The sequence below is a fragment of the Lissotriton vulgaris genome, chromosome 11, assembly GCF_964263255.1.
Source record: "Lissotriton vulgaris chromosome 11, aLisVul1.2, whole genome shotgun sequence".
NCBI classification, from domain to species: domain Eukaryota; kingdom Metazoa; phylum Chordata; class Amphibia; order Caudata; family Salamandridae; genus Lissotriton; species Lissotriton vulgaris.
The window spans coordinates 159,683,556-159,930,008 of record NC_141699.1 but is presented as its reverse complement, the minus strand read 5'-3'; the positions used below and the strand labels follow the sequence as shown (position 1 = coordinate 159,930,008).

General features: G+C 44.6%; 1 protein-coding gene across 1 annotated transcript; it reads left to right on the top strand.

Moving 5' to 3' along the window:
- The first annotated feature begins 41,213 nt into the window (after positions 1-41,213).
- Positions 41,214-196,077, top strand: ANAPC7 (anaphase promoting complex subunit 7). Its single transcript, XM_086943014.1, has 11 exons — positions 41,214-41,444; positions 81,069-81,255; positions 105,275-105,394; positions 112,468-112,579; positions 126,943-127,096; positions 156,006-156,148; positions 157,624-157,741; positions 158,226-158,422; positions 175,713-175,937; positions 181,568-181,718; positions 193,322-196,077. Exons 1-11 carry the CDS (start codon positions 41,344-41,346, stop codon positions 193,509-193,511), a joined length of 1,698 nt encoding a protein of 565 aa, XP_086799140.1. The 5' UTR covers positions 41,214-41,343; the 3' UTR covers positions 193,512-196,077.
- The last annotated feature ends 50,376 nt before the right edge of the window (positions 196,078-246,453 follow it).

The window sequence follows — 246,453 nt, the reverse complement described above, 5'->3', positions numbered from 1 at the left end:
TTTGCGGTAGTTTCGCTGCCAATCCTACGCCTCCGGGGCCGGTATGTGATTCTTGGCTTCCTGCTCTAGAGCGGTAGAGCCGGACCTTGTTAGGAGACCGAGAGGCCATCTTTGAAGAGCATACATTACTAATTAAACTTGTCCAAGAACCTATAATTACTCAATACCTCAGATACTCTGTCACTCAGCAGCTGCACTGATGCTTTAATTTACCCACTAATTTTTAGGTTCAGCCACTACCCTTCCAAAATAAAACACTCACGAACGCAAGAAGCACATGCAAGATACACTAAAAGTATAAATGGAAGAAAACGAATATTGCTTCTGTATAAACCAGGGGCACATATCTTTGACACTGTTATTCACAACACTCTTCTGTACACTTTAAATCAAAGAATGGGGTTTGAAGGCACAGTGCTCAAATGGTTTCAATCATTCCTCTGGGGCAAATCTCAGATGATCGAAATAGCAAACTGTCTCTCTACATCAATGGCTGTAGGACAAGGCATCCCTCAAGGCTCGATCCTCATTGCAACCCTGTTCATTCTTTAAATAGAACCGCTGGGAAATCTCCTAAAAAAACCTGGGATCAATTATCACCTCTATGCTGGTGACACCCAAATCTTCCTAAAGGTGTCTCTGCACACAACATTTCAATCTTCAACACCACTCTCAACTCCATTCAGGATTGGATGCCAACTCATCAACGAATTCTGAATCCTTCTAAAACAGAATTCTATTTCAGGACAGGAGGCTCCGGTTATGCTTATACTCATTTCTTTACTGACAAATAGCAGCCAATCACAGAACAGTAAAGAAAAAACAAAACTACGTTACCCATGAACCCAGGGTAACCATAGAGTACACCAGTAGTATATAAACAGTCTCAGAGGTAACCACTCCCTCTTTCTTTGCTGCTCCGCAGCCAGTTAAGTGCATATTTGTTATTACCTTGTTATTTGACTTGTCTTTTGAATATTATTCATTCCGCTTTGCATGCGCTGTGTGCTGCTTGCTTCGGCGCTTATCTCGCGCTCTTGCTGCCGTTTTGGTCGTTCGTTTATTCCTCGACCGGCGCGCGCGGTGGGAGCGTGTGTCACCTCCCTGGGTCGGGCACTTGCTGCCGTTTGTCCCGTTTTTCTTGTGGAGGGAGTTTGGGACGGTCCTGCCTCGCGCGCGTTAGGCGCGAGCAGGTTCCTTGGCTGTCGGGCGAGCCGGGTGACTGCGCATGCACGACCTTTGTCACGCAGGGCTTTCCTCGCGCAGCTGCGTTTATTGACATCGCAGCGCCGGCTCCTGACCGCGTCTGGAAGACGAAAACGCCCACTGCCTGTCAGCTGGTCCCGCTTGACACCGGAGCTTGCTAAAAGGTCCCGGTTGATATTTCGCATAGGCTTTGCCTAGAGTGGTTGTGTTTTTTGGTCAGCAAGCCTCCCTCCACGCTCTATATATTGTTTATTACGCAGTTTGTTCTGCTTAAACTTGCTGACTGAGAGGTTTTTCACTCCCTCGGACTGTGTCACTGACATAACTGATTCCTTGTCACCTGGTAGGCTGTATTCACACGCTTCCTGTGTATCATGAGTGGCTCCTATTATTATGAGGAGGAAGGTGACTATGAGGAGGAGGGGTCCGAATTTTTTGAGCAGGACCTTGTTGAGGCACTGGACAAAGGGGTTCAGCATTCTATGAACAAGGCGATGGCTCGCGCCATTACACCCCTGAAGCGCCATTTGACGGAATATGCGCAACAGCAAGGTTGGCTTCCTTCCAAGAAGTCCTCATCTCCTGGTAATCCCCATTCTGCTGATTTTCGAAGGCTAGCTCGGTCATTGTCCTCCAAGTCAAAGGCTGTCCCTGTAATTGTTGAGAGTGACGACCATGATGCTTCCTCCTCCTCCTCGGAGGTTTTGCCTCCTCCTCCCAAGAAACGTAAATGTAAAGAACATTTTGTTGACGCCTCCTCTCAGCCTCCTGTTTTAACTTTTGAGCCTGAGGATATTGTGCACCCTAACTCTTCTGCCTGGCTCCCCTCCCTGCCTGTGGCGGAGTATGTTCAACAGTATATCCGACATCCTTTTGATAAAGACGTGCGTGCACGTCTTCGCTCGGAGTGTCCGCGGCCAGATTTAGCGGATAACCTGGCGGACACGCCTGAGGTCGACCCTACAATGCTGACATACATGAAGACATTTTCTAAGGACCCCAAGAAGGGTCTGGACCGTTCCTGGCGGGCTTGCCAGGATAAGGTCTTGGACCTCCTAGGTCCTATCACTAAAATGTTAGACCTGGGCTTCCGTGCCAAGGAAGCATCTTCCACCGTTGATCCTGACGAGCTCATTCAGTGGGCACAGCGGGCCGTTTGCTTTTTAGGGAACGCCAACTGTGCCCTCTCAAGTGAACGTCGGCGTTCAATTCTGCTGAAACTGGACCCTAAATTGTCCGAACTTTCTTCTTCTGAGGCAGGGGCTGCTGCTCAAGGTCTTCTTTTTGGACAGCCCTTCTTAAAGGAGCTCACACAATTTGTCAATACTTTTAGTAGTATTGACAAGGCACAGGCCACCTTGAAGCGGGCCATGCGTCCGGTTTTCAGCAAGGCCGGACGAAACAGGGGACGCTCGTCCGGCCGTGGTCAATACCAACCCAATCAACGTGGGTACCAGTCCCATAAGGGAGGCCAGCAGGATTCCGGTTATGCCCAGCGGTCTTACTTCTACCCTTCCAGGAAAGGACGTGGGCAGTACAAGAAAGGAGGTTCAGGCGGCAACTCCGGCGGATATCAAGATTCCGCCACTTCAGGTGAGGCTTCTTCCTGCATGCAGTGTTGTTCTGGGGGGCAGGATTCGCCATTTTCTAGCCAATTGGCGCGCAATCTCAGGCGATGCTTGGGTGCTGGAAACGGTTCAGGGATTCAAAATCGAATTCTATCATCCCATCCACCAGTCTCGTCCTCCCTTCCCTCTTCACTTCTCAAGGCAAAGTCAGGAGTTCATCACAGAGGAACTCAAGTCTCTGGTATTGAAGGGGGCCATTGTGCCGACAGTGCGCCATCCTCAGGGATTTGCCAGTTCGATTTTTCTGGTGGAGAAGAAGGGAGGGGGATCACGGTTGGTCCTCAATCTGAAGGATTTCAATGCGGGGGTAGTGTACAGGCACTTCAAGATGGAGGGCATCCATCTGTTGCGAGATCTCTTGAGGGAGCAGGATTGGATGGTTCGTCTGGACCTCAAAGATGCTTATCTCTCGATCCCGGTCTTCCGTCCCCATCGCCGTTTTCTGCAGTTTCAATGGCTGGGGACTTGGTATCAGTATCAGGTCCTACCCTTCGGCCTTTCGTCAGCACCGTGGTGCTTCACGAAACTGTTACGTCCTGTAGTGGAATCTCTCCGCAGTCGCGGGGTTCGTTTGATCATTTATTTGGACGACATCCTCCTTCTGGGGGATTGTCCGGCCAAACTAATGACTCATCTAGACTGGACCATAGATCTTCTTCAGTCACTCGGGTTTCTGGTGAATGTTCCCAAATCTGTTCTTCATCCTTCTCAGGTGATCGATTTCTTGGGGTTCAGAGTCAACTCCATCACTTGTCAACTTCTGCTTCCCCAACAGAAGATTCGATATATCAAGAGGGAATTGAATTCCATTATCTCGAGTCCGACTGTGTCTTTGAGGTTGTTAGCACGAGTAGTCGGTCTTTTGGCATCTTCCCTGCAAGCGATATTTCCAGCCCCGCTACATTATCGGGCCCTTCAACGTCTGAAAATTCAACATCTTCAGCGAGGCCTACGGTATTCCGATTTGATTCCTCTCTTGGAGGAGGCCAGAGTGGAGATGCAATGGTGGTTAGATCACATGGAGGCCTGGAACGGCAGGGCTCTTTTCGGCTCCTCTCCGGAGATTGTGATCGAATCGGATGCCAGTCGTTGGGGCTGGGGAGCTCGTTGCGGTCCGATCTCGACGGGGGGACGGTGGTCTCCGCAGGAACTTTCACTCCACATCAACTGTTTGGAGTTGCTGGCGGGGTCGTTTGCGATCAAATGCCTGTCACCTCTTCAGTCCCACTGCTGCATCCTTCTCCGGATGGACAATGTCTCCGCAGTGCGTTACATCAACAAACTGGGGGGGACTCGGTCGAGGTTGTTGGCAGAGATTGCCAAGGAATTCTGGCATTATTGCCTTCAGCACAAGATCACAGTTATTGCAGAGTACCTCCCCGGGTCTCGCAATCTTGTGGCGGACTGGAACTCCAGATATCTGAAGGACTTCAGCAACTGGAGACTCCATCCTCGGGTGTTTCGCCAACTACTTCGCTGTTGGGGTCCGTGTCGGATCGACCTCTTTGCGTCCCGTCTCAACACCCAACTTCCCCAGTTTTTCAGTTGGAGACCGGACCCGGAAGCTCTGGCCACCGATGCTTTCCTCCAGACGTGGCCGTCGACCCTCTGTTATGCGTTTCCCCCTTTCATGATGCTCCAGAGAGTTCTGGCCTATGTGACGCGCTTTCGGGCGGAATTGATTCTGATTGCCCCTCTCTGGAGGGCTCAGCTGTGGTTCCCTGTTCTTTTGGAGATGGCATGCGACCTGCCCTTTCTTCTTCCTCAGAAGGCGAATCTCCTTCTAGATCCACTGCAGAATCCGCATCCCCTGGTTCAATCCGGATCCCTCCTTCTCCTGGCGTGGCAAATTTCGGGGAACGTTGGACGGTGCCAGGCCTTTCTGCGGACGCTACCAGATTCCTCAGCAACGCCTGGGCCCCTAACACTCACAAGCGTTACCGAAGCTCCTGGAAACGTTGGAGTGATTGGTGTACTCAACGGCAAGTTGATCCCACATCGGCTGATATCTCTTTGATATGCAATTTTTTGTCTTCTCTGTCCTCTTCTTCGGGTTTGGCTTACTGCACAGTCAACAATTTCCGCTCCGCCATTTCGGCGGGTCATCTTCCTGTGGATGGGAAACCTGTTGGTGAACATCCTCTCGTGGCCAAGATTCTGAAAGGTATTCGTATGGCTACTCCTCCTCGGCCTAAATATGTTTCCTTATGGGACGTTTCAGTGGTCTTACGTTTTCTGGAAGCTTGGCCGGTTAATTCCTTATTGACTCGTAAACAACTTTCGGCCAAGCTTACTATGTTATTTTGTTTGCTTTCTTGCAAACGAATCTCAGACGTCCGCGCTTTAGATCTCGCGGGTCGTAGCTTCACGCCTGAGGGTGTTTCCTTTCGCCTTTCCCGGCGCACGAAAACTAACACAGAGGTCATCTCTTACCCTTCTTTTCCGGCTCGACCTAACCTTTGTGTGGTTCAATGCCTTAAAGATTATGAGGTGAGTACTTCTCTTTATCGATCTGATATGCAGGGCCAATTGTTGATTGCCTTGCAAAAGCCCTTTCGCCCCGTTGCTCCGGCCACTTTGGCTCGTTGGGTACGATGGCTCATGGGGGAAGCGGGCATTGATGTTTCTGTGTTTGGTGCTCACTCGGCTCGGGGAGCCATGGCCTCTAAGGCCTTTTCGTTGGGTGTCACTTTATGTGACATTATGAAAGCTGCTGATTGGTCCTCAGATTCTGTGTTTAAGACATTTTACTTCAAGCCTGTTCCTACTGTTGCTTCTGTTGTGGTGGAAGAGCTTTGAACAAGCATAATCGGAGCCTCCTGTCCTGAAATAGAATTCAAAATTTGCTAACATTCGTGACAAGAATTTTCAATTCTATTAAGGACAAGGAGGCGAGGATTATCCCACCCATTGTATATGCATGTATTATATTTTATATTGTTACTATGCAATGATTCATGGATCTTTTTCCTAATGTAATGTGATGATTACCTTGTTTTTTCTCTACCCACCCTTTATTTGCTCATGATTACACGGAATGTGTATTACGGCTTTGTGTCTCTTTTCAGGCTCTGATCCCAAGTGAGGTTCCTCTGGCTCCGCCCTTGTGGAAGATATGCTGCGAGTTTCTTCTCCTCGTTGGCCTGCTTCTGTTCCTGTGGCTTTTGGAAGTTCCTCCGCCTCCTCGTTCGGATTTTGGTCCTGTTGGATGATGTTCTTCTGGGATTTCTGATGTTTAAACTTGTTCTTCCTAATGGATTTTGGACAAAGAAAGAGGAAGTGGTTACCTCTGAGACTGTTTATATACTACTGGTGTACTCTATGGTTACCCTGGGTTCATGGGTAACGTAGTTTTGTTTTTTCTTTACTGTTCTGTGATTGGCTGCTATTTGTCAGTAAAGAAATGAGTATAAGCATAATCCTCGCCTCCTTGTCCTTAATAGAATTGAAAATTCTTGTCACGAATGTTAGCAAATTTTGAATTCTATGTCAGGACAGGAGGCTCCGATTATGCTTTCTCATTTCTTTAATGAAATGCTCAGCAGCCAATAAAAAACAAAACTACATTTCCCATGAACACCAGGGAATGACCATAGAGATGATGCTATAAAAGGTCCAAACATTAGTCTTTCTTCCTCTTTCTTTGTGGAAACAGGTCAACATCGAAAAACAATCCCAAGTAAAGCAGCAACAACAGTTTCAAGCACGCTGCCGAAATCCAAAGGAACTTGTAACAGAGGAAGGAGGAATCTCGGGTCTGAGAAGCAGGAAACTCAGGAGGCTCCCGAAGAAGATCAACAAATTCATTTCTGGTCTGAACCTGAAAAAGATACAGAGCCGTAACATCCAAATAATGGAGAGAAACCAAATCAAGGGGTGGGAAAAACAAGGAGACATAAATCTGCAAAGGTATGCAAATATTACACAGTACAGCAATGTAACAGAGTCATAACAATGGGTGGGATAATCCTCGCCTCCTAGTCCTTAATAGAATTGAAAATTCTTGTCACGAATGTTTGCAAATTTTGAATTCTATGTCAGGACAGGAGGCTCCAATTATGCTTGTTCAAAGCTGGTCCACCACAACAGAAGCAACACTAACAATAGGTTTATAATAAAACTTTTTGAAAACAGAGTCTGAAGACCAATCTGCAGCTTTCATAATATCAAATAGAGTAACACCCATGGAAAAAGCCTTAGAGGCCATTGCCCCTCTCGCAGAATGTGCCCCGAACACAGAAACATCAATGCCTGCCTCAGACATGAGCCAGCGCACCCAGCGAGCCAGAGTGGCTGGAGTAACAGGGCGAAAAGGCTTCTGCAAGGCAATCAACAATTGACCCTGCATGTCCGTACGCAAAGAAGCGGTATTCACCTCATAATCCTTCAAACACTGGACAACACAAAGATTGGGATGATCAGGAAAAGAAGGATACGTAATGGAGGAAGTATTAGACTTAGTCCTCCTAGAGAGAGTGAACGTAACACCCTCGGGGGTGAAACTGCGACCCGCAAGGTATAAGGCGCGGATATCAGAAACGCGCTTGCAAGACACTAGACACAGTAACATGGCCAATTTCGCAGACAATTGTTTACGAGATAGTAAAAGATTCAAAGCCAGTTAAGTCTCTTTAACTTTATTCTGCTTCAATTGCTGTTATTGCTATTGCTTAATATTGTTATTCATACACTTGCCTTGTCTTGCGCTGCTTTGCTTTTAGTGCGCGGTGCTTGTGTATGGTTCTGGTCCCGGTTCCTCCTGCGGTGTGTACCGGTGTTTGTTTCGTCCGTTGGCGACGTGTTTCTTGGGAGCGTGGGTTCACCTCCCTGCACCTGGCCGTTTGTGCCCGGTTGCTGTTTGTGGAGCGGGAGCAGGGGTCGCCAGCTCACACGAGGAGCGTGAGCGCTCTCGAGCCGGTGTTCAGTAGCGGCAGTGTCGCGCATGCGCACTGCATTATTTCCGGTTTGAGGCTCTTTTTCCTCACGCTGGTTGAGTGAAGGACCGCTTTGACAGCGCTCACGCCCACAGCTCTGAACTTTCGACCCGTTCGACGCCAGAGCACAGGAAAGTGTTTTGGTTGTTACCTTGTGCATAGGCTCTGCCTAGAGTGATATTTTGTGGCAGGCTTGTCTCCCTCCACGTGTACTTGTTTTTTCTTGAGTTTTACCTCAAGTTAGCCTGCCTGGGGTGTTCACTCCCCCTTATTTGTATCTTCGATACTCCATATTGTTCCAGTCATCTTGTGGGCTCTGAATCTCTGCACACCTGTGCAATGGCGGATTATTATGAGGATGACGATGACTGCTTCTATCATGAGGAAGAGGAGGACACTCTTGAATATGATCTGGTGGAGGAGTTGGATAAGGGTGTGCAGTTGTCTGTCAACAAGGCTCTTGTTAGGGCTATCAATCCCCTGAAGCGCCACCTGAACCAGTATGCGGTGCAACAGGGTTGGTTGCCTCCTTCACAGAAGACCGCGAAATCTCCACATAATCCTCACAAGTCGGACTTTCAAAGACTGGCGAAGACTTTGAGTGCGGAGGCGTCCAAGTCTTCCGTTTCTCGTTGTGCTGAGGACTCCGACCATGCTCAAGCCTCTTCTGGTGCGGACTCTCCTCCCAAGAAGCGACTCCGCAAGGAGCATTTTGTCGACGAGCCTGAGCGTCCCACCGTTTTGAAGTTTGAGCCAGAGGACATTGTTCATCCGAACTCCTCGTCGTGGTTGCCTGCTCCGGCAGTAGCCGCTTATTTAGAGGCTCATATTCGTCAGCCTTTTGAGGCGTCGGTTCGGGCCAGGCTCCGTTCCGAATGCCCTAGGCCTGACCTTGCGGACCACCTGGCCGAGACCCCTGAGGTGGATCCGATGATGGTCACTTACCTCAAGAAGTATGCGAAGGACCTAAAGAAAGGTCTTGACCGTTCCTGGCGGTCCGTCCAGGATAAGCTGCTTGACTTACTTGGTCCCCTGTCCAAGATTCTGGATTTAGGTTTCAAGGCGAAGGAAGCTTCGGCTCTCGTGGACCCGGATGAGCTCATAGAGTGGGCGCAGAGGGCAGTCTGCCAGCTGGGGAATGTTAACTGCGCAGTTTCTGCGGAACGGCGTAGGTCAATTCTTCTCAAATTGGATCCAAAGTTGGCGGAGTTGGCGACTTCGGAGGCGGGTCCTGAGGCACAGGGCCTTTTGTTTGGTCAGCCGTTCCTGAAGGAACTAACGAAATTTGTGTCCGCCTTCAGCGGCATTGATAAAGCCCAAGCCTCCTTACGCCGGGCCATGCGTCCGGTTTTTACCAAGGCCGGACGACAACGGGGACGATCGTTCGGCCGTGGGTCGCAGCAGCAGTCCCAGAGAGGAGCCTCGCAGCAGCGTGGGGGCCACTATGAGTCAGGATACTCCACTCGTGCCAATTTCTACCCGTCACGAAAAGGAAAGGGCCAATACGGATAGGGCCGATCTGGCGGACAACAAGGCCATTACCAAGATGAGTCCCGAATGCCCCAATGGTTGACCACTTCGCGGCCCTTGAACACAAGGAGTCCGACTTCACTTGGACAGTGCTATCAATCATTGACCCTAAACATAGGTCACCTGATGTTGAACAAGCGCTGTTACGTAAGGAAGCATACCTTATCATGAAGTTTGACAGCATCAACAAAGGATTAAACTCAATAAGTGAATTGAATAGACTATGAAAACTTTCTCATTCACTACAACTCCCAGAATGCACTTCTCTGGTGCTCTCGTAATACTCCCCTCCTATTGGTCCAAAAAGTTTTAAGAACCAGACAGGTCACAGCCGGTCTAAACAACACTGATGATTCAGACTGACGATTGTAGCGAGAGGAGATGCAAGCGAAGAAATAGGTAAGCGGGCACCTTTAGGAAGTTAAACTGGTTCAGGATCTTAACTCTAAGCACAGCGCCCCTGAACTGTTCCTTTTAATGTTGCAGATTAGTGAAAACTGCACGAGTATTGAACCACAAGAAGGATTAAAGATACCATCTAACGCGTGAGAAGAATCGCGGTGAGTGGCTCAGCGGCTCACTACCCAGAGCGATTGAAAGATTCCCCTTTTTTTAAATACAGGCAGAGACTATAATGGCATGCCGGTGACTTATTTTCACAGAAACACATGACGAGAGTGGTCCCGTGTAATCGTAATTAAGAAAGAAGGAAAATAGTAAACAATATTGACCCTTCAGGATACATCCGGAAAGGTAAAATCGCTCCGTCTTGGCTTCACATAACGGCTGACTATCAGCAGTGGATGATGTTGGATAGTTTTATCTAACATAAATTAATAACTTTTATATTTCTAGAAGCATGCACACAGCTTCAATGTAAAGATTCAAGTGTGACCTTCACCTCTACAACTCAGAGGTAAGGCGCCTTGTTTTTCTACCTCTTCTAAAAAATTGGAAAACCCAAGGAAGGGGTACTAATAAGCGCACATATGTTGTTTTTTATCAATAGGATAAGGATTGGAAAAAGATTCACTCAGCCCTGATGAGAGTGTGGGCACAGGATACCCACACTTGAAACGCGTCGGCATAAAGGACTAAACCCCACAAGTTTGACATAAAGGATTAAATCCCACAAATGTTGTAAAAGTCTGTTGTTGACAAAGGGGACTGAACCTTATCGATTCTAAATAATTCTTGGCATTTTAGCATCTTGAAATGATCGCATTTATGCGTTGATGTCTATTGAATAATAAGTTTGACATCTCATTTAACTTTACTATTTTTTCCACCTGTTTGCTTTATCACACGTCATATCATGAAATGAAATGTATGGCATAAAGGACTAAACCCCACAAGTTTGACATAAAGGATTAAATCCCACAAATGTTGTAAAAGTCTGTTGTTGACAAAGGGGACTGAACCTTATCGATTCTAAATAATTGTTGGCATTTTAGCATCTTGAAATGATCGCATTTATGCGTTGATGTCTATTGAATAATAAGTTTGACATCTCATTTAACTTTACTATTTTTTCCACCTGTTTGCTTTATCACACGTCATATCATGAAATGAAATGTATTGACTGTTTGTTTTTCTATTTTTGCACATATGTTGTTGTATAAGTTAGATCACTAAAACGTGTGGCTATGTTTGTGGAGAACTCCTTTTTCTCTTTCTAAAAAACATCGCTTTTTTCTAAAAAAACGAATAAAAGGCATAAGTAATTGCCGAGATGAACATGATAAAGTTGGTTCATTTCTTGTTCTAAGTGAGTTGTGATTAAACAATTGGAAGTGTGGGTACTTTCTTCTTTTTCTAAAAATTACCAAGATGCCGGCACTACAGGTGAGCCTAATTCAAGCATGCGATGTAATGCTGGGGGGCAGAGTGCAGTTTTTCCTAAACAATTGGCGCTTGATCTCCACAGATGCCTGGGTGCTAGAAACCGTACAGGGTTTCAAAATAGAGTTCTATCACCCAGTGCATCAGACCTGTCTACCCCCTCCTATTCTTTTTTCCCGTCCCGCTCAAGTTTGTCTCTCAGAGGAAATCGAGGCTCTCCTCAAAAAAGGAGCGATTGTTCCAACCGAACGCCATCCGAAGGGCTTTGTCAGTTCAGTCTTTCTGGTTGAGGAGAAGGGAGGCGGGTCTCGCCTGGTTCTCAACCTGAAAGACTTCAACAGCGGGGTAGTGTACAGGCACTTCAAGATGGAAGGCATCCATCTCTTACGGGATCTCCTTCGGGAAGGAGACTGGATGGTCCGTCTGGACCTGAAGGATGCGTACCTATCAATACCGATTTACAAGCCTCATCGTCGATTCCTCCAGTTTCAATGGCTGGGGCGTTGGTACGAGTATCAGGTTCTCCCATTCGGCCTTTCGTCAGCACCATGGTGTTTCACGAAATTGCTAAGGCCAGTTGTGTAACATCTACGTTCACGGGGAGTCAGACTGATCATATATCTGGACGACATTCTCCTTATGGCGGATTGCCCTCTCAGGCTTCTGCAGCATCTGGAGTGGTCCATCGAGCTCTTACAGTCGCTAGGTTTTCTGGTCAATGTTCCGTAGTCAGTTTTGACCCCCTCTCAATCTATAGATTTTCTGGGCTTTCGGATAGACTCTGTGACTTGCCAACTTCTCTTACCAAATCAGAAGCTTCGCTACATCAAGAGGGAATTGACGTCTGTTATTTCCAAACAGACTGTGTCGTTGAGGTCATTAGCTCGTGTGGTAGGCCTTCTAGCGTCCTCCATTCAGGCGATTTTTCCGGGTCCTCTACACTACAGAGCGATGCAACGCCTGAAGATTCATCATCTCCGCAAAGGTCTCCGCTATTCGGATCAGATTCCTCTTTCGGAGGAGGTGCGGGGGGAGATGCAATGGTGGCTAGACCACATGGAGGCCTGGAACGGTCGAGCCCTGTTCGGTTCATCTCCGGAACTGGTGATCGAATCCGACGCCAGTCAATGGGGTTGGGGAGCCGGTTGCGGATCTGTCTCGACGGGGGGACGTTGGTCACCCCAGGAATTGTCTCTCCACATAAATTGTCTGGAACTCCTTGCGGGTTCCTTTGCGATCAGGTGTTTCTCCCCCCTTCAGACGAATTGTTGCATTCTTCTTCGGGTGGACAATGTGTCTGCGGTCCGCTATGTCAACAAGCTGGGCGGGACTCGGTCCAAGGTGTTGGCGGAGATAGCCAAGGATTTTTGGCATTTTTGCCTCCAACGGAGGATCACGGTTATTGCAGAGTATCTTCCGGGTCGCAACAATCAGATTGCGGATTGGCACTCCAGACATCTTCGGGATTTCAGCGACTGGAGGCTTCATCCTCGAGTCTTCCGTGCCATTCTTCGGCAGTGGGGCCAGTGTCACTTGGATCTGTTTGCCTCTCGCCTCAACGCGCAACTTCCCCGGTTTTTCAGTTGGAGACCGGATCCCCTGGCTTTGGCCACGGATGCTTTCCTGCAACAGTGGCCATCGACTCTCTGTTATGCGTTTCCCCCATTCCTGATGCTTCCCAGGGTGTTGGCCTACACCAAATGGTTTCGGTCAGAGTTGATTCTGATTGCTCCTCTGTGGAGGGCTCAGGCGTGGTTCCCAGTTCTTCTGGAGATGTGTTGCGCACCTCCACTCCTTCTTCCCCTGAAGTGGAATCTGTTGCGGGATCCTCTCGGGGAGCCGCATCCCCTCATTCTGGCCGGCTCTCTCCAGTTGCTGGCATGGCGAATCTCGGGGATCGTTGGTCGATCCCGGGCATTTCTGGCGACGCTGCCAAATTCATTAGTAACGCCTGGTCTCCCAATACTCACAAGCGATATCGAGGGGCCTGGAAGCGCTGGTGTGATTGGTGTGTTCAACGGGAGGTTGATCCCGTTTCAGCGGATGTCAGTATGATTATTAATTTTTTGACCTCTTTGGCCACTTCAGGTCTAGCCTATCAAACTGTGAATAGTTTTCGTTCTGCTATTTCTGCTGGACACGTCCACATCGATGGTAAGCCTGTTGGTGAACATCATTTACTTTCTAAACTACTTAAAGGGATTCGTCTTGCGAAACCTCCTGCTCCTAAATATGTTTCTTTATGGGATGTTTCTGTTGTCCTGAGGTTTTTGGAAGCCTGGCCTTCGAATCTTTTACTATCTCGTAAACAATTGTCTGCGAAATTGGCCATGTTACTGTGTCTAGTGTCTTGCAAGCGCGTTTCTGATATCCGCGCCTTATACCTTGCGGGTCGCAGTTTCACCCCCGAGGGTGTTACGTTCACTCTCTCTAGGAGGACTAAGTCTAATACTTCCTCCATTACGTATCCTTCTTTTCCTGATCATCCCAATCTTTGTGTTGTCCAGTGTTTGAAGGATTATGAGGTGAGTACCGCTTCTTTGCGTACGGACATGCAGGGTCAATTGTTGATTGCCTTGCAGAAGCCTTTACGCCTTGTTACTCCAGCCACTCTGGCTCGCTGGGTGCGCTGGCTCATGTCTGAGGCAGGCATTGATGTTTCTGTGTTCGGGGCACATTCTGCGAGAGGGGCAATGGCCTCTAAGGCTTTTTCCATGGGTGTTACTCTATTTGATATTATGAAAGCTGCAGATTGGTCTTCAGACTCTGTTTTCAAAAAGTTTTATTATAAACCTATTGTTAGTGTTGCTTCTGTTGTGGTGGACCAGCTTTGAACAAGCATAATTGGAGCCTCCTGTCCTGACATAGAATTCAAAATTTGCAAACATTCGTGACAAGAATTTTCAATTCTATTAAGGACTAGGAGGCGAGGATTATCCCACCCATTGTTATGACTCTGTTACATTGCTGTACTGTGTAATATTTGCATACCTTTGCAGATTTATGTCTCCTTGTTTTTCCCACCCCTTGATTTGGTTTCTCTCCATTATTTGGATGTTACGGCTCTGTATCTTTTTCAGGTTCAGACCAGAAATGAATTTGTTGATCTTCTTCGGGAGCCTCCTGAGTTTCCTGCTTCTCGGACCCGAGATTCCTCCTTCCTCTGTTACAAGTTCCTTTGGATTTCGGCAGCGTGCTTGAAACTGTTGTTGCTGCTTTACTTGGGATTGTTTTTCGATGTTGACCTGTTTCCACAAAGAAAGAGGAAGAAAGACTAATGTTTGGACCTTTTATAGCATCATCTCTATGGTCATTCCCTGGTGTTCATGGGAAATGTAGTTTTGTTTTTTATTGGCTGCTGAGCATTTCATTAAAGAAATGAGAAAGCATAATCCTCGCCTCCTAGTCCTTAATAGAATTGAAAATTCTTGTCACGAATGTTTGCAAATTTTGAATTCATTCTTCTCCTTACCTCACTCTTTCCTCCTGTTTAATCATGGATGGTCAATCTGAACATACTTTTTTTTTCAGGAAAATTTTTATTGATACATTTTCCTTGAAAATATTACACATAAGTGCATTCTTATACTTTGGACGAAGAGCAACGTAAGGTTTAAGCATTTACATCTGGCAGGCAGCGACATTAACACAAATCTTTTCCAACATGGTCTTCATTCAAGACATTGTGTGAGAATACATACTGATTTATCGCATGCGTGGTGGGGTATGAGGGGTCTTGTATCTTATCCTTCCAGCGTCCCCACTTCTGGTCTAGAGTCCTCTATATTACTTTCCATTTCCAACCCATAGTATCTCAACCAGGGACCCCAGATCTTTGTAAACTTCTTTGGGCACCCTCTTGCCTGGTATATCACCTTTTCAGCCCCATGTACAGATCCATACCTTTTCTCCTTTCTGCCATTTTGAGGAGGTTTGTGGTCCCCCAGCGTTTGGCAATATCTCTCTTGGCTACCATAAGTCGCAAGTTGCACAGTAAGAGTTTCTGGCGAGGGAGATCCAGTACTGTGGGAATGCCTAGCAGACCTTACTTGGGATCTACTGGTAGCTGTGATTCCTCTGCCCTGCCCATCTTCCCTATTATTTGGGTCCAGTATGAATTTATGAGGTGACATTCCCATAGTGCATGGATAAAGGTCCCATTTTATGTCCTGCAAGGGATACGTTCCGCTGACTTGGCCTTTTCACGTGCCCTACCATAATAGGCCCTATGTAAGACCTTAAATTGGATTAAACATAGCCTTAGTTTTATGGCATCTCCCATGGGTGCATTAGTGCCGCTTCCCAGTCTATGTCCTCCATCTTGCCTGTATTTTTTTCCCATTGTGTTCAGGTTATCTGGCATGTTCTTGATGAGGGGTTTGTATATCCATGAGATGGATTTCTCCGGTATTTTGCCCTGTAGTAGTCTGGCCTACAGTGGTGCAAATTCTGGGACATCTGATATATCTAACTTCCCTGCAGTCCAGGTGTGTTGCCATTGTAAGTATTTGTATCTTTGGGTTTCGCTCAGCTGAAATTCATGTTGTAGTGAGCTGAATGTGATCAGGGGGCCTTTCTCTAATATGCTGCAGAGTCTGGAGATCCCTATTTTGTCCCATGGTTTGAAACCCTGCAGTTTGGCTCCTTCTGGGAGGCTTGTCCCTTCCCACAATAGCGTCTCTCTTGTATACTTCCTGTCACATTTCATTTGGCGCTCCGCCACCTTCCATGCTTCTATTGTTATTTGAGTAGCTGGGAACAATTTTCGTGTTCCTTCTCCCCCATATCTATATAGTGAAGGTGCGAGCGGGGTTGGAATTTAAGCCTCTCTGGGGTGTACGTTGGATGGTTGCCTGGCAGGATGCCATAAGAGTGAATGGTCAGATAGCCCTCTTGCTAGATATTCTCTCCTTCTGACCTACCCTATATCTCCTGCTGGTACAAGGAGCTAGCCTAGAGAACACCTTGTGTGCCCCAGAGAAAAATGAGTATGTGCAGTCTGTTGGACGGTGTCTGTGCCAGATATTAACCAGGCCCATTGTTTGTGTTACTTCTGCTAGTCGTGTCGGGTCTTGCGTGAGCGGTCCAAGCTTGCCTCAACCACCTCATTAAAGTCTCCTCCTATTATGTGTGTTAGGAGTCGGAATCTAATAGAATCCCCGCCACCTTTTCTAGAGTGCCTTTTTGCAATCCTGGCGGGGTATATAGGCTGACCAGGGTGAGATCCCTTTGTCCCCGGAGCCCCTGGACTGCCACAAAGGTACCACTGGGGTCTTTCCAGGTTTTGTTGATTCGAAATGGGGAGTTTCTTTTTAGAAGTATGGCTACTCCTCTCAAACAGATGTGAATCCTACGTGTGCCAGAGTAGTATATGATCCTCTTCAGAGGAACGCACAATGTGTAACCCCGTGGTGTGTTTCTTGAAGCAGGATTATATCCGGATTTAATCTCTTAAAGTAGTTGGCCACCGACCATCTCAATTTTATTTCCTAGCCCATTGACATACCATGTCAACACCAAGTAGTCCCCTCACCCTGCATTTCGACAAGTGATCTTGTGGTTTAACCATGTTTTCTGTGTCCAAATCTGTGTGTGCTCTTCGCCGCCCCTTTTTCTATATTCTTCGTCTGATATTTGAAGCGAAACAACCTTTTCTTTGTTGCCACTCAAAGTTCAACTCCCAAGCTTTGTCCCCCACCCCACTCTCCCCTTACCCACGCCCCTAACCCCAAAGGTCAACATGACAACTTCGGCATAGGTGAAGCCTGAGAGGTCTATGCCCCCCTGTTTATTCACCCCTTAAGTATACCCCCTACCCAATTATTCCCAAATGAAAGTGGGGTGTGTGCCCTATCTTACACACTACCCCCCCTTTGCCCCAAGGTGTTGTGCCTGCAAGTGTTTCGGGGCTCTTATTGCCAGCTTACTGTCCTCCGGTCTCAGTTCAGCCCAGATAGTTCAACCTTCCTTGCCTCTCTTCTGTATCTGCTCTCGTTAGTTTCATTGGTTGGCCTCAACTGGGTTCAGCTCTTCCATGTGTGTGATCTTTTGAAGTAATGGGTGGTCTCTGACTGTTTCAATCATGCAATATTGTTCTGATAAATCTGGGGTGTTGTGCACACTGGCCCTTAAATTATTTCCATTTGCCCAGTTTTTCTTGCTGTTCTTCTTCTGATTCTGTGGAGGGTACTTCCTCTGTGGACCATTTGCTTTGTCTGAGGGGCATCTCCACCAGTTTCTTGCTCATCCACTTGGGTCTATGGCACCTCAGGTCTCTCATTTGTTTAGGTACTGTGTCTTGTCTCGCTGCTGTATTCGGGGCCTCGTGAGATTCATATTGGCCTCTCAGTGGTGGATGCTCTTCCACCCAAGACCAGACCTCTTCCGGCATCTGGAAGAAGAGGGATTTTCCCTGGTATATGACTTTAAGTTTTGACGGAAAGAGCAGCATGTACTGCAGTTGGAACTGTCTCAATTTTGCTTTCACTGGATCAAAGTACGTCTCTGTTTCTGAACTTTCCCTGAGTAGTCTGGGAAGACCATAATCTTGATGTTCTCGTGCCGAACTTCCTCCTGTTTTCTCATATCCTTCAGTATCAGGTCATGATCTTGAAAGTTAAGGAAGTGGGCTATTAGAGGACTTGGTGAAGCTCCCATTGGTGATCTGGTGGTGGGCATTCTATGCACTCTTTCGACAATAAAGCATTATGAGAACGGTGCTGTTGGGAGAGAGTCCTTAAGCCATCGGACTAGAAAGGTACCTGCATCTGTTCCATCTATTTCCTCTGGAAATTCCACAAAGCCCTGTTTTGAGCATCATCCACCTTCCAGGCAACTTGTTTCAGGGTGGCGGTGAGACCTGTGACTTCTTTACGAAGCGGGTGTGATATGTCCTCCACTTCCGATATGCAATGTTCTGCCTGTGTCACTCTTTCAGACACGTTTCATAGGTCTTGTCTCAGGAGGGTTATCTCAGAGCTCACCTCCACTATCCTACCTTCCAGTGCTTCCCTGGAGGACTGTATTGCTTGCAGGAGGATTATGTTATCTGGCTGTGTCAGCATTTCTCCTTCGGCTCCTGCTGGTGGACCAATTGCCTTTGTGTAACGGTGAGGTTTGCCTTGCCTTGACTGTTTTGGTTCTTTATCTCTGGCCATTGTATGCCTTTGGTTCACCGTCTCAACGGCTCAGGATAGGGAGCCTTAGCCCTTTCAGGTAGCGACCTGTCCGTCTCTATTCCATTATCTTTTAGCTTGGTGGTATTTTGTTCCCAGTCACTGGTGGGACCACCGTCCTCACTCTTGGTGCTTCGCCCAGTTTACGGTATGCCCACTTGACGCACTGGCCCTCTCACAGATGCGGTCGGCCCCTTCCTTCAGTATGGTGTCTGGTTTATCTTCGAGGCGCGCCTTCGCCTCTGACCTCACTGCTGATGAGTGGCGGGGTGTCCCCCCTAGCCCTCCGCTCCACTGTTTTTCATTATAAATAAGTCAGTCCTACTATTGTTGTCATAGATTTTTGTAATAAACAGAACACACATAAGAGCAACTGACATATCATTTACCAATCAGGTCTGTAACTGTTATCATTGGCTTGTCACCATACGCAACACTGGCATAATTCATTGAGCATAAGCTTTCCCACAAGAGAACAATTTGCATACTGACATACATCTACAAATGTGCACAAAATGACAGTTGGCAACACAATATACACCTCTCCTAGGTGGGCATAATGGGGATTCTCACAATAGAAATCCTACACCCAAGGGTCTGCAAAGAGAGTAACAGACACCAAAACCCTCGCCTACTGTCTTTATCTGTAAGTATCCATGTAACTACCAAAAAGGGGACACTGTTCCTAATACAAGGTGCTAAAAGTCACCAATTGCATGGGGGTGCAAAAGTCACCCATATGTGAGGAAAGGAAAGTAAAAGAAAGAGAATCCTTAGGTAAGGGAACCCACAAAAAATATGTAAAGGGGAAACCATTTTGTGTCCTCTGTTGCCCTCACACACCTGGAAAGATGTCATGCTTCATCATCGGGCAATTGCTCCTCGTAGGGCCGGCGCTGCAATTCCCTACGGGCCCCCCGAAGGGACTCTTTATCGGAGATCTTTTATAGGACTGCCGGATGGTGCATGCGGGTGTGTGGGGTAGTGGGTTAAAAGAGGGAAATAAAAGGTGCGTGCAAGTGTAAAGTGAACATCATACAGGGTAACCATGCAGCAATTGTTTCAATCATGTACCCAGAGCAGACTCAACTGCTAAATGAAAACTAACCCCAGTGGCATACTATGCCTGGGTATAGAAGGACATAGGTCAACATGTTTCGCGCCAACATGTCTGAGTACAGGCTCTACCACAGTGTAATATCAATTCTCTCTTGCTGTGTTATGTTATGTTTTGTTATAACATGTCTAAAGTGTAACAAAACCCCAAGGGAGGTCCTGGCGCTAACAGAGCACTGCACACTATCAAAAGGTGAGTAGTCCTAAATCTTGAAAAACAAAGTCCTCAATGCTTTCCTAAATTGTAAGACAATGGGATCTTGCAAAGAGTCGAAAGGAGTTCATTACAAAGGTTTGCGGCTCTAACCAAGAATGCTTTATTTCCCGAGTGTTCTGCTTAGTTCTTGGTGCAACCAGCAGCCAGGCTTCAGATGTTTATAAACAACTTATGCGTACACAGTAGATACATTTTTAGATAGTCAGGCCGATATAATGGACTACTTTAAAAACTCAGCACAAAGACTTAAAGACAACCCTCTTTTTCACAGGAAGCCATTGCAGAGCATTTCGGGGTTCAGAAGCAGAGGAAAACTGTGAAAGTCCTAGGGCCAATCTGCCTACTTAATTTTGGACCCTCTGTAGCTTTTTGATGAGGCATATATCTATAGCCAAGAAAAGTAATCCAGGAGACTTAGTATATTAGCTGGGATCACAACAGAATGGGTGCTCTATGGGAGAAGAGGCAGGATTTTCTTCAATTTTCTTCTATGTTTTGAGAATCAATCATGGTTGATACATGAATACTTTGTACCATACAGGCAGTAGACCTTGATTACACTGCCATCACATTTTTTCCCCAATAATTACAATTACCTCCCCCCCCCCATCCCTTCCACACACCAACATAGCGATCAAGCTCAGTGTGACGGCTGTCTCTATGCCTCACCAATAGTTCTAACATTCTAATATTTTGTTAATGTTCAATAGTTCCAAGTCTAATGCTCGAAGTCTATGGGGTCTGGTTAAACTTGGTTCCAGTTCTAGCAGGTGGTTGATTAGATGTTGCCATATTCGTGGAAACGTATCCCATTGATTATCCAAATCATACATTATTTTTTTCCCTGGCCAGTACACTCCAAAGTTTCAAGTACCATTGATTGACCGTAGGGACTTGTTTTTCCCCCAGTCTGCTAGCTATGGAGAAAATTGGCCAACGGAGACCCCCACCTTTCTCTTATAAGAATGCTGTATCCTGGAACAACTTTCTGAGAAAGGGTGAACCAAAATGGAAAACAATATCTGGCATGGTGCTGGGCAGCAAGAGACAAAGAGCAGAGCTGGAGACTGGGAGAATGATTAGGAGGAGACACAGAAAGAAAGAAATGATCTCTGAGCGCCTCAAAATGTGATATCTTCAACATTTCTACTGTATTAGATGCTGCCCCACAAACATTCGAGCCTTTTATTGTTTTTTTTTTTTTTTAGTTTTGCATGCAAGGATGTATTTTTGGAGACTGATTCTTTGTGCAAAAGTCCCTTGTATCGGAAACACCATACAAAAAATAGTGTGTAAGGGAGGACCAGAATAAGCCACATTCGCCTGCCTCGGCTTGCATGGATTGAACCTGCTTAAGGCAATTTGGCAATGCTGCAACTGATGGTATGACGGGTCTTTCTTGGCGAGATCTTGCAATGGTGGGCTGATGGATGCAAATTCACGAATTCAACTTCTGCAATAACTTGTCATGTCCAGAAACAACCTGAGTAATTCAATATTTTAAGAAGCAGGCAATGAGAATTTCATAAATGTAGTTCCGGCAATGTGGAAGGTATTCATAGATGATCTTTAGTATCTCTTCTTTTACAATGTCTTCTGCACAGAACTTGCCAACGCTGAGCTTCTTGTATTTAAAGTGACCCAGGTGCATGGCAAATGTGGTGAGGTAGCGTGAAGACCTCTGAAGCTCCAGATGTAGTGTGATGACTACTCAAGCTGATGGTATCTTTTGTTGAGATCTGGTTGGAGAAAAAACGAGCATCATTTAATTGATTAAACGTGCGCGATGCAGGTAATCCGATGCCTATTGTGCTGTATGGGCTGATTGCATTGACACCCCGAACCACCTATGTGGAGCTGTCCATCAGATTGTGTTTTGGACACTGGCAAGATAGGCGTAACCCACAGAATAGGTGCTTCCACAGGTTATATGATGTCTTTCTCCAGAAAGTTATTTATTGCAGCAGCGACCTTTTTTGTCAAAATATTGTGAAAAAATATTGTGCTACCACAGAATCATAGTCAAAATAACAGGGACCAAAATATTGAGAAGCTAAGTGCATATAGGTAAGGGTAGATTTACTATTCCTAACTCCACAGGTGAAGAAAATACTTATATCATCGAGGGACATATATGTAAACTTAACTAACGTAAACCTATACTTACCTATATATTCTTTCCTTGTTGATATTTTGCTCTTCAATGTTTCCCCCAAATATTATGGTAGCACAATATTATTGAAACTATATTTAAGTGGAAAACCTTTTTGAATGTTGACTGGGAAGCCCCTAAAATGTTGTATCACTTGCTTTAGAGGTTCATCTATATGTAAGTGTATATGCTATTTATTTTTTAGCTTACCTCGTCTTTGAATTGATCCAGGAACTGCTTCCCTACAACTCTTTCTTCCGAAGGCTTGACTCAGACAGGTAGTTGGCAGAGAACAGTAGCAGACCCAGTTTCACAGTTGACATGAACACAACAGTTAACTTGACTCAGGAGCCACTTCAGTGACCTAGATGTCAAATGATGCACAACAACCTTGTGTCAGGACAGGTCACAAGTAACCTTTAGAGACAGTGGCGGCTCGCACATGTAATGCTGTGGGGCGGGGCCGGGCAGAGCTTGGTGGGGGGGGGGGGAAGTGGAGTTCGACATATGACGGGAAAGTGTAGAGTAAAAAAAGAAAGAAATAAATACACTTACTTTGCACTCGAAGCACCGCCCTGCCCCACCTTATCGCCCCACAGCGTTATCTGTGCGAGCCGCCACTGTTTAGAGATATGGGGTGTTTTGGATCCACATGGAGACACTTGTGGATTGCAGTGAGTGTTTACATGCAGGTGGGAAAAATCAAGGTAAGTTGCGATATTAAAGGAAATGTCACTACCCATCAGAAAGGAGATTTTCTTGTTGTTGACATCAATGTGTAATACCAGCCCAGTGAGGTCCTCATCATGATCTTCATTATAGGACAGCAGACTCCCTGGCACCGAGAATATTTTCCTTGTAGTGGGTGAAGAATGAATATTTTTCAGAACAGCTGCTTTTTGTCTAGTGTTTTGACCATTCACGCACGTTTGGGTTTGTGAGAAAAACGAGAATTTCCTGATGAACATTTACTGGCAAGTTTGCACATGCAGCTGAAGTGACTAACATTTCAAAGCTCGTGGCACTTGTCTTTTGGGCACAGGGCATGCGCTAGCATGTTGGAGGCAGGAGCAGCAGCGCTGACAGTTTGCCAGCAGAACCAGGGGCGGCCTTAGGCATGTGCAAGCTGTGCACCTGCACAGGGCCACCAAACCCCAGGGGCCACCACGCCAATATATATCCTTAATATAATAATCCTCTGAGGATGGATACATATTTGCGTGGCTGCCCCTGGCAGGGATTTGGCGGCCTCCGGCTCTGTTCCACTTCCAAACACCCTGACCCACCCCTCTTCACTTTTCACTGGCCCCCGGCTCTGCCCCGCCCGGACCCCCTCTTTTGGGGACCCCTACCTACGCTCCCTGCCCAGGGTCGCCATGAGCCTACAGCCGCCCCTGGTAGAACGTTCTGTGGCCCATGAGTCTTCTATGTCAATGTCTATGTAGGGATATTTAGAAAGCGCAGCTGCTACTCCTAGGAGTGTCCTGGCGCTGTTGCCGAAGGGCGAAGTCTTAAATGGGGCAAAGTGTGATGCCTCTACTCTCCACCGTCCTCTGAAATCCAATTAACTTCGCTTGGAAATCAGAAGTTTTGCAGCACTCACCAATTCAAGGATCTTTTTCTTCTTTCGTGGTTTCTAAGGACATTTCGTCCTTACTGATTCCAACTCTTCTACAGCAAAGAACTGGAATTTCAAGGACTCTCTTCAGAGTTGTGTTTTTCAAATGTTCAGTCTTTTACGTGTGCTTTCAGCCATGTGACAAAGGAGTCAGTGGTCTCGCCTATGTGCGTCAAATAAAAAATATCCGTCATATTCAACATTGTAATAGGGCATAAAAAGTAATGTAACAGGTATTTAAGTCAGCACAAGTGTTAGTTTAATTTTCCATTAAATTAAAAAAAACATGTCTCGTGCAAGGTCTCAAAGAATGCACCAACAGACCATGCACGTTTCATTTTCTATGTCTAAGCGCTGTTGAAGACTTCAAAGTCCTTAATGCAATGGCATCAACATGTACCGATTGTTGGTCTCATCCAGGTTTAAATGCATCTGTACGCCGGCCCCAGAGCCAGGGACTCAGGAGTAGCAGGAGTAGCAGCAAACTTCCTGTAAAAGTTGGATGCCTCCACCACAGACTTGGGCGCTGTTCCAAGGACAATTTGTTCTGTACTGCGTTGGGCTGCAGTAGAAACCACCCAGTTGCGAATGGAAGGACAGGGGTCTAGCGCACCCATGGATAGGAACTGATTCATCATCAGTGTATAGTCAAAACACCATAGAAACTGGTAGATGGAAAGTTGACTTTATTTTCGGAAATTTCACAAGAAGCAGCAGCAGACTGAAATATGACTGGATGAAGGGAGCAGGAGTTTGGTCATGAAAAATCATACAGCAGCCTCATGCAGTGAGTGGCACAGTTCTGTGGATCTTTATGCCTGTGAACCCGAGGCTTCTCTTCCCTTCCATTCCCTGTCCCTCTATTTCCCGTTTGATCTATTTGGATAAATGCCTTTTTTCATTTAGAGACGGAATGTACAAGATCTGGCAACATATGCTTTCTTACAAGACTGGACTGTGAGGGATATTTCACTCTTTTCGTAATGAATGAGTAATTGGCTTAGACAAGGCACCATGAAGCAACTTTAGTCATTATGACCTACTTTTTGCAGCAACAAGTATGGATTCCAGCAATACTTGAAATCTAAATAGTTTGCCCAGTGATGGTTCCCTTGTTTTTCCAGATTCCACAACGTTAAAGCCGTAACTTGATTAGGAATGCCATTCTGGGAGCAGCCGCCTGGAAACATTTAACCCGACTTTGTCAACTCCTTGCACTTTTGTCAGACGGTGCAAATCCTTCTACAGATATTGGGCTCCTAAATCATCCAAAGTTTACAAAACAGCATGGCCAGCAAAGATAGCAGGTGCAAAATGGACTAATGCATCAGTACTATTTCTTGTGGTGAATCTTTTTTTGGTATCTGTGGCCAGTCAGAAAAAATCGTACAGAACACTTAACATTTATTGTTTGTCAGTGTCACAAAACATGCAGGGACTATGGCAGATTGCTTAGTGTGTAGACTATTATGCGGAGCACATTTGTGAACAGAAACAGCAACAAGCATTGGTAAATGCATTAGGTTGCACCTATGTGATTAATAATGTCTTTTTTGTTGTAAGTTGTAGCTTGCTGAGAACTTGCAATTTTTATTTTAAAAAAGGCAATACATTGTGCTGTTACTAGTGGTATAGTGCTGGTAAGTAATAGCAACATTTCGAAAAATTAAATTAAAGAGGAAAATAATAGAAATAATTGATGTAATAGCGATATTATTTGTTTAGAGGAGTCCTGACAACTTTTGGGCTCAGTGCCAGTGAACCTGCTGCACCATTCAAATCATACCCCCAGTGACTGCATTTGTGAGTGCCTTGTTTAGTAGCAAAATATTGCAATATTTGGTGTTTGGAGGGGTTCCTAGAGCTTTGGGTCCCAGTGTCACTGTGCTTGCTGCACCATTAAAACCAGGACCCTGGTACCTGTAAGGTAACTGCACCTGTGAGAGCATATATTCTGTAGTTAAATATAGCAACATTTGGTGTTTCAGAGGAGTTCTGACAACCTTTGGACCCAGTGCCACTGCACCTGCAGCACTATTGAAATCATGGTCCCAGTGCCTGCTAGATAACTGCCCTTATGATTGCCTGTTTGGTAGTAATACTTTGCAATATTATGCGTTTGGTGAGGTCCCTAGAGCTTTTGGCCCCGGTACCACTGCCCCTGTTGCACTATTCAAATCAAGCCACTCTTAAATGAAGAAACTGCAAGTGTGTCTGCCTGCATAGTAGTCAAATATAGCAATATTAGGTGTTTATAGCAGTTCTGACAACTTTTGGACTAGTGCCACTGCACCTGCTGCTCTATTCAAATTATGACCCTGTTGTCTGCAATTTGACTGCACTTGTGACTGCCTGTTTAGTAATAAAATATAACAATATTAGGTGTTTAGGGGGATGCCTATAGCTTTTAGCACTGGTGCAACTGCACCTGCGGCACCATTGATATCATGGCCCTATTGCCTGCTAAATATATGCTCTTGTGACTGTCTTGTTTAGTAGTAACATTTTGCAATAATCTGGGTTTAGTGGGGTCCCTAGAGCATTTGCCCTTTGCGCCACTGCACCTGCTGCACCATTCAAATTAAGTCCCTTTTAACTGCAAGGTAACTGCAATTTTGACTGCATGTTTTTTTTTGATAATCAAATTTATTTGCATTTGAAAACCCAAACATACAAAAGGACAGCATATAATTGCATAGTAGATCAAAGTAAATCTCCAGGAGACAACAAAAACCCCAGCCATGATTTAAAACATTCGAGCCAGCCACCCCATTTGGAAAGAAGTATAACGATATAGGAGAGAGATCAAGCACATAAGTCAAAACAGTAGGTTCAGCCATTTGCCCCATACCTTATGAAATTTCTCAGGACATCCCCGGGCCTCAAAGAGGTGTTCCTTCTTGGACGCACACCAATCCACCCCCCGTCGCCACTTTCGTAGGGTAGGGGGTTTGGCCTGAGCCCAGGCCGCTGCAATGTCTTGCTTTGCCACCTCATCGCTGTGCCCAGAAAGTGTTTGTCGGCTCTAGAGCCGTACAGGCCATCACATTTTCCCAGAAGAAGGCGTATGGGATCATAAGGGACCGGCCACCTTGTGTGTGAAATCTGAACTTGTGTAAGTTCAGATTCCACTCCCTACCAGAATGGGGCAAGACCAGGGCACAACCAGACCATGTGGTAGAAATCGTCCGGAGCTTGGCCACATCGTATACGCCCTGGGGAGGGGCGCACTCCTGCCCTGTGTAGGCACGCAGGGGTAAGATATGCCATGTTAAGTTGGATGAGATGTAGTTTAGAGGAGATTGTTAGAGTTTTGAGGGCCATAAGGGTGTCGCTCCAGTCTACCTCTTTTAGGGAACCCAGCCATCCCTCCCAGCGGGTTCGCAGCGAGTCTAGGGTGGTAGGGGCATTGTTCACTAGGGAGCGGTATATCCGTGACACCCCTCCTTTGCCCAAGTTTCCCATCATGACCTGGGCTTCCAACGGACTAAATTCAGAAAGGGACATGCCTGGTGGAATATGCGTGTTAAGGGCGTGGCGGAGTTGTAGATACTTATAAAACTGTGTGGCGTGAAGGGAGTGAGACTGCTGCAGATCGGGGAAGGCCCTGACGTGGTCTCCCACCCAGATGTCTCCAAGGAGCGAGATCCCGACACAATCCCACTGCCGAAAGCCCTCAAGGGTCGATGCTTCTCGCAGCCATGTGCCGAGCCACAGAGGTGTATGTTGGGTAAGTCTTTTGTCCCATCTTGTGTAGTGCAGGGCAGAGCGCCAGGTCACTAGGACCGCTCTGGTGATAGGTGGAATCTTTTGTGGAATGGGAGCCCCATACAAGTATGCTTGGATTTGCGGGAAGCCCATAGTTCTAAGCTCAGTCCAGTAGGCCGGGTCGGACCAGCCTCCAGTTAACCAATCATGGACGACAAGGAGTCTGGTGGCCAAATAGTAGAGATGAAGATTTTTCATACCCTTGCCTCCGTCAAAGGGCGGAATCCGGCAGCGAGCCAAGGCTATACGCGGCCTCCCACCCCCCAACAGGAACCTGGTAATTACCCCATAAAAGTCTTGGAACTAACTACCCGGAAAGTGAAATGTGGTATTCTGAATAATATATAGGAAACAGGGGAGGATCATCATTTTAAAGAGGGCCCCTCTTCCAAGGGGATTGAGGGGAAGGGGTTGCCAGCGCTTAAGGTTGCTTTGGCTTTCGTGGCCATGGGTGTAATGGTAAGGGCCTATTCCAGCTCCGGGAGCAGAGTCACCCAGATCCCAAGGTACTTAAACAACTGTTTCCTTAAAGGGATACTAGATTGCCAAATAAAGCAAGCCCTTGAGAGATGGAGGGGGATCAGAGTGGACTTTTCCGGGTTGAGTCACAGGCCCGAGACGTTCTCAAAGCCTGGAGCGCCTTCAGACAACGCGGGCCTGAGCACTCCGGGTCAGCCAAGAAAAGCAGGACGTCATCCGCGTATAAGGAGCTTTTGTCCACCTGGTGGGGGTCCCAGGACCACCCACGGATTTGGGGGTCATTACGTGTGAGGCAGGCCAGGGTTTCCATCACCAGTGCGAATAAGAGTGGTGAGAGAGGGCACCCCTGGCGCGTGCCTCTTCGGATTGAAAATGCCTCCAAGAAGGCACCGTTGGTCAGAACTCTTGCTTTGGGGTTGGAATACTGGACACGGATGAGGTGTTGGAAAAGGGGGGCCGAGTTCCATCGTCACGAGGATGTCCTCCAGGTAGTTCCAATCAACCGTGTCAAAGGCCTTCTCAAGATCAATGAGTAGCAGGGCCAGGTATGGTGAGAGGAGGTGGCGGTGGACCAGGGCAAGGTGGAGATGTCGTATGCAGTGCTGAGTGCCGCGTGCCGGCATGAAGCCACATTGGTCTGGGTGGATCAATTTGTGTAACAGGGGACAGAGACGTTGGGCCAGGGCTGATGCATAGGTTTTAATTTCTGTATTAATTAAAGAAATCGGACGGTATTCCGTACAGGAAGGAGAGAGAAGGTGGTTGGGTCTTTGGTATGACCACTATAGTAGCCATGTCAGTCTCAGAGGGAAAGGAGCCCTCCTCGGCCACTTGCCTCAAGAGGTCAACCAAGTGGGGCACCAATAAATCTCTATAGGTCACATAATACTCTTGCGGGAAGCCATCTGGTCCTGGTGTCTTCCCAGAATGCAATAGGGAAATAGCCCCATGTATCTCCTCTGGGGTAAAGGGAAGGTGGAGGTCTGTAGATTCAGCCTGGGTAAGGCAGGGGAGCCGGACCTCTGCTTGTTCTAGCAAGAAAACCAAGAGAGGCCCCAGGGGGTTGGGCTGAATAGAGCTGGGCATAGTAACCCGCGAAAGCTTGGGCAATAGCCCACGAGGTGCAGTGATGGGTTCCAGGGTGTCTCGGATTTCAGGGATAATTCTATTAGCCTTGGGGTAGGAGACCAATTTGTGAAGCAACTTTCCATTCTTGGCTCCCCACCCGTACACACCGGCCACAGAGGAGCGCCACAGCATCTTGGCAGAGTCCAGTTTGAGCTGACGGATCTCATACCGGATCGCCGCAAGCTGTCTGGCGGTTTAAGCGTCTTCTGTGTCTTGGAAGGTCAATTCCAACCGCGTGGCTTGCGCCTCAAGCTGGGTCAGGCGAACAGTCTGCGAAACAGTCTGCACCGCCCGCTTTGTGTGCACTAGACCTCTGGCCACGCCACGTAAGGTGGCCTTACCGGCCTCCCATACTGCATGTTTAGTAGTCAAATATAGCAATATTATGTCTTTAGAGGAGTTCTGATATTTTGAGACCCGGTGCTACTGCACCCGCTGCACCATTCAAATCATGACCCTGTGGTCTGAAAGTTAACTGCACTTGTGGTTGCCTGTTTAGGAATACAATGTAGCAATTTTAGGTGTTTAGTGAGGTGCCTGGAGGGTCTGGTCCCGGTGACACTGCACCTGCTGCACTATTGAAATCATGACCCAAGTACTTGCTAGATAACTGCACTTATGACTGCCTGATTCGCTGTAAAAATAGCAAATTAGGTGTCTAGAGGAGTACTGACAATTGTTGGGCCCAGTGCCACTGTATCTGCTGCACCATTCAAATAATTATCCTGTTGCCTGCAAGATAACCACACTTATGGCTGCCTGTTTAGCAGTAAAATATAGCAATATTTGGTGTTTAGTGGAGTTATAACACCTTTGACCCCGGTGCCACTGCACCTGCGGCACCATTCAAATCAAGTCCCTTTCAACTGCAAGGTAACTGCAATTGTGACTGCCTCTTTAGGAATGTATGACGTTACATCGCGGTCTTTACACCGCAAGACGTTCACAACGGATGTATTTCGTTACAACGCATGCTTTTACCACGCATGCCTTTACAACGCGGTTTTTACAACGCATGCCTTTACAACGCATAGTGCTTTGGGGCGCTGGATAGTGAATAGTTTAATTTACTATTCCAACTCCAGTCCCCGTGGATAGTAGGGAAGGTGTTGGATAGTAAATTAAACCTATTCCCTATCCTAGAGTGCCCCCCAGCGCTATGCGTTGTAATGGTTTGCGTTGTAAAAGTTGCGTCGTAATGGTAGTGCGTTGTAAAAGTTTTGTTGTAAAGGTTGTTTACCGTTCACACCGCAAGTGCTTACAACGACTTGCGCTGGAGGGCTCTGGACTTAGGAATAGTATGTATCACTATTCCAACTCCAGCCTCCGTAACAGTGGGGAAGGTGTTGGAATAGTAAGTCCTACTATTCCTTAGTGTATAGCGCCATCCAGTGGAAGTCGTTGTAATGACTTGCGTTGTAATGGCCACATTGTAAACGTATCGCGGTGTAAAGATCGTTTTGTAACGGATGTCTTCCCCTCTTTAGTAGTCAAATATAGCAATAATATGTGTTTAGAGGAGTTCTGACAACATTTTGGCCCGGTGCTACTGCATCTGCTGCTCCATTCAAATCATGGCCCTGTTGTCTGCAAGGTAACTGCACGTGTGGCTGCCTGCTTATTAGTAAAATATAACATAGCTCTTGTATATTAACTTTATTTTTAATGTGCAATGTTTATTACAACATTCAGAATGTGATCATAATGACCAAATAGATTAAGTTGATAAAATCAATACGATAATGCCTACAAAGTGCAAAGAAAGGTACTGAGACATGAATAGAAAATGCCACAAACATTCTAAGGCTAAAGAATCCGCTTTACACAACTAAGTAATAAAAAACAAGCATTCCAGCACACTGTCAGAAGCTGTCTGCCTTTCCAGTGGGAAGAAATCTTATCTTGACACTGAACAGGGCTTAAACAGTTTGAAAAGCTTTAGTAGAAGTATTGTAAATGTGTACAGCCAGTAGTAGCCACTGGCTTTAGGGCAGAGTGGCGAGGAGAGGGTAGGAGCAGTGTTGGGGGCAGATGGGGGGTCTGAGAAAGAAAGAAGAAAATAAAGAACTTAACTGCCACCTGCAGCTCGCTGTATCGCCGTTCTTCTGCTCCACTGCAAGCAGAGGCTCCCAGCTTCCCCTGCGGCCAATCCTGAAGCTGCTCTCATGCATGGGAGCAGCTTCAGGATTGGCCTAAGCGTGAATGATTTGCGCTCCCAGAGAGACTGGGAGACTCTGCCTGCTGTCTCCAACCTAGCAACACAACTGGATTAGAGACAGCTCAGTGTGCATGATGGTTTGGCCGGCCTGAGACAGCTGGCCAGACCCACATGCACACTGATAGCAATGCTGCCCACCACTCCCTCTCCTGACTGCATCTGTGATGGCCCCGCCCCCAGGGCGGAGCACTTAGAAGTTGAAAAATAAAACGATAATAAACTTGTTTTATTATCATTTTATTTTTTCAACTTTTGAAGCTGCTGGTGAGGGGGGAAATGGGAGACTCTCCTCTACCATATCGAAGGAGCCGCCGCTGGCAGCTAGGGGAAGTTAACAAAAAAAAGTCCCACACAAAAGTGAATGAACACAGTAATTCGGCTATGGGAACTGATTAGAGCCCCCTTTTAAGATATATTAAATACAAGAGATTTCACATACACAGCACAAGCAAAACCTAAAAAAGTGTCCAAAGGATCAGATGGCATTATGAGACTAAAGATCAGGACAAGCAGACATGGGTTGTGATGGAAAGCTGCAAGACCTGGGTCACCCACAGTAGCTACCTATATGGGTAGCCAAATAAGGTATTAGCAGGCAGATGATATAGATTCCGCTCATGCCTAAAGATTGTCCTGCTCTGTAATGTGAGAGTTAATGCAGCCCGCCTATGTTCCAAACTCCATTGTCTCCAGATTGTAAGATGTAGATGCAGTTCCCTCTGTCTTTTCATATATGCCATAGTCACAAGAATGTTTAGACTAACATGCTGATGTAGAACTGGTAGAAAACAAGTCAAAGCTCTTGGGACCGCAGACTGTTCCCTCTAGTTGAAGATAACTGCCTCTAATTAGGAGTCTTTTGGTCTTCAAATGATAGATCATGTCCTCACCAGGGAAGGTGCACATTAAAACTGCCTAGATATTGTTTTTGAGGACGTACTGGGTAGCTTATTGATGGGAAACTCCATATTCTGGTGTATTTTTTAATGAGAAACTAAGGTAAAATATCTCTGGTGATTTACTTCCCCCTTTGATATGAGGGAGGAGACTCCTATTCCTCTGCAGGGTCTGAGGAATACAATTGAGCAGGAAGTCCCCGACCTCGGCTCGTCCCCTAAAGAGAGTATCCAGATGAGGACTTTGAGGATAGAATCAGAGGAAAAATCTGGAATACTAGCTCAATGCAACTTCCTGTTCCTACAATACTCTCACTATGATGGTCCTTAGTGCCGATATCGGCAACCCGCCCGCTTAGCAGTAATTAGTTGTGGCGCGCTAATAATCAGTCCACACAGATGTTGTTGGAAACAGTTTGCTGCAGGTTTATTTCATACAAGGAGGATTACAACGTGGTGGGTTGATTTATGGCACGATCCAAGGACTGACCTAAGCTTCCCTGCCTGCCTGATAGGCTAAACTGCACTGTGGCCAACCCAATCAGTGCTACCATTTATGTGGGGATTATCCCCCTTAAATACCGTGGACCACCAGTCCATAACTTTACTCACACCTTTCTAGGGGCGGCGCGTTGCAATGTAAGCCCCTGGTTGCTCAGTCTTACAACCGCCCGAAGGACTAGTGGGGGCCAACGTTTCATCCAGGGTCCTTCCGTAAAGACTCCTGGGGTTTGGCATAATGCACCCCTACTGTGCTCATGAATAGGGTATCCCAATGTACCAATCAGCCTACGGATCGCCTTGTAACTCGGCCAGTATCTCGGTATGGGAACTGATATGAGCCCCCTTTTAAAATATATAAAATACAAGAGATTTCACAAGCACAGTGCAAGTAAAACCCAAAAAAGTGTCCAAAGGATCTGATAGCATTATGAGACTAAAGATCAGGACAAGCAGAAGGAAGGCTGCAAGACCAGGATCTCCCACAGTTGCCACTGATGGAGCAGGGGAAATACAAAATGTTATTGACCCCTTCGAAGTTAATGACCTCAACACGCCGGATTTCATCTCTCCCCACCAGCTCCTCGCCGGACCCGCTCCGCGGGTCCCGCTTCGTGAGGCGGGAGAGGCGCACCGTGACTGTGCTGCTGGGCGCTTGTCAGAGGGAAGTACAGGGCTGCGAGCGGACCCGCAGGGACTCAAACTTCCAGGAGTCCCTGCGTGAGGTCAACCCACAACACCTGGGTCGCTCTCCTTGCCTGCCCCGCCCCCCGCCCCAGCACTAAAACCAGCCCTGTTTCTACACGTCGTGGGACTTCTTACCTGATTGACTCTTGCTGTGGGCTGTCTCACAACACGCCGGATTTCATCTCTCCCCACCAGCTCCTCGCCGGACCCGCTCCGCGGGTCCCGCTTCGTGAGGCGGGAGAGGCGCACCGTGACTGGAGGGGCTGTGCTGCTGGGCGCTTGTCAGAGGGAAGTACAGGGCTGCGAGCGGACCCGCAGGGACTCAAACTTCCAGGAGTCCCTGCGTGAGGTCAACCCACAACACCTGGGTCGCTCTCCCTGCCTGCCCCGCCCCTCGCCCTACCTCTCCCTTATTACTCTGCTTTAGCACCGCTGCGCGGGAGCGCGCGGGAGCGTCCCGGGAGAAGCCCGGGACAAGGGCGGGACAGTCTGTGGCCGTCCGGGGCTGAAGGAGGCTGGGCTGGGCCCACTCTCTTTCGCCCGCACCTTCCTGATACCAGCCGACCCAAGGACCAGATTACGAACATGCCCTCACCTGCACTATGTGAAACTCCAACAAGGGCGGGGGGAAGCAACACCGGAACTTTGGACAACTATTTTAAATCCGCTACGGGAGAAGGGGGAAAAGAAAGCTCTTTACAGAAGCGCAGGGCAGAGCGCCGCCGCTCGATTGAAATCATGAAAAGCAGACCCCTTAGCGAGATAATTCCCTATCCCATCTCCCAAGAGGAAGGCACCCCCAATGAAAGCCAGGATTTACTAACTCAAGATGGCGTCCCCCTACTGCTACGGGATAGCATCATCATGCCGGGTACACTGTCCGAAGAGATCATGGAGGCCACTCCACCTTTAACCTCCACTAACACGCCTGTTGACTTGGTCACCCAAACCCCCCCTCAAAACAAAACCAAGACAAAGAAGCCTAAGCACACTGTTGTGGTGGAACTGCATGGCCCTCCACCCAACAAGCGCAGAAGAAAGACGAGGGAGGGACAGGGGAAAACCAAAATATCCCATTTAGATTTTGGTAAAAAACACAAGCCGGCACTCACCCCCGTTAGGGCTGGAGATAGCGTGAACACCACTATTTTTACTAAGGACATAAATGCTATCTCTGTTGCTACTAGCAGTGATCCAGGGGCTAACCCATCTAACATAGCCCCCCTCTATCCCTAGGGAGCATAGAACTTCTACTCTCCTCACTCTTGCCGCCCATTAGTGAAAGCCTAAAAAAAGTAGAGACCAGGCTTACCATTCTAGAGGTTACTCTAACTACCTTGACCACATCGGTCACTAAGCAGACTAGAACTGCGGGGCTTAATCCACCTACAGGAACCTTCCCTAACAGACAAAATCCCCCTTCTAATATAGGAGATTCACAGGGTGCCAATGCGGGAGCTCCACAGGGTGCCACTACTGCCCCCCCTTTGCAGCCACTTATGGCTATTTCTGTCCCGACCCCACAAAGTATCTTAAATACCATGCCTCCTCAGTTAATAGACCCGCCCCCCCCCCAGTTTAGAGCCTGGTATAAATCAGGGGTTCCCCCCCCCCCCCCCCCCCCCCTGGCCAGCCCGCTCAAAGAACGCGGAGACCAGATCTCCCACCGGAAGCCAATAGTCTCATGGTGGTTTTAGCGGGTGCCCCCTCTCTACAAAGGGGTGAAAACGAAGATTTCCAATCCCTTAAGAAGAAAGTCATTAAATGGCTGAATTGGAACAGACCACTACCACCACACTTTAATAATGAGATCATTATGGTTAGAAGGGTGCCATGGCTGGGGAAGACGAGGAAAACAATAATAGGGGACTGTATAATGGTGACTTTCAGGGACCCTGGTACTGTCTTACATATCTGCGCAGGCTCAAACAGATCATTGGATTCCACCATACAGACCTTGCCAGTCTCCTTCTTTTTCCAACCTATCCACATGCATTATGACCGGCCACAAGGAAATTGGACAAGGGTGGAACGGAGATCAAGATACAAAGAACATGTCCGACGCCCAAATTACCAGCCACCTGAAACACCTTATTTCCATTTCAACCGCTTCAACTGTTTGAGCGGGCTTGACGGGGTTGATTGACTGTCCACTAATAACCTTGCGACCTCGGACAATGGTCCCTGTAATCTCCCTGAGCCATCTGAATCTGTTGTGGATAATGTTCCCGTTGTAATAACTGAGGTACCACCCGGAACTGTCCCGCTCCACTCTCCCAACCCGGCAATTCCAAACATTGAACATTTGAGGCTAATTTGGTGGAATGTGGCCGGATTAGCTAATAAGCTGACTGCTCAAGACTGGGAAACATACATTGAGACTGGGGATGTTTGCATGTTCCAAGAGACCTGGGCAAGGGAAGACTATGGGCACCAAGGCTATCAGTCATTTTTTATCCCGGCCAGGTGGGAGGGCAAAGGACGCCCCTCAGGCGGGCTCACAACCTGGGTGGCGTCCCACCTAGGCTGCGAGGCTACACGGTTACCGGCCCCCTCCGACGATATCCTTGTGGTTCTATTGTCCTGGCCAAATCAAGCGAAACTTGCCCTAATAAACATCTATTCTAGGCCAGTTGGGATTACCAGGGAATCGTCCACTATAGATGAACTTTCGGATTATCTATCCGAAATACCAAAAGATTTACCCTATGTAGTGGGAGGGGATTTAAATTCCCATTTTGAGCCATTGCCAGGCCTTTTAGAGGGTTTTTCAATGGATGAAGAGGTCAGGTGGTCAGTGCCTTCGGTAGAAGCTCCCCCTCCGAAGGCATGGACTCCTTTAGCATTGCAGATCACAGCTCTTACCCTAAGGTTTGGAATTAGAGCCTGTAATGGGCGTATTAGATCCGACATACCTAGCAGAACCACTTATAATAGAGTGGGAAGAGAATCTCGCTTGGATTATGTCCTGGTACAGATAGTGAACTGGCCAGCTATTCTGGACTTTAGGGTTATGGAAAGACTAGACAGTGATCACAATGCCATGGAACTTGACCTCATTCACCCCGGCCGCCTAACTTGCACAACGTCTGGGGAGGGGAGCAAACCTGAACTTCTACTGGAAAACAACAGGAGAAGAATCAGGTGGGAACAACTGGCATCAAGCGAGGAGAAACTCCCGAGGCTTTATGCAGGGATAATCCCCATTCTGGAAACTGTGGGAGACTTGGCTACCGGGGTGGGTAATAAAGACTTACAGGCCAAATTACACCAGGCTCATGAGGACCTTAGCAACGTACAGAATTCAAGGAGGGGGCAGCCATATAAATCCTCATGGTATAATACAGCCTGCAGAAGGGCAAAGGGGGAACTCCTTAGATCCATCAAGGAGGGTCTAGGTGGGGAACAGTTTAGAGAACGCATACGGGCATACAAAAAACTCATTGCCCACGCCAAATCTGAATGGGAAGAGAATCAATGGGAAGAGCTCACTAAGTCCCTAGCGACAAAAGACCAGCGAATGTTCTGGAGATTAGTAAGTGGGGGGTCGGGGAATCTCCATTCGGCAATTGAGCCAAACATTGCACCGGGGGTGTGGCAGGCACACTTTCAATCCCTTTATAGCTCTGAACCGGGAGAACTCACCATTGACACCGGCGTTGGTTGGCCTGATTACGAGGGAGATCCAATAACATTGGGCGAGGTTGAGGTTGCAATAGCAGGACTCACCACGGGAAAGGCGCTGTTTAAGCAGGAGCCCAAGGTTTAATGGAGTTCTCAGTGGCATGGAAATCCCCAATACTTGGCTGGGAGCGGAGGTGGTCCCCATATTTAAAAAGGGCTCGCCTCTTCTCCCAGCCAACTACAGACCAATCAGTCTAATCGATGTGGCACAGAAGCTGTTTGGTAGGGTACTGTTGAACCGGCTTCAAGATTGGGCTGAGGAGCTGGGTGTTCTTAGCCCGTACCAGGCGGGATTTAGAAAGGGAGTTTCCACAGTGGACCAGGTTTTCCGATTGAATATTATTTACTGGAGGGCAGCGATATTCGAGGGCGGCAGCCTATACACAATTTTTGTGGATCTGCGGGCCGCTTTCGACCTGGTGCCCAGAGGGAAACTTTGGAGCGTCTTGGCTGAGATGGGCGTTCCCCCGGATATCCTGATAATCTTGCAGAGATTACACCACAATAACTACGCTCGAGTGAGGTGCGGGAGATCCGGGGCTCTGACGGATAGATTCCCCGTTGACCGAGGGGTTAGACAGGGTTGTGTGCTGGCACCAACCCTGTTCTGCCTCTTTGTCAACGGGGTGATCGCCCACCTAAATGCCACTGAATACACTGATGCCCCCAAATTGAAGGGCAGCAGGGTGCCTGCAATCATGTTTGCAGACGACACCCTGCTGCTGTCCAAAACCCCAATGGGGATACAGAGGATCCTCGATTCATTCGTGGCCTTTTGCACTGATAGGGGCTTAGAAATTAATGCGGCTAAAACTAAGTTTATGGTTCTGAACCCAAGTCATAAATTGCGGCCGAATCCGCTATTGGGAGCCTCGCGGCTCGAGAGAGTCTCCACCTTTGATTACCTTGGTGTAACTCTCAATGAAACTATGTCTTGGGGAACACACCAGAGCAGGGCCAATCTTAAATTGGTACAGACCACAGGGGGTATTGCGCGGATGATGAATGGCTCCACATACCGACCACTGGGGCCGCTCATCCAGATCTACAGGGCACAGGCCAGGTGTGCTACTATGTACGGGGCGGAATTGTGGGGACATACATCCTGTCGCAGTCTGTCCTTAACTGAGAATAAATTCATCAGACAGATAGTCGCACTCCCGCCCAGCACCCCGCTCCTCCCCTTGAGGTTGGATCTGGGTCTGCGACCCATAGCTGACGAACTAGGCTTGAGACCCATAGCCTTCTGGCGAAGGCTGTGGAGCAGTGATGAACTTCTTGCCTACAGGGAGGAACTAATGGAGCTATTGACCCATCCGAAAGCGCTATTGATCCCCTGGATAAAATACATCCAAAACTCCTGTATGACACTGGGGCTTCCCGACCTTTGGTCTAACCCTGCAAATGCCTCATTAAACATCTCAAAGAGAGCTCTGGCTATTACTTATCATGATCAAAAACTAGCCACGGCCCTTGACAGCAAGCGTGAAGGGTCACTAACTTCGGTTTTTGTGCAAAGTAAGGACTTGTACAGGTTCGAGAGGGTTTTAGATGCCATCTCCCCCGTGCTGGCCAGAAAGCTGTTTCTCCAATGGAGATATGGCACACTGCCCCTACGATCTTTTACCAGCTCCTGGTCATCACCCCCCTCCACTAAGCAATGCCCAGCTTGAGCTTCCGCGGAGGAAAGTGATTTACACGTGGTTCTGTTTTGCCCAGTGTACAAGGCAGCGAGGAAACATTGGCTCCTACCATTGATCAGAAACCTGGGTGGTAGGGAGTACCTCCCAATGTATAGAATTTTAAAAACTGATGCCTCTAGCCTAACTGTGTTTGCATTAGCAAAATTCCTCATCAATGTCTGGCACACTCGCACCCGTATTCTGAAGATGCAGGCTCCCTCTTAACTCTAAGGTTTATAGTTTTTTAATGCAATTTTATCAGTATGTAATCTTAAGGTTTTACATCGTATAAAAAATGTATTGATTAATTATGTATGTTGATTTTATAGTGATTACATATGTTTTATTGTATATCTTTGATGGCCAACGACCGAAATAAAGATTGAATGAATGATAATGACCTCATAACTTTAATAATATTAACTGTGTGAAGCAAGTGAACTAATCAACAAATGCACCTTTAATTTATACACTACACGAGGGAAAACTAATTGCTATTTGCAAAAATGTAATTTATTAATAAAATGTGAATTAAATTGACATAGATTTGTGATTACGTAGAAAAGAAGAGTAAATTGCATGTATTTTTGTCTGTAGTAGAATTATTTTGTGGCAAAGAATGCAGATGGTAAGTAAAATGGCTTTAAATATTGCTTTTGCTAGGTAATACCTAACACGGGTCATTAGAATGGTGGGCGGTAGAAGGACTTGTTTTCAATATTTAATTTCTGTTATGTTGCTTCCACATTAGTTCCGATTCGGGCCAGCTAGGCCTTGCCTGAAAATGGCTGCTTTGAAATGTGACGGCGCACAGAAAGTTAAGATGGCCCCCGCCCATGTGCAGAATGGAAGTTCAGTCACAAGTGTATGTCCTGTGCTTGGAGTGAGGGATGTCAAGGCCAGCCTGGCCTGCAACAGGAGTTGTGCCAAAAATACTATCCTAAAAGCCTGGGAATGGATTGGAGAACTGAGCTCCAGAGGATGAGCAAATTCATGACTGTGGAAGAATGTTACAAATGATATAACCAAGTATAAATGTAAACATTTTATAAAGTCATGTGAACGCTGGAATGAATCAGGACTTTGCTAACTAGTTTGAGCTAGGAGGACAATGAGGTGACCATCACCACCCCTCCAAAGACCAATCAGAAGTGGATGTAGCCACTAAAAGTTTCAATTTTGGGTATAGAAAGTTACTGAAAGGGTATAAAAGAGCAAGTGCTTATGACGAAGTGTCGCTCGCTTATTTTTCGTACCTTTGCTCAGCACGACATGCTTGCAGTTGAGACGATTTCTTCTTTTTATGGTGCAAGAGACTTTGAAAATTTTGGACTCTGAACTTTGATGGGGAAAAGGAACAAGACGGTTGCTGGAATTCTATCTCGGGAGGGATACGTCCGAGGAGGTTAGAGGGAAAGACAGTCAGCTTGGGAACCTATCCTGTGATCTGCGGTTCATTTCCTGATGAACCATTCTCATCACCGCCCTATGGCCAAGGGGTAATGAGTATTTTCCGTTCTCTATTTTCTTTACTTAAATGTTTTGAAATAATGCTTAATGTATTTGCCTAATAATACTTACTTAATTTCAATTTCTCGTTAAATGAATTTAGATAAAATTTTATGAAAATATAAACTTGAGTCTGTGGTTATTAGAATAAAAGTCATGACAAATAAATGTTGTAGGTTTTAAATTGTGATTGAGCTGGACTTAATCGCCATAAACTGATTCCTACTACTTTGTCCATCGACCAAATAGCGGAGTACCTTGATGTTTTGGAACTGACAGCTATTAAAATTAAATGTATATAGGTTAATAAGGTGCCCCGCATGCCTTGCAGCTCGCCTACTTATTACTGATCCAGAAAACTGTGTGAATGTGTGTGTTCAGTGTTATGGGCCCCACCAATGATTAAATGGTAAGAGTTTTCCTGGGTTAGTGACGCAGGAAAGGGTTTTATGTTAGACCTGCTGCATCACTACCTATATGGGTAGTCAAATAAGGTATTAGCAGAGAGATGATATTGATTCCGTTCATGACTAAAGATTGTCCTGCTCTGTAATGTGAGATTTAATGAAGCCCGCCCATGTTACAAACTCCATTGTCACCAGATTGTAAGATGTAGAAGTGGTTCTCTCTGTCTGTTTATATATGCCATAGTCACAATAATGTTTAGACTAACATGTCGATGTAGAACTGGTATAAAACAAGTCAAAGCTCTTGGGACCACAGACGGTTCCCTCAAATTGAAGATAACTGCCAATAATTGGGAGTATGTTGGTCTTCAAATGATAAATCATGGCCTGACCAGGTAAGGTGCACATTAAAACTGCCTAGATCCTGGTTTCGAGGATGTGCTGGGTAGCTAATTGACGGAACCCCCATATTCTGGTGTCTTTTTTTGTTTGTATGAGAACCTGAGGTAAAATATCGCTGGTGATTTAATTTCCACTTTGATATGAGGGAGAAGACTCCTATTCCTTCAGGGTCTGAGGAATCCAATTTAGCAGGTAGTCCCCGACCACAGCTCATCCCCTAAAGAGAGGATACAGATGAGGAGTTTGTGGATAGGATCAGAGGAAACATCTGGAATACTAGCTCAATGCAACTTCCTGTTCCTGCAATACTCCCACTATGATAGCCCTATAGCCTTTGTTCACAACCGACTCCGGCTCCATTACAAGATGGCCGACTCGTTTACGCACACACAGGACTGTCAGATCTCCTCGCCCGTTTTCTCTTTCAATGACTGTGTAGTTTCTCTGTGGCCTGTTTGAAGGCTCGAAGCTTCCGCTGTACCAGTGTGCCCGCGCTCTTGGTGTTTGTGTTGTGATCGGACTCCACCTTTATTATTACTTGTCTGGCTGCTCTGGCTCGTGCCATGAATGTGATAGAACATGTACGGGAGATGGCGGCGGCTGGACTGCACTCCAACGTACGCCTCCTCAGCAGTCTTTTGCTGACCATGAGTGGGAATAATCCGTAAGTGATTCCGCATGGGAGGAATACGAGCTTTGGTTGTGGAAAAGGGTTGTCAACCTGAGGGAAAGGGGCAGTAGCAGGTCTGCATGTCATGGGTGTCTCCCTGTTTGGAGTGCCCGGAGTGGGATACCTGTGGAACAGAGAGGATTACTATATTTGCATTTATTTCCCTTTGGAGCCCCATTGTTTTCTGTTCTCGCTGTTCGTGAGTGTTGTTAGTTAAGTCAATATGTTCCCCGGGATCACTGGAAAATTATAATCCTATATCTATGTTTGCAGATTTTCCATCTCGCACGGTGGCACTGTGTGTCAAACAATTTCTACTCCCTTTAAACTGTCTCCGGGTGAACTTCAGCTGTTGGTTGATGAAACACAAAGTGAGCTGGAAACCTCCTGCAGAGGTTGGATCTCCAGGTCTTGTTTGTGGGTTCTGCACAGCCAATGCCCATTCCAGATTGTGAAATGTTGCAGGACATTAGCGGGCAGTTCAGAAGTTGCATTTGTTTTTAGGTTGTGAAGGGTGGTGGTGGAGAGTAGATGTGCACCAGACTATGCTCAGCAGAAAGCCCCTCCCCTCCTCACACAATGAAAAGTTTTCAAAAGTTAGCCGCATGACAATATCTTTATGGTGGGGGTTAAATAAGTACATACTTGTCTTATTAGTTGGGTCTGGGGTCCTGAGTCTTGTCTGCTATCTCTTTGCCAGTTTTCCTCGTTGTGAACCTAGAATGATATACACAATAGTAACCCTAGATGTAAAGTGGAGAGAGGGAGTTCAGAGACCACCTGGTGGTTGGTTTTCAAAATGTGATGCCATATAACTTGGATTAATTCCGACTTACATGCTTGTCCAAATTGTGTGATCCTCAGCAAATATTTGCTTTCACAGAGCTTCATTTTGTCATTATCACATATGAGCACACTTTCAAATACGTGAGTTCATGATGTACCTCTTATGTTTGATTTAAGGCATGGGTACTCACAAACTTTCTCTCAGGGGCCAAATATACAGTGTGGTTTGTGTCCGAGGGCCGCACCAGTAGGGGCGGGGTCAGTGGGGAAGGGGGCGGGGCTAGAGCAACAAAAAAAAACTGTGACCATGAGGTTGATCACAGGTCCCTGCAGCGGACGCCTTGGTCCACTGAGCCACCAGACCTGGCACACACACACACACATCTCTCTCTCTCTCTCTTTCTTTTTCTCTCTCTCTCTCTCTCCCCCTCTGTCTCACTCCCTCCCACCCTCTGTTTCCCACCCTCTCTCTGTCTCCCACCCTCCGTTTCCCACCCTCTCTCTGTCTCCCTCCCTCCCTCTCTCTCTCTCCCCTTCTCTGTCTGCCTCTCCCTTTCTCTGTCTGCCTCTCCCTTTCTCTGTCTGCCTCTCCCTCCCTCTGTCTCCCTCCCTCTGGGACACGCCGCCTCAAAACGCCTTCCCTGTCGTCCTCCGGTGCTCTATGTTGGTCCCAATGGTTGTGATGTCACTGAGCACCAGGCGGGGGGTTGCGTGGCTCTGGGTCTCAGTTGAATGGGCTTGTGTCCACTGCACACCCTGGTCTCGCCTGTTGGTCTAGTGGGGTTAGGTAGCAACCCCCTCCTCCTCACTCCTCAGGTTGCTGGTGTGGCCCTCTCCCATGCTTCACAGGTACGAGCAATGATGAATCACTGCTGTACAGGAGGGCACGCCACTCAGATGCAGGGACATCCCCTGTATTTTATGCCTTCTTCTGTTGTACGACGAGGAGGTATCCCGCTGCGCTCACGCAGATCACACTGTGCCGTCCAGATCCCCGGAGTGCAGCCGCGAGCTGAGCTCTCTGGCCAGGGACTGCTCCGGCACCACCCTCCTCCCCAGCGGGCCCGGACTATCCTCTGTGCTCACTGGTCTTGGCGGGGGGCACCTGTAGAGCTCCGTATTCTCCCCCGACCCTTGCTTCGTAGACAGCATCACGGAGCAGCATAGAGGACTGGGCCACCTCACCAGCCAGCATGCGTTTTGGCACTTACCAGGCTATTGGATGCTGAAACTATGACATTTCACAATTCAAAACCCTACCTCTGACATTCCCGTTTTGAAAAATGAGCATGCTTTTCTCAAAGTGACTTTAACCGGGACTGGCAACTTTAATAATAATTTAAATAATTGAATTTTCATTATCTGTTTTTAAAATAAGCATAACTATGTACTTTTCTTACTCTTAACACTTTTTGAATATATTTCAGGAGCTAAGCATACCAGTGAGTCAGATGATCTTTAGTTGAGAACTTGTGAATAAACACATATACGTTTTAATTTCTTATGATAATATGTGATTGTTTTGTAGCATGTATTTTCATTTGTATTTTCACATGAGGTAGAGTTGTTTTCGGCCACTCGGAATACAATAATTATGACTGTGTCTTGTAGGTGCTGATTACGTGACCTGGGTTCATAGACACTGGTCATTTCAATGGAAAAAGTTTACGGCTTTAAGGGAGCAAGGGGTCTGCACGGATCTGCATCGTACAGCCCCCAGACTTCTCAGGGCGATCTTTTCCCAAAGGACCCTTTCTACCAGCCGCACTGGCTGAGGCAGCTTCCGGGACACAGACAGCCGCACTCGAGCAATTAACAGGTCTTTAAAAGACCATTTGCATGTTAATGGGGCTTTGTTGCATTTCACCTCTTCTTAGGCCCTTGTAGCTCGACTCAATCACTGGAATCGCCCTGGCCCCGCAGCAGAGTCTCTCAGTCTCTCAGAGTTGCGCTTCTGAAACACTCAGTGTTTGCAGACACTCTAAACATTTTTTCAAAAAACACGGGTACAATGTCAGCAAGGTCCGCGGGCCGCAAAGGAAGGCTTGCCGGGCCGCCAGCGGCCCGCGGGCCGTACTATGAGTACCCGTGATTTAAGGGATTATAATGTTGCTCCATCTATAAGAAGAGTCTAAGTCCCGTTTAGATTTTATGTGACTACTGGCTTGCCTCTTAGTATCTAATAGCATTATAGTTGGCGGTGAGTTATAAATGTTTCTAAAAACCATCACGATTAATAAATGTATGTCTATACAGTGACATTCACTAAGATGAAACTGTTCCACAAGTTAAATACATTTTTTTTTAATTTTGAAGAGATTGTGTAATGTTTTACGGTTATGTTTGTTGCACAATATACATGCCAAACCTTTTCATAGCTTGGTTTGTGTATGGACTTTTAGAGCCAAGCCAGATTCATGGCTCTGACTCAGCCCACCCTATTAATTTTCCTGCGTACCCTCTCCTATTTGCAACTCAGACTTACTACATCAGTCACTTGATAAATGATTTGTAAAAGGCAAGGACTCGAAACATGGAGCCCTACCCTCATGCACCGATTTGGCAACTCTACCATCAAGGTTCTACTTGTAGCAGAGGCAAAGAAGAGGATGCAATGATAACAGATTTAAAATGTCATCCCAGATGAGGTACTCTAGGGCGTTGTGTTGTATGTGACCGTAGTCCTAAGTTCCCAGAGAGAACTACCAGACCCAGGTGGGACAGGTAGGGTGTAGCTTCAGCGGAGTAGTTACGGTGTGACACCCCTCAACTCCATTTTTGGTTGGATAGTTAGGTTTTGGGGTCCTGAGTCAGTTCTACTATGTCTATGTAGGTTTTTCTAATTGTTTTTTACTTGCTAATTTTTTGGATTGGGATCCTAAATATAAATAGTCACTGGTTTACCAAAACAGTAGTAAATCTGCACCCATAGAAGTACTTGTTGAATGGGTGCAAATTTACAATGTTTCGGAATTCACAATCATTGGCAGTAGTAAGCTTGAAAAGCTTTGCTTGTCTTAAGTTTCAAGGCATACTAACTGGCAATCAAACACCCAAAAGGTGATGTGATGAATGTTTGCAAAAAGTCTAACCTTTGATAATTGCTTGGTGTTCCATTCCAATCCATCATTTGTTGCCCATTGTGTCACTCTAGAAAGAGGCCCACCTAAGGAAAATCAGTACTGACCCTGTTCCTCATGGAAATAATCCATCCTGGTAATCTCACCCCTCCACTCTGCAGCTCACTGCTTTTTTTTTAGTTGGGAAATTTGAGATTCCCCCACACCCCTACCAGCGCACCTCCTAATGCTACTGACTAAGCTGGTTGGCTGGTCTGTGTTTGTGAGATATGGTTTTTGGAGTTCAACGTTTACCCACTTTTCTCCAGGATAGGGCACCAGCTGGCAAAGAGAAGGTTAAAGCAATCAGCTAAGTCTCACAGTTAGTGGCCAGTCAGTTTTGCTGAAGATTCGCTCAAAATTGTGCAGTAGAAACAAAGCATACATGTCGACTTGATGCTCCAATGATGATGAATTCATATGTTTAAGAGGGTGATCCAATTAAAGTGAATGGCGAATGAACAGTTTTTAGAGAGTGTTACTAATTAGAAGCGAGAGCGACCCCAATGATGTCTATGTAGGCACCTTTATTTGTCAAGAGGGGTAATCAGTTTCCTAGACCACCGCAACTGTCAGGCTGTATCACCCTTTGCTTACCATGTCTGTTCCTCTCTGATTCTTGACTGGCTCTCATTATGATTTCTCGCTTTTTCAATTATATTTGCAACCATTCTCAGTCTTTTATTCTAATTGCATATGGTTGCTCTTAAATAGCCGCATGAGTAAAGTCTATTGGGTATAAGATTACATATTAAGAGGATTTCTGGGTTGCCTAAGTAACATTCGAATTTCTTTTTTTAAGAGTAGTTGAACAATGGGGATCTTTCCTGAGAGTTCTCTTATCACATAGTTTGCTTTGGAGTCATTTAGATGTAGTCACTTCAGGTATACCTGTTGTTGACTTTGTTAGGCGAGTTTGCAAGCCTTTCAATTATGACTAAGGAAAAGATTAGTAGCATTTATGTTCTTTTGTAGTGTGACGTCCCAGAAGTGTTCTGGTTTTCAAATGGTGACATGTACTAGTAGGAGCAAAGGGAAGAGGACAGGTGGTGGGTTATTTGTGCTAGTTTGTTTAAAATGGCGCCTACATGGTTATCTGAACACTTACAGTGTCTCATCTTGGACAGGGATGATCTTAATTTGCTCCCAGCTCTCTCACAGTTGAAATAGTGTGTATCTTTGTTGGAACTGGGGTCACCAGTCCCCTAGGGTAGCATGGCACGAGCGGGTAGGCATCCGAAAGCATATGTGTTAAGCAACCATGCAGCACACGCAACCACTGAGTCAGAAACATGAGCACGCAATTAGGGACGCCACTCCAGTGAGTTTGTATAAAAACTCAAGTTAACTTTATTAAGATAGAGCTGGGTCAGGGTATTAGGAATTCATCATAAAATTAGCTTATTAACTTTCCACTAAAATACATGTGTGAGAACACTTGGCAATAAATACTGGATGAATAAATAATAAATATTAGATGTTCCATAAATATTAAATATTGAATAAATACATTTTTAGTATAACACAGGCCTGACCTATGCCTTGCTCCTGGTCAGCACCTGCATCAAATGCATTAAGAAGTGATAACAGAAAGCATTTCAATAGATAACAGTAGATTTCCACTTTCCTTAAATATGAAACATCACATCAGGGGGAACCTTAGCTGTGCATAACTCTTTTCCCCTATTAGGAGTAAAACATCTCATAAATAGATAAATAATGTATCATAACTGACTAGAGGTCAAAGTTATCACTCTCCTCACACAGGGAAAAGACTTCAATGTAAAACATTTCATTTAGCCAGCATTACCCATGTCATCAGGTAAGAATAAACCTTTCTTTTAACTAGGGTAAATTATCACAACACCTGAGGCTGGTATAGCAGTGCGCTATCCCTATTAATCAGGAATAAACCTCTCCTCAAATGGGAGTAACCATCTCCTTATATACCTAGAGGTCTTTGGGAACCATTGCATTAGGCAGGAGTATGCATGACATATGACCCAGGAACTATGTAATTATGTAGTATAAACATTTCCTGAGGTAGCAACAGCATTCATATAACAGTGCCTTAGGCAGTAATATACATGTCATGAGAGTAAAGGCAGAACATTTCATTAGTCATAAACTAACCAGACAGTTAATTACCAGTTGCACTTGGGAGGAATAACCATTCCATTACCTAGAGCTTTACGCAAAGCGTATTTGACTGAACCTTACATTGGGCATTCACTAAGGCATTTAGCTAGAAATAAACAGTTCTCTAGGCAGAAGTTAGGACATTTCTAAAGGCATTGCCCTAGGCAGGAGTGAACATTTAATTAGCCAGTACCCAGTATTTCAATAGGCCCCAAGTATTTCCTTAGCACCCTATAAGCCCTGCATCAGGCTCCAACTAGGCATTACCTCACTTCCAACCTGGCATTAGGCAAACTACACATCGGCTGGTGCATAAATGAGCAGTAAATTGCTCCTATGAATCAGGGAACATTCCCATAAGGCAAGGGAAAAACATTCATCAACAATGCAGCCCAATTTAATAATTAACTCACTGCAGGAGTACAAGGTTCCTACTGCAGGGGACCCACAGTGACCTTCGTGGGCCCAGTCCCCATGCCTGAAGGGCTTCTGTAATTAATTAGGGCCAACGGGGCCCAGTCACCAGTTTTCCAGCAATTAATGAGGGCCAACGGGGCCCAGTGACATCTTCACCCGGGGAGGGGCGAACACGGGGCCTTACCCGGCCTTCCACCCTCCTCCCCTGGGGGATTACCTTTTTCTTCGGCCCTCCGGGGCCCTTGAGCAGGTTCTGGAGCCTCACATGACCGGGCGCGGTGCAGGGAGCAGCCACAGAGCACCAGCGCCGGTCGCGAGGCAGTTCCAAGCGTTGTGGGGCAAACCGGAGGGGGCTCTCAGGCTTCACGACCCCCTCCGCGACGAGTGCTGGCAGTGGGGGGGGGGCTCTGACACTCTCTCGGAGCCCTCCCTGTCGTTGAATTGAGGCCCGGCAGATTAGGGATAGCCCGGGGCCTCTGATGCAGCAATGGAGGCCCCGATCCGCCAGGGCACAGTCTTTCCAGCAAGTAAGTGCCGGCCGCCGACCACAGCGCGGCCGGCAAAGGCGCTTGACGCTTGCAGCCAATGGCTGCGCGGTAATGGGCGGGGGTGCGGCCGATGACACGGCGCACCTCCGTCACGTGAGGTGAGATCGGGGCTTCACGGCCTGTCAGGCCCGGCGCGACCTGACAGGAATTCCGGCGCCCCCTCCTGACACCGGGGGTTGCCGTGGAGACTCCTTCTGCTTGGCCTGGGCTGCGGCGGTGATCGCGTCACACAGCAATGCTGCGGCGGCCCTCTCCACACACCGGGGGCCGCCGGGGAAACTCCTCACTCCACGGCCGGGCTGCGGCGGTGACGACGGCTCTCTGATGTGGCGGCGGCCCTCTCCTGGCACCGAGGGCCGCCCGGGCAACTTCCACACGTCGCGAGGCGCTACAGGTAGGCGCTTTACCGGCACAACAGCGCTCGGCAGAGCTAGCGCTAAGCAGCAATTTCACGGCGCTTGGCTGGTCAGACAGCAGAGCGCCCTCAGCTGGGGCAGATACTGTGCTGCTCCCAGGGGTGCCAGTTTACAGGTACACAGCGCCTCAGACATCAGATGTCCGCGCCCTTCAACCACTTCACAGCGCTCCGATGGGGGCCCAGCAGGGGAGCACACACAGTTCTTCTTGCTAGTAGCTCTTCCTGGCTTAACAGATCTTTAATTTGTCAGCGCTGGGCAGGGTTAGCATCAGGGTCATATGCAGAGCGCTTCACCAGGCAGAGGTCATACAGCGCTTTCTCCACACAGTTCTCAGCGCTGATGAGGGGCAGGTTATAGCGCTTTTTCAGGCAACAGTCTCTCAACTTCCCAGCGCTTCACCTAGGCAGCAACCTCCTCCATTACCTCAGCGCTCCTCCCAGGGGCCAGTCCCAGGAATAAGGCAGTTCAGGCAGCGCTTGCAGGACAGGTAGCTCAGGATGCTAGCGCTTAGAAAATGGGAGCGCTTAACCAGCAGACAGTTACTTTAAATTAGGAGCAGGACATCAGATCAGTCCGGACAGGCCACCAAACAGTGGTCAATCAGGTAGGGGAATCCCAGATGGCGTCAGGGAGCACAGGGAGCGACACAGCGCCAATACCTGGTGGGTTCCTCAAAAGTCCTGTGGTGATTTAGTTTTCTTCTTGGCGTGATGTTTCTTGCGCCCTTAGTTCAGTTACTTGGTTTCTGGTTCCTTGGTTTCTTCTTGGCGCAGCTGTTTCTGGCGCCCTTGTAAATAGCAGTTGGGTTCTTGTTTCCTTGAAGGGGGTTAAATTGGTGGCTGGTGTTGGATCTCCTCAGCCAATCCCCTCAAGTGGTCCCTGGGGGTTCCCTTCCGCCGGGCTAGGTCAGGGGGGATTTACAGGTGTGCTCAATACTTGAAAGGCAGCACTCAAAGTACTGTCACTTCCAGCATCATAGTCCCTGACTAGGCCCCTCTGCCTAAACTCCTGCGTAGGTTCCTCCCCCAGGTCCTCCCCTCAGCTTCTCTCCTTCTTCTCCCCAGGAAAGTTCCCTCCCTTTCCTTTTATAGTGCCAGTTGACAGTTGGTAGTGTCAGTTGGTGTCACCTCACCTCTCCCAGAAGGTTCCAGAGGCTTCCAGGAGGTTCCACCATTCTACCTGTGGACAGGCTGGCAGGCTAAGATGGATACATTGCCTGAGGGTTCCAGCCAGCCCCTGGCTACTAGAATGCGCCCTCTACCCCACGCTGCTGCAGCAGTGGTCTGTGGCGGCCATGTTAGGGGTAGGAAGTACCTGTACTTTAACACTAGTTTTACACTACACAGGCCCTTCTCCACCACACAAGGCCTACACACTGTTGTTTCAATAGGGGCATTCTAAATTAACAGGGGATAAAAAGCGAAAAATTTCTGGGGAAAGGGCCAAGTCTCACAATCTTCAACCGGTTATTTTTGTTTGGTACCAGAAGCAACCCAGTGTGCTTCCTTTTCCTTAAGCACAACTCCGATCCCTGAGCATCCTAGATTCAAATGATAAATCAAAACAATATCAACAGAATATGGGTAAAGGTAAACAATTTAGTGTACCGGTTAAAGTTTTGTGTATGTGGCAGTTACCGTTTTGTTATGATTCAGCAAACACAATACCAAAAATTCTCTGAAATCTGCCATTTATGGTGTGTAATATACTTGCTCACAAGAAAGTACACCCACACAATGTTTTGCTCTATATTGATAGCCTTTTTAGTTCTCACCTAGGCAGCGCTTGCGCTGTCTCTTTGAGACATGCTGTATTCAGGATATGGCCTTTAAGCTCCGCCTATGTTCTGTCCATGTATTTTATTGGCACCTTCCAGTGACTCACACACTTAAAGCTAAAATGCCAGGTGCACACCTCTCCAATTTTATTTATTTGCCACGCTTTAGCTCAACATCATTTGTTAGGCTTTTGTAACCTTTTCAGTATGCCGCACTTTAACTTCAAATGTTTAAATTTAAAGCTCTTTTATAGGTAGTGTCAACCTGCACACCTTATTTTCTTTTGTGTATTACTCCCTATTGATCTGAACTTAAAAAATGGATCAATGCGCGCTGCTTCCTGTATTGGATCTGCCACTGTCCCTGATACCCACGTCATTGAAATGGGTATGGAGAAAATTCCGTACTCTTGAGAAGCTCACCGCCAACACCCACTAGGGTTTCATCATAGTAAAAAACTTAAATTCATCACTGTGCAAATTTAACAATGGGGTGGTGGGAGAAAGAGGTAGCATGGGGGCCAGAACACCAGGAAGAATTGGAAAAAAGAATGCTCTGGTCACGATATATAGACAACCTCTTTCTCATATGGAAGGGGACCAAAGCAGAATTTATGGAATACTTCTCAAAATTGAACAACAACCAAATGGGATTATCATTTACATGTAACACCAGCAAAAATAAAATAAATTGACTATCTGGACATCACGGTGTACATTGAAAATGACCAAATAAACACGACTCTTTTCAGGAAAAGCACGGCAAACAACAGCATTTTACATGCCGAAAGCTTTCATCCAAAGTCTGTAATAAATAATATTCCCTTTGGAGAATTTGTGAGAATGAAAAGAAACTGCTCATCAGAAAAGGAAGCTAACACCCAAATCTCAAAATGTGCATCGAGATTGGAAGCAAGAGGCTATAAGAAAAGAACTTTAAAGAGAAACATGGAGAAAATCAAGCAAAAATCAAGATCAGAAATTCTGATACAAAAAAGACAAACCATCTCAACCAAAAACGAACCTCCCAGATTAATTTTGAGTTACAGCAAAGAGGCACACAAAATACGAGGATGTATACAAAAATACTGGCCATTATTACACCAAGACCCTGATTTGAAGAAAATATTGGGAAATGAGCCAAAGTTATCTTTCAGAAAAGTACCATCATTAAAAGACATGCTCGTACGTAGCCACTTTGAAAGCAAAAATACAAAATCATCGAACTGGTTGAAAACACAACAAAATGGTTTTATCAAATGTGGACACTGCAAAGCGTGCAAAATAGGCAAAAATACAAAATCTGTCAGAGATCCAGAAGGCCGACAAATTGTAATAAAGGCGAAGATCACATGTACTACTCAGTATGTAGTATATGTAATACAATGTGACTGCGCACAGATGTACATTGGGAGTACAGTTTGCACATTGAAAAAGAGAATGCTCGAGCATATAAGAGCTGTAAATAACAAAGACATGTCTTACGCTACAACCAAACATATGCTTGAATGTCAAGAAGGAGATTGGAGGAAAATGCAATTCTACGGAATAGATCATGTAGAAGAAAATGAAAGACTGGGAGATAGGAAATCCAAACTTCGCCAACTGGAATCAAAATATATCATCCGAATGAAAAGTAAGATCCCGAGGGGGATGAATTTGGATGAGGAACTCTTTGTACATCTGTAAATGAGGACAAACATACAAAAATTCCTGGAACTGTACAATGAGCAGAACAAACATCATTGTAAGAACTGTGGGTTAACATAAGTTCGAGACTCAGTTATACACAAGACAATCTTAGGTACTATACCTATAAATTTTTGATCGTGGTATATACAAGCTGAGCAATCAGAAACACATACTGTAAGCATAACTACCAAACAACTTAGGATTCAGAAAAGGTACTATACCTAGAATGTAACCAAAGGTCCTCACCCGCCTTGATTTTCCTAATTTGCAATTGGTTTGCTTAAGTATTGTGATAATGTGTCATGTAAATATGTAAAATAACCAAAATACTGTCACTTAAGGTGTTTTCCGTTGCTACCTTAAACAACTACCAATCCCAGAATTCTATGGGGGAAGGTCAAAGTGCATAGCCTTAAAAACTGTGGAAAGAGTAATGTCACCTACCGTGAGAAAGGGTGCATGCCCGAAACGCGTCAGTGTGACAGACTTATGGTGGAGTTTGCTGAATAAAAATAAGCTACCTACATTTCCCGAGTGCAGCGTTCTAATTTTGCGAAAAAAAGATTCCCGGACCTGTGGTTGGTCTCTCGCTTGCACCCGCTGCAGAGCGCTCCAGCTGTAATCACCCTTGCTTTGCCATATATATATATATATATATATAATATATATATATATAACCAGAAACAAATCAGTAATTAAGTTCTTCACTTGTATTCTCAATGATTCTTCATCGTAACAAAACGATACATAATGATACAATATAGGATTGGCAAATCAAAATTCACAGTTTATCATTTGTCAGTAACGCATTCTATAGCAACCCCAAAGTTAAAGATCGCTACGCCACCAATACTAAAATAGTGAATAAATACACCTCAAAGGTGGGCCGTTGTCTTTACAACATTGTCAGCATTACCTTTTAACATGGTGAACGCCGGCCTTTAATTTTTTCTTGTTTACTTTTCTAGTTTGTAGAGCGCACTTTAACTTTAAACATATAAAGTTAAAGCGCAGCCTACCACAAAGGCTACAAAAGCCTAAAAACAAAATGCTCGCAAATGCTCACTATCGTTCCTTAAGCCACTAGGTATTGGAATTCAAATATTGGGTCTGAAGGAAAGGGTGCAGTACCGCAGGCTGTGGTACTGCTGCACCCTTTACTTCAGAGGATTTTCTCTTATTATTATGCTACTGCTGGCACAGTTTTAAATGGAAAATAAAACCCAGCATTTGCAATGCCAGCACCTCACATTTTCACTAATGTGAGACCTATTGCATTGTAAATACTTGTTTTAACATGCCATTAACTAAGCAGTGCACGGAGCATGGTAAGGGGTGTGAGTTACTGTGTGTATTGTGACTTGCATACCACAAGTGGATGCATTTTATTGCCATTTTTGATTTTTGAGTTCACTGAAACAAAACAAACCCATAGATTTTGTTTTTCATGCAATTTCATGTTTTTTTTTTTTTACGATGTACCACATTCACGGGCAATGTAAGCTTTTTGTACTGAGCAGCAACTTCCATCAAGCCCTGCTTCAAACCCCCTTCACACTTGCGCAGCAGGGGTTGGATGCGGGGCCTGCCTGGCCCTGTACTAGGCTTAAATTGTGAACTGTCTGCTAAATTTCAGGTAGAATAATCAACAGCATCCAAATATATATTTTTAAATAACTATTTATTGATTTAGGTGCAAACAAGTTAAACCAGCTGGTAGTGCTCATACATGTTAATGTGTGTCCATTCCCCTCCCTTCTTAGTTTACAGAAGTATTTCACCAGTACATAACAGTATATATAGCATACTCTGATGATTGACCACAGTTTGGTGCTAGATTCCCAAAGAGTACTCTTCAGCTTCCATAGGTAACCAGACAGCACCAAAGATATTAGTGAATGGAACATATATTGCTCACTCTCCTTTTATCGTCACTCCCTCACCCTTAATGGGTATACTCAGAACTTGACATAACTAACATAAAGGTAAATTTGCTAAATGCCTGCCAAATGTTATGCAGATTCATCAGAGCCACATTTATTAGTAAATAAGCACATTTGACTCCCTCTTGAAACTGCCTTCTCTAGATGGTCCTGCATGAAATTGGTAAAACCTAGATCAGACTAAATATGCTACATCTCTGCCTCATTTTGTCTAGATCCATCAAACGGTTCTGAAAGTTATTATTAAATCAAAAATGTTTTAAAGCCTCTTTACAGTTGCCACCCTCCCTCGTTGAATATGCATGAAACCTCCAGTAACTGCATTGGTTGTAACTTGCTAACTGCTTTCCACATTTTATGCAGCTTCATCAATCCGTGCTAAAGCAATAAGTAAATGAAAATTGTATTGCCCATCCCCCTCTTTTCGTCCCCTTTTTTTTGGAATGGCACAAACGTTTGCATACCAATGGAAAACCAATCCTTCCAAGCTTCTGCCAAATTGTGTGCAGATTGCTCACTGTCTGCCAGTGTTGTTATCAAATGACCACTTTTTATTGATCCCCATTCCCCCATTTGTAGGTCTCACTTGAGACATTACATGCTTTGTCACTTTCTAGTCTATGGTTCTTTAAAACAAACATCCTTTAAAAAAGGCTTAATGCTCGCATGTTACTTGCCTTTTGTTGGATTCAGCGCCACTCATTTCCTTGCTTCTCATTGGTCAGCACCACTCAGTTGTCTCTTGGTTTCACTCTCTCTTCTGTGATGGCCCATTCCATGGAGCACAGCTTCCTGTCTTCAGCCAGTGTCTTTCCACTGGCCACATACTTCTGGAGAAAGTTTTTTTATTTGATGTCTTGCACTTAATAAGAGTGCATGTGTTTGCAGTCTACCACCCTCCGCTCGGTTGTAATGTTGTTTGCTGCACCTCTTTCACCACCCCTTGGTGTTCATTTTTTTTTTTTGTAAACAATTTTTATTGCAGATCCAATTACAGAATATATCAATCACATAAGTATCATCAGTGTGAAACCCCCCTTTCGTTTGTAAGCCCCCATCCAGTATACACAGCCGTTCAGCCCACATCCCGGAGGTCGGGCGGCAAAATCACAAATCGGTGCAATCCTCACAATCGGAGGTCCTTATACGGTGCATGGGGGGGTTCCACTGTCTGCTTTTTAATTTTCGCCCTAGGCCCCACCCTCCCTGCAGTGTCTAACTGAACATTCCAATTACACCGCTAGTAAGGGATTCCTCCCCCCCCCTCCCCACCCCTCCCTCAGAACTCGCCCTCCCCCCCAAGTGTCACCAATCGTTCTCGGTTAGGAATTAGGTCTGTATGACTGCAATCAGGGGGTCGTAATTATCTACTGTGTGTGTGTGACTGGTGTAGGTGCTGACATCCCGTGGTCATCTCCCCTTGCTGTTCATGGTCTTGCTTGTCCCTCTACCTCCACCCCCATGATAGTTGCCTGATTCCCCCTCTCCCTGCTGTCGATTGTTTTGGTACTAATTATGTTGGAAAGGCAAAATAAGTATTACTGTACCCCCAGCCCTAAGCTCCTCTGTTTCCGTTAGTAGTGTAAGCTGTAGTGGCGGAAAGCTGAATCAGTTGTGCTGCTTTTTAAAACCCCAAGGCATTGGTTGAGCATCTACTATGCCTACTAGCTTTGGGTCTTTTTGCAATCACTGACACTCCCATGCCAAGATGGCATCCTTGCAGGAGCTTAAACTATTAAGCCTCCTATTTCTATGGCCATTGCCGCTCTCTAAGTGTGTCTAATAAAAATTGGCTCCGCCAGTAACTAAATGTGATTGGAGTGAAAAGCGACACTTTTGTGTTTGTGGTGTGCCTCCCTAGGTACTGTCTGTTCATAAACCTTTGCATATCTGAGCAGGCAACCTAATACGCACACCAAGCAAACAATGTAGAAGCAGGCCTATAGGTCCTTCCATAGCCATGGCTACAACTATGGTGAGTATATTCTATGATGTATACAACATTTATATTGCTAGTAGTGAATACCTCCAAACTCAGATTGTCCAAACCGGCTATTTGGGTGCTGGCGCAAAACCTTACAGACATGTGGAATGTTCCCCTGCAAAACAGTTGCGGGAAAGCAGGAACTGCTATGCGTCTTTTTAAAAGCCACCAGGCTTTGATTGAGCTGTTCACCCCTAGGGGCTATATCCCAGGATTGAACTGTTCATCCCCTGTGGACCGCCATGAATGTTTCTCCCATTCAGCAACATGTCTTTCTTTTCAATGTGTGTTATTTGAAAGACATTTGTTGCACAACATAAAAATGCATTCCATAGCATTTTTTCTTGTGGGAATTGCTTCAGCGAATCGCTAGTTGTACATGGACCACCCACGGTTCGCCAAGTTGCCTCTATGGGCATAGATTTCCTTACTATGATGTTTATTCGGGCACTCGCACCTTTTTCTGCAGTTTTGGTATATACAGTCACACCCATCAGTCAAACATATTTTTCCTCTTCAGTAACAGTGATTTTCAGTGCTCCATGCAACATATCATTTGCTTGCTGAAGCGCTCCCTATGCTTCAATATTACTGGCCTATGTAATAATATTGTTAAAAACAAAACAAAATGCTTTGACTTGGTCAACGCTGGCCATATCATAGCACTATTTAAATTTTTTTAAATTTCAGCCACTCTGCACAGCAGCTGTGCTGCTGTACAGCATGGCTAAAAAAACATTGACTAAGCCAATATATCTTCCTTAGGCAAAATATATTGGCTTTGCTAATGCTAGATTTAACTGTGTCCCCTTGTTGGTGGCTCAACATGAGATGGAAAATATAAAGAGTAGGCTAAATCACTGCCAAGTTGCGCCCAGATCCATTAAATGGTTCCAAAGTAAGTAAATCAAAAATGCTTTTGAGACCTCCCCACAACTTTATTTATTTATTTATTTATTATTTATTCAAAGTTTTATATAGCGCGAACAAGATCCTTACAGATATCAGAGCGCTTCACAATGGCAGGGTAGGGGCAGTAGGAAAGAACAGAGGTAATGGGAGCAATGTAGTAGTCACTAACATGAAAGGATAATAATAAAATAAAATACATAAAACATATCAATATACAGTCAGGTGAACAGGTAATAAAACGGCACAAGTCATGGATCCCATTACATAGGTGTTCAGGTACACCTTGGGTGTGTGGCAGGCTTATACCAGTGTTTTAGTATAGAGAGCGCACTGGGTGAATCAGTGACCCAATGTGTCTCATATATTGGTCGGTAGGACGAAAGAGGCGTAGTAGTGTCACCATCAAGTAGAGGTATAATGCCAAAGGACAAGGTGAGCATTGATACAAGGCAATGTAGAGTCTCTGATCCACTACCTATAAGGTTCAGGAGATCTTGGCCAGAAGGATGGTTTTCACCTCTTTCTTGAAGAGAGCAGCGGAGGAGATACGCCTAGTTTCAGGCGGGAGCGCATTCCAGATCCTGGGTGCCATTCCTGAGAAGGAGCGCTTGTAGGTTTTCTCTTTCCTGAATCTACGGGGTTTCAGGAGTAGATTTTTTGAGCTTCTATTGGACCTCGAACCTCCTGATATGGACAATTTTTGAGCAAGGTAGTTGGGTGCATTGTGGTGCACGGCCGCGTGTGTCATAACTGCAATTTTTAGTTGTATTCTGGCTTCAAACGGCAGCCATTTTAGGGACTTTAAATCTGGGGAAATATGGGAATGTTTTCTTGAGCCAGTAATGAGTCTTGCGGCAGCGTTCAGAGAGGCTCTTAAGGGTGCTGTTGTGGATAGCGGGAGTCCGCTGAGGGTCACAATTCCGTAGTCGATTCGAGGGATGACTAACGCTTGTACAGCAGTTCGGAAGTCTTCAGTCGGAAGGAAGGGTTTGATTTTCCTCAGTGTGTTTATTTGGAAATTAGCTGCTTTTGTGGCTTTGCTGATGTGTTGCTGCATGTTGAGCTTGGCGTCCAGTGTGATGCCTAGGGATTTCGCTGAGTCCACGATGGTGGGTTGGACATTGAGTGCTGTTAGGTTGTTGAGCCATGTTTGGGTGGTGGAAATTTTCGCCGGGGGTGAGATGAGAAGGAACTCAGTTTTCAGAGCATTTAGTTTGAGGTGATTATCGGCTAGCCAAGATTGAGTGTTAATAAGCGTGGAGTTCAGATGTTTGATATCTTCCGGAGATTGAAGCTTTAGGTACAGTTGTGTGTCGTCGGCGTACATATGGAATTGGACATTAGAAGCTTGGAGCAAGGTGGCGAGCGGTTCCATGACGAGGTTGAACAAAGTGGGGGAGAGGGAGGATCCTTGTGGAACACCTAGATCCGCAGGCACAGGTGAAGATAGCACATTATCGATCTTGAACTTCTGAGATCGGTTGTGTAGGAAGGACGAAAACCATTTGAGAACCGTTCCCGATAGACCCATTCTAGTGCTTAGCAGTTCCAGCAGGTTCTCATGTTTGACCGTGTCAAATGCTGACGAGAGGTCAAGAAGGATGAGGAGACAGGACTCATTGCGATCAAGAATTTGGAGGGCGTCATCAATTATGTGTGTCATAGCTGTTTCCGTGCTATGTTTCGCTCGGAATCCTGATTGATGAGAATTGAGGAGGTCAAATTGGTCAATGTGTCTTGTTAGTTGGAGTTGGACACATTTCTCCAGCAGTTTGGCCAGGGTGGGGATATTGGTGATGGGTCGGTAATTGTTTAGGTCAGTCGGATCAGCTGTAGGTTTCTTGAGTATAGGTGTGACTTGCCCCACCTTGAGGGAGTCCGGAATGAGGCCTTGTTGCAGGGAGCAGTTGATGATTTTGGTCCAGAGAGGGAGGAGCGAGGGGATGAAGTCTTTTACAGCATTAGCAGGTAGAGGGTCTGTGTGGTGGTTAGAGGGCTTCAAGGTGCAGAGCAGTTTGTGTATTGCTTCTTCCGAGTAGGTATCGAAGTACTGCCAGGAAGCCATGTTTTTAGGTTGAGTGTTAGCCATTCTTGTGTGGTTGGGGAATCGGCTTACATCCATGATGAGGTCATTTCTTATGTTGTCAGTCTTTAGCTTAAAGAAAGCAGAGAAGTCTTCACAGTGTGGGGTGTCGCTTGTTGTGCTACTTGATTGTAGGGGTTGTGCCTTTGTTTGGGTTTTGATTAGTTCGAAGAGTTTTCTTGGCCTGTTTTTTGCTTGGTCCAATTGGCGGCTGAAGAAGTCCAATTTTGTGCGCTTTATTTTCCTGAAGTAGGCATTTCTCTTGTTTTTGAGCCTTTTGAGGTGCAGTGCTGAGGGGTCCGCTCTCCAATTGCGCTCTGCCATTCGCATCGAACGCCTGTCGTCATTGAGTCTGTCGTCATACCAGGGGTTAGAAGTTTTGGTGGAGACTCTCTTCAGTTGCAGTGGGGCGACTTCATTGACTAATGTATTCATAGATTCAAGGTAGTGGTCAGTCAGTGATTGAACATCCGTGGCACCTGAAGGGGGAAGGAGCAGATTGCCGATGTGGGGAGGCAGAGTAGAGGCGTTGAGATTCTTCATGTCCCTTTTCCATGTTTTGGATTTGATTGGTTGAGTCGGGTTAGGTTTAACTTTTTCATTGATAAAGAAGGTGATAATGTGGTGATCTGACCAGTCGCAGGGTAGAATCGTCTCCAGTTGTGTAGAATTCTCTTTGGCAATGATGAGATCAAGTATCGCGCCTTTGTCGTGTGTTGGTCTATCGCATATTTGGGTGAGGTCAAGTGCATTAAGGAAAGTTTTGAGACTGTTTACCACTGTGTCTTTCTGGTTGTTCCAGTGGAGATTGAAGTCACCCAGGTAGACTTGGGTGGTCTGCCGACCGGCATTGGAAGTGATCATGTCCATGAGTTGTTGGGTGAATATGAGATTGTCACCAGGCGGGTGATAGATGAGATGTAGAGCACAAACTTGTTTGCCCTCGCTGGTAATGTCGAGGCAGAGGAGTTCACAGGAGGAGAGGGATGGGGAGGTGACTTTAGTAACGGAGAGGTTGCTTTAAAAAATGCATGCAAGTCCCCCGCCTGTCTTGTCTGAAGACCTGTCTAACCTAATGATGTGATAGTTGGGGGGGACTAGTATGTCCATAATCGGAGTAGAGGCTTCAGTGAGCCAAGTTTCTGTTAGAATGGCTAGGTCCAGATCCCTATCTGAGACGAGATCTGCGATGTCGGAGGAGTGTCTCTGGGCCGATCTGCAGTTGAGTAGGATGCATTTGAGTTTGGGAGAGAGAGGGGTGGTCGAGCTTTCTAGAGTGAGGGGAACTTTTCTGAGGTTGTTAGGGACGGAACCTCTGTTGTTAAGTGTTGGGAGCCTCAGAGGGTTTGTAAGAATAGTGGGTATGGGGATGTGTGTGCTGGGTATGTGTTTTACCGGACCCGAGCCATAAGAGCGTAGTAGTGAGCATAGGTCGCGGTCCGACAGTGGGTTGGGGACACGGCGGGGGCGGTGGGAGTTGTTGCGAACGGGGATAGTCGGCCAGCGCGGGTGTCGTTGGAGGCGAGGGTATGTAGGGCGGGTGCGTCCTTTGTAGGGTAGAGGGATGATGGGAGGAGGACTGGGCTGTGATGAGAGCAGGTCTTTGATTGCGCGGACATCTTTTTTGATTTGTAGAATATCCTCTTTGACTTGTTGGAGGGAGGGTAGAGTCTGGTCAGGGGGAGCATTGGGGATGGCGAAGGTGGTGTGTAGTGAACTAGAAAGCGGGCAGGGAATCGAAGGGGGGGATATAATGGCGTTGTTGGCGGGGGGTGTGAGTGAAGCAGGCGGTGATGGCGGTGGGTGGGAGGCATAGGTAGTGCTGCCAGTGGGAGAGGGAGTCGGTGAGTGGAAGAGTGAGTGAAGGCCGAAGACAGTGGGGGAGACTGGAGGGTAGTGAGGGCTGAGAGTAGGCGGTGGGAGAGAGGGGGAAGCTAAGGTAGGAGAGGTGGTATGTTCTGTGTGTGTTGTTGGGAGGGTGTGAGTGTCGTGGGTGGGAGTAGGGAGGGGGCTGGGGGGCGAAAGGTGTTCGCCGTAGGGGGTATGGGAGGGGGGGGTGGATAGGCTTCGAGTGGTGATGTTATCAGATGGTGGCGTGTTGTGGGTGAGAGTTATTTTGTCAGGTGTGGGAGTGTCGCGGGTGAGAGTGGGGAGGGAGCTGGGGAGGGGGGGGGAGTCTGTCGTGGGGGGGATGGGAGGGGAGGGTGGATAAACTCCGAGCGGTGGTGTGTACAGGTGGCGTGTTGCGGGTGTGGGTTGTTATGTCAGGGAGGAGAGGGATAAAGGGGATGTGAGTGGGGGGGCCATTTACTGGGGTGCTGGGGGAGTCTGTCCTTGGGGAATGTGGGTGTTAACAGCGGGTGGGCTATTTACTGGGGTGCTGGGGGAAGAGGTGTTGTAGATGGGGGCTGCGATGTCAGGGGTGATGGTGCTGGTGGAGATCAGGGTGGGGGTCCGCGGATTGGAGAGGTGCTCTTTGAACTTGGGGAATAGGTTGTCTAGTAGTTCCAGGTTCTTGTCCGTGGATTGAATAAGGACAATCCCGTTGTTATAGATAGTAATGGTAGTCCTGCCAGGGAAGAGGTGGGAAGGTGTGATAGAGAGAGTTAGGCCATGGGTTGTTTTCCTGGTGGAGGAGACGGTAAGTAGGGTTAGGAACGCTTTTTTCCATTGGACTCTGCGTGAGGTGTGGAAGATGATATCTGTTTTCATGGCTCCATTGCCCGGTGAAAAGTAGGTGTCGGCAAAGGGTGTTTCGGGGTGCGACCTCATGAAGTTATGTTTAAAACGTTTAATGGCTTTTTTGGTGAGGGTGGAGGGGTAGTTAATTCTAAAAGTGTGCTTGCCGCTGCGCTCCATTTTAGAGGCTGTAGAGTTGGGTGTAGGAGCTAGGGCGTTATAAGTGACACTAGAGAGCATCAAAAAGGGAAATGAGGTAGCGTCTAAGAAAAGATATGAGGTAGCATGTATCTAAGTCTAAATCACTGTATCTAAATACAATAATCACTATCAGATTCAGCAGTCGTTGTAAACATGGTCAAAATCTAAATACAATAAACACAATCAGACTCAAAGTACAACGAAAACAGGAAGTAGGAGGTGTTAATTGGTGCAGTCCAAGGAGCGGAGTGGAATGGGTTCACCTTACCGCACAGGATGGAGACAGAAATATGCGAAGGGAGACGATGTAGCATAGATATAAGCACACTAATAGTAATAATAATATGTGAAGGGAGACGACGTAGCATAGATATAAACACACTAATAGTAAAAATACAAGTATGAGGTAGCATAGTAATAGTAATGATAAGAGTATGAGGTAGCAGTCGGTGCAGTACTGGGATAGAGGAAGAAGGGTACAGCTTATAACAGTGGATAGTCTAGAGGTGTAATATTAGTGCTATACTGGAACAAGATACACGTATACAGAGTGAGGAGATATGTAGTTTTTTTTTTTTTAGAGATATGAGGTAGTTAACAGTGCAATACTATATTGAAAGTGCGAGGGGTGTAATATATATAAAGGAGTATAATATTAATGATATACTAGGTCAGAGCATATATACATAATAGATGTGCAAAGGAAAAGCAGCAGGAGTCAGAGAAGCCCCTAGTGAGCAGCCAGAAGTATATGAGGTATCCGTTAGTGCATTAAGTACATGTGGAGGTATAATACTGCAATAAACGGTAGCTACTCGGTAATTGAGATTAGGAGAGATGGTAGATAGGTTAATCCCTTTATTGTTGACGAACCCCCACCTACACTTGGATCTGAGTAAAGCATGTAGTATCTGCACTAGGTATGACTTGCTAATTGTCTGCAATATTTGATGCAGACATCAAACAGCGCAAAAGTCATTAGCAAATAAAAATATTACAGTTTGTAGTTAACTTAACCCTCACCCCCTCCATGCATTGACACAAAACTTGACATACCAATAGAAGACCAATTCTTCCATACTTCTGCCTCATTCCCTGCAGATTTGTCAAACAGTACCAAAGTTATTAGAAAATTAACACATTTCTGCCCCTAACCCTTTTTTAACAGCCCCCCATTTTGATGAATATGCATGCATTTAAAAATATCAAATGTAATCTCATATTCTAAGTGTCTACCCAATTTCATGAATCTGTCAAGCAGACAAAACATGTTAAGAAATCAACAAATGTTTCTGCAATTTATGACATACACAACGTGTTACCCCTTTCAAGCCCATCCAACATCCTTTTAATATCTAAATATCTTTAAAACTATTGAATGGATTTACACCAAATCAAGAAAACTGGAAAGTGCAGCAGAACCATAACCACACAGTGGCAACTACCATTATGTAAAATATTATACAAATGCTGTTGCTATCATGTAATTATGGTTCAACCACACTTACCACTGGAAAGGCAGAGCATGACAGCGTGTCAAAAGCTGCTGAATGGTCTATTAGGATGAAGAGGTGGCATTGCTGCTTTGATCTGTACCTTTATGAGCTGGTCCAGAATGAGCAGTAAGGCAAACTTGATATCATGCAAGATTGAAAGCCACCGTAGCAAATGTTTTGAATGTTATTAGAATTAATGTAATGAGCAAGTTGGTGTTTGATAGCCTTTTCATTAATTTTAGTAACTCCTTGTTCATCAATGGCATTGAAGAAATGATCATGTAACCTGTAAAATTCCATACACCCAACTCTCACCCAATGTAAAGAACTCTTAAAAATAGTATGTCCTTACCTACAAGTTAACTTTACTGTACCCAAGCAGCTCCTTAACATGAAGTCAAGTCATTAATGAAATGATCTAGACTTTAATTGTAGCTATCTTATAAGACTGAAAAGACCTATGTAAATTATGCATTTGGTAATTCTACAGACTTCAGGTATATATTCTCAACTTTGTATTGCGTGATGGACTATAGAGATGGTTCTTATGATTTTTCCAGCAGTGGCTATCAATCAAGGTGCAGGCATTTAGTTTTTGAATGAGATGTAGTCATTAATTTGATAGTGTGAAACCACAGGTTATTTTTTTACAACAACCCTGTTTATGCGAATATTAGAACCATTGCATAGAAAATAGTAAAATAAGCTATACAATTATGAAGTTGTGTGGTGTACAATGATTTTGATTATGTATGGCACATATGAATCTAAGGATACTATTTTAATAGTATTTCGAGGACAAAGATGTGTGCTCACACCATCACTATATGGCACTCACATAGTGTGTAAAGTTATATTAGTTTCAATGGTGAAATTGGGGTTCATAATTTATAATCAGAGGTTGGTCTATACTCGTTTGAACACTTGACTAAGTTTTGAGGTGTTCATGTTAATTATGGCTGCTTATAAGATTGGTCATGCATTCCAAGATGCAAGCTCCTAAATTGTGAGCTGTTGCATCTGTGATAATGATGTGATAAGTCTTTATGATCATTACATGGAATCTTTTGTATTTAACACAATGGTTCATTCACTACGGTCTCATTTATGGGAAGCATATATACAACATTATGTGCAAACAAGTCTTTTTACTTAGGGCTTTTAATGTGATTCAAAAGAAGAGAAGAAACCAACTTACCTACATACATGAGTAATTGATAAAAATGAAAAACATAAAATACGGTATAAAGGAAGTGTGGTGCACATCAGGCGAAGGTGCAACTGCCACTGTCCTGGTTCAGAAAGAAGCTGGATGATGCATGCTGTTGATATTCATATTCATGATCTTAGTTTGTTACTGTATATTCTCACGTACACCCAAATCTACCATTTAAAAAAAGGGGGTGTTTGTTATCATTTTGTAAAATGGGTACACAATAAAACACTAAGCAGCACAAGCATAAACTACAGATTTTGATCAGATAAATACAAATACAGATCTTGATCAGGATAAATGTGCAATATCAGCTACTTGGAAGAAAATGTATCTATAATAGGGTACAAACTTGCATAAAATGGGCTATGAAATTCAAAGTTGTTCCAAACAGGGGCCCCTAAACATTCTTACCAAGAAACTCCAATGTGTCCTGATCTTGGGCTTCATGTTGAGTGTGTGTGTCTGTGTGTGTGTGTGTGTGTGTGTGTGTGTGCACACAAGCAAATGTGGGTGTGTTTTTGTGGCTATGAGTTTTAGTGTGTTTCTATGTGTATGGATCTATGCGGAGAGGGGGGACACGCTCGAAAGAGAGCCTCAAGAAAGGACTGACAGCAGAGAAGGATCCGGAAGCCCCAAACACCAACCATGCTGTGCTGTATGAGGAGAACAAAACAGGTAGGGGGGCGCCTTTACGCTGATATCTGTGGCTGTCTAATTCTTGCCTGAGGGGGTACGGGTGGCAGAGGGTGCTGGCTGTGGGGGTAAGGGGTGAGGTCTGTGGAGGGGATGAGATGTAGCATTGAAGATGGTGTAGTGTCGGCGGGGTGCGGTCCGTGGGCTACAGAGGCGATGAGCTGGAGTTAGGGTGGGGACCGTGGTATGTCGGGTGAGATAGGATGCGCAGACCTGGGCAGGGTGGGTCATGTTTCACCTGGAGGACGGCGTTTGAAGGCAGAGCCTTTGAGGTGATGGTCTGTGGGCAGAGTGGGGGTGCAGATGATGAATGTTGTGACAGCCTTTGAGATGCTTGGCTGTGAGTAGGGTTGGTGTGGCGGGGAGTGGCTCTGCTGGCTGTGTGGGATGCCGCCTTCGAGATGCTGGACTGTGAGAATGGATAAAGAGCTGGGGGGGGGGAGGGGTCTGTGCACCCCTGAGGTGCTGGTCTGTGGTCAAGATGGGCGTAGATGGTCTATGCAGTGGGCTGTGGCGCTGAGGGCGCAGCCCCTGAGATGGTGGTCTGTAGATGGGGTGGGTTCAGAAAACGTGCACGCTGGAGGCGTGGGACTGCACCTTTGGGAAGTTAGTCTGTGGGCAGGGTGACTTTGGGGGATGGTCTGTGGGGAGGGTGACCTATGAAGCTCTGAACGGCAGTGCGATCTGATAGGGTGTGCGAGGTCTCTGTGTGAGACATGCATGCGGTCGGCCTTTGGTGCAAAGGGTTTGGGGGGGGGGACTTCAGGATTCAGGGGTATGCAGCTGTGCTGTGAGGGTGGACTCTCGTATGGTGCCGGTGTGATGGCTTGAGTGCCATGCTGTGATGCGGGCGCACCTGTAGTACTGAGCACGCTGCTCCAGATGTGCTGGGGGTGGGAGGGGAAGGGCTTTTCGTGGCACTGATGTACAATGTGTGCTGGAGACGTGCCTCGTGGTGGGGGGGTGCTGACTTAGGGTTGGTTGGCTGACCCACTTCGGGGGCATTCGTGGATATTCACTCATTGGGAGTGGACGTGCAGAAGGAGGGACGTTCGGGGGGCGTCTATGACTCCGACAGGAAGGCATGAGGAGGGCCCTGGAGCCAGGGTCTGAGGGGCGTTTTGCCAGCGCAAGCGGGCGCCCACGGTTCACTGCTGCCCACCTTCCTTCTTCTCTGCCACTATATATTTGAGGCATTATCTGTCTGTCCTCACCCCACACCTGTGGGTTCTGTAATCAGAGCCTGGTGATACCACCTCAGAATGGAAGGGTGGGGTGTTAGAATCTGCGACCAACCCTTCCCCGACGTGGATGGTGCCTCGCCCTCCCCACACCCGAAAGGCACAGCAGGCACAAAGTGTTGCCGGGAGCCAACCAGTTGTGCAAACGAGGACAAAAGATTGGGCCGAAACAACTTTCGGCCCACAGGAAAAAATATCTAATGCCCCGGTACTCCCACGGAGAGGATCTTGGGGTGGGGAGATTCTATCCCTGATGCCCTGGGCGGTGAAGGAAGGCCGACCACGCCCTGTCAGAGATCACACAGTATCGTATAGGACCAGCAGGCACCCAGCCCTATTGACGGCACCTGGGTCCCTCGGCAGGTGCCATCCCTGCCCACGTCTGTTGGGGCGGGGCTGCTGAAGTAATTCCTCAGGTGTGTGGGTGGGCGACACAGACCCCTCTTTTTATTGCCACCGAAGGATGCTCCTTTTAGGGTTTTAATGCAGGAAGGGGGTGTTATGGAGGTTGGAGATCAGAACGTGCAAACTGCACACATAGTGCCGATGTATAGATCACCGTGGGGTTCTGAGTGAGGGGAGGGGGCGCCGGATCGAGCTTGCATGTGAGTCGATGAAAGAGCAGGCTTGCGTTTAGGCAGCATTACACAGCACGCCAGCCCCGGTACACAGCATTACACAGCACACCACCCCCGGTACACAGCATTACACAGCATGCCAGCCCCGGTGCACAGCATTACACAGCACGCCAGCCCCGGTGCACAGCATTACACAGCACGCCAGCCCTGGTGCACAGCATTACACAGCACGCCAGCCCTGGTGCACAGCATTACACAGCACGCCAGCCCTGGTGCACAGCATTACACAGCACGCTAGCCCCCATGGACAGCATTACACAGCACGCTAGCCCCCATGGACAGCATTACACAGCATGCTAGCCCCCATGCACAGCATTACACAGCATGCTAGCCCCGGTGCACAGCATTACACAGCACGCCAGCCCCCGTGCACAGCATTACACAGCACGCTGGTCCCGGTGCACAGCATTACACAGCACACTAGCCCCAGTGGACAGCATTACACAGCACGCTAGCCCTGGTGGACAGCATTACACAGCACGCTAGCCCTGGTGGACAGCATTATACAGCACGCTAGCCCCGGTGCACATCATTACACAGCACGCTAGCCCCGGTGCACATCATTACACAGCACGCTAGCCCCGGTGCACAGCATTACACAGCACGCTAGCCCCCATGGACAGCATAACACAGCATGCTAGCCCCCATGCACAGCATTACACAGCATGCTAGCCCCGGTGCACAGCATTACACAGCATGCCAGCCCCCGAGCACAGCATTACACAGCTCGCTGGTCCCGGTGCACAGCATTACACAGCATGCTAGCCCCAGTGGACAGCATTGCACAGCACGCTAGCCCTGGTGGACAGCATTACACAGCACGCTAGCCCTGGTGGACAGCATTACACAGCACGCTACCCTGGTGGACAGCATTACATAGCACTCTATCCCCGGTGCACATCATTACACAGCATGCTAGCCCCGGTGCACAGCATTACACAGCAGGCTAGATCTGGTGCACATCATTACACAGCACGCTGATCCCGGTGCACATCATTACACAGCACGCTAGCCCCGGTGGACAGCATTACACATCTCGCTACCCACGGTGTAAGCTCTCAGTGTGGGGAAGGGAAGATGGGACATGTGCTTGCGGATGTGGGGGAGGGCTGCTACCCCAGTCTCAAATACTGCACGCGCTTACAACTTCCGTGTGAGGACGCGAAGAAGGGACGTGCACAAGCATATGTGGGGTCTGGTGGCCACGCCCCCACAAACCGTCAACTGTGCATTAGGAGGGACCAGCGTTTGACTTGCTGGGGGGCTAGTGGGATGTACAAGAGGGCCCCGTGTCTGTGTGTATATCTGGGGGCTTCCTTATTGTACCCTAAGGCTCCTTTCCGATATTAATACCGGCTAGGGAACCCCACCCCGACCAGCCCTGCATGTTGGGGTACAGAGGGAAGCAAGATTAGTTGTGAATTTTACTCGAAGGCGCACTTTTGTTACCTAACCTGAGCATAATAAATTGAGCCATTGAATAGGGGTGGTTGTGACTTGCGCACACTCCGGCCTACTTGTGAGGAAGCAGGTGCAACAAAGGGCGCGTGGCAGCCACGCCCAGCAGTAGCAGCAGAAGGCAGCCTGCACGCCTCACTCATCATATCATTGAATCTCACCAGCTCGACTGCGCATGTGCGCAGTCTTTCGTAGCCGAGACCTAAAAAGGGGGTCCATACTTGATTAAATAAGTCAGTCTGGTCATGCAAAGTATAAATGACTCTTTCATAGGAGGCAGTTTGAATCTGTGCTGTAGAACCTGACCTACGTAGGACCAATAGGATTGAACCATTGAGCAGGTACATATAATGTGGATTATATCGCAACCGGGAGCATCACATCTCCAACAATTGGTATGAGGGAGGAGTCCAGCTTTATTTAATTTTACTGGAGACCAATGCCAATCATGTAAAATTTTGAACAAGCAAAACTTCAGTTGCGCTTCTCTAGCCCCTCTATTTAGATTTTCCAGAAGGTCAATCCATTCATCATCATCATAAGTATCTGATACGCGTTTGCCATTTGAGACGAAGAGCACATGATAAGGGTTTGGAGAATAGTTGTAGTGTAAATAGTTTGTATAAACCAGATATAACCCCTTTATGTGGCCCCCAAGTATATAGGTAGGCTACTATTGGTGAGCTTTGGAGTAACTATGGACGCGATCCTAGAATTTTATTAAGGCAGAGATGGAGTTGTGTATAATTCGTTGCTTGATGGAATGGAAGACCAAATTCTTCGGTCAATTGTGCGAAAGATTTGAGATCACCCTCATGCAACAGTTGATCTAAAGTAAAAATACCCATCTGCTTCCATTGAGGCCAGGAGATGGTCTTTCCTTTAGCTTGTATGCCGGTATTGTTCCATATTGGGGCTTTGGCATGAATGCGTGAATTAAAACCCTAAAGGCCGTGAGCTCTCGGCCACGTTTTGCGCATTGCAGCTAATAGTGGACTGTGAGAATCCAGACGGCTGGTACCTGTTCCATAAAAAGCTGAAAGAATAAGTTCAGCGGACAAGAGATGGCATTCTATAAGTACCCATTGTGGTGTGTGAGAATCATCTTGTAACATATATGTGATTTGAGATAACTGCAGTGCCAGATTGTAGTGTTCTATAGAGGGAAGACTCAAACCTCCATTAGAGTGATGTGCCTTCAATTTATGTACAGCTAAACGCGGTTTGGGAGATCCACAGATAAAGGATTTCATTTTAGAATCTACAAGGCGCTGCGAGGATAAAGGTATCTGAAGAGGGAGCATTCCAAGTATATAAAGGAAACGCGGAAGCATGACCATTTTTTTTGTGATAAGTTTATTGATTTTTAAACGAAGCCACACATTTACATTGTCAGCAAAATCAGGCACAGTGTCTGGATGGTGTACAACAGCAAGGAAGATGACAGAGACCTGTATATCATTCTTCAGAATAGAGTCTCGTGCAAGGTTATTGCGATACATATGAGCACACACACCTCTCAGGACAATAGATTGAACCATTTACCCCAAATCTTTTCGAATAGTTCAGGGCAGCCCTGGGCTTCAAAGAGTGGTTCCTCTTGAATTCCGCACCAGTCCACCCCCGTCTCCACCTCCGTACAGTAGAGGGCTTGGCCTGAGACCAGTGTGCCGCAATGTCACATTTTGCCACCGCCACTGCAGTACCAAGGAAGCGCTTGTCGCCATGAGAGCCATCCAGGCCATCAAACACACCTAGAATCAGACGTAATGGGTCGTGGGGAACCTTCCACCCCAGGGTCTGTGTAAGTTCCAGTTCCACACCCACCGAAATGATGCAAGGACAGGGCACTGCCAGATCATGTGATAAAAGTCAGCTGGAGCGTGATTGCATCGTGTACAGGTCGGAGAGGGCCGCAGTCGGGCTCTATATAAACCCACAGGGGTTAGGTATGCCATACGTAAATAGTAGAGTTGGATGAGACGCACTTTGGAGGAGGTCGTCAAGGTCTTGGGAGCCCTGAGAGCATCTCTCCAGTCCACATCCTCTAAGGCGCCCAGCCAACCCTCCCAGCGGGCACGCAGTGAGTCTAGGGTCGCAGTGCCATTGTTCACTAGGGAGCGGTAAATCCTCAACACCGCTCCTTTACCTAGGTTCCTCATCATCATTTGGGCCTCGAGGGGACTATATTCGGGGAGGGAGGTGGAAGACTGAATGTGCGCTTTGAGGGCATGCCTAAGCTGTAGGTATTTGTAAAATTGGGGGGAATGAAGGGAGTAGCGCTGCTGTGAATCTGCGAAGGTTCTGATGTGGTCCCCAACCCAGATGTCCCCAAGAAGCGAGATCCCAATGTGGTCCCACTGACGGAAGTCCCGGAGAGTTGAGGTCTCCTGCAGCAAATTACCATGCCTCAGGGGTGTATGTTGGGTAAGTTTCCCATCCCATTTCTTATGGCGCAAGCCCATTTGATTTACTCCCTGTTAGCTTTAGGTCTCAGGCATCACATTGGTTGTGGCTAGGGAGACAGAACGGGCAAACTAAGAAATAGCAGCACCCAGTGTAATACGGAAGACTGCAGCTTCTTGCATTATCTGGCTTTCAACTGCAGTTGACCAGTGTAACATTCTGTCATGTTACCACTGAATGGGAACCGTCTTGAGAAAGTACCCTGATTAACTTATCAATGTAAAATTTGTAACTGTTAGGTGTTGCATGCCAGTTTATCCTGCTTCGAAAAAGGTAGAATGCGAAAGAAGATGGTAAAAAGAAGAAAAACAACCTGCTATGATTTTCATGGTAAGCTTCACCTTCCTCAGTCTTTATAACTTTGTAATCTCATACCCTTCTCATAGATAACTTATTTTGATCTAGCTGGTCTGTGTTTGCACATCAGTGGGAGTAAGAAAACAGAATTAATTTTAGATCACTTGTAGTTCAGGTCTCAAAATGTACGGGGTGTGGGGCAGTTGGAGACAGGATACGCTGTTTTTCCATACTTGATCTTGTGGAAGGCTTGAAGTAAGACAAATATGTGCAATCCATAATGATTGCAATGGAATTCTCCACAACCTACTTTTTGGGCTTTACTTTCTTTCACATAAAGAAATGGCTGTATTTCTATAGCTATTTAGGTATGTTCACAGAAAAAGGTTAAAAAGTAAAGGTATGGTTGCTAAAGGTTACAGAGACGCTACAGTTTGGCTCAGGTTTCACTCGTACAAAACCAGACATGTAGCTGTTTTAGTTAGCCGAGCTAACTAAAACTTGTACCCCTGCAATGCACTGCTTATGACCTCACATATTACATCGCTCATGACCTGATTTGCATATAGCCAGTGTCTAACCCAGGGTGGTGTGGAGTGCAAAAAAACGATGGATTTAGTCCCAGATCCTTGTACTGGGGTGAATGTATGACATTGTTCTACATTCTGTCCATCAACTGTGTTTTTTGCAATTTTCACCCCGAGTGTGCTGGGTATACTCAGACATGAGTCCCAGGCTCTCCACACCACTGGAGTCAAGCTATCCAGGCTGATGAAGGCTGATAGCCAGAAACCGGTCCTTGGATGTTTGATTCCGGTCTGGGAAAGACATGGCTTGGTAGTTCGGACTGGACTGTTCCCATGAGGCACAGGGTCAGAGCTGATTTGCATATAGCCAGTGACTAACCCAGGGTGGTGTGGAGTGCAAAAATACGATGGATTGAGGCCCAGATCCTTGTACTGGGGTGAATGTATGACATTGTTCTACATTCTGTCCATCAACTGTGTTTTTTGCAATTTTCACCCCGAGTGTGCTGGGTATACTCAGACGTGAGTCCCAGGTTCTCCACACCACTGGAGTCAAGCTATCCAGGCTGATGAAGGCTGATAGCCAGAAACCGGTCCTTGGATGCTTGATTCCGGTCTGGGAAAGACATGGCTTGGTAGTTCGGACTGGACTGTTCCCATGAGGCACAAGGTCAGAGCTGATTTGCATATAGCCAGTGTCTAACCCAGGGTGGTGTGGAGTGCAAGAGAACAATGGATTTCGGCCCAGATCCTTGTACTGGGGTGAATGTATGACATTGTTCTACATTCTGTCCATCAACTGTGTTTTTTACCATTTTATAAAGGGCAGTTTGGCCCATATTGGTGAACTGGAGTTTTGATCAGTTGTCAAAGTCCCCCTGGGTCCTCGTTTGTAATAGACTGATGGTAGTAGTTCTAAGGCACCATGGAGTTTGCTTGCTCTGTAAAACGACTACTTACTTAAGCATCGTGTATAGACTGTGTGGAAGTGCCACCATTTTATAAAGGGCAGTTTGGCCCATATTGGTGAACTGGAGTTTTGATCAGTTGTCAAAGTCCCCCCTGGGTCCTCGTTTGTGAGAGACTGATGGTAAGATTCCAGCTTAGGTTTAGATCTGTCGTGATCATTCTGCCCAAATATTTTTAATGAGTGGATGTCACTTAGTTTTAATATATAGGCATTCTGTGGGGATTACCCACTACGGGCATATATAACAATTTCCCCCCAGTTTACTCTGAGTCCTGATGCATCTCTGAAATACCGGTAGCATACGGAAAACTCTTGGGATAGTGTTTACAGGGCGTGGAAGAAAAAGGAGGAGGTCATCTGTATAAAGTGAGCCTCTGCCCTCTGGACCTTCTGGCCATGGGCATCTGAAAAGTATGCTTCTTGTATAATCCATTCCGCCAGGGTCTCGATTACTAGGGCAAAGAGAAGGGGGAATGAGAGCACCTCTGGCGTGTGCCATGTTGAATTTGGAAAGGAGGTGATAGAGCCCGATTAACATGAACCAGGGCCCACAGGAAGGAATATAGGGACCTCATTAATCCAAGAAAACGCTGGTCAAACCTTGTCCTTGATAAGACTGCTAACATTAAGGGTCATTGTGCTGTATCAAAGTCCTTTCCTTAAAAAATCAACCGAAAGTAGGGAGGCATCCCCCTGCAGTATGTGGGTTTGTGTCAAGGCCAGTTGGAGAGTACGTAGGCAGTGCCTAGTGATCCTACCTGGCATAATGCCTCTTTGGTTAGTGTCACTCGATGGTGCTGACTTCCTAATCAGCTATGTTGCAACAATTTTACCCAGCATATTTGTTTTAATGTTGATAAGGAATATTGGTCTATTAGACTTGCAAAGGTGCAACGATACCCCATGCTTGAGGACAACCGCGAACTACTGGTGGCACCCAATCTGGCTTCCGCAGAAATCACAGCACCGAGGTGGCACTGATCACAGCCACCATCGACATCTGAATCATCCCTGACCGAGGAGGAACAGCAGCTCTGATCCTCCTCGACCTCTCGGCATCCTTCAACACCGTTTGCCACCACAAACTAATCGAAAGACTCCCATCACATCGCCTTCCCAGGGGACGCACTCTGATGGATCACCTCTTTCTCAACAGAAGAAGACAGAGTATTTATCTCTGAACCCAAGATCATCGTCTGTGGTGTCATCCAGGGCTCACCCCTCAGTCCTACGCCTCTCAACCTATACATGACCCCAGTGACCAACATAGTCCGATTGTGCGGTCTCCACATATTCACCCATGCAGATGACACCCAACTCATCCTCTCACTCACCGACGATTCGACCACTATCCGGACCAATTTCCTAAATGCATTACAAGCATCACTAACTGTCAGCTGCACAAGGACTAGATGGAAATACTGATGTTCGACAACAACAGTAAACCATGAAATGACTCCTGGTGGCCATTAGACGTATGACCCGCACCCAAACCCTCCAACCACGCCAGAAACCTTGCCATCCTCACTGACCACAAGCTCACCATGAAATCACAGATCAACGTCCATGCCATCTCCTCTTTCTTTTTCCTCACTCTCTGCATGCTACTTAAGATCAACAAGTGGCTACCACTGCACACGAGCCGCACCGCAACACAGGCCCTCATCACCAGCCGACTGAACTACGGCAGCACGCTGTACTTAGAAAATGCAGTGCACCTCCTACAAAGACTTCAAATCATAAAGAACACCGCAGCCAGACTCGACCTTGACACCCCACCCCACCTTCCGACAAACCCATATCACACCCAAGAGCCTGGATACCCTATTGGGTGATTAGCCATGCTGTACAAATCCTGATTGATTGATGAATGGCGGTCATATAGTAGATCACCCATGTCCTATACCTCTTGGTATGCAACGAGAAGGTGTGGGGCTAATAACAAAGATTTTTTTAAAGAACTCCAAGGGAATACCGTTAGACTTGAGTGTATTCTCCGAAGACATTTTTCAGGTTTTTGGAAAGGTTTGTGATATCTCGGCAGCGTGCAGGGCTGGTTGTCCCGCAACGCTCAAGACCATTTCTATATGTGCGCTGTTTTTCTAGCCAGTCAAAATAGAAGTTTTCTCACTTAGTCCTCGCAAATGTATATTCTATGTTTAAAAGGAGCCAGGAGTATTGTGTGGCGTCTAGCAAGTAGGCGCGGAGGGCTACCTTAGCTGTCCGTACTGATTGCTTTATAACATTATTTGGGTCTTTGACCCATTGGGTATATAGATTGCATAGCTGGTCCTCGAAGTCTACAGTGTCTCGTCCCCTGGCCCTCACTCTGCACTCTGCCCCCGCAGTAAGACATGGCTTCACCTCTGCTCTCGAAGGCTTTTAACAAGGTCACTTGTAAAGAGACTAATTCCAAGTTGACCACAAAGAACTCATTATTCCCCTCCCGAAGCTAGTCTGTCAAGCAGGGTTCCTTGAGCCACGAGGCGTTCATCCTCCACATTCCCCCATTAACCGCTGGATTCTGGAGTGTAATCTTTGGTGTGTGTTCAATGCTTGTTCCATAACGGAGTGGAAAATGCCATCCACCTCTATCGTACCCAGGGGCACATCTGGGAGCTCGGCAGATAGGGGTTTTAAAGTGGCCTCTTGCAGCTCCGGTTGAGCGTATCCATTAACAAGCCTCCAGTATCAGGGGCGGCTCTAGGCTCATGGCGGCCCTGGGCAGGGAGTGTAGGTAAGGAACCCGGAAGAGGGGGTCCGGGCGGGGCCGAGCACGGAGGCCAGTGAAGAGGGGGGACAGGGTGTTTGGAAGTGGAACAGAGCCAGAGGCGGCCAAATCCCTGCCAGGGGCCGCCACGCAAATATGTATCCATCCTCAGAGGATTATTATATTAAGGATATATATTGGCGTGGTGGCCCCTGGAGTTTGGTGGCCCCTGGGGTTTGGTGGCCCTGTGCAGGTGCACAGCTTGCACATGCCTAAGGCCGCCCCTGCCAGTATACCATGAAGGACAATGTATCAGCTGAGTGAGTCCGCACATAACATAAGGATTTTAGAGGGAATGTTTCCTTTAATAATATGCACACTGCTCTGGAGCCTCTAGTGAAAGCAGCATGAACACTAACGTGTACCCATGTTGTCTTAGGAAATTGCACTGTGTCCCTATGATGTGGGTCTCCTGCAATCTAAAATCACCCAGCACATTTGTTTTGCATACAGGAGGTTCGTCTCCCATTTGATCTTGTCTAGTAAACCAGTTGCGTTCCAGGATATTGTGGTGCGCCAATCCATGGGGACTTTGTAAGTTGGGGACCAGGAGTAAAGGGAGCCTCTCCCATGTTGTATGCCTGAACATTATGCTCGAGGAGTTTTTCCGTGCACCCGGTGGAAGACCAATGGGCTCGACTGCAGGTAAGCTTCCAAAACTCGCCCACCACCTAGGAGTAGGGGCAGCATCAGTGAATTGCGCGTATGGTATGTCACCAATGACCCAACTGGCCTCCAGAGTTCGAGTAAGTGCTTGATGTGTGTGGTCTACGTGGAAGCAGGCATAGAGCTTGATCGCTAGAATAATGCTTACAATCCATTGTTAAAGAATGTCGACTTGGGTGGGTCTTCCTGTTGCCTCCTGGCACAGTGTACCACAGGAAAGTATTAGTGAAATTCCACTCCTCAATTCAGCGTGGGCCTTTGTCCTCAGGATGGCACAGCAATAAAACAGGCGTGATGCATTGAGCGTCACAAGCTCCATCATAGTTGACGGAGAAGGAGTGGAGGAAAAGCACAGTACTGGCACTGCATTAGAAGGGTGCCTGATCCGCCCCTCTACTAATGTGGCAGACTGCTATTCAGGTCCTGATGGGAAGGGTTGAGGAGACATGAACAGTACGAGCCTGTGGCAGACTCCTGTAGAAAATAGTGGAAAGGGAGAAGGATATATGATTAAACAACTACTTTTCGAAACCACAAATTCCCTAACCACATAGGCTAAACAACGAACAATGCCAAACCACTACATTTTTTACAAGTTCCTAAACCACGAAAAAAAAGCTCGTGATTTGCCAATAGATGGCACTATTGTAATAACAATACTTCTGTGTGTTAAGTAAAATGTCCAATTGAGAAGAACGAATGAGAAGAAGGCAGCCCACACACTGACATAAATCCGACAAACAAACTGACTTGTCAGACTGACCCATCTGGCACTGCCATATTGCCCAATACGCCTGTCTGACCCTGGCCCCAAACTGAACGGATGGCAGCAGCTAAAGTATCAAAGAAGGGGGCACTCCTGCGCCATTACTTCCGGTGTCAGCAGGTCTTCTGCAACTGTTTTTTGGAAACATATTTTATTAACTTTTTGATCATGCTCGATACAGTTTGGCATTATGAAGTGCAATAGCAGTTTGGCAGTTCGTATTTACATATATGTAATTACCATATAACATCCAGGGTACCAGACAGACAATTTCCTCTGATATTTGTGATGCATTGATTCTTCGCACTGCACTATTATTTCGCCTGTAGAATTAGACATTGTTATGTAAGGTTCATGGAACATAGTGTAATACAACATAGAATCCACTGTTTTATCACTAATGGAAACTGTTCCTGTCACACCATTAGTAACGCAGCACGGGTCATGTGCCTTTTTTTTTGTCAAATGCTTTATTTCTGCCCTCCTCTAAATGACACCAGGTTGTTTATGGTAATAAAAACAAAGTCGCCACAGTTTAACTTTCATCAGTTGTGCAGGCTGAAAGCCCATCCAATGGGATGAATATACGGGAAAAGTACAAAGGTAGAAGGCTTCATCTTGGTATAATACACAACCAAAATGTAATATCAGGAAAGCCAACTGCGACCTCTGACCTCTATCTCATTGCACTTCAGAGGCTAATGATCAATTATGCTCTGGTGACAGGCACTCACGTGCCAGTTCAAAGCATAGGTCACGCCCAATAGTTGCTCTGCTTCCAATGCCATGACCTTAGAGGAGGGGAGAGACTCGTGGTTAAGGAAAGTCGTGGTTTAGAATTGTCGTTGTTAAGGCTTGGTCGTGGTTCAGGATTCGTTGATCAGGTAAGTCGTTATAAAAACTTCGTTGTTAAGGATGTTTCCCATATTCGGATGCCCTCCTTCCTAACTCTGTGTGTGGGTGTGGTGCATGTACACAGTCTTGCAGCTCACCTTGTGATGGATCAGATTTCATCTGCAGTCAGTCATTGTTTTATTTTTTGTGCTTCAGACAGACTGCATTTAAATTGCCACGCACCGTTTGGTGCAAGTTAAAAACATGGCACATGAAAAACATGAAAGTGAGGCCTATTCAGTCTGAAATGCTTTTGCTGAATTAACATGTGTTTTTGCAATGTAGAGAAAAGTGGCCTTTTTAGCTTTGAAGATTAATAGAATATGTTTCTCTCTTCCCAGCTCATCCCTTATAATCTAAATCCACTATTTCTCTCTTAAAAGACTTTGACTTGTTGCATATTTTGATAAACATTTTCAGTTAATAACACCTTTTTATAATGTGTGTGAATTAATAATGCACCAAACACTACACAGGGGGCAAAATGCTTTTCTGCATGAAGAGCTATCTAAAACACTAAAGCATGTTGCTGTGTGCGCTATATTAACTGTGTGTGCTTTTAAAATTTACACTAAAGCATGAAAATGCTATGTTGCACATTTCACATTTATTTTGCATGTTGTCATAAATAATAGAAATGCTTCTTTACACTAATAGCTTGGCTAGGTAAACATTTATAAGGGGTATTAGTATTGAGTTGGGAAACATAATGGGCTGATTTACATGAAATTAATATTCTATTTGTGTTTGTTTTATTTTTGGGCCTACCATTAAATGGCTGCCTGTGAAACCAGCAAGGCTATGGCTTGCTTTGAAAGAGAAGAGAGCATGCGCAGGCACCAGCTTGACTCAAACTGCGAAAGTAGTCAAGGACATCTTGAACTGTACATTCTTGTGATTGTGCCAATGTACCAGTTTGATAAAGTATCCGTCCTGCTGCGCTGTGGCAGGAAGGAAGGAAAACTATAGAAACATTTTCCCTAGCAATTGTTGCAAACTTACAAAATGTATTTATTATGTATGCTTCTTTTGTTAAGACTGGTATAGTCAGGTTTTTAGAATGAGTCAGGGTGGTGAGAACTCATGCTATTGTGGCTGACCAATCACATACAGGTTTTCCTAAAGATGCAACTTTTTTGTGTAGTCTGCCAAAAATTAGAGTATAAAAGCCTCTCTGGAGGGGCTTTGGCTTCGAGGCTCATTAGGGGGGTGTGTGAGCTCTTGAGAGAAGGAACAGATTAGACCAGACATTCTATGGGTTAGGTACGAGATCGTCACGGGATTCAGCCTTGGGCGTCCGAGGAGAGTCAGGTGGGGGGTTCCCTGGTGATTTTTTTCCCAAGTCTTGGCACGTCATATGTTGGCACTGCAGGCCACATTCCTTTGAGGTCTGGTGAAGGAGGGGCTGTTTTCCTCTTTAGACACAGACAGACAGAGAGTGCAGCTGATTAAAATAGAATTAGATGCTAAACTTTAAGTTTATGCTTTGACTAATTAATTAGGTCTGAAAAGATTTATTTGACTTATGCATTTATTTCTCTTAATGGGAGATTTTTGCAAACTATTTGATTTTTGATTAGCCTTGCAAGACTATTTTTCTTAGAAACTCTTTAAGAGTTTTGAATTAAATTTTGCGCCACATTTTCTTTCCTATATGTAATGCTTATATGCAGACTGTAATATGTTCTGTATTAATGCTATTTTTCCTGTTTTCCAAATTCTGTAACCTGATTGATATTTTACTAATGAATAAAGGGTCAGAGAAAAATTAACTTCTGACTAGAAAATAAAACCCTTTAAATACTCAACAACTCTTTATTGGCTTAAAATAATAATTGCATTTTTGACTGTTCATCTTTATTTGGAGTCTCCTGAAGGTAATACATGGTGTGAAGGGCCCAACACCTTTTACAGCGGTAAATTAGAGGTATCATGAGGGTTTTGCATTGAGAAATTACCAGAAGAAATTACCGATCCATCACTTGGACCTTGTTGGATTCTTCTGTGTCTCTTCAATCCATCAAGTCTCATGCAGGGATGATGGGCAGGGTTCCACCTGCACTCCGGGTATCTAATCGGGAGCCAGATCCTGTGGCCACTTACCATGTCATAGGGGTGGGGTGGGTGGGAGGCAGGGGCCCGCTCTAGACTTTGCTTCTCCCATGCGCAAATCTGGTAGTCTAGCCTAGTTCTCCAGGCTGATGTCTCCTTCTGTCCAGTTAGGCTCTGGCTGTTCAAGTTCTGCTCGGTTTCCTGTGGGTCAGGCCATGTGGGCCTGCCTCTCTCTTGCCTCTCTCCTGCATGGCTCGGGTCAGCAGATAGATAAAGCAACTGCCTCAGACACCACCAACACGCTCTAAAATCCTCACTGAGTCCTCAAATGTCTGACTTGATGCATCTCCACGTGTCATGAATGCATTACATTGAATTGAAGTTCCTGTCCCCAAAGTTTCTTACAAACAGTGTTCTTGCTAGTTGACCTTTAGCATATCTGGAAAGGCACACAAGATTGTACATGAGTTCATGGTACCGAATACATAGTCAAGTAGTAGTTTGAAACTTTTCCCTGTGTTCTAAATTTTACAAATCTAAAACGATTACATCTCAGAATATTTAACAAGTGTGATACATAGTTTGTCTGTGCATCTGCACAACACTGTCATTTAGTTGCTTTTGCCCTAAAACAATATAAATCTTGGATCAAAGGCGCCATAGCACCAAATTGCTGTTAAGAACTATTAAAATTGAAGATGCCTTTGTAAACTGATCAGCTTATATATTTTTTTAGTTTACTGAATACCCTTTTATAATTGTATTTTAGTGAATTATTTTCTTCATCTCAAAAGTACCAACTTCTGGTGTACCATGCAGATTCCCTCTTTCACGATAAGGAATATAGAAGTGCTGTAAGCAAGTATACAATGGCTCTCCAACAGAAGAAAGCACTGAGTAAGACGTCCAAGGTGCGTCCCTCGACTGGAAGTGCAACCGCCACCCCAATAAGCCAGGTACTTATCATTTATTAGATTATCTCCTTAATGTATCCTTTATTTTGAACTATGCTTGAAATACTGTTTTGAGGCGGGACAACATTAACATGGGTTTAACTAGACTTATGTAAACATTCACCTTGACATTTCTTGAATGCCATTTCATTTGGGATAGAAGAAATTAATTCTGCCTTTTTTTGGTTGTTCTTGATTTTTGCTTCTAATTGTGATAGTGTCATAATTCTGTAATTTCTTTTCTTTCATCTTTTTTTGGACACTTTTCTAGCTATTTAAGCCCTTTTAGTGATGTCTATAGCTCAAAGCTTTCAGAAGTCATGCATAACTGCTGGGCCTTCTCTGGAAAATTTGCATTTTCAAGATAGCTGCTTACTTTATTGTGTGTAGTTAATCTAATGGCAAATTAGATACATACAAAAAGATTTTGTTTTCCGAAGTTTCCGTTTTTTTGTCCTTTGAGAATTTCTAGAAACAAGGACAGGGTTGGTCCGTTATTTATTTTTCTTCTTTTTCTTTTAAACCATGCTCAGTTTATCTTGAGGTTCGCTTATGCTATTAAACACAATTGCAGAAGAAAATGACACGGTGCACAGCAGTAAACAGATACTTTTAAAGCAGCATGTATATTATTTGTATAAAATAAATATTTTTTGTTTCGGCTTTATATTTTTGAAGAGTTTCTTAATGACCTTATCTGTGTAAGACATATCTTGACCAGTGGATGGCGAGCATTTGGTAAATTATGCATGTAAAACACCTGCAATCAAAAAAGTATGGGTATGTAAATTATTCTTTTCTTTCAAGAATATAATTTTAAACATTGAGCTTCATAGAATATGAACTACAAACCCCAAATATACTGCAAAAGATGGAAGAAATGCACGTAAAAAGTGTTTTTGATTTCTTCATGCCAAAATATTGTTTGTTTGTATTTTGTCTCCACGTGTTTAGTTACAGTGGATCAACTGTAGAGGGCCTGTTTGATCATATCATGTCCAGCAAGCTTTCCCTTCTGTGGCAGATGGGATAGATTTGACATTCATCAGTACATTGCAGTGTAGGTACCACAGCATTTCTCTTGTGAGTACCCTTCTCATCTGAAGTCCATGAAGTATATTGCGCTTTTTTATCCATATACCCAATGGTCCAAATCTTGCTGCCTATTCACACTGAGAAGGTACGACTAGGTGTAATATTGTGCCTTTTACTTAAATGTATATAGCTGTTCCTTTAAATGCTTTAGTTGTTTAAGCAGCGCCATAGCAATGGAATGTATTTATGTGGCCAGTGATCACGCGCTCCTATAGAAAAACTGTCTCATAAACGCTACCTAACACCTCAATACTCACCATTATTTATAAAACACTTAAACAGGCCCATAACAGCAAATGAGACAATTATTGAGCAACTGAATCATGTGATTTGATTTATATTCTATTCACACAATATTGACACTATATGTACAACTGCAGTTTATTCTTCATTACCGTGATATATAAAACAACATTTAATTAAATCAAACCACTATGGTTGATGGATCAACTAATGGAAACTAGACCATGAATAAATAAGACCAGCTTGTCATTTAAAATCTAATGTTATTAGCTTTATTTAATCAAAGAATGAGCATTATAGGTTTAAAATCTTTATTTTATATGCAAATATGAAAGTAGCATTTTAATAAGGAAGTGAAAATTAGTACTGACATTTCAAAGTTAACTCAGAATAAAAAGAATTAGGTAAATAACGGTTTCCTTTCCCTGAACCTATTTCCCTGTCTCAATCTGTCTTCACCTAGAAAGGAATATAACATTATAAATCAGCTTGGATCCTTACATGCGCCAAAGGTCCATCAGCGTAACGCACACCATTCAGGAGTCGGGAAGTAAGAGTTTTTTCTCCACTCATGGTGTCATAATTTATACCTTTCTCTCTAGCTAAACTTTCTACATTTTACATTCTTTCACAAGAGTCTGCATTTCCCATTGGCTGTTCGGAGTCAGACCATGATTAAGTCATCCAACTTTTGTCCAAAATCCGGGCTTCATATAAGGCCCATTGTCCTTTCAATTCCGCATCCTCGATTTCCTCAAGAATGATACATATTTTTCAAGTTCAGGACATTTACTTCTACTTCCTGGCCTTGGCCACCATATAGTTTTACCGTCCTTGGCTGGCCTCCGTGAACACGCTCATCTCAGCAAAGAAAATCGCTCTTTATTTTATAACCGCTTCGCAGCCAAATTCTTCACAGCTGCGCATGTGCGAAAATCACTCTGGACAAACTTTCGTGTCTGTAGCTCTGTCAGCCATGTTTCTCAGAGCCAACTTTAGGCCTCACTTCAGAAACTATTATTAAACAAACACAAGACATCAATTAATTCAAGAATTAAGACCCATTCTGTTACCCTCCCCCTTTGCTAATTAACACGGTTAATTATGTTACCTAGCTTAGCACACAAAGCAGCATCATATTTACCAATCCTTTTCGAAAATCAGGAACTCTTAAAGCTTTTATCACAAAAGACATAACATAAGCACATAAAAGAAGCACATGCCATTAGTTAAACACCCCCATTTAATATTGACAAAGACAATAGACAAGGTTAGTTTATTAATTTTTCTTTGCATTTGCAACAATAAGCGTATTAGACCCACGTGTAATTCATGTGTGCATCTTTAAAAACTAAGTTGATTAATAATTTCCCCACAAACTTGTTAATCTTGTTACTTTTATTAGGAGAGGTTAACTTCACAAGTTTGAACAAAATTTTGTTCTTTACCTTGCTCCATCAACTCCCTCATCTGGCGATTTCAAAATCACCAAACTATACCCAAAAATGTTATAAATTTTCAACCTTAGAACATGTTTTGGACTTTCTTAATATTAGTAATTCTAAACTTTTGACTCATCATCCGATTTTCTGCTTCTTTCATAATTAGTTTTTCGGAACTCTTCTAATTCTATTTCCTTTACATCTCTTAGCTTATAAATTCTCTTTCTTTCTGTCACATATTTTCTTCTCTTGTGTAGCATGCAACTAATTTTTAACAAAAGTATCATTAAGACTACTATTACTAAAGGAAAAACTATTTTACCTCTAATTGAACTACCAACTTCTTGAAACCAGTGTTTGATTGCTGCAAATCTTTTGCTTAAACGTTCTGAAAAACTCTCATCTTCTAAGGGTTCTATCTCTGAATGTAATTCTGTAATGTTTTTAATATACGTCTCTATATTCTGGCTTTTGTCAGGTATGTATGTGCAACAGTGTTGGACATGTAAAATTCCGCAAACCCCTCCCTCTTTTGCCAGCAGGATATCTAGCGCAAGACGATCCTGCAATACCATTGTTCCCATGGCAACAAGCTCGGTATTCACTAATTGAAAACCACTTGCGGTGTCTGTTGACAATCTGTCAACAATTGTGGACAATTTTCTAATTTTACCTGCATTCAGGGTAATTCCTACCATAGGTATTAATGCACCAAATATGTCTCCAAAAATTTCTGAAAAACTTTCTCTCATGAATCTGTTCACATGGTTGCTAATTTCAAATGATCCATCTGCATTTCTATCTACATGAAAACATTTTGGAAAAACTAATCCCAGATAACAAGTCCCGTACCAGTGATCTAGAAGGCTGTAATAGGCTTTATTCCCACAAATAAAATAAATTCCAGGAAGAAATGGATCTTTGCCTCCTTTAAATCCCCACCCCCCTATAATCTGATAAGTATCTTCACATTGACTTGCCCCAACAAAGTAATTATCATACAGAATAAGGCATCTTTACCTTTTTAAAGATAACAACTAAAAATAAAAATAAAAAATTGAAAAATTACTAAATATACTCCCCTTCTTTTTTTTTTTTAACAGAAAGTCTTATTTTCTAAAATATTTCTTCCAACTGCTTTTCTTTGACCTTATGTCATACATCAAATGTGTTTTTCAGCTAACACAATTTCTTCGACCTTGTGTCTCCTAACACAGTTTCTTCAACCTTGTGTCAATTAATCAATAAGTTCAATCATTGTCACTTGCATCATCAAAATCTTCCTGACTGCTATTAACTTCCACTACTGGTGGGATAATAATGTATGCCCACTCTGGCGATTTATATTTCTGATTTTGTCTAATTATTCTCTTTGCTCTGCTACTAATGACTTCTATTTTCTTTTCTGCCTGATTTTTCTTACTCTGGTCTTCCTCTTTTTGACTTGAAATCTCATTACCTTGCTCTTTTGCCCTATTCACTAATTTAAATTTTATACTTCCAATTTCTTTTGGCCAATTATCTCCTTTTCTTGTTAGCTTCTTTTTTGGTTCTTTCAAATTATACTCGACTCTCCAAGCTCTTTTTCTTGTTTTCTTCAATTTGGATTCATCTTCACTGTCATCTGTTTGACTTTCTGTGTTTTCAGCCGATTCATTAATGATCAATTTTTCTGAGTCAGATTCTTCATCAGATTCAGGTACTTCCTTACTCGGCAGTTTCACTTTGTTAGGAAAATTATTCTTATAGCTGGTACTTGGAATTTCTTCTTCTTCTTCTTCTTCTTCTTCTTCTTCTTCTTCTTCTTCTTCTTCTTCTTCTTCTTCTTCTTCTTCTATTATTTCCAGTTCACTAGTTTCCGAATCTTTGTTCCTTCTTCCAAAGTTTCTATTCTGCCTGTCAATACTCTCCTGATCTTGATCTTGAATCACTTCTTGATCAGTTTCTTTTTCTGCTTCTTGATCTAACTGATTGTCATTTTCATCTTCAGAATCTTGTATTACAATCTCTTCATTCAAAGCCTCATTCGCATTTGAATCTTCCAGATGTCGACTATCTTGTCGATCTTCAGGATCTGGATTTTCATCAGGCTCTTCAGAATCTGAATCAGCTGTTGTATCACCCTCTTTGTCAGGATTCTCAGGTTCTGGGACTCGTATAGTATGACTTGCATGAATCCACCTTATTAATCCCCTACACTTTACTGCATTTGTTGTGACCAAAATCACCTGTCTTGCCTTTTGCCACCTTGGTACTAGGCAATTTCTTCTTGGATGCACTTTTGTCCTCACCCAGTCTCCTGGTAACCGATCAGGAGCTTGTTCTTTTTCCTTTGCAAGGACTTCAGTTCCTACACGATGTAACACAGAAGTCACCACGTCAGATAGTGCAATTTTGGATTATTGCAAAAATCTATCATTTATGCTTATTAACTTGTCAACAGGAACATATGCTTGCCTCATGACCCTGCCCATTAAAATTTCATGAGGGCTCAAACCTATTTTCTTATCTGGAATGCTTCTTAGTCATCAAAACAAGTGGTAGTGCATCTGTCCACTTCATTCCTGTTGCTAAACACAATTTTCCAATTCTATTTTTTTATTGTTCCGTTCACTTGTTCAACACCTGAAGCCTCTGGCCTGTATGCACAATGTCATTTCTGTTTTATACCCAAGGCTTCACAAATCAGTTTTAACATTCTGTTTTCAAAATGTGTACCGCGATCTGTTTCGACCGACACTGGGAATCCGTACCTAGGTATGAATTCTCTCAACAGCGGTTTTGCAACAGTGATTGAATCATTATGACGAGTAGGAAAAGCTTCCACCCATCTTGAGAAAAAACAAACAATGACCAAAACATATCTCAGTTTGTTGTGAGGTGGCATATCAATGAAGTCCAGCTGTATTCTGGTAAAAGGACCTCCCTCCCGTCCTATGGTTCCCATGCTTACAACTGTCTTTCTGTTTGGATTGATCTGCTGGCAAATCAAACATCTCTGACAAAAAGATTCTGCAATTATTCTGAATTTTTGATTGTACCATGTTTGCCTGAATAGCCTAATCATGGAATCTCTGCCAATAAGTCCTGGACCATGGTACATGCGTGCCATATCTGAAATCATGCTGTCTGGCATTACTGGTCTGTCATCTTTGTAAACCCAAATCTCATCCTCTTTTCTTTGCCTACATCCTGCTTTTAACCATGTGTCTTTTTCCTCATACATTCAAGTATTCTTTTCGCGTGAAATAGACGACGCTATTTTCACAGAATATTCAGATTCGTTGATAAAGTAGGACTACTTTACCCATTCATTTACACACATTCATACGGAAAAGATCCCTAACCATGCATACATGAATCTTTAGTAGGACTTTAACCCACCAATAGAAATCTACATTCACCAGTAAGAAAGACGACGCTTCCTTACCCTTCACTCAAGCTTGGATAAATTCTACTACTCTTTTCACAGTGAGTTTTAAAACAGGACAGAAGTATCCCTATTCTTCAAAGCTACAATTTCATAGACAATCCTCGCTATGCATTCTACCTTACACACCTAGAGTTTCCCTAAACTTGTGTTGTACAACCACAACACTAGTGATATACGACGTTACCACTATTTTGAAACAGAACAAATGCACTGTGTAACCTCACTTGTCACACTACTCATGCCAGCAAAACTAGGAGTTTTCACACTGCTGGAAAAAACCTTTCGACTACATATAACAACTTTCAACAAACGTAACAAGTTTTAGACATGTAATCCTATGTAATTACCATGTAACTTGTCAGTTACCATAGTAACCAAACTCTGCTATCAAGAAATTGATCCAGCGCTCCTATAGAAAAACTGTCTCATAAACGCTACTTAACACCTCAATACTCACCATTATTTATAAAACACTTAAACAGGCCCATAACACCAAATGAGACAATTATTGAGCAACTGAATCATGTGATTTTATTTATGTTCTATTCACATAATATTTACACTATATGTACAACTGCAGTTTATTCTTCATTACCATGATATATAAAACCACATTTAATTAAATCAAACCACTATGGTTGATGGGTCAACTAATGGAAACTAGACCATAAATAAACAAGACCAGCTGGTCATTTAAAATCTAATTTTATTAGCTTTATTTAATCAAATAATGAGCATTATAGGTTTAAAATCTTTATTTGATAAGCAAATATGAAAGTAGCATTTTAATATGGAAGTGAAAATTAGTACTGACATTTCAAAGTTAACTCAGAATAAAAAGAATTAGTAAAATAACGGTTTCCTTTCCCTGAAACTATTTCCCTGTCTCAATCTGTCTTCACCTAGAAAGGAATATAACATTATAAATCAGCTGGTATCCTTACATGCGCCAAAGGTCCATCAGCGTAACGCACACCATTCAGGAGTCGGGAAGTAAGAACTTTTTTCTCCACTCATGGTGTCATAATTCATAACTTTCTCTCTAGCTAAACTTTCTACATTTTACATTCTTTCACAAGAATCTGCATTTCCCATTGGCTGTTCGCAGTCAGACCATGATTAAGTCATCCAACTTTTGTCCAAAATCCGGGCTTCATATAAGGCCCATTGTCCTTTCAGTTCCGCATCCTCGATTTCCTCAAGAATGATACATATTTTTCAAGTTCAGGACATTTACTTCTATTTCCTGGCCTTGGCCACCATATCATTTTACCGTCCTTGGCTGGACGCAAAGAAAATCGCTCTTTATTTTATAACAGCTTCGCAGCCAAATTCTTCACAGCTGCGCATGTGCGAAAATCACTCTGGACAAACTTTCGTGTCTGTAGCTCTGTCAGCCATGCTTCTCAGAGCCAACTTTAGGCCTCACTTTGGAAACTATTATTAAACAAACACAAGACCTAAATTAATTAAAGAATTAAGACCCATTCTGTTACCCTCCCCTTTTGCTAATTAACACGGTTAATTATATTACCTAGCTTAGCACACAAAGCAGCATCATATTTAGCAATCCTTTTCGAAAGTCAGGAACTCTTAAAGCTTTTATCACAAAAGACATAACATAAGCACATAAAAGAAGCACATGCCATTAGTTAAACAGCTGCATTTAATACTGACAAAGACAATAGACAAGGTTAGTTTATTAATTTTTCTTTGCATTTGCAACAATAAGCATATTAGACCCGCGTGTAATTCATGTGTGCATCTTTAAAAACTAAGTTGATTAATAATTTCCCCACAAACTTGTTAATCTTGTTACTTTTATTAGGAGAGGTTAACTTCACAAGTTTGAACAAAATTTTGTTCTTTACCTTGCTCCATCACCAGCAAGTCAGTTGTACCTGACTAGATGAAGCTGATGGATGGGACATTTCCTTCTCCTGAATAAACTTCTCTTTATTCATATGCTTGGAGATTTATCTTAATTTTACACTGGCGACGAGGATGGGATTCTTAGGAAATTGCCCATTGATTATGTAGGCCACCCCATTTCTGGCAAGGGTGTAGAGCCTAAACGTGAATTAATTGAGACTATTCAGAATTTAGCGTCCCCCACTAATAAGGAAGAAGTAATGAAAATTCTGGGAATGACGGTCTGAGTTGTGTGAGAATGAATTTATTAATTTGAAAGACAGTTTAAAGAAGACACCCAAACTTAGGAGTTTTGATCCTGCATTGAAATCTGTACTAATCACAGACGCGAACATGAAGGGCCTTGGTGCTGTCCTACAGCAAGAGCAAGGTGAAGAAGTGAAAGTTATTTTGATCCTCTCTCGCAGTTTGGAAGTTGCAGAGCTGAGATATCCTGTGACCGAGAGGGAGGCTTTGGCAGTTCATTGGGCCATCAAGAAGCTCAAAAATGTACTATGGGTTACCAAATATTTGGTAAGAAGCGACCACAAACACTTGTGTGAGGTGTTTACCAAGAAAGGCTTTGATGCTATTTCTAGCAGAATTTCCAAGTGGATTGTGGGTCTGCAAGCTTATGATTTCAAGTTTGAATATCTGCCAGGGGTGCGTAACTCCATCGCTGATATGCTTTTCAGATTAGTTAATCAAGAGAAAGGTGAAATAGACGCAAATTTAGAAGACATGAACGAAGGGGATGAAGGAGGACAAATGGCGTGAAGCCTGTGAATCTGATGAAGAGTTTACTGAGTTACGCTCTTTAGTCAAAAAAGGGTGGTCATGCAAAACTGGTGGGAGTGTGGACAATTATTGGAATGTGAGGGATGAATTATCCTTAAGTGGAGGTTTGATATTTCGAGGTCCAAGGTTAATTCCACCTAAAGTGCTGCGTGAGGAGTTGGTAAACTTAGCCCATGAGGGTCATCAGGGAATATCCAAGACTAAAGAAAGACTTAGGCTTAACTACTGGTGGCCAGGGTTGGACATGCAGGTAGAAAGGATTGTTGGAGACTGCTTGCAGTGTATCTTAAGTGAGAAATCCTTAAAACCTAGAGTTCAACCTACTATAATAAAAGAACAGCCAAAAGGTCCATGGCAGGAGTTTGCTCTTGACATTTTAGGCCCTGTCATGTCCAATGGTTGTGAAATGTTTGTATTTGTCCTCATAGATATGTTTTCAAGATGGCCAGAGATCAGGTTTACAAAGAATATTGACTCTAAACAAGCCATAATTTTTCTCAAAGAAGTTTTTACACAGGAAGGTTTACCTGGATCCCTCTTGTATCTCGTGAAATGGAGGATTTCTTGCAACGCTGTTCAATTAATCACCAGTTGTGTGCTTTGTACCACCCAGAGTGCAATGGAATGGTACAACGTTTTGTACATGTGCTTAAAGAAACCATAAATATGTCAAAACAAAACAGTCTTGATTTGAAAAGTGAGGTGGTTAAAAAGGTTGAAGCTTATAGGTTCACTCCCCATGCCACCACTGTGTATAGCCCGGTCATGCTATTGAAAAACAGGCAACCAAACACTTTAGTTGCTCCATTTTGGGTAAATGTTGCTGAATCAAAAATGAATAAAGGTGTTCCCTTTTACACAAGCGGGAGGCAAATGAGGAGAGGAAGGCAATTGCTAGAAAGGAGAATTTTGATTCAAGGAGTCTGTGAAATCAACGGTTGTCAAAGTAGGAGATTTGGTCATGATTAGAGCACCTGTGGGTAAGAAAAGTTCGGGTTTATTTTCAAAACCCCTAAAAGTTGTCAAGACTTTAGGAAATGGGTAAAGGCTGAAGACACTCGCATGTGGAATTTAAATAGGGTGGTTGTTTTGAAAAATAAAGCACTATTTAGTGACAAAAACAAAGTTGACACATGTAAACCTGATACCACATCTAATGTTCCCACTCCGATTCAAAGGGAAAGCAGGAAAAGAAGTATACGTTCTAGATTCAAAGATTTTGATATGAATGTTTAAAATATGTTACATGCACTTTTATTTCTCATTATTATATCATTAATCTCTTGCTTATTTTCATTTTATTATTTATTTTTTTGTTCGCTTTTTGTTTTTTTACTGTATGGAAGGATGGTGTGTAATATTGTGCCTTTTACTTAAATGTATACAGCTGTTCCTTTAGGAGCTTTAGTTATTGTTTAAGCAGCGCCGTAGCAATGGAATGTATATGTGTGGCCAGCAAGTCAGTTGTACCTGACTAGATCAAGCTGATGGATGGGACTTTTGCTTATTTATTTATTTTATTTTGAAGGTTTTATATAGCGCGAACAAGACTCTTGCGAGTATCAGAGCACTTTACAAGTCATTAATAGAATGCAAGATATAATATACAGAGATCTGAGTAAGTATGTTATACATGGAACAAAATCAAAAGAAAACCAGTACTGAGCTAGCGCAAAAAAGGACCAATATGATGCGTAGGAACACATCAACTAATAAAATGCGGATAATAGTCATTGAGTTCACGTTTATTTAGCCATCAGGATCGATTTCGCTTCTCTTTTGAAGGCGGCAGTGGAAGGGATCATTCTTGTTTCACTTGGCAAAGCGTTCCATATCCTCAGTGCCATACCGGAAAAGGACCAGTTATACGTTTTTTTCTTGGCAAAACGTGGAGGTTGTAGGAGAAGAGGTTTGGCACTCCTGGAGGCTCTGCTGCCCGCAGGAAGCACCAGTTTCTGAGCTAGGTAGTGAGGGGCGTTGTGGTAGAGGACCTTGTGCGTCATACAGGCGATTTATATATGAATTCTGGCTTCAAACGGTAGCCAGTTGAGGGCTCTCAGGTCTGGGGATATGTGGGAGTTTCTCTTAGAACCAGTGAGGAGTCTCGCAGCTGAGTTGATGGTGGCTCTTAGAGGGGCTGCCGAAGACCTTGGGAGGCCGCATAAGGTTACTGCCCCATATTCCATGCGGGGGATTACAAGGGCTTGAACTACTCGCTTGAAATCGTGAGCTGGCAGGAAGGGTTTCAGTTTTGGCAGGGTCCTAAGGTGGAAGTTGGCTCCTTTTGTTGAGGCACTGATGTGTTACTGCATCTTTAGGTTACTGTCCAGCGTTACCCCTTGAGATTTCGCAGAGTTGACTAGGAGTGGTTGGCCATTAAGAACTGTTAAGTGCTTCATCCAATCCAGGATACTGTGAGTTTTGTTAGGGGGAGCGACTAAAAGGAATTCCGTTTTGAGGGAGTTAAGTTTCAGATGGTTTTCGGCCAGCCAAGTTTGGTTATTTTGTAGTGTGGTGTTGAGCGATTTGATGTCATCAAGTGAGAGGATCTTGATGTATATTTGGGTGTCGTCTGCATACGTGTGGAACTATATCTTGGTGAGGCTGAGAAGATCCGTAAGATGTTCCATAAAAAGGTTGAACAGGGTGGGTGAAAGGGAGGAGCCTTGAGGAACACCTAGTGTGACTGGCATGGGGTTGGACAGCGATTGGTTGACCTTGAATATTTGGGATCTGTTTTGGAGGAAAGAGGCGAACCAGTTAAATAAATTTCCAGACATTCCCATTCTGTGTTTCAGGAGATCAAGTAGGTTGTCGTGTTTGACGGTGTCAAAAGCTGATGACAGGTCGAGTAGGATTAGTAGGCAGGCTTCATTTTGGTCTAAGATTTTTAGAGCATTGTCTAATACATGTGTCCTGGCTGATTCGGTGCTGTGACCTGCTCTGAAGCCTGATTGAAATTGGTTAAGCAGGTTGAATCGATCAATGTGACTGTTCAGCTGCAAGTTAACGCATCTTTCCAGGAGTTTGGCTAACATAGAACTGTTAGAGATTGGGCGATAGTTATTAGGGTCTGAGGGGTCCGCTGTAGTTTTCTTTAGGATAGGCGAAACCTGACCAATTTTCAGGATGTTTGGAATGGATCCTTGAAGGAGGGATGAGTTAATGATCTTGAGCCAGAGGGTTAGTAAGAGAGGAATGAAGTCTTTTAGGTAGGTCGCCGGGAGTGGGTCTGTGAAGTGATTGGAGGGTTTCAGCGTGATTAGCGTCTTTAATATGGTGTCTTCATTGTAGGTGTAGAAGTGGGACCAAGCTGCATTGTTTTTTTGTTGAAATAATGGGAGGTCATAATCTTGTGCATTAGCCAAAGGCAATGAGGAGCTCTTTTTCGGGACTGAGATGGATAGAAAGTCCTTGAGAAGATCTTATTTAATTGATTCTGTCTTCGAGGTGAAGAAGGAAGCAAATTCCTCACAGTTGGTAGAGTGAGTGGGCTGGCATTGAGGACATTAGGTAGGCTCTTGGTTTGGGCTTTGATAAGTTCGAATAGCTTTTTGGAGCGGTTCTTGGCTAGGTCTAGTTGAGACCTGAAGAACTAGATTTTAGACTTTCTGATCTTTCTAAAATAAGCGCTTCTGGCGGTTCTTAAAAGTTTGAGGAGGTTTGCTGAGGGGGTAGTTCTCCAGCGTCGCTCAATTACTCTAAGAGAGCGTCTGTCATCATTCAGCCTCCCATCATACCTTGGCTTTGAGACTTTTGAGGAGGTTCTTTTTAGTTACAACGGGGCAATTTTGTCTAGCAGGTTGTTCATAGAGTGAAAGTAGTGGTTTGTCAGCCCCTGTACATCGACCAGGTCTTTCTGGGGATCAAGAGGGTTTAAGTTAGCTAATGTTGTAATGTCAAAGCCGACGTTTTTCAGGTTTCTCTTCCAGGTCTTAGTTCTTATGGGTTGTGTAGGGAGTCGTTTAAAGGTTTCCAAGATTTGGAATGTAATGACATGATGGTCAGACCAGTCGCGAGGGTGTATCGAGTTGAGCTGTGTGGAGTCCGCTTTGGAGATTATTAGTTCGAGAGTTGCACCCTTGTCGTGTGTAGGGCTGTTACAAATTTGGTTGAGATTCAGGTCCGTGAGGAAGGCTTTGAGGCTGTTTACCCCTGGGTCATTCTGGTCGTCCCAGTGGAGGTTGAAGTCCCCCAAGAAAATTTGCTTGTTCTGTTGGTTGTCATAAGATGCTAGAATGTCCATGAAGTGTTCTATGAAGGTAAGGTTATCTCCCGGAGGATGGTAGAAGGTGTGTAAAGAGCATATTTGTTTGTTGTTGTTGGCGATGTTTAAGCATAGGTATTCGCAGGATGATATCGCGGGTGCATTGGAGTTGGTCACTGTTAGGCTAATCTGGTGTATGCATGCTATCCCACCTCCTGGCCTGTCGGTTCTGTCTAGTCTGATGATGTCATTCTTAGGAGGTAGCAAGATGTCCATGATGGGGGTAGAAGTTTCATTTAGCCAGGTTTCTGTCAGGATCATGATGTCTGGTTCGTTCGTGATTAGTAGATCAGCTAGATCAGCTGCATGTCTTGAAGTGGACCTGCAGTTAAGGAGGATACAGTTTAGCCGCTGCTGGATCTTTATTCATCATCTTAGAGATTTATCTTAATTTTACACTAGGCCTATGGAATATATCTGCACTTTTATCAAATTTTAGAATATTTCTTTATGAAATGCCCAAAACGCAGTTATCTTGACTTCAAGGAAAACTTGTGTACCCCTTGTCAGTGCCTTTTGGGAACTTCCCTCCCAAAAGTTACATTGACATGATTGAAGCAATCTAAGCATCTTTCAGCCAGAGCATTACTGTAATGTTGGAGTGTGAGCTTCTTTTTTAAGATAGCAATCTTAAATGTAAAACCTTATGTGATGTAAATGCAATTACTGGGGTTTCTTGTGATGTTGGTTTCTCAGGCATGTGTGTAAGCAAGAGCATACCAGTATCCCCTTCCTCTCTGTAATGTGGTATGTTCTTGAAGCTTGATCTTAAAGCAGAGTTGCAATTTTAAGATTTCCTATGATGGGAGAAGGGGCTACATTGACTCAAACTTTTTTCAGTTTATTTAATTGTTTCATGTGTTATACATGTTATTTTCTGTCTACAGCAGAGGATGCTTGTTTCTGTTGATTATTCTATCCTTTTGGGTATCCACAATGATGTGCCTCAGATTCTTTTTCATAGAGTATGTCGGGCACTTATGGAAGACTGTTAAATGACTGTCGCATCTCCTCCTTTTTAGGTCTCGGCATCGAGACCTATTGCTTCCGAGTTCGCTCTCAAGGGACACAGAGCGGTGCACGAGCCGACCAGGCTTTGTGGACGCGCTTAGCAGGCCGGCCGAAGGCACGCACACACACACACGCGCACACACACACGCGCAGACACACACGCGCAGACACACACGCGCAGACACACACGCGCAGACACACGCACACACACACACGTGCCAAGCCCCCCAATCCCCACTTACCGCATCAGCGGCCTCAGCCGCCACTCTCGACTTCTGCTGCCACCTGCCACAACTTCTGCTGCCACCTGCCGCCACTCCTGCTGCCACCGTTCCCGCCTCACGAGAAGCCGTGAGCGTGCACATCCCGAAACCGGAAGTTCGGGGGCGTGCACGCTCACGGCTTGTTTCAAGGGTCATTGTGCTTGTTTTGTACATCACACCTGACAGCGCTGCGGCCTGGGTTCAGCTGGCTGTGAGCCCCTGGGCAGGAGGCGGCACCCCTTTATCCAGGCAGAAGAGCCAGACGCCTTCCGGGCTGGGTGCCCAACATAAGCGGTTCTGAGTCATTGAATCTTTCAACAAGCAGCCTCTGCTCCGGGTGAGTTAGCCAGTGGGCGCAGCCGCTGATTCGGTTGGGAGGAGCACTGCAGTTGTCTGGGCGGTGGTGGTTTCAGGGCTGAACCGAAGCTGTCGCCACCACGCCTCTTGGATACAGGGTTCAGGGGCTCGAGTACCCTGCTTACATGCTAGCGGTCACTGTCTGCAGTTTGGCACTGTAGAGGTTGCAGTAGTGGCACAGCCTTGTGAAGCAGAGTGCAGGATCGATACAGCCATCCCGCAGCAGGAGGCCCACCAGCCTCCCAGGTTTAATTGTGCGTCAGTGGATGTCCGAGCTTGCATAGTGTGGAGGGTGTACGGTATGGAGGGCAGGGGTAACACCCACGGTGCACCAGCGATGCCTCTATTCCGGATACAAAAAAGGCAGCCTTTACACATTCATTGAACAAAAAAAGAGAGTTTTCCCAAACAAACCCAGAAAGGACTGGGAAATATAGCAACAATCAAAAGGGAATTGGTTCCTTTCTGTGGTTCCTAAGTTAAAGCGCGAAATGCTTTAAGGAATAAGACACCAAAAACTTTTCTGATCTCAATGGTATATATCCTAACATGTTCCACAATTATCTCAAACAAGCATAATTTTCATTAAAATCAAATTTAATAAAAACTTAATCAAAAGCAGCATGATATATAATCAACAGTTTTGCATATAAAAACACAATCACAATACATTGACATTCAACACATTTGCATGTTAACAATAGTTAAAAGTAGCCAAGTTGTCGACGCGTTTCGGTGTTTAAGATTGATGGTACACCTTCCTCAGGACTACAGTAAAATTCTTCAATCTTGAAATATACGGAACAGTCAATTAGTGTACATTCATTGAGGGATTTCATTTACAGAAAGTGTTTTTAAATCTATTGGTGTCTAAAGTATAAATAGAAGATTCCTTACACAATTCGCAGTATTCAATTTGCGGTGTCAGTCTAAATCCTGGGGATAGATAAATCTTATCCACTGTTATAATTCTGGTTTGTTCCTTTGAGTAACCTGTGTACACACAATATTATTTGGTGTACAATTAGTATGTTAATTTAATACACAAAACTACCACTATGCCCCCAAAAAGATTAAACAACTAAGCATTGATCAGGGAAAACCCATTAGAGGCAACCAACCGTGCGGATCATGCACTCATTGTAAGTCCATCATCCAATCTGACAAAATTGAACTGAGAGGTACATCACATTGGGTGAACGAACATGTCAACTGTAGAACTCCTAATGTGATCTACCTAATAATCTGTCCATGCCAAAAGGGGTATATTGGCGAAACTGGGCGTGAAATCAGATTACGTTTATCCGAACATCGATCTGCCCTAAAAAACCATAAGAAAAATGCCCCATTGGTAGATCACTGGATCACCGAGAAACACAAAGAGGATGAAATAAAATGGTGCATAGTAGAAAAAATAAAAACCACCATGAGAGGAGGAAATTTGGACATTAAACGTAAACAAAGAGAACAATTTTTCATGTCTAAATTTCGCACCTATACACATGGTCTGAATAGCAGGGAAGAATGGGAAAGACTGGTGAGATAACTAGTCCAGTATCACTGTAAGCCTCCTTAGGTGTGCTATGTTGAGTGTAAAGATGTCTGATATACAATTATCATCATATTCATCGAATAAATTAAATGACAAACTACATAAAATGAATTTATGCCTGTAAATACACCTGTCTACAAAAAGATGAATTTATTGGATTCTGAAAAGTCCATATACACAAAATGTTAATTCTTTATTAGAATGGAATATTAGCTCTGAGTCTGTGATTTGCCTAGAAACTGAACATTGATTAATAGAATATGTGATCTCATTTTTAAGAGCAGAATGTTGAACTTGTGTCTTTGATTCGGTTATGACCTGAACAATGATTTACATAACAAAAATGAATATTTCTGTGGCCAAATAAGAATGTAAGAGGTGATCTTGTGGTGACAATCCGGAGCACTTCTCTCATTCATCAGCTTTTCTTATCCATTAACTATTTTCTTATATAGTGAATTGGGCATTATAAATTGCAGTTATTTACACTAAATTCTTAGTCTCGCTCTACATGCTCCGAGTTTCATGCATAAGTGAGCCTTAGGTATAATTATATGTAGTGAATGTGGACTATACACCTGGTATTGTAAAAAATAACTAATAACAATATGATTTATTTTTGGGTATATTTAGATGTACCATCACGTAATGAATAAGGAGCCTGGTGCCATAGCATAGGTAATATAAGCCTTATACAACATACATCCGCGTAGAGACGCCAATAAACTACCAAAATGGCGGTCCAACTCTGTGGTCTCAGAGCGGTAGCATGCCCCGATACATACCAACAAGAGCATGGGCCTGAATGTTCAATAATAAAAGTTTGTGGTGCAACCTCCTAAAAGCCAAATATAACATAAACTAATTAAAAGCGAGCGTCCCGTATAAGCAAAATACAACTACGCTTCGTAAATGATTTCGTCTTTACGATTAGTCCCTCCTCGTTTGTAGGCACAATTAGGCAAGGAGATGCAAAAAACTACTAAAATGGCCCCGATACATATCCACAAGAGCATGGGCCTGAATGTTCAATAACAAAAGTTTATGTGGTGCAACCTCCTAAAAGCCAAATATAACACAAATTAATTAAAAGCGAGCGTCCCGTATAAGCAAAATACAACTCCGCTTCGTAAATGATTCTGTCTTTACGATTAGTCCCTCCTCGTTTGTAGGCACTATTAGGCAAGGAGATGTAAAAAACTACTAAAATGGCGAACATACCGTGCTTATCTTAAAAATCGGCACAGATGTAAGAAGTTATTTAATTAGAGCATACCGCCGCATAGTATGAAAAGACCCGTCTCGTACCAGCTCACTAACTGACGCTGGAGACCGGGTTACCAGGCAGGCGGCGTGTAGCTTCGACTACGCAGGTAAGAGACAGGGGACGACCGGGCGCTGTGTTTTCCTGAACGTTAACAGATAATGGGATATTTAGACCAACTGGGTGGTATCTGTTTGGTGCTTTATATATCTCGAATTTTGACCAGTATGCACCCTTAACGTAACTACGCGAACCCGGCCAATTAGCTTAACTTTAAGATGGTTTGGAACTTTATAACATGCTTTGTTCCAATTGAAACACGCCCGAATCTTTCATGTACCTTAATGCTTCTGAAACATGCTCTGCTCTAAACAAAACACGCTTTATTTTTCTATGCAATTTAAAAGCATCACGAATACTGAATAGTTTTACCCACACAAAATGGAATACAATAATGTGTAATACTTGTACTCCATTATTATTCTCTATTCAGATAAAAGGAACTTTCTTCAATTATAAAAAAAGAAGCACTCCGTCTCCATCACGCTAAAGCAAAGGCGAGGAGTGAAAAGACGCCTTATCTGATGATTACCCTGAGTCTTCCGTATAAAGAATGAAATCCAACGCTCCCACTACTAAGTACATAGTAAGCATACCATCATCTAGTTTTGTAAAGCGCTTGGCAGCTTTGTGTCTTAAATGAACACACTAACTGTATACCCAATATTATTGTGTGTACACAGGTTACTCTAAGGAACCAACCTGATGTATAACAGTGGACAAGAGTTTTTCACATGGTTGAAATCAACATAAAGAACGAAACTCAACGCTCCTACTACAAAATATAGAGTAAGCATATGATTACCAAGCTCTAGAGGGGGCATAGTGGTAGTTTTGTGTATTAAATTAACATACTAATTGTACACCAAATAATATTGTGTGTACACAGGTTACTCAAAGGAACAAACCAGAATTATAACAGTGGATAAGATTTATCTATCCCCAGGATTTAGACTGACACCGCAAATTGAATACTGCGAATTGTGTAAGGAATCTTCTATTTATACTTTAGACACCAATAGATTTAAAAAAACTTTCTGTAAATGAAATCCCTCAATGAATGTACACTAATTGACTGTTCCGTATATTTCAAGATTGAAGAATTTTACTGTAGTCCTGAGGAAGGTGTACCATCAATCTTAAACACCGAAACGCGTCGACAACTTGGCTACTTTTAACTATTGTTAACATGCAAATGTGTTGAATGTCAATGTATTGTGATTGTGTTTTTATATGCAAAACTGTTGATTATATATCATGCTGCTTTTGATTAAGTTTTTATTAAATTTGATTTTAATGAAAATTATGCTTGTTTGAGATAATTGTGGAACATGTTAGGATATATACCATTGAGATCAGAAAAGTTTTTGGTGTCTTATTCCTTAAAGCATTTCGCGCTTTAACTTAGGAACCACAGAAAGGAACCAATTCCCTTTTGATTGTAGCCTTTACACATTCTCCATCCTTCTCAAATAGTTCTCTATTTTTCTGTCTCCCTAGGCCTGTGCACTTCTACTTGGGTGTTTCCCAATTGTTGACCTGCATGCTTCACTCTTATTGTTGTGCCGCAGGCGGCGTGGCTCCTGTGATTGTGGAAGGGTGTGGTGGTGATGTCAGACTTCCAGCATTTGATTGTGCTCCTGTTTTAGGGAGTGGCGTATGGAAGGTCTTGCTGCCTCCTCTATGCAGAGGCATTGTCATGTAATGCTATAGTGATGCTTCCGTGGTCTGACTTCTGCAGACTGTAAGGGCTAATGGCGCATTTGTTTTTGAGAACCAACTTTCATGCCAGTATACCCTTTATACAGTGTTTAGATGGACAGGTCCTCTAAGATACCGAGTACATGAGTGTCTTTCATTCGAAAGGCAGAGCATCTGGGCTTCTCAGCAGAGATTCTGTGCATTTAATGGGAGTGTGCCAGCACTTCTCTGTTGCAAACATATATTCTGATATAGCGAGTACCTGCTGTTCTGCCTTTCCTTTTCAAGCTGTTTTTTTTTTTGTTTTATTTTTTTACTGATCGATTTCCTGCAATCAGCTTGTGGGATGAAAGGGGATGTTTTAATGTTTCCCATTTTTAGCATATATTTGTGGATTTCAGGAGTATGTTTCCCCGCAGAGTAGGTGTAATGGGTTTTATAACATTTGACAGTCTAACTAGGGTAAAAGTGCCATATTTTTATTAGAAAATAGTGCTTAGCGTAGGTTTAATTAAGTTAGCATAACTAGGCCGTGTTTGCAATAGTCACATTGCAGAAAAGTGTATGTTTATTTGTTGTGCTCGACCTGCGCACCTTCTTGTGTTGTATTTGTTTTCTTAAAATGATCGAAATTCAGCTGCAAACCATGATGTCGTCCTTGTGTGCAGACGTAACTTATCTTTAGCTTCCTTGGGGGCGGGATATAGTTGTGTTGCAACATTTCAAGGCTATGAGCTAATCTCCGTTCTGAATGTGCAGAAGCAGATCTTTGTTTTCTCGTGTTCTTGCATTAAAAAAACGTACCTTTTCTTGTATGCAATAAGTCATGAATTTAACAGCCAATTAAACTAATGTGCAAGTATGTTTTATTTTGAAATTAATAATGTGATTGGTGCTGTGGAAGTAATTTAGTGGTTACCATGTACGTAAAAACAAGTTATGAATTAGTGTTTTCTTTGTGTAAAACATTGTGAAAGACATGCTTGTTGGGGTAGATCTCGACTTTCCTGTTCTTTTTCTCCTTTTTGCTTAGAGTGCTAAATGCTTGTGGTCCTTTCTATATATAGGTCTACAGGCATGTGATATTTTGCCTGTAATATGATTTTGGTTTTATGCTAATTTTCTTAACTTTGATGACTTGCTTTCTGTCATGATGCTAATATTTGATTAAATCTACAAAAACTGAGATTGGAAAAGCCCTGTTGTTGAAGTTTTCTTAATGACCTATCTGAGAGTCAGCATCCAGGGTTCTCCATTTCCTACCCATCTACCCTTCTTAATTAATTAGAGGTTGGGTATCGAAAATACCTTTACATGTTATAGCACGTGTTACAGAGGATCATAACCTAGTAGGAGCTACCTCAAATGTGCCATTGTTTGTGGCTGCAACTGCCCAGTACAGCATGTGCAAGCTGGATCCATAAGAGACTTGTGAAGTTAACAGTGGCATCAAGAAGTGGTGTTTAGCTTTTGTTTTTTTGGACGAGTGTGTATTGAGCTTGGCTATGATGAACAAAAAGTGCACAATGCGTAAGTGAAATTCTCATATTCCTCTTTTGTGCTCACTGCACACACTGTGCGTGTTGCCAAGAATTCCTGGGTCTTGGCCCAAACTGCATTATCCAAGGTTTTTATAGGTCGAGGCTGTTACCATTGTCTTACTTGCCATGTCTGTCAAATACAGATGACCGCAGTCAGGAGCAATGATGATTTGTGTCTTTCATTAGATTTTTGCCTCTTTTGTGAATGGGACTTGACACAATTAAAACCCATTAGGTAAGCCATTACTTAAATCATCATCCAAAACCTCAAATTTGTATCTTGGCAGAATGTACTGAGAAAAAACTTGCTTCCCTAATACAAATATTGTATGGTAGTAGTGGGATATATATTGCTTCATATTTGCTTCAAGTGCCTCTTCTTCCTTCTCTCCTGCCTTTTGTCTTTCTCTCTTCCCTTGTGCCTTAGTTATACCAGCTATGCCCACGGTCTGAGGGTGGGCATTGGCCAATCTGATTACCGGTCTGACCCAAATTTCTGGGCTTCGGATGTGCCGCTGGTGTGCAAACATTGATTGAGTGCAGAGCTTGTATGTTTGATCTAGTAGGGGTTGGCCACTTAAACCTTTTGCTTCCAGGCCCCTCTCGGCCACGCCCTTTTTTTAGGTCTCGGCAGCGAGACCTATTGTTGTTAAAATGCTTCCCAAGGGAGATAGACAGGTGCACGAGCCGTTTAGGGTATGTGGACGCGATTTGCGCGCGTGCGCACACACAGCGTTACTGAAGGCCGAAGGCACGCACAAATGCGCATACACACAGCATACACACACAGACGCGAACACACACACACGCACACACGCACACACACACGCCGCCGCCTCCCCCCCCCCCCACAATTAAGCCCCACTTACCGCATCAGCGGCCTCAGCCGCCACTCCCGACGTCTGCTGCCACCGCGGGGGCTTCTCGCATAAGAATGCAGAACTGGATGAGATCCCTCGACTCTGGGAGCACCCTGCAGATCCGAAGCGTCCACCATCGATGAGGTTGCTGCAACTGCGGCCTGCATCGGGCCTCTGGCCGGTCCACACCGCGGGGGCTCCTCGTCCTCTCAGGCAGGGGCTGCGCACTGCTGTGCACGTGTGCACGCCCCTGGCGACGTGCGCGCCCCTGGCGACCCTCACGCCCGACCCCAGGTCTGCCCAGTAGAACGGCGCTCACTTCATCCCTCTGTAAGGCAGAAGGTTGAGTTGGTTATGTTAGGGTTTGAAGCGTGTCCTGCAAGTTACATAGGGCCTGTGCTGTTGGCGCCTAACCCATTGAGCTGCTTTAACTCTGCCAACCACCGTGAACGCATTTGAAACAGGTGTGCACACATTTTATAATAAGGATTCCACTCTCCGCCGCTTCCCACGGGGCGTTGTAAATGTCAGAGCCTGGAGCAGAATTGGTTATTGTTGTATTCGAGTAGAAGCGGTGCCGTGTGGGCCTGCTTCGGCCGCTCCTCTGCAGCAGACCTGACACTGTGCTGTGACGTGTTAGCACTCCTCTGTCCGCAGCATGTCAGGGAGTGACCCCAGTGTGGTTATGAAGCCTGGAAATTCGGCAGAGTGCAGAGTAGTGAGTGCAGAGTAGTGAGTGCAGAGTAGTGAGTGCAGAGTAGTGAGTGCAGAGTAGTGAGTGCAGAGTAATGAGTGCAGAGTAGTGAGTGCAGAGTAGTGGGTGCAGAGTAGTGGGTGCAGAGTAGTGGGTGCAGAGTAGTGGGTGCAGAGTAGTGGGTGCAGAGTAGTGGGTGCAGAGTAGTGGGTGCAGAGTAGTGGGTGCAGAGTAGTGGGTGCAGAGTAGTGGGTGCAGAGTAGTGGGTGCAGAGTAGTGGGTGCAGAGTAGTGGGTGCAGAGTAGTGGGTGCAGAGTAGTGGGTGCAGAGTAGTGGGTGCCGAGTGCAGAGTAGTGGGTGCCGAGTGCAGAGTAGTGGGTGCCGAGTGCAGAGTAGTGGGTGCCGAGTGCAGAGTAGTGGGTGCAGAGTGCAGAGTAGTGGGTGCAGAGTGCAGAGTAGTGGGTGCAGAGTGCAGAGTAGTGGGTGCAGAGTGCAGAGTAGTGGGTGCAGAGTGCAGAGTAGTGGGTGCAGAGTAGTGAGTGCAGAGTGCAGAGTAGTGGGTGCAGAGTGCAGAGTAGTGGGTGCAGAGTAGTGGGTGCAGAGTAGTGGGTGCAGAGTAGTGGGTGCAGAGTAGTGGGTGCAGAGTAGTGGGTGCAGAGTAGTGGGTGCAGGTGCAGAGTGGTGAGTGCAGAGTGGTGTGTGCTGTTGAGTGCAGAGTGCTGTGTATTGGCAATGTAAATGACATTGCCATTTATTTATGATTTAAAGAAAAAAAAAGAAATGTCATGAGCAATGCCAATAGCTCTACCTTTAATGATGCCGAGACCATTGCATAGTAAATGCTTGTTGAAGGTACCGGTTGACTAGATTGTACTCTGATTAATGGAAGCAGATAAAAGGAGGGTCTCTGTTTGACAAATATAATTGTATTTTTAAAATATTGTTTTTCATTTATTATAATGACCCTGGGTATTGAAAATTAAGGACGACCTTGTTTTTTAAAATAAGACTAGAGTTCTTCCACAGGGTGAGCAATACTTTTTTCCCCTTCATCTCACATAACACAGCTTTTATGAGCAGGTAAACAATTGGGGCAAGGCAAGGAGATTGAGAAGCTCTCATCCAGGGGACATTGTTGTAGATAATGTTAATTGTTTATTTTTATATTACTTAATTTTATGCATCGAAAATAAGTTTTTGTTCATGCTTTGACACAAATCATTAAGAATGATAATCACACTGCATGTGAATAAATACATTATGCTACTGTTGGTTAATCTTAGTTGAAAGATTTCTGTGAGCACTTAATCTCATAGGTCTGATGTTGAACACCTGATGTTGAGACCCCTTAATTTTAGCACAATCTTCCGGTGTTTTTCTGATGCCTGCAACATATATATCCAATTTAATTTGCGACTCTTTTGTAAATACAACTTTATAAATAAATAAATACACATGGGGCATAGTGAAAGGAATAACATCTGCGTTTGGCTGCATTGAGAACTGATTCCACCTTTATTTGTCTTGCAGTGTTTGCCTTCCGAAATTGAAGTAAAATACAAAATGGCAGAATGTTACACCATGCTAAAGCAGGATAAAGATGCAATTGCGATACTTGATGGCATCCCCTCTAGGCAGAGAACTCCAAAGGTACGTAGTACTGAAACCTTGTACAGCTTTTTCTTTCCTTTAAAGTTGATGCCGCAGCTTATCTTCACAGTTTTGAGTTATTTTATTGATTGGCAGCTTTAAAATTGCAACTTCGATGGTGAGTTTTATTTTAAAACTAGGAGATGATTAGTTTCTTAAATGATAGCTAGAATGTGTTTGAATATTTATCCAGTGCCCAGAACAAATCTTTTTTTTAGGTCTGGCCTGACGGAGCAGCTATTTCCTTATCTTATGTGATCAGCCTAAAACAGCTTTCAGGAGTATTACAGAGATAGGCTTTGGCTCTGCCCACATTTTGATGGACAGGACTATATGTTTTGATTTGACATAAGTTGAGTGCTTCCACAGAAAAAGTGCTTACCCTCAAAGAGCTGTAATCATTTACTAAGTTGTTTGATTTTTTTTTTGGGCGGGGCCTTTAGGTCAAACACATGTGACTGACTATAGTCTCCTAGATCATTTTATAATTATGGTGGTGTTGTTTGTCTTTCTCTGGCAGCATCATCGATAGTAGGGAAGTAGACAGGAGGAATGTGGTTTGTTGCAGTCCCAGCCAACCCCTTCTTGAGAGAAAGGGTTTTTTCATGTTAATTTCTAGTTTTAAAATGTAGGGGCTGGAGAGATTCTTTTTTAAGCTCCTTGCTGTCAAAAGTTAATTTAATTATTAATCATAGTTTATTTAATTCTTTTCAAAGTACATTTCTAATATATTTATTTCAAATGTAATATTTTTATATATTAAATATATTCACCTATTTAAGTTACCGAAAGTTAAAAATTTGTTTCCTGTATCCTAAAAGCCTTTTTCTTTATCTTAACATGATCATTCCCTGGATCACAAAAAATGACTGCTACCCTTTAACGCTATCGTTCCATGAACCCTAAAAATCATCATAAAAACTCCTTACTACTTTAGCTCTACCCTTCCTCGATTCTAAAAATCCTTTAATGCCCCTTAATGCTACCCTTCCAAAATACTCCTGCTGTCACCCTAAACACATTATGACACTTTAATAATGCCCTTCCCTGAACCTTACAAGCCCCTTAATGCTACCCTACCCTGAGCCCTAAAAACTCTCAACTACCCCTTAACGCTACCCTTCCTTTAACCCCAAAAGCCCATTAGTACCCATCCCTGAGCCCTAAAACGTTTAATGCTACTCTTTACTGAACCCTTCAACTCCTTAAAGCTCACTTAGGAACTCTAAGGGTGAAGTAATGGGAACAATGGGAAATCAAATGACTGATTCCCCTCGTAAGTCCTAATTTCTAAGGCGACTCGCGGGGTAGGGGTTCCATTTGTGATCCCTTTTATTTATGTCTTCACCTCCCTCCCTGCAGTTATCAATGCCCCCGTATTGGTAACGATAGGGAGGAGTTTCCAGGTGATATCAGAGATGCAATTTATGACGTCAAGTAACACAACAATTACCCCTTTAAAGAATTAAAAGAACATATTTAGGTATCTGTGGAAGAACTTTCAGGATGACATTATGACGTTTATGTACAGTGGAGCTATGCTGCATTGCCATTTAGGAGAAATAAGCACTGTCCCACTAATATTAATTTTACAGAATGCCAGATGTTTTGTCCTCAATTCGATAATACCATTACCACAACCGGTTAGTGGGACATGTCTAAAAATTTAGAGATAAATGTGCAAGCATTATTTCTGTTTCTCTTTCCTCAATTAGTGGTGTAAAATTGGCACCAGGTTTTTGCTTTTGATTTAGTGCAAGTAGTCTTTGAATGCAGTACTTTTCTCTTAAGGCAGAATAGCTTTAATGCAAGGAAATCCACTTCCGTAAATGTCACAAGATTTTTTACAGCTTCCCACAAATTCTCAATGACTCCCAGAGTAGTATGTCTGTGAATGACAAACTACACCAAATTATAGTCCATGACTGGCATACATGTTTTCGTAATAATGGCTTATCTAGGTACCTTAAACGTTTGTTTTTACTTCTGGCTTCACGTATGTATGTCATTTTATTAGAAACTCTTTAAAATATTCATGGAGTGGTGTTTGGCATGGCTCCACACAGAGGAGCATTAATCCCTTGCCTTATGCTTCCAGCTGGCAATGTCATTTCACTTCGAGCAACTTTGTAAATCATCGACCCATTCCAAAGGAGCAATCCTAGATGCCATCATTACAAGCAAAGATCTAGCCCTCCTATCCAACAACGTTCCCAATCGACTGGTCCGCCATCATCTCATACTGTTCTCTATAGCGGTCTCTACCATCCCCCCTCCCACGAAAATCATTAAACCCATGAACCTGTCCAGAAATCTTAAAATATCCCCCCTGATTTACTGGAATCCAAACTCCATGCCCAACTTCTCGCCATCCCTCCCTCACTGAACGCGAATGAGCTTACAGTACACTACAACAAAGCAGGCGTGGATACCCTGGACCTCCTGGCCCCACTGAAGCTTAAAAACCAAAGAACAATTCCTTCCAAATCATGGTTTAATACTGAGCTAAATAATGAAAGACTCTCACTTAGACGGACGGAAAGAACGTGGAGACAGCACCCTACCCCTTTGCACCTAGCTCGCCTCAGACTTTCAAGATCATCTTACAAAAGACACATCTTTAAACAACAAGCATCTTTTTTCCGAGCACAACTGGACCGAGCCAAAAATAGACCCAGAGAACTGTTTAACATTGTTCGCAATCAAACCTCATCCACTCCTCCTATACTTCTGGCCCGACCACTAGATGCGAATAAATAGCACTCTTTTTCTCTGAAAAAATTGCTAGACTAGAACAATCCTTCCTCCAGACTCCGACCCCTATCTCCATTTTGGACATCTCCCCTAACTCACCCGCATCCCTCCCGCCCCCCCTGCTCCCTCCATGATCCTACATAACACTGATCTCCCGTTCCCCTCCATTCCTTCCACCCTCCACGATTCCAATACCCCTAACACTCTCCTTAAAAATAACGCCGCCTGGCATAATTTGCAGCCAGTTACTGAAAGAGATGTCTTTGACATAATTGCAAAACTTAAACCCTCCTCCCACACCAAAGACCCCCTCCCCTCTAAACTTGTCCAAAACCTCAAACACATCATACCCCTTCCTGGACCTCGATCATTAACACTTCTCTAGCCACCGGCTGTGTCCCCACCTCCCTACAACTGGGCCAAATCACCCCCATTCTCAAAAACCCTACTGCCGACCCTAATGACCTCAACAACCTCCGTCCTATTTCCAATCTGCCCCTCCTCTCGAAAGCTCTTGAAAAATATGTCCTTCTTCAGCTTGACAGATACATTGAATTTTTTAACTTACTTGACCCCCTCCAATCAGGCTTCAGGAAAGGTTGCATCACCGAAACCGCCATGCTTAACATTGTAGAGGACATTCACCACTCCCTCGACAATGGCAAATCTAGCCTATTGATCCTCCTCGATCTCTCCGCAGTGTTCGATACCGTTAACCATTCTGTTCTACTCAAAGTCCTTAGAGAACGATGCAGCCTTAATGGTATGACTCATAATTGGTTTGTCTCATACCTGCAACACCGTGCTCAGCAAATTAAAATCCACAACTGCTTATCGAACCCCTCCCCCACTTCTCTAGGAGTTCCGCAAGGATCCATACTCTCTCCCTCTCTCTTTAACCTCTTCATGGAACCCCTCTCCCTCTTTCTCAAACAAGCAGGGATCAACTACCATCTTTACGCTGACGATACACAACTCTACCATAAGATAAAAACCCATGCTGACATCCTCCACCTCAACAACACCCTCATCAAAATTGAAGCCTGGTTCCACTCGAACCACCTCAAACTTAACCCTAAAAAAACTGAAATTATTATTTTCTCCCCTAAAAACAACCAGCTCCCCATTCAAAATTGGATCACCGACCTTAATGCCCTCAACTGCCCCTTGTCCCTAGCCACCTCAGTCAAATTCTTGGGCATCTCCCTTGACAACCGCCTATCTCTCAACGTACACATCAAAAACTCTGCCAAAGGAGCCCTATTTACCCTCCATAACCTTAAGAGAATAAAGCCCTTCAACCCAATTGATGATTTTAAACTGGCAGTTCAATCTCTTGTTCTATCGCGCATTGATTACGGCAATGCCATCCTCACCGGAATTCCCAAAACCCACCTGGCACCTCTAAAATCAGTGCTCAACCTCGCGGCCAGGCTTGTCACAGACTGCATACGATTTGACCACATCTCTCCCGCCCTCAAAACCCTCACATGGCTCCCCATTGAAGGCAGATCCACTTATAAAACTGCCTGCATTACGCACAAAATCCTCCACAAAAACACACCGACATACCTTGCTAACAAATTGACCAAAGCAGGCTGCACACGATCCCTGAGAAGCTCTAACACCCTCCTACTTATCCCCCCCCTTCAGAAAAAGAATTCCACTCAGTCACGCTCCTTTTCAGGCAATGCCCTACTTATTTGGAATGCCCTCCCAACAGACCTCCGTTGTAATCCGTCCTACGCCAGCTTAAAAAAAGAACTCAAACTTCTTCTCCTTAATAAATACGGGGGCTTCTAATCCCTCCCGAGTGGCCTCGCCCTCTCAGCATCCCCCCACCCAGCTGCTCCGCCTACGGCTAGTGACCCCCCCTCCTGCCCCCCCTCTCCTTCCCTTCCCCTTCAATCTGATCACCTTACCTCCCCTCCTTGCCTCTCCCGTTCCTTACTACACTTTATGACCTTCAGTTTTCTTTCACGTTTTTATCCTTCCTGCTCCTAGGTATACTATATCGAACCTTCCCACCAAACTGTGACCTCTATATTGTATATCTCATTGTGTTTAGCAATTGTTTTTTACTTTTTCATCTAGTTTAACCTTTATCCTATGTGGACTGCCCATTTATGAATCAACTTTCTGTACTTATACACACTGTACCTGTATTTAAACACCTTTCTGTTACAATTGTAAAGCGCTCTGATACCTCTGGGTCCAGCCAGCGCTATATAAAACCTCTAAAATAAAAAAAAATAAAAAAAAAATAAAAAAAAATTCGAATGTGCAAATGAGGATTCTAAATCTGAAAAATAAACTCAACTATGTTGTTTGTCACATTCAGTTCTTTTTCTCCTGTATGCATTCTACTCAGAAAGCAATTTCTTTCACTACTTTTTCCAGTCGTTGACAAAGCCAATAGCACAGGGTTTAGTGTAATAACTAACATTTGTGTATACACTACAGTGCATGCAATACAGGCTTTTGGGTATGCCTGTATTTAAGTTTGTTGGTACATTAAAGTCATACCTATTGTCTTTATCTATGCTTGTTGTCTGGATGCAGTGACGAACAAACTTTAAGCTTGAAAGAATGTACCAACAGTTGTGCCTACAGTTAAATTTTGGCCCGAGACATGCCTATCCCAGATTTATAACATGGCCACTGAGTTTCAAAATAAAACTCCTATTAGAGATAGGGTAGGTAAGCATATATTTTGAAAGCCTGGCACATATCACACCTGCTTGGCTATATGTTGGGACACAACTGGCTAATTCAGTGGTATATGTAGTGAAATGAGTGCAATGTCCTTTCGGAATGTTATATTGGGACCGTAAACAAGGAGATGCAGCTCCTAATGCAGCATAATTTCTTTTTTAGAATGTATTTTTATTTTTGAACTGAACAGTCAGCACAAGACAGTTTTGCTTGATACATCCGCAAACAATTGATGTCAAACAGGTACAAACATTGTTGTCAACATCAAACCCACCTTACCCGGGATTTGCGTAAACTAGTATTTTCCACCAGTGCCTTGTCGCTATGGTTATGTGGCTTCGTTTAGAACCAACAAACAGTGTTGACTGGGCCTCACTGATGATCGCTAGGGCAGTGCGTCCGTGGGCCCCCGAGTCGGAGTCCCTTGTATGGGATGTGCTGTGGACTGCTGCGTGTCGGCGCCCATGTCAAGTCTGAAGTGCCGTCTCCACTGGTACCAGATTTTATGGAATTATTTTGGGCACCCTCTGCTACGGTATGTGGTCTACTTTTAAAACATCCACAAATTTGCTTAAAATTAATTGAGTGGATGTTGTAATGGTATTGCTTTTCTGAATTTGTTTTGTCTAGGGATGTGCCTGTTACTCTGTTATTCAATGATGCCTCTTCTGTGATTCGAATTGACGGATGCTACCTTTAAATGGGTTTAAAATGGCTGGTTACTGTTCTTAATTGTTTGAACTAATATTTCTTGTATGCCGATATATATATGCTGGAGTAATCTGGCTCATATGACGTTTTTGTTTAATGTTGGCTATACAAAAAAAGGTACATTTTCCTTTCCTTGTCTCTTATTAGCAGGCACATAATTCCTTAAAGTGGTCGACAAGTGAATTGTGTTACTTTTAATAATATGGAGAACAGAACAGAATGGGCTGCTGCCTCTGCAAATGTAGGGGATATGTGCGCATATTCCGTACAATGGCAGCACATTCTCATCTGTACATTTGTGTGCCTTTTATGCTAAAATGCCTTTTTCTTGCAGTGTTAATATTTCTGTTTCTACGTAAGGGAAAGCGCTATAAAGTGTCATTGGTTGATGAAGAACATAACCATGCCAATGCAACATTTTCAGTGTACTCTTTTTTTCTTGTTTATACTGTTTCAGATAATCTATGCGGCCAGAATTTCCAGATGCTATACATTTGAAAGGAATGTACCTTTCTAAGATGGTCCCTTATACTGGTCTACCTTTTTTGTATGTAGATTTAAAAAATGTTAAGCAACCATTAGACTATTACAACTATGGTATTAAAGTTAACGAATGACTGATTACATTGCAATTATGGGCCACATTTGTGCCTCTGTGAAATTGGTAGACCTATTTGCTGTAGCTTTGTTGCGCTAGGATTTTAGAGCCACCTTTTCATCGGTTTGGGTACAGCTCTGTTCTTCACCATTTATGGCCGGCTCTGAACACCATGTGGGATGTAAGTGTGATGGAGCATACTCCCGGCTACCTTGCTGTGCCAAGTTTGTAGTAAATCTTCAGTTCACGTTTTTTGAATATGATAATCTTATAAATGTCTTTTTTTGCATTGCAGATTAACATGATGTTGGCAAATTTGTACAAGAAAGCTGGCCAGGAGCGGTCTTCTGTTACTAGTTACAAGGAAGTACTGAGACAGTGCCCGTTAGCACTTGATGCCATACTAGGTATGTCTTCTTCTCCACTTGCCTAATGCATGCTCAGAGGAAAACAAAAGACCTGTTGACCATTGTCTGTCCTTAAGGTCACTTATGCGCAATTGCAGACTCCACAATTGTAGCATAAATGTATCTATACATACGATGACCACAAATTGTATTAAGTTTTCTTTCTAGTAACATTTGTTTCCAAATTCGTTGGTAGAACCAGCATGTTCAGTGAATGCAAATGCAATGGGATTCTTCTGTTGCATTTACATTGTTTGAGGCAAATGCTCGGTATTTCCTGTACATATAGTTGCCTAACTTGTTGTTTAAAATGGACGTGGAATTCTAATCAATGCAACAATGCTGTGAAGGGGCTTTTTGTGCAGCAGTTTCATAAAAGGCGTAATCCGTGTTTGTTAGTCCCTTCAGCTGTTTTGCTGGTTCCTTAGGTTAAATGAGTTTCTTTTTGTGTGTTTCCCTTTAAAACGAATTACAACAGAGCCACATGACCGATCCATTTAGGATGCCTCGGTTCTTTTTTTGCTATTGTCGATCGCAACATATATTGGCTTTTTTTGGCTGAAAGAAACGCGCTTTTTTGACATTGCACTTAGTATTGTGTGTTACATACATTTGAAACCTCTACCGGTTCAACAAAAAACTAAAGTATAACTAGAACTTGAGTAGATATGCATTGCACATTATAAAGCATGAACCTAGCTAAGATACAATAGAGCTCTGTAATTTAGCATGTGGGCCCCTACTAACCCTGCCCATTATACCTCACTTGGAGTAAAGAGGTTATCATGTCAGTGTTAAGTTTTCAATGTAGCAACAAAATAAACAGGGTCTTTGTGACACTGGTAGTACTTCATAGAGAAGCACATGGAAACAAGATGGGTGGTGTAATGCATAGCTGTTTGTATTCGTAGTCTATGTTCTTTTTTTAATTCTTCCAATCTCCTTTGTCCTCTTATAAATATTGGTAGACTTTTGCAAAAGTAAATTTGAGATCTGGTGTGATGTAGGACAGGGTTGGTTTTAAGGATATCTACTATGTTTTATGCCTTGGTTTCAACCTGTGGTGATAGATGACTAACAAATGGGGACTTTAAAAACACTGTAGACCTATTTTTGGGCTACCCATTTCACCCAGAATAGCGCTTACTTGTGAAAATGACCTGAAGTCCATGTCTAGGAATGTTCACTTTTTCTTTTTCCTCGCTCCCTCTTCTATGCGTTAGTAAGGCAAGAATCCCACTGAGGTCTGCAAGACATTTCAAAGTAAGGGACCTCAATAGAGGCTGGGATTATCTTTGCTGTTGCATATGTTGTAGAAAATATTGAATTTTTATTTCCAAACAAATGCTTTTCAATTACTCAAGGAATACAGTCTCATCTGCAGCTTATTAATCCTGTGTTCATTCAGAAGGCTGAAACAAGTGCTCATGTCCCTTTCTGATTTTATAACGGGGAAGTGAGTGGCCGTTCTTAGTAAACCTTATTTCTGATTATAAATCTGTCTCAAAACAGAGTGATTTTTATTTTGCATTTCTTTTAGATTCCAGACTTGTATCAGACTTCTTTTCCCTGTGTGGCTCAGTCACATAAAGCCGTACATGCTAAAGAAAGGAACTTTAGTATCTTCCCAGTTTGGATGGAGAGTGTTCAAAATAAAACGCTTCAGTGATCTAGTAGCACTCCAAATTGCCTGCATCATTTTTTAAAGAAGTTGGATTGTTTGTGCTGGGTGACTACCTACCTCAAAGAATAATCATAACCATTGTTAGGGTGAACCCTCAAAGGCACTAAATCACCTGAGCTCAATCCCCCGATAGCTGTAGCACGGAGCATTCAGGCTTAACTGCGAGGAAATGTGAAAAGCATTTATGCAGTAGTAAAATAGTAATAAAGTTGAAATGCAGGGCAATAAAATCCAGAAGTTAAGTAGAACAATGGAGTAAAAGTTAATAAAATGGCACCAAGTTGGCAACAATCGAATAAGGAGATTTGTAGATTTACATTTTTAAAGATTTAAGTAGCACTAAGCACCCATGAGAGTCTATGATCATAGTAGACTGTGACCTAGACTCAATATGAGGCTTACTGCGATGGAGAACGGGTCTGATGCACCAAATAGGTTCATTCTGGTCAAAGATTGCAGGTGGTGCAGAACACAGCGGTTCGGCTGGTCCTTAATGTTCCACCTCGGACCCCTTCCCTTCCTCTGTGAAACTGCATTGGCTCCCCACCCGTCAACGGATTACATTTAAAACATGCTGCATTATCCATAAGGCTCTGGTTAATCTGGGCCCTTCCTATCTTTCCGAGAAAGTTTTGCCCTATGTCCCTCCCAGACCCCTTCGTTTAGGTGCTAAACACCTTCTGGTGGTACCTCGAGTGAGAAGGGCCAGATTAGGAGGGAAAGCTCTTTCTTATCTCAGTCCCCGCCCCTGGAATGCCACTGGTCATCTGGGCGGTTGCAGAGAAGCACTTGTAGCTTGTTGTATGCCTGTAGCTTGTATATGAGATCAGCCTTATGACCTTTAATTTCTTAAAAATCGAATAAGGTTTTTCTGACTGACTGACCCTTGAAGTCCACTTTTTGGTCCTAGGCACAAGAGGGAATATGTCCAGTTCTTCAGGACTCCTCTTTGGTCACAGACTGCAGATTAAGGGTTCTGGCAGCTTGTAGGTGCAACACTTATGCCTGCCACTAGTTTGTGGGTGGAAATGACTCCTGGGCACATCCTAACCAACGGGGTAAGCTTTTCAGAGGCAGAGAGACAGAATTCTGGTAGAACAAAAGCAGGGGTTTCCAGCAAGCAGATAGTGGATATCCAAGAATTGTCCATTCATCCTGTTCCTGTCCTCTCTTGTGCTCCTCCAGTGCTATATGTAAACGTAGCAGACTTTCAAGCAGGATTTGACATTGCAGTAGGATTTAACTCTTTATTGTAAAAAATGATGCTCACAACCCTCCCCATTCTGCTTCGCTCAAAGGTGTCATCTCTGCTGGAGGAAATGGCCCCTTTTTGACATGCCCCCTCCCCCCTTTGCCTTTTATTTGTTGTGAATTTAAGTGGAAGTGAACTGGGTACCTGCTAACCAGGCCCCCAGTGCCAGATCTCTTTTCCAAAAACTGTGTGATTGGTCCCAAATGGGCAATACCTTTAGCACTCTCTTTAATTCCCTAGTAAGTTGCATCCTTGGTGCCTGGGGCAAGGAGGCTGAGGAGAGTCCTTAAGGGCTGCCGCACGAATTGTGCCGCCCTAAAGGACCCCTCACCAAACACATACAGACTGCCACTGCAGGCTGTGTGTCTTGGTGCAGACTGAAGTGAAAACACAACACGGCACACATCTGTGTGTCATACCTGCAGACACAGCATGCAATAAAGGTAAGTCACCCCTACAGAAGGCCATACAGCTTTAAGGCAGGGTGACCTATACTACATGTGAGGACATAACTGTATGAGCAGATACGCCTCGGTGCAGGTCAGTTTCATTGTTGGCAGTATAATTGAACAGGGAAGCCATTGTAAGTAGATATACTGGACACTGGTCGTAACGAGTTCCCTAGCTATCATTATGACTTCACTGGTATCAAACATCCAGTATTAATAAACCCACAGAGGTGCCCCTGAGAACCTACCAGCTACTGTTGTGTTGACTAGTTTTTGCCAGCCTGCCACAACACACTAGTTTCTGACCCCCAAGAATGAGGGCCTTTGCTCTCAGGAGGCCAGAAACCAAGTTTTCTGGTACAGAGGATGTTCACACCTCCTCCCACAGGATGAACTTCACATTAGCATTCCAAGGCAAGGGAGCCTCAAAGAGCCCACTGCCTTCGGTATGAAAATCTGGCTTCTCTCACAGGAAGGAAGCCAATCCCTTTTGTCCAGAGCCGTTTGGCACCTGGACCAGCTGGAAAATTAGCTAGTCAGATTGGCGGGTCCACCCTCAGGCTAGGACCACCTGTAAGGTGGGCTACCTGAAGAGGAGGCGACATTTCAGAGTTAGCCATTTTGGTGATGGCTAACGTCTGATCTCTGGGACAGGGTTATGCCCACTTTCCACAGGAAGCGGTCATATAGGGGCGTAGTGACTCCAGGCATAAGTAGTCTATTTGTTACTAACCTACACTCCCTTAATGCCCCTAAATTCAGTATTTAGTGGAGCCCCATGAACCAAGAAATCAGAACCTGATAACCTACGAAGAGGGGCACTGAATGTTGCGAAAGCAGAGACTGAAGAAGAGCAACTGACTTGGCACCTGCTCTGCTGGCCTTTTTGCTTTTCCCTGTCTAAACTGCACCAAAGACGTCTCGTCCTGCAGCTATCGTGCCTCCTAAGCCTGGGAGGACTGCCTAACTTTATTAAAGACTCAAGAACTCCAGTGGAGCAGTGGAACTGCCCTCCTGCAGTCACCCCAAGAAGAACTGCAAGGAATTTGGAAATGCCAAAACACGATGCCGTGGAACACCACTGCACCCAATCCCCCAGACTGACTCAAAGTGGGCCAGTGGTGTCCGCATGGTCCCCATGCCCTCACGAGACCAGAGTTAACTTTGGATTCCCCTCTTGGAACTCCCCCACGACATCTGCAGCCTATGTTTGCAGGCCCTCTCAACTGCGAGTGCTCCCAGATGAAGAAACTCAACACCTCAAAAATCCTCTGCACCCGGCCGTCCTGGCCCGAGGAGAAGAGGACCGCCTGTGTCCCCACGTCCCCTAGCATTGCAAGACGTGAACCCTCCTGATAGTTCAACTCAACTGGCCTCCCAGTCTAAACCTACAGCTTCTTTCCCCGCAGACCGATCCCGGTTGACTAACATTGGGCCCCCGACACTGTATTGCACCACTGCACTCTGCTGCCCTAGTGGTGCTGGAGGTGACCTACTGGTGCTGCCTTGAACCTTGCCCCATATTCACATTAAGTCCAGGAGATTGGTCTTGTAAATTGCTGTACTGTACCTCAATCCTGTATTTGTTTTTCCGTCAGACAACATTGCAGCATCTGAAAAATGCACCAAGTGTCTACTTTTTAAAACGTAAAGTATGTCTCTTGCCAAACGTACTTACTGGATCGTATTGATTCTGGTGCCTACATTTTGTTTTTTAATTTAATATTTTATTGAAACAAAAGCAAAGTCATCATCCAGGTGGCAATCCATACATTACAGAATATGCATAATGGCCATTACGTAAAGAACAGTACATCAAGAATCCTGACAGCGTAGAGGTCCGGCCCTTGCCATGGCTATATCAGCTGTGGGGGAAGTACAGAGTTCACCCCTGTACACATTCCAATGTCCCCATTTCCTGTCCCATTTCTTAGGACACCCCCTGACCTTATATACAGTTTTTTCAGCCAACATGCATTCGTCCATTGCAGCCACCCAACCCACCAAAAGAGGTCTCTGTGGGGCGCCCCATTGCATTGCTATTGCGCGTTTCACCAGCAGAAAGCCGAGGGCCTCACACTGAAGTTCCATCTCCGTGAGATCCGTGGCGTTCCAAATGTTAAGGAGCCCTCCCATAGGTGACAGATCGACAGATTTTCCCAGTGCATCCGTCATTTTTTCGGGCCGCCCTCTCCCACAGGTGCTGGATTACGGGGCAGTCCCACAGGATATGATAAAAGGAGCCCGTGAGGCCGCAACCTCAGAGATATACATCATCCGTGCGCCTACCTATCCTAGCCAGGAGGGGAGCGGACACATAGGTTCTATGTAAGACTCTTAGCTGGATCAGTCTGAAACGGTGGTTGATTGCCGTTTCCCTGGGGGACATCAGTGCCGACCACCACTCGCCGTCCTCTAGGTGTCCCACGTCACCCTGCCATTTATCTCTCATGGTCTGGAAGGAGTCGGGCATATTATTGCATAGTTTGTGATAGGTGCATGTTATCGCCTTTGTCTGCAGGGGCTCTGAGAGCAGTCTATCCTCAAGAGGTGAGGTCTCCGGGAGGAGAGATCGGGTACATTAGTAAGGATGGCATGCTTAATTTGAAGGTAGCGGAAGGCCTCGCCCTGGGTAAGAGCGTACTTCTGTTGGAGGTCAGTGAAGGTCAGTAATTTACCTTTATGGATCATGTCCCCCAGAGTGGAGATGCCGATCATGTCCCACTATCAAAACCCTGATTATGACAAAGGGAGACGAGTTTTTGTGAAGCCCAAAGCGGTGTGGCCTTTGTGAAGATGTCGGACCATCCTAAACTTTTATTGGCGCAGTGCCAAATCGCTATCGTTTGTGTCATGGGCCCCATATACCGACTGCAGGGAAGCTTACTATATGGGGCTCCTAGGTAACCCTCCCGTCCCGTTTGATACCGCTCTAGGTGAAAAGCTGGGTTAGTAGGTGGGCCATGGAGCCAAGAATTAGTGGCCACCAATTGGGAGGCCCAGAAGTAGAGGCGATATTCGGCAAGGCAATGCCTCCATCGTACCACCCTTGCGTAAGTTTATGAAGAGCAATGCAGGGAGCCTTACCGTCCCTCTAGCGTGCGAAAATAAGAATCGGCAATAGGAAACGGGCAATTCTGTAGGACATATACAAATCGTGGGAGTGCCAGCATTTTAAAGAGAGCCGCCCTGCCCGGGAGGGACAGAGGCAACAAACGCCAGTGAGATATATCATTATGGTGTCTTTGCAGTGGGCCCTTTAGGTTTCGATCATAGAATAACTTGGGATCCAGAGTTACAAAGATGCCGAGGTATTTAAACCCGTTGTGGGCCACTGCGATCGAGTACCCTCTCGGGAGGGCAGGTGGTGGCCCTCGCAGCCCATAAAGCACCGATTTGGACCAGTTTATAGAAAAAACTGAATATTTGCCAAAGTTGGTGATGACGTGTAGTAGACTGTTAATGGAGGATCTAGGGGAGGAAACGTAAATAAGGATATCGTCAGCATATAATGAAATGTTGTCAACCGTGTCATCATTCCACCGGAGACACCTAGTGGAGGCATCGGCTCTGACCCAATGGGCCAACGGTTCGAGGGTGAGGGCGAATAGTAGTGGGGAGAGGGGGCAACCTTGCCTGGTCCCCCTGTGCAGTGGAAACTGTCTAGAAGTATGGTCATTGATGCATTAATGGCCCCATCGGTATAGAGCAGTCAAATCCATTGATTAAAATTAGGACCAGGGCCAAAGCGCCCTAGGACCTCAAAGGCAAAACCATTCTATGGAGTCAAAAGCAAGTGTGGCGTCAAGAGACAATATCGCTGCGTCCTCCTGTATATAAGGCTGCCTGCCCAAGACATTATGCACCCTACGGAGATTGAGGGCTGTATTTCGGCCTGGAAGGAATCCCGACTGGTCGTCATGAATTAGGGAGGGGAGGACTGTCAGGAGCCTGGTAGTCAAAAGTTTGGCCAGAATCTTCACTTCAGCGTTTATGAGGGAAATCTTTACTAGCCGCATTCCGTGGCCGACTTATTGGGTTTTCGAATTACGACTATGGAAGCCTACCGCTGATCGGGCGGTAGACTGCCTCTATCACGGCTTTCTTCAAACATAGCTTTCAGATGAGGGATTACCTCCTGTGCCATTCCCTTCAGGAATTCAATGGGAACGCCGTTGGGTCCCATGGCCTTACCCGATTTTATAGCGTAAAGAGCGTTCCCAATCTCCTCTGCTGTGAGATCTGCTTCTAATTCGTCCTTATCAGTTTCAGACAGAGAGGGTAGACTCATTTCTGTTAAGAGTAGTCGAGACTCCTCTGCAGTATAGTGCACCCTGGCTGTGTAGACCTGTTCTAAGTGGTCTGCGAAGGCCTCCGCTACCTCCCGCAGATCAGTGATGTATGAGTCTGAGCGGGCCAGCAGCGGGATCCATCTGGAACCTTGCTTGCGTCTCTCCAGCCAGGCCAGCATTTTACCTGCTATATCGCCCAGTTCGTACACCCGGTGGTGAGTTTTCAGGAGTTTAGCTTGTCCCTTTTCCAGGGCCAGCGCTTTATATTCAAGTTGTTTACTTCGGAGACGGCAAGCCGTCTCCTCAGAAGGGTTAGTATTGTGGGCCGATTCCAAATGAAGCAAATCTGTTTCAGCCTGGGCAAGCTGTTCATTCTGTTTATGTAAATATCCAGTCTTGAGAGCCAGTGCCCTCCCCTTGATAACAGCTTTATAGGCCTCCCAGATCGTGACAGCCGATTGTACCGACCCAACGTTCTCAGCAAAATAATACTCTGTGTGCTCAAGCAGGCTGTCTTTAATATGATTGATTTTTAGAAGCCATGGACTTATGATTATGGGTCCCCGGGTTGCCTGTCGATGATATGTAAGTTCCACAGTAAGCGGGGAGTGGTCTGAAATTCCCTGAGGGAGTCCTTTTGGATGGCGGAAGAACCCAAAGTCTGCCGTAGGGCAGAAGAAATAATCAATGCGGAACTGCTATTACGTGCGTTGGAGTAATGTGTGAAATAGGAGGTGTCTGGGTGAAACGTACGCCACAAGTCCTCTAGCCCCATCGCCTGTGTAAAGTCCAGAAGGTCCGATCCCTGCTTATGGGAACTGCGCAGGGGGCGCCTATCTAGCGCATCATTCATTGTCATATTGAAGTCTCCACCAATAATTAGGGAACCCTGGGGGAGATCTAGTACGAGCTGTTCCAGGGCCTGCAACGCATCCTTACCTAGAGCCGGTGGGACGTAGGCTGAGATAACATTCAACTGTCTTCCCTCCCAGGTGGCCTCTACCGCGGCAAAGCTGCAGAGTGGGTCAGCCCACGTCTTTGTGCAGGTAATTGCAAGGCTTTTTCTAACAAGAATGCCGGTACCCGGGGATCCAGATGTAAATCCCGCATGAACAAGCAACTTGTAACCCCTCCCCCGTGGAGTGCCTAACAGTTGTTACCCATCAAGTGTGTCTCTCTGTTGCCTAAATTAAAAATATATATATATATATATATATATCACAGCAACTCCTCTCGAACTGCAGATTTCCACAGGAGAAAAGACAGGAGCCCGGACCACTATTTGGTGCAGAGCAGTGAGTTGTTTATTGCAGCTCAATCAAACCTCAGCCATTACGCGTTTCTGGTCCGTAGACCCTTGATCACATGACACGTTACACAGTTCTAGGTTTGCCTTTAAGCCATTTTTTACCTTTTTCTTAAAGTGACATGTGCAAGGTAAAACTGTCCAAACCAGGAAGTGTTGGCCACCATCTTGTTTTTCAGGAGAACTGAGGCACAAGAGAGCCCAAAACAAGAGTGGAAAACACGAAAAGGGTGCAGGGTAGAGACGCCCTGACCCCCTAGCCCTTCTCAGGGGGTCCCAGAAGGACCACCAAGTGCAAATTATTTAAATTTTTATTTTAAATCGCGGGGTGCGCGTACCCCGCGATTTTTTCGAATTTGTTTTGCCCTTGGGGGTCCTTTTGGGACCCCCTGAGAAGGGCTAGAGGGTTGGGGGGGGTCTCTACCCTGCCCCCTTTTCGTGTTTTCCACTTTTGTTTTGGGCTCTCTTGTGCCTCAGTTCTCCTGAAAAACAAGATGGTGGCCAACACTTCCTGGTTTGGACAGTTAGGAATGTTGACAGTCGACTGCCAGCCAATCAGAAACTCGCTCGCACACGTAAGGGTAAGCGTACGTTACGCGTACCGTACGGTGCGCGTACGGTGAGCGCATATAGATATATCATTTGCTCAAATTCAATTTTCTCAACAACTACTTTAGGTATTTTCACCAAATATAGAAAAGGCACTACTGCATACCTGTCCCTACCATTTTGCCAAGTTTGGTGTAATTCCGTTCAGCTGTTCGGGCTGTAGCCATGTCTGAAGGTCCTATAGAAAATGGCATTTGAAAAATTTCAAATTCAATTTTCTTAAGAACTACTGGAGGGATTTTTACCAAACGTAGCAAAGGCACATCTGTATACCAGGCCCTACCATTTTGCCAAGTTTGGTGTAATTCCATTCAGCCGTTCGGGCTGTAGCCGTGTCTAAAGGTCCCTATGGAAATTAACATGGGGAAAACACATTTTGGGACCCCCCTTTCGGCCCCCGCTTGACGAATCCCCCCGAAACTTTCAGGGAAGGAGCGGAGTGGAGCTGGCCAAAATTCTGGAAAATTACACACCGATTCCTCAATCGGTGCCAAAGTTATTCCCAATAGAATGTTGAGCGCATATAGATATATAATTTGCTCAAATTCAATTTCTCAACAACTACTGGAGGGATTTTCACCAAATATAGAAAAGGCACTACTGCATACCTGTCCCTACCATTTTGCCAAGTTTGGTGTAATTCCGTTCAGCCGTTCGGGCTGTAGCCGTGTCTAAAGGTCCCATAGAAAATGCCATTTGAAAAAATTTCAAATTCAATTTTCTCAAGAACTACTGGAGGGATTTTCACCAAACATACAAAAGGCACTGCTGCATACCAGGCCCTACCATTTTGCCAAATCTGGTGTAATTCCGTTCAGCCGTTCGAGCTGTAGCCTTGTCAGAATGTCCCTATGGAAATTAACATGGGGAAACACGTTTTGGGACCCCCCTTTTTTCTCGGCCCCCGCTTGACGAATCCCCCCGAAACTTTCAGGGAAGGAGCGGAGCGCAGCGAGGCAAATTTAATGAAAATTACAGGCTGATCCCTCAATCAGCGCCAAAGTTATTCCCAATAGAATTTTCAGAATTTCCTATGGTAACTAGGTCCTAACTATATATACCTACTGGCTATCGCCAGTAGGAGATATATATATATCTATATCTATATCTATATCTATATCTATCTATCTATCTATCTATCTATCTATCTATCTATCTATCTATCTATCTATCTATCTATCTATCTATCTATCTATCTATATATTTTTATATATATATATATATATATATATATATATATATATATATATATATATATATATATATATATATATATATATATATATTCCAATCCTGAATCGACTATTGATGCGTTTCGGCGGATGGAACCGCCTTGCTCACAACATCTGTCCACACATATGTTAAGTACATTATATACATGTCACTTAATTGGTAACCGTGAAAGTGGGTTATCATGGATACCGTTGCCACAACGAAGGACATAGAGTTGCAATACATGAAAGGTGATTAGTTATGGTAAGACATACAGTGTTTCTTTTACACAATATTATACTAAGAAATGAAAGCAAAAATGTTAATCGCATAGCCCCAATTGTTACACATCACAATTAAGTGCGGGTTGCATAAAATAACAAAAAAACAGTAAAACACGGTGCACATGTGTGCATTATATACATTTTGAAACAGGGAATATTACGTCCTGTTTGCTGGTTCAACTCCCGATAGTAACATGGAACCCTTTAGCAACAGTGTAAACAGTGACTGCCAGTGCGTGTGTTTACATTCAAGTTGTACGGGTTTTAGTTCGCCTCGGCCATGCAGCATATGTGTGTAACTGTACAGAGTAACGCATGTGTTACTGGTGTTGGTCACCCGCCAGTGCGGTATCTTGGCTGTGTACATAATTCTGTCTGTTTTGCGACTCTCACTAGACACACAAATATTCTTAATGCATGCAAAGATGCCCTAGTGGGCTTGAAAACACACTTGTCACCGATGCTGAAACATTGGGTCTGTCTGGAGTCGGGGAAGCAGTAGTGGAGGTTGAAATAAGGGGGGGCGGGAATTTGTGCTGCGTGAAAATTCTGTGGGTGCAAAGATAGTGTGGTAAGTCCTGATATAGAGACCAAGCAAGCAAGTGAATTAAAGAAGGATGGTGTAAAAAGGAAACGTGAGTCAGTTGTTAGGGGGAGGAGGTCTGGGAAAGAGGAGGTAGCTATTACAGTAAGGTTCAGTACTTCAAATTAAGGTTTTAGAGGTGCACACTCATTGCTTCATCCGCATTCAGATCATTGGGTGTCTTGGAGTCTAGTAGGATTATATACCAGGATTCCAGTCTCCTGAGGGCTAGCTGTCTGTTGCCCCCCTGATGTTTTTCCTGACACTGTCTATGACAAAATACTTCAGGTCTTCCGCCCTCCAGCCGTGGTGTGTGTTAATGTGACGCGCTACAGGGTATGTGGGATCGTCATTCCCGATTGCCCGCAAGTGTTGCAGTATCTTCACATGAACATGATGTATGGTGCTCCCAACATAGTTTTTATTGCAGGTGCATTGCAGTACATATACTGCAAAACCTGTTATTTGGTATGGATTTCCTTATTGATTCAGCGGCATCATTTATTGTGTGTGTGTGTTTGCAGATGTCTAAAAATCTAAGGCTGCTCAACATCACTACCCCCTAGAAGAGCAAGCCCCTGTCCACTCATGAGGGAACCCCTGGACTCTTTGCACGACATACCTCATTTTGGTGTATCCTATAAAGAGTCAGCTTGCTACACCTGCCCATTCAGGTAGACCTGTCAATCACAGTGAACTATTGTCTTTCCCACCTTAACACCTATTCAAATGCTAATTAATTGCTGGGAGAAGTTGGAGAGTAATTCCAAAGAGGTTTTCAGGAGCATCAGGAAGAGAAAAGGTAACTATCTAAAAGTTACTTTCCCTTAATATTTATTAAAATTCACTTAATCATTGAATTGGATTTTATAGTTATTATTAAAAATAGCTGTTCAATTATTTTTCAAGCTAGTTCCATTCCTGAGATGTAGTATTGATATTTTAATCTGTGTTCTGGTTTACTACTACAAAGGACAGCTAGGCCTGCCACAGTGGTGCCTTGTTTTGGGTGCTAGTCACTGTAAGAACATGTTGAATTTAAATTTCTATATGTCCTTATTTTAAATACCATACACCATTCCATTTGGCTATAAGGCCTACATAGCAGTGACTTGTAAATATTTAAAAGAAACATTTTGACCTGTCAAAAGGATTTGTTTTGACAGGTTGCATTGCGCTTTGTATGCTGCTACAGCTAGGCTACACTGTTAGGTCTGAAGCCATGTTTGCACTGCCATTGTAGTGGATGGCACAATAGGTGCTGCAGTCCAGCATTTAACTTCCAGGCCCTGGGTTCATATTGTACCATATATTATGGACTTATAGGTAAGTTAATGTACCAGATAGTAATTTGCCAATTCAACTATGTTTAATGGGGGTATGCAGGCACTTTTCCACTATTTAGCAGGGTTAAAATGCACAGAGTTCTAAGGCCAGGTGACCACGCAGAAAAGGTGGATTTCCTACAATTCTTAGGCCTTTTCTATGTTAACAAGCTTTGAAGTTATCAGTCTTCTGTGTTCAATTGTTTTCCATAGAATTGTTTCGTATGACTATTTATGTTCTGTTTCGATGTCTTATTTTCAGTTTTATATTTCTTGTGGATTCTCACGAATAATTTTTTCAGTGTTTTCCTAATGTTTGGAAATTCAATGTTTATGCAGCCAGTATCCATAACAATAATACAAAAACAGTTTTTTTGCAGTGTTAACAAAACATGCTACTTTTATTGCAGTGCATATAACACACATTTCCCTTAAATAAGTATTATTTCAGGACATTTCATGATTTTCCCTTTGGGCGCGTGCACAGTACACTTCTGATAGACTGCAGTGCATAATCTTTGTTTTGTGTGGATCACCAGATCTCACACTCCTTCATGCTGTCACACTCTGTCCCTCTCACATATTGTCTCACGAATGTGCACTGTTTCCTGCTATTTCAGAATTCTAATTTACAGGACTACAATTGGGTCAATCGTAGTGGAGATGATTAACGTGTTTCCTCCTAAATATTATCACATTTCTAGGGGAAGTCTCTGTTGCCTTCGAAGTGCTAATGTGTTGGACTTCTAAAGTTCTGAGTTGTCAAAGATTAATTTATACCTCTCATTGCTTAATGTATGAATGCTGATACTTTTAGCATGTCACGTGCAACTTTTATGCACTCTTCATTTGCATAAGAAGCAAAGCTCCTGCATTTGTGTGCATTTTTCACATCTACCATTTGGACCCATACCAAGTGTAACACATTCACCCAGTCTGCCTTTTTAACCTGCATTGCATTCTAAGACTTGTAATTTAACATTTATTTAATCAAATGTGAAAACGTGCTTCTAAATACTAGATCACTATGCCAAGCAAACAAGAGTGGGAGAACACAATGAAAAAGAAATCCACTTTTTAGCAACATTACTAAACATCAAAATACAAGCAGAACAATCATTCTTCTAAATTGGTATATTTACCTGCTATTTTAATATGCTGGACTGCAGTTAAATCCATTTTACAATGTTTATTTGTTTACACGGTTAAAGGCTATTTCCCTATTGGTTTGATTTTACTGGTGTTTCTAGTCTAAAAAATAAAAATGTAAAAGCAAAGTTTTAATAATTTGTTCCTTAATGATATTTGAGAGTGAGGACTGTGGGATATGATTCCTTGCTGTGCGTTTTTCTTTTCTTTTGCAATAGGTCTGCTGTCCCTTTCTGTGAAAGGTGCTGAAGTGGCATCCATGACAATTAACATCATTCAGAGCATTCCAAACCTGGACTGGCTTTCTGTGTGGATCAAGGCATTTGCCTTTGTACACACTGGTGATAACACTAGAGCAATTAACACTATCTGGTAAGGAAAATTAACGGTTTAGTTGTTGGAACTGTAGTTGGCCAAGCCGTTTTAATTTGTAAAGGTCATTTAAAACATATATTGTAGTAATATTTCGCAGGTGTAGGGATCCTTTTGCAAATTCTAAGTTGTAAATATTGTTTTTAGCCTTTACTGACCCTTTATAGTAAAATGTTATTGCCTTAAAAGTGCATTTTGATATTGCCTCATCTGTGACTATCCTTTTGAGATTTTACCTAAGACAGTGCACACTCTGTCTTTCGAAAGACCTATTTTCAGTTTACTGTGGGCTTGAAGCCAGTCAATTGGTTGGCTTTGTTGTCCATCACATTTGCTTGCTTCTTAATTGTCCACTTCTGTGGGCTTTTCTTCCTCTACTGGTGTTTATGCCGCCCCTATAGCATGGATCCTTTATTTGTGTCCTTGCACTGCTTCCTTTTCAGGGGATACTTTCTAGTTTATTTTTAGTTTAAGCATACTACAAGAGCGCTTGTTTTTTCCAGTGGCCTCCCTCGTGTACTTCATGTTGCTCTTTCTCGCCCGTGTGCTTCTCCTGTCACCCTTCCTCTCTCAGTTGCTGTTCTTACCGCCTCCTGGCCTGCCCATCTTAGGTTGCCATTCTTACTTCCCCACTCCCTCTCTGTTGTCTGGTTGCTTCCCTTCCCGCCCACCGTTTGCTTCATTTTTGCTTCTCCATCTTCACCCTCCCACCCTCTATTGTCGATTTGCTTCTCCTTCCCACCCTGCCCTCTGTTGTCTGCGTTCTTCCCCATCCTTATTTGCGTGCTTCCATGTGTACTTCCCCATCCTCCCTGTTCTCCATGCACCTCCATGGCTGCCCTCCGCCCGTCGCCCCTGTACTTTACTGCCCAAGGAAATGGTAGCCCGGGCACTTATCCTCTCTCGTCTCGACTATGCCAACGCTTTATATATTGGCATCTATCTATTAAAAAAACTTCAAACCATCCAGAATGCCGTGGCCAGACTTTTGTTTAATATCTCTAGGAGATCTAGTGTCCGTCAGTATTTGCGCGACCTGCACTAGCTTCCTGTGGCCCAGCAGGTGCAATTTAAAGCGCTCATCATGTCTCACAGAGCCCTCCGTGGCTCTGGCCCATCTTACATTGGAACACGTTTTGCATTCTATGCCCCCAGACGATCCTTGTGCTCAGCTTCGCAACGTCGGTTGGTGATCCCGAGGTTCCGCAGGTCTCGGATGGGGGGCATCCCTTCCCGTCAAAGCAGCTATCGCGTGGAACTCTCTGCCCGTGGATCTTCAGCATATCCATCACTTCCGTATTTTTAAAAAACAACTCAAAACCTTTCTTTTTAATCAGTCATCCTAAACATCTTTGCTCTACCCTGCCATGGTCCATCTACGTGCCAGGACACTCTAGAGTATTTGTGCCCGATATAAATTCTTTATAACATAATATAACTGACCCTCCATTGTCCGTGTGGTTTGTCACCCATCCACCCTCTGTTGCCTATGTGATTTACTGCCCATCCACCCTCTGTTGTCCCTGTGCTTGGTCACCTGCCACCCTCTGTTGTCACTGTGCTTGGTCACCTGCCACCTTTTGTTGTCCCTGTGCTATGTCCACTGCCAACCCTGCTGTAAGTGTGCTTCCCCATTGCTGTCTCTGTTTGTCAAAAAAGTGCATTTGCACAACTTTTTATTTACTACTCCATCTTGGATTGGTAAATAAAAAATAGAAAACCTCACAATTTTCTAACCACACCCTTCCATGTTGGTGTGTAGCTACAAAATGATTTGACTGCCGGGTCATGGTGCTTTTCTTTCCTCTTACACATTATTTTCAACTGGGCTCCAAAGCAGCTGTGCGATAGTGCAGTATGCCTAAAAATCATTGCCATAGCCAATAGGTCTCAGGCTAGACCCATTGGCCAAGGCTGTGAGGTATATCTCAATCAGTTAACGCTAACATGTTACATGGAAAATGCTGCTCATTTTTTAGGTCTCGACCTACAGCATTGCTTTAGCAATGCTTGTTTGTCGAGATTCCAGTAAGGTTTCCGAAAAGTCTCCCTAAGCTGCAGATTAGACACAGTTTGTGAGCCAGGCGTGTGCACATCACCAGCCACATTGCACATCGCACTCCATACACCATTTGTCTGTGACTTCAAAGCAAGTCGCTCCCCCGCCCCCCCCCCCCCCCCCCCACCCCCCCATCAGACTTCAAAGGAAGCCGCTCCCCCGCCACTTTTGGCGCCAAGCAATTTTTTTTTCTTTTATAGACTGTTGCTAGAAGCTGCCTTCAGTAACAGCCGTGTCCCCTAGCCGGATGTGTCCGCGCAGACCAGCTGCTACTCCCCTCTGTCTGGTGTCTCTCAGCTGAGTAACAGTCTCTTATCACAAAGGATGTAGCTCACACAGAGAGTCTTCTTTAAACATCCCATTCCGTAATACACACTGCTACAAACGCCGGATCGCTTTCTGTTTTGCCATGACATGCTGCCAAGGGACGGTCATTGCGATGGTTGTCTCCTGCTATGAAATGGGGGCCGGACTGGAAAGAAAACAGACTTCTGTGTCGAGTAGAAAGGACCAGCAGAATGCGGCAGCAGTATGGAAGTCTGTGCACTTTCAAGCACGCAGCGCAGATATTCGGTCCTTTAGTCCTGTGTATTGCACCACCCGAAACCTTGCTGTCACATTTCGGCCTACACATGATTTTTGGGGAGTACCTCGCGGGTTTTAAAAAAAATATATATTTATTTTCGGCCCGGCCAATGCTTGTTTTTAAAGGACACCCATGCCTCACTTTCAGTTTAATGGCGCGGGTGACGTGAATTATTTGAGGTGTTATGCGCAGCCCTTCTCTGGCACGCGCAATGCTGCGGTTCGCTGTATTTACATTGATAATGTATTTTTTAAAGGGCACCAATGCTGCACTTTCGGTTTAACGGCGCGGGTGCCGTGATTGCTTTGAGGTGTCATGTGCAGCCCTTCTCTGGCACAGGCAATGCTGCGGTTCGCCATATTTGCATTGACAATTCATTTTTTTAAAGGGCACCCATGCCGCGCTTACAGCTTAAGGACGTGGGTGCCGCAATTGCTTTTAAAAAAAAAAAATGTTAACATTTTTTTTTATTGCATCTCATGGATCAGAAGATACACATTATAAAAAAAAGGATTTAACACAAGAAGAAGGATACAGAATAAAAGTCACTTTTGGTACAAAATTCATACGTATAAATCCGTACACAAGAGCCAAATAACAAAATCCGATGTTACAGATAATAACAACAATTAGGACACTTACAAGATTCCACTTACAAAAAGGAGTCCCAAATTTTCTCAAATTTCATTAACGATTTTATGCCTCTTTGTTTGGCCAGGGCAGATTCCATCACATAGATTTCATTAAGAAGAGACCACCATTCCATAATATGTGGAGGAATGGGAGAAATCCATGCACGGGGGATTATTAGCTTGGCACATGACAACATAATCGTGATTAAGGTTTGTTGGGGCAGATTAACAGAGCAAATATCCAGTAAGATTAAAGATGCTGTGAGAGACGGGGGACATGTTAATTTTTGTTTCATTACTTTGTCTAAGACCGTCCAGAATTCAGATAACTTAGGACACGAAAATAACATATGTTCCAAGTTCGCTGCGGCCAAAGCGCACTTGGGGCATTTAGTTCGTTCAGTATATAAGACATTTATTGACCATTTTGAGATCTTTTCAGGAGTGTGATACAACATACAAGTAGTTTTAAATTGCTGAAGCCTCAAGCTAGAGGAGGAAGTGTAGCTGTTACTATTCCGAAGAGATTGACTAAACATAATCGGGGTAATATTAGTTCCCAACATTTGGCTCCACTTTACCGCTAGCTTGGAGCAATCGGCTACCTTATACCTCCCGAATCCTTTATATCCAATGCTAATTAAAGATGTATTCTTTTCAGAATACAGATAATCCCATATATCGGAGTCCAATAACTCAAAAAGTTTCATTTTCCGAATAAAAAAATCATACATCTGTATATATTTAAACCTCATTAATTCCGTGGCCTTATAACCTTTAGTGACTCAAAACTCAAGAAACCCTGAGCCCCATATAAGTCCCCAAGTGTTTTTATGCAACATATGCCCCAACTATTAGTTCCCCCATCATTGAATATTCCAGGAAGACCAGGATTCCCCCATAATAAGAGTTTAGGATGATAAAAGGAAGTGTGACAAAAAACCAAAATATTGCGCCAGATTTTGACTAAGTCCTTAACCATCTTAAATTTTACTCTTTTAAAATAATTAGGGTCGTTAGTCCTTAACAAAAATAAATTAGAGTCTGTGTTTAGCATAAAGATAAAAAAATAAGGTTTATTATCAGTACCAAGTAAGCCCCGCAAGCGTCCTAAGAAGGTTGCCCAAAAATATAACTTAAAATCTGGGAAGTTCAGCCCACCGTTCTCAGGGGCTGCCTTAAGCAGCTCCATAGACCGCCGGGCTTTACGATAACCCCAGATGAAGCTGCTAAAAATTCCGTCCAGCTTCTTAAAAAAAGAATTACTCAATGACAGAGGGATAGAGCGGAACAAATAAAGAAATTTAGGTAGTATTTTCATTTTGATCAGATTGATCTTACCTATAATATTAAGGGGAATTTTATGCCATTTTTTTAGCATCATTGTCGTAGTTTTAACTAGGGCATCATAGTTGATTGTTATTATATCTTTGATTTTGGCTGAGATTCTTACCCCTAAGTATGTAGCTGTTTTACATAGTCCAGATATTACTGTCACCGGTTTGTAATTGGCAATAATTTGGGTTTTGTTTAAATTTAGTTTATAGCCAGAGACGTCCCCGAATCTGCTTGCTTCACCAATGATTCCCTTCAGTGCCTTTAGAACATCCGTAGAAAATATGGCTATATCATCGGCATATGCCGTAATCTTCAATAAATGAGGACCCCGCTTAAAAGGAATGATATCAGATTGTGACTGTAAAGCATAAAGAAAAGGTTCCATGGATAAAGCAAACAAAAGTGGTGACAGAGGGCACCCCTGACGAGTGCCCCGTGATATGGAGAAACTAGAAGAAGTCAAACCTGCATAGCATACTTTCGCAATTGGATTATCATACAATGACTGCATCCAGCTTAAGAATTTTCCACTAAAGCCAAATTTAGTCATTACTTGCCATAGGTAATCCCACCCCACTCGGTCAAAAGCCTTTTCTGCATCCAGCAAAATCATACCGAGCGGGGTGGGTTCTGTCTCTGCAATATCAAAAGCAATATTGGCCATATTAATATGAGCCGTAGTGTCTCTGCCTGTTACAAACCCATGTTGTTGCGGGTTGACTATTTTAGGGATGAGCGGAGCCAAGCGAGTAGCCAAAACTTTGGCAAAAACCTTAGCGTCAGCATTAACTAACGAAATAGGACGGTATGAGCCACAGTCCTCTGCTGGCTTATCTTTCTTTAAAAAGAAAACCAGTTTAACCACGTTCCAAGACCTGGGAGCTTTTCCGTTATCAACCAATACCTCATATATTTCTGGCTGCTCACTAGTGTCACTTTTGACTCATTAACTTTTTGTTGGCATCTGTATTTTGTTCCAGTATATCATCAGTATTATACTTCTACTTGTTTACTGTACATTTGTGTAAGCTGCACCCATTTCACTTTTTATTCCTGTACTGCACCGATTGCTACCTCATATATTTTGATTACTCACTAGTGTCACTTTTGTCCCATGTAACTTATTGTTTGCATTTGTCTTCTGCTCTGGTATATCTCTACTGTTCACCCTCCCACACCCACCTATACCGCCATCCCAACATGGATCCCATCGGCAAGCACACATATAAAATCAACTATCCACCCGCACTCACCAAAAAAGCTGCTAAACGCTTTAAACACAACTTCCTGAGGTCCCACCCTGAAACCACCTTTGCCGACACCTACTTCTCACCGGTCAATGGATCCTTGAACACCGATATCATCTTCCACACCACACGCAGAGCTCAATGGAGAAAAGCGTTCCTCACCTTACTCACCGTCTCCACCACCAGGAAATCCGCTCATGGCCTAACACTCTCCATCACACCATCCCAACCCTTCCCAGGCAGAACCACCATTACTATCTACAATAACGGGATTGTCCTAATTCAATCCACAGACAGGAACCTGGAACTACTCGACAACCTGTTCCCCACTTTCAAAGAGCACCTCTCCAATCCTCGGACCTCCACTCATATCACCTCCACTCATATCACCTCCACTCATATCACCTCCAGTACTATCACCCCTGACTTCACAGCCCCCACCCACAACCCTTCTAACGTAGTTCAGCACCAGAACGACACGCACCTCGCCTCTACCCCCAGCACCCTAGTCAATCACCCACCTGCTGTAACCACCCCACACTCCTTAATCACAGACACAGATCTCTCCCCCTCATACACCAGCCGCCCCCCCCCCACCAACCCGCGTACCTCCACTCATACCACTCCCATTCCTTTCACCCCTGACACCACAGCTCCCACCCACAACCCGTCTAACCTAGTTCAGCACCAGAGCTACACGCACGACAAATCCCACCCTTTATCCCCCCCCATTCTCAGTCCCCACTACCACCCTCTAACTAATCACGCAGAGCACACCACATCTATTAATCTAACTCCACCTCCCCACAACAGGACCACCTCCAATCCCATTTCCCCCCCCCCCCCACTCTCAGCCCCCACTGTATGTATGTATTTATTGCTTGTTATGCGCATCTGCCACCCAAAGGGTATCCTGGCGCTGAGACCACATCATTCCTGCAGATAGATCCTCTTACATTACTCTGGGAAACAGAAAGGTTTTAAGATCCTTTTTAAAAGAAGTAAGGTCTTGTTTGCTCCTCAGTGTCAGCGGGAGGGTGTTCCAAAGAGTAGCGGCTGTAAAGCTAAAAGCACGGCCACCCATCCTCACTCTATTGATCCTAGGGATCGTCACTAAACACGCGGAGGAGGATCTCAGAAGTCTGGCAGCATGATACCAGGAAAAAAGATTTTGGAGCGGTATCGGTCCCTGTCCATGCAGAGCCTTAAAAACAAGGCATAAAGCTTTAAAGGCAATCCTCTGTTGGACAGGTAACCAATGAAGATCAGCCAATGCAACGGAAGAGGAAGCGGTGCGAGGGCGGGATAAAGCCAGTTTGGCCGCCATATTTTGGATCCTCTGCAGCTTTAGTATCAGAGTTTTGGGGGCTCCCAAAAGTAGTGCATTACACTACCTTACCTGCTCCCCCATCACCACTAACATACACTCAACCGCCACCCGGCTCTCTCCGCTTACCACCAATGCCCTCACCTACGCCACCAACCTCCCCCTACTTCATCCACACCCATCCCTTCCAAACCCTCTCTCCTCCCTAACACCAACCCGCACACCGACGCCACAGAGCCCTGCACGAACACCAACCCACCCCCCCACCCACACACCAATTCCCAGGTCAGTCACTCACCCCTGATTTCCATCCCCAACACCAACACCTATCCCACGCTGGACAAGATTATGGCCACCCTCCTCCAGCTCAAAGAAGACATTCACACCATCAAAGAACTACTCTTCACACACCCCAGACACCCCTCACTCACCACTACCCCCCTCCCAACATGTCCCCCACCCCTCCGGATGACTCTCCCACTCTACACCCCCCACACTGGACCGCGATCCCTGTCCACAATGGCAACAACCGCCCCCGTCACCCATGCAACCCTCTTTCGGACCTCGACACACTCACCCTCCTCCGCTCCTACGACCCAGCTCCCCTAAAGCACACAACCACCACACACCTCTCCATTCCCACGATATACTCAAATCCCCGTAGACCCCCACACTAAACAACAGAATCTCCATCCCTAATAACCTTAGAAAAGTCCCCCTCTCTCTAGAACCCTCTACCTCCCTCGACACACCCCGTCTCAAATGCACTCTCCTCAACTGCAGATCGGCCTCTAGACACTCCTCCGCCATCGCTGATCTCGTCTTAACACTGGACCTTGACCTAATCATCATGACTGAAACCTGGCTAACCAAATCTTCTACACCTATAATGGACATTCTGGTCCCCCCCCCCCCCCCAACTACCACATTATTAGACTTGACAGGTCTGGCAAAATTGGTGGTGGAATCGCATGCATATACAGGAACAACCTCTCTGTTCTAAAAGTCACCGCCCCTTCCCTTCCCTCCCCAACTTCCTGTGAATACATCTGCCTCGATATTACCAGTGAGGGCAAACCGATATGCTCTCTTCGCGGCATTTACCACCCACCCAGGGACAACCTCACCTTCGCCCAACAAATCATGGATATGATCTCAACCAATTCCGGACAACAGCTCACCCAAATATACCTTGGTGACTTCAACCTCCACTGGAACGATCACAATGACGCGGTGGTAAATAGTCGTAAAAATTTCCTCAACGCCCTTGACCTCACCCAAATATGCCTCTATCACCAAAGTGGCCTGCTCCTGAGTTGCTCAGAGGCTAAACAAGTTAAAGAGATTTATGTGATAGAGCAAACCTTTAGCTTCTATCCATAGGACTACACTCCGTTGTAATATTCAATCTGGCAATGTTGCCAGTTTGTGTGTGTGTATGTCAGTGTCACCACTACGCTTACAGGTATGCCCTCCCTTCCATGTATGTAAAAAAAGGGGGAGGGGAGGTTGACAGTGTCTCACGGAAGCAACACCAAGGGGAGGATTGTATCAGACTGGTACTCGCCTGATTCCTCACTTCTCATCATTGACTACTGTCAACCTTTTAAAGAAAAATGGGAGAAAAAACCAACATAAAGAAAGTGCATATAGGTCCAACAACCCCGTGGTGTTGTGAGTGCTAGAAACCCAATGTGATATCATTGTGCCCCATTACGTGAAAAACAACAAAATACCACGCTAAAAAGAGTGCAAACTAGCTGGCAACTCACAATTTTATTCTGTGCTGCTAGTTCACTCTGATTAAAAGTCAACCGACATGTTTCATCACTATTACTTTTAGTGATTTCTTCAGGGTTTAGTTGATGGGTCAGCGTTTTGCATGCACCTTTCACACGTCTTCCCTTATTGTACCAGGTGGCCTGTCGAGATGAGCCTACCCGGCCCCCGTGGAAGACTGCGTCACGAGTGTAGTCCCTGTCTGCGTACTGGGATATTCTGAACCGCCAAGTGGTCGGTATCGCGTTGGTGTGCAGCTCACGTCTCCGACTCACCCTCGTGTGGATAGAAGCTAAAGGTTTGCTCTATCACATAAATCTCTTTAACTTGTTTAGCCTCTGAGCAACTCAGGAGCAGGCCACTTTGGTGATAGAGACTTTTGAGTGGGGGGCGGCCTGTCTCTGTTTCCCCCTTGGCTCCTGTTTTTTGTAAGAGAGCTCACCCAAATATGCAACAGCCCGACCCACGAGAAAGGCTCTATCCTCGACCTTATCATCTCCAAAGAGGACTCTATCCAACTCGAGTCTATCCAACCCTGTGACTGGTCAGATCATCATATTGTCACATTCTTCATCAATGAAATAGTCAAATTCAACCCGGTTCAATCCTCCAAGCCTAAAGTCTGGAAAAGAGATCTGAAAAAACTCAACCCAAACTCCTTACCCCCTAACAGCTGCAACCTCCTACTTCCTCCTACCGGCGCTACGGATGTCCAATCCTTGACTGACCACTATCTCAACGCCATGACCTCAATAATTAATGAGGCTGCACCCATGCAGCTAAAACGAGTCTCCACTAAAATCTCCAATCCTTGGTACGACGGGAGTCTCAATGAGGATAGATGAGCCATGCGAATGGCAGAGCGCACCTGGAGATCAGCTCCCTCTGCACTGCACCTAAAAACCCTGAAGAAAAAGAGAAACGCCTACTTCAGGAAGATAAAACGCTCAAAATCAGACTTCTTCAGCCTCCAGCTCGACCAAGCAAAAAACCGTCCGAGAAAACTGTTTGAGCTAATCAGAACACAATCTAAGGAACAACCCCAACCACTCAGCACTATGCGCGAAGCACCTTCCTGTGAAGACTTCGCCTCTTTCTTTATCCAAAAAACTGACAACATAAAGAGCGATCTCCTCATTGACGCAAGCCTTTACTCCAAACCCCACTGCATAGCACTCACTGAACCAAAAAACAATGCTACATGGTCATCCTTTGGCACCTACTCTGAGGAAGAAATTGGCAAACTGCTCAGCACCTTGAAACCATCCAATCACCTCACGGACCCCCTCCCTGCTAAGGCTGTCAAAGACTTCACCCCTGTGCTCCTTCCACTCTGGACTAAAATTATCAACAGCTCACTTCAACAAGGAACCATCCCTGACTCCCTCAAAGTTGGACAAGTCACACCTTTACTAAAGAAACCTACAGCCGACCCCTCTGACCTAAACAATTACCGTCCCATTACCAATATTCCCACTCTCGCCAAACTGTTGGAAAAATGCGCACAACTACAATTGACTAAACACATTGATCAGTTTGATCTCCTCAACCCTCATCAATCAGGCTTCCGAGCAGGACACAGTACAGAAACTGCTATTACTCACATAATTGACAACACCCTTCAAATCCTAGATCAAAACGATACCTGCCTACTCATCCTTCTTGATCTCTCTTCAGCATTCGACACCGTTAAACATGAGAATTTACTCGAACTATTAAACACAAGAATGGGTCTATCTGGGACTGTACTCAAGTGGTTCACTTCCTTTCTTCACAACAGGTCGCAGAAATTCAAGAGCAACAACTTGATGTCCTCGCCAATACCTGTATCGTTAGGCGTCCCCCAAGGATCCTCCCTATCCCCAACTTTGTTCAACCTAGTTATGGAACCTCTCACCACCTTGCTACAGGCATCCAATGTACACTTTCACATGTACGCCGATGACACCCAACTATATCTCAAATTACAATCCCCCAAAGACATTTTGCTCCTGAACTCAACCATCAGAAGCACCCAATCCTGGCTTGCCGATAATCATCTCAAACTCAATGCTCTGAAAACAGAGTTCCTTTTGATCTCACCTCCCGCGAAGATATCTACCACTCAAATTTGGCTTAAGCACCTAACTGCACTCAATGTCCAACCCACCATCGTGGACTCAGCAAAATCTTTAGGCATAACACTCGACACCAATCTCAACATGCAGCAACATATCAGCAAGGCAGCTAAGGGAGCGAACTACCAAATCAATACCCTGAGGAAACTTAAACCCTTCCTACCAGCCAAAGACTTCCAAAATGCAGTACAAGCACTAGTCATCCCTCGAATAGAATACGGCAGCATCGCCCTCTGCGGTCTCCCCCTAACTACTACTGCACCCCTAAGAGCCTCTCTAAACGCTGCAGCGAGACTCATCACTGGGTCAAAAAAACACTTGCATATTTCCCCTGACTTGAAATCCCTGAACTGGCTACCTTTTGAAGCCAGAATACATCTGAAAATCGCCTGCATGACACACAAGGCTATACACCTGAGCGCACCCGGATACCTCACCCAGAAGCTGACAATCTCTGGCGGCTCTAGAAACACCAGAGGCACAAACAATCTTCTGCTGAAACCTCGAAGATTCCAGAAGGAGAAAACTTATAAACGCTCCTTCTCAGGAATGGCACCCAGGATCTGGAACTCACTCCCTCCTGAAACCAGGCTCATCTCCTCCACTACACTTTTTAAGAAAGAAGTAAAAGCTATCCTCATGGCTAAATATACTTGAACTATTACTGTGGATTTTTTAAAGACTCTGCATCGATCTGTATTATCTGTTCGATCCCTTTGATTATTTGTATTACTTGTATTATTGACTTACCTGACTGTCTATGCCCCCATTTATTTGTACTATTATCATTACTGATGTACCTGTTTTACTATGCTCCCTCATGTACCTACCCCACCCCACTTATTACCTACAACTACGCTATGCCTAATGGCCTGTTATTCACTCTCCTGTTTGTATCCCTGCTTTGTAAAGCGCTCTGATATCTGCAAAGATCTTGTTCGCGCTATATAAAACTTTCAAAATAAATAAATAAATAAATAAATGAAAGAGAGGTAATATTTCTTCAATACAGATCTTATAAATTTCAAGGGGTATAGCGTCTTCTCCAGACGCTTTTCCAGAAGGCAAAGCACAAATTGCCTGCCTAATCTCTAGCTGGTTAATATGATCAGATAACTGGTGTAACTCAGGTAGATCTAAGTTACCTGGAGTGTTATCTGTTGAATAATCCTGAATGCAGGTCGATGTCGGGTGAGTTTCAGGAGTGTATAATTTCTGATAAAATTTTGAGAATTGATCCAATATCTGTAATGGTTCTTCGTATGTAGTATTATTTGGGCCGATCAGTTTTTTGATCCGGGTGTTAGCTTTCTCATCCGCCACCTTATAGGCTAATAGTTTCCCAATTTTGTCCCCACTCTCATAATGCGTGATATGGTATTTATTCAATTTTACGCTACTTTTTTCCCAGAAAATAGTCTTAAGTCGTTTTTAACCTCCCTAATTGTAATCCTAATTCAAAGGCATTAGGCGAGCATAACCTAAGTGCCTCAGCCAACATACGTTCAGCCAATAGAATCTCACTAATCAGCAATTTATCCTTTTCCAGAGATTCGAAATTCTGTCTAAAAAGAAATTGCTGAGTGAACCCCCGTATACTTGCCTTACAAGCATCCCACACTGTAATACATGTGGTTGAATTAATGTTAAGCTCAATAAAGTCTAAAATATGTGCCTTAAGTTGGGTTATAAATAAAGTGTTTGTAAACAAGTGTCTAGGGAAAGAAAATACCCGAGGTGAAGGATGATTATGCTCAATGTTAAATGAGAATAGGATAGGGTTATGATCTGATGTGACACGAGGGAGAAGTTCTATAAAACAAGAATTCAGAAGGGTGTTTGATGACCAAACCATATCAATGCGTGAACAGAGTCTATGAGGAGCCGAATAGTATGTATAACCAGGTACGTCAGGATAGATACTATGCCAGACGTCCTTAACATCGTGGATGCGTCCTATTTCGAGGATGGCAGCCCGAGTTCGTCGCATACGTTGGAAGGCATCTCGCCTGGTAGTATCAAGTTGGTAATTCATAATGCAATTAAAATCACCCATCATCACTAATTCTCCCTCCCATCCCAGCAGTTCTATATTCAGTCGGTCAAAGATAAAGGCTTCATCAGTATTAGATCCATAGACCACACAAAAAACAAATTTACGTTTCTCTATTATTAATTGAGTAATAGCCCACCGGCCCTTTTTGTCAGATATAGATTTACAAATTTCAGTCTTGAAACGAGTGTCTTTAAGAATAGCAACCCCCCTAATAGAAGCATTATAGTTAGAGCAGATTATAACCTCATATCCCAACTGTCCCAAAATCTTTTTATCCTTATAAGCAGTATGAGTTTCTGATAGAAAGGCAAAATGAGGTTTATACAGTGCTAGTTCTTCCCTAACCAGACGTCTTTTGCTTTTGTTGTTAAGTCCAGCAACATTCCATGCTAGGCATTTTAGTAGTAGTGACATGCAAAATTAGAAATCAAATTAATCTTTTCATTCTGTAATATTCCTTCATACAATCCTCCCTCAATCATTTAAAAAAAAAAAAAAACTTCCATCCTGAGAGGCTTTTTCCTAAGTAAACCCCACCACCCTGCCCCCCTCCAAATAACCCTACCCCCCTCATACCCAGCTCCCTCCCCTCCTTCAAGAAGGAGCACCCCCCCAGGTCCTGCTGCCGAAGTGTTGGCAGCTAACTGGAGAAGCAGCATCGGCTCGACCTACCCTTAACCAGCTTTCCTAAAAAAGGAGAAAAAAAAGAGACAACCTAAAAAAATAAAGAAGGAGAGAGAACCTCTAAGAGAGTACATGTGCCAGAGCAATACATTTTTCCCTAGCTATCTAGCTATTTAATTCAAGAAAATGTGCTTAATACCCTCTCGGCTTCCTTTACATCCATAAAAAGAAATGTATGTCTTCCTTTAATGACTTTTAGGCGGGCCGGCTCCTGTAAGAACACTTGGGCGCCCAAGGATTTAAACGGATCAATTAATTTACGCAATTGCCAGCGTCTATCCATGGTGGCCTTGCTAAGATCCGATTTAACAAAGAAGGACCAGTTTCCTACAATGGCCGGGGTGTTTGGTCTAGCTTTTAAAGAAACTGCCTGTCTTAAAAGGAAATTCCCAAAATGGATAAGGAAAGGCCGGGGGAATTTGCTGTTTATTCCTCAAAACTAAAGGTAACCTATGTGCTCTCTGAAGTTGGGAGTCCCAATCCCAGTCAGAAAGGTCTGTAAAAGCCTTCTGGAGTAAGGTCACGACAAATGCCCTAGGGTCCGCACCCTCGGCCGCAATTGCATAGAGGTGTCATGTGCAGCCCTTCACTGGCACGGTTCGCCGTATTTACATTAACAATGTTTTCTTTTTTTTAGCGCACCAATGCTGCATTTTCAGTTTAATGGATCGGGTGTTGTGATTACATAGCGGTGTCATGTGCAGCCCCTCATTGGCCTGTGCAATGCCACTGTTCGCTGTATTCACATGAACAATTTTTTGTGCCTCCAACCTAACCTGAGGAATTGCACTTTATTTCACGAGCGTTTTATTCTGCTTACCTTCCCGCTGTTAGTTCTTCGGGGTGAGGCTCCCCTGACATTGCATTCTTTTACTTTTTAACTATAATTGATCTCTCGCATGAAGCGGCGGGCACAAGCGCTCACGCGCGCACCAGTCCCGGGCTTGTTTTTAAAGAGCACCCATGCCGCACTTTCAGTTTAATGGCGCGTGTGCCGTGATTGCTTTGAGGTGTCATGCGCAGCACTTCTCTGGCACAATCAATGCTGCAGTTCGCCTTATTTGAATTGACAATGTATTTTTAAAGCGCAACCATGCCACCCTTTCTTAGGGCCCCTGTATATCCACTCTGCCTGTTTTTAGTAGCCCTCCCACTCCCCCCCCGAAATGTGGCTCTCTTTGCGCCTCTGTGCCCCACTGCACAGCATCCATGCCCCCCTCCTTCGGTGAGTGCCAGTTGTGGTGCTCAGAGAATGGGATTCATGAAAGCTGCAGGGGACACCTGCGCTCCTCGTGGTACTCTGTTTGTGTCAGTCTAGAAGAGGATGCTCTTTGTGAGTGGTGTGCGTGGCTTGCTGATTGTTGCCTGGCTACAGGATGACGCCTGTTAACGCGACTGAGTCTTGTGATCCGGCATTGGTGGGGGCATTTGTTTTACTTATGCACCTGTTTTGCAGCGCTACAAACCCCATTTAGGATTGCTTTCTGGTGTAAACCCTTTTTCCCCACGCCTAGAGGCCTCTGTACTGCGGGCCCATCATGAACTCAATGCAACATACACTCCAAATCCCACTCAGTGCCACATAATTACACGCCACATAATTACACAGCACTCAATGCAACATACACCAAATGCCACTCAGTGTCACATAATTACACACCACATAATTACACAGCACTCAATGCAACATACACTCCAAATCCCACTCAGTGCCACATAATAACACGCCACATAATTACACTGCACTCAATGGAACATACACTCTAAATACCACTCAGTGCCACATAATTACACTGCACTCAATGCAACATACTCTCCAAATCCCACTCAGTGCCACATAATTACACGCCACATAATTACACAGCACTCAAATGCAACATACACTCCAAATACCACTCCGTGCCACATAGTTATATGCAACATAATTGCACTGTACTTAATGCAACATACACTCCAAATACCACTCAGTGCCACATAATTACACTCTACTGAATGCAACACACACTCCACACAATACTACTCTAACGATCTATCTATCTATCTATCTATCTATCGGCCTCACTCTATCTATCGGCCTCACTCTATCGATCTATCGGCCTCACTCGATCTATCTATCGGCCTCACTCTATCTATCGGCCTCACTCGATCTATCTATCGGCCTCACTCAATCTATCTATCTCCCTCACTCAATCTATCTTTCTCCCTCACTCTATCTATCTTTCTCCCTCTATCTATCGCCCTCCCTCTATCTATCGCCCTCCCTCTATCTATCGCCCTCCCTCTATCTATCGCCCTCCCTCTATCTATCGCCCTCCCTCTATCTATTGCCCTCCCTCTATCTATTGCCCTCCCTCTATCTATTGCCCTCCCTCTATCTATCGCACTCCCTCTATCTATCGCCCTCCCTCTATCTATCTATCGCACTCACTCTATCTATCTATCGCATCACCACAGCATCACTCAGCACCCCCACAGCATCCCTCAGGGCACCACAGCATCCCTCAGGGCACCACAGCATCCCTCAGGGCACCACAGCATCCCTCAGGGCACCACAGCATCCCTCAGGGCACCACAACATCACTCAGGGCACCACAACATCACTCAGTGGCACCACAACATCACTCGGTGGCACCACAACATCACATGCGCTACCACAGCATCACTCGTTGCCACCACAGCATCACTCGTTGCCACCACAGCATCACTCGTTGCCACCACAGCATCACTCAGCGCCACCACAACATCACTCAGCGCCACCACAGTATCAATCTGTGCAATCATTCAACAACAACTGGTTCAAATATGTTCTCTCAATGTTTCAAGCTTTATTACAAATGTCACAAAAAGATGTTAATATTTCACTACTGTTCTTAGATTTTCTTCATAATGAAATACAATGAACATAATCTTCACAAAAGTTATTTACAAAAGTTTAAGCTATTGCCATCATAAATTACAATAACATTGTTTTAAGTATTAATTATTAAAAAAATTACAAGCCATTATTATTTGTAATATCAATACATCTAAGTCATGTAAATACAATGCATATTGCGTTACAAATGCTATAGGTGTCACATTTGCGAAAGTTAAAACTATTGGCATTGTAAATGACAAAGCTATTAATTTCGCTATTTTCAAAACCAACACATAAATAAAAATGTCATTTACAATACCAATAGCTCAAACTTTCCTAATGCAAGACCTATTGCATTGCAAATGCTTGTTTCTTTTTGCTGTTCCAAGCCCATTGTTACTCCTGTTTAAGAATTTATGTAACCAGGATACATGGAGCCAATTGAACAGTTTTAAATATACCTAGGCAAATCCAGGCATGTGTACATGTCTGGCTAGATAGGGCAAGACATACTTGAGCAAAGAGATAGACAAAATGCAGCTTTTAGTTAAATTCCATATCACTCAGAAATCTAGTTGTTTGAAGAACATAAATCCCTCTATAGTAAAGAGGAACCCCATGAAGTCTCATTTGGAAGCCTATACAGTAAACCAACCAGGCAGAATGATGTCTCTATACTGCACTGTTTACACTAAATGGTGCTTTATTCTACTTTTTATATAGGGGCTTGCTGTACCTTACTAACAAAATTATCAACCTGCAGGGAGTGGATAAGGGAGTGTTGCAGTGTGACCCAAGGGAATTCTTTCTTCGCTCTACGTTTGTGAACCTGGCTGGAGTTGTGCCTAAGAGAAACTTTGACATTTTAGTCATAAACCAATGAAAAAAGCTGCACTTTGTGGATTATGTAAATCTGTATTTACTAATTAATATCGAAGCAATATAAAGTATGTATGCTGTTCTAAATTACAATCGCCTGTTTCTTCTTCATGGTGTAACTATAATAAACAGCCCATTTCTGCATGCTGCGCTGTGTAGATATCCAAGTAGAATATTTAAAAAACAGAACAGTTACTTTAAGCTAGCCCTCTGGTAGCCATTATCTGACATTTGTTCTTCTAATCTATGCAGAAGCATACCGTAGCTTACAGCAAGGCTGACGGTCTAGGAACATCCATTACATACCAGACCAGCACTCCTGACTGACTCTCCCCAAGCAGAACCAGCCCTACAGGCATAAACAGTTGTTCTTTCACTTGACATTTTTTTTGAGGGTATGGAGTTATGCAGCGTGACACCTGGAGTGACTGGAAAAGAAACGAGTAGTACAACGTCCAAATTCTGGGTGCCACTTTTGTGGTGTCTTGAAAGCTGTTTTTGTAGTGTGGTAGGTCTATCCCTTTACTGGTATTGTCTCTGTGGCATGATTGTGTTTTAGCTCTGGAGTTTAGGAGTGTAGTTCTATAGATTGGAGTGTTTTTGTCGGCGGAGCCAGCGGTTATTTCTCTGCTTTTTCTGGTGGGGCATTTTTTTTTTTACATAACAAAGACTCCGGCAGTGAGTGGGCAATACTATATTTTTACACATAGGTAAAAAGAGATGATTTGCGGCGCTCCCATGGATTGTCTGAACATGTTAAAAGCAAACATTCGGAAAACTAGTAGGTCGTGCCTATAGAAGCTATTGGCTTCGAAAATGTCCTGTAGCCATGCCGTTCAGCAAGCAGTGTGTATGCTTTGCAGTGAAGCTAAAACTAAGTTTGGAAAAGTCCTATGACGCAGTCAGGATTAATGTGGTTTTATTCTTTTTTAAGTGAAACCGGCCCTGGCAAACTGCTCAACCTCCACCCCCTAGGGTGAGGGAGAGTGCAGCAGAGCAGTTTGCGAGGGCCGGTTTCGGATGAATGTGTTACAGGGGGCCGATGTTACTGACTCCTGGTAACAAAAACGGCCCGTAGGGGCCCAAAAACGGCCCCCACCTTAGTGGCCTACAGGGAAAACGCCCGGTGCCCGCTATGGCCATTCCGGCCCTGACTGGATGCATCAGTCAGTTTTTTATTATTATTTTAAGCCATGCTGCACAGCAGCCACCCTGCTGTACGCCATGGCTACAAACCCTGACAATGTTGGCAGTGCCCATGCTGTCCTGCATGAACAAAAGACGGTGGTAGAGCTAGTAGTCTCAAAGGCGAGACCTATTGGTTTGCCAGTGGTTGTTAGATCCCAGCACAACATCCAGTCATTCTGAGCAAATCAGTTAATCTCCCCAGTTGTGAAAAAGAAAAAAAATGACATTTGGCAAAAATCTTATCTCAAAAAGAAAGCAGTTGCACCCATGCCCATGTCTTAGTGAAAATACATTTAGAAGCAGATAACATCTGTTGTCCCAATGAAAACCGATACCATCTGTTGTCTCAATAAATATTAATTTCAAAGGAAACAAGGGCTTATTTGAATTGTGTGTGGCATAATATAACATGGTTACAAATGGCAAGATTTTCAACAAGGATGACCGGGAAGATTTAATAAAAGTAGTGCCTCATTCACAGCCCGATTAGTGGAAGGGACAGCAAGCAAGCTGAAGCAATCGGTACTTGATTAATGCTCCAGCTGAAAGAATAGGAAGTGAAGTCAGCATGTGCTGACCAATTAGAAGGCAGCAAACGAGAGTGACAAAGAAGCCAACTATTGTTCAGCACTAGATGTACTGCAAGCCCCTTGTTGCATACAATATCTCTCGCAAGCAAGAGCACATGCAGTGCATGCACTGTCGCAGACAATAACTAACCAGCAACCTGAGAGGTTCAACCATGAGTTAGTTGCTGGGTGAGAAACATGGCCTGTGAAGATCTGCGCCTGTGTGTTTCTCAAAGTTGGATGCTGAATAAAAGTAAGATTGTATATACAGGGGACTTGTAACACGTGCCGGCCCAACCCTGATGATCATGTTTTAAGGAAAAGTAGAGCGCAACAGCTCTTGCAGAAGCTAGAACGAAGAGCACTATATAGATAGTTTCATGTCAAGATGTACCCTGGTGGGGGCTGAACACAGAACATGGAACAAAGACAATGAAGTAATAGGGAAAAACAGAACTTCCAGAACCCAGGGGTAAAACAGGAGTTATATTTGATGCAAAGTGGTAGCCAGCTGCAACTCAAAGACATGTATGTTTTTAATTGAGGGAAGTGTTGAAGGATTTGGAAACCAGAACACAGTTGGATCAAATGATGTTAGAAGGAAGTGTGCCAAAGGTGTAATGTTTAGAGTACTGAGAGACCAGCTCTCATGAAGACATCCAGCTGCAGAAACATTGCAGGTTTTGACTACAACCATTAGTCATTTTCTATGTTACTAATAAGTCCTTCAATTGATTTGTTTGTTGGGGCTAGATAAATATGTCATTATGTATCTTTGGGAAAGAGTTATTGGAGGGTACCCTCCATGCTCGAACTGCCAGTGATGCATATAAGACTGTAGAGAATGGATTTAGCACTTGGGGAAACAGCAATTGAAATGTGGTCTGAACCACATATGCCATAGCAGAGAAAGCTTTACAACTCTTGCGTCTTTGCCACACATTTTCTTTACCCCAACCTGCCATTACAACGCAAAATGTAAGTATAAAGTTAAGTGTAAAATTATATGTGTGTATTTTATGTATTTATATTATCTACTGGTGGTCGCCAGGAGAGAGTTATAGTTAGGTCCTAGTTTCCATAAGAAAAGCGTTTTTTCTTTTTCCAATAACTTTAGAGCTGGTTGACGAATGTTTGCGAAATTTTCAAAACTCGTGGGGCGCTCCGGTCAGCTCCTATCTTGAAAGTTTCGGGGTGATTCGGCAAGCGGGGGCCGAGAAAAAAGGGTGTCCCAAAACGTGTTTTGTCAATGTTAATTTCCATAGGAAACTTTAGACATGGCTACAGCCCGAACTGCTGAACGGAATTACACCAAATTTGGCAGAAAGGTAGCCCTTGATTCAGAAAGAGATCTAATTGTTAAATGGTGTAAATGCGTTCAGTAGTTCCTGAGAAATTTAAAAAAAAATACAGGTCGTAAAATCAATTTCCCATAGGGAGGGAGGGAGAGGGGGAGAGGGGGAGGGGGGGGAGGGAGGGAGGTAGGGAGGGAGAGGGGGAGGGAGGGAGGGAGGGAGAGGGGGAGGAAGGGAGAGGGGGAGAGGGGGAGAGGGGGAGAGGGGGAGAGGGGGAGAGGGGGGGGAGAGGGGGAGAGAGGGAGAGGGGGAGAGGGAGAGAGGAAGAGAGGGAGAGAAAGAGAGGAAGAGAGGGAGAGAGGAAAAAAAAAACAGAAAATGTAAGTATTGTGCAGTTAACTATAAGGAGATATATGTAGCCTTATTCAGACATATGTCTTTGCAATGAAAAAATAAGTATTTAGAATGTAATATATGCCCATATGTATATTTGTTTGTATATGTGTGTATATTTAAAAAAAGCCTAAATATTTATTTTTTTGTTTTAAAGGCATGTGTGTGGATAAGGCATGCGTGGTTAAGACGTGGTCATTGTAAAGACCACATAATTAAGGCATGCGTTGTAATGGCATTATTATTCCGTCATACAACCTTTAGCACATATTGAGTCTAAAGTTTTATTCACAGTCCTTGATTTTAGTGTAGATTCCCATACCGCTAACTGATTCACAGTCTGCTTGTTAACTAAATTATTCAGCACATCAGTTGTTGCTGGCTTGGTGATGTTTTTGTCCAGTGACTGGCAACATCTGTGCTTTAATGCACAACTGAACTTGTGTGCTGAAGGCTCTGTGTCCTTTACAAATGAGATGCCTGTCCATTTTTACGAGTTCCCCTTAAACTCAAGAGACACACAAACACAAACCATGGCTAAAGAAAACTATTGATGTCTTGTTTGCAGTACATCAGAATTTGTACAATCCAACAAAAAGGCATACGAAACCTAAAACATGAAAACACCTCAAGATCTACCATGCATATTTGTTATCAATGGAGTGAACAGAGTCCTCTGAGTTTTCATTTCTGCCATGTACGGGGAACAGATGCAAAGGCCGAAAATATGTTGTCTGGATGTATTAATAGCTCCAAAACAGAAACTAAAAAGTGACTCAGAGATATTTATTTATTTCATTTATGTATTTATTTTGTAGTACAGAAATATATAACTTCTGTTGAGCAGACCTCTTGTCTCTGGGTCTGTTTGGTGATTTGCAGAAAGTTTATCTAGAAATTGCAGCTACCTTGAAAGGTTCAGAATTTATGGACGGTTGAATGTTTCCAGGAGCGGATGCAAGCAGCAACTCTCTTCTGGTACCATTCGTTTCTAGAGACAAACAGAAATGCTTTTTTCTGCTCATGTTTCCAAAAGATTAACAATGACGTAATTCAACACAAGAAACAGTAGTATGATAAACGGCTATTCCCAGTGGCATAAACAGTCGCTGTTACTGAGGCAGTAGTTGTAGAATAATTTGTGGGGCTATGCCACAAGTATGAAGATAAGCAATGCAGTTGTGCACCAATACCACCCAGAGCCTTTCAGAATGAAGGCCCTCGTGCCAATATGCACCGAGAACTCCCCTGAGCCAGAGTAATCTAAGCAACACTAGTATACACACACACTTTGCAAATAGGATTAGGTTCCTAATTGCCGTTAGCCAACATCCTCCACATAAGACTGCTTGAGTAATAAAATATTTAAAAGTACAACAGTTGTAAACATATCCACAACTGAGGTATACAGTTCAAAGAAAGCGTTTAGTTTCCTATCTTATGGCGCTTTTGCGTCTAACCAGTGTGCATGGAAATAGCGAATCAAAGAAGTGGAATGGTTAAAACATTTTTGCTATAGAGTAGTTTTGTTTATAAAGAAGGAAACCTTCTCTGAAGAGACGGTCTGTTAAAGGAAGATGAAAAGTTTAAAAATGTGGGCAAATAAACTGTAAAAAAGAAACCTGTTCTGTAGTGCAGAGGACATTAGGGACAACGATTTAACTATGATCTAAGTGAGAGAAAAATTAAGAAAGGATATGAGTTTCCATGAAGGTGAGAAGAGGACCAATTTTGCAAACATCTGATCCAGACAAACCAAATGACAGATGAAATGTATGGGGTCAAGGAACATCTAGGTAAGAGTTAAAGTTGAAAGTTCAAAAGAAAAAAAGTAGTGCTACTAGCAGAAAGGTGAGGTGGTAGCTAAGTAGGGAGGATGAAAAAGAGAATATGGTAAAAGACAAAGCCATAGCGAGCGCTATATAGTAAAAGGTAAAGTAGTTAGCCCAGGATATGATCAATTGGAAAGACAAAGTAGCATTACCAGGAGGTGGCAAGAAGGAAAGGGTCTTTGACTGTGTGGAAAGCTACCCAGAGAGTAAAGTGGATCAGTTATTGTGACTGGAAGACTTGAGGTGGTATGTGGCAGTAAATAGTGCAACCCTGCTTGACTGCACGGGTAAGGACAGAATGAAGAGGGGGAAAGAGAGGGTGCATAAATAAACAAGCATTTGCAATGCAATAGGTCTCACAGTTGTGAGAGTTTGAGCTATTGGCATTGTAAATGGCAATGCCTTTTATTTACATGTTGGTTTTGAAAACATAAATTAAAGGCATTGTCATTTACAATGCCAATAGCTTAAACTCTCGCAAATGCAAGACCTATTGCACTGCAAATGCTTGTCTTCATCATACTTTGACCCAGAAAAAGAGAGAGCAAAAAAGAAAGCAGTAAAAGAAGGTGACGGAAAAAGTACAGTGAGTTTAAAAGCCAGGGAGTGTCTGGTGATGGGTTAACAATGCATGAGAGGGACTCAAGATCACACAGCCTTGGTATCGGGCACCACAACCATCAGCACCTTCCGAGTAAAAATTATGTGGTCCAAATTATATTAATATGTTTATTATTATACCACATTCTGTATTTTTCATGTGCAGTTTTATGCACATTGCCTTTGATAGAGAACTGTGCCGGAGGATGGCGTCCCTATAACTTTGGTAAAGTTTTTTTCTTGGTTGCATGTGCATGAAATCAGGTTTCCTAGATTTACTGAAGGAAACAGGAGTAAAAACATCCTGGATGGCAGAGTACAGGGCAGCACTGAGAAGGAAGGAAAGTCAAGGAGCAGGCACACACAAAACAGGACTAAGAGTCTGGAGAAAGCGTTGAGAAGGATGGGACAGACAGGCAGCAGACACGCACAAACCGATGGTTAGAGCCCAGAGAAAGCAGTTAGGAGGGACAGGCAAGCACTCAGTCTAAGAGCCCGGAAAAAGCGGTGAGAAGGAGGGACAGGCAGGCAGCAGGCATGCATAAAGCTGGGTTGCGAGTGCATGAAAAGCAATAAGGAAGGACAGGCAGGTACGTACATACTGGGGCTGAGAGCACGGTGAAAGCATTGAGAAGGAGGGACAGGCAGGCAGTAGGCACGTACATAACAGACTGAGAGCCCGGAGAAAGTGGCGAGAAGTAGGAGCTGGCAGGAAGCAGGCATGCACACAACTGGGCTGAGAGCCCAGAAGAGCGGCCGTGATCGGAGACACCTTGTTCGGTGTGTGGCCTGGGAGCGGGCAGCGGCGTGGGGAGTGGGCGGGCAGCAGCGTACAACTGCATTGAGGGAGTAGCATTGCCCACGGATTGTTCAGAGTGGCCAGGCAGCGGCGTGAAGTGAGGCTGCGGTCGGGAAGCCGTATTAGAGCACAGGACGTGTCAGGAGCAGAAGGGCGAGCTAGCTGTCTAGTGAAGTGGTGAGCAGTCAGCGGAATCAACCCGTGGACCCACCCAGCACCTACCGGATCACACGCAGGGCCCCGGCTGAATACAAGACAGAGCGTGTCGCTGGAGCGCGCGTGCGCATTCGAATAAGGAAGTGAAAACAACATGAAGCTTGCGATGACCGAAGGGAGATGTGCACATCGCGGGTGTACACAGGCGCATCCACAGACCTCAATCGCCAAACGCCATGCACGTGCCCCGCTCTGTCCCGCTTCCGAGGCAAGTCGCTGACAATAGATCTCGCTGGCGACAGTGCTTTTGCGCTGCGTCGCCAGGCGAGACCTAAAAAAGATCTGTTTTACAGTGGATGATGTGCTCCGAACATTTGGAGGGATAGAAAAGCAAGCAAATGGGGTACTGCCGGGGTCAGTAGGGAGTCATGTAAGTAAGTGTAGGAGGATTGTAGGCTTTGATTAATCTAGGAAGGGTGAAGTAGATTGAGAATTCTCTCTAACAATACCCCCCTCTAATTCTTAGCCAAATAAAAATTGCCAAAAACTATAATAGAAATAATAATTTCTAGTTTGTCTACAGCCATTATCCTTATTCAAAAAAGTAAATGTTATTCTCGTGCCATAGCCTTGGGATTATTGTAGTAATATTTGTGGACTACTGGCACATTGAAAATAGATGTAGTTTGCTGTTTCACACAACCCGACCTAATTTACTAACACCATGTTCTTTTCTGGAATTTAATTTCGAGGTAACAGAGTACTATTATGATAAACCTTCCTATCATACTAGCTATTTAAGTTGGTCAAAATCCTACTCCACACACAGTAGGAGATATCATCATCTTTCATAAGCTGTGTTTTGCCTCCATCCTCATCCTTACAATGACATGCATTTTCTGGAAGATTTGAATAAATATTTTCACTGTCCGGTACCTTTATGTTTGATGTTGTTGTCAGATACTGCGGGTGACTGTTGCAACATGCCAGTATTCCCTACCTTACACTTTGACATTCTACGACACTCAACTCCACTCGATGCCACTCCACTCTATGCCATTCAACTAAATTTCACTCAACGACACATTATGGCCCTCTACTGACTCCATAGCACTCTACTCCGTTTTGTTTCACTCCGTTTTGTTTCACTCCGTTTTGTTTCACTCCGTTCTGTTTCACTCCACTCTTTTTCACTCCACTCTTTTTCACTCCACTCTTTTTCACTCCACTCTTTTTCACTCCACTCTTTTTCACTCCACTCTTTTTCACTCCACTCTTTTTCACTCCACTCTTTTTCACTCCACTCTTTTTCACTCCACTCTTTTTCACTCCACTCTTTTTCACTCCACTCTTTTTCACTCCACTCTTTTTCACTCCACTCTTTTTCACTCCACTCTTTTTCACTCTACTCTTTTCCCCTCCACTCACTTGCACTCCACTCACTTGCACTCCACTCACTTGCACTCCACTCACTTGCACTCCACTCACTTGCACTCCACTCACTTGCACTCCACTCTATTTCACTCCACTCTATGCCACTCCATGCCACACCACTCTACTCTAGGCTACTTCACTTTAGGCTTCTGTACTACTCTCTCTGTGCATTCCACTCTACACCACTTTTACACTCTATGCCACTACACGCTGACACTCTACGACAATCTGTGCTACTCCACTATACTACACTCTGTGCCACTCCACTATACTGCACTCTATGCCACTCTACTCGACTCTGCGACACTCCAGTCTATGCCACTCTACTCCTCTACTTTATTCCACTCTACTCTACTCCACTATACTCTAGAACACTCTACTCTACTTTACTTCACTCTACTCTTGCCCCAGTGGCGCTTCGTCCCTGTAGTGCTTCGCCCCTCTGGCTATTCGTCCCTCCACTATATTACACTTCATTTTAGGCCACTCTACTTCTCTCTGTGCCACTCTATACCACTTTACAATGCTCTACGACACTCCACTACACTCTACTACACTCTATGCCACTCCACTCTACAACGCTCCATGCCACTACACTCTGACACTACCCTACACTACTCCAAACAATCCACTTTACTACACTTTACTCCACTCTACAACAGTTTACTCCACTCAGCTCCCTATACACCACTCCCACCACTTTATTCAGTTCTACGCAACTCTGCACAACTTCCTCTACACCACTCCGCCACCTTACACCACTCTGTTCTTCTATATACTGCTCCACTGTACACCACTCCACTCTACGTCACTCCACTCTACTGTACACCATGACAGTATGCCTCTCCACAACTCTCAACTCTACTGTACACCATGACACTCTATGCCACTCCATGACACTCTATACACCACAACACTCTATGCCACTCCACTCTAATAATAATAAAAGGTTTTATATAGCACACAGCTACTTCGACTGAAGTGTCCTGGCGCTGGATGTCTAACTATCGTGATCAAGCATAAGGCAGCCCAGTGGAGTAAGTAAAAGCCTATGTAAATTGCGATCGTAATGCAATCTTACATAGGGTAGTGAGTCATAATTAGGAAGAGACACCCTTGGAACGCCCCTTCCTAATTGCGAGTCGCAAATCCTATTTAGCGAGTCGCAAATAAATTGTGACTCGCTAAATCTGGTTTGTACATGACCCTGTAGGTTTTTGCATGCTTAAACGGGTCGCAAACCCGTTTGCGAATGCAAAAATGGGTCGTACATCTGGCCCTTAGAGATTCTGGACCTCCGGAATTGCATGAAATGTCTCCAACATCACCAGTTTAAATAATTCAGTACTTGGTACATTTCTGGATTAAAGGGTTGCAGAACGTCTAAGAGTGCTTTGACTTTTGGACTGTTGAATGAGATCCAATCTGTATGTGCCCATCATTCTTCCATTCTTCCATCAGAATTAGTTGGCCTTAAACACCTTTCTGTTTTCTGCAAGTCAACTCACTCTCCTAATCAAACCACATTTTTTTCCACTTTCTATGGAAACTTATTTCCCATTACAGAGATCGCTTCTGCCAATTGTTCTAAAAAGAGCCCCAGGGTAAAATTAAAGATCCAAGTGGAATGTAAGCAATATTTCTGAAGCATCTTGTTTAGTGTTCCTGCATCACAGATTATTGGAAGACTAATAGACCTCTTCTGGTAGAACCTAGGGACCAGTCCACAAAAGACAAAGTAGCCTCTGCGGCTCTCGTGTAGTTCCAAGCACTGATATTTGCGTATTAATCACTTGGATTCTAAAACCGATACTTTAGTGCTTGCATGATTGGATCCTTACTAATTTGTCCTTATTCTTGTTTTCCAGTAGCTGGGGTTGATGGATTATCTGTTATGGTAGTGTCTTGTTTAGAAGCAAAAGACACCTTCTTGTAATCCTACTTCTACATCATGGGATCTCCTTCTTTAAATTCATCAAATGTACATCTTACTCACACTAAATCTATATATTAGTTATCTAGCTCTTCATTCTCATCTTACCGTCCAAATGAACAGCTTCCCTTGCCTCTAGGACAGTGGGCTCCTCTTAAAGGAGCAATGTTAAAATGTTCGTGAATAATGCCTGATGCGGAGTGCACAGTGCCCTAGTTTGTGTAGAAAGCCGAATGAATGAGTAAATAAAATGGTGGGCGAATGAGACATAGACCCTAATCGCACATGACCTACAGGGCTCTATATATGATTTGCAAATCTGCCTTTACTTCACTGTTATGCTAGTCTGTAACTATACATTGACTTTGCTGAAGTGCTTGTGAGTCAACTTAAGATGTGAAAAGAATACCCAGATATGATCCTACAGTTAAACGGGAACTGCACACTGCATTTGGGAGCCATCCATGGGATTGTTTTGTTTTTAATTTTAATCAAATCGTCTTTGTACATGTTTGCTGATACTCCAAATATAAATTGGCTTCAACTCTAGTTTCAAGACATATAATGCTTTACATTAATTATTGAATTTATGTAAGTGGGACTACCCCAGTCAATTTGTAAAAATGAAGTCTTGCGCTATTTTTGCAGAAAAAACACGTCCTAGTTACGAACGCAGTTTGAAGTGTGTACCCTGAACACACCCACTCTTCTCCAGTTTTATGGTATCGTTTGAAGCCTTTGCAATGCTTGAGGAAATCCCATCATGCAACCAATCCTTAGCATTCCCCCAGTGCAGTTGAAACAGACTGGGCAAGTTGCCCCCTTGTACCCCGTCCAAAAGGGAGGTGACCGGTTTAATTGGTTTGAGAACTAAAACAGTGTTTGATGCTTTCAATTAGAAGCTGGAGCAAAGCAGACCTAAAGTGATACTAGGGGTTGGAATCCCGAAAGGGGCATGATTAGACACATACAGGATATGGGGATGAAATTTAGAAGAAACCGTGCTTATTAGTGTTGGGTAAAATAATAATTGGCATTTAAATCTTGTTTCAAAAGTGCGAGTATTTAGTTAGTGTCTGCGTCGGTTAAATTATTAAGTAATCTAGAACATGATGACTGAAATACGTTCACTTTTTCTTTTCCTTACAGTTCTTTAGAGAAGAAATCACTATTGAGGGACAACGTGGACCTTCTAGGGAGTTTAGCAGACTTGCACTTCAGAGCTGGTGACAGTAAAAATTCAATTCTAAAATTTGAACAGGCCCAAATGTTGGATCCTTATCTCATTAAAGGTAGGTAGTTCAACTTTCTTGCTGTTTATTTTATGCTCTTTATTGTTTGTATATAAAGTTGGAATCTACAAATTTCATAACACTGTATAGAACATAGGCTGCCAAAAAAATTAAAATGAAAAAAGAGCATTTTCTGTATTAGTTATATTAGCTGTAGTTATGACGTCAGCCAGTACAGAAAGAGACTTCAGTTGTCTCCTTACAGACAGAGGGTGAACAGTGTTCTGAACCTTCAATCTAAAGGTATTAGTGTCCTGATCTCAGTTTGAGTTTACCAAGTCAGTATGTGGGCGCCCAATCTGTTTCTTTCTAATGGACCTCGAGTGAGGGGGATGGGAGTGTCCGCGTGTGTAGGACTGTGGGTGTTACCTTATGAATCTACTGTGCAGGCAGTGCATAAACTTTCAAGGCAGTATGTCAACTAAGTCCATCATACATTCTCGAAGAGCAGTCTTCATGTCTCATTGGAAGTGAAGTCGTTTCAGCCTTTAGGGCACGTAACACAGCAATCTCTCCCAACACCTATTGAATCACGTCTGACCTTCAACTTATTTTCAGTGGTGGTCTGTGAATAACTTTCTGCTTCTGTTTGATTGTGCATCATATGTTTCTTCCCATGATAAGGTACTTTGTGTTACGTTGGTAGACGGGTCTGAGGCAAGGGATTTGTAGGCCTACTTCAAAAATTAAAGAAGGAGCTGTCTATGTTATCAATGGTCTTCTTGTTACTTTGCATGAGTTTGCTTGCTTCTTCCTCTTTGGGTGTTCACTTCCGTTTCTAATTTAGAGTGAATGTTACTAAAATCCCAAATTGTTCTGATCCACTGCCCTTCTTGAGTCACTGAGGAATTCAGTTTTTTCATTTTTACATTCATCTGGAGAGTTTGATTTAGAGTCTGGTGGTAATCTAAAACCCTGCTTTCTGGAGTAAAACCTAAAACTGGAAGAGAATAGACCTGGAATTTGGTGGAGGAAATGCCCTTAGTGAATTCTCTAGATTTGCCATTTTCTTTTCTTTTTTTTAATATATAATCCCTGAACTCTACAACTGGCCCCTAGTCTGCGTACACCGCGTGAACCCCATTTTTTTATCTTCTAACAATCTGATGCATCTTCGATATTCGAAGAGATATTGCTATGAATTTGTTTTAGCATGTCATTGATTTCATAATATAATGAGGCATTAGTCCTTATTTACAAAACCAGGTTTAAAGTTTGCTTCATATTTACAATAAAAGAAAAGTAAAGCTTATCGTGGTCATGTTTCTGTTTCTTCCTTCAACATAGATTCTGGTCTGTCAGATATTTGTGTGTTAAATATACCTGTGCTTGTCAATACTGCACAAAAGCTGCAAATAAATGATTGTGTGCTGTATAAAGCGCTCTCTTACAGGCTGCCATTTTTTATTATTCATTTGGTAAAAAAATGACCTTATGTTTTGCACGCACGATAATTATGTGATTATTCTGCGTAGGAATGGATGTTTACGGATATCTACTGGCTCGTGAAGGTCGACTTGAGGATGTGGAAAGCCTGGGTTGTCGTTTGTTCAATATCTCGGATCAGCATGCAGAACCTTGGGTGGTGTCGGGGTACGTTCCACAGCCTCTCTTCTGCTAATATTATTTTATCATCTGTTGTGTAGGCCAGACTTTTTTTTAGAGTTCTTGAAACATCTTTACTGTTTAATGTGACCTTTGCTGAAGAAGTAGCTCCTGTCTGAAATATAGCATACTTGTTGATTTCGTTGAAGCTGCAAGAGGTTGTCAAAATTGTGTTATAAATTACATCTGTTACTAAAAGACTATAATAGTTGGCTGTGTGACAGGTTTGTCAAGCCTCACTATTAGTAAATGCTGTTCCTAAGTTACGTTCATATGCTGGATGGTTTTTTGGGGGAAATTAATTTGAATTATTTTACTGCATTTTCTCTGTCATCTTTACATGTAGTCCTGCATTCCCAATGATACTGGTGTTCACAGTTTTGCATATAAATGGGCCTTATCAGTGGAGGCACAACACTTGAAAAGCTGGTACTAATTCTTTCCCTCGTTGTGTTCTGTTTGTGCTCAACAGGTGTCACAGTTTCTACAGCAAAAGATATTCCCGCGCCTTGTACCTGGGAGCGAAGGCTATTCAGTTAAACAGCAACAGTGTCCAAGCATTATTACTAAAAGGGGCTGCATTGAGGAATATGGGCAGGGTTCAAGAGGCAATAATCCACTTCCGTGAAGCAATACGCCTCGCCCCATGCCGCCTGGATTGTTATGAAGGCAAGTACCGTGAGCAAATAGAAAACATTTAAATTGTTGATAAACAATTTGACTTTGAAAGACTCGTTATACCAAGGGGAGGGATGTGGCAAGGTTTTTAGCTGTTCCACATTCATTCAAAAATTGTGGCTTTTCAGACAATTTATTTTGCACATATACTTATTTAATCATTATGCATAAGAACTAATAGTTCTGCCGTTGTGCAACACCTCTGCAGAGGTTTGCCTGTTATGAGCCAGAATAAAAAAAACAGAAGCTAGACCTCTGCATAACTCGGTTCTGTAGATTGTGCTGCCAAGAGTTGGAGGTATTCTGCCACATTGTTGTGGCAGGATTTGAAATGGTTCTAGAATTTCGAGAGACCCTTTGGTGAAAAGAAAGTGTCCCCCTCTGGAGGTCTCTTACAGACCACGTCTTTCTGTGCCAAATGTGAAAAGCAATCTGGAAGAAATACTGTTGGCTGCAGTTCATTACTCAGCCGAACTATTCCTATCAGATTACTAAAGAGATGCTGCTGCCAGGAGGCTTACCTTAGAGTCTGGTGTTGGGGTTTCAGTGTTTACAGAAGTACAGAGTACATGCGCATCAAAGAAAGGTCTCTTTCTAGAAAGTTGCTGAACTTCCCTTTTTTTCAGGTAACTCATGCACAAAAATCACTGTAGGCCTTTCTTGCATATTGTTGCTGTAAAGTGTTAGGATAGGATATTATCAGGTTTTAGATCGAGATCTACGATGGCTTTCTGACATGGATGTTTCCTGTAAGTTGCTTAGGAAAGGCATTGGAAAACTTTATCAATGCAATGTATAGAGTATAACTCTCCTTCAATTGCATGTCCTCTAGGGGAAAAAACAGATAAGGGATCTGGCTGGCATGGGAAAGTGAAAGGACATTTTATCATTGTCACTGGTTATGGCAAATATTGAAGTATTTTAACAGTTCTATATTTATTGTATATTTATTGTATAATGGCGAAGCTGAAACACTAAAACATTACTATTGAAATGACGTTAGGAATAAAAAGTGACTGGAGACAGAGGCTGTGTACAGTGATAAGAAACAACAATTTTGACTCGAGAGGCTTAAGTGTAGGGCTCCATTCACGGTACCGAACCTGTAAGCTATATTGCAGGACACGGGTTCAGTCAAACATTTTACTAAGATGAGCAAAACAATTCTCTGCTTCCCCCTTTAGTTATGGTTTTGTTATTGATGGAAACACACAGGGTCGAATACCTCCACTAAGGATCCACTTAATACCTGTGTTTACCAGGTGGAAAGTAAATGACATGTCCGTGTCAAATGAGTGTCTGTTCAGTGCTATTTCCCTGTGTAAAGGTGTTGGGAAATAGTCTCTCCTAGCTGTATTCATTTGAAGAGATCAAACGCGCGTGATATCCCAGACCATCAATGTCACATGCCTGGTCCACACCCACCCCTGCCTCCTATCTACTCAGAGGCCATTGTTGATTATCCAGGTTTACAAAAGAATACCCGTTCAGTTCTTCTAGGTTGCAGCTCGTACCTGGATCTAGTAGACCGGTGCCAGAAGGTGCCCAATGATAAAGCATCTAGCATTCTAGGTAGGTGAGGGGTTTCCATCTTGTTGACTGGAAGTCCCACAACAAAACTGTACTCAATGGGTTGCCATATATCAGCTGTTATCCTCATGCAATGACCACAGGTTTTCAATGTTTTATACACCTACGCTGGACATGATCAGTGTCAACGCAGCAGCCATTCCCTATTGTGGTGGGATTGAGGCCAACGGTCTAAAATTCCTACTAGGTTTAAGGACTGGGAAGGGGAGGGGGACTACAGCCACATAATGGGTTGGTTTGGTGTATGCTCACCAGCTCTTGTGAGGACGGCAGTGAAGCCTCACCACCACACATTCCTTTACCTGACAAACTGTACTGTATGGATCTTGTAGCTTTTAGCAATCTCCATTCTCTACACAGATTGTTCAGTCGACTTTACTTTGTGTTTTGCCTTTCTATAATCAAGTTAGCTTCCCTGACTTGCAGTACAGCTCATTGTACAGGTAAGTTCTGCTTTCCTCATCAGGTCACACAGCAAAGCTTCAGGCAGGCATAAACTTAGGTTCAGCCTGGATGGAGAGTATCATTAAATATGAGGTTCTACTCCTTTTTTGATGTGTTCTTCCTATGCTGGTGTGCAGGGCTCCTAACTGTCGAGATAAAGGACGATGACCCTGTACCAGTTAGGAGGGCCAGTACTTGTATCCCCTTTTCGTGGTTTAGGTAAAATGCCAGAGCCAAGTAATGTTTTCACTTAAAATACATCTTCCTGTTGCTGTACAGATGTCTCTGGCTTTTAAAGCAGGTCAGGCCAAATCAGTTTGTAGCCCACAACAATGCAATGTACTCTGGCTAGATGTGTGTTAAAGTCAGCATTTATAAGGTATATATGTCATCGACATAGGACAATGCTTCTGAGTCTATTTTGTGTCAAATTGAAATTTCCCGGGCAGAGAACTAACTAGGGCTATTCTTACTCCCCTTATGGAGTCTATCGTTTTTGAGACCCTAATGCGGTTAAATCCCTGCTTTCAGGCTTTTTTTTTTTTTTTTTTAGAAAATGCCATTTAAGACTGTTGTGCTGCAAATGTGCATGTAGGACTGTTTAAATGTCTATAGTCTAACACTAGGTGGTATGAGTGATCTGGTTTCGCTACTGGAATCAAAGGATTGACGTTGGCATACTACCAAAGCTGCTGCTTGCCATTTTAGGTTACTTAAAATAATTTAGGCCACTGTGGCATAATTGCTAATTATTTTCATCCCTAAATTCAGTGAAGGGGCAGCTCTGTATTAATGTTGAATCTGCTTTAGCACTTCAGGCAAAACAGCTATGGAGGGTGTACCATGCGTTAAAGTTTATACTGCACCAAAAACTGTGACCCAAGTGGCACATTCATCTACTGAAGGAAGCCCCCCTAGTGGTAGGCACATTGTGGGAATTCTATATTTATCTTGGGGTCTCATATAGGGAAATACTGCTTCAAGCTGGTTTGTTTTTTGTGCAATCCAGAACGCAGTCTCCTCCCATATCATGGGAATTTGATAGATAAGTGTAACTGAACTTATTGCAAGCACTGATAAATGTGGCTGCCCAAGTTGAACAGTCCTCACTGGTGTTGCTGTTATTGTGTGCATAACAACTGTGTTAAACATCTGTACAGTCTAACCAGACCTGTGAAAAGAGCACAGAGCTCTACAAAAATGAGTGGGGTCATGTTTGATATTCTGTTTAGCTGGCTAGGACTAGCCATGTTGCTCCCCCATTGCTGAAGAGAACCCAGACTTACCTTGTTTAATGGATGTGGTAGGATGCCATGGATTACATTTATATGCATGTGAAATGTTAATGGTATTTCTAAATCTTTATAGGCTATGTATTGGCCTGGTATATTTGCTGTTGTGTATGTATGAAAATATTGTGTGTTGACATCTGCTTCAGGAAAAGTGACTCCTGAATAGAATTCCTCCATTTTGTACACTTTGTGGGCCTCTACCACAAACGTAACATTCCCCCCCCCCCCAAGAAGGGGAAGCCCTTGGTGTTGTAACATCTGTATTACTGCATGTCTGCAATTAAGTGGAATAACCACTGATGATTGCTCCATATTTAATTAATGGAATTCAAAGAAGGAATATGAACCTTTTAAAAGTTCAAGCTTGGACAGCCTACAGACAAACATAAGGGTTCCCTATTTAGCTTCGGAGGATTAATCCCGAACACCACGGATGTTTCCATGTAAGGTGACTAGAGGCTTTGGGCACACCTAAGAACTACTTAGAAGACCCATTAAATAAGTGCTTGACCTAGAACGTCGGTGGCGCAATGCCGTATGTTTCCAACAAATCAATCAGGACTGTGTAGCCAGACTACATAAACGTCAGAATATGGGGACTGCGTCCACTCATATCATCTGGGTATGTTGGTCCAATTCCTGGTTAGCTCCAAGTGCGCCATTACAGGGTACCGGATGGTATCTGCAACCTCTGAAAATGACCACTCTAATTACCCCAAGGAATTTGGGGAAACAGATCTACCCTTTCGTTGTCACTCAAGCATGCCCAAAGAGAGACACAAGAAATATACAAATTGGCTTTCAGTTGTTTTTTGGATTGGGCACAAGTTGTTCCCAATGCCCTGGGTATGGTGTCACCACCAGAAAATGGGGTGGGTGGTTTTGCAGTATGCAGGAGAAATATGCTGTGGACAAAGGAAAGGGCTTGCAAGAATGTATTTACAAGATTTCAGGGTGATGGCCTGGGAAAGAGTATGCTTAGGCTTGCATGTCCAAAATCCAAAGGAAACCATAATCTAGTGCATGGTGCACACTTCTTCGAAATGGATCCCACCTATCACCTGAGCATGCATCTATGAATCACCTGCATACAGCCTAGGTAAATGTCTGGCACATGCTGACCGCAAGGGACCCCTGTTACGAGTGTTGGATAGAATTTTCCCTGAGGATGGTCGACTCTCATAGGGGGACAGGTAAAAAAAAAAAGCCTCTGCCCTAGGACTGTCCTATCATTGCCATCACGGCCAGTGCATAACCTTGTTCTTTGGTAAGAAGCTTGAATAGATCACAAATTACTTGCCTCTTACTGTATCCATGTATGATTGTATTGCCTGAAGCAGGTCTTCTGTTTTATCTAAAATATATGCCCAATACACTAGCCTCTGCATCTAGTGTAAGAGTACTAGACTTTGACTGTTCCCATCTGCAGAAGTCTGCTTCATTCACTTTCTGTCTCTTTGTTTCTAAATATACTGCATCAGTTGCATCTTAAATATGTTATTTGGAAGTGAGATGCCCATCTAAATAAATGGACCTAGCACAGCTTGCAATAGGATTTATAAAATAAAGGTCTTCTTTGTTAGACCCCGTCTTATCTGGTCAGGGTTGCCTTGGCATCTTTATTTTTAATGATGCTATGGTGGAAGCCATCTTAAGAAATCCATTTGAATTTCTAAGTTTAATGTTCTAGTGGTGTCAGAACTACATTAGCTAATCTTGGTAAAGTGTTCAATCTTCAAAATCTAATAAGTAGTTAGTAGATCTAGCTTTCTACCAGCGATTATTTGTAGGGCACACCTTTGGAGTGACAGGCAGTAGGGTTGAATGAGTTTTGTAAACATCTGAAGATGAGCTCTTCCCAGCCTGTGCTGTTTTGCCGATATAAAGTCCTTGTTTGCTTTCTTGATTTCTTTCTCGAGTTGAAGTTGTGTCTAACAGTGCATTTGTTTCTTCATCAAAAGTCCAGATTTCCCACCATCATACCCTTTCATTCAGCCTTCTCATACACCCATATACCTGGGTAATCTCAGTTGTGAGCTTTTGCTTGACCCGTGGATTCGCTGTCTCAATTACTAGCAGCAGTAGTTCCGACACCAGAACTTTTCATTATCTGTGCATCTCCTCGGTCTGCCTATGTGGATGAAAACGTTGCACCAGTCATGTTAGCTCACTATCTTCGTTCAATGATTTCCTGCTCAGCTCTGTGGCTGGTGTCAAATATCTTATAAAAAAAGAACAGCATCTTCTGGTCATAACAATAGATTGTCCTTCAGTGAATAGTGGCCAGAACCAGACTTCATCTGGCCCAACTATTTGGTACCCACCTTTCTTAGTAGCTTTGGATATATGCGGTTGGAAATCAAGATCGTCCAGAGGTGTGGGGTTTTCCACTGAGTGATAGATCTAGATTATCTACCGAGAAATTTAACGTGCCTTTCACTAAGTCTATGTTGAAGGGTTCCTGTAATGTTTGCAAATACTTTGGAAAATCTTATGTTAAACTGACACAGTGGCTGATAAATAATACCCCAGCAAAGCCAAAAACTAGTCTGGGGTTGCTTGTGATCCAGTTCACAGGAGACGTACCTAGCAGTAGGCTGCTCCTGCTGGTGCAGGACCAGGGCTGCCATCAATATGGTTGGTCTTTCTAGTGGCATGGGAAGCAAAATGAACGTACTGGAAAATAGCCCAGACTAATTACTGTGGCTAAGATTAACGTAAGCATTCCACCCATTAGATTGGCATCGCTTTTCTCTCAGATAAATAAGACCCAGCATGAGCTAGTCATTGTAGCTCCACTCAGCCTTCACTGTTAAATGTCCAAAACTAAATGCAAGGCCAGTTTCTACCTTCGTGGCGTTTACGTCTGTTTGGGCTCCGATCGCCAACCCCCTGGTACCATGATTAACATAATCTTTGGTAAATATGTGAACCTTTGGGGTAGGGGGAGAGGTAAGGGGAGTTAATCTGAGTCCCTTTGTATAGTGCCTGAGTCTGGTTTCCATAACATCAAGATGCACCTCTGTCCACAGGGTCATGCAACAAAGTTTTTTTTTTAAAAGAATGTATTAATAATATATTTTGTATTCAACACTCCACCTTGGATTGCCTACTTTCCTGTTCTGTATATAAAGGCATATAAAGGCCTGAAACTGACAGGTTTTTGGAGTATTGGAGAGTTTCCTATGTATATATTCTGGTGCAGTTGCTGACTGGGTAAATGCTCTAGGCACAAGTCATTTTAAATTGAACTTGCACTTCACTTATAACAGTGATGTTTTGTCCAAGTAGTGCCATGATCTCATAGTCCTAACTTTTTAAAGAGTCTTACACCATAGTTTTGAAACGCCTATAACCTATCCATCATCTTCCTAGTTATCCCCACACCAAGACTTTGCATAGTCAAGATGAGAGTTTAGCATTGATTCATCAACAGTCGATCTCAGGCTAGAAGGTAGATTGATGGAGCTTTTCATGGAGCGTAAATAGCTGATATTGTTCCCTATTATCACAAACCAACAGTTCTTTGTCACTTGTCAATTTAGCCAGATAAGAGAAAAAGAAGTAAAATAAAATAAAAATAACCTGGAAAAGACCAGATGCTGGTCCGAAGGGCGGCCCCCAGCACCCTGATTCTAGCCGCAGGAGACAGAGGCCTACAAAGAGAAAAAAATCCCATGTTAGCGGAATCCCAATGTGAATGAGGGCCAGTGTTTAGGGCGCTCGCTGAACTCAGCAATACAGACAAGAGCCCGCGATCATAGGCCAGTGATTATGGGGACCAGAATTCTGAGGCATCCAGGGGTGCTAGCTCTATCGAAGACACAGATGTAGAACTGCCAAAGATTACACAGAGCATGGCAAACAGGATAATTTACCGTTTATGGTACCTGGCCGAGGGAGCGCATCTGCCAGTAGCAAGTACCTAATATCTATAAAGGCTGTAGCTGCTTTGCATTTCATGGGGACTGTCACCCCAGGCTTGTAATCTTTGTGTTGGGGGGATGCAGGGTTGGGGATCTGCTCCGAAACTGTGATACCAGCCCACCATATCTTGTGATACGCGAGTGCACCTGCGTTCGGACACCCATTGGTGTCTAGTTTGGATGGAGTGTGTCCTTATTCCTGTCCTGGGCTATGGGAGTTTATTTTTCTGTTGGAGTTTAGGGTTCACTTCGGTGGGGAGGCGTGCATGGTGGGTCAAATGGGATGCGTCACTAACTGAGAGGAAACTTACAGATAGGATAATTACAACCCTTAGTGTGAAGAGGAGACTTCTTCGAAGAAAAAGATGACGACCCCTAGTAGAATGTAAAATACTTACCTGGAACGTGAGAGGGATGCATTCCATGGTCAAACGTCACAAGGTGTATGCCTACTGGTCCAGGAGGGGAGTGCAGATTGTCCTACTACAGGACACACACAATATACAGGACACACACATCAAAGCAAAGGAATGAGCAGCTCTTCATTGTCGATGGCGGGGCAGGCCTATTACACAGATTACCTGTGATTTCCTAGATGAGTATTAGTTTGGATTTAGCCAGGGGTACCATTTAAGTGTTTAAGTCAACTTATAGACTCTGAGGGGAGATATGTGGTGGTACATGGAAAGTTAGACAAACTAGATATCCCTATAGGGAGTATATATGGCCCTAATACTGACCATGACTCATTTTTGTCCGATCTCTCCAGAACATTAGCCCCATACATAATAAGCCCAGGAATAATGGGGGAAAATTATAATTACATAGCGGACGTGGAACTTGACTGCTCCCATCCGCCGCTATGGGGCGCCCCAATAGTTCCATCGTCGAAAGCACTGAAAGAATGGCAATCCCAGTGGGAAATGGTGGACTCCTGGAGGGTACATCTCCCATGGGAGAAGGATTATTCCTTTTTTCCCACCTACATGACTTATATGTACGTCTGGACATGATACTATGCACGCCAGACGTGCAGGATCTGGTAATACTACCAGTGAATTCCTTGCGAAGACAAACTCTGATCATAACCCTTTGCTACTGGGAATGAAACTGGGTAGACCTCGAGCAAGTATCCCAAAGTGGTGGCTAAAACCGGAGTCCCTTGAAGACCCGGTCTTCCAGGCAACGATTAAAAACACCATTACCCAATATTTTGAGGAGAACGATGGAAGGGGTACGAGCCCCCTAATAGTGTGGGACGCCTTTAAGGCAGTTATCCGTGGTAGATGTATATCTGAAATGGTGGGGAGCAGGGGAACCCTTTTATGGGAGACACTGGCTGCGGATCATCGACTAAGGGGGATGGAACAACTAAGGCCTGAGTGCAGAGAGGTCCATGCTCATCTGCTTGAAGCCAAGGAGAGGGTTGTGGAGCATGTTGAAAGATTGAGGTGCTTTGACTATAGAAACTATATGCTAAGAGCACATGAAGAAAGGTATCGCTCTGGGACCCTCCTAGCGTGGCTAGCTAACCCAGCAAATCAGGCTCAACAATTCATGAACTAAGAGAAGAAGAAGCACCCCCTATTTGCACTCAACTTGGCATAAACAGCGTGTTCCAAGTTTGCTGTACAAACTTGTATCAGAGTAAGACAGCCTGCACAGGGGTTCGACATTGACAAATTTTGAAACCCATTAGAGCGCCCGACTGTTCAGGCGGAAGAGGCAGTAACGCTAGGAGGGGACATTGAGCTTGCAGAGGTCAGGGCAGCAGTGAAGGCAATAGCCAAAAATAAGACCCCTGGCACAGATAGCTTGCCGGTAGAGTTTTATTCGACATGCATGGAAGAATTGGGCTCTAAATTGGTGAGTCTCTACAAAGAAGCACGAGACGTGGGCAGCCTCTGCTCAACAATGCCAGAGTCCTTAGTGGTACCGCTTCTGAAGCCAGGCAATTCCCCCGTGGATAAAACAGATTATAGGCCACTGTCTATGCTCAACCTTGATTACAAGGTCCTTACGCTGACTGAGGTGTTAGATAGAGAGGTTCATTATACACCACAACACTGTCTCCTCTACTGGTTCCCGCATACCCCCAAAACAAGTCACTAGTGGTTTCCAGAACTTGCCACTTCTCCTGGCCAAGGGAGAAATAGCTTGGAATTGGAAGGGACAGAGAGGGCCTAGTCTGGAAAGCTGGAAAACGGAGGTGCTACGCTTGTCGGACTATGAAGGAGCGGTCAGGACTAGGAATGCCAAGCGTGGGAGGGTTTCACTGGAGGCGGTAAGAGCTTGGACGGCACTAGTGGAGGATTTGAAAAACCGAACGGGCCCTCAAAAAGACCCTGAGGTCAATGGTTGATTAAGCATAATGCAAGGGGCGATTAAAATGAGGATCGAGTAAATGCGCCAAGGAGGCATAGCCCTTCTGTTGCGGCAGTTGCTATATTTAGCAATTCACTTTGAGCTAAGGGATGGAATGTGTGAAGATGAACTGTTGGTTTCAGATAATAAGGAGGTGAGTGGAACCAAACCTTAGTTACCTAATGATGGGCCCGACCACCGCACGCCGGAGGGGGGGGGGGGGGGGGGGGTTGGAGGTGTGAGTGAGTGAATGGGGAAGGGGTTGTTGTTGATTATAGTAGGTAGCATGCCAGTTGTTGACTGAAGCTAGAGTCTGAATCTAGATACATTAATGGCTTCGGGCTGTATTACTTGACATGGGGCTTTCTGTATAAGATGAGTCCGACTATTTGATTTTGCAGCAATAAGGAAATATAAGCAAGAATTATACCCCAAGTAATGCTGGTATTTGGATTGCAGTAATATTCATCGAAAATATTGTATGGATGTTTGCAAATCATAAAATTTTGTTTAAAAAAACGGGGAAAAGAAGTGGAGGAGGAAAGAAAACAGTACCTTGAGCAAATAGAATACAAAAGAAAAAGAAAAAATGGGAAGAAAAATAGAGGAAGACAAAAAGTGAGACTAAATTAAAGAAGGAAAGAAGTAGACAAAGATGTAGAGAATGAAACTGGTATGACAAAAGAGAGGACAAAGAGAAGCAGAGAGAGCAACTAAGCAAGGGGGAGAAAAAAAATCAATGGATAAAGGAGAAGACTGGAGGAAAAAAAGAATGAAAGAATAAGAATATTTGCAAGACTGAAGTATGGAAACCGTAATAAAGAATTAGACAAAGTAGAGGGAATAGAAACAAAGAAAATGACAGAAGAAGAAAGAGAACATTAAGGAAAACTGAGACAAAAAGAGGAAGAAAGGAGAATAAGAAAGTAGAGAAAAATTGCAAGGGAAAGTTAAGAGACCGGAAGAAGAAAGACAACTTTAATTGAGAAAGAAGGTAAAGCAAGGAATAAAGAAAGGAATTAAAGAAAGGAAGAATATTCAGAAGAGAGTGAACTAGATTGCCCCACATTGTCAGGCTCCAAGGCCTCACAGAAACCAGCACATCGTTTTAGAGTGCTTGCTTTGCAGGTGTGCAGCTGCAAAGTTTCAAATCAGATGACAGATCGTCATGTGTGAGCTAATGGTAGCTTGGCTGCATTACAAACTAAGCACAGTTGAAGGATGATGCCTGAAGAAACCTTTTCAATTACTTTTAAACTTTCTCTGATTATTAAAGAGTGGTACTGTGTACTATAGTTACTGTTCTTTCAAAGTTCTCTGTGTTCCTCGTAATTGTGTCTGAATTTAGAATTTTTCTTCTTTCCTTTTTAGGTCTCGCACCTGGCGACGTAGCGCAAAGCGCTGTCGCCAGCGAGACCTATTGTCGCTGACTTGACTCTCAAGGGAGACATGAGATGGGCACACGCAGGCCGGACTGCCAATGTGAGCGCGCCGCGCACATCTCCTGTCCCCCTTGGGAGGCAAGTCAGCATGCATTTTCACTTTTCCGGGCCCGCTCAGTAAGTAAACATTGCCACTGTGCCTTAATCGGTACAAATGAAGATTTCTCCAAACTCACCCAATGTGGCGGCTGGTTGCGGCGCGGTACTGGAGCACTCCAGCTCCTCCAAATTTCTGGCAGCACGATGCGGGGCGTCCTCCTTAGGCATGGGAGCCCCGCACTGCTATCTGCCGCTCTCCCAGGACTTCAGCTCCCACACTTCACTTCCTCTTTGGCGCCGGGGCTCCCTCTTCATTACGGGAGCCCCGGAAAGGGGACAGGCGCTTCCTACACCCGCCGCACGTGTGAGCCGCAGGGCACGCGAAAGTAATGTACCGCGCGGACAGCCCTCGCCTTCCCAGGTCTCCTCCCTGCACGGATGTGGAGCTGCGCCTGCTTTCTGTTTTGCCGTTCCCTGCCTCCCGAGCCTGATACGGCTGTGAGCTGCTTCTTCCTTCCCTGCCAACCTGAGCCCCTCAAGTTCGTCTGTTGCATCCCTTCCTCGTCCAACTCATGTTTTAAATTATTGCCAGTCTGGTCCTCAATAAGTCCCTGCTGTCCTCTTGTGCAGTAGTCAGGTGGTTGCTACTTCCCCCTGCCCTGGCACTGGAGTTGTCTCCTGCGTGCTGGATCCTTCTCTTGATGACGTCTTGAACCGTTCTGCCAGCCCCCCCCGATGTCGCGCTATGAGCGTCTTCAAAACAACAGTTGCTATCCCCCCACCTCCGTTGGTTTGCCCACCGCTGGCTTTCCGCTGCTGCCGGACTCCCAGAGAGAACGAGGGCTCCACGAATCGGCTGCTGAGGAGGCTCCCGCGGGAGAGGTGCCGGGGCTTTTTCCCGACTCTACGGGATGTGTAAGTGACATGGGAGGTCTGTGGAGCGTTGTACAGAACTGATGGAGAAGTGGAGATAACAAGAGGTGTACTGTTAGGTTTTTTTGTTGGGTATATACATTATATACATTATACAGTACAATAACCACGTAGAATGGATGGTAAAAACAGCAAGGCATACATTTCCAGTTTCTCAAACCCTTGGTACATTAGACATTCCGGAACCTATGTCTCTAACCTCCCTCATACTATAAAGCTTTCTTCATCTGACGTCCGGCCCCCTACCTTCCCTCCCACCGTCCCTCAGTTCACAAGCCCCCATATGCCACCCATTGGTGCCACACTTTCTCACATTTATTAGGGCTACTGTTAGATTTTTGATTTGAAGAATAAAATTTGAATGTTGCAGAGATGTGCATTGGGTACTTCTCAAGACTCATAGGTTCTTGGAACGAAGATCTCTAATTTTATTTGGAGTTTCATTGATGTCTCATGAAGCATTTTTCAGCATGCTTTATAGACTTATGGTAACCGCTCCCTTTTTTTTTTTTTTTTTTAAATTCTTTATTGTCAGGAGTTTGGAAGAGATATTCATATCGACATTTTGTAGTTGCAGTGACATATCAGTATATGCCCCCAGTGGGGAAAGGATTAAACACAGTTTGCATCAACAACTATCAGTTCCGAATACAGCCTAGTAGTTGAACAGTGAATAGACCAATCGTATGTATTACAGGGCCCACTTTCACCCCTTCCCCTTAACGAACATCCCGTTCATACGATTTCGATTCAATAGTCTGACTTCACCCATATGTGGTGTTAGTGAAAACATATAAGAAAAAAAGAAAACAGGCCTAAAAACCCAACAACGGTCATCATTATACAATTAAGTTTGTACGTTCACATACAATATCCTACAGGCTCATACAGTCAGCAATTCGTCTTCAGTGGCGGTGCATGTCCTCCGCCCCCCGGCCCTCCCCTTTAATATGCTGGCATACCCTTTGCCACTAGTCTTCGTCCTCCTCTGATTCCGAGTCTTCACCCTCTGGCAGTGCCTCACACGGGTCCCCCCTATATTTGTTCCAAGGCATCCACACCCGATTCCACTTGCGGGGGCAGGCTCTTAGTACATATACTGCTCTCTCCTTCACCATGAGAAGGTCCATGTTCCTTATCCACCCCGCCACCGTCGGTAACTCCGGGGCGCCCCATCTCTGTGCAATGTCCCGTTTGGCCACTGTCACTGCTAGTGTGACCCACAGTTGTCCATACCTGTTTAAGTCTGTAGGGTCCCAAATGTTCAACAGGCACTTACGAGGTTCCGGCAGGACAGATATATTGATGGCCTGAGAGACTGTGCGCATAATCTGCCGCCATAGTTCCCTGATGTGTGGACATTCCCACAATGTGTGGAGGAGAGTCCCCTCCTCCCCGCTTCCCCTGAGGCAGTATGGGTGTGGTGCTCTCTGTATTTTGTGGAGTAGTGTGCGAGTGTAGTAGGTGCGATGTAACACCTTGAGCTGCACTAGGCGGAATCTAGCCGATATGCCAACTTCCCGCGGCGAGGCCAGTGCCTCGTTCCACTCCGTTTCGTCCATGTCGCCCAATTCTTCCACCCATTTCTCTTTAAGTTTGTGTGTGGGATCTGGCATGTTGTTAATCAATTTTTTGTACGTGAGTGAGGTCGCTTTTTGCTCCATGAAGTCGGTGAGTAGCCTATCCTCTAGTGGCGATGATTCTGGGAGTGTGGTGTCTGATGGGATCGCTTGCATTAGAGCATGCCTGATTTGTACATATCGATACGTTTCAGTGGACCCCAGGCCGTATTGTTGCTGGAGTTGCGGGAAGGGAATAACCGTGCCTTTGTCCCAGAGGTCCCCCACCACCGAGATCCCTATGTCGTCCCATCTCGCAAACCCCTTATAAGTCCGCAGGTTACCCAGTGTTTTGGTGTCCCATAGCGGAGTTAGCCTGGTGATTTTACCCTTCCACCCTAGGCGTGATTGTGCCGTATGCCAGATTGTCGCTGTGTGGAACATTGGGCCAAGCAGGGCTTTCACTTGCGGGTAATTGTACAGCACCGAGAGCATGCCCTCAGTCCCCAGTTGTGACCAATCCGCCTTATATGCGGGGTCCTCCCGTGAGACGTGGATCCAATGATTAATAACCTTAAGCTGTGACGCCCAGTAATATAGTTGGAGATTGGGTAGTGCAATCCCTCCCTCGTACCAGCTCTTTACCAGTTTTGCCTGCGCTATCCGCGCCGGACCATTACTCCACAACAAGCTGGAGACTAAAGCCGCTACCCGTCGAAAGTACTGTGGGTTAACCACATAAGGGGAGTTTTCAAGCACATACAGAAATCTCGGGAGAGCCATCATTTTATAGAGCGCCGCGCGCCCTAGGAGGGTCAGTGGCAGTGCAGCCCAGTATTTGACATCAGCACGCAATCTTTGCAGAGGTGGTTGCAAGTTTTCGGCATAGAACTGTTTAGAGTCATTCGTTACAAAAATACCCAAGTACTTAAAGGAGGAGGTGGTTATTGTGAGGGGACAGTCAGCTGGCAGCACCGGAGCCGGGCCCTGAAGGACATAGAGCACAGATTTGGACCAGTTTAGGGTATATCCCGAAGCTTTGCCATGTTCATCGCAGATTGCCAACAGGGCGGGGACCCCTTCATTTTGTCCGGCCATGTATATTAACATGTCGTCTGCATATAGGGAGACCTTGTCCTCCCACCCGCCACTCCAAGTGATGCCCCGGAATAACGGCGTTGTTCTGAGCAGGATTGCCAGTGGTTCCAGCACTATCGCAAACAACAGGGGCGACAGCGGGCATCCCTGCCTAGTCCCCCTCCCCAGTGGAAAGGTCGATGATATGCGACCATTTGCAACCACCTGCGCCATCGGTTGGGTGTAGAGTAGTCGCACCCATGCCAGATATTGGGGGCCGAAACCCATGCGGGTTAGGACGGCAAATAGGTATTCCCACTCCACCAAATCAAACGCCATTTTAGCATCTAGGGAAAGTATCACAGCCTGCTCCGTAAGTAGATGCGCCCTCGCCAGTACCCCATGGACCCTCCGTAGATTCAGCGCTGTGCTTCTGTGCGGCATAAAGCCTGACTGGTCAGGGTGTATCAGGGTACTCCGATGCTTGGTTGGACGACTGGCCAGGAGTTTTGCCAGGACCTTCGCTTCTGTGTTGAGCAGGGAAATGGGTCGGTACGAGGCGCTGTCTGTTGGTGGCTTGGTTGGTTTGGGGATGGCCACGATGGTGGCCGTGCGTTGGTCGAGTGGAAGCAGTGCCTTTTTCGCGCTGTCTTTATACATGTCTAAGAGGGGCTTGGCCAGCACCGAGTCCATTGTCTTGTACCACTCCACAGGAATTCCGTTTGGGCCTAGTGCCTTGCCTGACTGCAGCGCCTGTATTGCTAACTGGACCTCTCCCTCTGTCAGGTCAGCATCAAGTTCCTGTTGTGCTTCAGGTGTGAGCACGGGGATGGGAATATGACTAAGTGACTCTGTAGCCTCCTGCTCAGTGACTGGCCGTGTCGGTGTGTAGATCCCCTGGAAGTGGCGAGCTAGAGCGTGGAGGTAACCGCTCCCTTTAATCTCGCAATTAAAAGGGTGGGGGGGTGGATGGGAATTGAAGGCAAACATGTATCCACAAGAATATTGCTAGTTTCAGGAGGTATTCCTTCTGGAAAGAGTGGCATATCCCGAAGTTTGGTATATCATCATTATGCTGACTAGAAAGCTGTTTGGGTTCAGATTACATCAGGCTGCCACACATTCGAAGGCACAGTCTTTGTGGATGCACTCTGCATGTTAGTTCTGTGCCATGAACAAGGGGTAGCCTTGCTCATTTGTAATTCTGGGGGGTGCACCATATCAAAAACCAGGACAGCGCTAACTATAACCCAGTATTTATGTAACCTGACTACCAGAATTTGGGTGTCAACACAAAGGTCATTAATCCTCCTCTAACCAAGACTCGCATTCATAGAGCTCAACCGACCTGATCTCTTTCTCTGTGTGGACCCAATACACCTCTCTAGGCTAAAATGAACCTCCTTCTGCACCCTTCCTAACTGCGTCATGAAAGTGATTCTCATCAGCCTCTCTTCAACAAAAACATTAACATCGTGTGGATGACCTGCTCCTGCTCTCTGGGCCTTGTGTTGTTGTAATTAAATCATTCCTACGGATCCCAGAATTCAAGGCAGGAATCTGGACGGTGTAAGTGAGTAGCCCTGGGAATGGGGGTGTGCCTGCGAAGAAGCGTCACCCAAAGGAGAATTAAAATCTCCACAAAGGCACAGCCTGCGCCATAAATGCCACATGTATTCATGGCGCAAAACAGGCGAGTAATAAGACCAAAACGATTTAAAAGATGTCACAAGGAACAGACCGCAGAGGCGTCTAAGACGTTGCATGGAACCAGGGAGCAACTAGGCAAATGAAAGCATTCAAGAAGAGATGTTTTGTGGAGGGCGGTGTCATAGTACTCTGTGATCGGCTGAAAAGGCACATATCGGAGACACTGCACCCAGCATGTTTTCACTTCATTTTTCTCTTCACACCTGTTTTCTAGAAGTGGTGCCTCAGTTCAGAAGCTCTTGGTTGTGTGTTTCGTAAAATGTTTTCCTTGTTCGGTACATAGAATGTTGCTCTTTGCCTCAAGATCCCCAGTAATGAGCTGGTTCATTAACAAGCAGAGTTCATGGTTGAGCCTGAACAACTTCAGAAACAATGTGACTCCCGTTGTGCCTCACCCATGAAGCCAGGTCAGCTCAAGCAGGCAGCAGATCCCTAGGGTGCCTGGTCAGGAGGAAGAGAACCGGCAGATGTAGATAAAGAAAAGCAAGCATTTGCAATGCAAATGGTCTCACATTTGCGAGAGTTTATGCCATTGGCATTGTAAATGACAATGACTTTTACTTCTGTTTAAAAATCCAACACAAAAATAAAAGGCATTGCCATTTACAACGCCAATAGCTCAAACTCTCGCAAATGCGAGACCTATTGCATTGCAAATGCTTGTTTGTTCATGTTTTCTCTTTGTAATCCTGCGATTGTGCCCTCAAATGGGTAACTTTTTTCAATTTTATACGACCCTCTTATTATAACGAAAAATTAAGATAGTAATTTAAAAGGCCCTTTTGCACAATATTATATAAAAAACCTTGTTTCTAATCATTTATTTCCTTGCATTGATTGATGTGGTATTGCAGGACAACTGTATTTTGAATATTGTTTGAATCATTGTCCCTTTTGTTTTTTAGGCCTCATTGAATGTTATCTAGCATCCAACAGTATACGTGAAGCCATGGTAATGGCGAACCATGTTTATAAAACTCTTGGAGCAAATGCACAGACCCTTACCCTTTTAGCAACAGTTTGTCTAGAAGATCCAGTGACGCAGGAGAAAGCGAAAACACTTTTGGATAAAGCCCTAATACAGAGGCCAGATTATGTAAAAGCTGTGGTGAAAAAAGCTGAACTTCTCAGTAAGTTTGATCTTTTCAAAATTGCAAGAATCCCCGTTGCATGAAAAGCATGGCACTTGAAGCAACCATAGCACCACCAAGCATGTTTTATAAACATGTTTGAAAACGGAACAAATTGAGTCAAATCATTGAAAACAAGTAATATATTTCTTCAAGTGTAAATTGCCTCAGCTTCTAATCTCATTGAAATTTAACTTGTAACTTATTGTCTTCATATTGAATTTTGTATCAGCGTGCAACCAGAAGTCAGTGCTTGTACTATACGTTGATACACGCATTCACAGGCATACCAGCATCGGGGAATACCCTGGAAAACAATTTGAATTCAGGGGATTGTGTCAGTGCAAACCACTGTACCTTACCATTTGTCTCAGCCACACCATTAGGTCCCCCTGCTTCAAACATTCACTGGATGCACATCTGGCTCATCAGACTACTAAAATCACCCCCCCCCCCATCATAACCTCTAAGCAGAGCAAAGAACAAATATCCAACAAATCATTACGTATCCTAAGACTTTGATCGAGGTAACTATTCTCAACCCTATAAAAAGCTACGCTAACTGTGACCTCTTGTTTTACACCCTTGGTGGCAGAACCTGACATTTACTCTATACTGTTCTTCCAATTGACAGTTCGTGTCCAGGTTAACAAATTCAACCTTCTTTTTTTTTTTTTTTTTTTTTTTTTTCGAAAACTGCAGCAAACTAAAAGGAATATCAAATGTCTGTTTGTCCCTCAGTGATCCATCATCTCGCACAAAGGCATAGCCTTGAAAATGCCTTCTACCTTCTCGCATTCCATCGCCTCCCAGCGTTATGCTCTTTGCCTCAGCATCTTAGTTTCCTATTCCTTAATCTCATGAATACCTTGATGACACAGATTCAGCTCCCTTCTCTGCATGTACCCTCATTAATGTGTGCTCCTCAGTAAATAAAAATGTTTACGATATTCCCCATCCTCATCATAAATAAAGGGCCATCACTGTGTATTTGCTCAACTATTATTCAGTCTTAGACTTAGCTAATCTCTTTCCTTCTAAATATAGTCTCCTGACTAAAATATGACCACACATAAGGGGAGGATAGGTTGCAGAGCCATCTTGCCTACTACTGTTTCAAGGAATTGCAAGGCACATCCTATGAGTTGTATTGAAGAGCCAGCAAGTTCAACCACCATCCTGGTTTGAGCGATCATGTATCCATTACCCCAGACATGTCTTGCTACCTCTCATTCACTCCTCATCGATCTGGCCTAATCCATTCTACCCTTTTAATTTTGGATCGCCTAAACATGTGAGCAGATATGCCCCATCCAACGCACACATCCAGAACATTGCAGATTCTCTAGGTTTTATTAATTTTTTAACAAACAAACTCGTTGGGACATCAGTTGCCTTGATCTGCAGTTTTTCCTGATACTTGAGCCCCAGCTCTCCAGTTTGAACAGCCATCCTCGACTAACTCTTATGAAATCAAATTCTATGGTTACAGTGAGCTAGTTAGAAGACCTGAAAACTATACACACTTAGCCATCTTTGTTGAGAACCCTGAACAGAATACTACCCGATGTATTCGCCCATATTGCTGTCTGACATGACATGCCAGCCCACATTTACAATCTTCAGTTGCTATCCTGACCTTGACCACCTGCGATTCGAACTAACCAAGACACTGGATACAGTAGCTAGGATCTCCACTATGGAAACAGACCCTTTAGCAGACAAATAAGTAATATGCTGATAGCACCTGCCAACTGAAATGCTGGAACCAAAAGCGAAAAACACATTTTCTGGTTTCTCAGTTGCTTGCTATGTAAGCTGACGTTTGCCACCCAGACCTGTCTTTTCATTTGTTCCACTGACAGACTGGCTGTTTCTTTCACATATCCAAAGAAGTGGGCACTATGCAAACGTTTTGCCAATTTTTTTTCTGGCAAAAAGTCCAAATGTTGGACTGAATTCTGAACAATGTCAATCCCCCCACCCCTCCAGTGTTTGGGCTTAAATCCATCGTATTTTTTCTCACCACGCCATTTCAGTTTGGACATAGCCATATGCAAATCATCTTGACCTTGCTCCCCATGAAAACATTCCAGCCCAACCTGCCAGGATAGGTGATCCCCAGTCCGGAAACAAGCATCCCAGGAGTGGTTTTGGGGTATCACCCGTCGTCAGCTATGCTAGCTTCACTACTGGAGTGGCAGAGTGGGCTAAAAAACGGTGATGGATTAAACCCAGATCTTTTGAATGGATGCGAGTGTTTGATTGATTCAGATGCTCCGTCCATCACCACCCTTTTTTGTACCGCTTTTGGCCGCCATAAGTGTGGTAGGGTATGCTCAGACGTGAGTCCCTTGCTCACTTTGTCACTGGATTCAAGCAAGCCGGGCTGAAGACGGCTGGAATGCCAGAAACCAGTCCTCGGAAGCTTGTTTCCGGTCCAGGGAAGACATGGCTTGGCAGTTCGGGCTGGACTGTTCCCATGAGGCACAGGGTCAGACTGATTTGCATTTAGCCATGTCTGAACTGGGGTGGCAGAGTGGGCTAAAGAACGGTGATGGATTAATCCCAGATCTTTTGACTGGGTGTGAGTGTTTATTGATTCAGATGCTCCGTCCATCACCACCCCCTTTTGTACAGCTTCACTACAGTGGCATAGTAAGCACTGAACCAAAATCTGGGCATACCTGTCCCACTTGGGGCGAGAAATGCAAAAAGAGCAATGATGGACAGAATGGTGAACAATAACAAGCACTTGCCTCCAGTACAGAGATCCAGGCCTAAATCCATTGTTTTTTTTTTTACTCACCACGCAATTCAAGCTTGGCATGGTAAGCAAAAAAGCAGTGGATTTAGACCCAGATCTCTGACTGGGGGGAGGGATTGACATTATTCAGAATTCCGTCCATCAATAGCTCTTTTTGCATGCGCCACCCCAAGTGGGATGGGGATGCCCAGACTTGGATCCCGTGCTCGCCATGCCATTATATTCAAGCTATACTGCCAGATGAGGGGTGATACCCCGAAATCAGTCCTAGGATGCTTGTCTCCGGTCATGGGAGGGCCTGGCAGTTCGGACTGGACTGTTCCCATAGTGAGCAGGGTCAAGACTGTTTGCCCATGGCTAGGTCCAAATTAGGGTGGCGTGGAGAGCAAACAAACTATGGATTTAGGCCCAGATCTCTGACTGGGGATGAGTGTTTGACATTGTTCAACATTCCGTCCTTTAATGGTTCTTGTTGAATTTGTTACCTTGAGTGGGACGTAGTTACCCAGTGGGTCCCGTGCTCCCCATGCCACTGGATTTAGGCTATCCTGGCTGATGAGGGGTGAAAACTCGAAACTGGTCCTAGGATGCCTCGTTCCGGTCCAGGAAGAACCTAGCCTGGCAGTGCGGGCTGGACTGTTCTCATAGGAAGCAGGGTCAAGACTGATTTGCTTATGGGTTGGTCCAAACTGGGTTGGCGTGGTGAACAAAAAAACAATGGATGTAGGCCCAGATTTCTGACTGGGGGGTGAGTGGGTGACATTGTTAAGCATTCTGTCCATCAATTGTTCTTTTTCCATGTTTCTTTGGGCCAGTTATTCCCTAACTGTACTAGTCTGTGGTATTAGACACTACAGCAGGTGCAGGCAGTGTAATGAGGAATGAAAAGACAAATGTACGGGTAGGTTTAAATAAACTAATAAAAGAATAGGGTTATCTGGAGGATTGGGTGGCCTTGTAATGGAACATAAAAGAGAGAGAGTACCACAAAATGGAGCCAGGCTGTGGAATATATAAATAAATATATCCGGTTCACAGCCCGCCTACTTTATTCAATCCTAGTGTGCCGTGCTGCTGTTTGCCCAAAACGTAAAGAAGTAAAACAGAAGAACCACTCTTTAATAATAATTATTTAAAAAATAAAAATGCATTGGCAAGGCCAATAAGCCTGGCATTGGCCTCCTCCTTTTTACTTTATAAATGCATGTATTGTCATGGTTTTTGCAAAATGTTTTTGTGGAGATGCTGGTGGGCCCGCATCAATCTAAAAATTAATACATACATGTGAGGGAAATAAAAAAGAAATTGGCTACAAGTAAAAATATTTTATCTCAAAAAGCTCACATTGCCACAGTAGTCCTTGGCAGTAAAGGTAGCTACTTTATATGTAGTAATGCTTCTTCTGAAAAGTCAGAATGCCAAAACTCACAGTGAAGTCAGCCAATGGCATAAGCTGGTTGATTCATTGCCCCATATTGAAAACTCTTTAAGTAAATATTTTACATAGAATTTTGGTAAAATCCAACGGACTTGCCTCACGCCACACATATGCTGAACGAGTAGACCTTGCCTTTTTAGAGCTTGTGTTGAGCTGTTGCCTTGCCAATGTTCGTCTGAAAACTATTTTTTCAAATATGTAAAAGAAAAAACAGTTCAATATAATGGAGGTAAAGCAGACCCATAGCTGTGTTTTTTTAAATTTTACATTGATTTCAGTGTTTTCAATCTTTATAAAAAGGTATGGATTCGTTTTCAAATACTTTTGACTCGTGGAAATTGAACAAAATGGTAAAACTAAGGAAGTGACAACATTTAAAGGGAAATATTTACCAATGACTTATTTACTTTTCCAAGGATTCTACCATTCGCTTGTCTGCAGTAGCCCAGGAAGAAGAGCTATGTCCCTCCACGAAAAGTGTCCTGTATACCTTCTGCCTCAGAAGCCAGCTGTGTGAGAGCAGCGGATGGCTCTACCCCCGCATCCCCCACTCCCCACCCACCCAGCGGAGCCTTCTTTGTGTGCTAAAGCTTATGCTTTCAAGCAATAGGTCTAATGCAGGAGATAAAGCCACAAATAACCAGTAGAGTCAGCTCTTTAGCCATAACCCAGCCAAAAATATCCTTGTTGCTGTGCTTTTACAGACCAGCTGTGAGAGGTGAGGAGCAACATATATGAGGGCTTATGCAGCGCACAAGAGGGAGCTAGAAAACGCATGGACTCTTGTGGAGTGCTGAATGAAAAAGAATAAAGAGTACACAATGGTTAACAGTGGAAGGATACAAGCCATGCAGTCAAAAGAATCATACAGAGGCTATGCTCCAAGGGAGGAACAAGCACAAGAGGAGGAAGGCAAGCTATCCAATAAGAAGCAAGCAAATAAGTGACCACGCCAACAAATGGAAAGCAGTGGGTACGCTTTAAGGCTACTGTATGCTGAAAAAAGGCCTTTTACACCAAGACATCTTGTGATGCCTGGTCGACTAGACCATATAAATGTACATGGAGGGAGGGCCAGAGACAAAGCCAAAAGGCAGAGTATTCCTAGCTACTGACGCAAAGCGAGTATCGTTGAATGTCTTGTGGTAAAAACTCCAAGACCCAAATTGGGCAAGACAGAAAATTCTGAGGCAGCAATGTGACTTATTCCAAACTAGAGTGTTAATGTGCTTCCTACCTCCTAGGCACGCTTCATGTAACCTACTGCTTTTTGCATTGGATAACCAGCATTACAGGGTTCTTGCTGCACATTCCCATTCCATGTTCGTTTCTGAGACTTTTTTCAGAAATATTTGCTTAAAAGTTTTGCTTACACTGGTCATTCACCTTTTAAATATTGACCTACTCAAGCCCTTGCTTTTACAGGTCGGGAGCAGAAATATGATGAAGGAATTGCATTGCTGCGGAATGCGCTGGGAAATCAAAGTAATTGTGTCCTTCATCGGATTCTAGGGGACTTCCTTGTGGCTGTCAGCGAATATCAGGAAGCCATGGATCAATACAGCATTGCTCTGAGGTGAAAACCATTGATTGTGTGTGTATGTCACTGGCATTGCTATATGAAAAGTTTGTTCCTATGATTAACTCAAGACATCAACATCTGTTTCAGAATCAACTGTGTGAGTATTTCTGTTTTTGTGTCTATACTGTTCATAAAAGGTTTGTCCTTGGACATCACTTAGAATAGATGACTTCAGATCCAGAATATCGTAGCCAGTGGCTTCCCCGACTTACCCCAAATGTGTGAATCTCGATAAGTAATGGTATATGGGCACTAATGTGTCTTAGGTTTTTATACTGAGACTTCAACTGTGTTGCTGATTGCATCAGATCAACTGGGCAGTAGATGTGTGTCTTGATTTTCTTTTCTGGTGACATTATACGAAAAACGTGTTAAAGACAGTAGTAATGCTTTTTATCATTGCGTATTGGTATCACTAGTTTGAAACTAATCTAGCTGTGGTACAGGAGCAAGACTAGGTAATGTTGGATATTAGAGGCTTCACATTTTTCACCTCAAACTCACCTCAATACTGTCTTTTTACACTTCTCCAATAAGCAAAATAATTTATTCTAAACCAGTGAAGTTAAGGCTGACAGAAAGCAAAGTATTTGGGTGTTTGTCTATCTTGAACTGTGTGTGTGTGTTTTTGAAGCGTGGCTGCCAATTCCAGTGTGATGTGTGAAAGACAGTTACATGTATATATATATTTTTTGTGTATATATATATATATATATATATATCTTGATTACTCCACTGCCCCACGGCTTTGTAGTAAAACAGAAATAGAGCACAGAATCTAATTTATTGTTCCCAAAATTCTGTCGCCCATTACGCGTTTCGATCACATGACACGTAAGTCAGTCACCTGACTGGTTTTATACCATTTTTTTCTCATTTTTTTCCACAAACAGTGTGAAAGGGACAGTGCATTTTTGTGAAACGTTCCCATTTGAAAAGTAGTACATGACCTCATTCTGGTTATGCTTTTCAGGTGACACCAACCTAAAGTTAACAGAGAGTCAGAAAACAAGCAACCAATGTACCCAAATACAAATATGCAGGAAATAGTTACTAAACTATGCGAGTTCCCATCAGTCCACCATCGAGACCGCCCTTCATCATCTGGGATCTCTGGTGCATAATTTCTGTCACATTAGCGGTTGAAAAAACCTCTGCTGGTGGATGACTAAACCAGGCACAGGAAAAACCACAACGATATTTACAGATGTGAATCAGAAAAAGCGTGTCTAGATGGGAACTAAAAAATAGCAGTGCGTGAGAAAAAAGTGTGTTTGTGAAAGTGAAAGAAAGATGCTCTAAAATTAGGTAGTGGTCGGGAAAACAATTTAATAAACACCCTCACACTCCTAAATCAATAAAAAAAAAAACAGTGCAATAGTGGTTTAACAAATAGCCACTAAAGATGAAAGGTCGACATGTTTCTGCAGACACCCGGAGTCTAGTGATCTCCTGCTGCTTCCTCGGGACCATTAATGCTACTGCTAGAGAAAATAATAAAAAATAACAAGAACCATATCACCTGAAAGTGTATGTATCAACATCCTCTCATCCTAGAAGTAGGGGAGAAATTATAGTATAAGGGTACAAAGTCATGATTGCATTCGAAAATAACGTGCACTTAGCGTGCCATTATTATGTGCTAGACATAGGCTACTATTGCCCAGCACTCAGACTAACAAACTTAGTCATAAATCACCAATTTAGCAAATTTGTAGATTACGGTTCACTCACCCACTTGATGAGAAGGAACCACTCCACCTCACCTGGCTCGAGCTCAGGTAAATGGATGCACCGCACTAAAAATAAACAACAAATCAGAAGATGTATCCACATCTAAATGTATTCCTAAACTAATCGATCTTAGCATGCTCCACATCAAGCATCACATTCCTACCAGCGCCGTGGAACAGCACCTGGTTAGTAAGCCACAGTTAATGAAGGGTAGTTATGAGTTGATGACAGCGCTATCTAAAGTCATCACTGTTTCCAACAAGTGTAAGCATGCATCCGCACTTAACTACAATGCCAGAATGTAACGCAGGCAATATTGCATGTGAAAAACGGAACATAGCCTATCTCACTCATGCACATACATGCCCGCCGTCTTACCTCTCCGTCGGTGCACCGGTCGTCCCTCTAAGCTCTATCGTAGGGAGGAACTGACTCGGTGCACCGGCGAGGCAGATAAACCTTTCTCGCTTCCGCATTCAAAGCGCGCCAATGTCCGACGCCCCCTGCGCGTGATGACATCATGCGCCTCCTCGCTGCTTCATGCGCTCTTGCTGTTGGGAAATGTAGTTCCCGAATACTCTCTGTCCCGTGACAGAGTATGCCGAGACGCCCCGCCAAATTAGCGTGAATTTGTTCGCTAATTATCTTGTATCTACAGTCAATAACAGGGAACGCGTTTTCATAATGAGTGCGCTGCGTGAACAACAGTTTATACGATTGCAAAATCATATTAATGATAGTTCGGTGAAAATGCGGAATTAAGCATTGACAATGCAAAACTATTTGCATTATGGAGAAGATGTATCCTTCTATCAGGTTCAGAGGAATCCATAATCAAATAGTGAGAAAGCAGCATGATCATCTCACTACTTGGACAATTAGGCAGAAAATTACCCAGAAAATTACCAACAGAAAACCAAACTGATCCTGTGCACCAGAACCTAACAGAATTTCATGGTGCCATCGCTTTATATAACAGCCACTCCTACGTACTATGTGGGTAATGTTGTTACCCCAACAAAGATGTCATCTTCTGTATTCACAAAAGTGCCGGTGTGTCATTCCCAAGGGCTGTGTACTATCAAGGGAATTAAGGTCCATTCCATTCTGTCGCCCATTACGCGTTTCGATCACATGACACGTAAGTCAGTCACCTGACTGGTTTTATACCATTTTTTCTCATTTTTTTCCACAAACAGTGTGAAAGGGACAGTGCATTTTTGTGAAACGTTCCCATTTGAAAAGTAGTACATGACCTCATTCTGGTTATGCTTTTCAGGTGACACCAACCTAAAGTTAACAGAGAGTCAGAAAACAAGCAACCAATGTACCCAAATACAAATATGCAGGAAATAGTTACTAAACTATGCGAGTTCCCATCAGTCCACCATCGAGACCGCCCTTCATCATCTGGGATCTCTGGTGCATAATTTCTGTCACATTAGCGGTTGAAAAAACCTCTGCTGGTGGATGACTAAACCAGGCACAGGAAAAACCACAACGATATTTACAGATGTGAATCAGAAAAAGCGTGTCTAGATGGGAACTAAAAAATAGCAGTGCGTGAGAAAAAAGTGTGTTTGTGAAAGTGAAAGAAAGATGCTCTAAAATTAGGTAGTGGTCGGGAAAACAATTTAATAAACACCCTCACACTCCTAAATCAATAAAAAAAAAAACAGTGCAATAGTGGTTTAACAAATAGCCACTAAAGATGAAAGGTCGACATGTTTCTGCAGACACCCGGAGTCTAGTGATCTCCTGCTGCTTCCTCGGGACCATTAATGCTACTGCTAGAGAAAATAATAAAAAATAACAAGAACCATATCACCTGAAAGTGTATGTATCAACATCCTCTCATCCTAGAAGTAGGGGAGAAATTATAGTATAAGGGTACAAAGTCATGATTGCATTCGAAAATAACGTGCACTTAGCGTGCCATTATTATGTGCTAGACATAGGCTACTATTGCCCAGCACTCAGACTAACAAACTTAGTCATAAATCACCAATTTAGCAAATTTGTAGATTACGGTTCACTCACCCACTTGATGAGAAGGAACCACTCCACCTCACCTGGCTCGAGCTCAGGTAAATGGATGCACCGCACTAAAAATAAACAACAAATCAGAAGATGTATCCACATCTAAATGTATTCCTAAACTAATCGATCTTAGCATGCTCCACATCAAGCATCACATTCCTACCAGCGCCGTGGAACAGCACCTGGTTAGTAAGCCACAGTTAATGAAGGGTAGTTATGAGTTGATGACAGCGCTATCTAAAGTCATCACTGTTTCCAACAAGTGTAAGCATGCATCCGCACTTAACTACAATGCCAGAATGTAACGCAGGCAATATTGCATGTGAAAAACGGAACATAGCCTATCTCACTCATGCACATACATGCCCGCCGTCTTACCTCTCCGTCGGTGCACCGGTCGTCCCTCTAAGCTCTATCGTAGGGAGGAACCGACTCGGTGCACCGGCGAGGCAGATAAACCTTTCTCGCTTCCGCATTCAAAGCGCGCCAATGTCCGACGCCCCCTGCGCGTGATGACATCATGCGCCTCCTCGCTGCTTCATGCGCTCTTGCTGTTGGGAAATGTAGTTCCCGAATACTCTCTGTCCCGTGACAGAGTATGCTGAGACGCCCCGCCAAATTAGCGTGAATTTGTTCGCTAATTATCTTGTATCTACAGTCAATAACAGGGAACGCGTTTTCATAATGAGTGCGCTGCGTGAACAACAGTTTATACGATTGCAAAATCATATTAATGATAGTTCGGTGAAAATGCGGAATTAAGCATTGACAATGCAAAACTATTTGCATTATGGAGAAGATGTATCCTTCTATCAGGTTCAGAGGAATCCATAATCAAATAGGGAGAAAGCAGCATGATCATCTCACTACTTGGACAATTAGGCAGAAAATTACCCAGAAAATTACCAACAGAAAACCAAACTGATCCTGTGCACCAGAACCTAACAGAATTTCATGGTGCCATCGCTTTATATTACAGCCACTCCTACGTACTATGTGGGTAATGTTGTTACCCCAACAAAGATGTCATCTTCTGTATTCACAAAAGTGCCGGTGTGTCATTCCCAAGGGCTGTGTACTATCAAGGGAATTAAGGTCCATTCCATTCTGTCGCCCATTACGCGTTTCGATCACATGACACGTAAGTCAGTCACCTGACTGGTTTTATACCATTTTTTTCTCATTTTTTTCCACAAACAGTGTGAAAGGGACAGTGCATTTTTGTGAAACGTTCCCATTTGAAAAGTAGTACATGACCTCATTCTGGTTATGCTTTTCAGGTTACATGCTATATATACTATATGTGATCACCGGACACTCATCTTTTATCTAAATCATGGTTTAAATACCTCCGTGATTTGTCAGTAATATATATACAAAAAAGAAGCGGCGAACTCTGGTTAGTTCTCAAGTTTAGGTGAAAAGCAGCTCCAGTATGGCTCACTCTCAACACCAGCGACACTCTGAAGTTTCCTCAAATGTTTGCTTTTCTATCTAAGTCTTTACGCGTAGGAAGGGAATTGTTTTGAGATATATATTTTTTTGCCGGGTGAATTAATTAATCTACTTCTGTAATCTCTTCTGGTAAAGTAATTGCTGTAAACTGGAGTAGGTTAAAGTAGTCAAAGTAATCTCAAGTAACTGGTAAAGTAAGTTGACTAATCATCTGTAATCAAATACAGGTTAGGTCATTATTTTCTTTTATATAATGTTGAGTAAGTAGTTCCATTTAGTCAGTTGCACCACATTGTCCATGGGTGCTAATATGGTACACTTATCTTTTTGAATGAAGATTGATGTTGCTGCCCTGTAATTGTTTGATTAGTAAGCTATCTACAGAGAAGTAAAGTGATACATTTTTTGTATTAAATATTTTATAGAATTTTTACATTTACTTTCCATATGCATTGCATTAGTGTGAGACCCTCGTCTTTATAACAGATTCTCAATATTCCCAGACTTATCAAATTTTCTCCCTCCAAGCTATGTCCACTGTTTTTCTGAAAAAGATAGGTCCTTACACAATGCTGCTAAGCGATTATAACTTAACATTGCTCCTCACTTCTCAACGGTCCAAAATATCTAATCAGTAGTTGCCTTGCCTTATCAATATGCTATCTTTTCTGGTGCAGGACATAAGTGATCTCCTCACACGTTAGCATCTGTCAGAGGTTATGTACCTATTTTTTCACTGACAGTATGTCCGGTCTTTCTAGTCGGCTGCAGTAGGTTGTCTGGGTGCCCCAGCAGATGATGCATCGTAGCTCTGACATTTTCTCCTACATCCCAGTTGAATGGCGCTTAAGTCTACTCAAGTGGTTCTCGGATCCCACTCCAGCAGTAGCTAGAATTCTTTTCCAAATGTATGTGAATACAGTCCCACTAAAAGTAAGTTTTTTCCCACCTCTGTACCACGCCTCGGTTCTAGATCTGTTCTAGGCTACTGATTCCAGCCCGCTGTTTGCTCGAGACCGCGAAAGAGGCTGGTGCTGGAGGCTTGCAGTGTGGCGCAGTGCGGCTCCCTGGTTGTTTGCAGCACCGCGTGCCGCGCCGTGTGTGGGAGTGCGGCATTACCGCTAGCAAGACCCCCCTGAAGCTTCATTGAAAGGCAAGTTTTTGCAAGCGGGTGCCGGGGGGGGGGGGGGGGGGGTTGAGTTCACCAAGTGGTTATTTGTCTTCTGCGGCTGGAGCCGCGAGTTTCTCCAGCGGCCCCCAGTGCCTCATAAGCCTCCTCAGCGGAAGGTGCCGCGCGAGACACCCCAGTGCACCTGCATAGGGGGTGTGAGTCTCGCCAGTCTCGCCAGTCTTTCCAGAGTCTCACCCGAGGCAGCAGGAGCTGTGTCAGCAGGAGTTGTGCAAGACACCCGCAGCAGCAGGATCTTGCTCCGCCATCGTCGTTCGCAGCTGCAGCATCGGTGGTCGGTGAGGAATCCCCCCCCCCCCCCCCCCCCCCCTTCTTGGCTTTAGACCACAGACCCTTCGCTGTATACCGCTTGAAAAGGGGAAGCCTCAACATTGGGTTCGGACTTTGTGCTCTGGACACTGATTATCCTTTCACTGACAGTATGTCAGGTCTTTTCTAGTCGGCTGCAGTAGGTTGTCTGGGTGCCCCAGCAGATGATGCATCGTAGCTCTGACATTTTCTCCTACATCCCAGTTGAATGGCGCTTAAGTCTACTCAAGTGGTTCTCGGATCCCACTCCAGCAGTAGCTAGAATTTCTTTCCAAATGTATGTGAATACAGTCCCACTAAAAGTGAGTTTTTTTTACCACCCCTGTACCAAGCCTCGAACACCTGTTATAAGTTTTGTTGTGTATCAGTTTGAAACAAACTGGACTTGGATACTAACAGAATATGAGTTTATATATTGCTTCCCTCTATGTGACACACTTTAGCCCTTGGGAATTTCTCCCCTATTTACTTACCTTGCCCAGTTTTCTTGATACAGACATTTTATGCTGATTCCCAAGTAACATTTTTGTCGAGGAAAAAAATCCATGTATCTGTTATTTGTAGAAATTGTGTTCATTGTTAAAATGATGTCCATATTCTTTGCCATAAGATGTCTTTTTATTTCTTTTTTCAAACTTTCATCATGGTGGACAAAATGTTAAAACTATTTTCACCTGCTGAGTCAGAAGTTAGGAGAGATTAAATGTACAAAGCTTTTGTTGGCTTGACAACAATACTGTCTTTTTACACTTCTCTAATATGCAAACTAATTTATTCTAAACCAGTGAAGTTAAGAGTTATACATGAGGCTGACAGAAATCAAACAAGTAAGGAAGTTAAAGGTAAACCTAGGCATAGACTCCATTACATATTGTATTACTTAGTCATGTCGTATTTTTCAAATTTATATGTATGGCTCCTTCACTGAGTGTGCAGCCTAGACTTCTATCTTGAACTGTGTGTGCGTGTGTGTTTTTGAAGCTTGTACTGCCAATTCCAGTATGATGTGTGAAAGACATTCTGATTGATATATATATATATATATATATATATATATATATATATATATATATATATATATATATATATATTTTCTCCCATCGATCTCCGGTATGATAGGAACGCTGTCGTCGGGCGGTCCGAGTAGGGACACCGGAAGTCCCAAAATGTCCTCTCACCAATATTTTTCGTACAAAAGATACTCGGACACCTTCCTTCTGCAAAAAGTGATTTATTGCGGCAAAAAACAACGCGTTGCGGCGATTAAGCCTTGATCAAGCTTAATCGCCGAAATGCGTTGTTTTTTGCCGCAATAAATCACTCTTTGCAGAAGGAAGGTGTCCGTGTATCTTTCGTACGAAAAAGATTGGTGAGAGGATATATATATATATATATATATATATATATATATATATATTTATTTTTGCATGGTGCATTAATATAATCTACTTCTGTAATGGTAAAACAATCACTGTAAACTAGAGTAGGTCAAAGTAATCTCAAATTAAGTAACTGGTAAAGTAAGTCAACTAATCATCTGTAATCAAATACAGGGTAGGTCATTATTTTCTTTTATACGATGTTGAGTAAGTAGTTCCATTTTATAATCCAGTGAAGGCAACTTAATTGGAGTACTATCCTTCCATAATTTAATGAGGTATTTGGCAATGAGAGTATTCATATTCTTTGATTTGAAGCAGGCTAAAGAAGGACAAAACAAAGTAATATTTTGAAATCCAGGAAAGGTTGCAGTAATTCAACTAATATTAATGCGCAATACGGAAGCCAAGTAATTTCCTGTAATATATCAGCATTCTGAATAATTACCTTCTGTTCTCTAATGCGGAGTCAAATAGTCCTGATAATTTACTGTAATCCAAGTGCTATAATTTCTTGTATTCTAATGCTGGATAAAGCAATTGAAATATTTATTTTCCCTTATCTTATGTTACATTAAAGTAAAGGAGTTGGAGCTATCTACTTCTGAAATCTAATGCAAGATAAACTAATCATAGTAATATGCTGTTCTCTAATGCAAGGTAGAATAATCGGGTTAAGCTTCCTCCTCAATGCTAATGCAGAAGAAAACAATGAATGAGCTCTTCTATTATCCACTGTCAAGCAATGTAATTATAATTAGCTCAATGTGTAATCAAATGCAGAGTAAAGCAAGCATAGAACATTTGTTCTATAATCCTCCCAAAATGGCAAAGTAATCTGAGTATTTTGCATATGTGAGCTAATGCATATTACTAGATGTTTCCAAAAATGTCACTTAATTTCTCTGTATAAACCATAATCCGGATATTGCTAGTTAATTTATAGCGAGGCAATCCAAATTAACATAATAGCCAGAAATAGTGTGTATGTTTAAAAAAAACTAGATCTATTGGATATGATTGTAGAGAAACACATTTTTAGGAAGATGTTCCTATGATTTTTTTGGGCTGAATATATTTAAATTATTGTTTATTTCTAAGACCATAAAGTTATTGCAAGTCTTCGAAGACAAAATTGGACTATGATAAGTTGGCCAACAAAGTATTACTGTGTGTAAGCCAAATATAAGATATCAGCTACACTAAAAAAGAACAGGGTATTGTTAATTTGAGAGACTAGCCTATGCATCGAATCCCAAATGCCAGATTTGTTGCTCCAAACATAAATTTGCATTAGAAGAGATTCTGATGCATCCTTTTTGAAACAATTGTGATTACTGAATTTTAATGAATTAGCTATGCTGAGATTTCCCTTAGAAATAAGTAACGGGAGATTGTCATTCTTTGATCATAATGCATGTTTTATACAATAATTAGTTGACATTAATAGGTATTGATCTCTGTCTGAATGTAATTTGACTAATAGATATTCCACAACTGGTGCTTTTTCATTATTATTTGCAATGGGTTCTATACCATTAGTTTTAATTGATACCCTGAGTAGTCCCTGAAATCTTTTGCTTATTTTTTTTATTTATTTTTATTATCCCATCCACAACGTGCATTATAGTTTCAGCACTCAATGGGGTAATAGTGAAAATGACAGCATAGGTAATGACTCTCACAGAGAAATTGAGATTTCAAAATGGAGTGATGCCTAAAAAGGGATTTCTTGTCATCCGTTTTGATTCAAAGTAAAGGGCTAAAGGTGTCGGAGGTAGTAATCCAGACAAGTCCCTCTCAGCAATTGTTTTCTCATATAGAGCAGTCATTGCGTATATGAATGGAGTATGACATTTATGGTGTCCAGGTGTTTCCTATAGAAAATAACATCTTACTCTGTTGGAATTTTCTGTGTCAAGGAGGATAATTGCTAAAGCAATCCTATGAGTATTTGTGATCTACAGCATTGTAATCATCAAGTTATTATAAACAGTAGTGTAGAAACCTAGAACAAAACTATACTGCTGAGAGCAGGACTGAGTTAATCCTGTTAGCCAATATTTTTAGATAGTTCTTTCCATCCACAGTTAATAACGAAAGTTGATTGTGTGGGCTACATTTTATTAATGTAAATTATAAATGGCTCCATTAGCCCACCACTCTCTTTGCTATTAATATTGCATTCTGGGCTACAATCCAAAAGGATAAAATCATACAAAAGCTTGATTTATTTGCAAAATTCTCTTGATATTCCAGCCTTAATGCTGGTGTTGTGAAACTGAAACAGATCAATAGTTTGACAAAGCCATCCAGACTAAAATATGGCTAGTTTTAGGATTCCCTTGTTTGATTTAAAACCATGACCCCATGGTGCGGATATATTACATGCATCTTCCAAAATTGTATTGGAATCCCCACCCTAGACTATTGAGCCACAAAAAGCAGTGATAACAAGATGAAACCCTTAGAAGGAACACTCAAAATGTAATGTAATTATTAATATGGCATTGGGTGATGATGATTTATTGGCTGATGGAGCTGGCTGAATGTCTTGGGACACTAATCAAACTATTAAAAATCAAAACCAGAGCCTCTGTAGTATTTTTTGTGGTGAGAACAAAGCAATCCGACTAATCATCTGTATTCTGGTGCAGGGTAAGGTGAGCCGTGTTCTCTTCTTTAATGTAAATGCAAGTTAAACAATCAACATGTCTGTTATTTACTGCAGGGTGAGCTAATTAGTGTAATCTCCTGCTGCAGTCCTATGCTGTTTTTATTTACCGATATTGTACCTGCTCTGTGTATACCTTAAATGGTGCATGCATTGCTCTCCATGTTTAAGTAAAGCTTGCCCTACTATCCATACGCTGTAAAAGCTACACTACAGCAAAGTATGCAGTATCTGGAATGTTGAGGAGAGCCTTATTCACCGACAGTAGTGCACACAAGTGGATAGGGTTTCCATGTTGGAAGGAAAACCAAAACATTAACACATTTTAGAACGTTTGGAAGACTAATCATATGATAGAATGAAACTGACTGGGCATTTCAACTTATGCTCACAAAGGCACCTTGATACCAAAGAGGTGAGTGGAAGCCTATTCTTTCTGGTGGGATAATGTGGTGATCTTGGATTGAATATAGAGGGTAATTACAATGTCTTTTAGATCGGCCCATTCCCCTCTCCTGTCAGCTTTTGGTAACCACATTCAATCAATGTGAATGATTGATAGCTTGTAACTCTACAGTTTATAGTGCTCCAAGTGAAGCCTACCAATTTATGACCACGTTCCGCAGCAGGAAATTGTCTCTGGAGTAATTTACTCTGCTTGTTATTGAAAACTAACTTTGGTAACCTTGACTTCTGGGATTGCCGGTGGCAGTAGAATGGATGGCATGGTTTCATAATCACATAAAAGACTTCATTAATATGTATTTATTACTCTTCACTCACTTATTATAAAGCTATTTCTGTCTGCTTGGTCTAGCTTGGATCCCAACGACCAGAAGTCTTTGGATGGAATGCAGAAAATGGAAAAGGAAGAAAGCCCCACAGATGCAACTCAAGAGGAAGACGTGGATGATATGGAAGGAAGCGGGGAAGAGGGGGATCTGGAGGGGAGTGACAGCGAAGCAGCTCAGTGGGCGGATCAAGAACAGTGGTTTGGCATGCAGTGAAAATTTTAACCATGGCACAGGCTGCCTCAGGAAAACGTCACCCTGTTGGGCTTTGATGTGTGGCTGCACCCCGTTCTGTGCACCGTGCAGCTTGTGTTTGGGCAGTTTGGACTGGCTTATTAAACAAACCTTTGTTGCATCTAACAGCAGTGCAATCCCAGGTTGTGTTTACTTTTTAATTGCTTCTGTGATGCACAATATGTCATTAATTATCACCTTGCTAGCATTTATTCTCTTGGTTCCTGCTTTATCAGGGAGCATCGTTTTTCCTGTCACAAGATACTAGGGTAATTAGAAAGATTTTATGTTACGTTACTAGAGCAAAATGTTCATTCAACGTACAAGGAAGGTATGGATGCAAGATTAAGTGAATAAGGTGCTGTCTGTTGGGCACCAAGTACTTTGGACAAGCTGCATACTTCTATGTCCCATCTTCCCTTTTTCCAATCAATTTGATTTTTATCCCTAGTAGAAAGAGGAAACTGCGAGCACTATTGGAAAAATGAACTTGGTAGCTTGGGCGCTTCATTGACACTACCAACACACTAGGCTTACTTCATGCAAGTCTGCTTGATTATCTTTAGATCAGTTTCTGTTCGGGTTCTTTGTATGGAGTATGGACTCCTCCCCCAGATAGTTCTTACTTGTGCCTCTTGCTGCTTCTGTTTTTTCTCTTGCCTACCAGCTTTTTACGCTCTTTCTTGAGATCCCATGTGTGACGCAATCCACTGGACTAAAGGAGTGCCAGTTCTGTGGCTTACAGTTTTAAAACGTTGATAGACACTGGTTTTGCTTGCTGTATTTGGAACCTCTCCTCCTTCAGGCTAGCCGTTCTCTCTGCTGCTAGTATGACCTTCGCAGGTACTGATTCAATCAGTAGCTCTGCTCGCCACCCGTAACTAAGGTTTTGTCTGCATCATCCGGCTCAGCTGACAACCCTCACTTCTTTTATGCAGTTGCCTGATTTTCAACTAGGTCATCCCTCAGTTGATCCTTCAGGCTTGCCACTGCCTGGCCACCAGTTATTTGCCTGAAGTGTAGCAGGTCCCCAAGCTTGAACCATCTACGTTTACTGTGGCTAGACTAAGGCACCCATCTCTTCCCTTGATGCGACAATCCTAACGATTCAGATGAGGAGGTGGAGAAGATCTGTAGCTTGTTAGCATTTTTTCTGTACCACAGTAGGTTTGTGCCTAAAATGCAGAGTTTGCCCATTTAAAAAGGGAGTTTGGGCTTTTTTGCATGAGCCATCAATTATCTCAGTATTCATGAATGGAGTTTCTGGTCCCCAGAACATTTTCTCTTGAACGCCTATGTTTTCAAATGCGATAGCCATGAAATGTGATAATGTAGAGTTTTCTTAAATATGAGGGGGAGTAGTAGTATTCTAACCCCTCTCCCATTCCCCATGCAATTTAGAGATGTGAAAGCACTTGGCAAGGCACTAAGGTGCCTTCTAGAGCCATTTCAGTCACACATTTTTTGGGAGGCTTGGAAACTGTAAGAAGACGTACATATGTGCCTACTAAGTTCTACTCATGACCGTAGATCTACGGCTGCCCCATTTTAGGGTGTAAGCGTACGTGCACTGTTGTGGATGTTTTCCTGTTTTTTATAACAGAAGCTTAGCGGAAGGTTTCGGCCCTCCCTTTAGATGAGGGGACATTTACTCATCTGTATGCATATGTATTCTTCAAATATCTCATTAGTCTGGAGAAAGAGTAGTAGAAATAATAGTGTTGTCATTGTGAGTGACCCATACCTTTCAGTTCTACTCCAGGCAAAGTACAAATGAGCAGCTGTGAAGAGGCCTCCTCGCTCACAGTCCAATAAGAAAACAAGGGAGCAGTTCTGAATAGTTGTCTTGGGTTGTGCATTAATTTGTATGACAAATGCTACGGCATTGCAGACATTTTGGCATGAGCCAACGTTGTGGTGCTGGGTGTAAAGTGGACCTGTGGTGGGGATGCAGGGCTGCCTCTATCCAGGTGAATATTTTCACCACATTTATGTGCACTTTCAGTTCTGATGGGTCCATCACCAACCAGGAACGACCTTGTGCTGGAGTTTAAATGTTAATGTGGTAACACAGTTATATATAACTGATATTTGAAGGGTGTACATCTGTACGCAATGAACAAGTGCGCTGTGCAAAAACTGAATTCAGGATTTTGTGCCTGTAGTGCTACTAACACAACCTTTCACTTCATGTGACTATTTGTGGCATGTCTGGTTTGTTGGACTGTTGCATTGTGCAAAATCTGCTTACCCTGGCAAAGACGACCACAGCTGCACAGAGTGATCTGCCTGTGTATTTATTAACAATCTGCTTGTTCGGACCACAGACATACAAACTCTAACAATGTATAGGAAAAATCCAAATTAAGTTAAACATGTATGTGTAAATTGCTCTTCTTTTGATGTAAAACAATGAACTCTCTCAGAGGTGCACGTTTTGAAACTGTGAAAGGTAATGTAGAACGTCTCAAATGTATATTAGTACCTTCATTTTATACCTCCAAACTGTTTGTATGATACTAAGCGCTATAAAAGTATTTGTTTTGTATCCAGTTGTCTTTTTATTCGAACACTCTTGTATCTCTTTAGCCATTTGAGCGTGCAAATTTGTTGATGAAGAAATCGCGAGGCCTTTAAAATTGGACAAGTTTGAAATCATAATACTTTTAGTCTGAAGGATGCAAAAATGCTTTAGTAGCTTCTCAAATTATTTGTACATATGCAGTGTGTTCACTCACCAGTTTGATTCAGGCACCAAACTGAATTCTTTCTTTCAGTTTTTTAAAATGCATTTCGAACTCACTGGCGCTGGTCAACAGTTTGAACAGGTGCAGCACCTCGGCTGTAGTGGCACACAGCTTGATGAACGCTTGTGCAAAACCTTAAAGAAGAGTACGACACTTCTCTGCTGGTTTGAAGCATGGTTACATAGGCTGTAGCGAGGCTGTTAAAAATAATTACCTACTAGGTTAGTGGAATTTCTCAATATGTGGAAAAACAAAGCATCAATAAAAGTAGGTCTCGGAGTGACTTCTGCAGAATTTTCCAGGTGGTGACATGGAATAATAACGAAGTGAGAATGGTGTGAGAACTCGCATATTCATTCACTCATCCACCTATGCATTTTCTTCAGTGGGGTAATCACCTGTTCCAGACATCGGACTGTAACATACCCACATGTCACTCATGCCTTAACCATTCATGTTTTGAGAGCAATAGGTTTGTACAAATCTTCAATGTTGGATCTGTTCTGAGGAAATGGAAGATTGTGCTAATTGCCTTTTGTGAGAGAGGGAAGCTTGCTTTGCTGTTTCAGTGCTGTTTGTATTGTGTGAGGAACTAAAGTTTGCAATGTTGTTGCCTGATTTGTACCTGTGTTTGTGGATGCTACCCGACCTGCAGCTGCCCTCTGCAGAAGGGATGCTTGCACTGTTTCTGCCCAAGATGTAGGTGATTCCACTGCGGTTGCCCCATGTTATAGATACAGATATAGATATAGATATATAGTCTTGCATAACATGCCCAGACCACTAGGAAGGTTTTATTGGACCCTGTGCAAAACTAGTTGTGAGGCCCTGACCTAGAGACCCTGGTTTTAATCACAGCTTTCCAGCTCAAACAAACGTTGACCCAGGGTAATTACTTACATTGGATTCCTTTTCAGTGATCACCACATTTGAGCCTACTTGAAACAATTTTGTTCAGGATGTGCACTGTAGAAAATCCTCTTGTATATGGTTTAATCAACCATAAGATTGCTCCATCTATGACAACAGTAAAGGCCTTGTATAGGATGCATAAGAGATCAGACTTGCCTCTTGGGTTACTAATACATTTATCAATCAGGCGGAAAAGGGAAATAATGTGGTATCCATCCAGGCTATTCCTTTTCTCCAATGTGCCTCCTTTTCCATGATCACCACATTTGAGAGAACCTTGAAATAGTTTGGAATGCACACTGTACAACAACCTCTCTTTTGTATGGTTTAATTGCCCATAATGTTGCTCCATCTGTAAAAGGCTCATACAGGAGGAAGCAAAACAGCTGACTTGCCTCTTGAGACATTAATGAAATTGTCACTGCAGAAAGGGTGTGGGTCACTAATTTAATAAAGGCCTCTCGGAGCAGTGATATAATCTAATGTGCTAAAGTGAAACAATCCAACAATTAAAGTTCATACCTCTGTTATAAATAAAGTGCCAGCCACTAATATTTGCAGAGGAGTGGGGGAGGGGGTTCAAGGTTGAGCCAAGAGTTGTTCCTTTCAGCCTCCAATCCACTACTTTTACAGGATGCAAAACAGATTGGTTTGCAAATAATTATAGTGTGGAAATGTGCCTTTTAATGTGCACACCGATGCAGGGTTCACCTTTATCTTGTCCAAGGGTCCATAGACCACAAAATAGAGATTGGCACTGAAGCTGGAATTCAAAGAACAAGTTTATTAATCACTCATGAGTGGGACCACATCCAAACAGCACTCTCGAGTGCTGCCTGAGGTAATACATTGAATACACAGACCATGGTGCTTTTATACAGAGTTTGTTGCAGAGTAAGCATGTAGTTACAAATAGAAGGTACAAGCATACACAGGAATAACTACCGACAGACATGGGCAGATGGGAGATCACTTAGTCAGCAAAGTGGGAGGGGGAACAGAACTGCTTACAACAGCAAAGAGTGATTGACAGTTACATCTTGGACTAGGTGCATTCCAGCAGCTACAGGCCTTTTCTCAACACATACATTGCTTTGGCACAGTACAGGAGTTAACTAAAGGTGATGACACAAGCAGAATAGAAAGGCAAGCAACAGTGAAGACTGAAGAATTACATAGCTAACTAAATGGATGCAACAAACAAGATGGCTTCAGCTCATGCTAACTGTAATTGTTTTCGATTTCCCCCAATGGGATCCGGTAGTCACTGGCTTGCTACCCTGCTAGTGTTTACAGCAAGGCAGGAGATGCTTTGCTATTAGGTGTATAGTTAATTATCTCAAGGTGTATGCATTCTTGCTGTTCACACTTATTCAGTTGGGGGGTGTGGCTTGGCAGCATGGGCATGTTCCGTTACATAGTTCAGGCTGTGATGACAATGAGCCATCCTGGGAAAGATGCTCTGTATGGGCAACCTCGCCAATAGCCTGTTGCAAGTCCTGCTAAATTGACCCCCTCCCCACTACTGAGGCTGGTGAATATGCCCTATGAAACAGGGATTTTGCCACAATATTTGATGCAACATACCAATATTCCTGGGGACTCCACCTGACCGCAAATCACCAAAACACGATGACAAACAGGAGAAGTAGGGTATGTTGCTTAGCCCATCTGTTTTTAATTATGTGGTAGGGAGACCCCCAGTATAAAATAATTCTAGCTCACTCACATAAAATTGTAATATATGTTTGACAGTTTAACAAAGGATGCACATAAATGTCAACACAAGTGACTCCCAAATTAGGGAACCCATAACTAGGAGACTGTACAATCAGTGCACATTAGTACTCTTGAGTTCTCCCAGTCCAGGATATGAATCCACTAGGTAGGTGAGCATTGATTATCCTATATGAGTACACAAATGTATGCTCATTCTCTAATAGGTTTGGCTATTTCTTGCAGGAATTTTGTATTTCTCTGTTTTTGTGTATGTACACTATATAACAGTTATTTCTTTAACCACTCACTCTTAAGTGCATTGGCAATCTGTTTTGTACCTGTCCGTTATGTGTGAGCGAATTGTGTGATGTTCTTTCTGGTGCCTCCACCCGTCTTTAAACTATTATTTGTGTTAGGGAAGATTGTCCTGCAGCTGTCCATGTTGTCTTGCTGTGAAGCTCCGTATAAAACTTTCCACTTGAAATGAGAAAAAGGGGTCCTCATGCCAATGCTTGTTTCAATGCATGATGTGAGTGAAAGTGTGATGCCTCACCAAATATGTGAGGCGACTTTACTTTTGGTTTTAGGAGCAAATCAAGCGGCTTTTGAAAGGAAATATGTGACTTTTTAAAAGGTAGGTGACAAGTTGTTCTATGTCATGTATAGCACCTCAAGCAATTTTTAGACAACATTGCTTTGCATGCTGTGATTTTGATCCCATAATGAATCTTTTAAAAGCAAGACTTCCATGTAATAGCGGCTGAACCCCTTCCCACCCTACCCAAAAAAATAGAAGAAGGTATCTGATGTTGCGGTTCCAGAGCACAGAGATGTGAAATGCAAGATATCATTTAGTTCCTGGCTTTCTCCCTTTTTAGGTTTTGACTGGCGTAAACGATGCGAAAGCATCGTTTCGCTGGGCGAAAACCTATTGATATATAGTATGTGGGGCATGGTCCGTCCCCAGTCTCCCATTGGCTAGCTCCATAAATGGAGGCTAGCCATTGGGAGACGGCTCTGTCCGTCAATGCCGGACCAGATTCGTGGGCGTTCCCGAGAATTTTTGGCTTTTGGCTACGTCAGTCTCGGGAATGCCCCGAATCTGGTCCGGCATTGAAGGCACCCGCCTTCCTGCTCGGGCCGCGCTTTGAACGGGTGCGAAATGTTTTGCTGTGTCCCTGAGGCTAGTACGACTCCTAGTGTGTTGGACACTGTGTGTATCGTAGTCCTTATTGGTAAGAAGCTGAAGCGAGTGCACTAAGAACTGTAAGTTGGGATGAGGAGAACTGGGCGCTTCGTATTCTGCATCCGAGCGCCTGGGACACAGCCACACCCCTCCTGCATCTAAAGCCAGCCGGACGCGTCACCAGGTACGCCTCGCCCCCTTTGCTCTGGCCAGCGAGACTGTGCGCACCTTACCAGCCAGTAAGAGGCATACGCTGCAACCGCGCGCTGAGAACAGTGCGCTTCTGATACGGTTGCTGGTACGCCTCACACCTGCCTTCCACAGTGTTCGCGTCGTACGCCGGCTCACACGAGAAGCGTGAGCTTTAGTAGGGCACCTCCGTTGAAGCCGTACGGGACGTACGAGAGCGCTGCGAAGCGCACCAAGACCAGAGAACTGCACAATGGAACGAAACCTTGCCTTTTTTTAAGACCTACAAGTACCTGTTAAGACCTGAACAACGGGATCAGGGAGATTAGCTGGTGTGAATGCTTTGTCCGGGCCCATTGTCCTAGAGTTTCACAAAATGTGCACCGTGCATGTATTGCATTTAAGCGCGTGGCTAATGCATTTTTTTCACTTGGTCTCGGTCCTAGAGTTTCACACAATGTGCACCGTGCATGTATTGCATTTAAGCGCGTGGCTAATGCATTTTTTTCACTTGGTCTCGGGTTCTCATGGGGATACGCATGAGCCTGAGGGTTCAAACCTGTCAGCTGGCTTGATTTACTCTTCTTGCTGGTCCTTTTTAAACAACTAATTCATCACTCTACATTTTAGAAGCACGATTTTCCAATTCTAGTTCAGTATTGTGGACACCATTGTTTTAGCCCAAAATGGATGCAGTTTTGCTCAAGGAACGGTTTAATTCCCCCACCCTTCTTCAAAACCCCCCTCCCGTTGCTATGATGAGGATTATTTTGCTAGAGCATTCTGGGACTGCAGATGTAGACTGCGGCAAAAATGTTGGTATGCACCTGGAAAAATTATTTCCCGGTCTCCTGCCTAAAATAAGATATAGTATTGTAGCAAATCAGTTAAACACCTTAAAATATAACAAAAACAAAAGCCTTCTTGAATATAATGATCCTCTTTTTGGTCATTTTGTAAATAATGGGCATTTTAAAATAGCCTCGTATCCCAAGCAGGCATCACCATGAAATCGATGATTTTTGATCTTCTGGTTAGCAAGCAACCTGGTGAGCTATTGCGGCAGCAGCAGACACGTTCCTGTCAGCTGAAAACGTACACATTGTTTTTGAGTCTGTCAAGAGCCTATAAGCAGGTCATCTGATTTGAACATCTGCCCTGTAGATATTTAGCAGTGTTTCCCTCCATTACAATCACCCCCCCCTCGTTTTTGTGTCCTGCCCTCTGACTGCCTCGTGTTTTCTGCCAATCTGCCCTCTGTTACAATCATCCCCCCCTCGTTTTTGTGTCCTTCTTCCCTCTGTCTGCCTGGTGTTTTGTGTCTTCTGCCCTCCGTTACAATCATCCCCCCCCCCTCGTTTTTGTGTCCTTCTTCCCTCTGTCTGCCTAGTGTTTTGTGCCGTTCTGCCCACCCTTAGAATCATCCCCCCCTCGTTTTTGTGTCCTTCTGCCCTCTGTCTGCCTGGTGTTTTGTGCCGTTCTGCCCTCCGTTAGAATCACCCTCCTCCCCTCGTTTTTGTGTCCTTCTTCCCTCTGTCTGCCTGGTGTTTTGTGCCGTTCTGCCCTCTGTTACAATCACCCCCCCCTCGTTTTTGTGTCCTTCTGCCCTCTGTCTGCCTCGTGATTTGTGCCGTTCTGCCTTCCGTTAGAATCACCCCCGCTCGTTTTTGTGTCCTTCTTCCCTCTGTCTGCCTGATGTTTTGTGCCGTTCCTCCACCTGAACTGAGCCCTTTAAAATAAGGCCATGCTCCAAAAAGTACTGCAGCCCCCTGCCCTGAACCATAAAAAACTACCCCCTACCTCTGTGAAGTACTCTGACTCTGCTCCCTACCCTCCCTTGGTGCCTAAAACTGTCCCCTGCCATGCACCCTACAAAGCCTCGACTTAGTAAACTGTCCCTTCTCTGTGTGCTTCGAGGCCGTAAAATGTAAGCCTAGGCACAAATGGTTGGTGATTTGTGGGGTAAAGTTTTATTTAATGTGATTTTATGTAGCGCGAACTTTACCCGAAGGTGTCAGAGCGCTTTACATAAGAACCAGTTGCCAAACCTAAGGACTTTGATTTACATGCGTTAAGTAAAAGATACAAACAGGAAGACAATTGAAATGTACTAGATGTAGTCACACAAATAAGAGACTGTTGATTCTCGTTATATTTCTATATACATATAGAAGGGATATGAATAGATGTACTGCAAGAGTCACATAGGAATGTTAGAGTAGAAAGGTCTACTGCATATACTAGTGAATACAGTCATCTCTATATACAGAAAAAATTAGTTATATTTAGAGGGGTCGGAGTGGGATGCAGTGGGTGGATGGATGCATGATGGATGGATGTAGCTTGTCTCCTTTCTGGTGAAGAATTGGCTTGGTAGTTTGGTCTGCCCTGTTCCCATGATGCACTGGGCCAGGGACAGACTGATTTGCATATAGCCAGGTTCTGAGCTGGGATGGTGCAGTGAGATAAATAACGGTGATGGATCAAGCCCTGATCTTTGGACTGGGTAAGAGTGGTCTGCTTAATTCAGACACTCTGTTCATCACCACCCCCTTTTCTGAATCGTGATGGATGGATGTATGCATGATGCATGGATGTATGGGTGGATGCATGGATGGGTTGTTGGTTGGATGGGTTGGTGGATTGCATAAATTGTTGAGGGATTGGCTGTATATATGCATCTATCCATCCACCCATCCATGCATCTATCCATACACCCATCCATGCATGCACCCATCCATGCATCCACCAACTCATCTATGCAAGCATTACAACAAGAGCCCGCAGCTCTCCTTCGTCTCTCCTCGCCCCCCTTCCCTGAGCCCGCAGCTCTCCTTCGTCTCTCCTCGCCCCCCTTTCCCTGAGCCCGCAGCTTTCCTTCGTCTCTCCTCGCCCCCCCTTCCCTGTGCCCTGCCCTGCTATTGTAAATGACAATGCCATTTATTTATGTTAAAAAAAAAACCTAAATAAAAATGTCAAGAGCAATGCCAATAGCTCTAACTTTAACAAAGGCAAAACCATTGCATTGTAAATGCTTGTTTCTTGTAGCAAACCTTTGTTGAACATCCCAGTAGGTGCCAGGGCAGAGATATCCTTTCCAATGCAAATGCCATCCTCTCCTGCTAATGGACAAACATTAACATTCCTTGGAAAACCAGCTTGCTAAATGGACCTTTGTAATAAAGCTGGTACTCCGTGATGAATACGATATGAAGGTTTATTCATTAGGAAATACAAACAAGTAAAGGTAAATGTCCTACCCACTCAGAGCAGGCAGCAACTGACAGCTCAGAACTTCCAGTCAAGCATCAGAACTTCCAGACAAGGATCCAGAATACGATGACACGCAGGTCATTGAGAACATGACTAAATACACAGGTAAGATCATTACACATCTTCCCCCTTTCAAAGAGAGAAAATATAAAAAAAGACAACACTAAAGTGAAAAGGAAAGGGAAAGGGTAACACTAATAAAAAAGAACTAAAAACATCATCAATGCAGTACAAAATGATTACGTTTCGTAGGATGTTTACCAAAACGCACACTCTTTCTTAACTTTGGTGATACGTCAAGAGAATCACTTTTTCTCAACTTAGGCAAAACAGCAGGAGAATTATTGAGAATTGGCAGACAGTTTAGGTACAGAAGTAATTCTATTAAGATTCCGTACAAGGGCCATTCTATTAAGGTTCCAAATGCGACCATCATTTAACTTGACTGCGTTTAAGAAAAGTTTTTTAACAACGTAAGGTGAGGAAAATTTTGAAATACCAGAAGATCTTTGTGGAAGGCGAACTCTTACTCTATCACCTACACCCACACAAGTGTGTGTGACTGCGTGTCTAGATTCAAAGTTAACCTTCCTCTTAGCAACTTTCAATTCTTGACTAGCTCACCAAGAAGCTGACCCATTGGAAGTGACAATGCCTTGTGACCCTGTACTATCACTCCTCGTCCACGATTGAAACATAGGGGTATTAGGTTTTCTACCACAACAAAGTTCAACGGGAACCATAGATGAAGTAGAGTGAGGAGTAAGTCAATAGATCAGAACCCATTCTTGAATTTCAGCTTTCCAGTCTTTGTTTTGAGATTTGTCCAGCTGTATATAGTCCTTCAAACACACGGTTGAACCTCTCCACCAAACCGTTGGATTCGGGATGATAGAGAGCGCAACGTTTGTGTCTGATCCCTTTCTCAGCAAGAGAAGTCTCCATCTCCTTAGAAATCAATTGAACCCAATTGTCAGTAAGGAAACTATCAGGTAGTCCCTCACGCGATAAGATCTCATCTAAACATTTTATGATATCCTTAGACTCGATACTGTGGCAGATTTTAATCTCTGGCCACTTTGAGAACAGATCAATTAAAGCTAAAACAAATGATTGACCAGAGTTACTGAAGACAGGGCCTAATATATCTAGAGCGACCTCCTGCCAGCAACGAGAAGGGGCTTCATGAATGGCCATAGGTTGAACTCTAGTTTTAAGGATTCTGTCGGAGGCGTTACATTCTTGGCAGTCCCTCGCCATGCGTTCAACCAACAGATCGATTCCGGGCCACCAGAAGTGTAAATGAATTCTCTTTCGTTTTAGAAATCCCCTGGTGACCCCGATGAGCTTGTTCAGCAATTTTTTCCCTGAGGTAGAAAGGTGGTATTAATTTAGTGCCCCTCCGAAGTAGATTAGTGCCCCTCCGAAGTAGACCTGAGGAGACAGATAACTCCTGCCGTACATTCCAGAATTTCTTCGTTTCCTCGTCAAGACTTCTAATCCCCTTCCAACCCTTATGTACCAACTCATAAACCTTGCAAACGACGGAGTCATTCATCATGGAGGATTTCCAGTCATCCTCACTCAAAACGCCGCATGTGACCTCACAAACTTTATAATCCTCATCTTCATCACAAAACTCCACTGACCCATCATTCATATTAGCAGAGTCATTCATAACAAGACGAGACAGACAGTCAGACACTTTGTTTTGTGCACCAGGTATGTGATGAACAACAAAATCATAGTCCTATAAAGCAACAATCCATTTTATGATCCTCGAGGAACCAGCGTCTAGACTCTGTGTGTAGATCTTTTAAGGGCTTGTGATTAGACTGTACTGTGAAGGGGCTTCCCCAGAGAAACTTTACGTTTTTTAATTGCCCAGAAGATACAAAGAGTTTATTTCTCTATTACGGAGTATTTTAATTCAGAGCCTACAGGAGTTCTTGACAGGAACATTATACATGTTTCATTTTAGACTTGTTTGAGAACAGCTCCAAGTCCTCTTGAGCTGGCTTCAGTGACGAGTACAGAAGATGCAGAGGTATCAAAGCTATGAAGCCTCACCCAACGCTCTTTTTACTTAATCAAATTCTTCTTGGCATCCACGTGACCAAACAAACCTCACACCCTTTTTAAGAAGAGACCTGAGAGTGTGAGTACGAGAAACACATTTTTTATAATATTCTGCCATCCCCAGGAAAGTGACTAATTCATCTCTGGATTGAGGCACAGGAAGATGATCAATAGTTTTCACCAACGTGTCTTTAGGCTTGACTCCTTCCTTAACCCCTTCCATGCTCATGACGAGCTGAGCTCGTCATGAGGCACAGTGGAGCTGTGCTGATGACGAGCTGAGCTCGTCATGAATAACGGCAGTGATGAACTCTCAGCACAGGAGGGGAAAAGCCACAGCAGCCAAGGTGTTAAACAGATTTTGACCCAAGTAGTCAATTTCATGAAGATTAAATTTGCATTTATTCTCACATAGGGTCAAACCACGTGATTTGAAATGATCCAAAACTGCTTTAAGTCTCTCATCGTGAGTGCTTTGAGACGGGCCATGGACAAGAACATCGTCCTGATAAATCTTTACACTGAGAAGTCCCTGCAAGACATCTTCCATGGCTCTTTGGAAAACTGATGCAGCAGAATTGAGCCCAAAGGAAGTCTGGTAAACTTATATGTGCCGAACGGCGTTATAAAGGCTGTGAGATTCTGTGACTCTGGGTCAATCTTAATTTGATGATACGCGGCCCTGAGATCAAGTGTAGAGAAGATTTCGGCTTCAGTGAATTGTGTTAACATCTGCAATATCAGGGAGCGGATACCTGTCCGCTATGACAGTGCGAATAAGCGAGCGTAAGTCAACGCAAAGCGTGACCTCACCAGAGGCTTTGTGGGCAAGGACCACGGGGGCCAACAATAACTCGCCTCTGTCTTGACAATGATGCCTTCCTTGAGCAGTTTTTTAAATTCTTCTTCAATGGAGGCTTTGAGAGATAAGGGTACATTACGTACTTTACAATTTACAGGTACGGCGTCCGGTTTCAAGATCTTGTGAGTGTACCCAGATGAACAGCCTAAATGTTTGTTAAAAACATCCTTAAATTCAGAGCGTAGGTTGTCTACTTGTTCAATATTAGTTGGTTCTTGGTTGAGGGAAGAAGTGGGTGTGGACGACGTAGATGTCTCTTTGGAAGAGTTGAAGTGACCTTCTCTCAGTACAGTGCAAGGATTCAATACCCTTACTCGCTAGGGTTCACTATAACTGTGCCAAAGTCACACCTGGCTCCCTCTCAGGTGCTCCCTTTCATCTGCAGTACAGTTCTTGGCTTCTCCTGAGCAGCAAGTCCAAGATATTCAGGCTATTATCCAGAATACAATGACACGTAGGTCATTTAGAACGTAACTAATATACACAGGTAAGATCATTACAACCTGTTTACCAGAACAATGCAAACACGAGCAAGTCATTCATGTGTGATGTTATTTTTGTAGTTTTATATAGTGCCAACTTGACCCGAAGGTATTTTGAGCCAAGGGTTTTCCAGTTCCAAAACTGACAGCTCTGACCGTAAAACATCCTCTCCTTGCCTCAAACAATGACAACTCAGGCTGTAGTTGCTGCCCAACGAGGGCCGTCCGTACTCACTTTTAGCCATGTTCCGAGTTACACGTTAGAGAAAATGTGCTCCAGTAGGTTGCTCATCGAGTATAATAAGGCAGAAGTCTTGATGGTGGGAGGTGTTGGCAACCATTGTGGTCCCCAACTTTTGGCCAGAGGAACCAGGAAAGCAAATTGTATTCAGATCTCTCCCTCACAATCCCCTTTCAAAATCGACCCCACTTTTGTTGCAGGACCAGCAACTGTGCAATGCATTCCCTTCCATTGGATACTCTCCCCAGCTTTTCCCATTCAAATCAGGGCAGCATTCTATCAATTTTTGAAAGCCATGTACTAGTTAGTCATCATTTTTGAAACATCTCTCTCTCTAGGTTATACACACCTCGTAGACCTCTGGAACTCCTCAAACAAATACCCCCTGTGGTGTATGAAAATGAACAACCAGTGCCCCAATTTATATGAACCTATAAAGGAGGAAGACGGATAAGGAGGTAAAGCCACGGTTACTTGCTGGTAGTTTTCATTACTGTCTCACCACATTCACGTTTTCCCAACTGTCCTAGCCTAGAAAGTGTTGTGGCTTCAAACTTAAATCAGTGCATGGTATTACAGGAAGTAAAAGAGGCTGACTTCCTCTTTGTAATTAAGATCTGCTAGACACTTCTAGCCGCAGATTCCTTACCTTCGAATATCCCCAGGTGTCATATTGGATCCGGAAGATTTATGAGCAGTACTGCCAGTAGGTGGTGTCATTCGGCTCTGCGTTATCCACGCTGGAAGTGATGTGTACGCTACCTATATAGACGCCACCCTGGCGTGCTGACGTCAGTTTGTTCCTTTTCACGCCACATAGCGCAGTTCTGGGCTACCCTCAGTGATTCTTTTGACTGGCTATTTTTCAACTCTTTTTATGAGAGTTTCCTCACCTTGTGTGAGGATGTCACCCAAGAATCCAACGGGTTTCAAGCCATGTGGACCCTGCCATAGGCAAGATGTCTGTGACAGACCACACCGTAGTGTGTTTGTGGTGCTTGGAGGGTAACCACAACTCCAAGACCCCTGAGGACTGCTGTGCAATGCACCCAAAAATGCTGAGGGAGTGATCCCTCAAGCTGCTCGACGCCCTCGATGTTAAAGATCTTGGTTGCGCAGAAGATCCTGGGACCGCTCATGGAGCTCCCCCTGGCGCTCCTGATTGCACTCAGTCATCAGGAAAGTCCTAACAACACAAAGAATCCTAGAAGTCGAGGTCGGGCGGGGTGAAGTCCAAGAAATTGATCCGATCTGGATTGTCTCTGAGCCCATGGGTTTGGGAGGGCCCCCCAACACCCTCACTAGTTCCCTGCCAGCTGCTTCGCCCTCAGCACCCATAGGGCCCCATGGATCCCTTGCTGGATCCAGAGTGGAGCTGCGGGCGAGACAAGACCTTCCTCGGCACCTGCTGCAGTGCTGACGCACGCAGCAGTGCCATCTCCATCCTCATCTCCGACATGGAGCCGGCTGGGCATCGTCTGACCGTGACCATGCTCTCCAGAGCGTAGCGAGTGCCTTTTACTGAGGACCACTCTTATGGACAACTGGTAGGAGGAACTGGCAGAGGCCAGTGGGCTAAACACATCGCCTGACACTGGCTTGGTCTCTCCTCCTACCGTGGCTACAGAGGAGCGAGCCGTTTTCACTATGGCGGTGCGTAGGGTGGCTGAGGTCTTGGACATTCGGCTGCCCTCACTGGCAGTTAAGACAAACGTCTTGACAGTCACACCCTCCTAACCTTTACACCTACTGCATGAAGCTCTCACTAACTTCCTACATTGGGCCTGGTCCAAGCCTTGCATGGGGGCTTCTGTGTATAAGACAATAGCCCATCGGCCCGTTCCTGGGGACCCCAGTTTCCTAACCCAGCACCCCACCCTGGATAGCTTGGTGGTCCAAGCCTCCATTTCTAGGATCAACCCAAGTGGTTTCACTACCACGCCACCAGATAAGGAACCCAAAGGCTGGAAAGAGCATGTGCTTTTCCGCCAGTTTTGCGCTACAGTCGGTAAACACCATGTCTCTTTTGGGCCGATATTCCCGTATGATCTGGGATTCAGTTGTCCAAGCGCTTCTCATGATCTCTGAGGAGACCTGAGCCGTACTCTTCCAAGCTTTTCCTGAAGGGAGAGACGCAGCAAAGTTCACCTTACAGTGTGTACTTGACATAACTGACTCACTGGGTAGAGTGATTTCATCATTGTCAGCCCAGCAGTGGATGTCCAAGCCTCGCTAGGGACATGCGCTTTCATAGCCCTCATCTTTCTAGAGAGAAGGCGGACTCCAAATTGGAGCAAATAAAGGACAGCATAGCTATGACGAGGTTCTTTGGCTCGTCTATGGTCCCAGGTCACCCCCAGTCTGTCTTCCATAGGTTTTGAGGTTATAGAAGGGCTTTCCTACCTCCTCCATAACCTCCGAGCCACCAGAGCCAATAGGCTGCCCAGCCTTTTCGTGGCAGAGGACGTGGGTCCCATAACCTGTGTGGGACAGGCAGCCAGGATTCTGGTCAGCCACCATCTACAGCCCCCTCCCTCAGCAGCCGGAGCCTCCAAATCCCTATAGTTTGCCCTCCGACCATCATGGGCTTCCAGTAATGGGGGGCAGGATAAGCCATCACTTAAACCAGTGGCAGTCGGTAACTTAGGACTGTTGGATTTTTCAGTTGGTCTGCAGGGGCTACTACCTTCATTTTGTGACTACCCCTCTACTCATGCCACCCACTTACGACCGGCTGAAGGAGGACATCTCTCCTTGCTCTGTAGGAAAGTGTTGGCTCTCTTGGCCAAGGGAGCCATCATGAGGGTGCTGGTATCAGAATTAGGTCGTAGTTGCTATTCCCATTACTTTCTGGTGCCCAAGAAGGATGAGGCCTTCGTCCTATTCTAGACCTGCGCCTTCTCAATTCCTTCCTGAAAAGGCAGAAATTCAAGATGCTCACACAAGTTCTGATTGTCCTGGATTCGGTAAACTGGATGTACATTGGACTTTCAGGGCGCATATTTCCACATCCCCGTCCTGCCTGCCAACAGAGGTTACCTGCGATTCACGGTGGGCCAATAGCACTATGTTTGCCATGCTCCCCTTCGGCCTTATCAGCGCCCCTCGTGTGTTCATGAATCTGATAGCAGTGGTTGCAGCTCATATGCGAAAGTCAGGAGTTCTAGACTTCCCTACCTCGACGATTGGTTGTTGAAGGTAGACTCACCCCAGACAGTCGTCTCCCACCTCCAGAATTCAATAACCCGTATTTGCTAGGGTTCGCTATAAATGTGCCAAAGTCATACCTGGCTCCCTCTCAGGTGCTCCCTTTCATCTGCAGTGCAGTTCTCTGCTTCTCCTCCTGAGCGGCAAGTCCAAGATATTCAGGCTATGATACTGATGTTTCAGTCTCTATCCTGTATTTCGGTGAGAAGCACTTTGAGGTTGTTGGGCCTATTGGCCTCCTGCATCCTGCTTTTGACTCCTACCCGTCGGCAAATATGGCTCTGTAGTGGGACCTGAAGTCTCAGTGGGCGCAGCATCAGTGGAATCTCTCCAACATGATTCAGATCAAGGAGGGAACTGCTAAAGATCTACAGTGGTGGCTGCCGAACCGCATTGGGTCAAGAGCAGACCCCTCAGCCTTCCACCAACTGGAGTTGTTTGTTGTGACAAATGTGTCACTTCTGGGATGGGGTGGCCAACTCGGATAGGTGATCAGAGGACTCTGTTGGAGTACGAGCTCCATATCAACCTGTTGGAGCTTCAGGTGATTCGCTTGGCATTGGAGGCCTTTCTTACCTCAATCAAAGTACGGTGCAAATGTTCACGGACAACACCAACACCATGTGGTACTGCAACAAACAGGGGGGGTGGGGTCATGGACCCTTTGTCAAGAGGTCCTGGGACTTTGGACATGGCTGGAATGCCAGAGCATTTCACTTGTGGTACAACACCTGGCGTGCTCTATGAATGCCAGAAGGACAGTCTCAGCTGAAGTTGCCTGGCAGATCTCAAATGGCGTCTCCATCCATAGACAAGGACTCTTTCAGCAGTGGGGAGCACCTTGATTAGATCGGTTCGCCACTGCCTAGAATGCAGAATGTTTGCAGATTTCCACACCGGAGTTTCCAAGGCTACTCTCTTTCTGAGCCGCTTTTCACCTCAAGTGAATCTCCAGTCTACAGTAGTCCCGTCCACCAGTACCACTCTTGCCCAGAATTCTCAAGAAGGTCGGGCACCACTGGGCCCAAATTATTCATGTGGCTCTGGATTGGGCACTGAGAGTCTGGTACCCCCAGCTGTTGAGCTATGAAAATCTGTCCTCTGATCAGACTGCCCCTTCGAGAGGATCTTCTGTCGCAGCGGCAGGAAAGGGTTCTGCACCTGAACTGTCGCACCCTTCACCTGCATGCATGGAGATTGAGGGCTGACAATTGACTGCTTTCGACCTTCCTCCCGAAGTCTGATGCTATTCTGGCAGCCAGGTGTCCCTCCACCAAGTCCGTATATGCCTGCCATTGGGAAAGGTTTATTACATGGTGTGATTCTGACAACTTTATAACAACAAATACTCCAAAGGAGACCTACTATGAGACCCACTGGATCAATGTAGGTAGCGCAACTAGGAATAAAAACCTATGGATAGGGTGAGATTAAACACCAACGCACTAGGGATGTGTACGATATACTAACCATATCTATGTAATGGGAGGGGGCAACACTAGTTGTTTTTAGTTACCCTCACACACCCTAGTGGTGTCATGCTTCATCATCTGGTCACCCAGACTCCTACAGGTCGGGGTGGGCTCAACCACAGTGTTGGGAAGCTCTTGTGATAGTGAAGGCAAGTGGATATAAATAAAATACCTCAATCAGACCCCAGGTATCCCTTTATTAATGGGTCTGGTTGGGTTGTTAAAAATAAAATAAAATGGGTCTTACAAGGATTTTTATGGTCCTATGACCCTAGTGAAGTGCCGACATGTTTCAGTCCTTATGTGGCCATAAAGGTCCCGGACTTTCTTCAGGGCAAGAATGAGTCACCCCCTTATGTGTGGTGATATTAAAGAGAGGGAATTCCCTACTCTATCAATGTAGCGAGGGAAGATTAGCTTCTCCTCGTGTATATGTAGTAATAGTATTATGAGATGCCAGGCTCCATCTGCGGAAAAAATTATGGCAAAAAACACATTATCAGATATAGACATTCTCCATATTCTTGTGTGAAATCCCACGCGTGGCACACTGACTTCTCAGTGAACATGCTAGACTTGTGGAGAGCACGAGTGCTCTCATTCTATGTCACTCAATCTTTTATGTAGTGGCATTTTCATTTTGTGACATCCAAAAATTAGTGTCAAATATCACACACTATTTTGATCAAAAGATGTGACATTGTGAAGTGAAATACCAAAACAGTGGTCGCAGTCTCAATTGCAGTAAAAATTCCCATAGGAACACACACATACATGTTCAATAATCGTGTATAGCGTCACACACGCACATTCATGCATATCATGCAACTATCACATCTTCCATAGTAGCACTTACCCAAATTATGTTGGGCGTAGGCTTCTCAGACAGCAAGACGACGGGGCATGCTCTCCTAACCAAAGGGTGTTAGTTAGGTAAGTATCGATAGTAGTATTGTTGCAATAAGCATTAGACTAGAGTGAGCCTCCAGCGTGTTAAAGACCAGTTCTTTAAGGTCCGGGGTTAATCCGGGATGGGGGCGGGAGTACTACTTACTTATTGTGAGTACACTCCCTACCGGCAAACAAACTGTCTCGCCTCCCGGCTTGCGGCTGCTGTTCTTGCCGGAGCCGGTGAGAGCAATGTTTATTTCCCTGTTGTGCGTGACGCTTGTGACGTCACAGCCGGAAATAATCCCGTTCCTAGCTTGAGTGGATGACGGGAATCGTAGTTTTGAGCCCCAGTATCGGGCTGAGTGACAGGGCTACTTAAAACGGGGGTTAGTCATAAAAACTGTTGTTTTTTGGGGGCGCATATCTCTTTTTAATAGGTATTGACACCTATGCTTATAGTTATACTGATGCAATACAATTGTATAATGGTGTGATTCACGTAATGCTTGCCAATACAAAGCATATTTGCATTCAAAATATGGAATTCTTCATGTTGCGAAGAACCATGTCGCAGGGGCATATTTACACATCGCAACGAAGTGCGATGTCATTATTACACATTAAAGATTGTGGCACAATGTATTGTGGCACAATGTATAGAAATATATGCCATGTGAAAATCACACTTTTTGCATTTATCATGACTGGTTGTTTTGTAAACGGTCTGTAATCCGTTGGATCACAGTGACTAGTTCTTATTTTATTGATGACTATGTTTTTTAGCAGTACTGGGGTCAATCAATGATAGGATGCACAGAAAGCAAGGTTATGCACCTCAGGAGGCTTTTTATTACAGACTAACTAAGATCAGTCTGTATTGTTCAATATAAGGTTCGTTCCATTCAATGATAACAGCAGGGACTTCCATGGTATCCTTAGTTCTTAGTCTGTTGCTGTACTACTAGAATAGGGTTGAGGGTCTATCTAACCATAGTATCATTTTCTCAATTGTGCCCATGGTATGGAATCATTAAGGCCCATGATGTGAGTTTTGAGACGATAGACCCACCTCTGTTCTTTCTCTAGTAGTATTTTTTGCAGATTATTGCCCGGCTTAATTTTCTCAATCACAGTCCATTTTATATCAGTGTCCTTATGATGTTTCTCAACATAATGAGCTGTAAGTCTGGTAGCGGTGATTGCCCTCCTTATTGTACTACGGTGTTCGCTAATACGTGTCTTTATCTTCCGGGAGATCATTCCCACATAGGACAACTGACATGGACATTTGATCAAGTAAACTACTGCCTCCGAATTACAATTTGTGTGGCATCTCTGTTCCCAAGGTGTATTTAAGCCAAGATCCAGTTGTGTAGTGTGTTCAGTAAATCCACATGCCACACATGTCCCACATGGATAATGTCCCATCACTGGAGCTGTATTCCAAAGAGTCGTTTGTGTATTTATTGTTGGTTTGAAGCTGTTGGTATGTACAAGTGAATCTTTTAGGCTCTTATTTCTTTTAAATGAAAACATCGGTTTCTCATATTCCAGGTTATTGGATGTCAAGATGTTCCATTTTTTGTTTATGATCTTTTTGATCTGGTTTGACGAGGAATTAAATGTGGTTACACATATTAGTTGTTGTGGTTCAGTTCTTTCATTTGTTTCGAGTAGGGACTCCCTCGGTGTGTTCCGTGCTCGCTTCCTGGCATTTTCAATTATTCTTATTGTATATTTTTTCTCTTTTAATTTACTTGTCAGAATATCGGCCTCTTTTTTGAAGTCCTTGATGACAGAACAGTGTCTGCGAATTCGCAGGAAATGGCCCACGGGTAAATTTTCTCTTAGGCTCCTAGGATGTGCCGTAAGAGACTATTCTTGTCAGTGGGCTTGGTGTACAATGAGCTGGACAAACCCCCATCTCTTGCAATGATGTTTATGTCTAGGAATGGTATCGTTTGTCTGTTGTAGTTCAGTGTGAACCGAAGGTAAGGGTTGAGATGATTTATCCATTGTTCGAAATTCTTTAGGATCGTCTCATCACCCTTCCATATCAACAGAATATCATCTATGTACTTGTACCACCTACAGATGTTATTTGTGTAGGGGTTAGGTGCCCAGATGTTCTGATTTTCAAAGTGGCTCATGTACAGGCATGCTAGACTGGGGGCAAATGTACTGCCCATAGAAGTACCATGGACTTGCAAGTACATCTGGTCTTCGAATTTGAAAAAGTTTTCTGTCAGTGCGAGTCTAATGAGGTAGACTATCCACTCGACTGGAGCTGACCATTTCCAATTTTCACTCTGGAGTAAATTTTGAATCACTTCTATACTCTGTTTGTGGGATGCTTGTATATAGTGCCTCCACATCAAGGCTTACCAAAATGTGTTGGTCAGGGTCGAATTCGATGTCCATGATCAGATTTAATAGATGTTTTGTATCTTGTACATAAGATCTAATGTGTTTGACCAAAGGGCGTAGAAACCAATCTGTATATTGCGAGAGAGGCTCCAAAATCGATCCACAGCCAGACACAATAGGTCTGCCAGGTGGCGGTGTTTTACCTTTGTGGATCTTGGGGATTGTATAGAACAGCGAGGTCCTTGGTTCCTGTTGGTTAAGGAAATTGTGCTCTTTTTTGGAAATCCACCCTCTTTCCAAAGCGTCCAATGTTGCTGCGCTGATGGTTTTTCTCAGCCTTTCAGTTGAATCTCTGTTGATCCTCTGGTAGAATTTTTCATCTTGTAAAAGGGAGAGGCATGCGGTTTTGTATGCTTCTGTATCCTGTATTACTGTGGCCCCGCCCTCCTCAGCAGGCTTAATAGTTATAGCTGCATTTTTCTTTAAACCTCCCAGTGCCATTCTTTCTTTTCTACTCAAGTTGTTGTATCCTGTTGTGTTTTGCGGTAGCGATTCAATTTCTTTCACTACTGCTTCCTCAAAGGCTAGAACTTCAGGTGGCATGAGGTTCGTTGGTGGTATAAATGTTGACTTGTTCTTTAAGTCTGTATGGTTGCCCTCAGTGATGGTTGCATCTTTGTCTTTGAAGAAAGTTTTCAATCTAATTTTACAGAAGAATTCTCCCAATTCACATCTTAGATTGAATTTATCGAGGGATGTCGTGGGAACAAAGCCCAAGCCTTTCTCCAGTACTTTGACCTCATCTTCTGTCAGGACGTGATTCTGACAACATCAATTCTCAGAGGTACGATCAACTCCTTTTGGGGTACTTAGGAGCTAAGAAGGGTAAGGCAGAAAAGAATCGGACCATAAGATGAATAGTGCTCTGCCACAAGATCTGCTACGCATTGGCCAAGAAGCAATTCCCCAGAAGGTTTGCGTGCTCATTCTGCCACAGCTAAGGCTGCGACCATCACGTTAGCCTGCAGAGTTCCTGCCCTGAATATCTGTCCGGCAGCAACGCTGGCATCCTTGCACATGTTTACCAAACCCTGTTGCCTGGACAGTCTGGTCCGCCACGTTGAGCATTTCGGCAGTTCATCTTTTACATGCATTTTGGTTTGAAATTGGCTTTACAGACCCATATCCAGGGAAGGCATTGTTTAGGTATCTAATCTAAGGTAAGGAATATGTGGGTAGAAGTCTTTCTCAGATGAACATTTTACTTACCTTTGGTATTTCTTTATCTGGTAGAGACTATATCCGACCCTCCCATCATCCCCGCACTGCGAGCCAATTGCAGTATAGCGACACCTTTCTTAAGGCCTTTATTTTGCCTCACAAGTGGTCCATTCTCAATGTGGTTCCGTGCTCCTGGTATAGAAAGTTGAGAAAGTATCTGATGTAGGTGTGACGTGGTAGCGCCTATATAAGTTCCTTGCACATCACTTCTGGTGCAGACGGGGAGCTGAATGAAGCCATCTACTTGCGCCCAAGGGTACTGCTCAAAAATCCTCTAGATCCAGTCTTACGCCTAGGGTTATTCTAAGGTAAGGAATCTGCTTCTAAATAGCCTACCAGACAAGGAGTTACCGAAGGTAAGTATCTTGTTCGATAGGACAAGGAAGTCTACGATCTTGAAGAGGTGGAAAACTGGTATGTAGGTAAATTTTTGACTTTGGAGTATTCTATCAGTAGGAGCCTGGCTCACTAGTAAGGACTGTGGTAATTAAGTTGGCTGAGGAGGTAATGGTTCCATAATGTCCCTTTGTTTTATGTCTGGTTGGGTTATAAAAGCTAATGTGACAGCATTCAATCAATCAATCATAGCATTTGTAAAGCGCACTACATACCCGTGAGGGTCTCAGGGCGCTGGGGGGGGTTGAACGCTGCTATTGTTCAAAGAGCCAGGTCATGAGGAGTCTCCTAAAGGTTAGGAGGTCTTCGGTCTGCCGTCGGCTGGTGTGGAGGGTGTTCCACGTCTTGGCGGCGAGGTGGGAGAATGATCTGCCGGCTGCAGTCACTCTTCGGATGCGGGGGACGGTGGCGAGGGTGCAGTCTGTGGAGCGGAGCTGGCGGGCGGGGGTGTAGAGACTGTGTCTGCTGTTGAGGTACGCTAGTCCGGTGTCGTGGAGTGCCTTGTGTGCGTGGGTGAGGAGTTTGAATTTATCCTCTTGTTGATGGGGAGCCAGTGCAGGTCTCAAGTGGGGTGTGATGTGGCTGCAACGAGGGATGTCGAGGATCAGGCGTGCGGAGGCCTTCTGGATGCGTTGGAGCCGTTTCAGGAGTTTGGCCGGGCCTCCTGCGTAGAGTGCGTTGCCGTAGTCCAGTCTACTGCTGATGAGGGCCTGGGTGACCGTCCTTCTGGTTTCGGTGGGCATCCACTTGAAGATCCTGCGAAGCATGCGGAGGGTGTTGAAGCAGGAGGAGACGGCGTTGATCTGCTTCGTCATGGAGAGGGTGGAGTCGAGGATGATCCCTAGGTTGCGGGCGTGGTCGGTAGGTGTAGGGGGTGCTCCTAGTGCAGTCGGCCACCAAGACTCGTCCCAGGCCGAGGGGGTGGATCAGAGGATGAGGACCTCCGTCTTGTCAGAGTTCAGCTTCAGTTTGCTGTTTCTCATCCAGTTGGCGATGGCCTTCATTCCTTCGTGGAGGTTGGTTTTGGCGGTGTGGGGGTCATTGGTGAGGGAGAGGATCAGCTAGGTGTCATCGGCATCGGAGATGGTGTTGAGGTCGTGCTGTCGGGCGACGCGAGCGAGCGGTGCCATGTAGACGTTTAACAACGTTGGGCTGAGGGATGAGCCTTGAGGTACGCCGCAGATCTCGGTGGCTTCGGAGCGGAAGGGGGGGGAGGCGAACGCTCTGAGTTCTGTAGGAGAGGAAGGAGGTGCTCTAGTCCAGGGCCTTCTCTTGGATTCCGGTGTCGTGGAGGCGTGCTCTTTGTGTGCGGTGGCAGACCGCGTCGAAGGGGACTGTCCGGTCCAGAAGGATGAGGGCCGCGGTTTCTCTGTTGTCGAGCAGGGTCCTGATGTCGTCGGTGGCGGCGATGAGGGCAGTTTCGGTGCTGTGGGTGCTGCGGAACCAGACAGACTGGTCCAGGATGTTGTTCTCTTCGAGGAAGCTGATCAGTGGTTTGTTGATTGCTTTTTCGATGACCCTCGCCGGGAACAGGAGCAGGGAGATGGGTCGGAAGTTCTGAGGTTCTTGGGGTCCGCCTTGGGTTTCTTGGGTAGGGCGTTAATCTCTGCGTGCTTCCAGCTCTCCGGGAAGGGTGCTCTCTCGAAGGAGATGTTGATGGTTTTCCAGAGGTGGGGTGCGATGGTGCTATTGGCTTTGTTGAAGATGTGGTGTGCGCAGGGGTCTTCCAGGGGTCCGGAGTGGAAGGTGTTCATGATCATGATGATGTTGTCGATGTTGGTCCAGGTGAGCAGGCGGTTGGTGCAGGAGGTGGTCGTGGGGGCGTGGGTATCGGCAGTAGCCCGGGTGGTGATGGCGTCGAAGCTGTCGTGGATGTCTGCTATCTTGCGATGGAAAAAGGTGGCCAGCGAGTCTTACAGGTCTTGTGACGGTGGGATGTCGTTGGTGTTGGAGCTGGGGTTGGAGAGTTCCTTCACGATGCTGATTAGCTGAGCTCTTTGCTGTTGTGTGCGTTGTTGTGTAGGCGGTCTTTGAAGGAAGTCCTTTTGGTGGATCTGATGAGGTGGTGATGTTGGTGGGTGGCGTTCCTGTGTGCTGTGTAGCTTTCCGGTGTCCGTTCGCGGGTCCAGTTTTTTTCTAGTTTTCGGCAGGTTCGTTTGGAGGACTAGAGGTCTTCGGAGAACCAGCTGGCTCTCTTGCTGGAGTGGGTGTTGGGGGCTTCTTGAGCGGGCGAGGGTGTTGGCGCCGTCGTCGATCCATTGTCTGAGGCTGCGGCGTCTGGGTTGGTCGGGTCTGTGGGTGGGCTCTGGGCGAGGGCGGTGGTTAACTGGTCCTTGGTGACCTTGCTCCAGCTGTGGCGGGGCAACTGCTAGGTGCGCTGGTGCGTGGTGGGTTTCCAGAAGGTGAAGTGGATGCAGCAGTGATCGGCCCAGTGGAGTTCGGTGTTGTGGTTGAAGAAGACGTGGGTGCTAGCTGAGAAGATGGGGTCAAACGTGTCACCGGCAGAGTGGGTGGGTGTAGTGACGAGTTGTCTGAGGCTGAGGTTCTCGATCAGGGTGGAAGAGTTAGAGTCGTTGTTCTTGAGGTGGAATTTCAGGTCCCCGAGGAGGATGTAGTCCGTGGAGGCTAGGGCGTGTGTGCTGATGAAGTCGGCGATGGAGTCACTGAACTGCGGTCTGGGGATGAGGGTGCCTCTGAGGGTGGTGTTGGGGTTGGTGTGGATCTGAAACTGCAGCTGTTCGGCCGTGCTGAGTGTGTTATCGGCATCTGTCGAGATTTTAAGAGTGTTTCTGTGGATGATGGCAATTCCTCCTCCTACTCCGTTGGTGCGGTCCTTGTGGGTGATCTTGTAGCCTTCCGGGATGGCTATGGCGGTGTCGGGTGCCGAGGAGGAGGTCAATCAGGTCTCCGTCGGGAAGGCGACGCCTGGGGTCTTGGTGTCGAGTAGGTCCCAGAGTTGGATGGCCTGTTTGCGGACGGAGCGGATGTTGAGCAGGATGCATCTAAGGAAGTTTGGTTCTTTGGTTGGTGGGTTGGATGCGGGTGAAGCTGCAGTTCCGGCAGGAGAAGGGTCCTTGGGTGCGCTTCGGGGCGGCCAGACAGCAGGTGCGTGCTCGTCCGGCATTGAGTGCCTGGAGGGTGCTGGAGTTGTAGCAGAGGCGGACGTCGTGGCATTTGTGGGGGTAGGAGTCCTGGTGCTGGGCGTGGTCCAGACGTGGACGGGCGCAGATGGGCTTGCCTTCGGCACGCCAGCGGCGCGCCCGCTGTTCGGCCTCCATTTGAGGGGGTGTGGGAGGGAGGAGCAGCTGGGATGCAGGAGCGGGGTGGCGAATGGGTTTGCAGGGGGTGGGGACGCAGCGGCGAGAAACCCTGAAGGTGGGAGCGGGCAGGGGTCACAGAGGCCAAGGGGACACAAGAAGAAAAATGGCACAAGGTGAAATGGCGGCACAAGGAGAAAAAGGGGGCACAAGGAGAAATGGGGGCACAAGGGTGGACAGCAGAACAAACCAGAATGAACAAAACAGAAGAAGCACAGTGAGTACAGTAAGGCAAAAATGCAGGTGGTAGAAGCGGGGCACAAACCAAAATACGAGCGACAGCCGCGGGGCTAAGGTGACACGGGGCTGTGTGGCGGTGAGGGGAGCGACCTGCCTGATGACAGGGTCAAGGGTTGCTAGATGGCTCCTTTAAGAATATAGATTAATGGCTGGGCATCTTTAGGAAGACATTTTGGTGCAAGCATTTTGTATGAGAGAGAATAGTACCTGTTCCAGGTACCGGTGATTAGTGTTGCGGTTTTATGAATAGCAGCATATATAAGTCCTTGGATATGGTGTTGACACGTTTCTGCCATGTTAAAATTGAAATAAGCATTTCTTAGGACAAAACACAGCTTAAACTGATTTAAGGTGCGCAATCCAGAAAACCAGTGTTTTTTTTATTTTTTTTTTAATATCATTAACCATCAATAAAATGTAATTTTCCATTGGTGGTATTTAGTCTTCCTCCAGTTCGGGATGTTCTAGCATAGACTACAGTCCCATTTAGTTATGTTTGCGTATTTGATTAGAAGTTTTGGAGAGCGCTGCATGTCACGGCATTAAGTTGATTATTGACAAGTTCCATATCTAAACAGGAGAGGGGAGAGTTAATCGGATTCTAGGTCAAGTCCATCCCCGGTGTATTTTAGTTCTTTCTTTCAGAGAATAGGTGAGACGAGGTAGCACAAGAGGGAGGCAGCCAAGGGATTATTTGGGGGAGGCCTGTGAGGTAGTAATTGTGAATGGTGGTAAAAGCAGGTACTGCAGTGAGTGTTGATGGCTTCTCACAAGAGCTGCACAGGAATGCAGACAATACATGAATACTGGTGATTTGCTGCCACAAAAAGAAGACTAGGAAACCGCGCTATTTAGCAACATATGGCATGGCCTTTTGCAAGACCGTGTTATTTTTCTCCGTGTTTTGAAGTGGCAGTCAGTACTGTTTTGCGTTAGAGAACTTTGTCGCATTTTCATTCCAGGCCTGTGGTGCAAGTCTGCATTCAAGGCCTGTGTACCTACAGCTTAGATGTTGGCTGATGGAGGTCGTGAGCAGTAGTCACGTGCAGCGCACGCATGTACAAATAAATTATAGAAACACATATATTCTTTTTCTCAAACGTTGGGAAAACTATGAATCTCCTCAGTAAATAAATATCAGCTAAAATCATGATGAACGGTACTTGAAGTAGCCTTCCTGTGTGATCTCGCAACTGCATTCCTTGTGCCGATTTCTAGGGAAGATCAAGCGAGATGTGCTGGGAGTTCCTAGTAAAAGCCTGTATGTTAATCCTGACAAACACCGAGTGTCTGTTGACCGAACGCCAAGCTGAAGGAACGTTGTGTTCTGGCAGTACGGGCGAGCCAGTTTTGCACTGGTAAGGTCGCAGTATTTTTTTTAATATGCAAAAAAGATGTTTTAGTTACACATTTGTGCATTTGTTTACTTTTTTATCTATGAACTGTATTTGAAGAGAACCGCTTACATCATGACTCCGAGGCAGGTATGTAAATAAGTAAATTTATTATGTTTGTTAAAAAAAAATCTTACATAAAAGAAACCATAAAACAATCACTATTCTATTCAAATAATAAAAGTACACTGAAATAAATCATAGAGTTGAAAATCTCTAAAATTCAATATTATAATCCTATTCCTCTGTCAAATCTTGGGCAGGCATACGATTATTTTGCTATAGCATAAACAGCAATAATGTAATGCAATATATACACAGGGAAAAGGCATTAATACTAAGCAAGTTTCATAGAAACATCTTTAGTATCTATTAGCTTGGCATAGGTCCGTGATTAGCTTACTGTTCAAACAGTGCTTAAAAGCATCATCGCAATGTGTAATATTTTTTTTTAAAAACACCTGATTCAGTAAAATGTGTGTTTCCCTGTATATTCCTGCCCTGCAGCAGTGTGATATGTGCCAATGATTCCTGCTCATAATCTGCTAACCCTTCCAAGACCGTCTTAGTTCTATGATGGGAAATAATAAGAATCGCATGTGGATAATAGATAGTCTGAGCTGCTCAAAGGCTCCACTAAGTAATACTGTGGAGACATTGTTATGAGTCATCTCTTCTTTTTCCTGCTTTCTGTCTCCATCTCTTTCTTCACTGTCGCTCTTTTCTCTTTTGACCCTTTAAATCTGCCGGTGTACCCTCGCTGTACTTTCCCTCCAGACAGCCTAAAGCATCACTAACCAGACACACTTAAAATACACTAACATGAGGCACTATGCACTTTCAGCTAACCACTGTCTCTAAGTAATAGATTCCTCCACCACTTGATGTAATATCAACTGTAATGGCCCTGTCCCTCCACCATAACCCAGATGTTTAAGTAGGTGTATGTAGCATTGTATATATGTATATACTACGATTCCTGTCTTTCCAGGATTTTAACCATAGTTTGGTAATTTTAGGATAAATGTATTAAATGTACATGTAACTTTAGTATTAGGACTTTACACTGACACTGATATGGACTTTTCATGTATTTTTGTATAGGTACACTCGGAACATATACCATGGCTTCCTGATGAAGGCTCATAGCCGAAACACGCGTAGCAATGTTAAACTATCTTTAGCCATGTTTTTTGATAGTTTTTTTGTGATATATTTATTGTTATTTTGATCTATTTATGTATTGTAATCTTTGGATCTATCTATGAAATGTATATTCCTATATAAAAATGTATTGTGACACATGATAAATATAAAGTGCATACTATAATAATCAATGTTGGATCGACAATGAATGTTAAAAAGTCAGATCCCTAACAATTATATTATTGAATAAAGTACCCCCCCTCTTTTGACATATTCTAGTGTGTATCGTCATTCCATAGTCAGTATTCTTTGTTGTCAGTCAGCGTCCATTTTGAAATCCATGTTCTTAAATATTCGTCTTTTCAAACAGTATGGCCATCATGCCTTTCCGCCTTTATATTACACCTTATACAGTGCAATATTTTTCAAAGGCTGTTTTGCCTACACCGGTGCTGTGCCCAGGCCCAAATCCGATTGGAATGTGGTGTAGTACGACAGGACTTTGCATTCACTCAATTAAAATGGTCACTCAATTAAAATGGTGATTTAATTCGGCAGCACAAAAAGCCTTCCGCAGCTTGGTGACACAGCAATGCAGCGGTGAAGCAATAAAGCAACAATTATGGGAATTAAAGTGACAGCAATCTGCGGTCTGCAGAAAACCACGTCCTGTAGCACCCTTGTGGCACTCTGCTGCGATTCAGGAATTTGGCCGCCACAAGCCATATCTGCCAAGGTTTCAGATTGCTTATGTGTGACATTTTCATAGTTTCTGTGCAATTATGAGTGACAGTTTCTCGAGAGCAAAATCGAGCAATGAAAATGAGGGATACCTATAAATATCAGAAATCACACCCATGAGAACAACAAGAAACCCTTAAGAGCTTGGAGCCGCAATAATAAAAAAGGTCTGTAAAATTGAATAATTCGCCAAAGATCAGTGCTGTATATTTGTTTTGAGGTACATTCTCTGTCCTTTGTCAAAATAATTATTACAAGAAGTAGTTATGGTAAAAAAGAAACGCACGAAAAAAAGATTTCTCACGATTTCCTATTAACACACAACTTAAAATGAAGCCATAGGGCCTAGGCCTGTCACAGCCACAAACAAAAAAGGCCCCTTCACTTCCTTGGCTCACGTCTGCAAGGATGAGACACCTCAGGCGCTTGAAATACCAAGCATTGGAAATGCAATAGGTCTCGCATTAGGAAAGTTTGAGCGATTGGTATTGTAAATGACACTTTTTTATTTATGTGTTGGTTTTGAAAATAGCAAAATTAATAGCTTTGTCAGTTACAATGTCAATAGTTTTAACTTTCGCAAATGTGACACCTATAGCATTTGTAATGCAATGTGCGTTGTATTTACGTGACTTAGATGTATTGATTTACAAATAACAATGGCTTTTAATTTTGTAAATAATTAATACTTAAATAAAAGTTATTGTAATTTATAATGGCAATACCTTAAACGTTTGTAAATAACTTTTGTGAAGATTATGTTCAGTGTATTTTATTGTGACGAAACTCCAAGAACATTGCATTTGCACCTACACACACAGAGACACACACACACACATAGATGTGGTGGTGGATGTGGTGGTGGATGTGGTGATGGATGCGGTGGTGGATGTGGTGGTGGTGGATGCAGTGGTGGTGGATGCGGTGGTGTTGGTGGATGCGGTGGTGGTGGTGGATGTGGTGGCGGTGGATGCGGTGGTGGTGGCAGTGGTGGTGGTGGAAGTGGTGGTGGATGTGTTGGGTGTGGTGGTGGATGTGGTGGTGGTGGATGTGGTGAAAGTGGTGGATGTGGTGAAAGTGGTGGTGGATGTGGTGGTGGATGTGGTGGTGGTGGATGTGGTGGATGTGGTGGTGGATGGGGCTGTGGATGTCATGGTGGATGTTGAGGTGATGGTGGATGTGGTGGTGGTGGGTGTGGTGGTGGTGGATGCGGTGGTGGAAGTGGTGGTGGATGTGTTGGATGTGGTGGTGGATGTGGTGGTGGTGGGTGTGGTGGTGGATGTGGTGGTGGATGCGGTGGATGTGGATGTGGTGGATGTGGTGGTGGTGCATGCAGTGGATGTGGATGTGGTGGATGTGGTGGTGGATGTCATCTTGGATGTGGAGGTGATGGTGGAGGTGGTGGTGGATGTGGTGGTGAAGGTGGTTGTGAAGGTGGTTGTGATGGTGGATGCGGTGGATGTGGTGGTGGTGGATGCGGTGGTGGTGGTGGATGCAGTGGTGGTGGTGGATGGGGTGGTGGTGGTGGTGGATGGGGTGGTGGATGTGGTGGTGGGTGTGGTGGATGTGGCGGTGGATGTGGCGGTGGATGTGGCGGTGGATGTGGATGTGATGGTGGATGGGATGGTGGATGGGATGGTGGATGGGATGGTGGATGTGATGGTGGATGTGGTGGTGGATGTGATGGTGGATGTGGTGGTGCATGTGGAGGTGGATGTGCTGGTGGTGGATGTGGTGGTGGATATGGTGATGGTGGATGCGGTGGTGGTGGTGGATGAGGTGGTGGAGGTGGATGAGGTGGTGGTGGTGGATGTAGTGGTGGATGTAGTGGTGGTGGGTGCAGTGGATGTGGTGGGTGTGGTGGTGGTGGGTGTGGTGGATGTTGTGGTGGATGTGGCTGTGGATGTGGTGGTGGATGTGGCGGTGGATGTGGATGTGATGGTGGGTGTGATGGTGCATGTGGTGGTGCATGTGGTGGTGGATGTGGTGGTGGATGTGGTGTTGGATGTGGTGTTGGATGTGGTGGTGGATGTGGTGGTGGATGTGGTGGTGGAGGTGGATTTGGTGGTGATGGTGGATGGATGCACACATGGATGGATGCAAATGTGAATGGGTGGGTGAATGGATGCATGGATACGTTTATAGTTGAAGACTAAGCCAAGGCTGTGTCACTGAAAACTATCGAAGCCGAATTGTGACTAGCCCATCAGAAGCTATCAGATCATTTTCATCAACACCCGCCGCTCCCCACCTGCAAATGGGCAATGAGGGCGTGTTTGGTGATGCAAGCAGGAGGAAAAGGTTCAGCTACCTGCGGAACTGTAAACAACACCCATTTGAACAACAGACTAGACAGAGCCGAACACGAATCAAATACAGCCCACGAAGTCCATTTATTACAGTAAAAACACAGTTGAAGGCAAGCAGACATGGGCTGCAGTCTCCAAGGTTGCTTACCCGTAGAATAAACACAGCTCTACACGGGGTAAAATTAGACATTCGGAATAAAAAGAAACAAGATGGAGGGCATTGCTGTGGGGAGGGGGGAGGAGAAATGCGTCTCGGCTGCAGCAGGGGGCGGAGCAGGGAGAGCGGCCTTTGAAGTGCACTTTACACGGCCGGCCTCCAACTGGGCAATGAGGGCGTGTTTGGTGATGCAAGCAGGAGGAAAAGGTTCAGGTACCTGCGGAACCGTAAACAACACCCATTTGAACAACAGACTGTCATTATGGAGCACCACGCCACACTTCTTTTGAAATTAAAATTTGATCCGTTTGCGCTAGCAATACCTTTTTAGTTGAAATTTATAAATGACGCAGAAGGTGGTAGATATTTGGAAAGTGCAGGAATGTGGCTGCAGAATAGCATAATTCCAGTCAAGCTTAACATTGCGTACCATAGCCTATACTCTATTGTCAATTCGCACTTGCAGCATAGCACTATTACTCTTTTCGAGTGTCTCATCTTTCTACAATATCCGACCCACTGAACATGAATATTAAAGAGACCCCGTCTCCCATTCACAAGGCATGCACTAGACATCTGCACCAGAATGAGAAGTACAGAGGCTAAGGACCATGTATTAAATGAAGAGCGGAAGGTGCATATCTGAAAGGGTGCAGTGGCACAACAGAGGAGAACAACATGCTGCTCTGTGTTTTCTTTCGACGCTCAGCAGCACCCAACAGTGATCAGACTGGTCAATTTAAACGCAGATAGGGACGCATGTCTTATTTCCCAAGGTGCCCTATTAGAAGTATATTTTTCAGAGAGCGTGAGTCTATGCTGTCAGGAACACAATAATGTATCTGCCCAGCATGTGGAGGCTCAAAACTAATCAACGTGCGGGTCTTAAACCTGTTCAAAGATTGCACACGGGCTTTGTGAAAAAACGAGCAAAGTGAAAAACGAATAATAAATAATCAATGAGTGGAAAAAAAATCATTTGGCTATTTCTTAGGGAATTTACTGGACGTTCTCAATATGTGGATGAAATGCATTTTTCAGTTGATATTAACATAATCTGCAGGCAAAACGGAGTTATGTGGTAATAAAATCTGAGATAAGAATGGGTGCTCTAGATTTTTCGAACAAATGCCCATTATTTTCAGTAAATACACGGAGTATGGAGTATGGAGAGAAAAATTGGTTAGCTTCAGAGGTCAAAATAGGTGAGATCTGTGTGAAAAGATGTTTCACATGCTTTGTTAAATTTATAAAAACAGCCCCCAAGAAATTTGTTTAAAAAACAAGCCTCCCATAATAGTTAAAGCCGACCTTCAGGTGCGTCTGCCTTAAAGCAACAAGGTGGGGGGTCTTTGTGCTGTGAAGCCAAGCAAGGGTCAGAGTATTAAAAATTAAAAACAAGCAGTATAAAAATTGCAATAACAAACAAGGAAGAGGGAAAGAAAGGATGGAGGCTGACGGGCCAAAAGAAGGAAAGGAAAGAACGAAGGAAGAAAGGGAGCAGGGTGAACAGGGCACGCTGAAGGGCGAGGGAGGCGAGGGAGGGAGGAGAAATGCGAGAAACGTGTGAAGCAGGGGGCGGGGGTAGCGCATACCTTTGAAGTGAAGCTCAAAGGCTTGTTGGCACAGCGCACGCTAGGGAATGACTGTGGGAGGGAGGCTGGTGTCTGTGCACGCGCTTTTAATGGCAATGCACATGCGCATTGAGCGAGCTTTCACGGGCACTTCATGGAATCGCCCGATCTCGGTAAGCTCTGTTTAAGCCCCTTTATATCGAGCTCCCGCTCAATGCGCATGCCATTGAGATAGGTCGCTCGACCTAAAAAAACGCGAGGCATTAAAAGTATTAGCGGAATGATTCACATCTGAAAATGTTGAGGTCTCTTTCTGCAGGCTGTCACTAACTGCTGCTATGTGTATTTAATGTTGCCATAGTATTGTTAATCATCAGTTATGGTTTAATAAATCCTTCATCAGAGCCGTGTACAGATTTATAGAGTGGAAAGAGCATTTGTGTAGCATAGGCAGCAAGTGCCCTACGCCCAGTACGGATAGGCATAGTTAATGATTTCAAAACTTCATGAGCATGGGATCAGTTTTTAATGCGATTGAATTTCGTCACATTTTGCAAATAAATGAATACATATATTACCTTATTTAATGTTAACATCTGCTATCTTGACCTCGCTATAAAGTGTCTCCCAAAGTGCACATAGAAGGCAGTGAAATGTCACTCCTATAAACTCTGAAAACCTGTAAATGACACACATAAGCAAAGTGAAAACCATATGGTCACCTCCCCCATACTGTATGCTGTAGTGGACGAAGTAAAATGTGAATTACACCAATAGGCCAATGGACGAAGAAAGCTGTCTCAGAGTCCCTTTAAATAGGCATATTGTACTGATATAATTTTAAACAAAAGGCCTTGGCCAATGCTAGACCTAAAAAATGGTATGAAATATTTGCTTTTCAAACCTTAACACGTTGCAGTATGCACTTCCTGTTGTGTACTGACCATGTCTTTGAAAAAACACACAGAACAAGCCTGAATGAAAATCAAGGTAAACGATCACTGAGGATTGCTAACCACCCAGAGCATATCGGCAGCTGTCGGAGTGACTTGATAACAGTATTCGTTGGGCTCATCAATTATTTGTTTAATGAAGACCGGGTCAATGTTATTTGGAGGCACCACTGGAAAACAAGGGGCGATAAGTTCTAGCAGCATAAAACACACCAATACTTTTCAGGTTTAATTTGCAGGTGGCATCCTTTTATTAGGCCTTGCCTGAGCCAGCGTATGCGCTGCTCTGCGAGACATTTAGTAGTGCGGGTTTAAAAGTGCTACCCCAGCTTTTGCTGGCCTAGCGATTGCGGTCATGCACGCAGCCACCAGCTTTCAGTGCCCGATCAGGCGCCCCTCCCCTGCCGCGTACTGAGTTGGGCCCATGGTTGGCGTCCTTTCTGCGTTACTGCTAAATACTTGTCTAGACAGGAACCGCACAGCACTCATAGATTGATTTCTTATTCACACACCTGCGTCGTGTTCCAGGGTGCATGAATCCTGTCACCGTCTCTTTAGCCTGGCCGCAGTCTCAGCTCAACCACATGCTCTCGCCCAGGCGCATGAATCCTGTCATCGTCTCTTCAGCCTGGCGGCAGTCTTCGCTCAGCTAGACGCTCTCATCCTTGTTGCCGCAGGCCCGTTTTAATAGGGCACTAAAAACCGTCTCTCTGGGAACTGAAGCATTTGCTAGATAAACAGTGTTATTAAATGATGCAGATATAAATATTCTAGCAGGAGTTACTTCTGCTTTGCTCGGGACGCTGGGTAAATAGCAGTGACGTAGGAGCGCCATATCTTTGTTTATCTGAATTTAAGTATAGTGGTCCTTTTCAGCACTAAAATACTTCCGTAATTTGGTGCAGAGGCTCCTCACTTTTTTTTTTTTTGAAAACCTTTATTTCGAGAAAGCAATACAAATACAGACCTACAACCACAGGGGCCTGTCAGTAACAGCAAGCATCAAATTCCATCAGTATTACACAGCTCATCAGCCGGCAACCCGGGGGTCCAGCAGCGATAAAATACTCCCAGACGATATCCTTGAAGTGGAAAGAGGATAATTGAAAGGTTTCACATTTTTTTATTTAAAAAACAACAAAACAAAACAACCTAATCCCGAGGTGATGTGTAAGGTGTGTGACTGTCCCAGATAGCAGGGGGAGCGACTCAAGATGACAACTATAAAAGGATATGAAAACAGAAGGGGGGGGGGAATGAGGGGGTCAGGGTCAGACAACCCGGTGAGAAACAGCAGGACAGAGACGTATGGAATGTTCGGTCACGGGGACTGAGGGATGACATTCGTTTCTACAAAGGGGGGGGGGGGTACAGATTTCTCCACGATACGAGTTCCACTGACCCCATATCCTTCCCCATTTCTTAGGTCGTCCACGGGCGATGTACACAGTTTTCTCTCGGAACATGCACCAATCCATGTTGTCTTCCCAGACGGAAACCAGAGGCACACGTGGAGACCCCCACAGCTGGGCTCTCTCTCTCTCTCTCTCTCTCTCTCTCTCTCTCTCTCTCTCTCTCTCTCTTTCTCTCTTTCTCTTTCTCTCTCTTTCTCTCTTTCTCTCTTTCTCTCTTTCTCTCTTTCTCTCTTTCTCTCTTTCTCTCTTTCTCTCTTTCTTTCCCCCCCCCCCCGTCTCTTCCCTATGCCAATGCTGGTTTGTGTTGCGGTCAGTGGTATGAATTTATGTATAGTAACCCCGCCGGCTAACGCGTGCCCACCTATAGGTGTGTCTCTGTGTGACACATGAGGTTGTCCTTATTGTGTGATTGGGAAAAATCATACTGACTCTCGTGACGTCAGTGCTGATGCCACGCCGGTGTGTGGGGTAAATGGGTACCATAGTAGCCCATGCCAGAGCAAACTCAGCTGAGCCAGCCCGAGCCTGTCACAAGCAGCACGGGCTGCATGGTGTCAGCAGCTTGCTCAGTCACACAGTGGTAAGAGGGGTCTGGACTGCTGAGGAGGCTCTATAAATATGGGACTTTCTCATATCAGTGCAATGTTGCGGACCACCACACTGAAATGCGTTAGTCTAACACCTGATGTGTGGTACTTGGCAGGGCTGATGAGCTAGGCAGGCGCGGTCACTTTCTGTTGGTGTCAGGAGGGAGAGTAGGCAGTTATGTTGTATGGAGACTTTGCTCCAGATAATCTATTCAGGCTTCACATGTAACCCCCAAGCAAAAGCGTGGAACTCCTCTAAGCTCTGCCCACAGGAACTCCCCGCCACCAATGTTTGATGACTGCTCGCTTTGCGGAACACCATTCTACTCTGAGCAAAAAGCCCCTGAACCCTCGTACAACTCTGACTCAGAAAGGGCAGGTTAAACTCAGGACTGTTACCTCCCCCCACCTTTTTGTGAGGCAGACGCCATTATATTTCTCTTGCTCTGAGAATTCTAAATATAGTTTTATGTGTACAGAGAAAGAAAATAAAAATGTAGCTCTCACCTCGCCCTGTGGACTACACATATTTGTAGGAGAGACATGTGGAGGACTACACACCTGCCAGGGAACTTTCAGGTTTTATGAGGGGCTTATCCCTTTCCCAAACCGCTCCCACATCAATGAAAACATACCATAGAGTATATCATTGGGGATTTATGCCACCCTAACCTATTGACAAAATATGGCTCAGAATGGTTATGAATGTAAGACAAATGTTGTCAGTGTTGAACAGAATTATTGCGAATAAATCCAAATGCCAAACGAGATGAGTTAGTAAAATTCTTTACCACATTTTATTCTCAGATCTGCTGAGCTTTGTAAAACTTGCTAAGCTTACCTTAGTACAGCCCATGTGACTGGGCAGCTGGCTTTTGGGTGGAAAAACATCCTCGGGACTGGCACTAGACCAGCCTCAGGTTTCTAAAGATGGTCCTCACCTTATGGGGGGACAAGGATATAAAGCATTTGCTACATGACGTGATATACCATTATGCAGCCAATTGACAGCCCCATGTTTCGGGAGTCAGACAGTCCTGCTTTTTTTTTTTTAGAGTAGTGCTATCTGTGAAGCGAGAAGGGTCACCCAGTGGGGGCATCCTGGCACTGAGGATTTAGCCAATATAAGTGGTAAGAGTAAGGAATAAAGTCTTTTCAGGGAATTATTGAGGAAAACATCCACATTGTAATGGGTTTGCAGTAGGCTAGATGGCCGACGTGTAGGCGTGTTATAAGCCATTCTTAATTTGAGCCGGTGGAGGCCACTGGCACTCATTTTTGGAGACCAGCCCTTATTTTTCTGCATCGGACATTTTCCGGAAGCAGAAGAGGTAAAAACCCACGAAGAAGAAAGGAGGAAGAGAAACATTGAAAAACCGCCACCAAGGGAGAAAGTGGGGACCTGTAAGAGTGAGATAAAGGGGCAGCGCCTGACAGTGAATTTAAGAGGCCTGGGTTGGAATCTGGACTATGCAGCCTTGGTATTTGACGCACTGGCTGTTCATTGCGCCAACCAGGCTTCTGAGCAGCACTTTGAGCTCCAGCACTTATGCCCAGATATAGGTAAATCTGATTTACTGACTCTAGAATACCGAATTTTACCGATTCGGTATTCTAGATTCGGTAAATCAGATGTAGGTAAAAATTCGGTAATTTTTACCGAATCTGCATGATTCGGTAATTACCGAATCGGTATTTACCGATTCGGTAATTGCCATTGATTCCTATGGGCCATAGAAATCAATGTCAATTACCGAATCGGTAAATACCGATTCGGTAAAATTACTGATTTTGCAAGGGTGACAGGGTGTCACTTTGACACCCTGTTGCACCCCTGATTTTGCCTTGTGTGCCATGTGACACACATACATGCCCTTAGGGCATGTCTGTGTGCCACATGGCACAGGTGTACATGCACAGATGTGCATGTACACTGGAATACGTTATTTACCATGTAATAGTATTACATGGTAAATAACGAATCGGTAATGGCCTGTGGCACTGTTTTCAGTGCCACCTACATCTGTATTTACCGATTCGGTAAATTTACCGATTCGGTAAATTTACCGATTCGGTATTTAACAGAATCGGTAAATATACCGATTCTGTAAATTAAGCCTACCTACATGTCCAATCCCAAATACCGGTCGGTAACGGCCGAAATCGGCCGTTACCGACCGGTAATTGGCGACCTACATCGGGCCCACAGTGTTTACAAATTTAGCACTGGTATAAGGGTTAAAGACTTCCAAAGTTTCGGGATCAGATGAAAGAAAGCTCGACCACCAAGTTTGTGGCAGTATATTCTAGGTACTGGATGAATGAATGAAGAGGAAGAGTGAGGTTTTCTGGAAGAATTTGACATCAATAGTTTGGCCCAAAGATGGGACCAGAGCATAGATTGAAGACGCACCAAACACATACTTTTAAACGTGATAAGTTTTGAAACTGGCAGCCAATATAGGGAAGTCCTAAATGCTTTACTGAGAAGTTTATACATTGAACTAAAATTGCAGTGATGTGGATCCTTTGAAGGCAGGACAAAGAGTACGTTGGGAGTCGGGAAAGGTGGAAGAAAGGACATATTTTAGGCAGAAGTCGCAGTAGATGGAAACGAGAGGCCGAAAAGTTACTGACATTTGTGGACAATGTGTGGCCTTGGTCTGACAGACGTCTAGGTAGCTCCAGTGGCGTCACTAGGGTTGGTGTCACCCGGTGCGGGTAACTCATGGTGTCACCCCCTTACGACTTACCGCATGGACTCGAGTCTCCGCAATGACGCTGAACATCCTGTGATTATACGCAAATAACTTAATTTCCCCGTGCCTATCAAAAAATGAATGTGTCTTCATGTAATGCAACTGGTGCTATGTAAAGCACTCTGATACCCGATTCGGGTCAAGTTTGCGCTATATAAAACTCTGTAAAATAAAAAAATAAAATGCAATATTACTTAACTCGTAGTCTGTCGGCTTCAACCTCCCGCCCCCCTGCTCATACCTCTGCAAGCCGGTACTGGGTCTAACTCGTGAATGTACAGTACCATAGCTGCCAAGGTTTCTGATTGCTAACGTGTGACATTTTCATAATTGAAGTATAACTATGAGTGACATTCAACGACTATGAGTGACACTTTCTCGCAAGCAAAATCAAGCAATGAAGAAGTGCAAAACATTTAAATAACAGACATTACACCCATTTGGGCAATGACAAATTCAGATCTTGAAAGTGCTGTAAAGTGGTAGAAATGGAAGGGCACTAACCTAGTCAACAGCAGTAGCTCACAGATAATCCTCATAAAATACAGTTTTGTGAACGTGTGGTTCATGTTCTTTCTTTCCTTCCTTCTCCCCTTTTATCCTCTTTCTTGCTTTTTCCCTCCTTCCCATTGTCACATTTTTCATTTTCGTCTCTAGTAAACTTTTTCTTTCTCTTTCCTCACTCAAAAGTTAACAGTGGTAAAACGGGTTAGCCATGTGGCATCATTTGGGATGGGATCAAAGCGTGCATGATGTTACTTCCGCTACCCCAGACGTTTGGACTGACACTTTATAAATCTAACTAGTTCCTCTGTATGCTAATAGCACCAAGAGGCCTTATTGATCCAGAGCCCCTGTGCAGGCGTCTCTCGGAAAGGGCGCCGTAAGCTGCCATCGACCCTGGCTGACTTTAGCACCCCGTTCAGGACACAAGCACAGCTGTCCACGTGAAGCTATTAATGTATATAATTGGTCTAGCTACTGCCAGACAAGGTGATCAGGAAGGTGCAGCTAAACCTGCTCGAGCAATGTACTGTAATACTTTCCTGGCTCCATTCATTAATGGTATTGCCCCTTTTCTGCAGTCTTGGCCACGGTGCCCTGCCCCACTTTAAGTAGAGATAGGTCAGTTGCCCTCGCTGCCTGCACCCTTCGACCGCTGGTGTGTGAAAGCTGCCGCCTGATACGCTCTAATTCGGTTTTGCAAGGTAAAGGTGATGGCGATTATGCATTTAAACTTGTAGCGCAGCAAGTAAAACAAAATGCTGCACAACCATTCAACGTGCCCCCAAACAGCCCCCACTTTCGTGTAATATCGGTGAAAACACCGTCCTGTGCATAAGACCCAGCAAGGCCTGCAGGCAGCCAAAATAAACAAAGCAGAAACCACTGACCCGCACAGTATCTGGCCTCTTGGAACTCCGGCACTGCAGTGCCGCCTGGGGTAATACCGCGCAATCAGCACAGCGCGACTACCCTTCAGCCCCCTAAGCACAGTTATTCGACTAGAGTACTGTCTTGGAATATTTGTTGCACAGTTTCCTTCCCTGGCATTTGCAATTCGGGGCGGCGGTGACTCGGCAGCGCCCGAGGCCACTCAGGTGCCTGGTGCCATGCTGCTGAATGATGCTGCCCGTGAGAATTACGGTTCTCCTGCTGTGTTTTTATTACACAGCGAGCCAGAGCAGCGTAACCAGATTGGTGTCACCCCCATGATGGGGTGACACCCGGTGCGGTCCGCACCCCCCGCACCCCCCTAGTGACGCCGCTGGGTAGCTCGGTTTCTCAGATCTGCAAGGCCTACTGTTACCGGTTCTTTGAAAAATGCACAGAATCGGCTTTGGCTCTGGCTAGAGGAATTTTTTGTGCCTTATTAGTTCGTTATTGTCATTCTATCTCCCAGTAATGTGCTGGCATTGTAAATGCATCTCAAAAGTACATGGCATCATCATACATTAAATGTTTTATCTCATAGATGCATTGTATATTGAAACTATAATTTTTTTAAATTATTTCTTTTACTGCAGGCTTTATTTTTGTTTTTTTGTGTGCCATTTTAGTCGCAGCTCGCAATGCAAGCCAGACCATTTGGCCTTTCCTGAGTTTAAAAAAAATGTTTTTTAGCCATTGCACTTTGTGGTAATGTGCTAAATGAACGATAGCTCTTCTGTCTTAGACCTGAACCCATGCAATCTGTGTAACCTGAAAGATAGCCCAGCTGCCTGAAACCGGAGCCTTCGGGATCGGAGTAGCCAGAAATGTAGCTTTGCTGTTTGAGCCAGAGCCCTTGAGATCTGAATCTGAGCGATAGCTGAGGATGGAGCCTGCAGGATCTGTGTAATCAAAGGGTATCTGCAGTCTTATGCTTAAGCCTCCAAAATCTATGTAGTCTGAAGAATAAAGGTGCTGCCCAGAGATTCATCCTGTAACCTATTTAAATCAGAGGTGCCCAACATTGGCCGATGAGGCTCTGATCCATGTCAGCCTTTGAGGGTTGGTATGGCGATGTACGCCACGTAAAGGGCGCCTGATGGAACTCGGGGACGACGAGGTCTGGGAGATCAGTTGTGTACCTGTCTGGCTGCTGTATTGGCAAAATACCAACTTGGCCTGGCTCAGTCCAGCAAGAACTACAGCATGCCTAGAGCAACACCATTATCATAATAGTGTGGGAAGACGTATGGGTAAATAATGCAAACATTGAGAAGGAGATTCTGCAAATGCTGGAGTTGGATGTTTGGTGAGGTCTATCCTCCAGTTTGGTTCACACAATTAATTACAGAAAGCAAAGCGGGAGCCCTTTGGATGCGCCTGAGTGTTGCATGGCACGAGGTGGAGAGCGAGGAGAACTTCCTCAGACAGCGGAAGTGTATTGCCTTCATTCCGGTGGCTGAAAAGTGTCGATCCAGACATCGCGGTGAGAAGTTCGATGGCTGGCCTCCCTTTAGAAATTAAATGAAGACTTCGTTAGCAAGGGACTGCTGATTAAACTTTCTGAAGCACTGCTCTCTGGTGAATGTTGGGGACAAGTCGAGACTGCTGGGTTTATCTGATAGAGCCTGCTAGCCACAACTTCCTTACCTTGGAAGTATCCATCCCCAGTAATCTGTTTTGAGCAGCACCCCTGTGTACCAGTAGGTGGCATATTTGGATCCGTGTGGCGTTGTTTGTGTCGTCTGCGCTGTAAGTGATGTGCGCGGTACCCATATAGGCGCCACCTTGGCGCGCTGACGTCAGTTCTTTCCTGTCCGCTTCAGATAGTGCTTATCCATTTTGAGATTCCCCTTCAGTCACTTTTGGACTGTCTTGTTGCCAAATTTTTTTTGAGATCTCTCCTGGCGTGTAGGCATGTCACCTAAGAAACCAGCTGGTTTCAAACCATGTGTGGCCAGTCACAGGGAGATGTTGGTGACAGACACCCGCTTGGTGTGTTTGTGGTGCTTGGAGTGGGACCACGACTCCAAGACCTGCGAGGACTGCCACACCAGGCACACCTGTAATCTCCTTGCTGTTTGATGCCGGTTTACTCCGTGACGCTCGAGGTTCTGTTCGCGCTGAAGGTCCTGTGACCATTCACAGAGCCCGTCCAGATGGTCACCTTCACCCTCAAAATTGGGATTGAGCTCACCCCTCTACCATCAACGGACCACTGACTGGAGTCACTATGTAGATGCATTCCTCTGGACCAATTTATTTCCAAATTATGCATGTCTGTCAATCTGCAAACATATCCTGGGTTTGATTACTTGAGTCTGGATCTGTCTGCATATTGTATTTGTTGGGCTTTCCTGCATGTTCGCAGATATTGCAAATATTTTGAAACAATGGTATTCCTGTCTACTTATGCTTTCTTACAGGTACTTGTAGGTCTCCAGGCCAAATTTCACCGGAATAACCAAATAAAATCTGTTAAAAAAAAAAAAAAATTGTCAGGGTAGTCTGGTAACTCTCCCAAACAAAAGAAGGTCAAGAAGTTGAAGAGATCTTCAAGTTCTCTGTGTTCATCAAAGTCTTCTGATGAGACGCAGGAGCTTCGGCACTCCAGGCCCAGCAATTCTGCGTTCATTACCATTCCACCGGATAGTTAACCCAAAAGGCACGACAACTTTGGCAAGAGAATGTTCTCTTCCGCCAGCCTAGCACTGCAATTGGTGAACACTGTGTGCCTTTTGGGCTGTTACTCCCTTACAATATGGGCTTCGGTTCAGCAAGGGAGGCCTATGATCTTGGACGAGGCCTGTTTCTTACTCACCCAGGCTATTGCTGATGGGCGACACGCAGCAAAGTTGACCATAAGTTGTGGGCTCGACATGACCGACTCCCTGGACAGAGCGATTTCCACATCAGTGGCCTTGCGGTGCAACACCTGGCTGCGAACAACAGATTTTTCAAGGGATGCCCAGTCTTCCATCATGGACATGCTCTTTGATGGCTCTCGCCTCTTTGGAGAGAAGGCTGATTCATCGCTAAAGCGCTTAAAGGACAGAAGAACTACAGTCAGGTCCTTGGGCTTGTCTATGGCCCTCGCCAACCCCAATCCGCCTTCCGCCCCTTTCGTGGCTATGGAAGAGGTCTCCAACTGAGCCCTCACCCTCTCAGCCTTTATGTGGGCAAGGACAGGGGCCCCCACAGGCAGTGGGAGACAGGCGGCTATGGTCAAGTCTTTCCACCCCTTCCGCCTATTTGGAAGTTGAGCTTTATGGAAAAATTATTTTTAAGAGAGTCAGAATCAAAGAACACAGCTTTCCGCCTACAACCACTGGCCGGCAGCGCTTCTTTCACTTGTGATTGCACAGCTGTATGCCTACAACCCTGAGACCAGCAGCATGATCAGTACTGTTTCCTGATTTTATCTGTGCTGACTCATAACTGAGAATAGAATAGACAAAAAATTCATGAGTCTCCCCTCCCACCACCCCTACCCCCAATCTGCACCAGTCATCTCCCTCCCCCCAGGCCCGGGGATCTAAGTAACAAAGAGGGTACCTGGAAGTGTTCTCATAGCCTAGGCCTTATAGTAAGTTAGGGAGCGCCCTGCAGCAGTAGACGGAGAATTTGTAAGAATTTGTGGCATGATGTGATCTCCCTCAGCTCCTTAGAGAGCAGATGTAGAAAAGGGGCCCATAACTCAGCGTATGACGCTGCTTTGTGGTTGGCGACCAAAGGCCAACGTTCCATAGCCAGAACAAGCCATAATTTCTGAAGCCAGGCACTAACTTCAGGAATAATTTGTGTCCCTCGATGTGCCAGAATCACTTGTCGTGTGGCTAATAGGGCCATCGCAATCTGTCTGCCCCTTAAAGATTGGAGTGGAAAGGTCAGAGGATTTAACAGTACTAGAATCGGGTAGGCTGTAAATCTAGGGAGGGAGGTTTCGGACGCCTCGTCTATATTATCTAGAACCTCCGCCCAATAGCTCTGCAATTTGGGGCAATTCCATAATAAATGCACTAAAGACCCAGACATCCCGCACCCCCGCCAACATAGTTCGGATTTGCTTTTATCACAGCTGTGTATTCGTGCTAGCGTAAAATACCAATACGATATCACCTTATACGTGGATTCCGTACCTGCCATGTTATTTGCTGTATGGTGGTGCCCAGTTGTGTATATCAGCCCATTCCTTGTCAGAGTGTCCTTTCCAATTCTGCCTCCCACCGTAAATTGCCCCTTTGTTTGTCTCCCCGTGTTGCCTGGAGAGAGCATTAAATGTAATTCAGAGATGAGTCGGCGTTCCCCTGTCTTGCATACTAACCACTTCTCGAATGTCGTAAGAGGCTGTGATGCCCCTTCATGGCAAAAGGGCAATGTTACCCAGTGTCTCAGTTGATAGTAGGGGAACTCCTCAGATGGGTAGAGGTCATAGTCTTGACTCGGTTGATCAAATGGGATCAACCCTTTTGTGTCAAACCGGGATCCCATCCTCTTGCAGCCCATCTCCCTCCATCTTTGGAACACTGCTGAGTCGCGCCCTGGGGGAAACTCCAGATTGTCCACAATCTGGGTCATTGGTGATGGAAAGGTGGCCCAGCCCCTCTTGCCCGCCATGTCATCCCACACCTTCATAGTGGAGGATGTCACCGAGGAAGAATATAGACCCCACGTCCTGTGTTTGCGATGGAGCCAGATCTCACGCCATTTGTTTACCCCTGCAACAGATCGGTCCATGAAGTTCCAATGTTTTTCAGAGAGGGATCGGTTCTATTTAACAATATATCGGAGGCACGATGTTGGAAGTATCGAGTGATCATAGGAAGCCCCGCCCATCCCTCACTCCTAGGAAGTGTCATTTGAGCCATCGTTATGGGTGGTTTCTTCCCTCCCCACCCAAATTTATTGATTAGCGACTGCAGTTGTCCCAGTGCTTTTGGCGGTGGCGCCATGGGAATCGTTTGAAAAATGTAGAGAATGAGAGGCAGGATCGTTATTTTAACAGCTGCAACTCTCCCAAACCAGGCCAATCGAAGTCTAGTCCAGCTGTCTAGTGCTCTTGGAGTTTGGTCAGGGAGGGTCGCATAGTTTAGGGTCACAGTTCTTGAAATAGTCGGGGCCATCCGAATTCCCAGATATGAGATATCTTGTTGTGCCCATTGAAACGGAAACTGGTGCTGGAAGCTATCTACTATAGCAGTTGGGATCGATAGATTTAGTATTTGCGATTTATTTAAATTGCCTTTAAAGCCCACGGCGTCTCTAAATCCATTTAGTTCGGTCTTTAGTGCTGGCAAGGTAGTATACGGCTTGGTGAGCGATAGAATGACATCATCAGCATATAAGCTGACCTTATGAATGTCCCTCCCGAACTTAATTCCCTCTATCGGAGGGTCATCTCTCAGGCGCTGTGCAAAAGTCTCCATATACAAAGCAAATAAGAGGGGGGACACAGAGCATCCCTGCCTTGTCCACAGAGTGATGGGAAATGTAGTGGAAGTAGTCCCATTCGCACGGACAAAGGCCCTAGGCGCTCAGTATATGCAGTTGATCCACTCTACAAACCTTTCGCCAAAGCCAAAGTACCTCAAAGTATCAAATAGGTAGGCACAGCTCACCCAGTGGAATGCCTTCTCGGCGTCTATCGATGAGATCAGTGCTTGCTTGCGTGATCTCTGGACACTGTCCATAAGTTGGAAAGGGCGTTTGGTATTATCACCCCCCCCTTGCCTGGTAGGGATAAAACCGGCCTGGTCGGGGTCAGTCAGACCCCCTTTCAATGGATTTAGCCAAGCTGCTAGGATACTGGCAAATATTTTTGCATCAATGTTTAACAAGGAAATGGGTCTGTATGACCAACACTCAGTGGGATTTTTGGATGGCTTTAGAATAACCGAGATGGCTTCTTCTGACATGGAATCTGTCACCGAACCTGTCTCCAGAAATGAATTGAAGAGTATAGTCAAGAAGGGTGCAAGCTCCTGACGGAAAGCCTTGTAGAATAAGGCAGAGAAGCCATCAGGGCCCAGTTCCTTCCCCAATTTTAGGCAGGAAATGGTAGAGATTACTTCTTCTATATTTATTGGTTGAAATAATTGTTCTGCTGTAGCCTTCGGCAGGGTGGAGAGTGAACCATTCTCCAAGTCGGAGCTAGGGTCTAGCACATGGGGATTCTGCTGTGTATAAAGCGTATGATAGAAGGTTCAAAAAGCATCCTCTATTTGTGAGTAATCCGTGACCTCACCCCCCAAGGGTCGTTTATTCGCTTCTATTGATGTTGCCGCCATTTTAGCCAGGAGTCTCTGTGCCAGTAGCAACCCACATTTGTCACTACTGAGATAAAATTTATGACACAGTCTGAGGAGTGCGTATTCTGCTCTTTTTAGGTCTAACGGTTTCAATAGCAGCCTCTTTTTTTACAACCCTCTCCAAACTCTCGGGGCTCCCATTCTCTTGTGCATGACTACCATCTCCCCCACCTCCCGTTCTAGCTCATGTTGCTTATCTCGGCGGGTCTTATTCTCTGCAGCAGAGGTTGCAAATAATCCTCCTCTTATCACCAGCTTCAATGCCTCCCAGACAGCCACCATGACACCGTACCCACATCGTTGATCTGCAGGTATTCTAACAGCTTGGCTTTTATTGCAGCTACAATCACTGGAGTCTGTGGAAGGCTTTCCCTCAAGCGCCAAGTAGAGGGGTTTGTTTGGCACGGAATTGTGCAAATGCTGACTGAAATTAAGGCATGGTCAGAGAGGGATCTAGGCTCTATGAACGAGTCCATTAACCGGTGCATCAATGACTTGGAGGCAAGAAAGTGATCCACCAGGCTTACGATTTGTGGGCAGCCGAGTAATAGGTGTGATCTTTTACTCCAGGGTAGTGAGTGCGTCTCCCTGAGTAGAAGGCTCCCGCATGGACCGATCTCTGTCCTAACCGGGCCATCCCCGCATCCATCACCAGATTAAAATCTCCTTCCACCAGGACTGCTGCTTCTAGAGACGCAAACACCTCCGCTAGGGCTTTAAGAGTAAGTGATTCCTGCTGTGTGTTGGGGGTATAAATAGAGGCTATTGTGATATAAGAATTCCCCCTAGAAATTCTAATTGCCAATAGGCACCCCTTTATTTCAGCTTATGTAGCCACCACCTTGCCCGGGAAATGAGCCCTAATCAAAATTGCCACCCCATTTTCTTGGTTGGGCCAGAGGACTGGAATTTTTGTGGGATTCGTGTTCACATGCGTACAGTGTCCCTAGAGAGGAGATACGTCTCCTATAATAGGCAGACATTGCTGCCCGAGTTCTCAAAAAAGGAGAGGATTGTAGACCTTTTCACTGGTTTATTCAACCCTCTGACATTGAGGCTTACCACCTTTAAAGCTCTACCCATAATGTGGACTCAGGATAAGTGCGCTGTGTGATGTGGGAATCTCCCTCCCTGCCCCGTCCAAACCATGCAAGCCAACAGAGAGGACAGTGAGCGTATGTAAGGGACTGTGGTGACTGGTGCAGATAACATGAAAAAGGAAAAACAACAACACCCAGAACAGAGTGAACCCTCCCACAACAGAGAACACATAAAGTGAAAGAGTTCGTCTTCAATGGGAAACCCATAAGAGGCGTGGTGCAGCGGTAGACTAATAGGTCTTATCTCTTCATTTCTGCCAATCAGCACAGTAGTGTCCATCATCGTGGGTCCATGCCGTGTCATGGCCCCCCTGACTCTGCCTCGAGTGTTCCATCCCGGAAGTTGCTAAGAAAGTATTTCAGGGGAGATCGCCGGTCTGGTGACTGGGACAGGGAGGGTAATCACCACCTCCCTTTCTCTGGCAATCGTTGCTGGGTCTGGTTTAAGTATGGAGGTTGGCTTCCCAACCAGCTGCCAACGAGGGGGTTTCTGCGACGAGGTCTCTCGAGGTCCGCCATCTTGCGTCGTTGCTGAGGAATCTGTCAGCCCTAATACTTCTTGAGCCTTCTAAAGGGAGTGAAGTTGCCTGAGTCGTCCTTGGTACTTGAATATGATTCGAAAGGGATGACCCCAAGAGTATGAGATTCCTTGCTCTCGGAGGTGGGTGGTGATGACTCAAAATCCTCTTCTCTTGACCAGGGTGGATGCCGTTAAATCTTGGAAGAAAGTAAGAGTATGGCCTTGGAAGTGAGTGGGTTGGGTTTCTCATGCTTTACGAATTATCCTCTCCTTCAGCTGAAAATAGTGGACACACAAAAATGTCTGGTGGCAGAGCCCTATTCCCTCTCGGCAATCCCACCCAGTGTACCCGATCCATCTGTATATCCTTAGGAGTGTCGCTGCTCAGGACATATTGGAAGAGGGCAAGCACATATGCCCTAAGATCATGAGCCTCTGCTTGCCAAGGAACTCACCTGATTCTTATCTTATTTAGCCGAGAGCGATTTTCAAGGTCCTCAGCATGCACCTGCAAGTCTATGTGCTGCTCCTGGAGGCGAATCAGTTCCTGCTGCATCATGGTGATCTCCTCGTCTCTGCTAGTGTCATGTTTCTCTAAGGTCGCCACTCGTTCCCCCACCTCCTCGATATCACGTCTGATCTCTTCCAGCTCAGTGAAGAGCTGGCATTTCATTTCTTGAATGTCCACTTTGAGTGATTGGAACAGCTCTATCATAAGAGTTTTGGTTGCTGGGCCATCCGGCCCATCTGCCGCTTCCATCTGGCCTTCTTCACCTGCGTGCTGCCTGTTGGGCCATTCGCCCCCGGTTGCTTCATCAGCATCTCCTTCTATGTCCTGTCCTTCTTAGTGTGTGCTGCAGCCATGTTAATGAATGTCAATGGGCAAATGGCTTCTTTGCGTCAATGCTCGCCCTGTCAGTCCCTCATGTGCGATCTTGTTTACATGTTCTTGGTACTCTTGTATGTATCTGTGGTGTCCCTTGGGTCTGGTATTGTTCCCTCTGATCAGATTCAGGTAGGCGTCCGAAGAGGACAGTGGGCTGGTATCCTAGGATGTGTGTTTAATTGTCACCCTGAGCCCCTTTCGCAGTTTAAGCTTGGGATCCTCACTGAATTCTTGGGGTCCATCAGATGTTTTGCTGGCACTTCTCGGTTTAAAGGGGGAGCCTAGTTAAATGACTGCTTACAGGTCTCTTCAGCGACTCTGCGACATGCACCGCTCCTAAGCAGCCGCTATGTAAGGTCTATAGCCTGACTGGTTCCATTCAACCAGTGATTTCACCGCAGTAGTTGTGCCCTTCCAGGGCCATGGATCAGTAGGCTCTGCAGTGACCAAGTTCGCTTGCGGCTCAGTGCATTTGTAGTGTTTCGCCTGCTAATGCTGTGCCCCGGGGATGTTGTATATCCTCTGCCGTTTAGCTCAGGGGTCCCACCAGTCCGGCAGCAAAGGACACCATGCGTTTGTATAGGCCCGTAGCAGGAGGGATTCGATGGTTTCAAGGCAGTGAAGAAAGCTGGGCTGCCCCCAGGCACCAGCACAAGGGTGGGATACGGTATGCACCACACCCACCAGGGTTACAGCCAATGCAGAGGTCAGGTCCACCTGCGGCCTGGGGAGCAAACAGTGTCTGGGGGTCTCGGTTTGGCTAGGTGCCGCTGCACCCTCAGGATGCCAACCTCCTGTCCGTAGACCAGTGTGCGAGGCCCAACAGGTTAAACATGGCCCCAGATGCCTATAGGGGCCCCCGGCGAGGGAGGTCTGGCGAAGCCCTAGCAGTAGGGGCAGCTGCAGATATGGGCATTATCCGATGGCTACTAAGGTCGCCGGGGACTCATGCACTCACCCGGTGGACCGCAACAGGCCTGAAGGGCCTCCACGGTCCTCCAATTGTAAGATTGGAGGACCACTGATCTCCGTTCCTTACCTCAGGGATCCAGCGTCGCTATCTCTCCCGCTCTTTGCTCCGGCAAGAGAGGGACAATCCAGGGTTCCGAAGCCCTAGAAGTTCCCTTGTGTCAACCAGCGTTTGATGTGGGGAGAAGCTGCCCTCTCGTTAGTCAGCCTCGCTCTGCCGATGCAGAGACCAAGATGTCAGGCACCGCTCCCTCTCCGCCTCCACGTCCTCTCAGAGGTCCGTGCTTCCTCGGCGCTCGCAGCTCTCTGTCGCCCGTTTATTCGTACAGGTCCCGAGGGCCAGCACCACCACCTCGATACTGCGGCATATCACCTTCACTCCGGCCTGCCAATCGCTTCGCTCCAGGCCCCCTGGATGCACCTCTTGCCCCGCCTCCACCACTGCCTCACCGGTCCCGGAGTCCAGGAGCACCACAACTCCTCTTCAGTTTTGTGCAGTCACAGCTCAATAATCTCACCAGACTTTCTTTGCTGAAAATTAAAACGGGGAATGGGCAATTAAACAAAGCTTAGGATGTGGCGGAGCCGGAGAAACACGACTAAGCCGCCGTCCTATCCATCCGCCATCTTGGCCCGCCCCCGGAAGTTGAACTTTAAAACTAACTTATCACTCAATCCTGGGCCCTGAGAACCTGTTCTATCATTACCTTGTCTCAAATAGTTGCACTTTAATTTTTTGGCTTGCTTTCACCGTGTCGTTTTTCCTGTACTGTGGCACTAAGCCTAAGATAGGTTTTATCAACCCTGCTCAAACTCTGTGACTCTGCTCCTCTTACCTTGTCAAGTACTTTGCACCTTCTTCTTGGTATTTTCACATTCTGGCCGAATTATTCTGTCACAATTTTGTCGCTACCCGGCACCATATGTTAACTATTTATTTACTGCTCAGGGAAGGATGATCTCAATGTGAACTAACCTATTACAATGCTTATCGCGGAACCTAACTTCCTTTTTCAGAATCTAGGCTTTGTGCCTTGCTGCAACTCTGTTGCTATCCCACACCTGCACCAAACCAAGGCATTGTGTTTTGCTGCTCAAGTATTTTAATCAACAGCCTCACTCAGTGGAGGTTGAGGTTTTTAGCTTATATTATGCCCTTAATTGTTGGCCATGTTCCTGCATATGTCATGGTTTAATTATTTGATTCTGTATTGCAGTGACTGGCTGTATTTTGTGTAAGGCTATAAATAAATGAGCAATAAACAATATTCAATAATTCCCACCCCGAAAGCCATTGCCTCCAAGCCTCTTTAGTTTGCCCTTTGACTATCATGGGCATCCAGTGGGAGGCAGGGTACGCCATCAACTGTCCCTCTGGAGGGTCAATGACATCAGACCGCTGGGTTCTCCAGATTGTCCAGAGGGGCTACTCCCTCCCCTTTGTGACTACCCCCCCACCATTCCACCCACGTACGATTGGCTGATGGAGGTCAATCTCTTCTTGCTCCATCAAGAAGTGTAGGCTCTTTAGATTAAGGGAGCTGTAGAGAGGGTGCCTGCATTATACATAGGGCGTGGTTATTATTCCTGCTACTTTCTGGTGCCGAAGAATGATGGAAGACTTAGTCCTATTCTAGATCTGTGCCTTTGCAACTTCTTCTTGAGGAAAGAGAAATTGGAAATACTCATGCTCACCCAAGTTCTGTCTGTCCTTGACCCAGGGTATCCGGATGGTAGCATATTTCCACATACTGTCCTGCCAGTCTACAGACGTTACTTATGGTTTATGGGTTCCAAGAGCCTTTCAGTTTGCT

What these genes read in the sequence shown, in the direction of transcription:
- ANAPC7 (XM_086943014.1), top strand. Translation starts at nt 41,344, where the DNA reads ATGAATGTGATAGAACATGTACGGGAGATGGCGGCGGCTGGACTGCAC. An exon ending in CCGCCACCCCAATAAGCCAG is followed by an intron (nt 81,256 to 105,274) that starts GTACTTATCATT and finishes TTTGTCTTGCAG; the next exon opens with TGTTTGCCTTCCGAAATTGA. An exon ending in AGAGCAATTAACACTATCTG is followed by an intron (nt 127,097 to 156,005) that starts GTAAGGAAAATT and finishes TTTTCCTTACAG; the next exon opens with TTCTTTAGAGAAGAAATCAC.